Source organism: Pelecanus crispus, chromosome 11 (assembly GCF_030463565.1).
Source record: "Pelecanus crispus isolate bPelCri1 chromosome 11, bPelCri1.pri, whole genome shotgun sequence".
Lineage (NCBI taxonomy): Eukaryota > Metazoa > Chordata > Aves > Pelecaniformes > Pelecanidae > Pelecanus > Pelecanus crispus.
The window spans coordinates 16,803,109-17,068,101 of NC_134653.1; the positions used below are offsets into that span (position 1 = coordinate 16,803,109).

At 42.8% G+C, this 264,993-nt stretch overlaps 6 protein-coding genes across 11 annotated transcripts; 3 read left to right on the forward strand and 3 right to left on the reverse strand.

Annotated features, from left to right (window-relative positions):
* Nucleotides 1-12,083: 12,083 nt before the first annotated feature.
* Nucleotides 12,084-63,659, forward strand: GSG1L (GSG1 like). Its single transcript, XM_075718913.1, has 7 exons — nucleotides 12,084-12,384; nucleotides 30,142-30,189; nucleotides 47,049-47,201; nucleotides 51,337-51,448; nucleotides 56,217-56,384; nucleotides 62,919-62,986; nucleotides 63,550-63,659. Exons 1-7 carry the CDS (start codon nucleotides 12,084-12,086, stop codon nucleotides 63,657-63,659), a joined length of 960 nt encoding a protein of 319 aa, XP_075575028.1.
* Nucleotides 63,660-83,386: 19,727 nt separating this feature from the next.
* Nucleotides 83,387-150,228, reverse strand: KATNIP (katanin interacting protein). Of its 4 annotated transcripts, XM_075718398.1 has the most exons (26): nucleotides 150,198-150,228; nucleotides 149,502-149,578; nucleotides 147,398-147,567; nucleotides 142,891-142,970; nucleotides 139,477-139,611; nucleotides 137,174-137,435; nucleotides 134,604-134,753; nucleotides 132,323-132,486; nucleotides 130,127-130,239; nucleotides 129,553-129,667; nucleotides 128,914-129,120; nucleotides 124,634-124,774; nucleotides 119,007-119,904; nucleotides 113,349-114,083; nucleotides 112,569-112,777; nucleotides 108,669-108,732; nucleotides 104,873-105,050; nucleotides 102,246-102,411; nucleotides 95,290-95,447; nucleotides 94,907-94,971; nucleotides 93,606-93,716; nucleotides 91,641-91,780; nucleotides 88,950-89,051; nucleotides 88,133-88,293; nucleotides 85,698-85,786; nucleotides 83,387-84,329 (listed from the first exon to the last, which is right to left on the reverse strand). In XM_075718398.1, the coding sequence occupies exons 2-26, from the start codon at nucleotides 149,561-149,563 to the stop codon at nucleotides 84,274-84,276; spliced, it is 4,731 nt and encodes a 1,576-aa protein (XP_075574513.1). In that variant the 5' UTR covers nucleotides 149,564-149,578; nucleotides 150,198-150,228; the 3' UTR covers nucleotides 83,387-84,273. The 4 variants fall into 4 exon arrangements, with proteins under 4 accessions (XP_075574513.1, XP_075574514.1, XP_075574515.1 ...); XM_075718399.1 differs by lacking the exon at nucleotides 124,634-124,774; XM_075718400.1 differs by lacking the exons at nucleotides 137,174-137,435; nucleotides 139,477-139,611; nucleotides 142,891-142,970; ... (1 more) ...; nucleotides 149,502-149,578; nucleotides 150,198-150,228 and adding an exon at nucleotides 136,721-136,796.
* Nucleotides 150,229-150,544: 316 nt separating this feature from the next.
* GTF3C1 (general transcription factor IIIC subunit 1) lies at nucleotides 150,545-194,771 on the forward strand. Of its 3 annotated transcripts, none has more exons than XM_075718330.1 (37): nucleotides 150,545-150,765; nucleotides 151,467-151,676; nucleotides 151,849-152,025; nucleotides 153,185-153,328; nucleotides 153,916-154,012; nucleotides 154,499-154,622; nucleotides 158,654-158,812; nucleotides 159,462-159,577; nucleotides 161,141-161,462; nucleotides 163,270-163,481; nucleotides 164,689-164,828; nucleotides 166,539-166,692; nucleotides 167,662-167,765; nucleotides 168,003-168,187; nucleotides 168,558-168,833; nucleotides 169,074-169,219; nucleotides 169,626-169,723; nucleotides 171,332-171,428; nucleotides 172,197-172,374; nucleotides 173,839-173,974; nucleotides 175,787-175,922; nucleotides 177,720-177,801; nucleotides 178,485-178,670; nucleotides 179,261-179,415; nucleotides 179,557-179,699; nucleotides 179,898-179,979; nucleotides 181,209-181,321; nucleotides 182,271-182,333; nucleotides 182,870-182,963; nucleotides 183,815-183,987; nucleotides 184,626-184,910; nucleotides 186,982-187,235; nucleotides 188,697-188,983; nucleotides 189,525-190,179; nucleotides 191,937-191,976; nucleotides 192,732-192,924; nucleotides 194,476-194,771. In XM_075718330.1, exons 1-37 carry the CDS (start codon nucleotides 150,545-150,547, stop codon nucleotides 194,695-194,697), a joined length of 6,459 nt encoding a protein of 2,152 aa, XP_075574445.1. In that variant the 3' UTR covers nucleotides 194,698-194,771. The 3 variants fall into 3 exon arrangements, with proteins under 3 accessions (XP_075574445.1, XP_075574446.1, XP_075574447.1); XM_075718331.1 differs by having other exon boundaries at nucleotides 164,692-164,828; XM_075718332.1 differs by lacking the exons at nucleotides 192,732-192,924; nucleotides 194,476-194,771 and adding an exon at nucleotides 192,372-192,545.
* Nucleotides 194,772-195,496: 725 nt separating this feature from the next.
* Nucleotides 195,497-196,002, reverse strand: POLR3K (RNA polymerase III subunit K). The gene is made up of 3 exons (XM_075719201.1): nucleotides 195,892-196,002; nucleotides 195,717-195,804; nucleotides 195,497-195,624 (listed from the first exon to the last, which is right to left on the reverse strand). Exons 1-3 carry the CDS (start codon nucleotides 196,000-196,002, stop codon nucleotides 195,497-195,499), a joined length of 327 nt encoding a protein of 108 aa, XP_075575316.1.
* Nucleotides 196,003-196,042: 40 nt separating this feature from the next.
* Nucleotides 196,043-199,900, forward strand: SNRNP25 (small nuclear ribonucleoprotein U11/U12 subunit 25). Its single transcript, XM_075719068.1, has 6 exons — nucleotides 196,043-196,150; nucleotides 196,248-196,338; nucleotides 196,480-196,585; nucleotides 196,703-196,777; nucleotides 198,237-198,299; nucleotides 199,693-199,900. The coding sequence occupies exons 1-5, from the start codon at nucleotides 196,043-196,045 to the stop codon at nucleotides 198,289-198,291; spliced, it is 435 nt and encodes a 144-aa protein (XP_075575183.1). The 3' UTR covers nucleotides 198,292-198,299; nucleotides 199,693-199,900.
* Nucleotides 199,901-200,366: 466 nt separating this feature from the next.
* Nucleotides 200,367-222,167, reverse strand: RHBDF1 (rhomboid 5 homolog 1). Its single transcript, XM_009490306.2, has 17 exons — nucleotides 222,048-222,167; nucleotides 219,705-219,835; nucleotides 213,681-213,894; nucleotides 211,722-211,928; nucleotides 210,881-211,003; nucleotides 210,558-210,718; nucleotides 208,055-208,306; nucleotides 207,028-207,139; nucleotides 206,043-206,117; nucleotides 205,301-205,462; nucleotides 205,093-205,193; nucleotides 204,274-204,337; nucleotides 203,707-203,801; nucleotides 202,675-202,750; nucleotides 202,037-202,137; nucleotides 201,629-201,782; nucleotides 200,367-200,786 (listed from the first exon to the last, which is right to left on the reverse strand). Exons 1-17 carry the CDS (start codon nucleotides 222,165-222,167, stop codon nucleotides 200,367-200,369), a joined length of 2,568 nt encoding a protein of 855 aa, XP_009488581.2.
* Nucleotides 222,168-264,993: the final 42,826 nt, after the last annotated feature.

Sequence of the window (264,993 nt, forward strand, 5' to 3'; positions counted from 1 at the left end):
AATAAATGTAGAGCCCAGTCCTTTAGTTCCAAACCATTTCAGGCTCTGTATTTTTGCTCCAGTAGTTTTAAAACAAATTAAGCAGCCAGTAAGAGCTTCTTACATGGCTAAACCAGCTAGAATGAGCAGGAAAAAAAACCTACTTTTAGGGCTGCAGGCCCTGACCTGTGGTTACACTTATTGAAAAGGATGTTGACAGTGACTGGTCACAACATAAGGAGTGATGTGAGAAACAGCCGGACTTCAAAGGTGGTTGGAGGGAGCACTGAGAACCTTTGGGGGAGCGAGAGCTTTGCAAGACCAGCAGCAGTGCTAATAGATCCAAGATCACCAAGGCAGGGTGTGAAAAATATGAAAGCTGGGTATGCATGAAGGAAAACTAGGACCTTTAGGAAAAGGACAATTAGGAGTGAACTGTTAAATGAGAGTTTAACAGATTGGAGATTGGAGTGGAGAAAGGTAACAAAAGGACAGAGAAAGGTAGGCTCAAAAAATGGGAAAGGAAATGGGAAAAGGGACAAAAAGATGTGCAAATCATGTGGTCAGGATTGTCAAGGGTGCCTGCTGGGCATCCCTGTTGTTCAACACCACGCCTGAAGCAGGACATTGACTATGTCACACAAGGCAATCCTGCTTCCACGGTCAGGAGGGCCAGGGTGAGGGGCAACTGGAATGCTTATCTTGGCTAGCGGAGGAATATCAGGATGTATAGATCAAGCATCACAGCATTACCATATTAGTGTCCATTGCAGGCCTGACATCATCATTATCTTCCATCATTATCTTCTTGTCCTTTTAAGGAAGGAAATTGCAAAAGACAAAGAAAAATTCCTTCTAAATACAAATAAAATACAGTTGTTGCATATATTGCAATTATGGCTGTCACCTCGAAGAAAAGTAATTTATTACCTGTGAAGCAGAGACTTGTGTTAGCAGGGCATGAAAAGACTGAGCTGAAAAGCTTTTTTAAAAGCTATCAGTGGATCTAATGAAACGCAAGACATCTCTTTCTTAAAGAATGTGCCTTTTTAAATTTCATTCTTGCAATCTTGCATCAGGCCATCAGGTGGCAACAAAGCACCGTGAAAAAAGTAGAAGTGACTCAGGACTATTCCTGCCTCTGTGTTCTCCTGTCGAGGCAGTTCACATCCTGGTTCCCGGCCAAAACCTCACTTTGTTGTTGCAGCCCAGTTGCTTGTTTTATTCCTGTCTCGCTAGCTTCTGTCTGGACAATATTAGGATACAGTGCTTTGGTGTTAAATAGTAAGATTGGTAATGATGAATATGTAGCAAATTACAGGGTGAGAAAAATCTGTGCAAGTCTGAGCATTGAAGACTCAGCATTGATTTTTAGGTTGTTGACAATTAACTGGGAAATGCCTAGTTGCAAACACCCCTATGATGCTGGGCCCAGACAAGATTTGGGAGCAAAGAGGAGAAGGGCATGTGCATAGGCTAATATGAGAAGTGCCAAGGGGCCCAGCAGGTCTCGCACCCTCCCTGAACTGACCTGGAGTGGCAGTGGGAGGCAACCAGTGACAGACTGATTCTGGCAGCAGGCAGTGGAGAGCAATGATTTTGTTGAGGAAGACAGTCAGCACAGAAGTACGCTCCCTTGCAGGGCTATGGGCTCTTCGTCAAACATCCCCTTAAATGGCTTTGCCCAGTGCTTGCATTTTCAAGGCATAGCTCCTCATCACAGAGGCCTTGGTAGTAAAGCTGGTTTAGAGAGCTCCCATGCCTCGCATTTATCCTAATTTTATGCCCCATTGATTTGGATGAGTTCAGTGTCTTGGTTTCTAGTGTGCCCCACAGTGGTGTCCCCGTACAGGAGAACGTCCTGTTGCTTGTCCATCCCATGGCTACAGGTCTGAAAAGCCTTAGGAGTTCCTCCTCTCTCTTCCACCCTGACATTTTTGCATTATGGCAGTACCAGCAATTGTTTAGGGACACAGAGAAAAGCAAGGAAAGAAAAGGCCCTTGAATGTGAAGGACTTTTAAAAATTATTTTAATGCATATTTTTGAGCTGCATATTAAGCATAGAGCATATGTTTCCTTCTCACTTGCAATAACAATAATAATAATTTTATGCCCTTCCTCATCGCCAATAAAGCAGTTAAACAGTTGTACAAAACGGCACAGACAATGTTAAACAAAAGAAACACCTGAAAAAAATTCTAACAATAGGGAGATGGAAGGGAATTAAGTGCCTCTACCATCTCAGCAAGACCATATTCAATTTGCATCAGGATATTCCAGTTTGTGTCTGTGGAGACTTGAAGGCACATTTGAGATGCTGATTGAAAGTTACTGAAAAGCTTCTCACTTTGAAGTATGTGCTGCATTTTGTTAAGCCTGAAAATCATAGTATAGAACAAGAGCAATTCCTTTGCCGTCCATGTACATAGCAACACAATGGCATTGGCATAGGCAGCTGCCATCAGTCACTCCCTTTAGTTCATTTCCGTGCATTGCAAAAGTTAATCATGCCTTAGCAGTCATGGCAATGGCTGCCTTTCATAACTGATTTTGCTCCCACGACCACGATACTACATTTCAAAGAAGGACCAGACAAGTAACGGCAGCGAAGAGCAATGTGTACTGATGAACTTTGTTCTGTTTCTTTCCATTGCTGTGGTAGTAAGTGGCTCCATTTCTTTCAAAATATACTTCTTTTTTACTTTCCTCAAAGAATGTTGCATGAAAATAAAGCACAAACCTTCATCACCTTTTTAGTGAGTTTTGTTTCTATGCTGCATGTAACCTGTGGGATGTTATTCCAAAAAACCGACTTTTTACTGAAGACTTTGTAAGAACAGAAGAACAGAAGAAATGCTGATAAGACTGGTTTTCAAAGAAAAAAATGATTCAGTCTATTAAATGCAGACCAGCATAAAGAGTGTTGATTACATGAACATTGAAAAAGAGTTACATGATATTACTGGGTTGACAAGAAAGCAAGGAATTCAATTACCTGTTCCATGATACTAACTGACTGGAATATAACCTAATTTTTCCTGTGAAGTATATTTCCTTAGAAGTATATTACTGTTTGCATTTTTTAAGGGCTGATATTCATATACAGTCCAGCATTTCACTGTCTAATCAAACTGAAATCTTTGACTTGATAAATTACCATTTTAAGTATTTTCTGCATTATTACAGCATGTTTTGTCTCCTTAAAAGATACCTTTTTTCCTTACAAAATCAAAAAGTAACCAAAAAACTTTGACTACAAATCAATTCAATTTCTTGTGAAGGTGGTACTGTGTCCTTCAAATGAAGTGCTACAAAGATAATAAACACCTAAACCACTGCAGATAAAGATGTTCATTGTTTAAAGAGTTTATGTACAGATGATTCTGTTGCTATTAAAGTATAAAATTGCAGAAACAGAAAATTACTCCGTTTGGGTCTCTTGTGGTCTTCTCAATAAATTGAACCATAAAAAATTTCAGAAATTACTAATTCAAGGTATAAAAGGAATTAAAAGTTGGCAAGGTTAAGTGAAATTGCCCAAATAAATACTGCACACAGAGCCCTAATTTGGTTTCATTCAGCATATGGGCTATAATTTAGCTATTACTACAGAAATGGCTACTTCTGAGGAGTTTAATGTCCGTGATTGCTTGCGATCAAATCCAGACCTTTGTTAACAGCCCAGGACATGCTCTCACAGTGTGGGCCAGCAGGCAGTGTTCCTACCCTGAAGACATCCTGTTCACCCCTACAGCCTTCAGTCCCAGAGCAAGGTTTGGCAGGAGCTTGCACTTGCTTTACAGATCTTCAACACTGGCATAAAACAGAGAAATGAGGAAACTGCCAGCCTGAACTTTCCTGATGCAGCTGTGTTTAACGATGTGACGGCTAACTTTGCCCACACCAGGGTCTGCTGTGCAGCCCAGGGTCTGTCGTTCCTCACCACAGACCCAGGAGGAGAGTGATGGCTCTGCAAGGTGAGGTGAGCTGGCTGCAGGCAGCAAGGTGGGAAGGGTTGCCATCTCCCAACAAGACGCAGCTCCACCAGTCCCCACACAAGAAGGTCTGGGGGCAATGACCGGGGTCAGGCCTGATCACTGGACAAGCCTGCAGTGATCATAGAATCATAGAATCATAGAATCATTTAGGTTGGAAAAGACGTTTAAGATCATCCAGTCCAACCATTAACCTACACTACCAAGTCCACACTAAACCAATCAAGGGTAGACTACACTAAACCATGTCCCAGAGTGCCACATCTACCCGTTTTTTTAAACACTTCCAGGGATGGTGACTCCACCACCTCTCTGGGCAGCCTGTTCCAATGCTTGACTACCCTTTCCGTGAAGAAATTTTTCCTAATATCCAATCTAAACCTCCCTTGACACAGCTTGAGCCCATTTCCTCTCGTCATATCGCTAACTACTTGGGAGAAGAGACCAACACCCACCTCACTACAACCTCCTTTCAGGTAGTTGTAGAGAGTGATAAGGTCTCCCCTCAGCCTCCTCTTCTCCAGGCTAAACAACCCCAGTTCCCTCAGCCGTTCCTCATAAGGCCTGTGCTCAAGACCATGAAGTCATGTCCAAACAAGAAAAAAAGGAGGGATTACAATTTCTGGCCGATTAAATGTAAACACACAATAAATCAGGACAAAAAAAATTTGAGATACAACTTCCTACAAACATCTGAACTAATAATAGATCCTAGAAGTAAGAAGTCTACAGGGCCAAGACATGATCACGTATCAAAGGAGCTCTCAAAGAAGTTAGAGCAATGGCAGAAAAACAAACTAAATTTGTAACAACTTTGCTTACTGTGAAGGAGTTTATGAAGGTTCCCATGCTGAATCTTTATGCCTGAAAGCATAGGATTGCCTTTCATAAATGATGTGTTTAGAATGTTTGTTCATTAGATGCAAAATGGGTAAATTACTCCAATATTCAGCCTGGAGTTCCTGCATGTGGCTGGGATATTTGAACACTGGCTGTGGTGCATAGCTCCTCATATGATCCCAGGATAATCTAGGCTGGAAGAGACCTTGGGAGGCTCTATAGTTTTTAACATATTGTGGTCTTCAAACCTACCACCCACTTTTTAGACGTATAATGCCTATCTGTTCACTGCTGTGCTTTCATTCTGTTAAGTAGTGTTCTGCTCATCCTCCAGGTTGCTCATATATCTCATCCTTCCTGCTGCTATCCAGACAGGCTGATGGCTAACATTTTCCCACCCTTTGCCAAGTCCTGGCCTTGACTCCCTCTTCTGCCATCTGGTACAACTTCATTGTTAATTTTGACATTGTTCCCATCACTCTGCTGAGTTTGGTGCTACCTCAAACGTCCTGCAGTTTAGAGGATGTCTCACCATCACTGTGTGTCATTATGGGATAAGTCTTACCCGGGCCTTCTCACCTTCTCTTATTGTCCATACAGGTTGGCATTTTCTCAGTCACTTCTGCATAATCATTCTCTTTTTTTCCAATGCACTGTGGAATATTGTCCCCTGCTAGGCACAAGCTTTCTGTGCACCAGCCTGTCATCTGCCTGTTGACCTTTTCCATTTGGAACAGTTATGCAATTATCTAGCTTTGCCATGAAGAGGTATCTTTTCCTCACTGTTTTGCTTTTACTATCGATTTTTACTTTTGTTGCTTTGTCTTCTATTGTCTTCCCAGGGGGAAAGACTTCTGCTCAAATTGAGATTTGGCACCAAAATGTTTAAAATCTGCTTGCTGTATGTATAAATTTGCTGTGTTCTGTAGCTTCTGTCTCAATGTAGACTGAAGGCAGTATTTTGTAAAATTCAGCTTCAGCTTCTAGAGCCAACCTGACTGTCCTGTCTTCTGTGGTTGCCAAACTGTGCACTCACCTGGAGGATCACTACCCTGCTTCCATTTGTCTCCAAGCCAGCTACACTACTTGGGATCATGAACACAGCCTAGGGGCTCTTGATGCACTGGCTTGGAATACGCCTTCAGCGACAGAATGTATGCTTATTCTCTGCAAGTCACACTGGCACCATCAAAAAGCTATCCCTGTGCATAAGTAGCCTTTCCTGCTCTGCTCTGGTAAAGTCTACTTTCCCAAATGCATTTTGTACAGGGTACAATTTCTGCAGAGAATATACAGAAACATGAACCCCAGGATACAGACCTTGCTCAAACAAATCTGCCTGGCCACCCATTTTTGAACTAATATCTCTTTGCCAAATCATACCACTTACTTACATTGCCTGGGCATATGGATGAATCCTAATTATGGGAATAAAATACATGGACATACAAGTTAGCAACATTATTCTTCACATAAATGACACCAAATGTACATAGTTTACTCCTTTGCCAAGCAGACACTGAAAACTACAGTAATTTCAAGATTCTAGCTTCTGTCCCTAAAAATATATTGATGAAAGAATGGAAAAATATCTTAAGAAAAAAAAAAAGGGAGGGAAAAGTGATACCTGAGAGGAGTTAAAATGCTATTTCAGAGTTTGAGTCTATTCTGAGGAAGAAGTCAAATTTTCATTAAATCCATCTCAAATTTGGTTGTTTTGCCACAAGGGCTAGGATGCAACATTTCTGAGATCTATATGATTTCAAAAGATTTCTATCAACTATTGTAGCATCAGTGTAACTCTAGCAATGTTTCAGAAAATGGAAGTGATATAAACAAATTCATCTGTAGTTAGTGGATTAGGCACCTCCAAAGGCACAGTGGGATATAAATATATATAACTTTATATGAATGTGGAAATCAGAAGTCTGGGTTATAAAAGAGCATTTTTGTGTAATGGGCCCTTTGACGTTTCTCAACATTGCTATGTTTATTGTGGCTACCTTTGTTTCGGGGCTACTATTTTACCAGGCCAAGGTGTCTACTAATATTGAAAGGCTCACAAGCTGCCAGTAAGGCTTTGATGTGCAAGAATGCTTCTTTAATTGTAGCAGTAACAAACGTGAATTCTGCTTCTAGAGTTCTTCTTAAGTGAGCCTGTTTACTTCTTGTAATAAATTAAATGTATCTGAGCAAAGTCAGCCTTAGCAAAAGTTACGAATATTAATTAAACTTCCATCTCAATCCAATCCAACAGTATGCATCTTGATTGTGAGGAAATAATTCTTGTAACTCCAAGGCAGAAAAATTTCTAATACAGGGTCAAAAGTAGCATACCATTGCATTTTATTCACTCCCAGAATAGGTGGACACATGTAAATGGCCTATTGGAAATGGCCCCAGGAATATCTTACTTGCTCAGTCATGAGCTTTTGGACTGCCTTTTCAGGCAACTTAGCCAGTCAACTCTGCTAGACACAATTTACAGGATGACTGAGGCCTGTTGCTTCTTTTCATCAACCTTCTTCTCCACCAGCTGCTGGAAGAATGAAATGCAGATAGCGGGTAAGTACAAACTTGTTAGCATCCCGGTCCTATTAGAAATAAATGGACCACCCAGTTTTTAGACAAGGAGTGGTGCTGAATGATTAATCTACCTGTCTGGGACAGACTCCAAATCAGAGAGCTGCAGAGACCCCGTTTGTTATCAGGAGAAGGAGTGCCTATAGTCTTTGAGTGGCACAGTCCTGGTGTCCAAGCGAGGATGAGCAACACTGACAACTGATTAAAATATCCAAACCAGGTACTTTGAAGAGGGCGGTTAGGAATGTCTTGTCTACTGACCAGTGACATTAGGCCAAGGAAATTGTTATGGGAAAAACATACAGGAGAATCAACAGTTTGTTTTACTGCTTTCCTTTCTGTCAAGACTGCTAAAGGTCTTTGCTACAGTACTGTCAGAAAACATTTTTTGCCTGGTCAGTTTAGGAACAGGAAGAATTTCCTGAGCAATCTCTTTGTGCTTGACTCAATGCCCACAAGCAAAGTGCATGAAAGACACACTTCAACTCAAAAGTTAAACTGAAGACCAAGATTTCATATGGTATCAATATTTAGCCCACCTTCAAACACACCTTACTGGGACTGTCCATTTGCTGAAGGCTTGATCTGTGTAAAAAAACCAGTAATGTCTCTCAGCAGCATCTCTTAGATGAACAGGATTGTACAGCTCAGCCTGTGGGCTCAGAGTGCTAAGCATTGCTGCTGAACACAGACTACTTTGGGTCAGAGTTGTGAGAAAAAAAATATGACATGAAAACAGCAAAAGGTAGCCTAGATATGGAACAGAAAGAAGACAAACTACACGTAGCTGACTAACATACATTGTTGTGATCTAGGGGAAGCACGTAGAGCATTTCCATCCTAACCCTTTTCTCCAAATATAAAAGTCAATCCTGTTGAGTGACTGAGGTAAGGAAAAATTTGCCATTTTGCTGGACAGAGTGGGGACAGGGGAATTATATTGGGGGTGCACCTACAATTCATATTTGTCACAGTAAAAGAACAAGAAGAAGATGAGCTATGCAGATCTCTCTGTCAAAGGAGGAAAATTCTGACTAGAAAAGGAGATTTTGAACCATTTTCAAGACGAATGAATTGAACAAGTGGATTCTGTGGCTCTGCAGGGCAGAGGAAAAGCAAAGATGAGCTACCAGGAGGGGTCCAACCCAAGGTGGAAGGAGGAACTAGGAAACCCAGTTCAGCGCCAGCTGAAAAAAGACAATACAAACACATGAGGAAGCCCAGGAGGACAAACCTGTAAGAAATGAGAACTTAGAGAAAAGATATAGGATTTTCAAAATGTTGGTTTAAAAACAGCCTATAATCCCATGCAGCTGACACTGCTGGTATCAAATAAACAACCAGACTCAGCCCACCATGTCCCCGATCATCACCAGAGGACCCAAAAGTAGGACTTCTCATTTTAGTGAATGTTACTTCTGTTTCCCACTAGTGAAAAACACAGCCTGATTGCAAGGGTTCCTTTGCAAATGCTATCATTATTTTAAACCCTCTGGATCAAATTATGTTTGTACTCAAGTGAATACTGAGTAATAACGATTTACACTGGTCCTATAAGAAAGAGTAAAGGAAAAGGGGTTTAGCTATAACTCCTGAAGGTATTTTTTCTCACAACATCAGAGAAAAGCTATCGCTGCAAAAAAGATTTTAAAGGTTCTTGTAGCCACAATAGTAAAACTACTTCTCTACAGCATTCAAACCCTTCTGCTTTACTATTAAAGACAATACCACATAAATACAATTTAATCCAGGCATCTGAACGGCCTTCTGCAACATATGTGTGATCTTTCCAATTTTATACACAACAAATCTGATAAACAGAGATTATATAAAGAAAAATCATTGGAGCATTACAGCATGAGTATAGCACAGACTAGTTTCCTTCTTTTCAAGTAATCCCAACATATACAGCCAGAAGAGTCTAATAATTAGAAAAAAACTGACTTCTGTTAAGAAAAAGAAAACAATTCATGTTAAAAAACTTCCCTGACTTTAAGCATCCTTTACTTTGTTCTTAACAGTTTTAAATGCTTAAGATTCTAAAAGCTCTGTATTACAAAAAGAAACCAAATTTCTGCTTTATTTTGCCTTTTTTTTTTTTAATATACTGCCACCATCTCTGTTCTCAATAGCCCTGTCAGCCCAAAAAACAGGAATAAAGAAGATAAGGAGGAACAGAAACAGAAATATTTGTTAGGATTAGGAGTAAAAACAAAATCTCAAAAGTATTTAGGACAGAATTGTCACAGATAAGCAAACTCTTGGATGCCCATCCCTCAGGGAGATGGGCATCAGGAGAAACAAAGTGTGCAGAAGTTGGTGCTAGGACCAGAAAACACAAGCCACAGAGCAGTGGATAGAGAAAATTTGTGAGAAAAGACCTGTAAAGACCTGTATTCACACTTGGAAAAGTGTGATGATTCAGATACTGACAGCCACTTGAAAGATAATCCTGAAGAGCGCTAGCTTTCTTGTGAAGGCATTCTGTCATAGTTTAAATTGGATTGCTTATTACTCTAAGCAGGCAGATAAGCCTGAGAAACACAGGAACGTACAAATGCATTTCTAAGTGGAATGTCCTGGAACATAAAAATGATTGAAGTAATAATCCTGTGCTCCTCTAAATAGCTATCATCTGTATTTCCTGCAAGATGAAATGCTGAAAGGACTGGGACACAGAGAGGCATGGCGCAATTCCAACAGGACAAGGAAGACTGTGCACAGAGGCGCTCTGCTAGCACAGACCACTGGAAAAACCTGGCACTGGGGAGGTAGTAGTCATCACGTACAGGCAGGAGTGGGCAAAATGAAGGCCACTTAGGTAGGGAAGTATCTGCAGTACAAAGCTATTTCACTAACCTTGCAAAGTTGCCATCACAATTATTCTCGCAGAGCAGCATTTTCTAGTAACTTGCTAGTTTATTTATAAAACATAATGGCTAAAGCCAAGTGATTCAGCATAAATAGTGAAAATCTCACAAACAGTTGGAACGAGACATGCAGGACAGGCACCAACAAGAGGCATAATACAGAGTCCAATGGCTACATGTGAGGGGGAGCATCAGGGAAGCAGGAATAGGTCCCTGAAGTCTTGTGTGGTGGCTTGCTAAGGAGAAACTCCACCTGGTCTTCCCTGGCTTTATTCAAGGAGCTGGAGAAACTACCACCACATTTCATGTCGGCCAGCAGTAAGGCATAGGATGGGCTTTGCACGTTGAGTCAATGTGCTGACTTAACAGAGTAAAGGGTATGAGATGAGAGTGTTGTCCCTGTGTGGCTGCATGGTTATTTCCAGGGCTTGCTGGAAACCCAGTGCTGGACTGCTCTGAGAGGCCACAAGCCTCCCCATGGCCCTTGCAGGGAGTCCAAACAAGGCTGGAAGGAAATCTCACTCAGTCCAAAGCCCAGAAGGTATGTGCAACTTCTTCACTGCAGAAAATTGCATTCATCTACTAAGGACGCGGAACTGTTGTGTGACAAATGTGGCCAATCTCAGTGCTTGGATTCAAGGTCTTAGAGACTGTACCACCACCGACATCAGGTGCCCTTGTGTCCTCACAGCACTCAGTATTCCCCAGATGATAGCTCTGAGCAATGTGGAAAAAGGTCATAAACTCTACGAGTCAGCCAACCAACAAGACAGGACAGTACACTTCTCTTTGGAAATGGGGTATTATGCAGTGCTCTCTGCTCTCACAGCATTGCCATCTGGTGAGTAAAGGCCAGGGTTTGCTCTAATTAGTTCTCTCCATCTGCACAAACCAGGACCTACAAAATGTCCTACAGACCCACTTCAAACTGAACATCTGCGTGGGCTGTGTCTAGAAATTAAAGCCTGAGAAAGGGGCCCCACTTGGTATTGTGAAAGAGAGGTTTTACCCATTAAACACTTTCAAATCTGAATTCCTCTGGGGCTTTGCTTACTTCCAGAGCAAGCCCATGAAGACAGAGAATTACACCAGTATGCTGACAGCAGATTCAAACCCCTGATTTACTACTCACTAGCTCAGAGCAGAAAAGCTAAAGTATCACTCGATTCCTCCTCCTCCTGGACAAATCTCTACCCTCTGGTATTTAAAAAAATGTATTTCACAGCTCCAAATAACAATTCTTTTTGGGACTAAGACGTAACGCCTTCCCCCAGTCCAACTCAGCCATTAGCGCGATGCAGTGGTCTCTGAGGTCTGCCGAGGACGGTGGGAGCAGGCGGCAGCTGTCCCTGCCGCCTGCCTCCCGCTGAGTTTCTCCTGCCTCATCCTACAGGAGCAGAGGACAGTGAGTCCCGCAGCCTGCAGGTGTCTCCCAGCGGAGGAGGCTGCAGAGCCCCTTGGGATCATGTGTGGTACCCGAGCAGATGTTCACTTGCTCTTGGTGCTCTTTGTGAGACAGACCCTCTCTGATCCTGTCAGAACGCTGAAGCACACCGACTGCAAGAGGATGGCCGCACTCCCGCGCCTGCAGCTGTTCCTTTAACGTACAAAGGCAGGATTTCAAGTGAAGAGAAGAATGGGAGTCTGGCTGCAGTGTTTCCTTCACTGCTACAACAACAGATTGGAAGAAGCTGAGAGTTTTGATGCCTGGAAAACTGGATTCTGAATCGTGAGAGGCTTTGAACCCCCTCCTCCCAAATAAAACAAAACCCTTTGACTTCTCTCAGCAGGAGGGGGAGGGAGGGCGGATTTACCATGAAGACAAATCGAAGATGCAGAGCCCTGCTAGCAGTGAGTCTGAATCTGATGGCTCTCCTCTTCTCTACAACAGCTTTTATCACGACCCACTGGTGTGAGGGCACACAGAGGGTCCCCAAGCCGAGCTGTGGGAAAGAGAAGAAGACAAACTGCCTCAACTACAGCGGGAATGAGACTGCAAATGAGACAAACCAGAATGTGGTTCATTACAGCTGGGAGACAGGAGATGACCGCTTCCTTTTCAGGTATTTCCACACTGGGATCTGGTACTCCTGCGAGGAAAATATCAATGCTGCTGGTAAGTATAAACCAACTTCCTTCCAGCTTGTGTTGCTTTGTGTTTGGCTCAGTGTGATAAACACACAGGCAAGCTGTTCTGTGCTGTATCTTAAAGCAGATTCGCCCTGCAGAGAGAGGCAGGATTTTAACAGTTCTTTGTTGAAAAGCAACCTGTTTCCAGCGAGAGCAAGGGTTTGCTTGTTTACCTGCTGGCTGATGCAGGATCTGTGCTCTAAAGCCAGCTGAACCTCTGATAAGCAATATGTGCTACCCTCATGGGCACTGCAGCCAGAGACGAGTCAGTTCTTCCCTTCTGGGAGCTGCTCCATGGAGCACACAAAAGACAGCAGCTAGTAGTTGTTAAGGAGGTTCTGACATCTAGTTGTAATTGCCCCTGAAATAACCGCTAGGACAGTGGTCTGAATGACAGGGATAGCACAAAGGTCACAGTTTTTATCAGGCTGTAGCCTAGACTTCCTCTTTTCTGGCATCCCCTAAGTAAATGACCACCCACACACCCTTCCTGGTGGCTGGATTGTATGTTTATTGAAGTAGAGAAATGGCAGTTAAAGGGCACAACTGGGCACAAGAAAGCTCATTTCTGTTCCCTGCTCAGCCATTTACTTGCTGAGAACCACTCACGAGGACATCTCTCCAGCTTATCAGTGCATTCATTTCCTCTGCTGTACCCTGGCACTTACCAAGAAATAAAACACTGGAGCGTGGATGGAAGGTAGCAGGCATGGGACTGACTTAAGTCTCAACAGATGCAAACTGACAGTCCCTTCTCCCAGAGCTGTCTGGTAGAGCTAACATCCAAACTGCTTTTGAAAGAGCTTTTTTCTAGATTATGTGACTGGAAGATAAAGTTTACAAATGTGACACAGTATAAGAGGAGCAATGATGGCTTGTGGATGCAGGTTCCAGCCTGCTGGGCTCTTTCCATGCTATCCTGGCATTGCCCATGCTATCCTGGCATTGCCCAAGGAGTAGACTAGGGAGTTGGTCCTTCACCACTGTTGGAAGAGAGGAACAACAGACAGGTTGTCTCTGAGGACACAACCTCCCCAAAAATGGGATATTTATGGGGTCTTGGTAAAACTGCTCTGTAAGAATGTGCTATAAATTGGGGCAAATTGTAGAACAGCTCAGTCCGTTTCATCCCAAGGTGCTGTGTATACTCATTGGTATTTTTGAGGATAGTACTTCAAGAACTAGTTGGTCATTAAAATTCAGTTTAATGTATGAAAAGGAAAGTTCATGAACTCCAGCCTTGGGACTGTCAATAAACAGCTCCATGCTGAAATGAGTGCACCTAAGTAACCCTCTTGACGTTAGAAAAAAAGTATAGAAAAAAGATGATTTGTCTAACTGATTTGGAAATAAACCTAGGCCACAGCAGCCTGACTGAGCAGCTTAAGACTCTATGACTTTTTGAGCATCTTGGCTGGGATTGGGACAATCAAGCATGCCCACATTTCTGGCAGATATTGAAAGCTTTCCAAGCCAAGATTTATGTGTGAGATAACTTGTAACTCTGTGACTCTAGCCCACTCAGAAAACTGAGTTATCTGTGGGAGAAGAGAAATACAGTGATCTATTCTGTACTGGGTAAACAAAGCTGTGCAGTAGTGGGTGATTTCAGGAGATAGCTGGCAGCCAGCTTTAGAAAGTTGTGGTGAAAGCAGGAGAGAGGGGATTGTTTCTCGCCTCCCCACACCGCCACAGCAGCCACATGGGTGTTTCCTCTATTTGAAACACTAGCTTGGTGAAAAGTACTCTTCAGTTAGCAGACCAGGAGTGACCAACTTCAGAAAGAATCCAGCCAGGTACAGGGATATATTGGCTTAGACAGACAGCTGCCTCATTCAGGATTTACCATTTTTTTCTGGTAAGGACAGGAATGGTGTAATGGACATGGGTCTAAATTTGTTTCTGAGAGTGTCAACATAAAATACCCATGAAAGGTCTTCATTCAGACTTACTGGTTTGTAATACCAGACTGTCAGTACATTGTCATGGCCTTTTGCAGCCTGACTGGTGATCATTTTTTCTGAGCTCCAGGGCAGCAAGGCACCAGCCAGCCCCAATCCAGCAGCACTGTGATCATGCTGATACATACACCCACAACACTCAGTATATCTGTGAGTAATCCATCCCTTAGGCTCATCACACTGTCCACAACACACTTACTGACCACAGTCCTGTAGGTATCACAAGTCATACAGTCACCGTGTTGTTAATAAACACCCTAGGATGCCAGGAGAACGTCAAGAAAATACCACTAAGCACACAGACAGTAGTGTATTAAATTAGTCAAAAGCACTAGCTTGAATGCACTCCATACTTTCAGTAACACCTTTCTTAAAGCTTTGCCAATAGCATACTGAAGATGACTGCAACAACCTTCCTCCAGGCAAAGTCCTTTCAGTAGCCACTCCATTGCCTCACACCTCTGTCACAGAACATATGGCCACAGCCTCTGGTCAGTGCTATTCCTATAGCTCCTGACCTGTCCCTGATTCCTCACTGCCAACATCTGAAGCTAAGCAACATGAATCCCACCAGCAACACATGAATGTCGGTAACACTCTCTGTGATTGTGATGCTGTCAAAACTCTCCAGAGACTCCTAACATTCCCAGCTGTGAACCACATTCTTCATCTTGTCACTAGGCTTTTAATTTCTCTCTCCCTACAGTCACAGTACTGTCAAAACTTTCTGCTCTCTGCAGTGGTGCAGCTGCAACACAACAGTGCAGGCACAACAAGACCAGTTTCCAGAAGGTTGATACTGCAAGGGACAGGATTGCAGGGCTTCCAGTTGGCTGGAGGGGCTGGGACTCAGTCACGCCTTAAAATGACATTTAGGTTGCAATCAAACAAAATTTTTTAGTGTCTTCTCCTCCCACTGTGTATCTGAAATGCCTATTCAGATTCCAGAGGTAGAGGTGCAAAAAACATGCCACACTCTCTGTACAGAGATCAGTGAAGCGGGCCTTCATCTTGTTGCAGGTTTCTAGGTTTCACTGACATCTCTAACAGAGATTGAATGCTGTGATTATTTCTGAAATAATTTATGAATCTAGAGTTTATTTTTATCCAGCGTGTCTAGGATGGCTAAAGAATCCGAAAAGCATTTAGCACCTGAAAAATATAGTTGTGAATCCCCTCTGGGAACAGAGGGACTTGAGCATACACATTTCATTGGTGGGTGAGTCCTGTCACTATTTAGCACAATTTCTGACTCAAAAGCATGCTGAATCCCAGTCTACCAAAGAGAGGATGAAGGCTCTCTTTTTCAGAGTGGGTTCAATGCTTTGAATCCCACATGGGTGGAGGTACCTTCTGTAAGAGCAATGCACCTACTGTCCAGAAGGGGATGGAGCTAAAGCACAGCCTATGAGTTCTGTACTCGTGCTGGTCATGAGTCCTGTTCTGCACTCACACACTGCCCAGAGCACTTGGTGCCTCCTCCTGGGCCATGAATTCCTTGGCTATGGCCAGGCATCTCAGAGCCAAGCTCTCTATCATTTCATTTCTTTTTGAATATGACTTTGAGTGCATATCTTATTTCACACCTGCAGTCTAGGTCTGTGCTTGTGTCAGTACCGGACACCTCACAAGATACCAGACAAGTGATGTGCTAATAGCAGCAGTGGTAAACTAGTTGGTAGATTCCGCGACTCAAGAACATACGTGCCATGAAAAAATTAACACATGAAGCAGGCAAGGTGGCATACCTTATCCTAACAGGTAGAGCAGTTTGAGAGCTGGGAAGCAATAACAAGTTAGCCAATTTTGCTCAATAGTGTGTTTGCTTTGATTTTAATAGAAAAAACCTTGAACTCAGATCTTGTTTTATTTGCTAATGAACAGACAATCTCAGTAATAACATCCACGTTCAGAGGGAAAAGCATCCACCTAGGTGCCTTTTAGGAGTACTATCCCATTAAATAAACAACAAGCCTTTCCATGTTGCTCACCATGGTCCACAGAAGTCAGGGAGATCAGGAACAGGTATGCATAGGCTTGTTTTGTATTCTTGGAATTATATTTTGAGGACAAAGGTTCTGTAGCTCTTTGTATGCTCTATACCACGTATTTCTTAGCACTCTTTAAGGAGTAAATGGTAGAGTGGAACTTACATGGTATGTAAGGATGCATCAAAACGGGCCATAAATATGAACATTAAATGCACATTTGAGAAGGAGCCAGAGAATGAGAGGTGCATCCTGCAGAAATGAATAAATCTGTAACATATAAAGACATGAACTTGCCATGCACTTTCACATATCCAGAGCAGCACCGCATCACCCTTCTCCCCCGCCACCGTGTGATCGCATATGTGATTCACTGTAGGCAGCTGTCCAGAGAGAGGGACTGGGGGGAAGCACCTTGTGAGTATATAATTAAAAGCAAGAGGAATTGGGAATTCTTGTTGGACTATGAGAAATATAATATAAATTGGCATGACTGAAAACTGGTGGGTTTATTGCTAGTAATAAATTGCTAGTTATAAATTGTTTAGGAAGGAGAGAGTGGTAAAAGAAATTGAGGAGGTAGAGCTCCATATTAAAGATAAAATTTCCAGTGATATAGAGGAACTGAACCCAGGGGACCTGGATAATCTCCACCTGAGGATGTTGAAATAATTGGCACATGAAAATGCAGGTTTAGTAGCAAGAATCTGCACATTGCTGTATTCAAAGAAGACTGGAAAAAAATTACACAGGTCATTTGACCCAGCAGTCTTAGGACAGCTTTCAGGGAAAGCACGCAATACATGGCAACAAGTGGATCTTATCAAACGTAGGGTTTTGTTAAAGGTAAATCTTTTAACAAAATTAATCACTTCTAAGACAAGGGTAATGCATTAGACCCAGTCTCTATGGATTTACAAAAAACCGTGATGGAATGTCCCACTGAAAATTCTTTACAGAAGAACTACAGAGAGTGGAGAGAATCATAATGATGTAGTGATAGATGTAGATGTGCTTCCACACTGGGGAACGCCAAACAGCTTGAGCCTCTTCAGACTGGAATGAAGACACACTGTACAGAGAAATATGATATTGGTGGGCATCAACAGGGAATGACAGAGATCAGACAAGAAATATCCTTCATTGCTTCCGTGATTTAAGAACAATAAGGCATAACAGACAAAAAGAAATACTCCTTCCTACAGAGCTCCCTCCCAGAGAATGTTGTGAAGGCCAAAACTGGGGATTGCATGGATTCAGGGAGGAAACATCCATTTGTGTTACTAACATGATGATTTGAGAACAACCTTTGACCAGGAAGTCCCCGAACTGATATCACAAGAAGGGGTACATGAGCAGAATCACCCTATATCCACCCCTTTGTTCTTCCGTAAATATCTATCATTGGATGACAATACAAAGATAGTGAAGTAGGTAGACCTTTTGCTTGAGTTTGTGGTGCAGATTTTACTTTTTATATTATTTATTATGATGGGGATGAATAGAGAGACTGTAAAGTGATTAAAGAACAGTCTTACAAGGAGGCCGTGGCAAGTAATATAAAAAGGGAAATTATCACAATGGAGATCAGATATTTCTAATTGTCCTCAAATTTGTTTTTGGGACTGATTCTGTTATTGCTGAGATTAGTGATCTAGGAAAAAGAACTAGGGATAAAATTCGTGTCACCTAATTCATTAAAAAAAAAAGGCAAGGTGAATCCCACAGCAGACCTGTGGACATCAGAAAATTTAGATATCTGTGCCTAAACTGATCAACATCATCATTACAGTCAGTAGAGAGTAGTGAGTGCTTCTTAGGGAGATTAAATTCCTCCTCATATGTGATGTACTGAGCCCTGGGATTATGTGTTTTCCTCATTGGCCAAAAAGGAGTCTGTCTAAGAATTTGCCATTTCTAACACTGTAGACTTAATTTGAAGAGAATAATCCTACTTTATGTGCACTCCTTACATATGCTGTGACACAAAGTCTGGGAATATTTGCATTACAGAGGAGAGATTCTTCTGCATAACTAAAACTGTGAGCTGGGCTGATAGAGTTGTAAAAATAGTATTAAAATAATTAAAAAAAAAAAAAACCAACACCAAATACTAAGGCATAAGATTCTGTGAGGTCACAGGTAGTTACCAGTTGTGAGCAAAAGATAAGAGACAAGTTGTGCACCAGTATTGGACTGTGGAGTGACTGTGAGCTGCAAAGTGCTGTGATATAAAGCAAAAGCATTATTCTAGGGAAGAATCAGCACCACTATGCAAGGCACAGGTAACACCAGTGCATTTTGTTAATGCCATCATGCATAGTTATGCTAAGAAAAAGGGGAGGTAAAATAGATGCAGAGTGGGATTTCCGAGGTAGTTAAGGAAAAGAGAATTTTGTTCAAGAAAAGAAAAGAAAAACTGGTCCTCTTTCATATAAGAAATTGAAGATCTGGAGAGGGTGTGATGGTACCTTATATATAGATGGATAAATATCAAGAACAGAATATGACTTAAGTAACTTGTCACTGAGAAAAAAAGTGAAAACCCAAGGAGTGGTTCCCAGAAAGTGCATCTCTGGACTTCACCCCCACAGAGGGCAGTGTGAGCAAAGGAAATCCATGGGCTGAAATGGATACTTCTTAAACTCACAGAAGAAGTCTATGAGGGAAGAGGAACATTTCTGACTTGAGGAAGCTTGGAGTGAGTCCTGTGTAGCTGATGCATTGGTGTCTTAAGGAGGTCTGAAAGGAGCCGTCATGGTTTGACTGCCTTGTTCACACCACGTCTATACTCTTTGACATGACATCCATGCTTCAGGGTTGCCATGGTCACCAATGGGAGCCAAGAAAAAAAAATAGTTGCTGACAATGCATATCACATTCTCTGGAGGGTTTTATGCCTTCTTTAAAGCATCAGAAATTGGCTACAGGTGGAGACAGTATGTGAGGAGGTTGCTTTGCTGCTGTTGACATTATTACAGCTTCTCAGTATCTAATTGGTATGTCTGCTCATGCACTGAACATTAAACTGATGATCTAATTTGGGATCAGAAGAGAAATCTCCCTCAGGCTAGATAACAGGGATAGCAAAAATTTTTTGCCTTCCTTTGCAATAAGGGGAAGGGTCCATTTCAGAAAAGCACTTGTGAACTCCTCCTAATAAATCCTTGGGTTTTTTGCTTACAGGATAACATAGATGTGGCCATAGGAATTTAAGCTATATGGTAAGAGTCTTCAAATCTGTTCACATTCCTCACCATGACTCTTGCTCTCTTCCTGTCATACATGATGCTGTGGTTTCTGTGGTGGTGATTGCTTTATTACAGACCTTCAGTTTCTTATAGGGTGTTCGGGATATTTTGTGTCCACAGTGCACTGGGAATTTTGGATTTTAGGCCCTCCTGAACCTAGGAGACAGACTAGCTGTATGAACATCTATCATACATAAAATGTGGAAATAAAATCCCTGCAAGTTGGGACTCAGAGTAAAGAAAGGGACTAGGCAGTGAACTGCTCCTTATTTGATAAGTTACTCTCTATCTCATGAGCAAAAACTGTGTTGCTTTCTCTTTGGATGTGTCTATCCTCAACAATTTAACCCAGTAGTCTTAAAGGAGGTATCTGATAGCTCCTTTTAAATGGAATAAACATCGAAGTGCTGGAAGACTAAAACATAGGTCCCATATTTCAAAGAGAACTGAGGTGCTTACCCTGTTGCCACTTAGTGCAAAGTATGAACAGATGCATTCAGGACTACAGAAATAAATATGGGATGTAATATCAGTCATCATGGTATCCCCATAGTTTTTAAATTACACCAGACTCACTACTGATTTTAAAACTTTCCTTATATGGAATTAACAGAACTGGCTTACTGACAGATCTCAAAATGAGGACTTACCAGGGAAAAAGGCTGTTTCTAGCAGGACCCTCTGTTAAACATGAATTGGTGTAATGCTATTCAGTGTTCTTGTTGGTAAACAAAACAGTAATATAAATCTTTGCTGATCTAGCTTACAAATGATACAAGGACTACAGGAAGCAGTAAATAATGGGAAGCAGATACTCTTTCTATAGAATGACATGGCTTGTAGCATAGTCACAGGCAAACAAAATTCACTTTAAGGTGTTCCACCTTGCATTTGGCTGGATTTGGGTAGGGAAAAGGACACAAACTATGCTTATAATCTGGGAAATTGATTGGGAAGCAGAGACACTCCACCACACCTAGACTCACTAGATTTGGAGAGAACAAAATACACATCATACTGTCATTCAGCCTGATTTCACTTTGCATCACAAAGATGGCCAGAAAAAAAAAACACTAACTGAGACTTCGTTGCAAAGTTATTAGGTACAAGCTTGGAAATAAGGTTCACAAGAAGAAATGCGAGCACAACTTTCTTCACTTGATTTCAAAAACAAGATATTCATTTGCAGTGTACTGTGAGTGAATGTCTTACTGCCCATCTTGTTAACTTCCTTTAAAAGTCTGTGGCTGAAATGTTAAGGTTATCTCAGTTTCCATACTCCAGGTCAGGTGTGCCTGCCTGGAAAAACAGGACACCTCAACCCAAAAAGCAACTGAACATCTTTCTGCAGGGAAGGTGACAGAAGTTTCTGGAGTTCACTTTGAAACGGGCAGCCTAAATTGCAATGGCTAAGAGGAGCAAAGAGCAGACAGATGGGCAAGCCAGGGAGGAAATACTGTTATGGTGCTAACTGTGCAGACGAAGTACAGGTTGATGTGGTACAGGCTGTGACATTCAAGGTTGCCTCCCCTCCAGCAATATCTTTGCCTCTTACCTGCAGTCATCTGCATGTGTTTCAAACTGCAATCTCAGGACTCATGTTCACAGCGACATGCCATGCCATCAGAGTAATGCTCTGTCCCGAATCTGTCTTTCCCTCCATTTTGGCACATGTCAGCTTTTGATGTTTTCATTTCTGGAGTAATCCCATCCGTGAAAAGGAGTTTCCTTCTTGGCTGTCAGTGACTTTCATCTCTGCCTGCCCTGCTTATGTAACTCCAGAGCTAGGGCACAGATCCAATGCAAATACTCCGGTTGGGCATTATCTGGAGAGAAGCTCTGGCATGGTTAAAAGATAATCCACATTGATCCACAGCTAATAATTGGAAAGAGTGGGAGCTATTGAACCACATTTCTTCTACAACCAGGGCTTTAGGGTCTTATTGGTTACTTACTCCTTTGATATTTGTTAATCACCAGCCTGAATGGAACTGCTAACGCAGTCACATGGGAGATTGTAGAAGACATGTCAGACTTCATACAAAGAGGGATATATATCCTGTGAAGAACATCGTTTCTAGTCTTTCACAGTTTCCTGGGGAGACCTTACAGTCCCACAGATACAGGACCCCCAATAACTAGTTTATTTTGACATCTTTACATCAGCACAGAGTAAGCACAATGTGGCAGATGGTCACCTGTGGGATGAACAGGTGAAAACCCTCCTCTCCCCATTCTGTGGTTTGAGATGCTTAAAGCAATTCAGAACTCTTTGCCTGATTTAATGTTTTCCAGATTACAAAGTCAGGTCTAAATTGACATCAGAATCATTGAAAGAGTCTCTCAGCACCATTGTTTCCTTGATTCTCCCAATCATTTAAAAATCTGAGCTATTTTCCAGCACTCCAAATGATAGATGTGTGTACACATCCGTCAGGTCTTACCAAGATAATCAGATGAGTCTTGTGACTTGGATGTGTTTCAATTAGACATGATTTGAGAACAGCCTGTGGAGATGTTTGCTTTCAGATACTGTGCAAGATTTTTCACATCAGGGAGAGTTTCAGTGCAGAAAACGCAGTTGCCATGGCACATAGTCCCAGTTAGCACAAATGTACTGGGGTGTTTCCTGCTCTGCCCACACCCTCTGCCCCCTGCACAGCTATCTACTGCTTCAACGAACTGAAGAGGAAACTCCAGAGTGTGGGTGATACCTCCCTGATAAAATTATTAACATTTCTTTGTGAATATGTGAATTGTGGAAAAATACATGCCTGAAATGAAAAAGTGGAAAGCTTTAAGCTTTTCCACTTTAAAAGGTAAAAAGTTTTAAGAGTTTGAGTTTGCTGAAAGAGAACAGTAGTATAGCATTCAGATTTAAAAACAATGCCAAGAGGGAAAAAGATTGTGAGTTATCTCAGCAGAGGTTGAGAAATTGAGCAAATTCTCATGTTACTTGGAAGTAAGAGAAATGTTGATGGGCAGCAGCTATGAATGACAGCTGTCAGAGTGAGAGAAAGCAGTTATTTTCATAGTTCAAGACATATTTTAGTGTAATTTTGTGTGAACTTGTTTATTTTCCAGAAAAAATATCAGTCCAGCAAAATCAATATGGTCAACTGCAAAATGTTGATTTTGCAGATTAATACGCAATTTTTCATTAGAAAAAAAAATTTAATTAAATACTCTGCCTGGGATCAGTTTAATCAAAAGTGGAATATTTCACTTGTTAATTAACCTGAAACAACTCAGTTTTAGTGAGCTCATTAACCTGTATTTTCCCTAATGTAGTACTTCATTTCACTGAAGTTGGGTTGCAGTCCTCAGCCTTGTCTAGGCTGGGATCCCTTGAGGGTTATATCTTTTTTTAGACAAATACAATGAATTTACTCTCAGTAGAAGATGTGGGATCTCATCAGAATCACATGACTCCAGATATAATTGGAGAGATAAAGATTTGTTAGGGCCTATTGGGAAAAAAAGGGGACCTTGTGTTTCGTAGGCTGGGAGCCAGGGTGTTACTAAAAGGGAATGCTGTTTAAATGAAATTTAATCATTTAAATTTCCATCAGAACTGTACTTTTGAACTCATAAAATTTTATGCACAGTAAGTGAATACAGACAGCTTTTTCCTTTTTTTTTTGCAAGATGAAAAGCAGAGTTGTAACAGAGATCCTTCTTTCAGTCAGAACTAAAGGATTTATTTTAAGTCAAATTAACTAGAATATTTTGAAACTGTGTGGTTGGAAGACATACAAACTAGGATTTTTCAGAGTTGTTTTTATTTTGCTGCCCTCGTTATTAATGAGGCATTTATCACTGGCCCAGAGAGGAAAGAACTCAGGAACACAGGACCAATAAGTATGATCCAGGATATCAGCTTCTAGTCCTTGCTATTGCAACAGCCATGTTATAAACTTCTAATAGAATCATAGAATCATTTAGGTTGGAAAAGGCCTTTAGGATCACCGAGTCCAACCATAAACCTAACACTGCCAAGCCCCACTAAACCATTTCCCTAAGTGCCACATCTACACATCTTTTAAATACCTCCAAGGATGGTGACTCAACCACTTCCCTGCGCAGCTTGTTCCAATGCTCAACAACCCTTTCAGTGAAAAAATTTTTCCTAATATCCAATCTAAACCTCCCCTGGCGCAGCTTGAGCCCATTTCCTCTCATCCTATCACTTGCTACTTGGGAAAAGAGACCGACACCCACCTTGCTGCAACCTCCTTTCAGGTAGTTGTAGAGAGCAGTAAGGTCTCCCCTCAGCCTCCTTTTCTCCAGGCTAAACAACCCCAGTTCCCTCAGCTGCTCCTCATAAGACTTGCTCTCTAGACCCTTCACCAGTTCTGTTGCCCTTCTTTGGACATGCTTCAGCACCTCAATGTCTTTCTTGTAGCGAGGGAGCCCAAACTGAACACAGTATTTGAGGTGCAGCCTCACCAGTGACAATCACTTCCCTAGTCCTGCTGGCCACACTATTCCTGGTACAAGCCAGGATGTTATTGGCCGCCTTGGCCACCTGGGCACACCACCAGCTCATATTCAGCTGGCTGTCAACCAACACTCCCAGGTCCTTTTCGGCCAGGCAGCTTTCCAGCCACTCTTCCCCAAGCCTATAGCATTGCATGGGGTTGTTGTGACCCAAGTGCAGGACCTGACACAGCCTTGTTGAACTTCATACAGTTGGCCTCAGCCCACCAATCCAGCCTGTCCAGATCCCTCTGTAGAGCCTTTCTACCCTCAAGCAGATCAACACTCCTGCCCAACTTGGTGTTGTGTGCAAACTTACTGAGGGTGCACTCAATCCGCTCATCCAGATCATTGATAAAGATATTAAACAGAACTGGCCCCAGTACCAAGCCCTGGGGAACACCACTTGTGACCAGCTACCAACTGGATTTAACTCCATTCACCACAACTCTTTGGGCCCAGCCACCCAGCCAGTTTTTTACCCAGTGAAGAGTATGCCCGTCCAAGCCATGAGCAGCCAGTTTCTCCAGGAGAATGCTATGGAAAATGGTGTCAAAGCCTTTGTCCAAGTTTCAAAGTCCAAGTAAAAAATATCCACAGCCTTTCCCTCATCCACTAAATGGGTCATCTTGTCATAGAAGGAGATCAGGTTAGTCAAGCAGGACCTGCCTTTCATAAACCCATGCTGACTGGATCTAATCACCTGGTTGTCCTGTACGTGCCATGTGATGGCACTCAAGATGATCGGTTCCATAAGAATATGAATACTTAAAATATTGTCTTAAAGCCTATGCTTTTTTGGTGTGTTTTCTGCCCTCTTCCCAATCTCCAGTCTAAACCACCAGTTTACTGATGTATACTCTGGACAAATCCAACCACTGTTGTGCAGTGTGGGGTCCTGAAGACAGGAGCAAACAAACCATATGTTTTATACAACTGGTGGAATAAACAGTAGAAGACATGTGGGTGTCCCAAAGGCTTAAAGTCAGAGTGATTCCAGTGTGCACATTGAGCTTGGAAGTACATCTATGTGCTATAGTTTAGACTCAATCTATGTGCACCTAGACCTGCCTTTCCAGCTGCCCTATACAGCTCTCTAATTGCTCCCTAGTGTCTTCCATAGACCCATAAAAGAACATCAGCCTGCATCTATTTTGGAAGCTGCAGTTAGGTACATCTGATCCATTGCAATGCAATTGCACTGTGCACACAACAAGGTGTGCAGACCATATAACAGGGAAAGTAGCCCAGAGCCCTTGGAGCCAGTGTACTGTGCAGACCTGATGGCTCTATGGGACCTGTTTGTCTTAATTTTCTGGCAGGACTGAATTTGGGGGACTCAGAAAAGCCACTTCTCTTTCTTAGCTTTTGCTTTCAAATCATTGTTCAGGCTAGGGAGATACAGATGTCTCTGAACTCTGCCTGAGGAAGGTAAGAGGAACAAGCATTTGTCTCCAACACAGAGTCCCAGCTGTCCAAAGTGTGTGTGACACGTGGGTGACCCCTCCAACATGTGCCACTGCCTGTCAGCGGTGTCCTGCAGTGCCTCCTTCCCACCCCTGCAGCAGTCTTGCTCTTTACCAGCTCATTTACTTTCCCCAGAAGGCAGCTCTGCTAGCATAGTGCCCGCTTTTCACACAGCCTTCTACTTTTTCCTGAAAAGATTTGATTTTGCAGACATGAGACAATTTTCATGACAAGTATGTGCCACACACTTGGAAGGGCTGGAAGCTCAGGACTTCCCACCACATTGTGAGCAGAGGAAGGAGAAGAGAAAGCATGAGCCTCATGCTGGAAGCAAGACAGAGAGATCTTCTTACGCTGCCACAACTTTCTCTCTCATTGCCAGGGACTGATGTACTGATAAAATCCACATCTTCCCATACACTGTTTCCTAAGAACACGCAGAAGCCCAAAGCTGATCTTTCTTCAGTAGAAACTACTAAGGAGCTGGAAATCATTTGATCCGCAGTGCTGCAGGAGCTTCCACAGCTGCAGAGCCATGAAACCAGTAAAGTCTCAGTGAGCCTGTCTGAGTAAACGCTGTGCGTGCTCCTGGGAAGCTGAACCCTGGAGACTTTAAGACCCGGGAAATTTCTTCTCCCTTGCTTGTTTGCTGCTGGTGTCCTTCCCAGTTCACGCTAGGCTCGTATTCAAGATGCAGGTGCAAGTACGTGCATGCTCATGGGCACACAGACACACACTCACATGCAAGCATGCATGACACTAATGTGACTGGCCACACAAACCAGCCCAGAGAGAGCTGTGCCTTCACCAACACCCACAGAAACAACAATGTCACTCACATAACAAGGTCGCTCCTCTTCCTTCTCTCTGGCTGAGCAGGTTTGAAGATCACTATAATGAAACATGCACACCCCTTCCTTCTGTAGATGCAAAAGCACATCACAAATTTTGGGCTTTCCAGTTGCTGGTATCCGACCTACAGGCCCCTATAACCCATGCTCCCTTCTCAGGAAGCCCAGCAGAGATGCAACTGAGCTTGTACAGAGCCAGCCTGGTTATGAGGGAATGCATTTGCAAGGGCTTGCATAGATGATGTTTCTACCTCACCCTTGGGAAGCCATAGAAGAAGCCAGTACCAAGTGCTTTGCTCTTATTGATGTTTAGGTGGTCGATCAGTCCTCTCTTCTCAGCCTTCAGCAGCTCCCTGACACTGCTGAGCTCCAGAGAGCATCACATGCACTGTACATGGCTGCTGCTCCTGCATGGAAGCAGAGACCATTCAAGCCAGGTCACACCTCTTCTTTCTATGTGAGTTATGTGCAGGAGAGATCACTCCTTGGCTTTCTCCTCTGTCAGAATTGCTGCTGCAACTGGGTGAAGGCAGGAGTATCAGGGGAATAAATCCGAGAGACTGTTATTGTTGCATCTCTAAACAACCTTTTCTGTATTCTCTAAAGACTCTCCAGGAGCCTGGTTATGAGGAGAAGATGCATCTGGAAAAGGGCAGCACAGCAGGATAAACTCTGCCAAGTCTAAAATTAAACTTAAGAGGGCTTAAGAGATCAGTTATACAAGATATACAAAAATAACTTAGAATAAATCCTAAGAGGAACAGTGAAAGCACTGCTGACATCTTCAGTTCTCAGTGAGATGCATGTCTGCATGATGAAGTATGAATGTGGTCTATAAATACCACCAGTGGTTACCATTGAAAATGGAAGAGGGGTTTCCAGTGCTCCAGCAACAGGGACAACAAAGGGAAGTGTTCTTCATCAGGAACTGCTTGTGCATTTCTTACCACAACCTTTAGCAGTAAGCCAGGCACAATCCAGATATCAGCCGTTGAAAATGAAGGGACCTCCCTCCAGGCTTTTCTTTGTCTCTCCAACCAATTCTTTGTGCTATGGCTCCAAAAGGCCTTCTTCTGGACACTCCAGCACTTTCTGTCCGTATAATTTAAACTTGAGGGCTCAGCCACAGCCAGGTCTCCTGGGAGAGATGGTGTTCTGGGCAAGCTGATTTGAGGGAGGATGAGGATGCGCATTCCTCCAAATAACCTGTGATCACACTCTATAAATCTGTCCTGCAGACAAGGCACCTACAGCCAAACACTATGGTACCATTTGCTTCCTCGGTACCCAGGCATTTCAGAAAGTCTTTGTACCTTACCACGTATCCGAAAGGCACCGTATATCTCCAGCTCTCAGAACAGCCTGTGCAGTTTCTGTAGTAGCAAATGCCATTGCCCTTTGGCTGTCTTGGGATAACATGCCAGAGAGTCAGGTATTTGTTAAAGGTTTCCAGTAACAGATTCAGATTCACTGCAACCACAGGTGAGAGATGACTCAGAGCTAACCAGTTAGCTTGAAGTCAGGTTAAGATAAAACTGCAATAAAAGTAATAGCTTAAATCTGAAAAAAAGCCCACGAAAAACAATCCAAAACTACATATCCATATGGCTAGAATAAAAATTCCTGCTTAATCTGCTTATATCAAGTTCAAACCTAAGGGTCACTCTCCCTGTATTCCCTTGATTTTATGTCAATGCAGTCCTGGCACACCTCATGCCCGAAGACTCAGAGTCTCTGGATGAGAATGATTCTTACTTACAGCAAGTATCTTTTACAGTCCACCTATTTATCTTGATTTCTTGGTGAGGGGCCTAAAGTACACCACGTGTGAAAAGAAGTTGAGGGAGATGGGCTTGTTCATGTCCCTACAAAGATGACATTGCAGCTAGAGAGGTTCAGGTTGGGCTTAAGGAGACACTTCTCCAGATGGGTGGTGCAGCTGTGGGACCAGAGTGGGGAAGAAACTCCATCCTTGGAGTCACTAAAGAATGGGTATCATCATCCTTGAAGTATTTCAAGATTTGGCTGGGCAAAGTCACAGCTGACCTGATCAGGCATTAGTGATAGTCCTGCTCTGAACAGGAGGCTGGACAACAGACCTGCAGGGTCCTGTCAACACAACGCTTCTGGGATGCTGTGATTTCTGTGATCCAGTAGGTATCTTTCAGTCTGTCTGCTCCAAAACTTAGTAATTACTCATCTGACATTTGTTCTGCTGAGATATGGACTGCCCTACCTACCTCTTTGGAAACAGAGATGGTCCTTTGATAAGTCAAGTGTCACTTCCTTTTCTTGACTGTCCTCTTGGCAGTGCCTGGATTCACAGAGTAGAAGTCCTTCCCTATGCCATGGAGGTATTAAAACGTTCATTTCAATGTCAGGTGAATCTTTTCTTTTATAGCAATTTATACATAGACAAACAGACTGCAGACTATGTACACAACACTTTTTAGCATATCTAGCATAGGTTTAAAACTGCAAAAGATTAATAAATGTGGTAATAATAGCATTAAAATAATAGATTGTTATTTCAGCACAGCTATCATTTGAATGGTTATGTTTATCTCAATCCCGCCAACAAAGACACCAGAAAGATTAACATTTTATATTGGTTTGTACATAGAATTAATTACAACTAAGAAAAAATTACACAGTGACTTCAACATGACTACAGCGTTTCACTGTTTATTCTTCTTTAATGGCTTGCATTTCCTGAATCAGTCTTTTGACTGTGCAATTAAAATTGAGCAAAACTAATAAAAAACCCTCCTCCTGAAGCTGTCTTTTCATCCATTAAAGTCTTCAAGGGCAAAATGGAGTCTTCTCCATTACCTCTGGCAGGCATGCTGTGCTCTGATTCCTCAAGACAGGCAGGCTATTGGTCACCTTGGAACACAGCATATTGAAGGAAACACATACACTTGGTGAATGGGTGGACCTAAAGCAGAGGAATTATTTTATAATCTCTGATTGCCTGAAGAAGTTAAAAGAAATGTCAAAACATCCACCCTTAAGATACATTTCCTGCTCAGAAGCAATATGCTTCTCCAGAATGCCTGCAAAAACGGAGGTGGAGTCCTAAACAGAGAAAATTTAATTTACAATGATAAATGGATGCAGCAGCCACAAAGCAGAGGGGGTGGCACAGGGCTGTGATGGTCATAGCAAGGCTGCCTGCTTTTTTAACATTTTTTTTCAAATGCTATGCAATTGCTTAGCTTGCTTTGTGCTTCAGGTTTTATCTGTCCTAGTCACATGTGTCATATCTACCTATTGAGACATCTGTGCCCATGGCAATGCTTCCTGGCACTGGGAGGTTTGGTCAGACCCTGGTGGGGCACAGGCGTTGTCCTGATGACAAGAAGAAGGAGGGCAAAAATGTTGGTGAAAGAGGCCTGTGCCCTCCCGATGCTACTCCATCTGGAGTGCAACACTGTTCCCAGCCTTGGAAAAGAGCATCACTGACCCAACAAGGACCCAGCCATGAGAGAAAACAATTTTATTCACTACCTGTATTTCATACTCTTGATCAAGGGACTGTAATCCTAAGGGAGAGTCCAGCCTGATGAGCATAGCTTTTTTGGTCCAGGCTGGAGGCAAAGGTAAATGTCTGATCTCTGTGTGAGACAATCTAGGGGTCCTGTAGCATCTCAGGTGGGAGTGATGGCAGAAACACCAGTCAGAAAGAGGAGGCAGAGGAAAACCAATCAACTTCTGTCTCCTAAAATAATCCTTTTCTTTTAAAGGTGAAAAATGTCGAAGTTTTATTGACCTTGCCCCGGCTTCTGAAAAAGGTAAGACAATACAGTCAAGGCTTTTTACAAATTTCATCAGTAGCATTTCTTGCTGTACTTCAGTGCCAGGGGAAACATTATTTCCTAAGCACGCAAGGACCTACATGTCATCCAGATTACGTAGATGCAGGTGAAACAAATGCCAAGGGTTTAAGACAGCTGTTTACTCAGTTTGTGCAGATCTGTCATTTCTCTGATGCATTTTCTCTTCATTCAGCTGAATTCTTTTCAGGAAAATAAAGATTTACATTGTAACACAGGCATTTCCCATCTTCCTCTAGTGAGGAAGGACATGCTACACAGCTTCCTTGGGCCATGAAGAGAGTTATGGTCACAAAACTGCAGTCACAGTACCAAATGTCTCTTTGTGAGATGGAATCATGTAGATGCTTGCTTGATTGATTTACCCTCGAAAAAGAAATATATTCAAGTGCAAAGAGGCAGGCTGCAAAGGTTTTCTTCACCCTGATACTGGAGCTGTAAATTCTCAATAGCAATTTAACCCATATTTCAAAATAGTATTTATCAGGAAAAAAAATGGGTGGAGTTCAATTAACAAGCTGGGCAGCTGAGCCCATCCTGCTCCCGGCTCAAGGCAGAGCACTCTGCCCACAGCTGAAGAGGTGCACAAGCCTCGCAGTGTCCTTCACACTAACAGTGGGCTTCTGGACAATCCAAAGGACAGACAAGAATTCATGTTTGTACAAAGAAGCGATATATTTTGTTAGATCACTTGAGACAATCACAAAACCTTTTGGGCACACGGTACCTTCACCAGGTCTGACAAAGAGGCAGTAAGCGGTGTAAGGAACGATTGATCTTAGTTTGTCTGAATTGCTGATCAGCTGGACAAATGGATAAAGAAGGGCAATTACCATTAATAAAACAGTGGGGTATTTCAGTGAGAGAAATAGTAACAGAGACAGTCTCTGTGAAATTCATTGTAAGTAAACCTAAATAAATTATGCACATAAGGGAAGAACAATCCTGGGATTACAGCCACTAACAGGCACTGAGCTGAATCTTACACACACAAATGGGACCCTGGGGCATAACCGTTCTTATGAAACCACTAGCTCAATACTCAGCAGCGGTCAAAAAGCAAACTATCCGATAGAAAGCATTAGGAAAGGACTTGAGAACAGAGCAAAGACTATCCTGTTGCATGAGGACTGTATACACCTGAGCGCCTCGACTTATATAAAATATAGTGTGGTATTTTGTCCTTTCTAGTCCAGCTCACAGAACAGCAGCAAGGATAATCAGAGTTCTGGAAGGTTCTGTACCAGGATGAGACTAAGACTCTTCAGCCCAAAGGAGAGAGATGTGAGAGGAGATATGATTAACATTGATAAAGATGTAAGAGGAATTGAAAAGGCATCTGGGGAATGGTAGTTCACTGCGTTTCCCACTACAAGGACTAGTGGGCATTGCATGACACCTTCAGGAGACACACTCAAAACAAGCACAGTGTGTCTGTTATAAAGGCAATGGGATGTTTCAGCGCTTTATCCATTTTCTGTGAATGTTCATTATGGTGCATAATGCTTGGTTGTATCACCCACACACTTTCCAAAACAGCATTTAGTGCTTTACTTTAAGTATTTCTTTTGGTTGTGTGAAACACTGTCAGCAATTTTTTTTTTAGTTGAATTTTGGAGTTGCTGCACGATGTCAGTGTATATTTCTAGACTATTCTATTTTTCCTTTTTGAGGAAGGAAGGCTCTTTTGGTGTAGTGGTATAAAGAAACTTATAACTATTTCTGAAGTCTTGCCATGGAGTTGTAAGGCATATTGACAGAAAGAGAGGGGAATGCTCAGTCAGAGATGGGAAGTGCTGACCATCTGACTCATAAGCAACTGTAGATCAAGTTGGACACTGCACCATAGTTAATCTGAATTTTTCAGCATCAGTCTTGTACTGTGCAGAGATACTGCACACTGCCTTACAGAGATGATTTAGAGTTTCATCATCAAAAAACAAACCAAGGAGAAGGAACCATTCCTATCTAGTACACAGGTGCTCCCCTCCCCCATCTCCAATGCAAGTGTTATGTTCATAAAGTAGGACATACAGACCTGAGGCTGTTGAATTCACTGCAGAATTCAACTTCTTGACTTCTTTTCTTCTCTTTTCCAGATAAAAAGAACTTCCTATTCCTTCAATTTCTTCATCCCCTCACTCAGCCTTGACTTTAATGGTCATAGGCTTGTCAACTACTCAGTTACACCCAATGCAGGGACAGATTCTTGATTCTTCTTCCAAGTAAATGAGATATGATAAAATGCATTGAATATAAAAAGTGGAGCTCAGTTATACAAATATATTGTAGTTTTCCCAGTCAGTTGTGTAACTGGGAATTTTTGGACTAAACTTATCTGCGCAATGAGACTTCGGCTTATTCAGTTTCTGCACACATTATTAGCATCACTTACCACTAAAACATGGTTGTTCAAGGTTTCGATTATCTAAAATGTCTCCATGTGCACATGCTCTGTTACTGCAACTGAGCACTCGGGCAGCTTTCTAAAGTTTTCTTTTCAGTTGGTTTTCCCTGATCCAAAGACGACCTCTATCTAACCAACTTCTAAGCTAAATATAGTCTGTTGAAATACCTCTGAGCACATCATCTTTCACTTTTAAGGCATGCTAAAAGGAGGCCTGTCCTTGGTTTTGGCTGGGATAGAGAACAAACTTAGTCTAGTTGTGTAGCCAGTCTCTTCTAGAGTCCCTCACCAATTAACACCAAGTCAGTATAAAACCTCTGCATAATATTTAAAAGCTTATTAGCATAGAAAAGCTAATCACTGAAACATTCACAGTAAAATAAACCATCTATGGTAAGGCCTAGCTACATTCTTACCACAAATCTTGAATTCATAAATGAAAATATTTCTTATTCTTACTGTAAAAAAGTAATAACTTCGCTTGAGCTTCCTATCTTTAATCCGTTTGTGCTGATCTCTAGTGTAGCTGGATACTATATTTCTAATCAGATATTAAACCTTTTCCATATATCGCACCAATGACATCTACTAAAAGGAGGCAGCAAAATTTGGGGCAAACAGACCCACAGTATGGTATAAATAAGCATTTCCAACCCACACTAGGAGAGCTCTTCCCTGCATTTAAGGCAGCTGCCAACAATCTGTCAGAACCGTGTAAGCCTAACATTGAATTTATTAGCTGTTGCTGGTTGTTAGTGCCAAATCTGCTTAACAAAATCAGCTTGGTGATGGTAGATAATAACTAGAAAAAAAATTTTCTGTGTCCACAAATATTTCTTATGACAGTTTCCATTCACTGTCGATAAAGGTTGATAGGGCAATAGCTGGTTACGTTGGCCAGGACTTTTAACAGGCTTTCACAGAGCAGCTGTTGTTGGGTCCCATGAAGTGTGCTACTTTCTAATCTTCATTACAGATGTGAGTAGTAAGGTAGCAAGTATTTCCAAAAGGAGTTGGAAGGAAACTGCCACAGTAGGCTGGACCTGACCTTTCAGTTCTGAATTGCTCCTCAGATCTTCTCCACAAGACTTAATCCAAGTTTTGTTCCTGCTGAGTATTTTGATGTCCAAAGAAGAAAAGGGTAACCTGTTTAGTGAGGGACACTTATGCATTACACCACAAAGTACACTCAGTTTTCAGCTACTTGGTCCATTTTTGAATGCAGCTTTCAGCCTTTCCTTTCCCTTTGGGCTGTTGAAAACCTTGCTAAATCAGCTTTCTGTCAAGCTCCTTGGTGCAGTGCCCATCCAGAACGCTCTGGCTGGGACACACTCCACCACCCTTGTCCTCTCATCACACCTTTTGGGTGCATCTTCTAGCTCCCCTTTCTCATTGATTCAAATCTGTGCTGAAGAGGACTTCCAAGAGGCCTTGGAAGATACATTCAAAAGGAAGAAACCAAGGCCAAATACTATGTCTGGAAACCGTGGCACCACAATGCAAAGCAAAAGGTAGCAATACGTCCCATCAAATGATCTGATAAATTACTTCACCGACTAGCATAACACCACAGCTATATACATATACGGGTCTGCTCCTCCCCCTGTCTAGAACTGTGTGGGGATTTGAACTCCTGCATCCTTCTATAAATGCATAAATGCCAGCTGTCAACCACAGTGACACAGAGAGCTGGAGAATGAGGAGTCATGACCCGCCAAATTCCTTGTGTAAGTGAAGGCTGGGATATATACAGTGGAAATCAGTTGGAAGGAGCATTCGTGCTGGAAGAACTTGGCTGGGGAAGAGCGAGAGCTTGCAGGAAATGTGGTGCCCCCAAGAGTTTTCAGGATGGTATTCACTGGGGCTGTGACTTGGGCACTTTCCAAACATCTGCAGTGCCTGCAGCACGTGCTGAAATGAGGTGCTCTGGCCTGAGGAGTCCTGTTGGGAAGTAACTTCAGGAACAGGCTCAAAGGTCAGTGTTGGCTCAAAATTTAGAGATGAGCACATAAACATAGGACAGGGTTCACAGGACAAACTCATTACAGGTATGGTGCAACCTGATCTAAGTTACTCTAGTGCTCTGTAGGACCCCACTTGCTTCAGCTGTGATATCTGTGGAACAATATCCACAATGAATGGCAAAGCAGCAGGTAATCAGCAACTGCCTATATTGCATTGCTTTCTACTTATTTATAGGGAAATTCACATGCATAAAATAAACAAGATTTTTTTAGAGACCATGGAGGTTGAGGCAAGGCAGAACCTTGCAGAAGGAAAATAGTCATTGCTAGTGAGCATTTTACAGTCCAAAATGTTACAGGGGACTTTTTAAATTAGAGACTGAACTGGCAGAGGTAGGAGATGCCTTCTGCATGTCCTCTACACAGCTCATGATGATGCATCCTGTAGAGATGAAGCAATAAAAATTCTGTATTATCTAAAAAGTAGTTGGCAAAACTAAGATAGCACATGGCAAACAGCAAATAAACAAATAAAGTCTCACCTAAACACACCACGGAAAAAGAGAGAACTGAGCCAAATATATACATGCTTCTAAGCCAGCACTACAACAGCAATTAATGAGAAGAGAAACTAGATGCCTGATTTTAATGGATACTGACATAATAGGTGTACCAGAAATTTGATGGGAGAAAGATAATTAGTGGGACAATAATGTCTTGATACTGATTACACTGAAAGACAAAGCAGGTGTCATGTACTAAAGGTGAATCAGAATAACAAGGTAATGTCATTAATGAGCAACGTAATCTCTGTGGATGGATTCCATGCTCAGATAAAAAATACAGAATTATATTAGTGATCACCCTTTGGGGCAGCTTACAGTAGCAGGGTTAAACTCAGTATCAGAGAAGATATAAGGATCGAAAACAAAACGGTAGGGGTAGACTTCAAAACCCCATGCATAGACTGAGAAAATGTCGCACTCAGTATGATGTAGAGACTAAAATTTGAATAAACTTTATGAGCATGGGAAAATTATTTGGGAAATTTGTAACTCGTGACTTATTCCTGAGTGGCATGGGGAACTTGGTTCAAAATGTTAGTAAAAGATACCTTGTATCTGTGACTGACTAACATAGACAAATTCAGCATTGTTGCAGAAGCAAAAAGTTAAAAAAAAATGTTGTGAAGAGCAGAACACAAGAAAAACAAGAGCCGATTAAAAGAAATTAAAAGGTTCAGCTAAAAGGACAAAAGGAGTGTGAAAAACTTTAAACATACTAGATATACTACAGGTACCTAAACTATTTACAAATCTTTATTTCTCAGTCACTGACTGACTGAAAATGGCAGATAATATTCAGTGTTTATAAATGCAAAGTGGTGAACATGAAGAGTAATCCTATCTTTACATATATAGTGATGGGTTCTGAATTAGCTTTTACCCCTCAGGATAGAGTTCTTGGAGCAATGACAGACACCTCTATGAAAACATTAATTCACTGTTCTGCAAAGATTAAGAAGAGATGAAAAGAAATGTTAGGATCATTGTAGGAAATAAAGAACAAAACAAAAAAGTCACCGTGCCACTACATGTATTCATGATGTACCCACCTGCAGCAGTCTGTGGGCACCTCTCATCCTTACTCTGTCAGCCCCAGCTCAAAAAAGTTATGATAAAATTTAAAGAGAGAGAAGGAGGGTTTGACAGTTATGGTGAAAGATAAGGAGTACTTTTTTTGTATGAGGACAACACAGAACAGATTTCAGGCTGGAAAAGAGACAAATGAAACTCAACAGCCAAGTTAAAAAACAAATCTCCTTTTTGGTATACTGGGTAGCTGTTCCTGAGAAGAAAAATTTTCTAAAAGGACCAGTTAGAGACCTGCATCAAGTGAAAAGAAATGTAACTGGGTCTTCCACAAGAATTGTACACTTTCCAAAACAGTCCCCATCGTCGTCTTGAACATTCTGCTTACATTATTCTTAATATATCTGCAATAGGGTGTACACATACCCACACAGACAAGTACCTGTGCACTTGTATTAGGAGAGTTATGATTAAGTATGTAGGAAAAAAAAATGTGTTAGTAACATTTTACCTGTGTTTTCTTACACATCTATTAAGAATCGCTGAAGTTATTTTTAAAAGCTGATTAGATATACAAAGATGAAGTCATGCTTAATAGCAGAATTCAAGCTAAATTTCTAATTCCTAAAAGGAAGCAACAGTCTTGCCTTTCACGCTGGGGATGCCAAAGACATGGAGAACACTGATTCTCTGCTGTGGGGAATGCTAGCCACAAGGTCTGAACATAACTCATTTTTCAGCCCGGGGCTGAAGATGGAAGTACACCATGAACCCTGCACTGTAGCTCCATTTAGCCCAAATATATTTGTTAAGGCATATGGGATAGTCCTGCTTTAGAACATTTTTCATGGTCTTTTCCACTGTATTACTCTACTGTTTTCACACCAGGAGAAAAAGAATATAGGCACAAAGATATTCCACAGTCTGCTCAGTGCCATCCACAGGATTAAATTCAGAACCAAGCTCAATGTCAGAACCATAAAAAGTCATAGAAAACACATCATCATGTAAAAAAGAATAATTTTATTTAGCCCACATCTCCACCTCACCTTTTAAAATAAAGAAACCAATGAAGAACTAAAGCTAACTAGAATCAAAGCAGCTGACATTTCTTCTCTCACCTAAGCAATTTCTGGTGATTGTGTTTATTATATGGTCTCTCACGTTTTGCAAACTGCAGTCTCTTGTCTGGGTGCTGGCCCTTTATCCCTTTATCTGTCTTGACTGTCTTAGTTGTTTTATGGTAACAGATAATTTTGGGTATCTCTGACGGCTTTTAGGATCATGAAGCTTACTTTGTTTTGGAGGAACATCTCTCATAGCTTTGTGGTCCACTTCTCACAGTTTTTTTACACTGCAGCACAAGAGCAGGCAGATGGTCTGATATTATGAGACTGCATTAACCAACAGATGGACTGACTGCTCAGAGCTGAGTCCCTACACCAGCCACAACAGCATGCTCAATGTTTATTCCTTTTACCATTTGTTATTGATCACTCCCATATTTCTGGCTTGTAATTCCCGGTATTGGAGCAGCAGAGACTAGCAAATGACTAAAACCATCAGAATACAACTGGAAGAGAAAGGGTAAGATTTACATGGCCCTTTTAAGCTTACTTTAATGCTTTTCCCACACAAGATGCACAACAGTTCTCAGTGTGTACCTATTTGTATATTTTTTCCTCTCTTTTCTCTTGCACTGAATGTGAAGAGGAGAGATTAACATGAGATCCAGGTGTCAGTTCCAACATAGCGGGTAAGTATGGAAAAGCAGAGCAATGACAGCCAGAGACAAGGAACATAGGGACAGCTAATATAGACCAGGAAGAATAAAGCAGATGGGACCAAAAATGCAGAGAAAAATGCCATTCTACATAAGTAAATGGAACGGCTTAACAATCAGTAGTGCAAGAAAACCAAACACCCATTAGGTCTATGGAGCACTCACTATAAAAACCAGCACCTACTACACATTTTGCAGCTGCCAGTATGCTCACAAGATCACGCTACTAGCTCTGGAATGAGTATTAAAGAAATAACTAGATTTTCCCTGATGTTGCAGACCATCATGGGTGCTACAGGTCAGCATCTTTCTGAGAACTAGATCTCAACAAGGAATAGGGAACTGCAAGAGGACCATTAGGTCACTCTTTCCATAGCAATCTCTGCTCCCTTTCCCAAGAGGGTGACAACAACGGCCTGCCCCCAGTCTTTCAGTCACTAAGAAGATATGTTCTGGGTCCCTAACACACTGGTTAGGTCTAACACACTACCTTACAGAGACGATTTAGAGTTTCATCATCAAAAAACAAACCAAGGAGAAGGAACCATTCCTATCTAGTACACAGGTGCTCCCCTCCCCCATCTCCAATGCAAGTGTTATGTTCATAAAGTAGGACATACAGACCTGAGGCTGTCAAAGGCTAGTGAGAATAACTTTTTATTGCTGGTAACATCAACAAGGGTGACAACTCCCCCATCTCCCTGGCTGCTGCAGCAAACATGGAGAGCAAGAAGAATAATGAAATATTTTTGCACAAAGAAGAAGCAACACTTGCACCCTGGCTTCCTCCATGCAAATTCACACCACCCAAAACCAAGTTTTGCCCTCATATATGGTTCTTTTCCTCCCATGTTGGATGACATCTGTCTAGTTGACTGTCACAGCCTCTTGTGGCTTCCCTGTGTTGTTCAGCAGTTCAGGGGTCTGGGGGACAATGACTGTGAACCATGGGCCACCAGCAGCACTTTCTTCCTCAAGTAACAGCATCAGTGTCTGGGGCTAGCAGCAGTGCCAATGAGGAGGTAAGAAGGATGCACATTCTCCAGGACACTGTTGCTTGGACACTGATGTCTCTTCAGCTGCTCAACAATACAGCACCTGGCTTGTTCTTCAAGTACAGTGTTCCGGATTTCAACTCAGTCAGGTGTGGTAATCTCAATAGTTATTTAGGAGCACACATTGCTCAGCTCCACTGGTTCTAGCATATGCAGGTTTATTGTCATATGATGAAATGTGATGTAGAAAAAAACCCAAAGCCTCTACTTGCTTGTATCAGAATTTCTCAGCCAGATCAAGGATGAATTGACAGAGGAGTGACTTGAGATGATGTCTCATCGTAGCTCAGACAGACTCTGACTCTCAGAGCAGATGTGAAACACTGAGTTATGAGGAACCTGGCAAGTATAAACCTCTTCAAGATCTCTTTGGCTCTCTGCACCATTGTCCAGTCTGATTACTTGCTCAGGGACAGCGCAGCACAGTGTGACAGTTCAAATGAGGCTTCTTTGGTCAGATCCTTGAACTCATCGGCCAAGAGGGCAGTTCTGCTATTAGAAGGGCTGGTAAGCAGCAGTCACAGATCATCTTCAGCAGGGAGCAGAGACTGAGGCAGTAGGTGTTTCTACGGAGGATGAAATCGCACTGAGGCATTCTGAATATGAGTATACCCTAATGAGAAAGCTAATTTTCTGTCTGAAACAGCCCTCAGAAATCAATACAGACTCTGCACTATTGCTTCATGGGCATTGCTCAGGGAACGCTGGGGCTTTCAGCAGGCAGCATCAGATAGCTTGGCAGGTAATACATTCATTTATGGGTTTGGTTTTTTTATGCTGGCATAATTTCCAAGCCACTAGCCAAAATGCATGACTAACATTTTCATGCACACAATTCCTGCCTATGCTGCATATAACATAGTTAACGTGACTCAGCAGTCTCCTTCAGGAACAGCAATATGATTTTCCCAGAAGAGATCCTTTACGAGCAAACAGCTCATGTTTATGGATTTAAAATGCTTTGAACTCTAACAGCAATTTCTCTGTTGGCCACCTCTTCAGTGTTGCCTTGAGAACACGTACTAATATTGGATCTTTGACAGTCATTTTCATGACCTGACCAGCCTGGAGAAGCAGCCAGGAGGGGATTTCAATATCATTATTTCATCTGGAGATAGGACCTCACAGTCTGGCATCAGAAACTGTTGGCAGACTGAGCTGGCACCAAAAATCAACTTTTCCGATTTGCCGACAAGTTTACTATCATACCTATTTAGCATAAAACTCCATGGCTGCATGTGAACGTAGATGGTAGGAAGTATAGATGTGTATTTTGACTCTCTAGAACTGGTTTGTTGGCTGTATTAATCTCATAAGCACAACAGTAATAGAAATTATGGAACTTTGTGGTTCCAGAAACAGCAGCAAATGCTTCTATCATCCTCCGCATAACCTCACTCAGATAGTATCCAAATTCTTGGTATCTCAGTCCAAATTGCTAACGAATCTGAGAATGGCTTTAATAATGCAACAGAAGACAACTAAGAATCATCTTTGCATGTTGTGGGAAAATTGCACAGAAGTGTGTGTCAGTATTGACATTCTTGAGGTCAGTTTAACCAGCGTGCTCTCAAAGACAAATTGGAGTCAGCAACTGTTGCTTTTTTGTGACAGGAAATTGCAGTGGATTTGAACAAAGAATACTTGATATGTATTTTGATATGTATTTTCACTCAGGGTATTGTGAATGGTCCGTAGTTTTTCTTACTCCAAAGGAAAAAGGCCAGATGCAAACCAGCAGAATAACCTATGACACCAACAGCAATTACCTCAGTTTCACATTTATACTACTTAAGTTAGATACTAAAGAGTCAAAATGAGCTCAAAACTCCTGGAAGTCATTAATCACACTGTTCTTTGGATTCCTTAATCAGGAATTCACTGAAATGTGGTATGATGCCTTGAGTTCTTCTAAGCAGAATTTCTATGACTTTTTTCAGAATTCCTATTTCAAAGGAAAGTCAGCATTGGAGATTCCTGACTCAGAGTGCTCCTTGGTGAGAGGTAATAGTGTGTTCATTTACAGTGCCTTCCCTGGTGATCAGGGCTCACTTGAAATAAATTCAAGTTTTGTGAAAACCTTTTGAGTCCTGAGACTCATTGCAGGCTGAGGTAAAGCTTCTTTACCTCACTGTCAGAAAAATATTCAGTCTGTTTCATTCACTCAGAATTGTCTGCAACATCCTCTTGTTAACACGCTGTCTCTGGCAGATGCACTTAACATGGTCACCGGCTTTGCAGAAATGCACTCAGTATCTATGAATCTTCTTTCAAAATGTTGATGCTGCCCTCCACTGTCTGACAGAAATGCAAGGGCCCGATCTTGTCAGATGGTTCATGATATATTTGAGTTCCTAAAATTTCAGCAATCATGTGGGTAACAGTGATCTTTTCAGTCACAATGACGAGTATGTTACCTTCACTTGGTAATGCTGGAAAACTAATTTCCTTGGCATGTAACAATACTGATTCAGTGGCTACATCCATGAGGAGGTGGCACTGATGCTTTTCACCATGAACTCCACAGAGAAGACAATCTGTTAACACATTGAAGAAATAACAATAGCTCAGAGACACAAAGAAGTTCAGTAACGTCCCAACTAGTTTATTGATCTTCTTGCGAAATCAGAATCTCTGGACAACAACAGAAGCATAGATGAAAAATGTGTTTTCAGCAGGGCTATGTTTTCACATTTTAGGCAAAGCTGGTGATCATATAGAGTGCAACCTGTCTTGAGATCAGATGATATGAAGGTGATATGAGTCCTTCTGAGGTAGGTGTCCTATGATGTAAGTTTACGTACGTGAAATTTTTTGGTGAGTCTCAGCTTTGCCATCTCCAGTTCCAGGGGAGCAGCTCAGCCCAGGTCCTGTTCTTCCAGTGCTTTCACTTCACAAGGAGGTTGTCCTGAAGATGGTGACCCCTTTACTTTCAGGAACAGCTCCAGAGTCTGTGGTGTTCAGCTTTCAGAACAATCCCACCTGTGTCATACAACATAATATCTGTGGGGCAAAAGAGCAAAGATCCAAAGTGGCCAACAGTATTCAAAAGTAACTCTATCATTGTCAGGAACAGCCAAGAACATGATAGACTGGTTGGTGTAGAAGCACCAGTATAAAAACCTGCAGGATAAGGCATGTTAGAACAGCAGATGTTGATGGTACCAAGATTAGTGGGTCATCAAGATCCTAGTGCCCATCTACCTGCAGCTTCTCAGAAACCAGGTTGGAAGACACAGGACAACAAGTAAATCATGATGTGTAACAGAGATGTGACAGAACAGCAAGACAGGTCACTGTCAGCTCCTAGCCAGGACAAAAATGAACATGCAAACCTAGCACATTTTTGCTAACCTACAAAAAGCCCAGAAGACACAAGAAGGACTCAACAGCTGGCATCCTCTATATTATTTCAGGGAATCCTGAAAGATTGACCAAATACACGTGCCTTGGTGCTTGCATGCTGGATGGACTCCTTGCACATACTCATGCTTGCAAGAATGTGTGTACAGGAGTGTAAGTGAAATTAGTTTTGTTTTAAAGTAAAACACGCTCTTTTCCTAGGAGGTCTCACGTTGCTGCCACAATGTCACAGCATTATTTTCTACAAGGTGAGCAGGGGTGACACACCATCTGACAAATGTTGCACATAGTGAGGAGGAGGCAGGTCAGAACCTGAAATCTTTCTGCATTAACAAAGAACGTCCTTGGCATACCAGGTGCATCCCAGCTGAGCTCTGTATGTAAACCCACAGCACCTTCTCTGCACGTGTAACAGTCAGTTCAATGAACAGACAAGGAAAAAGCATAAACAGGACGAAAACCAGAAAATAAGACAAAGCTGGTGATTTATAAGAAAACAGACCCTCAGATACAGGCCATCCAGGTAGGACTCTCCGAATTAATCAAATGCTGACTCTTCTGAGGGAGGTATTTTTTTCACAAAAGTTGAGTTAGGCCAGACAAACCCCTGGAGCAGAGGACACAAGCTGGTGGGAACTAAGACAGACAGAAAAGGTGACAGCAGAGAAGATAGGGAAAGAGAAAAATCCTCTGGAGAGCTTCTTCCCTGTCATCTGGAATGACTGAGGTCTCCTCAAGAGAAGCAGCTCTCTACTTTGCAGGAAGGAGGCTGTAAGAGATTGTAAGTGGAAGTAAGTGATGCAAAGTGACTGCCTCATGAATCTCGTGTTGAGAGAAGAGCAGTGGGAGATCACTTCACCATCAGCACAGAACAGAAAGACACTGTCTCCTGAATTAATAACCTGAATCAACTGTTCTGCTTCTGGCAGCTACAGGAAGACACAAAATCCAGATTTAGTTTGCATTTTCTGGATGTTATTATTTCAGAGGAAATTCAAAATCAAAGCAGGCAGGACAGGACATACTAGAACTGTGCAAACACTGCATGTGTGACTTACCTTCCCCACATTAAATGCATTTTGAAAAGGCACAGAGCAGATATTCAGTGTACACCATGAAATAATATATGAGAGTTAGACATAGAGTTCCCTTCCAAATAGGAACAGGGCCCAAAAAAAGAAGAAAGAATTGCCTATGCCTTCCATGGGAAACTCACCCAGTCTTTGTGTCTCATTGGAAAAAGCTTTCACAGGACAGCAAAACTCATGTCTCATTGAGCTGTTCATTAGAGCCATAGTTCAACTCTGTTTCTGCTCCAGTTATCCCTACCCCAGCTAACTTCCTCCCTCCAGCTGCTCCCCCAGCACATTAGACCTAGCAACTGTGCAATTAAAAAATTATAGAATGGTTTAAGGTGGAAGGGGCCTCTGGAGAAGTTAGTCCAAGCTCCTGCTGAAAGCATGTCCATTGGATCCAGCAGCTGAGGGCCATGTCCAGTGGAGATTTAAATGTCTCCAAGGACAGAGATCCCACAGCCTCACCGAGTCCCTCTTCCAGTGCTTGACCACCTTTTGTCTTAGCTCAGTCTGGAATTTCTGATGTTGCAAATTTTGTCTTATCGTACCCCTGTTCAGCTCTAAGAATCTGTCTCTGTTGTCTATAACCTTCCATGAGGTAGCTGTACACAAGATGATCTTCACCTTCTTTTCTACAGGATGAGAGGGTGAGGCTCCCTCTGCCTTACCTTGTATATCATGTTCTCCAGCCCCCTGACACTTCCTCACTGTCCCCCATGCCCTTACAGCTCTTCAAATTATGGCAAGCCTTCTCCAGCATATCAGGTTTGAAGATCTCCTTGCAAGATTATCCTCTTGGCAAAACCACTCTTGTCCCATTTGACCAGGTGGATCCCATTCCTCTCAGCAGTCCTTGTTCCTTAAAGAGGACCCTGTGGTTAGAGAAGCCAAAGCACTCCCTGTGACACCAGCCACACAGTAGGTGTTCCTTCCTCCTGTGCCTTTCTGCTTCACCAGCAGGATAAAAGAACACTAACTGGGCCCCCATGCCCTCCACACTCACCTCCCAGAGCCCTCCTGTCACTCTGAATGTGCACAAGGCTGCCTCTAGCAGCATCAGCTCACTTGCCTTCTGGTCATATCAACCTGGAACCTCCCAGAAAAGACATATGTGCATCTCTTCAGCTTCCTGTTATTTCTCAAGCACACTACACTTGTGTCGACAGCATCCAGCTTCAAGCACTGCTTCGTAAGTTGGCAATAGATAAAACTTGTATACAGCTGAGGTACCTCAACTGAACCTCCAAACCACCAACCAAACCCCCAGATCCCTTTCTTCAGGGTTGTACTCCAGCCTCTTTTCCTCCAGTCCACACGTACATCGAAGATAACACTCTCCCAGAATCCAGCATTTGTCCTTGTTAAATTTCATGCAGTTGGTGATTTCCCAGCTCTCAAATTTACCAAGATCACTCTCTAAGGCCACTTTACTCTTGAGTGACTCAATGTCTCCTCTTAATTTAGTATTATCAGCAAACATTCTTAGTATGCACTCAACTCCTGTGTCCAGGTCATTGATAAAAACATTGAAGAATGCTGGCCCTAAAATTGAGCCCTGGGGAACACCACTAGTGACTGGCCACCAGCCTGATGTTACCCCATTGACTACAGCTCTTTGAGCCCGACCCTTCCTGTTGTTCACCCAAGGAAGTAGAGGACAGAGCCACACCACAGCCTTGAACTGCAGTCACTACTACAGCACTGCCCTTGTGTGTAGACACCAGCAGTGAGTATCCTCAAGAGTTGAAACAGGGTAATAAACATCTGGACAGATATGTTGTATATTACTTTTTCAAGTTGGGGCTGAGACATTTATGAATTAGAACTTGTTAGTTAAGGCTCTCTGCTGCCTCAGTTTGTAGGTCAGGTTTACATAACCTAATTCTTTCCAGCTCAAACCATTTCATCATTCTCTTGTCATAGAAACTTCTGTTTGTGAGAAAATGAGGCAAAATCCCTTCTTAATCCTGCTGTATCGCAGAACAACACCCTTGCTGTCTCTCACTCATATTTCTTTTTGGAAAAGTGTGCCAGTTGCCCTGATACCAAGTTGACTAATAGGAGTGAGATGAACAGCTGTTTGCTGTTGATAGATGCAATACTACACACACAGTCACTGTGAGAAATTAAAAGGTTTATTACTATCTCTGTAGTATTGTTTAAAAACTCAAAAGGTCAGATACAGTGGCAACAACGCATAGTGCATATTAATTAGATGCAATTATAAAGACAAGTTCCCAGGCAAAATGTGAGTTGGGATCATCCTGGTCACTAAGAGGACACTCAAACATTTGAGAAAAGTGAGACTGCATATCTGGTTTGATAAGCTCAATTATAGGCATTATCACACATACGTTCTTACATTGAGGAGAGAATGTATTAATATAAGTGAAGCCTGTAGCAGTCTCTATGGTTACAGCTAACATTTTCTAATATAAGCCATTGTCTTCAGATGCTTAACTTTCCATGTTTCAACTGCTTAGGCTGAAATTTTCCATCACTGCTCATTGTTTCCAGGTGGATTCCTTAGCAATCAGGTTAGCAAATGTACTGAGGAATTCTAGCAGATTCTTGTGCTGAAACAGCAATTGGAAAGCTGGCAGGGACTCAATATTATCATCTGTTACCATCCTCTCAAATTTACCCCATGGCTTGGTGACTTTAAAAGAGTCAGCAGACCCTGCTAGAGGCTTTGTGCTGAAATTTCCAAATGTAACATCTACAGCGGACGAATCAGTCTCAGTTGGACACTACCAAATGCTGCCAGACCCACTTACTTGTGCACAACCCCAAAGTCCTGCAGAACGTGCAGGTCAAAGAGGGCACATCAACTCTGCCCTTCACCTGAGGGATTGTATCTAGGGGTTGAGAAAACAGAAGGCAGACCAAATTTTGTATCTGCAGCTTTTCAGCTGCATATGTTATAAATAACGGGCTCCACCCCACCGGTATTCTGGCAGTTTTCGTATTAGTCCCAGCAGTGGAGGTCTGTACAGTGGATCCAAACACTCCAAGTCAGAACAGTCATTCTGCAGGACACCAGTTTCTAATAACAGGCCCAACACTATTCTATGATAAGCATTTTAAAACCTGGACTGAAAACATTTTCTTTGAACAGCCTTGTGAAAAAGAGGTACCCAAGCCTGTTCACCTCCCACCAGCCCATACACTGTAAGGTGCTATGTGCCTATCACCTATGTGCTATCACCACCATGTGTGCTAGATTCTGTTCATCTAAACCATGACGCAGGGAGGAAAAATGGGTTCTGTGTCCTATGGTTTGAGTCAGAGGAGCCAAGATGTTCTAGATATACCCAAAGGGGTTCTTTAGCCAAGCTGAGATCTTAGGAAACTGCCTGTTCTTTCTGCAGTATCTTTACCACCCTGCCACTCTTCACATCTTCATTCACCACTTTTTCTATTTTTCAGAGTTTGGGTGGTGGTTTGCTGAATTTCAACTTTCCAAATACACAATTATTCCTAGATATTCCTGATTTCCTAATTACTTGTTACCAACTTTAACCTCTTGAAAGTATTTACCAAATAAGTGACTGGTTGCTGCTCTTGTGCATTGCAGGTGTCCTGTGGTTATCAGTAGTATCTGAGGTGTTATATATCATGCTGTTAGTCGTCGGATTCAGCCTTATGTGCCTCGAGCTCTTCCATTCAAGCAGTGTGATAGATGGGCTCAAGTTAAATGCCTTTGCTGCTGTCTTCACTGTGCTTTCAGGTATGAACCTTCCGTTTTCCTTTTGCCCCAGGAGCCATGACAAAACAAAAAAACTTTTGAAAACTTTGAAGGAATAAAAAATGGGGCTACAAGACTTTTTTATCCCCATTTCACTATCACATTTTTCACTATAATTTTCTGTTCCTTTGGAACAAGGACCACATGATAAATTTGCCTCTTGCCAGGGAGAAGTGAAAATATGTAGTCCTGATTTCACAACAGCAATGTAGTAATTAGCCTCCCCCCAGCCCACACAGCCACTATCATAGCCATAGCCTGAGCCTCCATTTTCAGCATCATCACACTGATAATCCAATAGAAAATGAAAAACATATAGTGTTGAAAATTTGTTTTTCTGTGTTAATTGTAAGAGTAGCTGAAGGCTTGATGTTTCAAACCAAAGGAAGAAGCCCATCTTGTTCATCAGCAAAATTGAGAATGAAAAGGGTTCTAGTAATCACACTTAGGAACAACCCCACGAGTAATTTGGGGACATGTACATTTCTCTGAACAACTGTTTCAGGCTATTTTCATGCTCGGTCTGTACTTGGAGCCCTTCAGCGAATGAAATTGAGGAACTCACTTCTCTAAAAGAAGTTATCAAATCTTACCATGTAATTAAGTGCCCCTTCACTTCTATGCTGGCTGAAAACTCCACTTCCCAGGATTGATGCAAGCAGCCAGCTACAGCTGGCTTTTGTGAGCACTCCTGCATGGACCTCCCTGGCAGAAAGAATTTCTGTAATAAAAGTGCATTTTATTCTGCTGTATTTCAAGCTGAAAGAGATTATAGCAGGCAGTGTACATTTCTGTGAAGAAGCTTGTATCTTCAGGGATAGCTTCAAATTGTGAAATACAGTTACTGGTATAAAACTTAGATCAGAAGTAGAGATGAGAGGACAAAACCAAAAAAAATTCTGGTAAAAACGGCCAAAGCATATTTTTCAGCTTTGAATGTATTTGGATTTTTAAAAAAGTCAGTTCAAGTTTCAGAATCAAACTATGTGGAATTCTTCAGCATTCAAACAATTATTTCCATGCTGTTTCTCTTTCTCTTCACGATTAACTGCAGTTTTAAAGTTTTGTAAGAATTATGAAGTTTTCTTTCCTACACATCTTTCTATTTTTATTTTGTCCTTCTCTTTTTATAAGTACATTGCCATGATGTTTCAAATATAAACTTTAAAATTTTACAGGGAAAAAGGATAGAAAAATAGGAAGGGGAAAAAAAAAAACCCCAACCCGCCCAAACCACTGCTAGCTGTTATTTTCAGTGACAGAGATATCAGAGGGAAGAAGAAAGGCATATTTATTTAAGCTTAGCATATTTCTAATGACACAGCTTAATAGAAATGAGGCAATGCAGAGGACTTTGCCTTGGAGCAACACACCTCTCATTAAATTCATGCTAGAGTTCCCTCCCAAAAGTGCAATGGGATCTTCATATTCTCATAGCTCAACATCTAAAGGTTAGGAAAAATTATCCTAACAGTGTGGCCACTTATTGCTGTTTCTTAACCTCTTATGAGTCAGTAAAAACTTGCCACAACATTGTGATTTTGGTAACCCTCTTAACCTTATACAAATAAAAAAAGTTACATGTCTCTTATGTAATATTTATAATAATGCATTTTAATTACTGTGATATATTCGATAAATAATATTTTTAGTAAAGGTATCTGAAAATGCTTTAAAATATATTGCCTCTTCCAAATTTAGCTCTTTAAGGTCTCCCATTACTGACACCTAGAAACAGCTCTGGTCCTGCAAGGCTAATGATTCAAACCAGCTATAAATGGTCAGTGTTTCTGCATTCCCATCCACTCCAGTCACTCCAGTCCACCATATTATCAGGATTTTCCACCTGCAAGTATCTGTTGCCCTGGACCCCAGGTGGGTGGGCATACAGGCATTTTGTCCTCTTTGTCCAGCCTTAAGCAGCCAGTTGGAAGAAAAGATGATCTTGTAAATAAAGCATTTGTTGATTTTTGTTACAGCCAGGTCATTTTATCCAAAATGTGACCATTAAACATACACCAAAAAGTACCATAGGGTAACCCCATGGAGAACTTGGCAAGGCGTATCTAAAATAGACCAAATCAACAGGTAGCATCAGGAACAAACCAAACCGAAAGTGCATGAAACAGCACAATGAAAGAAAGACTCGTATTGTTTTGCTATAGCTTATACATGGCTTATAAATGGCATAACACCACTGAGAGCACAGACATGTCCGTCCCCGACCCTCCCTGACATTAGGCAGATAAAGCAATAAATGCCACATTTTCACTGTGGTCCTTGTGTTACAGCAGGACTTGCTGATGACCTCCTACTCACCTGTATCAGTGGACTGTCATCCTGGCCTCCCACACAGCGAAAAGTCTGAACATTGCTGGAACCCCATTAAGGTTTTGCATGACAGAACACAGCGGACCAGCCTTGCTGAAGCTTGTCCTGGCTGTGTCAAACCTCCTGATGGCTCTGAGTGACTATGACATGCCTCAGGGCAGCCTGTAATATTTTATTAAGGTTGAAAAATTACTGACAGTAGGTATAGGAAGAGCAAATCCCAAACTTTAAGATCAACACCATAACTGTCAGCTGGAGAGAAATCCACTGATTTAAAAAGTACAGCAAGCTCCCAGTGAATCCTGAAAATTAAATATAGCCAGAAACAAGCAAGGTGTGTACCAGTTTGCTGTGCTCCCATTAGGCCGCCCACCTTGCCGAAATATCATTTCTTCCAATGAGAATTGCTCTTTCCACCTCCTAACTTTCCAGTGTGTCACAGCAACATGAAGCAGCTGAGCAAATCACCACAGCTTCTTGTAATAAAATATCTTCTTTCAGCCTCTGCAGTTGTTTGTATCAAATATGACATTTGCCTTGGGGAAGGTCCTGCTTAACATACCCACAACACAAACATGACATTCTCCAGCTTCCCTCCCCTGGAATTGCCCTGAATCATCCATGTCTGGTGAGACTAATGAAATGCTTTAGACTCTGAAAGTAAGCAGGATCTTCCACAGGAGGAAAATCAGGATCTTCCACAGGGAGGAAGGGCAACTGCAGAAAAAAGTGGATGGTCAGAGATAACAGTAAATGTCAACTTTGGTTAAGGAGCAAAGTGTAACGTATGGGACCACATTGTACTCCACCATGGCAGAACATCAGTATTTCAAAGTGCCCTGAACTGTCATTGCAGCACAAAGGGCTTTTGACATCTGCAGGTCCCAGGTGTATTTGGAAAATTATAATCCTGCCCCACAGTTCACCTAACTGCCTGAACCCGTGCTTTTTGTGAGCTCAGCTGGGAGCATTGTGCTGCACTGCCTAGGTGCTAAAGCAGACACATCCCAAATTATTGTAGCTAGAAAATTCTCCAAGTATCAGAGCTGCTACTGGCCACCACTTCTTGAAAAGTGGGGTTTGATTTTCCTTAGAGAGATGTGTAAATGTGAAAATACAGGCTGGCCAGCTAAGTGGCAGAGCAAACTTAGTGATCTAACCGTAACCCTGTTCTTTAACATCACAGTGAGATGAGTGTGTAATACCTTGTATAATCTTCACCCAGTTGTAGTTATCTCAGCAAAATATAATGGTGTCACAAAAGCAAGCATCATCAACATTGTACCTTCAAAAGTATACCTATGGTTTCCTCTCACCACACATCATCAGGAATACTGTGTTCACTTAACTTCCTTGTGTAACTTCCAAGTGTTCAGATAAAATATCATTGCTCGGCATTACCACATTCAATCTTGCATTGCCTACAGAAGCCTCTCTCCTTATTCTCTTACCTGAGGCCTGTCTGCGATGGGCTAAGTGAGATAACTTGTGGGTGGCATACCCCTGTTTTGCAGCAGCAAGGTTGGTGGTGATGCTAATTGTGCAACATTTTCTTCAACGATTTTCTTTCTTTAACTCCTAATTGAGAATTCAGTATGATGTAAAAAAATGAGCTCTGTCACACCTTTCCTCTGCCCATGCAGCTCCCTCCTCCATAGTAGAACAGGAGGCATAAAAGTACAAAAAAGTCTTTTTTGGAGCTTTCAAAGCACTTCCAGCAGTAGCTATCTCAAGAATTATAAAAAATATTAGCACAAAAATTCCTATTATAATCCCTGCTTCTCAGGTCTCTTGGGGATGGTGGCACACATGATGTATACTCAAGTGTTCCAAGTGACAGTCAGCCTAGGCCCAGAGGACTGGCGACCGCATTCATGGGACTATGGATGGTCCTTCTGGTAAGTGTCATCACCAGTTAATATCTTTTCATTCCTGAGTTGTTCCATCAGTCTGTTGGGAGATTGTACATATCATCTCAAATTTCCAGGAACACGCATGTGAATTTCCAGCCGCCAAAATGCTAGGAGCAAAAATCCACCATGGCCATAAAATTGTTGAGGTGTTAGAGGACAGCTATCAGTGACTGCGCAGCAGCAGCTGTGCATATCAGCAGGTACATAGCAGTTGTAAATAAACAGCAGCCACAATTACCAACACAGATTGAGCACTCTCATTAAAGTTCAATTTAGGTACATAATTGCCATAGCATTTCAGAGACTTTTAGGTTTGGTGGGGGTTTGTTTTTAATTAATGTCTCAGTTGAACGTTGCAGTGCAACTTTTAACACAACTGCAGAGGAAGGCATAGTGCTCCTGGCACCATGATACTTCCCTGTGGGTCACGGGGAGAAGGCTTGGGAAAACAGACATGACATTTTGGAGACTGATTTTTAATTTTTTTTTTACCTTTACCATTTATCTTCTAAAAATCACATAAAAATAATTTGGCCAACATACGTCAACTGTGTTATGTTGCTTGCAAGTTTATAAGAAGTTTAACAAGAATAGGAGACTGTGGAGAATAGAAATACCTGCAAACAACATTCATATCCCCCTAGAGGTATCAGCCTCTTTGGATGGTTAGGGAAAATACTTTCTTTTTTTAATTTCTAAATAGCTATAAATAATATAGCCTATTATTTTCATTCCATCTCAAAGCAGAGACAACAGCCTTTGCTAACCCCTTTAAATAAATACAAATACTTCTTATGCACAGCACTGCAGGGAACTATTAGTCTTTCCTTCTCCCCTCACTATATGTGTTTCATGGGAGGAGTTACTAACATTTTAGTAACATGTTACAAAATATAAATTGCATTATATTTAAAATACAGCTTATTTTGTGTATCAGTAATGAATATTTATTGCATATGATTGTGAACTTATAAATATACTGCGTTCATATATTTATAATATCTATATAAATATTTATAACAATTCTGTCATAATTGTATAATTATTAATATATTTAAATAATAAGGCATATTCTCTATTAATTTGTCTTCAGCAATCTATTTTATAATTTACTGCAATACTCAAAATTCAGAATGTTGTTAAATGTGTAACATGATAAAGCACTCATTAGATTATTCTCCTTCACTCTGTGCAAGACCAGGAACCCCATGTCTCAGAACAGGCATCAGAGGCTCGCAGGTCCCATAGGGCACTATGAGCCCTCCGTGGGACCTCTCATCCTACCCTTGCTCCGAGCAAGCTGTTCAGAGCCCAGCACCCCATCCTGCAATGGCAGCTCACAGCACTGTTTGCTGTCCGAACCACAGCTTTGTCCCAGAGCAGACGTTGCACCCCCTGCCTGCAGCTCCCCCCAGACAGCCAGAGCCAGGGCACAGCAGGCTTTGGTTTAAACACCAGGACTGACCCTGGGTTAGCCCTCACTGTGGAGGATGCTGGAGATACCCACGGGCAGGCAAATATGTGGGAGCAACTTCAGCTCTTCCCATATTCCCAAAGTGGGACCTCAGCCTCACTGCGGCTGTTGGTTCACCCTAGTTAAAGCTGAGCTCAGCTCATTGCTGTCACAAAGCAGCTTCTCAGATTTGGTAAACTCCCTCCCTCCCCTAATACCTTCCAAGGCAACATACTTGCCTATGCAGGATGCTGGGCAAGGTGCAAACATCAGCTCAGTCACAGCTCCCCTGGGACAGACATGAACAGCAGCAGCATTTTCAGCCTGCAGTGATGCTCAGCAGCCTGAGGAAGGCCATGGGGTTCCTCATGCCATGCCAGTGACTAGTAGCAGACCCAGCAAAGGAAAGTCTGAAAGTCAAAGGCAGCAAAAACAAGGCTTATTCCTTCCAGCTAACACTAAACGACCACTGCTGTACAGACTAGAGAGCTACAACCTCCCCTGGCATTGCCCAGACTTGAACACCTTCTTTAAGAAAGGTTAAAAAAAAATGCCCACCCAGCCTGGTGGAGTTTGGAAACTCTGCAGATGTAGGAATTTCTTTCTGTTCCATTTGGGCTCAGGTGATGGCCTGAAGCAGGGGCTTTACATACCCCTGAACCAGTAGTGCAAACGTCAGCAGTATTTACAGCCTTCTGTAAAACGTACTGCTGCAGCATCCTGCTAGACAACCTGTCAGAGCACAGAGAATTGTAACACTACTGAAAAGTGGGGCCAGAAAACAGCCTCCCCATGGCCAAGAGCCAAAGGGCATGAGCGGAGATCTAGACTGCCATTCATTTCCTAAGTGCCAATGGGAAAACTATTTTTTTTCTGTGACTCTATTTCCACTCTGTCAAAAGGGAATGATAAAAATACCTCTTCTCAAAACGAGGAGGGGCTGCGTGTGATCTGCTCGGATGTCCCAGGGTTGAAAACACACTGCTTGGTCCCTGTGATATTACCCCATTCCCAAGCCACTGGCAAAGCCTGGAGGTTGGTCTGTGCTCTGGCACAAGCCAGGAGTGGGCCAGGGGATTCTCCAGGCAGGGGGTTTCATTGGCTCTGAGGATCAGTGGATGTTCAGGCTTGGCCCTTCTAGAAAGAAAACAAACACAAAAACCTGAGCTGTTTGAGCCACAGAGGAATTTGAGAGCACAGCCCTGAGCTCAGCTACCAGAGGCACTATAGGTACAGTCCCACCACATCTGGGGCACAACTGACAGGGAGAGGCATTGCTGTTAAAGAGGTCTTCATGTAAGTCTTACAGGTAGGAGAACCACTCTTTACACTTAAAAATAAATAACATTTAACCAAGGTCCATAAAAACTAAAACATCAGTCATAATAATTTCATTCTTATGGTTTACCAAATGCCAGACCTGAGGTCCCATTGAGAGTCTTCATTCTGTATTTTCTTCTCTGAACCTTTCAGCATTTCTGAGTTAATGATTAGAAATGATCAGAAACTTTCAAGAGAAATTTTTCTCCCTATGTCATTCCCCAGGCACCAACCAGGCACAGTGAAGCATGTGGTTTCAGCTGGCTTCTTCCTTCATATTGCTTAGGAGCCCAGCTGGAAATGTTTGGAGCTGTTGGAGCTTTTCTACATGCTCTGTGTAGGAGGAAGACACTTGCCAGGCTTCCCTGTGCCTGGACACACACATAGCGTGAGTTTCCTTTCCATTTCTCCACCCAACCATGGGAAACCTAAGGGAACTTCATCACCCCAGGGTTCACTACACTTCCTTCTCATTTTATTGGCATCCAGCAAACAGGTTCAAAAATGACTAGGAAAGGGCTGCCTCCACACACTTCATTGCCATGGGAGTCCCTGAAGGTCTTGTTATGCACTGAATTTTGAAATAATTGAAATGAGTCATTTCTGTTTACTTGAACCATTTTTTTCCCAGATTTCTCAGTTCATGAATATGTGTTCTTTCTGAAGTTTTGCCTAATTTGAAATGAGAAACTGTCTCCTTGTCTGCAGATCCTTTGCAGAATGGGAAAACAGCTCATGCTGAGGGCTCTGTTGATAATGCTTATTTATAAGATAATGCTACTGTGGCTGTATTCTTTCTGTTCTGCATAATTTATATCATGTTCAGTTTGGTTATAGAAAATGTGAAAGCAAGGAACAGGTAAAGTGTGTAGCTGACACAGATGATTAAGTTAATCAAGTTAGGAAGCCACTGTGAACTGTATGTAGCTGGAGCTGGTGGGCTGAACTCACAAGGGGAGCCTGAACGCAGATAAACTCTGCAGACAAAAGGAGGAATTCAGTGCCTTTTCGTAGCCCCATTTCATGCTCAAAAAGCATCTAAACCCCTTGGGGCCATGAGTTCCCCCCAGCCACATCTGAGCTTCAGATCAGTAAGATAAAGGCTGGAGGAGACATGTGCAGGAAGGGCAGAAGGCACCCGGGGGAAACCCAGTCCACAAGCAGGGAGCAGAGCAGCTCCCAGCTGAACCCTCCTTGCCAGGAGACCCAGGACAACACTTGCTGTTGTTCCAGCCTGACATTGGGGCAGTCACTTTTTTTTCCCAATTTACTTCTCCCTCTGTCTCCCTGTGCTCTTGGTTGGTACTTGCAGGTGTCCTGCCACTGGCTGACCAAGATTGGCTAGCACTGCCTGCACACTTGGGGCTCTGCCCTCAGACTAGATCTCTCCACAAAATGGAAGTGCTGTCTTCTATTCTGGTCAGGCTTTCAGAGACCAGATATAAGCCAGGAATGCTAGAAATGTCCATTATCGAGGAAAGAAGGAAATACAGTAGTCTGATGAAGAATAAAAAAAACAGAATAGAAACCATCCCTGCAGTAGCATTGGGCAGAGGCAGTCTCCCATGGATGCTGGAGAACTTCCACTGGTCCAGAAGACATGCTCTCTGGGGCATTACTCCTTCCAGGAGTTCTTTATTGCTCTATAGATTTTAGCAGTTTTCTGCAAGGCTCTGAAACATTTCAAAGGGAAATCAAGAGGCGTTTGACTCTTCTGTCACAGTGCACCGAGTGTTCACACTAGCACTCTGCCACACAGTTCTCCAAGGGATGAAAGTTGTGCCCAGCCCCTAGCCCAGCATCCTGCCTGCATGCCTGAGCACGTGCTGCAGGTCATTTGAGGTAAGATGAGAATGGGTTTGTCACCACTGACTTACCTGCCTAGTCACATCCTGTGTATGTGTGTCTCTTGGCATCAGAAATATAACATGAGCTGCTGTCTTAACCCAGCTCTGTCTGCTGGTTTCTCTCTCTCCACAGTCTGGCATGGGGCTCTTTCACCTGCTGCATGGCGGCCTCCGTTACTACCTTGAACTCTTACACTAAGACTGTCATTGAGTTCAGACACAAGCGCAAAATCTTTGAGCAGGGCTTTCGAGAAGAGCAGAACTTCCTAGACCAGGAAGCCATCAAGTACTTCAGAGAAAGGTCAGTGCAGTCAGTCGTTTGATCAGTGGAGGTTTTCATGGACTCTGCTAGTCTCAGAAAATCCAGGCTCTCACCCATTTCGGCATATGTGGGTGAAGTCTCTGAGATACTTGGAGAAGATGTGTGTTAAAGACAAACACAAAAGATCCTCCTTGATTTGTTTTTTCTTAAATTTTGTGATGTCCCAGTGACTGTCTTTTCTTATATAATCATTAAAACACAAGACTGACAAGCCCTTACAGTATGCATCTGATTCATAGGAATTCATAAGAAACTATGCTGCCAATGCACCGATCTTCCCTCTCTGGAAAGGTAAAATTGTGGGGATATACAAATGTTACAGCCATCCTTTCTCAGCATGTGTAATAGGCACCTCCCAATAATGCTAACAGCTGCTGAGACATTTTCCAGCCACCACTAGGCCACTTCGGATTTGCCATCTTCCATAGTCACAAGCCTACAGCCCATCCTAGTCTCTTCCACACAACCCATCCTCCTGAGCTCCTCCACACAAATATAGTGCATACATCATATTGCACTGCAGAAACAGGACCACCCACACTGCTACCAGGGTCTTAGATGGACTCTAAGTCCTGTCTGAGCCTTGAAGGCCCAGAGACACTCCTTCACTCTGCCCATCACCGCACACTGTCCACCCACTGCACTGCTGACCCCATGCACTCTTAGTTGGCCCATGTGGCTGCACTGGGATACTTGCTGCCCTCATTCTTTTGTGAGAAGCTTAAGACTTTGCTTAAAATTGCAGAATGTGAAGAGCACACAAATATTGACCTCACACAGCAGGAAAGGTGTGATGGACTCCATGAGGAGCTAAGTACAGACAATTCTCATGGAAAGCCTATTGTTGGAAGTAATGTAAAGATATTCTGGGGACAGAAAACATAAGGAGGATTCATTCTTGTTCTTCTGACCAATGTGGCAGTTTCTCAGTGGTGGAAGAGAGTGGTTGGGAAGCTCTGAGGAGACAGAAGATTTGAAATGATCGGACATTTCAGTAGCCAAGTGAGGAGGTCTCCTGAGCAGGAAGAACTAGAGAACTTCCATGGTTACTACTTTGTTTTGGTTGCCCAACCTTAACTAATAGTCTCTGTTGTTACAGTTGTTTCTCTGCCAACTTCCAAGTTTTCACTCTACCTTTCAGACAGTCTAGAAGGATGAGAGAAATTATTCAAACAACCATGATTTTCCTAATTTTGCATTTAGAGATGACAGTGAATTTTAAAAAAAATCTGTGAGAAAAAAACCCTAAACACAGTGAAGAGGAAGTGGTCAGCATGTGCCTCAGGAGTAATCAACACTCAGTGAGAGAAAACAGTCAGCTAAGGGAAAACAGTCAGCCGAATTATTGAAGTGAGAATTGCAGATGAGACACCGGCAGAATTGTAAGCCACAGAATATGTTGAGTTACATTGAGAAATGTTAAGGAAACTTGATATAGTACCACTACTGCTTTTTCTGGAACAGGAAATAGCAAAACCTGTTAATGGCATAGAGAACAGTAACCCTCTTTATCTCACATAGGTATTGTGTGGTTTGACTTTGATTCCTCTTGTACTCGCCATATTACAAAGCTCCCCCCACTCCCCCTTTTAACATACATGTAAATCAATACCAGATAACACTTTACAATCAAATCCATGTTGGACTAGTTGTAATCTGAGAGATTTTCACCCCAACATGCTAGAGAAACAGATGAAGGGCCCCAAAGAATGACAACAAGCCGAAAGCAGCATCAAGGCTTTTTCAGCTCTTTTGGAAGGAAGGTTTGAACTTACCTATGCAACTAGCAGGGTATTTAACACATGTATACCCAAGGCAAGTGACAAGTCCCACCTTGGCCAGTACAATGGGGTTTTTAACTCTTACTTTATACATATCATTCAAAACAAGCTCCATACTAGGCAACATGCATACAGAACGGCCTCTTCCTTGTGACTGCTCTATACCAATCGGAGCCACCCTGACCAGTATAAAGACACAATGCTCGTTTTATGACTGGACTGTATATTTTGTTCTGTCCTTCCAGCTTCCTTGCTCATTTTGAATTTGTGTGAACAATTCACTTATTGGTCACATCCTCCAAACCCCTCCACACACACTTGGCAAACACAGCTCAAGCATGTGGTGTTCCCAAACTTCATGATTATCACTTTTTTTATACCACATTATTTTAATTGTTGTATCTGAATACACAATAAGAAGCCCATAGACAGTGTTACCATGGGATCATTCCAGAGATTTAAAGCTGTGCAGCAGTACATCCGTTTTCTTTTCAAGTCAGCATATTCATGATCAGCTTCACTACTGTGACCTGAGAATACTCTGAGACTGCAGGGTGTCCAGGGATCATCAATTAGTAACACAGCATTGCTGCATGCTCTGAGTGCCAGCAGTCCCAGCAAGCACAAAACTTCTCCTAGCTCTAATCTTCCTTTGCACAAATAGTTCTCTTTCCTTCCTGTGCATATACCCAGGGATACTTCACATTCCCTCCTACTCCTACACCTCCATGTTCCTTTTCATATCTCATAAATAAAACCCTCCAGCCTTTCTTTCCATCCAGTTACTTTGTACATACCACTACCCTCTTTGCATGTTCCTTTACCTCAGTACGCATCCAGCACCCACTGTACATACGCATCTAGCCTCTGAGCTGAATAGAATTTGTGCAATAGGCAGTTTTCTAAGAGCAATATATTTGTAGTGAAAGTTAAATCTTTATCATTATTCCCAACAGATGCAGTTTATCTTCTGGGAGAGAGGGAAGAAAAACGTTAGCCCCATTTTGCCTGATAAAAGTTTTTTGTTGGAATATTATTCTACAGACCCTTGCTCCCAGAGAAGAAATTTGCTTTATGAAAAATAAACAGTAAAATAGTGCTAATCTTGCAAGTATTTTGTCAAGCATAATAGCATTGTAATTCACTTAATTTTAATTGCATGTAACTGCATATAACAACAGAAGTTTAGTACTAGAGATGTATTAGATGAAAGAGCTGAAATGCTCCGTTGAGAGCTCTCGGTTCAACAGGTGTGCACCATGTTCACCACCCAGTGCAACAGATGCAGGGATGAGGCACATCAATGAACGGCTTGCTGTCCTGACCCCTGCCTTTCCATCAGCTCACCCCATCCCATCCCCTCCCCTAGCATGTCAGCCTCGCACAGTCTGCATTACTGCTGCTTGTTAACTTCGATCTCCACATCCTACGCACTGTCTCAGCTGTGAAGGACACAGGAAAGACCTTTAAAATCACATGAATATATACGTAAAATCCATGAATCACATGACCCCAAATGCTGCTCCACAGCCTGGTTTGACTCCACCTTAAACACCCAGTCCTACGTCCACACATAAGCACAAACAAGTTGCAAACAGAGACAGCTTTCATAGAGACAGACAAATTCTCGGACTACCCGCAACCACAAAGATACAGACTTTGTCTCTCAAGAGCTAAGCATCTTACTGTTTCTATCACTGGGAAAACATTTAAACAGCTGCTGAAAAATCAAAGATTCATGGTGTTATATTCAACAATTATTTCCTTCCCAGGCCTGGCATACTTTGAAAAGTCCAGACAAAATAGATTCTGTAGTTCACACCATAAAATCAAAAGTTATTGTAGCTCTTCAGATATAAATGATATGATAGCCCTCAGAGTAACTCTAAGCAGAACAAGTAAATGATACAGGTGTGGAGGTATTATTCATGCATTAAGTGTTCTGTAAAATTATCAGTAGAATTATCTGCAACATGTCAGCTTTCAGTCTTTGTCCTGTTATTGGTTGTCCTCCCTTTTTCTCTGTTTTTCCTTTTAACTGAATATTTGTCTATAACTTTTGCTCATCTTTTTCAATTTTTTAGTTTATTAGGTGTCAGTTCATAATAGGTATCTCTCTTCCTTCCCTCTCAATTTCTTTCTGCTCTGTTTCATGTGAATGCTCTTACCCCATATGATCTTGAGCATGGTCCATTGTCTACGGCTCACCCCAGCTAGCAGAGGAGGAACACTCCACATATCTTTCTGCTTCCTTTGCTCTGAGGATCCTTCCAGATAAGTCAAAGGGACAGGGATTCTTTGTTTTCTCCTACATAGTCTGATAAGCTATATGTAACGGTCAGCTGAAGGAACATCAATATGCCAGGACCTTCTCCTCTTCCACTGCCCAGCTATTTGGCTTCTGTAAGCCCTGCAGAACACAGATAAGTGGTTCCAGGACCACTGTCCCTTTGCCACTGCCTGCTGCCATGGAGATGTAGCTGCTCCACAGTGCGGTCATGCCATGACATCCCACACTTTCCTCCCTACCCTGCACAAGTGTACCTGTAAGGCCACAAGAAAATAAGGCGCACAAGCAGTGCACTAGGGTAACCCCTCCAGTGGAGCACTAACTTCAGCACACCCAGACTATCAAATCTTCAGCTTTCTTAGTGTAACATCTAACAAATGTGCAACCATCTAGTTTAGGTGTTCTAAAAAGGCAGTGAGAGGAAGGCAAGATAGAAATCAGTAGTAGACATAGCAGTTTTAGCAGCTTTGCCCATATGGCTGTGTAATAATTAGAACACATTCACAAGAATTGTGCTCATTTAGACCAGCTGGCTACACCAACACTATCATCACATCCATTCAGGCAAGGGACAGTGCAGCTAGGTTATTCACATTGAGTATTTTTCCCAAGTTTGTCCCAAGTTTCTTGCCTTCCTTTTTTCCTGTATTAAAAAATCCCCTTTCAGCCACTCCCTACCACCTTTCCCTGCTCCCAGAAGTCTTTGGTGGTGGACTTTGCCTTCAGATAAAGAATTAAAACTTTCCTCTCTGCTTCTTTGGTATGCTGGGGGAAAGCCAGAAAGCATTAGTGGGGCAGATGGAGACCCTGGGGCAATAGTCACAGCTGCTGGAACAAGGGTGTAGCTACAGGAAGGAAGATCTAGGGCAAGGGAACATAGAGGCTTGGGGTGAGAGTACACGTGGATTGAAGCCTGGGGTCAGGGATAGGGGACCTGAAAGGGTGGAAATCAAATCCAGGTGAGCTCCTCATGGAGAGTTAGTCACTGCCTTGAGCAAGGAATAAAAAGTTAGTGAAGTGATACAAGAAAATTTGAATTACCCATTGCCCTCTTTTACTGTTGACAAAAGGAGAAAGGGTAAGAGCTTTTGGAAATGCATCCATGCTTGGTCAGGCTGCATGAGGCCAGGGGCGTTGAGTCCCGTTGGAAGTGAAGCCGCTGCAGACAGGGTAAGGAGGCTAGCCCACCCTGGCACTGGTGGGAGAGGGGACCCTAGACATCAGCATAATCCTGTCTCCAGTCTGATATCCAGCCTTCTGCTCACTGTGAAGCAAATGTCACTTATTAGGTGCTGTTAAACCAACATACAAATTTACCAAGTAAATCTGGAAGATTCAGCCTTTCACAGTTCACTCATCCACAGCACAGCATTTGCCAACGTGCAGCTATCCATCAACACCCATTGTGGCACTGCAGCTGATTTCACAACATTTTTCTTGCTGACTGAGCCCTTACTCTGATCTGCAAAACCAACCCAACATCAGGCAGATGCTACTGGTGAAATTCTAGAGTGAACTGAGTTCAAACTGCCATTGATATCAGTGCAGACAAAATGTCTCTGTAGGGATAGAAAATGTAGTTTTGAAGTGCTAGGAGCAGTCTGAAACAGACAGCAGGACCAAAGCTATTGCAAAGATAATAAATCGGGACTATTCCCGACACTATGAGAATCAGAACTTTTCAAATCATTGTTCACGTATGCTGTTTTTCCTTTTTTGCACATTTCTCTAATGTATCTTCCTCACAGCTTGCTTTCTCTATCTCCATTGTATTCATATAAGATGTTGTGCAGATCATATCAATGCTTTCCAAAGACATGCCAACCTTTTTCTCTGATTTCCTCCTTGGTCACCTAGATATCTGAACAGGTTTTAAGCTACTGACCTACCATACCTCCCATTTACAGAGTCAGTATCTTTTCATATGGACATCAATAAGAATTTCCGATCTGACTTTTCACCTTTCATTAGCACACAGGGATGAGTGTAACGTTCTGCCTTGGATTTATTCTGTACTTTATTCTGCAACACAGGAAGGTTTATCTGCAGAGCTGTTCCTTCTGGAAAATTACACGGACTGGCACTTAAATGGTGTAGCACTAGCAACATACCCACTTCCAACACACACGTACTGTACAATGCTGTTAGTCCCCGACGCTTAGATTCATCCTGAAGAGTGAAAGAGTGGGAGAGACGCAGCCCTGAGCCCCTCATTTCTATTCCCCATGGCCTCTTTACATGAGCTTTCCCCTGAGAGGGGCAAAGCCAATGGAACCGAGTCCTTCCTGAGACCATTACGATCTCCATAATGGGCCTGGCTGGCTATAGATGGAGGAGCCCAGGTATGTTGTACTCTTATTGATTTTGACCCTTCCATTTCTGTACATTTGGGAGCAGCCTTTGTTTCTGTTAAAGGTGCTACTTCTATATTCTCTTTTCCAGGACTGAGGAGGAGAGGGCTGAGGCTGGGGACCTGAGGTTACAGTGCCTCCATAGCTGCTCCCCAAATAGTAAGTGACCATGGCTCGAATATGTCCAATACACAATGGCTTGTACCATCCCCACGCTGGCTCCTTGGGGTTAAGAATAAGGTTTGGAGTAGGAAGCTATGGAAATAGAGGTTTGTAACTTTCCCAGACAGCAATGCCCAAACGATAATCAGCTAGCATACTAACAGTACAAAATTTTCCAGGATTCAATTTAGTATGTGCACGTATCCTATAATTTTATGTTATCTCAAGAAGCTGTGACTTCATAGTAGTTTAAAAATATGCTCTAATTTACACCTGTATAACTTTCATTATCACTATCTTTTTTCATCTCTATTCATCACCAGTTCATGATGATGCATGCTATTGAATATAAAAGTGACTGAAAGCAGCTTTGGTAGACAATAACATTAGTATAATTAATGCCATTTCTTGCACTTACTCAGAAAATTGCTATGCTTTTATTCAGCATTTGCAAAAATTCTTACTTTAAGCTATGGGAATCAGTGGTTAAATGTACAGAGCAATATTGGAGCATGGCTCCTGCCCTGCTCTGAATACTATACTTTTCCTTTACTCTCCAGGAAAGATGTGTGCAGTTTCATGCATCTATTTCCTTGCAAAGAAAGCAAGCAATTCTTCATTCAGCAGGAGGGAGACTTGGGAAAGTGACTCGCGGACTCTGCGCTATTAAAATTTGGAAACCTCATAGCATTTTGCTGCCTCTGTCTTGCTGAGATGCACATTTCAGCCACATACACATGGAAGCTTGGTGTCCATAACCCTAATAATTGAGGGTCCTGATCCCTCATCAGACCTGCTGGAACAGCTTTCCAGTCCCATGTCACTGGAGGTGGTCTCCCCACAGGCATGATAGTGCCTGCTCTCCAGCTTGGTTTGTCATCAGCTCACTTGGTAACTTGTGCTCCTTGAAAATGTCATGTCAGTTATGGACCTTTCCACAGGCAGATCCACATCCTTCATTTTCACAGGCCTGAAAATGTCTATTAGTACAAAACTGATCTGGGTCATATTTCCCGAGAAAATTCCATACCTGCCAAGCTACTGGCTAGTGCTCAAATGTGCTTATTTCATTATGAACACTGTCCAAAGGTCTTTGTTTCAAACAACAAATAACCATTCTTGACATTAGCTGTTCCAAGGAATAGAAACAAGGCTCTATTGGTCCTACACCCCGCCCTGCCCCAGTGCTTCAATTTAAAGGACATATAGCTTACCTCCATAGGTGTGCTGACAGCACTGTAAAAGCAAACTGCAAATGAGAAGTCTGGTATCAGGTTAAAGAACAGTGGGCATTCTTCAATATTACATCAGTTTCAGCTTCATATCAGTTACCTACTGTAATGAAATCAGATCAATATCAATGAAGTGACATGAGTGAAGTTCTGTTCTCCACAGTTTACTTATGAATCCAACTTAAGCTTCAGCTTCGGAATCTTCATTATTCATGCTTATTAGAGAGGAAAAATCATTAGTTACTGCTGCTCAGGATGGCACAAAGCCTCACAACCTTCAGATGAAAGTCTCCTTCCTGGAACAAGCCCTGCCAAGCCGTAAGTGGCCTGTAGGTGATCAGAGGATTCTCCTTATCATTGTTTCTAGCTTCATACACTCCAACTCTTCTTTGTCACATTACCCGTGCAATGGGCTCATGGCCAGCAAAGAATTTTTAATGGCAAGAGAACAACATGAGAAGGGCTTTGCTAAAGTCAGAGCAGCCACAAAGGTTACACTGGCCTTTTGGTCACCCAGGGGCCTGCTTGTGTGAAAGGAGAGCGCACGTCACCTAGAACAGACCAAGTCCTCGCCATTGTTTGGCCAACTCACCACCTGCATTCCACTAGCAGAGTAAATGCTAGCAGATCATTTTGAGCTCTTTTTGAACTCTTCACACAGAGGTGGTCCTGTACCAGCAGGACACAAGGACGTATCACCAGAAGTTATTCCTGCTGCTCACTTCAACCAGCACTTCATTCCCTGGAGGACTTGTCAGCTGCCCTCACTTAGAAATGCTCTGAGGCTGTTTTAATTTGAACCAAACAGCGTATAAGGAATATTCATTCATCCTAAGACATCATGCTTTTTTCTGTCCTTCCACAACGACAAAACAGAGCATCCGGTCCTTGTTGAGAGGCAAGGATTTTTGGGGAGTGCTGCTGTAGAGTGAAACAGTAAGGACTTTAAATAAAAGAACAAGACTGGGCAATTGTAGCAGACAAACACTAACTGGCCAGGTGATTTTAGAAGAGAGAATATTAAAGGTTTGCAAGCAGTCCAGAAGCACTGTGAGAGCACAGGTAGCACAAAGGGCCTTATGCCAGGCGAGGACCAGGGCAGGATCTCAGGTTCCTCTGTTGGCAAGACTAAGCAATCTGTTTTGAGAAGTGGCCTTAAATTATAAATTTCACCAGAAGCTTGATTCCAGAGGAGCCTTGATCAGGGCAATGCAATATTCAGTTTCGATAATTCTATGTTAAACCATTTAATGTCCATCACTAAACCATAGTTTTCCTTTAACAGGGTTTAAACTTGCCTGAGCTGGGCTAAGAACAGTATCAGGGAGCTCTAGCTGTAAATTGGCATCCTCTGCTCTCACCAAGCTGCCTTTCTGTGCAAACATATGGCACTGGCCCCTATACACCTGATATCCCCAGTCATGTTTTGTTCATACCAACTTAGCATTTCCATTGCAAAGCTCTAAACACTCTTAATAGTCTATTTTCTGTCATTTTTGACCTTGGAGGTCTCAACTTTTTCTTTCAAATGTGCAGGGCTGGGAGATCTCAATGCACCAGTTGTGCACAGTTGCTATGCAAAAATGATAGAAGGAGAAGTTTCACATCAGGATTTTTTTTGTTGTTGCACAGTTATTTATTACCAAGAAATGCTCACTGCTGTTAGGCTCCAGACAGCAACTGTACCTGATTTCAGACATCTGTATGTCCATGCCACTTCCACCCTCTCCTCCAGACCTCTCCCACCACTAAGCATTAATACGATGAGCCTGCTGCTCAGATCATGGTGCCTGGGACCTACAGGGCAGATGGGAGAGGTACAGATGACAGATGTAGAACAAGGGGAGAGAGAGGTGGGAGAAATGTCATAAAAGACAAGGAGGGACAGGCATGGTGGCAAAGCCAAAGAGGAGACAGGTAGCTCAGAAGAGCCAAGAGCTGAGTAGGGAACAGCATATTCTTACTGTCTGTGCCTAAAAGCCTTGGTTGTTATTTGAGGCAGATAAACCCAGGGTCCAGGATACCAGCTTTTCTTGTAGAAAAACAAAAGACTGTTAAAAATTAATTCAGCATAAAAAATAATATAGTCACCGTTTTGGTGGTGTGGGCATTTTAGGAGGGTCACCTGACAAAGAGGAGGCCTTGAAAAAAATAATTTTATTTTCATATCATCACCCTGCAGGCATTTCCCCTGGGTCCATCCCACAGCTCTTCTACCATCCTCCCACCCCTGGCTGTCTACAGTAAGATTTATGCAACCATCCCCTCAGTGCTGTACTGTAAAGCATATTGTCATCTTTTTCTATTCAAACAAGATCATCAGAAGAACTCTAGATTTAAAACATGGTGGAAATGATTCATAAAAAAAGAATATGTGCTGTTTTCTCTTGGTCACAAGTGCCACAGAAGGAAAGTGGTGCTGGATTTGCAGGCAACTTTCAAATGTCTCCAAATGTAGCGCTACAAAAAGTCTATTGCACAAGCTCAGCTGGAGAGGGCAAGGCACAGACGGCAGACAAGGTCACTCTGACAACGGGGAACGTGCTTTATATGCTGAGCAGCACAGGGCTGGAAGAAGGCAGACAACAAGGGCCTGACGCATTTGAAGTGTCGCTCAAAGTTGAGTCAAGGTTTCTCCTTGTGGAGATACCTGACAGCTGCAATCACCTTCCTATTTCATGTCAGCATTGATTTCAACTCCAGGTCTTGCAATTCTTCCTGTAATTTATTCAGTTCATAGTGATTCACTACATAAAAACAGGTGGAAAAAAATCCCCTCTGATAAAGCACCATGGTTACAGATCTAAGATCTAGCCTTGCAATATTGAAAGCAATGGGAATTTCATTCCTGTCTTCAGGCAAACCCTTGCCCACTAAGGAACTCCAAAGTTACAGGTCTCAGTCCTGTCTTCATTTACCTCTGCTAAAATCCAGACTGACATTTCGCTTTAACAAGTTTCAGATTGCTTCTTAAGCAACCAGCTCCTCTGCTTCTGAGACAAGCATGATGATAATTCAGTCCCATGTTTAGCGCTGCAGCCAGTGAAAATTAAAGGGTGGAAAAGGAAAGCAAAAGAAAGTGATAGTTTATAATACTTTTTTGTTTCCTCCAGTGCACAGGTGAATTGGAAACGTTTCTTATATAGATTTCAGTGAGATTATTTATGAAACATGTTTTCTGTCACTCTCTTAAATCGCATCTTTCAATAAATGTTCCATCTCCTACAGCTAATCCTGGATTTATGCAAAAAAACCTCAGAACAACAGCACAAAAACCCCAACCCTGTCCAACACTGCTAAAGATGCAAAATGAAGTATTTCAGATTGTATATGCACCTAGATAGCCTTTCGGTTACTGTGCATATTATATTTCCCCCAGAATATAGGTAGGGATTGTTGCTCAATGTTCAGATAGTTTTACACTGCAAGATATTTGAGGACAAATACATATATTTTAAACAAAAAAAGTTATAACATGCATTTTTATTTTAGTTGCCTTAAAATGGGTTTTGCTCTTGTCAGAATAAGGGGTTTTTTATTTGCTACAGCAAAACATATTTACTGAATGTAGGGTTTTGTAGTGAAGATTAAGAAATGCCTGAGATTCGGGTCTGGTTTAAATAACCAGTAATTTTGATTTGTGTTCCTCATACCAGAAGATCACCACTTTCCACTCCTCCTCTTGGTCCCAGAGCAGCCCATGAACCAAGAGACAACTCTCTCCCCATCTGCCTCCTCCCTGGGGTATGGGGATGCACGCCTTCAGCCAGAAGCTCTGGCTCTAGATCCTCACAATTTTACCAAGTTTCTGAGTCTTTCTGGCAAGAAATGAACAATCAGCTTCACCTGTGCCAAATACCAGCTTTCTGAACACCTCCACAGCATGACCAAACACACTACAAGCCATCATTCCTTGCTTTCAGGAGAGACTGAGAAACAGCAACTCAAGTTACAAAGGCAACAAAACAAAGATACCCAGCTCCAGGCTACCCTCACTCCCACAGCCCACTTTTCCAAAGGCCTAGGCTACCAACTCTGACATGCAAAGAAGGGGAAGCAATCCATCTGAGCCAGAGGGCTGCAACTAACACTGTTTTTCCTTTGAAAAGCTTTTTATTTACGAGGGACTCTCCTGCACTATAAAGTCAGTATGGAACAGGACAGCCCAGAGCCCCCAGTGGAAGAGCAGGATGGCGAGATGGCACTCAGAGGGGAGAAAAGTGAAAGGAGAAAGGGAAGCTGTTGGGGGAAATAAGTTATTTTCATAGTTAGGCAGAATCACTGAATCACAGAATAACACAGGGTGGAAAGGGCCTCTGCAGGTTTCTAGTCCAGTCCTTTGCTCAACAGCATGTCCATTAGACCAGGCTGGATCAGGCTGCTCAGTTCCTTGTCCAGTTGAGTCCTGAATACCTCCAAGGATGGAGATCCCAATACTTTTCTTGGCCTCCATCCTGGTGTTTGAACACCCTCAGGGTGAAAAAGCTTTTCCTTATATCTAGTTGGTAATTCTTGTCTTCCATCCCTGCCTGTTCAGCCAGTTTATGAAAGCGAGGCATTTCTGGGGAAGGGTGCTCCCTCTGATGTGTTTGTTCTTGTTTTCTCTCCTTCCTTTTATATAATTCATTTTATTATTCTTTTTGGCTCTGTTTCTATGCTCTGTTACTGTCTGCTTTTCCAATTATAAAAACTGTAAACTTGATTTAAACCTGATAATTATGCTGTGGTCTAGCAAAGGCCTTAATTAACCCTATTGAAGTCAATAGGTGCGAGGCATCCTCTTTAGGACCTTAAAAATTTGGCGTTTAATTGCATCCAACACTGAGAAAGGTGCAGGGAGGTGGAGAAGTGAGTATGTAGCTAATTTAAGCCACTGGTACTAACAGGACAGGACTTCATGTGCTAGATCTCGTATAACCCATCCAGACCAGGATTTTCTGCTGTCTTCCACCACAAGAGGAATATGAATATACCAGATGCACAAGAAGTCTCAGTTTATCACTGGTATTGCTGCAAAAGTTTGTCATGTCCTTTGGCTGTTAGAAATCCTGAATCATGATCTGCACAGCAGGTATGTTTGTGTTCCCATTCAAGGTCAAGGCATTTCTAGCTGCATTTGCTACCCATCAGGACAATTTCAGTCTACAGGGGTACATCTTCCTCTCTTACCATCAGTCTTGTCAAACTAAGTAAAATTTAGCCATAGGAAAAAAAGTATTGGGATCTCTCCTGCCTGGCAGCAGCCAGGAGAAAAGTACAGGAAAATATTCAGAAGGGGTAGACTGGGATCCCATTCAGTCGGCATTTCCAGCCACCTAAAATAGCTGATCAGCCCTGTACACAGTCTACAGCTTAGAGGGGGAAAGAAAAGTCCTTAACACACTGAGCTGTATAAAAGAAATTTCCTATAATGTCACCACAGGAACAATGATGTCATTCTGTGCTGCCCTTCTGTTTTTAGCTTGCCTGTTTATTCATCCCCTAATTCACTGGGTCACCGTGCAGAGCTACCAGGAGACTACACCATGTGGGTCCAAGGTGAAGGCAGGTCTTCAACGCTTTGCAGGGATGACCAAGGGCAGGTGCTGTGGCAATGTGCAAGCCAGGCTTTATCCTTTTGCATTCTTACTGGAATTTGTCACAGTCAATATACCAGTAGCTTTCTTCCCTTCCTGTCCTTCTCCAGCACCAAATCCTTGGTTCTCGCAGAGCTGTATGGCTTTGGGAAGGAGAACAGTGATGTGCCAGTGATTATCACACTGATGATAGCTGATGAATGCTTAGTTGGCACCAGGGAGGAACTGGTCCTGAATTTATGTGCCTTATTCTCAAACGCTTTGTTCTTGGTCATGACAAGCAGAGGGTTTTATACAGACCTAAGAAGCAAATCAGCCTATGGGGAAATGCATTTTGGGGAACAGGCTTAAAATTGTCCCAAAATAGGCCTAAAATTCTCTTATAAGCCTTTAGCCCAGTCCAGAGGAAAAAGTGTGTGTTTGTCTTTCTTTAGGGCTTCACAACACCCAGCTCTAAATGTCACTAGCACGCAGAGGAGCAGGAGTGACCATAATGCTCAGAAAATACCCCCATTTGCTACATCAAGCTCTTCCAGCGACACATCAAGCAGCTCTTCACTTTCATCAGAACCGACCAGCCAGATCTCCATGGTTCAGGATCAAACCCTGCTGGACATTGCCTCCATCACTAGATTGGCCCCAGGAGAATCACCAAGCCCTCAACCATTTGAGCAAACAGATAAAAAATTAGCAATATCATGTTCCAGCCCATTCGGAGCAAGGACTATTCCAGCATCTTGCCCAGCCAGCCCCAGGCTCAGTCTAAGACCCAGCTCAGCCAAGCCACAGCAATACTCTGACTCCTCTCCAGTCAGTCCAGGGATCAATGCAACTTCCTTCTATACCTTTTGTCCTCACACAGCACAAAACGTACAAGCTTCAGCATCAGATCACACACTGACCCCAACCAGGAAAAGCACAAGGCCTCCAGCAACAATGGCTCCTGAAAATAGTTCCCAGTCTCCCGGCTATTCTAAAACTGGATTAAAGAATACAGGAAAGGGGTTTGAATCAGATCTGGCAGATCCTGATCATGAAAGGTACGTATCCAGACCATACACATGTTTAACTCCTCAAATGACTCAACTTGGTATAGGGTCGTTAAGAGCCCCTCATAAAAAAATTTTACATATCTTTTATGATTGTATTTGGTCTGGCTGAGATGGAGTTATCTTCCTCATGGCAGCCCTCATAGTGCTGTGGTTTGTAGTGGTTCATAGAAAGGCGATGATAACACACCAGCGTTTTGGCTACTGCTGAGCATATGAGGCCAGCTCAGCAATAAAAGCTAAGATAAAGGAGGACGAAGTGTGTGGGGGGGGCATTTGTTATTTACATTTGTATTCTGGAGCAACCGCTACGTGTACCAAAACCCTGCTCCCTGGGAAGTGGGTGGACATCACCTGCTGATGGGAAGTAGAGAATAAAATCTTTGTTTTCCTTTTCCGTCCATGCGCAACCTTTGCTTTTGCTTTTTATTAAACTGCCTTTATCTTGACCCACAAGGGTTTTTTCCATCTCATTTTCTCTCTGCCTGTCCTGCTGAGGAGGGGGGTGATAGAGCAGCTTGGTGGCACCTGGCATCCAGCCAAGGTCAACCCACCACAATGATTTAAATGTTCCCAGTGTTTGTTTTCAAGTAACTACCCTATGCTCCCACTAAACCCTGTTATCCAAGAAGCAAAATACCATATTTTGCATATATTCATTAGTTTTCCAGATCTGATTACAGGACCATCCCTGGGCCAGGTTGTCAACCTCAGCTCCTTCAAAGGGGTACAGTTTCAAGGTGTCTCATTTCCTTTCAAATGAGAAAGCACATCTCTCCCTATACTAGCAGAGAGAAACTCTGCTGTTACTACAAAGCCTGACAGATAAGAGCTGGGGATGGTATTCAGTGACATGACCAGTATCTCCCTTCCCAAACCTCAGGCTCTGTGGTCCACCCCCAGGCAAGCTGGGCTGATTTCACCCCTCTGAGCCTCTGAACTCCACATTGTCCCCGCCACTTCTTTCCTTGGCAGGAGATTTGTAACTGCGAAGGAATTCCAAGCCATGGAGAAAGAACTAGAGGATGTAAAAGAAGAACTGAAATGCCTGAAGTGGAAAGTGAGACACATTGGTGAGACTGTGCAACCCCTGGCTGAAGACAGCAAGCGTTACAACGGCTATACCCTGATGGAGCTCAAGGCAATGGTGCAGTTCGAAGATGATCCTTACAAGGCTGCCCACAAGATCCTAACTGCGCTGTTCAGCGATGTCTACTTGCTACAGCACTCAGTCACTGAACAGGCCTGCAACTCCCAATCTCTGCCCAAGCCCGAAATAGACCCAGAGCTGTACACGGTGTACTGTGACATTCTGAAAACCATATTCCCTGGAATTAGCAGCCAGACCTTGAGGGAAGAGACACAACATGTGCAGAAAAGCACCCAGAAAGAAGGGCAATAACACCAGAGCCCACAGCATGTTCTGTGAAGTGAGAAGTCTCTGATGATTTTAGAGGACTGAACTGTGGGTATGTACCATTGGTTGAGTCTATCCCTTTTAGGTATGAATCATCTGTAAAGAAATTGGTGAGCTCTGAGCCCTTCATGCCACTTGCCCAATGAGACAGGTTGGGAAGTCATTCTGCATACTTCCCACATTTTAGAAAAAAATTGCCCCTTAGTGTCTCTTTCAATATATGGATGTTTCCTTGTTCCAGCAACTACAAATGCTGACAAAAGAATCCAGAGAAGGATTGTGTGTCCAAGCAAGGGCCTTCCCCCAGCCCCAAACAGACCAACCAGCCAACCAGCATCTGGGTAGTTTCTATTTTCTAGAGTATATCATTCATTAAATGACATTACTTGTTAGAAAATTTGTGCCTGTTCTTTTTTTATTATTTAATTTTTGTCTAAAAATGCTTTGCACGTCAAATTAATCAACAATCATAACTTGAGTGCACACTGGGATGAGACCTGGGCATGCATCCCTCCCCTCCCTGCCCATCTGCATCCTGGATTACATGGGAAGAAAACCAGGGCACAGAGGTCAGCAGCTGCAGTGCACCCAAGCAGGTCTCCATTGTAGATAACTGGGGGCCAAGGCATAAGAGTGTGCAATACGCCCCTAAACCATCAACCCACCAGTGAAACGGTAAAGGTCTGTGACCCCATCTCTCCTAACCTGTGATAACTGAGCTGACAGGACAGTTCACATGTTAACAACTGTGGCTTTGCCTTCCCATGACAATAATGCTGAAAGACTGGCCCCTTGCAAAGGCCCCACAAGGTGACCGCTGCTATGGAGCCTGCCCCGAGGAAAGGAGGCTGCTGTCATGGAGGACACTGAGGAAAATGGCCCTGGAGCTCCTTCCTCCCCATCTGGGACCCAGCAAAGTGCAATGGATGAACAACAGTTTGGCTGTCAGGTTCTGCTCACTGGGCTGGCCTTGTAGCCAGTTTTGTAAAGATCTGGTGAGGGTGGAGGGATGCCCTTGTGCCATTTTGCTCAGTACCGATGGACGATACTGCTTCCCTACCCTACTGGTTCACCCACCCCCTTTCAGAGCATCATTGACACCTCCCTGGTATCAATGTGACAAATACATCAAAACCCAGAACACGTCTGTCCTGCAGACTGCTCCTGCTCACTGCCAGGCCACTGAAGATGGCAAGATGAGCAAAAGGTAACCTGTGAGTTCACCCTACCTTTCCCTGCACTAAGATACAAGCCACTTCTTAAGGTTATTCCAAAAACAACAGGGAGGAAGGGGGGAGGAATTAAAAAAGAATAAATAAAAGCAGATCATTCCTCATGCCACCACAGCTCCAGACATCTTCAGAGGATGGGAAGGGGCAGTAGACTCCAAGGACATGCTCTGTACCTTCTGGGCTCTTCTGCATACGCATTCTGGGGATGTTCTGACATTTGTATGAGAGATCCTACTTGTCTTTGAGCATAATATAGCTATACTGTTCTCGCTGGGCTTACAAATACATTTTTTAAGGTTCCTTGTTATTAGCAATTTATTTGACTTACAAGCCGATTTGCAGACACAAGCACAGCACTTTGCCCATGGACCCTCTCTGTACCACACTATAGCCAAGATCTACAGCCACACCTGGAAAATTACCAGGTAGCTACAGCAATAGAGGGTTGTGCACAGTGCATGCCCTCGGGGCAGTCACAGCTCCAAAGCAAGGGACTAGGAAAAGGATGCCTCCCCTGACACAGCCAACTCCTGACAGGCACAGAGGTGAGTGTAGGATGGATGGAGCCGCTGGAGATGCAGTGTCCCTTCAGAGCAAAAGACACAGCCCCGGTGAGCACTGTTGGCAGATCATGACAAATCATCTGGAAGGCTCTGTGCATTGTGGAGAGGATGTTTGTGTCTCACACAAGCATGCCCTCCTGCAAGCATTTATGTTCTGCTTTCATGGCTCTATTTTGCAGGAAAATATATCCCTTTGGGTCGGATGGGAATAGGCTGGCCCTCCTCTCACAGAACTCACACAGGCACTGCCCAGACTTGCTTTTCTATGACAGCCCAGACCCCTGTCTCTCTGAGATCTCTCTTCAGAGTTTTCCATGACCTCCAGTGGACACAGAACTGAGGAAAATGTAATGTGGGCATTAGCAGTGTCAGTCTTCATATCTTGTATTGCCTGCCCTCTCTGCCTGTAAAATCTTAATACAGACGATCCTGTTAGAACAGGCTCTGTGGCTTCTTATGTTCATGGGGCCAGACAATATGCTCAGATTGTATTTTAGCCTTGTTCTCCCCATGCCTACTAGTAACAAGGTCCAGCACAGATCTATGAATTATTTTTATTAGCTTTGCATCATCAAGGATGGTTCTGTCAGATATTGTCAGTTCTGGGTCCCTTTCAGGTTTCAGTGTCCCTCTTCTTCTAGATCTCTTCTGGTATGAATCGCTACTGCCCATTTTAGAGATGTGCATTAGGTGTTTTACCCTGCTATTCATGGCTTCCATTCCAGTGGAACTTCCAGGTTAATTGCAACCAACTAGAGCTGGCCACTCTTGCCAGATCTCCCATACATTATTATTAGGTATCTGCAACTTCTGAGTCCTAGAGTCTGTCCCCAGCGCCTTACCTGCCGCAGCAGCCCAAGTGATCGGCTGCAAAGAACTTGTGAAAAAAGCAACAGGGCATACCCACTACATTTGTCCTTCACAGGCTCCTTGCTTCCTTCTGAAAAGGTCAGAGGAAACTCTGTTGGTTTTGTGCCTTGAAGGCAGTTCTGCCTCTGTGAAGATGGTTTGTTCTCCAGATGCTACGTTATCTGCACCTTTGTGACCATCTCCGGTACTTGAGCCACCTTCCCTGATTTTTCTACAGGGAGAAAAATCTACTCATTTTCCTGAGCGCTTCCTGTTGTTTGTATTCTTGTGCATTACCATGTCCTTTCATCCTTTTATAAGCCTTAGCTTGCTTTGCTAGCTTTCCTTACCTAGGTTTGCTGGGGAGAGAAACACAGCTGTCTTCCTACAATTCTGAAGAGCTTTTCTGCGTCCACTCTATTTTTTCTGTAGTCACCCACTCCTAACACAACAGGAGGGCGAGGGCTGAACGCCTACAACTGCAGAAAGAGCCCTTCTTCTTGGAGGGTAACAAAACTGAGTCAGCATAACAGAAGTAAGGCAGCAGTATCTTAAAGACACAGGCTTGAAAGCAATTTTTTGCTTTCACTTTTAGCATCCCGTGCTTGCCAAAAATGTGTCCTGTGACAAGCATGCTCTGTCTTAAGACTTGAGGTCTTGCTGCCTGGTATTCAGGCAGAAAGACAATTACACAGTCCCATTATTCTGACAGTTAAAAAGATTCAGCCATTGTTCTTCTTGGACAATTCATACTGATTTGCACTGTGCTGACATTGCTCCTTAGCCTAAATAAGCCTTCTCTCCATAATGTTATCACCTTCACTTGTATAGAGACAGACAGAGAAGGCAATCAGACACATAGTGAAAAATTAGTCTATAAATCCATGTTGCATTCCATCTATTCTCCATTAAACTATATAACTCTTTTTTTTTTTCCTTGAACACACACTTTTAAGTCTGAAGACCAAATACCGGACCAAATGATTTTTTCTTTCCTTTCTTAACTGTAGGCATTACATTGGCTATTCTCTAGTCATACCCAGATCCAGAGATTCATTAGCATTACACTTATTCAAGTAACATGCACTGTCTGTTATGTATTCATCCCTGCACGTAACCTGAGGACCAAAGAGCTACGGCACAGGTTGTCTTTCCCTGTGCCATCTCTAGGAGCAGATGTCTAGTCAGAAGTGTGAGGACATGAATACTTTTTCCAGCCTCAGGCGATCTGTAGTGTGTACTGATTGATTGCGTTAAATAAGCAACCTATTAATATTCACCATGCTGTGGCTCAGTAGGCTTCAGCTGGCAGAACAGATTCTACAACAGATAAGTGATGTTAAACAGAGGGTCCTGATCCATACTGGTCATAGAATCACAGAATAATTTAGGCTGGAAAGAGCCTGTGGAGGTCAACTGGTCCAACCCCTCTGATCAGAGAGTATTCTAGTAAAAGAAACTGAATAATAAAATCTGTGCTGCAAAAACTAAACCATTGCAATACCACAAACATCTGACGACAACCAAGAAAAAAAAAGGGAAGGAAAAAAAAAAAAAGAAAGCACCCATACAAACAACCTGCATTAGTATCACTTGAGATCAGATCCACCACAGGAAAATCTGAGAAGTTTTCTTCTCCCGGAAGCACTGTGCTGGGAGATCATGTAGACAGGAGGTCTCCACAGGCTAATCAGCTGGTAGAAACTTAATTTACATCTGCATCAGTGGATAAAGAAGATAAATGGCAAAGTTTCTGTGGCACTGTTTTGGAGGGCCCTTTACTATGGTTAGATCTACATGCCTTGCCAATTCATTTTCTCAGACTTCTTATTGATATGTCTAATGCATAATTGCAGTCAAAATCAGCCACTGAATCACACGATTTATGACCTCATGCTTACCCGTTCGTATTATCCCTGCATAATGTGAATGCCTTCTGCAAAACAAGTCCACCAGCCCTTCTGGTTTATGACTTAAAATATAGCAGAACTAGTTTGAGGCAACTGTCAGCATCTTTATATTAATTATTGGCATCATCTGTACTGAAATCTGAGTCACAAGGGTTTGGGCAGTACCATTAATTACCATTAATCCCTTCTCCATTCTTCCTACATGAATGCCTCCTTCTCATGATGTGTTCTCTATACATTTATACACCTAGTTCCTCTTGCACACTCCAACTTGACTTCAGTAATTTTCACATTAAATCTACAATCTTTGTTTCCCAAGATGAAACTACCTCTGAAGACCCCTTTCCATTTCTTCTACAGAAGCATTCATATGCTTCTATAGGTGGTTACTTTTTCACTATGAGCTGGAGCCTTCCCCTATGGACCTCTCCTCCCCTTGCAGTTTGACAGGCAAACAAGTGTCCGAGAAGTCATCCCCCGACCCTTATTCTCAAACCACAAGCAGATGACCAAGTGTAGATCTCCCTAGGGCCTTAATGCTACTCCCCCAGGAAAAAGAGTGACACTGGGGGATCCCAAATGACTTCAGACAGAATACACAAGGACAAAACATGCACTGATCTACGCCAGTACTGTACTGAGAAATGCAGATCTTAGCTTCTTGCAGATTTATTGTGAAGAGTGCGTTTTCTCAGTGCCCCAAAGAGAGTGATTAAAATACATATCAATGTCTTGCTGGGTCAGTGGGTTTTGATCAGATCTCCCGTTTTGTGTTAATATTCCGATACATTACCATTCCAGAGAGATGAATAATAGGAGCTGTTTCATTTCTCTGACAATATTAAACATAATGAAAAGTCTTACTATCATTCCACATCCTTCTCCATGAGTTCTGGCCACAGACAGATCTCCTGTTGGTAATGGAAATGTCAGTTTGATTCATCTGTTCACCAACTAGTCCTTACCAAACAATTTCCAGTATATAGCGATCCATCCAAAAACGTTCCTTTGGAAACAAGCCAGAACCGACATTCATTGTAGATTAGTTTTTACCACTGTTCAGGCTTATACCATTTCAGGTAGCTTTGCTACTTACTCTATTTTTAGCAGTGCCTCCAGCAGACCAGGAAAGAGGCAGATCATAAGACTTCTACTAATCTGCAAATCATAGAATCATAGAATGCTTTGGGTCGGAAGGGACCTTGAGAGATCATGTAGCCCAACCCCCCTGCAGTGAGCAGGGATTCTGAAATTATAGCTGGGAGACCGAATTTATTATTATACAGCTAGATGACGACAGCAGAGATGACCTTTCTGCAATGCCAGAAGTCTTATCCAAGCTGATCTAGGCCTTTAATCAGTGGGGGAAAGTACAGATTATTATGTGTGAAAGGAAAAACCTTTTCCCTATTAGGACAGTCAAGTATTAAAACAGATTGCCCACAGAGGTTGTGCAGCCTCCATCCCTAGAGGTTTTCCAGGCCAAACTGGATGAAGCCCTGTGTAACCTGGTCTGACTTTTGTAAGGCTAAAAAAAAGGTGTGTAATTGCAGAAAGCAGCCAGGAAAATCTTTGATGAATGGAAGCTCGGAGCCATGAATAACAGGCAGGAACAGCACCATCAGTGTTTTACACTTGCTAAGCCACACTTGTAAGCAAGCGGGGCTGACAGTCGTCAGTGTCTCAGCTCAGTTCACTGTGCTGGCTGACTCATTCTCGTGCCAACCACTCCATACTCTCAGTACAGCCGCTGTGCCGGTGCTGCCTCAGTCCTCACCCTTTTTGATGAAAGATGAAAGCTCTCTCTCGCTCAAGATGAAAGTTCTTTCTCCAGCTTGTTACAGCCAGAAATGTCTATTCTGGCAGCCACCTTATGCTGCCATCAGGCAGAGGAGAAATCTTAGTGAAAAAGATAAAAGGGCTCAACTGCTCCCAGTTTATTATCTTTACTGCAGGGACCATCTCTTCTCCCAAGTAAAGGCTCCCCTTGGATGAAGAGTCATTTCCCTGAGAAACCTTCACAGCCACAGCAGCTTCTTCTGTATGCCCCTACCCTTATGCCTACCACACTTGCTTTCCATCTGAGCCTTTGACCAACATCTGTTTCAGCTCCACCTGTACTGACTGGGATACAGTTTGGAGATCAGCTCAGTCCATAATACTCACCTGGGCTCACACTCTGAGGATGAGTGCAGGCTCCTCCTGGCCCTCACAATGGTTCTGAAATGCCGTGTCCAGATCTAAAACTTCTCTTTAGCACTGCACTCACCCCTCCCTCCTCCAGGGCCTGAAGACTTTCAGGTAGCAACCAGCTTCTTTGCTGAGAAGATGGAGACGTGGCTGCTTCTGAGTTCCTTTAGTGTTCTCTGACATTCACCTCCACATGCTTAGTCCAGCATGCTGACCTTTCAAAAACCACCGTGAAACTCCTTTTCCACTTAGATCCAGATAAGCTAAGGAACACAAGAAACTGAGCTCTGAAACAACAGATCACATATGAGTAAGAGGAAAAAGATGAGCACAAGTTAAGTGTATCTGTCTGAGATCTCTCCTTAGGTTTATGGTTCCCCAGAATGCCCATACTCTTGGGAAAAACTGCACAAAATCTGTGCATGCTGACATTTTTGGAAGTCCCATGAGTAATACAGCAGAGATGCACACTTTAAGAATTTGTGAATCAAGTCGATTTTACTCACAGCAAAGAGACTTTGAGTGAGTTGAAAGCTAAAGGTAGGATTTCACTGTGATCTCAACTATATACCTGGGACCTTTCAGAAATAAACAGCATACCTGGGGAAGGCTGCTAGCAGATCATGAGGTGGTGGTTTTCCTCTCCTAATTAGAGCCAAAGCAGTGAGCTGTGGGTGCAGGACTGTGCAGTGTTGGAAGCAATAGTCCAGACTGGGAAACTCCTACCCTGCTGATCATTGGGATGGTTGGTCCTCTCCTGCAACCAGGAGCTAGGAAAGGGAACACTGGAGAGCCATCAGACAGAAGCTCTGTAGCCTTGTTTTCCCCTTTTCCAATAATTTCTAGGTCAGTAAGAAAGAAGTCGCGAACTGCAAATGTTTCCTTTTATGCCTAGGTCTCAACACTGCAGCACTTCACAGGGTCCTGAGCCAGGGTGACTGGAGCTGATGCTATTAGACAAGGGTGGAAAACTGATCTCTTCCCAGCAAGATTTAGAGGCCAGTCGGACAGGAAATTACTCCAGCTGGGCACTCTGTCCTCATCTCCTAGCTCTTCCTGCAGCTAGGAGATTCACTCTGTAATTGCTTTCTTAGTCCACATTTTATCCTCAGCTGACAGAATTCCATTAGGGTGATACAAGCTGCGTGATAAAGGGATGTTTGTGTCTCACATGGGCTGTAAGTCATTTCTCAGCAAACAAGCAAATAGTCACAGAAATGGGCAAAGAGACCACTGAGCCAGGAACCTTCCTTCTTGCGCTCTGAATACCAGGACCTCAGCACTCAAATGGAAGCAAACATTCTTCCAGTATGTTATACTCCTCTCTGCTTCCCTCTCTGCTGTTTAGAGGAGACATGTCAGTACACATCTCCAAAATGAACATTTATCTCTGCAGCATTTTTGAATGGACAATAATCAAGCAGGCAGCAGCACTGGCACCCCTAGAGATGAGGGCCCCATGCAAACAGGAGCCACTGCTGTAATCATAGGGGTTGGTGACACCACAGATAGCAAGTGGTGTACATATGGGAAACCAGATGAAATGAAACTAATGTTGTAATACATCTGAGCACATACACCTGAAGAGCAAAACAGGTTGGTCACACCTGCGAGACAATGATTCTGAAAAGGACCTTCAGGACTGTTTTGGAAAACAAAAGAAGTGACCTTCTAAGCATAATGATGCAGCTAAAAGATAGACATGTTGAAAAAACTAAAAGGGAATACAGGAAGGTGCATCAAATGCTGCAGTGTGCATTGTTACAGTATCTATAGTACTGATGAAGCCATTACTAGCCAGTGTGTTCTGGAGTCCACCTTTTTTTGAAGAATATTTGAAGAGATTTGGCTACTTCAGTGACCCTTACCGGGAGAGCGGCTCCTGTTAGAGCTCAGCCTTCTGGATCAGCAGCCCCACAACATGGAGGCCAGCCTAAGGCATCCCTATGCAACCTGTATGCTCACACCAATGCTGGTTTGGACTCTAATCACTTGCTATATTCCTCAGGCCAGTATAGAGGTGCACCCAACAGTGAGGATTGCTGAAGTGGATAGCAGGAGGGAATGGGAAATGCTTCTGCCTTACAGAGTAAAAGCCACTGACTGAATCAAAGGGAAAGCAGACTTCACCTCCTGCCATGAGTCAAAATTCAGATGTCAATACAGCACTTTATGTTTGCTCTTACCTGACTTAGGCTGAGCAGTGAGCTTTCCCTGGTAACATGGAGGGGTTTAAGACTCAACATTCAACCTCCCTCACCCATTGCGCTCATCCTCACATCATCACCGTCAGTGGTCCTATATCTGGTCATTCCAGTGTGTTACTTGATATTTAAGATCTCTGTCCAATCTCACAACACTCTTTGGCACTGTCAGGCTCTTGCAGATGTTACCAGCCTGGCATACATCCATGAAATGACAGGACTGAACATCACTATGGGGAATGACCAACACACCAGGAACACGGTAAAAGTCTAGCAGGACTAGGAAATCTTACAGAAACCAGCATCACCTAAGCAGGATGCTGTGGTGCAATTTTATGTCCAGGCCCAGCCTAAGCCATCAGAAGGACTCAGTTTAATTTAGCTGCCCTATGTAGCTCCTCATGTAGCTCTCACGGGTTCATCCTCCAAAATGATGATGACTCTCCTGACTCAGTAATACACAAGCTTCCAAGTCTTCTATGCTGCTGAGTATATAGGGCTGACTAGGACACTTAATTATCTTTGGTTGTATAAAGGGTCATTACATCTTAGCTCCAATTAGGAAGGCAAACGCTGACATCTCCTGCTCCACAGAGATTAATGGAGTATTTTCTAAACATTATGCTACTTTCTATATATGACTGACTAGAATCAAGGACTTCATTAGGTCTTGCCTTGGTGGTGTATGTCATCCCAGAGCAGACAACAGGCTGGCAAATCCTTCTTTCAGACAGAGACACTGCAGGGAAGGATGTTCCACAACTTAATACATTTTTCAAAATATTTTAAAGACTTTAATTGTCTTTCCACAGTGTGGCAATTGTGGGGAATCTCTTGAATGGGTAAAAGAAGTTGCTAGGAGAGGCTGGCAGAAGGTACAAGCCAATACTCTCTGTGCCAGACCAGCTGTACTACATATAGATTCCCAGAGGCAAAAGGTGTGACAACTGGCTGCAGTTACCAACTGACCAGTGAGGAGGAGTTGGTGGCAGAGAAACAGACAATAGAGAGAATTGCGACCCATTTGAGCTTGACCAAGTATTTTGCAATAATTTACAAAACCTGGAGTTACCTCAAAGGATTAGGGTTGAAAAATCATTAGTCCATCGCATAGGACTTAATATGCTCCAGACAAATACAGAGAAGACAGATGAGCATAAAGAGTCCTCTCCCCCTTGTACCTTTTCTGATCAATAAGAAGGATGCTATTCTGAGCCAGGAAACGCAATGGGTTTCATTTCTCTTCACATTCAATGCAATTCTCTAAGAACAGACAATGTGACAGGCCTCATCTCATCCAGAGATTGCCTACATGACAAATCTGTGATTGTGCCTTAAGTCTTAAAAACCTTGCTATAGCCTCTCCTCTTCCAAATGCATAGATTTATACCTGTTGTCAGCCCTACCAATAACCCTCCTTTCAACTTCTCCTCTTTTTCATTTTGAGTTGCATGTCATGGTTATCTGATTTGGAGCAAAAATTAAAACTTGGTTCTTGGTAGAGCTACACTGGTAAACACATGAGGGGAGACAGTTCTCAGAACAGAAGGGTTCTTTGGTCAGTGTAGTTTGGGAAGAGCCTTTAAATAAAGTACAATATACTCACATACACTATATTTAGAAGTAAAGTGTTTTGTATTTAGTACAAAATACATTTTGTTACTCCATCAATATATAGAAATCTGGGCAATGCATTGCTACCTTGAGTCTTTTCAGTTTACCCAACAACAGCTAAGAATTATGCTTTATATAAGCAAATATACAAGATACCACACTCCTGACAGTACAGAAAGGGAAGCAGCGCATTTTGATTCTGTATCAGGAGCTGCAATAGTATATCTCTTGTTTCATGTCTAAAAGCATATACTGACTTCAGAGTGTTCAGTTCTCTCTGGAAACAATGAGCAGAGTTCTAAATGAGAAAGGAAGAATCTTCTGTGGAAGAGATTTAAGAGTTGTCACTGACAATTTTTCAGCGAAAAGTACATTTGCACAGCTACAAATCCTGCAGCATAATTATTTGGTTAGAGTTTTTGTTTAAATTACTACATATGCAGGGTATTTTGTGTTTAAAAACACAGTTCACTCCTTACTTTCTTCTAGTTAAAATGCATTTACCATTTCTCAACAGTGATGATATGTTGCTGGCAACCGATCTGGTTGGTGGAGCGCAGAGGTATGGCCTCCTTGTTCACATAACCAAATGCAGGCGAAACACAAGAACAGAGCGTTGCTCTGTAGCAGGACTCCTCTGAGGAATGTGTAGAGCACCTGCCAATGGCACTTCAGACAAAATACCTATTTTGCTTTTTTCATGGTAGTGAAATAATGAAAGAAATCATTATTTCACTGCAAAAGATCAGAGAAGTGACAGCTGAAACTTACTTATTAAACCTTGATAAACCCACTTCCTGATCCCCATTTTCTAAAAGCATTCATCACATTTCTCCACACCCAGCGGAACCTCTCCAGATGTCAGAAACAGTATCAGCCCCTAAAGAGAGCCATGACATCAAAACATACAGTGGCAGCCCAAAAACAGAGAGGTGAAGAGTATTTACTCTAATAAGTGCATTTCCCAAAGAACTATTTACAGGCATCAGAAACAAAGCAGACGCATCCTTCTAGTGAGGAGCTTCCTGATCATCCAGCTAGAATTTAGAAATTAAAGCTTGAGAAATAATCTGAAAGCCTCTTGTTATGATCATCTTGCTTCACCCAAGTTCTTGGTACTTGGCAGGAACAGTTGTCAGTTAGCAATAAGATTCTCACTCACTCTTTTATGTTCCTTCCTCCCTGGATTTTCAGTTAACGGGGCGGGGGGAAGGAAATCAGACAGATAATGACAATTAAAAAAACCCCAGAAAATGGAATTTGTGCTTTAAATTTCACTACTGAAGAAAATTTCCCATAGTGAATAGAACTTCCTCTCATAAGACAGGAGGTGGTTCAGCAGCAGCAGACACAGAAAATCTTCCATTTGGATGATACATATCCTGAAGAGCTAGATTGTAGGTATTTTGGGCTGGGTGTATTCAGGACTTTCCAATCACAGTCCCTTGTTATCTTTTCCTCCTCTGCAGTCCTTTTTCACATATGCAGGTTTTTGGACGCAAAGCTGTTAAGGAAAATTGAGTGCTGCTTAAGACTGTATCTGTATTAACAGTGAAGCCACAGACTAAAATGAGGAAGAAACATGCCCATTTCTCTTTCCATTCCAGAATGAAAGCTAAGCTACTCTTCTCAGTAACGTTTCTTACACTGACAATTTTTTTTTACAGTCCCATGGAATCGCTTTCCTATGGAATCTGGTCTGAATCCAATGTTGACCCTGTTCTGAGTAGGAGGTTGGACCCTCCCTCAGGAGGGGACCCCCTGACGTCTCTTCCAACCCAAACTATTCTACAAATCTATGTTATCAACCACTGTGGCTGATACCAGTATTACAGAGGAGACATGGGGCAGATGGCAACAGGCAATCCTCAACTGATGACTTCACGGGCATTCTGTGTCCTTAATGCTTGGACAATAGATGTGATGGCCATGGCAAGAACAGCTATTCTTTACTGGAAATAGGGTATGTCTGGACTGGAAACCAGGACATCATTACAATAGGCAGAGAGATGCTCAAAATACTTTTGTCACAGCTAGTGTTAATGTACTAACAACTTTGAAGCTGGTTTTGTACAAGCAATGGCATTTCAAACCCTTCTCTTACAGAACTGTTATTAAAAGCCATCAAGTAGTTTCTGTAACACTTTCTAGAGAAACTAATTGGAGAAAGTGTCATGCTCAGGAGAAAAAAACAATCATGAATATACCAGGTTGGTTGAGAATTTGTAATGTATTTAGGGAGCTATTCTGGGTAATTTACAATGAATGACTGGGACTCTTCAGACTATAAATACAATCTACTCTTTCTCCTTGGGAAAAAATGAGGTTGTCTTTTTAATTATCACTTTGTAAGAGAAAAGACCAACCAGAAAGACAGTGGGAGGAATAACGTCAACATGTTTTTCCCCTTGTTACACTTATCGTGATTTTGGATTTGCTTGAGGAGCAACAAGCAGCTAATTCTGAGACACATAATGCATCATCTCTAAAGCTGCTTAAAAGGCCGGTGGGGATGCAATGAGCCTATTATTCCAAAAGCTATCTATGAACCTGTACAATTAACACCAGTTTCAGTTTATCTTCAGTCAGTTTCTTTCCTGAGGACTTCTGTGTATGTGTTGGTATAAGCTATGACTACATGCCACAAAAGTCTTTGAATTATATCATCCGCTTTCAGATTTAGATATAGAATAAAAATCCACCAGAGTATGACATTCCTGATTTGCCTTCCTATAGTAGAAAAAGTAGAGCTAAATATATAAAATAGGTGTAAGTCTCCCCACTTTCCCAGTTTAGGTCTATAACAACGTTCATTACCCATACTGTCTCTGTAGAAAGTGAGCAGAAGAAAACTGTAGAAGACAGAACTAACCTGGATCAGCCACAGCCTGCTTCTTTTTGCTGTTTGTGACAATCTCGTTTTCATTCATCATTCGTACATCCTGATCTCCCACATGATTGCTGAAAAGATTAAAATCAGTAAAATTGCCAAAATAATCAGCATTGTGAAAAGTTATGAGAGTCACGGAAAAGGTTACCAAATAAGTTATTTGGGTCCTGGAGGCTAAACAAAGCTATGAAGCACAGCCACTTTATATGAGACTATCTAGAAAGGAAAGGCATTCTGTCTGCATCTACCTGAAGGATTGCTTGCCAGTTTTAATTAGCAGCATTCATTCAGGCATACATTCAAATATAAATATCATATTCAATCTACAATTTTCTTGCCTGCTTACACAGCTTGAACCACATTAACCAAAGTGAGATTTTAAAACAGTGCTGTACAAAGAGGGTATAAAAATCCTTGTATGGAACTTAACACTGTTTTATAATGTTGATATAGCATTATTTGAAAATTTTCTGAACTGAACAAAATTCATTTATTGTGACAAGTTTTGTTTTCAGGCTACTGCAAAATTTTAACAATTTCTTTTTGGGAAAGAAGTAATAACTGCAAAGTTAAATTAAATTAAACAAATTACAGAAAAAAATATGAGCTGAATTGAGCATTAAAGAAAACATCACTAATAACATCTCCCTTTCACACAGACAAAAAACAAAACATCCATGCCTTTAGAAAAAAAGAAGTGTATTTTTCTTTTCTCTACAAATACTGCACAAAATAGGTTTCTATTTTTGGAGAAAAATGTAATGTCCCTCAAACTGTCAGAGTGAAACAGGGGAACTGATACTGAAGTAAATCAGAACTTAAGGTATTGATGATAATATCACACTCAAGTTCAGGGTTCATAAAATACTGAACAGTGACATGTGAAAGAGAATAGCCCAAAATCAGAAGTAACAATACATAAAAGCTCAAGAGCATTTTTGAAATGGAGGGATATTATGCAGCACGTAGTAAGGGATTTGTCTTCTGTTGCTGAAGTAGCCTGTATTTTAGTTGGGTAGTAGATGGAAAAAGGGAATAGAAGATTGGAAAACAGGCTAAGAAGAAAGACCAAGAAAGCTCTTGCACAGGAAGTTTAGAAGAGAAGAACTCAGCATGTTCTTGACTGGAAAACAGATCATGCAGTTTGCATGACCCAAAAAGTATACTCCTCTTAAAACTAAATCAAAGGATGTATGTCTTGTAAATATATGAAAAAGATCTATGATTACAGCTGGTGCTTCTCTGCTTCCAATAAAATAACTTTACTCATAGAAAGATGTTAAGCTGAAGCAAGTGAAGGTTCATTTCTCCTCCGCCTTTCTATATCCCACTGAAAATTTTCTCAAAACTTTTATTTCCTCCAGACATTTTCCTTTCAGTAACCTTTTCACTTGAAAAATTGTTTACCTCCAAATTTTACCATGACAACACAGCCACTTGTACAAGAACATGAGTCTAACACAATACATCCAAACAATAATTTATTTCAACATCTGACAGTACCAGTGGCCAACAGCCAATGCTTTAGAGAACCACAGGAAAACAAACCCCGTAGGCAAATGTGAACTTCTGTCCTAATCAGGACAGCTTACATTCCTTCCACTTATTTCTAAATATTTTACTATTCTTCTGAATGAATCATGCCATTTTTTTAATGCAAAACTGTCACCTCTTTTCCCAAGTGATGTATGTGCAAGACATTCTATTTATTAGCTGTGCAATGTATAAGAAAGCATTTATTTCTACAAGCTTTCGATTTTTCACTCTTCAATCTCATTTAAAATAAATTATTCTTTCAATCTTTATTTTCCTTGCTAGGGACGGCTTTTTAGACCCTACTAATCCTGACCTTCTAAATATAAGTACATTTTTCACTGCATTTCATCATATTTTCTGTGAGATTGCCAACTTAGTGGTTTCAAAGTGTCATTCCTCTGAATGCAATTCATTTCTCATTTAAGAAGTTCATTATTTTAGAACATTTATAAAATAGTAGAGTTCTGATTTCTTAATTAGTATTTGTGCCAAATAAGAGACTTTCCTTTCTTTACTTCTGATGTTTGGTTCTTTTTCATTAACTTACTTTTTTTTTTTCCTCCATGTAATATCATTGGGATTTATTCTTTCTTCTGTAAGGAAGCCTAACTTCTTTCTTTTGTGTTTATTACTATAGGCTTCCATGAAAGCATATGTAAATATGAATCATGAAACCCAGTAAGTGCTAAAAAATGCTAACAAATAAAGTTGATAATTTGGTCCTAGTGTCTAAAAAACTATTGGTTATTTCCCATTAAGTGACGCTGAGTATGTTTTGGAAGGGAATTTTCTATAGCAATATACATACTGCTGACGTTAGTCACATAGAAACATTTTTTGAAAACAAGATTCTTCCTTCTAATCAAGATCCACTCACATACCTAATAACAGTTCTCTTCTCCTGATGGCAAATCTTCTCATCATCTGTAAAGAGAATGGTATGATACGGGACCACTGGATCACAGGTTGGTAGGATGCCTGATACTACATGGTTCACCATATCCAGAATCCCATTGTACACAAGCAGGTCATCCACCAGAAGCTAAAGATATTTAAAAAACAAAGAAACAAAACATCTAGAAATCAGGCATTGCTTTCAGCAGTTGTCTCTATCAATTAACTAGCAACCATTTTGCCCTATTTGTTTCATAAGTCTGGTCATTAGTTTAGCTTTTGTTCCTTAAAACTCCCTTTTCTCTCTATTTGCTGCTGGGTTTTGATTTTTTTTTTTCCAAGTTTTTGCCTTCTCACTGATGTTTCTAATGCAGCTTTCAAGCAGGTAATTAAAAACGTATTTCATGTTTTACATAATTGCCATTCTATTAACTGGAATGAATCACTCTTAAATCTAGGAATTAATGAATCTCACCTCACTTCAGCTGTCTAAAACTTGGGTTTGTAGTTTAAACCAGTATTCCAGGCCTCCTCTACAGTCAGTGGAAGAAGGAAAGCATTATCCTATCTTAAGACAATTGTCTAAGAAAAAAATTAGATAAAGTGTTCTTTCCCTGGACAAGAAAGGGAGGATAGATGACTGGCATAGATTAATCATTTTAATACTAAATGCAGAGTTAAGTGAGATGAATCCCATCCTTTGAGATTATACAGAATCACACTTCAGTAAACTGTGAAAATAAGTACAGAAATCAAGCAGGCTGACTCACCAGACCATACAAAATGCATGCAAAAATTACTTACACCAAATTCTTTCACACCTCTCTGAGGTGTTTTGGCATAATTCCATAACTTGATCATTGACACAGTGGTAGGTACATCAAAAATGACATATACCCTATTCACCTGTAAAAGAGAATTAATTTATATTTAACAGCACAAATTCCCCAAAGAAATGAAATTCTCATGCATGTTCCATCAAAAGAGGTCTGTATTTAAAGAGATATAGCTGTAGGACAGATAACTGATGCTAAGGATTTAAGTTCAGCTATCATCTCTGCTCATAATTCACAGAGTTGTCTCTACCCCAGAGCTGCACTCTCAAATGTACATATAAGTCATCAGAAGATGACATCTACACCTGAGCTTGTCATCCTGGATTGCTAGTCAGTTGGAGGAGGGGTAGAGAGAAACTTTTAATGAGTATTTCATCAACCAAACACAGACATGTGCTTCAGGATAAGACAGGCTGGTGTTCTGTTCTATTCTGTTCTGTTCTATTCTGTTCTACTCTATCAAATATAAATGGAATCCACCTTTCTATTCGCAAGACTAAAATTTCTCCTATATCCCCTGACTTTGAAGACTTTGAAAGCTCTTGCAGAAATTTTGCAATTTTTGTGTGAGGTACACTAATGGGAATGTAGAGACAATTCTCCAGATGCTTGCTAAACAATTATTGCTTGAGGTATTGTTCATTTTACTTTCAGTGACATTAATGTCAAGATGTTAAGACCAAAGATTAGGCTGTAGGAAAACAATCTTGCCTGTTACAGTTAATTCTATACTATTCCTTTTATGAGCTACTATATCAACTTGGAGCCAACATATCTTAAGCTTCATCTCTAGCATCCTCTGAAGTTTTAATCCTTTGATGCACTGGAGAAGATATTGTTAGTTTTATTAAATCATTATGCATTTTTTTTACTGAAGAAAGAAAGGTAGATGTGATCAATAGAAATGTTTATATCTGTGATTTTCCAGAAGACAATTTGGGTATAGTGTCCAATAGCAATTATTAGTCTCACAGCAAATGAGAAATTTGATGGAAAATACACTCAAACAAATAAATAAAATGACAATCAGTAACGGGGGAACAAAGAATTCAAATTATGCTTACATTAGTAATAAATTTGCAAAAGACAAAAACACTTTTAGAATTAGAAAGGGAAAGATATTTAGAAAGGAAAAGATATTTAGAAAGGAAAAGAAAGGCTATATTATAAAATTGCCTTAAAGCTTTTGAACCTTCCAGTATAGCGAAGAGTTAATTCATCTTTCTAGGCAACCAGCATGTTTCACAGCAGCCTAGCAATGAGGATGTAAGTATATACAAGCTTTGGTTCAGCATCCCAACTGCAGAGGATGATCATGAATAGGCTGATTGCTTAATCCATTTGCACTTCTTGGCTGTACAACCATACCATGGAAGATGGAAAAGTACTACATGGATCTTGAAAAGGTATAATTTACTACAGTTTAAGGACAGAAAGCACCATTAAATTGCTTACTCTTCCCTCCTGCATATCACACTTTATCAATTTATCCTTTTAATAGTGATAGCTTATGTTCTTCTTGGTGTCAGACATAACAACACAAAAGAGTGTATGCAACTGTGCTAGAACTCCAGGTACTGTTACTTTCCTTTTGCCAAAATGAAATAGCCTCTGCAAGCATGTCTTTTATAAGGACATAAGCAAACGCAGATGGTTGTCAAGTCAATCATTCATGGTGTTATAATGGATATCTGAGCATCCCATGAATTAAGTACCAGGATTCAAGATGTGGGACCTACACAGTAGGAGCCTCAAGCATTACACAGACCTTCCATTTTCCTAAGAAATGCAAGTGGTCAGCATGCCCAAGTACACTTAAAAGCTTTATCTTAAGTATACCCACTGCATTACAACATATAATGATATATGAAGTATTTTCAAAATTTACTTAATTCTTTGCTTTTAATATTCTAATTAATAACTGTAACATATGGAGTAAGGATTTTTCCAACACAGTAAGCTACAACACATCACACATCAGGTTTACATTGTTACTTTTGAAACCCATCCTCTTCTAAGAAATAAATACGTCTTAATGATGTCCATAACGGGCCCATAAAAAATGTCCTCTCCCAAAACAAAGTCAGAACTCATCTAAGTTTATCTACTTTTCCTGTTTAGATATTTGATATCCCGTATTTTAGACATGAGGTTTCTAAAAGGGCTGAATCACCTGGGGCCTTAGGACATGAAATACTAAGTTTGTCATCTCTAATTTATGAATTTGAATACAACACAGATAATGAGACTAAAAAAATTCTCACTGCTGGAACAACATTCATTGCTTTTTGTAAAAACAAATTTAAGATCCCAGTCCACTCCCATTTGAAAGGTGTTTATTGCACAAAACGTGCATATTAAACTCCTTTGTCAGTATCTTTATCACAGTAACTGAAAAAACATCTACACTAGCCTTGGAAATTCTTCTGCTGTTGCACCATGGAGACAGAAGGAGATTACAAACCTGGGAAATAGATTCTGCTGCTATCTGTGCAGTGAAGAGAAACTAGAATAAAAAGAACTTCTTCTGAAAGGTAGTGATTTAGCATCATTTACTAATATCAAATTTACCTAAAAATTATGTATGCTTCCCCTTTCCTTTATGCTTATAGTTACATCTATGCATATCACTAAAATGGAATGAAAAGGGAAAATGTACCAAACCAGGAAGAACTGGTGCAAGCCACATATGTCTGCCATCGGTTGTGTCATTTACTCTGTCAATTAGTTTGTCTGGAGTTCGGATGTCTCCAGATACATCTTCTAAAATGTTGACACTATCTGGAAAAGCAGCAATATCTGAAAAAAACTTTAAGTGCAAATAACTGAAAAGTACATTTCAGAAACACCATATTTAAAAGTTCAAGCTTGCTCTTCCAGACTCCATCAGCAAGTATTCGCTACTATAGCAGTAAAACTTAAAAATACTCCAAGTACTTCACATAGGTAGCTGAGGAACTTGGGGACACATTTTTAAAAGCAGGACAACCCTTACAGATTCTGGCATTCAAAATTATTTTAAAAATAGGAATAAATTAACTAGCTGCATTTAATTTATTTTCAAATATGTATTTATGACTTCATCGATAAAGTTCCCTTATCAGGAATAGGCACTTCCCAGCTTTTTTGTGACAAAGCCCCATTCTTTTAGCATGAACTTGTCAAAACTCCTCATATGAAACATCTGACGAAAAGTATCCTTCCAGGAGGTAGTCATCAGTCAGACTAGGTTTTGCTTGAGTTTGTGATAAAAATCAGTAACTGTCTAATAAGGCCTTCTTTCATTTCTTTGAGAAAGATGAAACCTTCTATTGAACAGGCTTTCTAGGTAACCAGCTTTTCTCCATAAGAGAACATTTATGTTAAAAACATATGTATGTTAAAGACATGCAAAGAAACGTGGATGGATGGCACTGTCTTCAGAATTATAAATCCCTAGCAATCCAGTTTGAGAGACATTAATTTCCCCTTGTCCTGCTTTCTAAAAGGCCTGAGTCTGTATTCTAAAGAATTTAAGGAATAACACAGCAATGCCTCAACTGTTTAAGAAAAGCTTGTTCCAGACTCAGTACTGAATTATCACATTTAGTACTGCACTAAGACAAATGTGCTCTTTTTGGGATCTAATATATCCAAGCAACACTACTGTACAGGCAGAAACAGGCGATCTTTCAAAATGAGCTGAGCTATCTTTACCTGGCATTGTATTGTACTGTAAAGACATACCGTTTTAAAACTAAGTTAAAGATCCCCTGTTCTTAAAAACAATTTGTTAGCACTTTTCAATTTGAAAATGCTTCTTCTCCATTACAGATGTTTCAAGTTCATCATGTATCATACAAGATACAAATAAAAATAGCACTCATGAAAAAGCCTTTATCACCTTTTTCATTGTATCCTCTATTTATTAGGCAATGAGGATCCTTAGAGACATGCAATTCATGCAGCATCCATGCTTTTTATCCTTTCTAGTTGGCTAAGAAACTGTTTCTTCCATGTGACTGAACTATGTGAATTATATGTTGGGGTATGAAGCTTTCAGCTCTTAAGAGACTTTAGCTGATACAAAGCACTGAAGTGTAACCTTGATGACTATGAATCTTTCAAACATGTCCTTCATATCCTCTGTTGGTTACCCAGGGAACACTGAATCAAATTCAAAGTCTCAGCCCTTATCTTCATGACTGGATCAGGTGTCTAGAATAGCTTAAGGTTCCAGAACAGGAGTTATGAAAAATTTCTTTCTTGTTGCACAATGAAAGATCCCATAACAAAGAACTGAGCTCAACCTTTTCTTATTAATTTATAGCTCATCAAACTTCCATACCATAGAAGAAATAAATGTTGATAGCAAAAGATACCATATCCTTCTTAAGCCTTCCCTTCCCTAACCTTGTCCTGCTTTGTTGGTGCATCCAATTCAGAGAAGAAATGTTCTGAAAGTATATAGGATACATTAAAACATATGGAAACAAGTATCATCATGCAAATAGAGAAATATAAGCAATCACATGGGATAAACTGGCAATCTGAAAGAAGTAGCAAATGATGCCATATGATAATTTGCCAGGGAGCAAACTGTGTGTCTGAAAGGGATAGAGGCGCTTGGTCTGTAGAAGGATACTGTTTTCAGTTAGTAAGATTTGGTCTCCATGTTCATTGAACAACTCAAGTCCATTCAAACCAATGTAGTACGGATCACCCCAACTTGTCAAAAGCTGAAACTGGAAAACAACTAAAAAGAAAAAAGCTGTTAAGGAAAATTTTGATACTGATACTTTGTCCTAACAGACTATTTAATTTGCATTTTCAGAAATTATTGTGCAGCCCACATCTCAATATCAGACACTTATTTGCAGTTTAGGAGAGTGAAAAAAAGTCAGAAGTTTTCCAATTCTGACTTCACTATGTCTTAAACTTCTCTGAATAAACTATTTTCTTTTAAGACAGAATTCTGCCTTTCTATCACTGATAATACACACAAAAATGAACATTTGCCAGTAGCACAACTAGGTAAAAGTCTATCTATATATGTTTACATATATACATGTTCACATATATATATGTTCATATATGTTCTTCCATCAGATGAACTACTGAATTTTTTTAGCGTGTGTCTTACCGTCTTGTACACTGCAACTTATTAATGCCACAGCTCCTATTTGGAGCCTTTACTGCCTTCCTATGTTTCCTGAATATGGCTTTGCCTGGTTTTGAATTATACGGGTGATAATTGGCCAGCAAATATGCCCCTAAACTGAATGGCATAAAATGCAGTGATGGAGTCTGTGCTGTCTGTTTCTCTAACAGAGCACTAATTGGTATCTCTTTGCTCTACCCAGACACTGATTTTCATTAAACCAGCAGGAACTTAGTATTGCTGAGACCTCACTGTCTCCAAACTTGGTTAGAATAGCCTAACAGATTTAAAAGGCCTGTCAGATGGATGGCATGACAGTAAGTATTATCACAAAAGGCTGTGCTTATCTAGGAAAACTTAAGCTTAAAAAGACACAAATATTAAGAAAAAATGGCAAAAATATTACACAGTTCTGGTCAACCTTAATAAAGAGATAAAATGAGACAAACATTCAAAGATATGCAAAAATACGAAGACTACTTCTAGCTTTGATAGGCTGGCTGTACACTGTGCTAATGGACCTCTAGCTTCAGCTTGGATGGATTATAAAAGGCAGGAGAAAAAGCTACCAGAGCATCTGAAAACAGGTCACACATGCATGTATTACATTCCATTTATTTATTCTTAATTCATACTTAATGGGAGCCTTTCTCATATTCTCAGTATCTTGTTAATTTCTTAAAGCACCGGAAATTATTGGATTCAAAAAGGTCAGGACTCATAACCATAGTATATAACTCTAAAATATTCTATACGACAAGTAAGAAAATGACAGAGAAGGATACAACCACATGGCATTAATGGTGCTTCATAGTCCATACTAGCTTGTTCCATTCTCTTTGAACCAGTCCTGCCAAAAAAAACCCAAGACAAAACAGTTTCTTTATGTACCCTTGGCTCCTTCAGAAAAGAACAAAACCAAAGAACTAAGCCTCCACAGACACCACACCCCAACCCCCTCCGCCTGCAATTATGGACTTGATTGTCCTCTGATCTCAATAAAATCTGGTTAACAGTATATAGTTAAAACCCAATGAAACATTTTGCTCTAAGTGCTTCATATTTTTATCCAGGTGCCTCAAACAATTGGCTTCAACAGAGGATATGAAAGAATAGTGAACAGTAAGAGAAGTTGTGTGGTTCAGATAGCAAAAACATCCTACTTTACCTCCTTTGAACTTTATTAATCATCTGGGGCTGCAGATAGTCAAGAAAGAGAATTTCTTGGGCAAAGTCAAAATGGCAGTTGCCTGGTCCCTTGCGGATAAGAAATCCCTCTGGTGGGGAGATGCTGTGACCATCCAGCAACACATGGACTACCTTAGCCTTGTTTAAAATAACGTAACATAACATTACATGACATGACATTACATTACATAAAATAAAATAGATCCAAAACAATTGCATTCACTTCAGAAGCTGAAAAAATTTCAATAATTTTGTTGTATTTATTTCATTTCTCTATAGTATGACACCCTTTGGCAAAAGAAAGCCTAAACCAGCAGATACCAGTTGCAACCCATAGCACGCAATTCAGAGCACCACAGCTGACATTGATGGGGATAGGAGAGGTGAGGATTTGGGGGAGGGGGGGAAAAAAAAAAACTGTATTGAAGAGATCCTTCAATTCCTGCATCTCACTACATCTCAGCAAACTGAAGCTTCCTTTCTTCACTGAAAGGGTTATCAAGCATTGGAACAGGCTGCCCAGGGAAATGGTTTAGTCACCATCCTTGGAGATATTTGAAAGATGTGTAGATGTGGCACTTAGGGACGTGGTTTAGTGGTGCACTTGGCAGTGTTAGGTTAACGGTTGGACTTGATGATCTTAAAGGTCTTTTCCAACCTAAATGATTCTATGATTCTATGATTCCTGAGCCTGTGGCAATACATATACACATAACAGAATGGAGAGACTCAGCTTTCAAGTCAGCCAAGAGTTCAGCTGCTTAGATCATGGGACTCACTTGAGAAACCTGGTCTGCTGGGGGCTGATGGGGTCTGTCTGTCACAGAAGGGGAAGAGCTCCTGGACAAACTCAAATACAAAAAGGAATCCTACAGAGGGTGGAATCAAGGGCAGGTAGCCTGGGAGGAATACAGAGAAACTGTCCAAGCAACCAGGGATCAGGTTAGGAAAGCTAAAGCCCTGAGAGAATTAAATCTGGCAAGGACATCAAGGACAAGAAGAAAAGCTTCTACAGCTACATTGGTGATAAAAGACTAGGGAAAATGTGGGCCCTCTCCAGAAGGAAATGGGAGACCTGGTTACCTGGGATATCGAGGAGGCTAAGGTAGTCAACGACTTTTTTGTCTCAGACTTCACCAGCAAGTGCTCAAGCCACACCACCCAAGTCACAGAAGGCAAAGGCAGGGACTGGGAGAATGAAGAACCACCCACTGTAGGAGAAGTTCAGGTTTGAGACCATCTAAGGAACCTGAAGGTGCACAAGTCCATGGGACCTGATGAGATGCATCTGTGGGTCCTGAGGGAACTGGCGAATGAAGTTGCTAAGCCACTATCCATCATATCTGAGAAGTTGTGGCAGTCTGGTGAAGTTCCCACTGACTGGAAAAGGGGAAACATAACCCCCATTTTTAAAAAGGGAAAAAAGAAGACCAGGAGAACCACAGACCAGTCAGTCTCACCTCTATGCCCAGCAAGATCATGAAGCAGATCCTCCTGGAAACTATGCTAAGGTACATGGAAAATAAGGAGGTGACTGGTGACAGCCAACATGGCTTCGCTAAGGGCAAATCATGCCTGACAAATTTGGTGGCCTTCTACAGTGGGGTTACAGTGTTGGTGGATAAAGGAAGAGCAACTGACATCATCTACCTGGACTTGTGCAAAGCATTTGACACTGTCCTGCATGACATCCTTGTCTCTAAATTAGAGAGACATGGATTTGACAGATGGACCACTCAGTGGATAAGGAATTGGCTGGATGGTCACACTCAAAGAGTTGCAGTCAAGGGCTTGGTGACCAAGTGGAGACCAGCGACGAGTGGCATTTCTCAGGCTTGGTATTGGGACCAGCACTGTTTAACATCTTTGTCAGCGACATGGACAATGGCATTGAGTGCACCCTCAAGTGCACCCTGCAAGTTTGCTGATGACACCAAGCTGTGTGGTGCGGTCAACATGCTGGAGAGAAGGGATGCCATCCAGAGGGACCTTGACAAGCTTGAGAGGTGGGCCCGTGCGAATCTCATGACATTCAAGAAGGCCAAGTGCAAGGTCCTGCACATCAGTCAGGGCAATGCCAAGCACACATACAGGCTGGACAGAGAATGGATTCAGAGCAGCCCTGGGGAGAAGGACTTGGGAGTGCTGGTTGATGAGAAGCTCAACATAATCCAGCAATGTGCACTTGCAGCCTAGAAAGCCAACTGTATCCTGGGCTGCATCAAAAGATCAGAGGGCTGGAGCACCTCTCCTATGAAGACAGGCTGAGATAATTGGGGCTGTTCAGCATGGAGAAGAGAAGGCTCCAGGGAGACCTTATAGCAGCCTTCCAGTACCTGAAGGCCTACAAGAAAGCTGGAGAGTGACTTTTTACAAGGGCATGTAGTGATAGGACAAAGGGTAATGGCTTTAAACTGAAAGAGGGTAGATTTAGATTAGATATAAGGATGAAATTCTTCACTGTAAGGGTAGGGCACTGGAACAGGTTGACCAGAGAAGTTGTGGATGCCCCATCCCTGGAAGTGTTCAAGGCCAGGTTGGATGGGGCTTTGAGCAATATGGTCCAGTGGAAGGTGTCCCTGCCCATGGCAGGAAGGTTGGAACTAGATGATCTTTAAGGTCCCTTCCAACCCAAACCATTCTATGATATGTCACAAAGGTGATTTGAGGAGACAGAATCATCATGCACCTGAATGCACTGCTAGATCAGGACTGATTGCTCAGCACTGGCTAAAGCTAGCCTTTAAGAAATCACATAACCTGGTGTGCTCTCAAGAGCAGACTCTTTTGTGTCTCTGTTGCATTTATAGAAAGCCTGTATTTCATCAGTTCTATTTATCTTTGTGGCAGGTGGCACTTGGACTTTTCCGGGATCATGCAAACTCAACTACCAAGCAGTGCTGTATGTAATCTAAGGGCATATAAATAAAAAGAGGAACCCTACTGGGCAGAAATAATTGAGCCTTGTCCACATCATAGATGCATGCACATTTTATACAATCTCTGAAGATTAAACTAAATAGTTCTGGCACACTTATTCAGGTGATGCAGGAGTCCTGGCTCCTTCACCCTCCCCCATTAGAACCATCTGGTATTGTATGCATGATCCCAGTCACATAGCAATTCAATCATGCAGCAACAATTATCACTGCATCTTGCCCTGAAATACATTAAATATAACTTAATGTTAATCACAAACAGCATTTATTGCACTGAGTCTTTCACTAACTACTGGTTTAGGAAGGAATAATACCTCTAAAATACAACAAGATAGCCTTGTAACTGGCACTATGATGAAAGCTTGCTGATTAATGGACTGAATCAAAATAGATTCATTTAGTTAACAAAAGACTTAATTTAGTCTAAAGATAATGTGAGTCAGTTTTCTAATCTTTGGATTTTATACTGGCTGAGGTATATATGATAATTTGAGGTTAAGTTAGTTTTGTGTGCAATTATTTAATTTTCATTATTAGGACTTCTATTAAAAATATATATGCAATATTTATAGTTAAAATTCCCATTTCAGGTGTCTATCTGAGAAGAACTTAAAAACATTCAGAGTTTTCTGCAAAGCTCATATTATCAGTGACCTGATACTCATTACAGTGTTCATATTTTTTCCATTTGTAAACAATTTTTTATTCAGTTACTATTTCAGTAAGTTATACATGCAATATCCCAAAAGCAAGTAATTTTCAGGAAGATTTTAGATTTTTTTTTTTAACACAAACATTTCTTGATTTGAAAACCTTGGGTATTGTACTAGACTAGAGGAGGTGCTCAGTTCATTTCCAAACAGCATGAAGATTAATTAGGAGGGAATGTTGGTATAAGTACCAACTATGGAGAAATAACTATTTCTGGTTTCATCTTTAACAAGCCTAGGAGCAAAGAAAGGAAATATCCTTCTCATATGAGAAACTTTTCTGCATGCTACTTTCCAGTTGAATCAGTCTGCCAGGCTAAGGAGAGGAAGTGAAAAACCCACTGAAATGCATTTAAGTTGAGGAAACACGTATTGAATAGGAAGTCTAGAGAGTTACAGATTAAATCTTACCTATTATACCACAGCTGCTTATATTTATGTGCCCTTTACAGCCCTCATTTCTAAGTAATTTTCATCATCTGAGAAGGCACTCAACCATCACACATAGCATTTTACAAATCGCATAACAAAGCTTTCACAAGGTAATTTTTCATAGAGCTGGAAATAGTACACAAGCCTTCATTTTGACAGTTCACTGCCATTACCCTCATACTAAAGCTGTGAATAGAATCCACCAGTCCACAGCTGCCTAGCAAATCATTATATCTCATACCCGGGGACTGTTTCTTAGAAGGAACAGCAATACTTCAAGAGACAGATGTCATGATGCCCGAGGTTTACAGTCTAAAGCCTCTTTACTGTGGCCCAGCAGATACCTTGCATTTTCAGTTTCCAAATAATTTATTTCATCCTTTTAGAGGACTGTAGGTATGAACTCCTCATTTAAATTGTACCCACTAATTGTTATGGGACTTACAGGTGTGCCACCTGCATGCATACTTTATTAAACTCGCCTCTTCTTTCTACCTAGCAAAGTAAACTGTGAAAATACACCTTCCTTTCTTTCTTTCTTTCTTGGTTTGGCCTCCAGAGACCAAATTCTATGTTAGGTTTTAGGGATTTGGCTATTTCTTTCCCTCATTTAATAACTGAGACACACATACAGGGAGTTGATTTGGTATGAAAATTCATGTTCAACCTTTTCTCCCCTGCTCTGCCTTGGAGAAACTTGGGCTTACAACAGTAGTGAAAAACATTCCACGTCACCACTTAAAGACAGTTCTTCATATTGCATTTTGTACACAGAATCACAGAAAGATTTAGGTTGGAAGGGACTGCTGCATGTCTCCAGTCACAGCTCCTGCTCAGAGCAGAGAAGCCTGCAAAGCTACATCAGGTTGCTCTGGGCCTTGTCAAATTTAGTTTTGAAAGCCTCCCATCACTGTGTACTGTCCCAGAGCTGTACCACTCTCACAGGGCAGAGTCCTTTCTTTATGCCGAATCATATCAATTAAGTAACAGATTTTACTAAAAAACCCTAGTTGTTATACAGGGAGTATGTTTAGATGGTAAGCTCAACATGCTCCTGAACCCTCCCATGTGTCAAACATGTTGGGTCAATGCAATGTATTACAAAATCATGTGCCACATGTTAAAATCTTTAGATCATCTGTGGCTTAAATGAAAGATCTTATGCTCTGGCCCTCTGGGAGTCTTTGGCCAGTCTTTGGCACTCAACAACACCCCATGCTGATATTAAAAGACGCCAGGGCTCTGTTGCGGAGAGGGAACACCTCCTATTTATGTAGTGTTCATATTAAAGCAATTCCTGGAAGGTAAATTTACAAAAAGCAGTTCTGCAACTTTTGCCACTACCTTGCCCAGTCCTATGAAGGATCCATGCCTCCAACTTCAATTCTAGAATTTTTTCCAGAACTTTGCTGACTCTTCTTGTCCTGTCACTCTCTAGTTTAATACATACCAACATTTTTCTTCTTGTCTGTTGACTGAGTTTGGACATCAAGAATGCAACAGTTATATGTGAAGGGGAAGATCTGGAAACAAATGGATTCATAAACTTTCTGTGCAGCGAACAGCAACTTCTTTGTTATCATTACAAGTGCACGTATAGCTTCTGAGAAAAAGCAGGGAAATGAGGGACAGCCAAACTCAGAGTGACAGCAAGATGTAACATGATCTCCAACAGGTGTCAATTGTTCCAGTCAATTTCAAGAATTCAATATGAAAAAAAATATAAAACATGCAATTTGGAAAAAGAAGAGAGGAGGTATGTTATACAATTTTAGCTAAACTATTTTAGCCAAACTGTTTGAAGATGTCAACTTTCCCTAATAAACTTTAGAGTTCTAGAGACTCTTCTTGCTTCTTGGAAAAGGTAGTATTTATTGACTGGCCTTCTGTAACTGTCCTGGTTTCGGCTGGGATAGAGTTAATTTTCTTCCTAGCAGCAGGCATAGTGCTGTGTTTTGGATTTAGTAGGAGAAGAATGTTGATAACATGCTGATGTTTTTAGTTGTTGCTGAGTACTGCTTATGCTAGTCAAGGACTTTTTCAGCTTCCCATGCTCTGCCAGGTGCACAAGAAACTGGGAGGGGGCACAGCCAGAATAGTTGATCCAAACTGACCAAAGGGCTATTCCATACCATATGACGTCATGCTCAGTATATAAACTGGGGGGGGGTGGCCGGGGAGCAGCGATCGCTGCTCGGGAACTGTCTGGGTATCGGTCGGCGGGTGGTGAGCAATTGCATTGTGCATCACTTGCTTCGTGTATCATTATTATTATTATCATTATTATACTGTTACTATTAGCATTACTATTTTACTTTATTTCAATTATTAAACTGTTCTTATCTCAACCCAGGAGTGTTTCTCACTCTTACTCCTCCGATTCTCTCCCCCATCCCATCGGGGTAGGGGGAGTGAGCGAGCGGCTGCGTGGTGCTGAGTTGCTGGCTGGGGCTAAACCACGACAGTAACTTACCTAAAAAATTCCTGTTGGAGAAGTATCCCGTGTTCTACCATTCCCTGTGTTCCAGGAAATAAAGAATCTTGTGGTAGGCCTAAATACTAGATACTGAGAGGATACCACTTCAGAATCATGTATCTTGAAAATAATATGTGCTATTGTATGTGTCTTTTAGAAAAATCAGCCGTGAAGATCTCTAAACTTTCTCTGGCTTTTTTTCAATATTTGCTGTTTGTGGAGACAGAAATGCATTATACCTGCCACAAAATTCAGACTCAGACAATCTAGAAAGATTTATGGTCATCCATTAAGGCAGCTATATTCATTCATCACAGTACCAATTTTCCAATGCACTGCTGTATATTTTTGCTGGCAGTGCTCCTTTTCTCTTACTTACCCCTCTAAAGGTATCCTCTGGAGATTTATTATAGTTCCAAAAGCGAAGCCCTGCAATACTTTCAATTTTATCAAAATGGATTGTGAGCAGATGATCTTCTCCAAAAGAGAAGGGAATAAGCCACATATGGTCATCCTCTACTGTGATATTAGTCCCATCTATTAACCTACAAAGAGAAAAATCCATTAGCTGCAAAAAAGGAAAAGCTTGCTTTTCTCATGAAAATCAGGTCCTTTACTAGGTGTTAATTTTTTTCTAGATGCCAATTCCAGCTTCCAGGGCTTATTGTGCTGTGCCCATGTGCATGCAATTAAAAAGCAGAGTAAACAAAAAATAATATACAATTGTTGAATTAAAGACAGTGGTGGGAGAAAAAACTCTATTTCTTTTAGTTGGGTCCGTTTGAGGAAAAACAGAAAAATCCTTAGGTTTTCTCTGTGTGAACAGGGGCAGGCAGAGGAAAGCTCAACTACCTTTGTGCCAAAATGGTTAAAGGCAAAACTCTAAGGCCCAGACACAATATAACTTACTAATATAGTTCCATGCCTAAACTAGTGTATCTGGCACTCTGCAGTGTGTTACTATGCCAATGCAACTATACTGAATCCGACAAGGAACTGGATAACCCAGAGAAGAAGCAGAGTTTGTTCACATCCTCCTTCATGCATACAATTAGGCACATTCCTACTTGTTTAAAAAGCTTTCTACCAGCATGACAATGTCTTTTCATAAGAGCACAGACTTCAGGCTGACTAGATAAAGTTAATATCATTATTTCCTCATTTTGGAATTCTGACTTTATATTCTTCTACCACAAAATATGGCATACAAAGATGGAGTAAAGCAGAATATGATTTAATTGCCCACTGTAATTACTTTGGTACACTGCCCTATGTACTTACTATTTATTTAAAAGTTTAGTGGAAGAGTGAGTGCCAGACTTGGCAGTTCCTTAAAGAAAAAGATTTGAATAATTACTCTTTCACAGAAGAACTGATTAGGGGGCCCATGACAGAAGATATAATCCTTGACTTGGTCCTGAATAGTACACAGGACGTATGCCAAATGCTACAGTTGAAGAGCACTGTAACGTACTCAAATTCAACATGCTTGCAGAAGTATCAAAAGCCTCTATTTCTTGGGCCCAACAAGGTTCTTAAGCAAAAATTATGAAGTACCTTTAAAAAAAGAAAAAAAGGAGCAACAAAACAAAACAAATTACACACAGCAGAGAGAATATTAAGGGATATCATACTGGAAGCACAGAACAAATGTATCCCATTTACTAAGACAGACATTGGAAAGAGGGAGGACTTGAAAAATCAAAGCCAGCCTGGCTCAGTGGCAGGATAAAAAAAGTTATTACAAGCCATCTTTCAACAAAATTCATGATCAAAAAACCCTAAATTGATAGGGTCATAAACTCTGGAAGGCTAAATGCATATGCACAGGCCAAAAAAAGACTGTGAAGGCTAGGAAGCAAAAGGCACCACAAATAAAATTCCTCAAATACATCAGGAGCAGAAAGCCCTCCAGAAATTCTGTAGAATCAACACATGACTAGGCTGTAAAAGGAGCATTCAGAGAAGATAAGACACCAACAGAAAAGCTAAATGACTTCTTTGCATCTGGGTCCATCATGGTAGAGTCTGGAGAGACTCCAACACCAGAACCTCTTCATCACAGGGAATCTCATGGGAACATTTCTTAGATCTTGATGTCTACAGAAGAGATTTTCATACAAATAGACAGAAGAACTGAGGAATTATATACAAGTAAGATTGACATCTGTATTAGATTAGCAGAAATTACAAAGAACAGAGTTAGCATACATGTAGATAAATACAAGGTTCTACAGAAGACTCAACAAAGACTTTGAAAAGAGAAGTCCTAATTCATGAACTTATTCACAAGACCATAAACATGCCAGAGGACAGGATTACTACTGAAAATACCCTTTAAAATTGAGGTATGACCTGGAAACAACAGGATGCAGCTTCAATAACAGCAAATGCCAAGTCCTCTCCAGACCTATAGCCTATGATTTCTATACTGCTACCATTTAGGAAGTACAAGTTGAGGAAGTATACTTATCAATAAATAAAACTTCATTGAAATTACAAAAAAAAGAAGCTGCAGAATTGCCAAAAGAACAGCACCTATTTGTGCAATACCCTAATATATGTTCACCCTTTGCTAACTTGAAAATTTTCTTTGAAATTATCCAGAAATCTTGCATAAATATCACTGCATATGCATAGACAGATGCTACAGAACACCCACATCTCTCCCTGGAAAGTCCTTAGCAGAGATACCAACCAGGCATCTTATCATATTGTAACTCAAACACCATCTTTTGGAAACATCTCATTCATGTGTCTACAACAAGCTGTTCCTGGGTAGCTTGTGAAATCCAAGAACGAGCTGTGATGGTATGAAAATCATGTTCACATTAACATGTGTTAACATAATAAAACTTATGTAATTCTGTCACTTTATAAAGTTTGATGTAAAATTCATCTAAAATTGATAAACTCCAAAACTGTTGGTGGAAACAACAGGCATGAAGGAAAAAAAAAAGAGCCCTGCAGAAAATGCTTGCACAATCCAACTCTTTTGCTACTTACTTTTTTAATGTTCTGGAATCTCCTGTACACTCTGGAAGATCATTTAAGTCCTGGGGTGAAGCAGAAATCTGTTCTGTACTTATTTTTAATGTGCGACCATTCTTTCCTATCACTTCAAGTCCTGTCAGTCCAAGGTAATGAGAGTCTCCCCAGGTCATGGTAAAATTCAGTTGCAGGCCTATATAAAAGAATATACATATAATATATCTACATACATACATACTAGTTTGATGTGAGGAGCCAATATAAGCATGCATGTAAGCCCCAATGATTAGCAGTATGTGTATTTTGTTTAGATTAAATAACTTTATATGCTGTATTTGGGTACTTCCTGGTCTGCATGCCTACCTCCATGGAATAGCATAGTATCTTCTGTAAATCTGTGTTAGACCCCTTTAGTGGGCTACCAACATCTTGTTCACTTGTAACTATACAACCCCTGATCAAGCATGTTATCAAGTGTCTCATTACATAGATTGTAGACTGACAGTAATTCAACAATACATTTAAGCAGTTACATGACAGATTTTGTGATTACACAGAGACGGAGAAGACCTTTTAGTTTGAAGTCTATCTATCTTTTGCCAGCTAAATGACTTTATAGACTCATATAAATCCAGTCTCTCATAAAACTATAAATTGTTAGCTAACACCAACTCACAGTTAAACCAAAAAACAAATTTGGTTTACTAATGTGTTTAAGTTACTATCTTCAAGTCAGAACTGGGCACATGGAAGTATTTTAATGGGACAGCATTAGTGAAAAGCAGCAATGTTGATTAGCCTGCATCTCCAGAAAATAAATAGGAAAGAAAAACTGGGCAGACAAAAAATTGTGTGTGTATCTTCAGATCCACCTGTTTCATGCCTTACTGAAAAAATGTAGATAGCATATACAGATATAACAAGTAATATTCCAATCTGATCAGGTTCCATAAAAATCCATCACTGTTAATTAAAAATTTCTTTCATTTCACGTATTACAGAAGCCCAGAAATAATCAGATTGGATAATGTCTAAAGAAGCATCAGTAGTCATGATGCCCTATAAAACAAACAAGCATTAAAGCTATTAAGCCATCCAGCCCAATTACCTATAAATAGCCATAGCAATTTACACGAGACTGTCTTGATATACGCATAAATTCACTTGGGCGTAAGATCTCTTTAGCATTTGCAAGGACACTAAGAAATAAATAGTTCTATTACCTGACAAGTTTGGAGCTACGACTACATTGATATTAGATGCTATTCCCAAGGCCATTGCTAAGACTAAACTTGCTTAGTGTACAAGCATGCAAGAGTTCTCAGGCAAAACCAGAGCGTATTTTCAAACAAAAGGGAAAAAGATAGGGTGAAGCAGCTATCCACACAAGGTTTAATATTCACATCACCATCCCAATGCCTTCACAGAATCTCAGAATGATGCAGGGTGGAAGGGACCTCTGGAGGTCTAGAGTCTGACTCCAAGCTCAGAGTATGTCCATTAGATCAGGTCTACCAGAAACTTATCCAGTGGAAGTTTGAATGTCTCCAAGGCTGGCAGATTTCAAAACCTCTCTCAACCTCTGTTCTAGTGTTTGACTGCCCTCAGAGTGAGAAAGATTTCCTAACACCCAGCTGGAAATTCTTGTCTTCTACCTTGTTGTTTCTGCTGCCTCTCAACCCAACCCTATGTGCATCCCTGAGAATGGCCTCGATCTGTCCTCTCTATACCCTCCTGATAGCTATAGACAGGAGGAAGATCTCCCCTTCACCTTCTCTTCTCCAGGATGAACAAACCAACCCAGCTCTCTCATGATTTTCTCACGCATCAGGTACTCCAGCTGCCTGACCACATTGGTCACCCTCCTCCACTGGACTCGCAACCAGGATGTCAATTTTCTTCTTGTCCTAGGGAGCTCCTTACTTAACACTGTACTCCAAATACAGTCTCACAAGTGTTGTATACAGGGAAAGAATTCCCTTCCTTGCCCTGCTGGCTGCATTCTTATTTTTACATCCCAGGAGGCAGCGGGCCACCTTTGCTGCAAGGCTGCACTGCTGACTCTTGTTCAACTTGTGGTCTTACAAGGACTTCAGGCCCTTCAGTGTGAAGCAGCTTTCTTAGCCAGCTGGCCCCCAGCCTGGCCTGTGGCATGGGTTATTACATCCCACATGTAGGCCTTTGCATTTGCCCTGAACTTTATGAGGTTACATTAGGTAACATCATGAGGTTATAATTTCTTCAGCCTGTTGAGGTCCCTCTGAAGAACAGCCTTGCCCTCCAGCATATCAGTCACTCTCCTCTGTTTGGTATCATCCACAACCTTGCTGAGATTGCACTTTATCCCATCATCCAAGTTCTTTAAAAAAAATACGTTAATCAGTGTAGACTATAGTACTGATCCCTGAGGGACACCTTTAGTAACTAGCTACTAGCTGGACTTTGTACCAGTGATAATCGCACTTTGAGGCATTAATTCTCCTTGACATCATGACTGGCAGCAGGATGAGAGAGATGAAAACTACCTACAACAGGTCAAGGATACAAATCCTCAGTGACTCCATGCACAATTTATTACCAGGAGTCCCAGATGAAAAAGGCAATACTGATCCTAAGTTTTGCACAATTCCCAGTAATTTCCCAAAACAAGAAGAAGCAATAAGACTCCCACTCCAGGTCTAAAGGACCACCCCACAGTATAAGGAGAACAAGGAACAAGGTACCCGTGTACAGGGTACATGGAAATCACTGGCAAAAGTCAGGTTGTAGCTTCTAGTTGGTTTTTTGCTCTTGTGCAAGGTCATTTACAAAGATAGTCCCTTGTAGCAATTAACATCATTTTTTTCCTGTGTAAGACACTAAATTGGAGTTTCATTTGCATTTCATAAGACATGGAAAGCCTCCCTTAAATGCAACCAGCTTTCTCCAGCTCCTTCCCTGCAAGAACTCATGGGAATCAGGACCTCTCTGTCTGGTAGAGAAAAGTTAGCCCATCAGCTGATTAACAATATCCTGTCAGTATGAGAGACTGCATCTGCTGAGCTCTGAACCACACCTTCACTATCTTTTTCACCCACTTTGAGAAATGGGAGGAGGTAAAGGCATCTTAAGTTCACAGATATGAATTGATCAGACATGCTCATAGATAAAGTTCATAGATCTAGATATATAGTTCATGGGTTATAGATCACAGATCATAGGTATAGTTCACAGATATGTGGCTGAATAAGCCACAGCATTGTGTGTATTTTCAAAGAGCACATCACAGGTTCCCAAAGACTTTATGCCAGGCTCAAGAACCCAATTTCTCTTGTGCTGGTCAAAAGATGAGAAACTGATACTGAAATTTTTGGGCCATCCAGAAGCTCTCTGGAAAATAATTTAAAGGCCACAGACAGTTGGTTTTGTACAAGAGAAAAAAAACAGGTACTTCAAGTACCAGATGTAACATTCTGGTGTAGCTTTACTATAGGGTTTATATTGTCAATCTGATCTGAAAAATTCAGTCAGTCTACATAAATACATAGGATTGGAAGAGAATTACTGGGTAATGGACACAGCTATTACAAATCCCATTCAGGGACTAGGCAAATGGCTTGTGTTATTTTGCTGAGATTAAAAGCCAACTGTTACAATATAATGTTCTAAATGCCATAGTAAATAAAGCTTCTACCTTAAATATTCAATTATTCTTCTTTATTCTAGAACTGGCATCTGCCACAAAGTTCTGTACAGCTCTGACAAATAAGATACTCCTTGATAGCATGTTAGCGGGGTGGTGGTGAAGCAAGAAATTAATGTAAGAACTTACATTTTCCAGTAAATATTCCTGATTCCTTTGGTATACATTCAGAGAGAGGGTCTGGCTCTTGAACCTAAAAAGTAAACCAACAGGTGCAATGAACATCCGTATCACATATACACTACAGACATATTTATAAAGGGGGGGTGTGGGTGTCTATTTCTTTTTTGGGGGGTTGTTTTTTTTTTTACATTCAGCCTTTTGTATATCCATCTCCCCTTTGCCTCATCACCCAGGCTGTCCTGCAAATAATGGAAAACATGCCCCAAAATGTAGATCATATGGGTCCTTAGAAAGTCAGGACTATTAGGGATTTTTTCTGTTAGTACATATAGGAGTGTTAAATGGGAAACTCCCTACTGTGGGCTACCTATTCTCAAAGAGGCTGAAATTCTTAAGTCACTCTTACTTACCTGCAGACTGCCATTAGCTAATGATAATACGCTGTGTTTGCAACATGACGCAAATATGTTGCAGAGACAAGAAGTCTGGAAGGAAGTTAAGACCTCAGAGAGTGCCACCACAATTTCTTCTCAAGAATCAAGGGGCAGAACAAACAAGCAAACTTGTCCAAAAACTTGCATTTGTTCTTTGGCAATACTAATTAATAACAGCCTATGCTATTCAACATAGCAAACCAGAAAGTGAATAAACAGATGATAAAATTTGCTGATCATACCGGGGCAATTAGGGTAGTAAAGATAAAGGACAACTGCAAAGGGTTGAAGATAGACCTTATTTCATTGAGTGAGCATGATAAAATGGCTAATTATGTTCCCTGTAGGTAAATGTAAAAATGCTACACATGAAGAAAACACACATACAGTATTGGGCTCCAAACAAAATAATAGCAGATTAGAATGAAATTGTAGCATTATTACAAGGAGTTCTACAAAAACATCAGCTCAATCCTCATTAGTAGTCAAAAGGCTAAATAGGAAATTAGAAGTCCAGACTCATTCTCATAGTTTCATTCATCATTAGAAGTATACTTCCTGTCATCCAGAACACATCAAATGCACCTATATTGTGCCTAAAAAAATAAAAGGCTTGTCAACACTTTTCTCCTACTGTTATATTAGATCTCTGCAGTATAACCACTGACATCCTGGATCTTATTTGTGTATGTTCCCAGACTGCAATATACTTCACATAGAGCAAATGTCCTTGTGGTAATTAAGTAGGTGAAACTGGACAAGAACCGTGCACTAAAATAAACACACACAGATAACCTACAGAAGATGGAAAAAAACCCCTCCTATTGGGTGTACCTTTCTTGCAAAACAGTGACTCTATCTTTGATGACAGATGCCTTTTTCTCAGAACAACTTTAAAAGACCAGCCTGGGAATTAAAATTTACAACTCTACTGAATATCAAAACCCATGACGCAATAAAGCTACTGGTTTTCTAGAATGCTGAATAATGCCCTTCCTTGCAGGCCATAAACCATCTGTGCCAAACCACCTTATCACCTCTTTTCTCCCTCTTCCTCCTTTCTTGGCTACTCAGATCCCTTCATTCCACTGGCGCCCACTATCTTTTCTTTCAGATATGGTCTAATATTCTACTATTTCAACTACTTCTGCTTGTAAACATTGTTCTATCTGTGTTCTTAGATCCTTACAGCTAGAACAAAATACCACCATAGTACAGGAATTACTGGAAGAGCAATAAAAAGTAGAAAGTATTACCATGCTCCTATGCCTGACGATACTGTATAGCAGCTTACATGTGACGAATAACTAAAGTAGGACTAACCATTCTGGAAAAGAGAGATTTAGAAGAGATGGTAACAGAGGGGCATAAATCTCTTGAGTGGCTTGAAGAAGGGAATAGGGAATAATTATTTAGCTTCTTCCAAAACAAAAACTAGGGGACATTAAATGAGCCTAGAGACAAACAGAAGTATGTTCTTTGTGCTATGCAAATTAAGCTGGGAAACTGACCACTGAGCACTGCAAGTTGTAAAAGTGCACGTGTTCAAAAAGCCAGTGGATTAATGAACACACAAAAATCCATGGCAGGATACTAAATACAAAGGTTAAGTCAAAAAGTCCTTGTGAGACAAATTTCTAAGGGCTGGATGAGTGTTTCACAGAAACACCACTGCATGTTTGCTCTGTTCTTACATTCTCCCTAGGCATCCACTACTGGCCACAGCCAAAGTTGGGTAAAGTGCACTAGTTACAGGTCTGACCTGCTATAAAAGTTGACACGTTAAGGATTACTGAATTCATAGGAAAGACAGACGACCACGGATAATATTGACAAGAAAGTAAGACACTTCTGTAAGAGCTTTTGAAAAGTTCTGTAGTCGGTGCAGTAAAACACTGTTTCATCCACTGAACATGCTACAGGAAAAAAGGGTGAATGATCAACAGTTAGAGACTGTTCAAACCAAATACTAGTCTGAATGACAGTATTATCCTGGGGAAGACAAATCATCTAGTAGATCTGTATCATTCTGATAGCATGAGCATCCATCTACAAAATCTTGATGGTACCAGCAAATACAGAATGACAGGGAGATCAATGGCTCAGTCACAATAGCTTTTGTTATTCCATTGCTGATACAGCATGTTTCAGAGAAAAGGAGCATGAAGAGCATCACAGATGAACAGCAAAATAAAAGGCAGAGGCTCTGTCTGAGTAAGGACCAGACCGTGCAGGTCTAGGCTTCTGCAATGGAAGAAGTCCTGGTGAATGCTCACAACAATCAAGTGATCAAGAGAAGAAAGGTGAACTTCAATATGTGTTCATGAAATCCTGCACTGCATATGGTGTCTGAACAGGTACCGCAAGGTACCATCCAAAGGATGGAACCAAAATTACTGTTGCCAGTGTTAACTAGCACTGGAGAAGTCAAAGAGTTAGAGTCACTTACTCATGATCTTAACAGCAAGATCAAATTCCAATGTCATGACATTTCCCTTTGTCTTATAAGCCACCAGGAGAAGAAGACAAGACAGAACAGGAAGGCTTGACAACAGCACAAGGCTCATTAGGAACCATGTATCACTGGGAGCACTTCAGCTGAACCAGCTGGAATCTAGGTTGATTCAGCTTTGGATCTCCTCACAGACTTAGAAGTGTGTCCCCTAGAAAGGGATGTTCTCATTGAAGCAACAGTAGGTGCTCATGAAGATTTTAAGAAGGTAGAAGATTGGATGGAAATCAGGTCAAAGACTGCCCCACACCATCTTGAGCAGAAAATCTTGCAGGATCTTTGCTCAGACACTGGACTGTTGGGCTGGAGTGGTATGAGGCAAGACGCCAGTGCCTGAAAATATGACCTTCCTCCAAGTAGTAAAAGAACTACTGTATGGAATAGTAAAGGGGCATTTTTATGCTGCAAAATGCACACAGACCTGTGGAGATGCTAGTCAAAAAAGGAAAGAGGGAAAAATAAGGCAAGGGTTGAGAGGGGGAGATCCTTCTCATGCAAGATACTTAATCTGTGGAGGAAGAAACAAGCAAGAGTATACTCTGTGTGGAAAATATGGAAAAGTCTTTGGTTTGGAGTGAAAGGGAGCACAGCTATTCTGTACATGAATAACCGTATGGTAAAAATCACTGACGGTGCCATAAACCTTCAGGAGTACCTAAATCAAAAAGAACTCCCTCTAATCTCTGTCCAAGTAAGTAAAGAAAAATACATATATACAATCCAGTATAGCTTTCCTTGTAGTCTTATTAATTAATCAGGGAAACCAAAATTTAGAGAACCTTTTGGGCTTAAAAAAACACGTAAATTATTGAGCTGGTGAAAAATAATCTTCAAAATAGACAGAGAGCTGTATTAGTTCTTCTGCAGAGCTTTACTCCATAATGGAAATCAGAGTCTCCTACTTCCATGTCATGTTTCAGAAAGACATTTATAGAGAGTTCTGAATAGAGAGGCCCTTACCTGTAGATCCTCTGTTCTTAACCCCGCTTGTGTAAAAGGTCTTTCATCTCCCTCCCTATCAGCAGTTGTCGGCCTCTTTAGTTCTTCCTCGTATCTCAAGGAGCTGGCATTTTCCATTTCTCCATCATATGTCTTATCATAGCAGTATATAGCTTCAAGAATATCATCATCAGTAGTGAACAATATAGTATCCCCAAACTGCTCTGGAGCTGAAGGCAACAAACAGAATTAAATGGAGAAACCATACAAAAGAATATATAGAGTGATAAAAACTATTTTCGGTCCTTCTTCACATTTAATTTGCAGTAGTGTTTAAAGATAATATATGGTAAATTGATACTGACTACTGATAAAATTAGTATGTTCATTCTCAAACTTATACTGCACAGCAGAAAAACCTAGAGCACTCAGGCAAATTTCAAATACATACAAAAGAAAATGGGAAAAAAGCTTCTCCATCACCTTTTCCAAAAAACTGTATCTATGAAAACAAGTAAAAATCTGCAACTTTTAAATGTCTAGTGACTATCTGATGTTATTGAAATATCGTCTTGTTGCTAAGACATCGTTAAGAATAGAGATTAGCTCTACATGCTACTAAAATTCACAATATCGAAGAATGCATTAGTGGGTTTTACATTACATTTTGAAATTAAAAGGACTAAATACTACACAAAGTGCCAGCTTGCTTTGAAGTGGAAAGTGATAACAAACAAGCTAAATGTATTTGTTTGTATTGTACTTCTGTTTCCATAAAGAAAATAAGAAATGATAGCATACCTCCAGACAAGGTTCCTGAAGCTTTTGCAATTTCTCCTTTAAAGATGCATTGTTCATCTAACACCATTATAATGTCTTTCACACCTCTGAAAGAGTGTATGCGAGATTTATTATAATTCCAAATCCTAATCATAGCTACTTGACAGGAATTCACAAAGTCAATAAAGATAAAGTGAGGTTTTCCAGGGGTAAATGGTGCTAGCCAGAGATGCATATCATCCTGCGTCCGATTTACCCCATCAATTAGGTTGGTTATTATTCTGGGATCATTGCCATAAGCTGGTAAAATATTTATATCAGGAGGTTCAGCTGTTATTTTTGAAATCTGAACAGGCTCTCCTTTAGAACTGAAAACTTCAATTCCATTAAGACCAACATAATGTCTGTCTCCCCATGTTGTTTGAATGTCTATCACTAAGTGCTGCCCATAAGGTAAAACAGGAATTTTAAAATCATTTCCATCATGTGCCTCCACAGAATTTTCTTCTTCTTGCCTTTTCGGTAGTGTTTGTAGTCCCTCTTTTCTCATTTGCTGATATTCTCCAGGCCGGTTGATTTTCTGTTGATGGAGAAACTCATCAAAGATATCCCCTTGAAAATCCATGTTAGAGATTCGGCCACGATGGGAATAATTAAATTTTACCAAAGAGTTCCACGACTCCTGCAGAGTGTGTTCTTGTTCATTGTGCCACTTTGCTTTAGAGCTTGCTATGTCCTTGATAGAAAAGTCTTCATCTGAAAACAACATTACATAGGCATTTAATGCATAAACAGGACTGGAAGCAAACCACTACAACATGGACTTTCCAAAATTATGTTAATGATATTTGTGTTCCCTTACTGTGAAATTCTGTTATACTAGCACTTTTATATTGCCTCTCTATTATGAAAGCTACATGTCCCAATTTCCCTTCCCCATTTAGATGTAACAAAAACAATCACTTTTAAATACTGAAGAGCAGAGCACATGTTAAGATACAAAAATGCAGCTAAGTTTGAGACTGCGAATTCTTGACTCAATACTTACAGAAACTGGGATTTTGCGCAGTGATAGTTATTGTGTGGCTGTCACAATAGGTCAAATCACCTGTCTGTATTTCTGCAAATCTTTCATATAGCTGGAAATGGCTGAACTGGTTAAGTTTCTAAAGCATTACAGAGAAAAGCTACTGCTTCCTATCAAAATCAGCCATGTTTATATAAAGAAAAGTGGTGAGAAAAGAAGTAAGTTCAGCACACGAGGATGAAGTGTGCATTGCATTCTATGCAGCTAATGTCCAAACATTTTTCTCACTTTTCAGCAAGTGTGAGATGTAGAGGGGGGATAATGACAAAGTATCTAATGGGAACGCAGCGGGGGTGACAAATTAGAGGGGCACAGTGGGAACAAAGCATGCTCTCTTTGTGACTGCACTGAGGAGCTGCTTAATTTCCATCTCAAAACAATTAAGAGCAGATAATAACAAAGATCTTCAATAAAGCTGTCACTTATGTATTTTCTTCAAATAAATGAAGAAAAGCAAGTGGAGTACTAAACAATTACAGGCCCATGGGCTATATTTTACTTCTGTACAATGTCCTTGAGTGGATACTAAAACAAATGGTTATCAAGAATAAATGCCGATTGCAGTAAAATGCAAAATAATGTTTTCCCAAAAGACTGCTCAAGACTAACTTCTAACTTTCTTTTTGGAAACGCTGGGAAAGAGGCAATGTTCCTAATCTGTCTATGGCCAATAATCATTTACACTGGGGACAAGTGAGATAAAAATAAGAATTTTAAAGCAGATGGGAAACTACCTGAAAGAATGTTGTCTTCCACAATCAAAGGCTGGAGACCAACCTGGCCACTCCTCCCCACCCCACAAGGGAAATATAGATAGGAAGCAAAGGTATGTATTTCAGAGAACATCAGTCATTTGTAAGTCACTTTCTTGTTCAAACCACTATCCATATGGATACTCATGGGGTGGGTGATCCTAAACAGTACTTCCCAGAGCCTCACAATTTACCTGAAGAAGATACTGTATATATATTTACCACTTTAAAATGTCAAAGCTGGAAAATTTCAGGATGAGTATGTACAGAAGAGTATTTGACATCCATTGGCTTTCCTTGTTTTGGAGGTTTTTCCCTTTTTTTTTTAAAACTTTTTTTTTTTTAATGTTAAGTACTTCAAGCAGTACAGAGATTACAACTCTGAGGCACTTCTACAGCAGTTCAATAGGAGTGATTTTCAATGGGAGGTTAACGGGTTTGTTAGCTACATTAAGGAACGACAACAGGAGAAGCAGAGCTCTGAAAGGAAAGCCTAGAGAATAGCCTGAAAGCAGAGGTCAATGGCTGAAGGCTTACAGGGTTTGGCATTTTTTTTAGAACCTAAAATTTATTATTTTTTCTGGAGCCATGTGAACAATAAACTCTGCAGGTAGATAAAGAATATCCTACTTGCAGACGTTACAGACGCATTCCCAGCCTTCTGCATGCCTGAGAGGATTGTATGATGGATGCTGTCCCAGAGTCCAGAAATAATGACACCTCAGATGTACATCTCCCCTGTGGGTTTAGGAGGGGTGTCTTGAAGCATCAAGTCCCTTGTCCTGCTTCTGCTGGCAACACACACCATACAATTCCTCTCAAAACTTCAGTAAACTACATTTTGGGGCAACACTAGCTTGAAAAAAACACCTCCCTTCTCCCTCTGTTGTGCTAATCTCATTTTTACTCCCTGCAGTTATAAATAGCAATCATATTTCCATGCTGCAATCACATGCTTCATCTCCCAAATCATTCTAAAAGCTCTCTTCTGTATCTGTTCCACTTTGTAATCAGCTTTCCTGAAAATGGATGATCGGAACTGCAGTTTTCCAACTGATGTCTCACGAGTGCCTGTGTTGAGGTATTAACATTTCCCTAACTAACAGAAATGCCTCTGCTGATACATTCTCGGAGTGCATTGCTATAATCACGCCTGCGTCACACAAGCATTTCATAGTCAATCTGTTATCAACTACTCAACCAAGATCCTTCTCTTCCTTGGTCATTTGCAATTGATGATTACGCAGCTTACAACTTAATTTTTTGTTATTAGTCCCCAAATGACCTTGCAAGCAGTGCTATTTAATTGCATTCCACTGCAGTTACTCCAGTCCTCAAGCTCATCTTTCTGCACAGTCCTTCAATCTTCTTAACTCATAATACCCCAAATTATATGTTACTTGCAAATTTTATCAGCATACTTCCATCATTTCCTTTGCACATTAAACCAGTTATCAAAGAAAAATTGTATGTTTTTATAGCAACATTAACTCAAGCCAAGTATGCATGTACGTGCTATTTCTAATTTCTGTTGTTCTCATTATTCTTCATTTAATGACCAAAGACATGCTGTGACGTTGCATATGAGTTCGTGCAGCCTCCCCTTTGTCACATACTCCTATTGGGAAACTGCAGTTCCCCATGCCCCATACCAATTAAAATTCACCACTCTTAGGGAAACGCTTAAAACTGTTTCCCTGTTGTTAATGCTAACTCAGCTCCACTTTAAAGATGGCTTTACCCTGCACAGTACAGTACAGAGAGAACAATAGCTGGTAGATGGCATGCAGTCTTCCCAGGGACAAACACATATTATGAGTTTTAAGCACCAGATGACAAAACCTGCTCTGAGCAAAATTAGAGGACATTATAATTAGAATCATGATAACCCTCATCTTATAGTTCACATTAAAATTCCTAAATTGTTATCGTTTTTACAATTGAACATAAATTACTACGGTAAATTTTATTTACAGTTTCCATAATGTTGACAAGTTTTTAATATAACAGAGATACTGTAAAATGTGTGAAACAGCAAACGAGCTGTGGTGAGTGGGTGGATGAAGGGAACATGGCAGTTATTCACACTAGTTCTGTACTTTTGTCTTCTTTGAGGTATAATTTCGGATATACTTACAAAATTGCTGTTTTCTCCACAGAGGAGCAGAGAAGGAAAAATTCAGACATTCTAAGTTTAGAAAGAACCACTTTCTTCATCTTTGTCTGAAAACTTCATGCAATATCTGCTGCAGAATTTGAACAGGCATTCCTGCATTTAGGCATACTTCCTGTCCGTTATGACCATAACTTCAATGTAAACACCCAAATACAATATACAGCAAACTACACTTTCATGTAAATTGTTCTGATAGTTAGTTTTACTAAATCACACCCAAAATCTCAATTCGTATTTTTGTAACCTCTTCTTCCCATTCTCTGGGCCTTGTTGTCCTTGTTCTACCAGACTCTCTTCATTTGAGACAAGTTATGAATGCTGAAGAATTACAGAATGCCAAAGAAGAACTTCAGAACTTGCCCAATTCTCACACTCTTCCCTGGGGACACACTGTTGGCTACTGCCAAAGGCAGAACACAACTACACAAATCCAGATCCCCCACCTCCAGCAGGATCCAGGCGAACAAAAAAAGGTTTGGAGAAGGATGACAAGGATAATCAAAAGCATGGACCAGGTAACAGCTGAGTTTACTAGAAAACTCTTCATAAATGAGCAGAAATGTCTAAGGGAAAGGTTTGATAGAGGTATGTAATGTCATGAGCAGAGAAGGGAAAATAAGGGCAGTTTTCCATTCACTATGAATAAATATATTCAGTATATATTCTCACTGAGAAAGACACAAACCTACTACACAAATAAACTCTGTAAATCTACTCACTACTTTGAGGTCACACTCTTCTTTATCTTTTTGCAGATTTTCATTGATATTAGTGTCCTGGTTTCAGCTGGGATAGAGTTAATTTTCTTCCTAGTAGCTGGCATAATGCTTTGTTTTGGATTTAGTAGGAGAAGAATGTTGATAACACACTGATGTTCTAGTTGTTGCTGAGTACTGCTTATGCTAGTCAAGGACTTTTCAGCTTCCCATGCTCTGCCAGGTGCACAAGAAACTGGGAGGGGGCACAGCCAGGATAGTTGATCCAAACTGACCAAAGGGCTATTCCATACCATATGACATCATGCTCAGTATACAAGCTGCGGGGAGTTGGCTGGGGGGCAGAGATCACTGCTCGGGAACTGTCTGGGTATCGGTTGGTGGGTGGTGAGCAATTGCATTGTGCGTCACTTGCTTTGTATATTATTATTACTGTTATTATTATTATTTCACTTTCTTTTATTTCCATTATTACACTGTTCTTATCTCAACCCAGGAGTTTTCTCACTCTTACTCCTCCGATATTATTATATATTATCGCCGCCATCCCACTGGGGCAGGGAGAGTGAGCGAGCGGCTGCATGGCGCTTAGTTGCTGGCTGGAGTTAAACCACAACAATTAGCAAGCATTTGCTGTCTGCAGTGCTGTCAATTTTTAGAATACAACTTACTGAAATTCAGTCTTCAGTCTTCTCCAAATAAATTTAAAAACAGTAACTTAGAATGTAAATTTCAGCATTTCACGTCAGGTGTAGGACAAGGAGAGAGACTCTGAGCATTGTCATAGTATGAATGAGAAAAACAATACTGCAAACACCACAAATAAAATCCCACTGTCTACACCTCCAGGAATCTCAAGAAGTCCCTTCCAACCTAAATCATTCTGTGCTTCTGCAAAATGGAGAACATGTCAGCGCTTGCACTAAGGTTGCTATTGTGAGCTCTTACCTTTGGGTGCAGAATCATCTTCTCCAAGATTTGTAGTGTTTAAACCCTCCTTTTTTACATATCTGACACTTCTCCTTCCACTTGTAGGGTACTGTAAGCTGCAGCAATTTTTGTTAGAAAGTTGCTCCAAAATGTCCAAGCCCACACCACCATCCTTTCTGGTTAGCATTTGTGATCTCTCATCTCCATTTGCATTTCTACTACTGGATCTTCCCAGCTCATTTCTCTGACATTTGACATCCTCATTAGTCAGATCTGAAAAGTTTTTCATGATTCCATCTGACTGTGTGTGAAATCTCAAACCTAAACAATGTTCTGTAGCAAGCCAGAGAGGCTTCTGCTTACTGGAAGTAACTTGATTATTCTCTGTTACTTGGGAAGATGACTGTAACCAAGAAGGAATTGCACCTGTAGAATCAGACAATTTTCTTCCTGTTAGCTTTTCCATTTGCTCGCTCAAAGTAAGTTCATCATCAGATTGAACTTGCTCCGTAACTGCTTGTACTGTTGCATTCTCTTTGGCATCTTTTATACAAACTTGAGATGGTAACACTTTTGGATCATCCTCTAACTCAGACAATTTTTTCTTTGTAAAGCTGATTGAGTTCATCTTATGCTCAAGAAGATTTTCTTCTGGCAGAGATTTCCAGTTTAGTGAAGTACTGTTTGACTGTAAATATTTAAAATGCAGGTCCACTTTCTTCTCTGTGACCGCAGGTGCATTTACTTCTTTCCTTTCATTTGAAAAATATGCAGAGATACCTTGCTTGTGATCTGTAAGGTCAATTGTAGTGCTATGGTCAGTGAGGAGATCTCCACAGGCTCTCTTTAATTCACCATCAAATACAAGGTTCTCATCAACGTATAACTTCACCTTCTTTGCTCCAACATTGAGGTCCTACAAAAATAAATGTATGAAGATTTCAATTAAGCTATTCAAGCATTAGACATCACTGTTCTGGAACTCTGAGATTTGAACACTTAAACAGATGAAAACAACTAAAACCCTGTATCAGTAACATGCTTTTCACTACTTTTTAATCAAAAGCTCAAACAACTGAAAAATACTGTGGAATATTTAAGACTTTATTTAAAAGGGCTAAAATCCCTGCTAGACAGTACTATGAACCATTTTGGCTGACAAGGCTTTAGAAAAGCTTGAGTGAAGAAGCCTAGATTAAGTATAATTATATTTGATCAGGATATAAATTCTAGAGGCACATTTTGCTTCAGCATCTTTAAGATTCACCACTTTCACAACATGTTCCACAGCAAACAACCACCCAGATCAAAGCCATTAGAATTAAAAAGAGTTATAGAGTTACAGAAATACAGGGCTGGAAAGGACATTTAAAAAAAAAAAAATCATTCTGTCCATCTCCTTCCACTGAAGAAAGTAAAATAACTTATACCATTGTGAAGAAAACTGTTTTTAACAATTTTCAAATAATCTGGCTTGATGGCTTATTCCAACACTTAACTAGTCTTTTAAATAGAAGGCCCTTATCTCAGACACAACTCTGCCACTCACAACTTTATCTCTATGTTCTCCTTTTCTGTGGCACCCACTAAAATCTGATTTTTTCATTCCATTGAAGTTGGAACTAATGTTCTTTCTATTCTCTTTATCATTTCCATCTAACCTTTCCTCCCTCTTAACAAAAATACTGGTATCTTCAAGGAAAATACAGAAGGTGCGACAAAATCCATCTCCTTTCTGCCTTCTAACTTTTGGTAACATGTCCATCATCTGGAGTTTTTAAAGACTCTCTGTTCTTTCCTTATTTTCATGGAAGCTGAGAAGCTTTTCATGAAAGTTAGAAGCTTCAGTTTCATCCCTCTTGCTCATCTCCTGGATGTCAGTTCTCTTTGAATACTGATCTAAATTTCCCCCCACTCCCAGCCTAAACCAGTTACTCCTTCACCTTCAAGTACAAGTGTCTCCAGTTCTTCACTCCTGCATACACTCTCTACAGCTTACAAGTCTTTATAGCTTCCATTCTACTGCTTTCCAAATAATGACATGTACAAGGAGAAAAATGTAATATGGACCTACGCAGGGGGAAAAACAAAAGATGCAGGCATACCAAGAAAGCTACAGTTGAGGGAGGGGAGTAGGTGTAGGAATGTGAGACACATTCTTGATACATTCCTGATAGAAAAAGACAACCTTCACTAATTTCTCAGAGAACAGCCGTAAACCCAGTTTAATTGGCCATTATGTCATGGCTGCCTGTGTTACCCCTAGAGTATCATAAAGCGCTATATGTCTGTACTGATGCATTTGGCCATAAACCATGGTATTTTTTCCCCTTGAACAAGGACACTGCTAGATTAATCTAACTGGGGATGAAAACACTTTAATAATTATACATATTAAAAACTATCTACATGGCTTTGCCTGAAATTGTGATGGGGAAGAGCAAGGCTATCAGGATGCCCCAGTAATGTTATTTTTTGAATCTTTGTATGTCTGGACTGTTAATGTCTCCCTTAAATGCTAGAGATATCAGATATTCACAGTTGAATTTGGGATAACTGCAACATTTCTAGATAATATCCTACCCTTTACTGCTGTTATGAATATTCAAACCTTAGTTCTGTGTTTTTACCTGGAACAGATATAAACTGTATGAAACCACAGAAATATACACATGTATACTTTAAAAAGTATTTGTCAATTTCATCTTTTTAAATTAAAATCACCAACCTCTTAAGAACAAAATGTTTTTAAATTAATCCCACTCCACCCACCAGTACTAGAAGAGGACAGGTAGACAGAGAAAACATTACAAAATGAGATGGTGGAGCTTACTGTCCCTGAAAGAGGGACACTCAAGCACAGAAAAGGGCCAGTCACTTCAAAATTACTGTTCCAGTCAGTGGGAAATTACTTCCTTTTTCTGAAGTTTTGGAGTGTTTTGATAGGTATCATAGGAAGCTTCCCCAAAAGTGGTATGGACTGTATCAAGATGAACCAACCAAAGGTAGAGATATTTCTAAGACAACAGAGACAGACTGAAGTGGGGCAGGCATTGATAACCGCTGATAGCTCAGAAGAACCATGTATTCATGAAGAGCCAGTAAAAGAGCTAATGAAAATCTCTTGCACCAAAATTCTAAGCAGACTGAGGCTCAGGCAGGAAAAATATGAACAGATCTCAGGGACTCCAAGAACAAACATGTGCAGACACAAGACTAAGAACTGCTCTTTTTCATTCCCTCCCACTCCGCTTCTGAGCTTCCAGTTGCTTGGTGATCAGATGTGGTGGGAAAGATCAACAGAATGGTTAGCTTTTCCTAGTACCACTGCTTAACTCTCCTTGAACTTCTCGCTTCTTCTTAACTTCTCGCTTGAAGCACAAGGAGGTTGGAGAAATGCCTTCCTCATGAGTAATTCCATCAAGAAGTCACCCCATAAACAAACAATACTTCATCCAAAGGAGGTTTTTTCCCTCCCAGAAGAGTGATTAGAACAGCACAATGTCTCAGAACAAGCAAGCAGGTATGATCAACATCAGAGAGAAAAAAATGAAAGATTTTGCGAAAATAGTTCCATGGTTTCTCTTGACGTTCCTTCCCAGCTTGCCCATTCAGCCCTCACAGAGCACCTGCTGGGATAGTGCTTTGCAATGAAGCAACACGGATGGTATTTCTGGACATTTCAGTGATATTTGTGCACGAAGGACAAAGCTGAAAAACAGAGGCATTTTTCTGCGAATTACACCTGGACAGAGGCCTCTGTGCTGCATCCTTATAGACAATGCACCCCAGTGGTAGTCCAGCACTGACAAAAATCTCCAACTCAAGAAAATGGACATGAACATACACACAGGAGGAACATGCATATGGGCAATCACTTGAAGGAGAAAATGATCCAATTTGAGAGCAACTAAGACATTCATGCTTTTAAGTATTAATTCCATTCACTGATTTGTGAAGACATACAACTGACATCCTACTGGATCTTATGAAAACAGTTTTAATAGCATCAATTAATGATGCAATTTCAAGGCTGTAGCAAGTATTTACAAAATGCCTGAATATTTCAGACAAACTTGAAAAGAACTGGGTGCCCTCACACTTTTATCTGTTCTTGCAGACTAAAAATTACCTCCTTTTTTGCAGACCTCATCTGAAGTAAATAAGGCAAGATGAAGCATTCTCCGAGAACTTCCTTGTAATACACTGAATCAAGGAATCTGTGACAATGATGTAATCTGACTTTTACTACTTCCTTCAGACATACTTTTTCTACTTCCAGACTCAAGTTCTAAAACTTAAACATTTTCAAGAGTCCAAAAGTACTGGCCTGAATTAATTTTTTGTGTGTTTTTTGAAGTACTTGGGCACCTCTCACTTATGTGGTTTTTGAGGAAAAGAAAGAAGTTAGAATGACTACCAAAAGAGGACACAGAAATCTGACTCTGGATTTACATTACCAGGAAGAAAACTGTTAGCTAATTATATTTTGGGGTTTTATACTTCTCAGACAAAACTTCCTCATGACAAATTACAGAATTAGGCAGACCTGCTTTGTATTATTCTTTCATCTTAAGGATAATGAGACGTTTCTTTAGTCAGTGTAGACAGCTTCACTGCCACCAAAATCCATGGGATTATACTCCTAATAGATTTTACAGCTTGCCTCATAGCAGCTTATTAAAAAACCAGTGCCTTGAAACACAGAAATACATTTATGTGTATTTCCTACATTATATTCAATACGTTTGGTAACAAATCATACTATTACCTGCAAAACCAGCAGTCCCTTTCACACTCTCTAATGATGACGGAACATTTGGTAGCTCACATTTTAATAAAAAAAGCTATTAAAATTGCAGAAAATAAATATAAATTATGTTATAGTAAATTTGTTTAAGCTGTCCCTTCCATGGCCGTTTCCATAGCATAAATTACCATATGTGCTTATATAAGAACATGGATGAGAGCAAAACCAGAGGGATAAAGCCTCTTATTTATAATCCAGGACAGCAAATCCTCTTTGATCCAGTACCTGGAATTTTTTCTTAACATTGCGGTGTATAAACAAGAATAATTTCCATGGTGACATTCAAACACACAAACAAGAGACCATCTGCCATGAGATGTCTCTCTTGTAACACTAGATTACTTGTTTTATTATGAACACACAGTTAGTACACTTTTTAATCAAAGTGACAAAACCAAAATCAAGCAACAGTCAGCCTATTTATAGCTATATACATGAGAAAACACATATTTAAACACATATTTATTTATATTGTGATAAAACAACTGAAAGTCCTGAATATTAAGATGAACCTACCTTTGTATCTTTATTTCTCACCACAGTAAAGGAATAACTGACAAAATATGCAAGCCTTTTATTAGGTCTTTAGAGATCTTTAATAGCTTGGAAAGAAAATGCTAATTGTGCCTAAGAAAACATTAACACTTATGTTACTATCACTTGCAGTTAAAACAAAAGCAAATTTCAGAGTAGACACGGACCCCTCCTAGCTCCCTATTTTATCACAGAAAATGGTTATCTACTTTTATTTCATACTTTTGGAAAGAAGATCAAAATGAGTCTCCCTAGGCAAGGTAGACCATACATACAGAGGAGTTGAGAAAAGACTACTTACACAGGGAGTTGTTGTGTTGTAATTCCAAATCTTGATCTTGGATATACCAAAGTCATGTGACCGGGTGGGATTGCGGATAACAAAGTAAAGTTGGATGGGCGGATGGAAAGGGCACATCCAACAGAAGCTTTCCTTCGTGGTCTAAAAACATGTACAAGCAGACTGTCACTAACACCCTTTCTCCTAAAGCAGCATATTTTAATTAGCTCACCACCCCACAGAAAAATGTACAGTGATTAGAAAACTAACCATTTAATAAAATCTACTACATTAACAGCAAAACCTTAACCTCATTTCCAAACAGTAAATCTGACTCTTCTGCCTGTAAGACAGCTCACAACAACCTGACAATTAGATAAAGGTCAGCTGCTTGCTGCCCCAGTAAGACATCTGCATGCTCACAAATGACAGGCAGTCTGCCATGCTTTGTAACTGCAGGGTCAAAGCAAGCCCAGTTTATTTTAATCAAATTAATCAGCTTTGCAGGCACTAGAGGGGATCACAGAGCACAACAGACACTGTGTAATCATTTTATGATTTCTTAAAGTGCTTACACTTCTGTTTTGCCCTCTAAAGAGGGGAATCATAGAATTTTATTTCACTGCCTCTATTTTTATCAGGCTTTGCAGACAACTAATTTCATTTATGGATCTATTCCTTATAGCTATATATAGGACTCTACACTTGAAATTTTATAAGAGATTTTCTAAGGTATCACAGAAATTCCCAACATGAATTTTACAGACAACTGACAATCAAAACATTTTAAAGCACCAAGAATGCCTGGTTTTGGACATTGTTCAGAACTGCTACCTCTACATGTTCAGAAACGGAGGAAAAGGATGTGTGGCAGCTCAGGAAGAAGCAAGGAGTAAAGAGTTTCAAAATCAAAATGTTGGCTATTAATATACTTGATGTCAAATGTTACCCCAAAACAGAGATGAACGAGGCCACAAAGTAAATATACATGTAGACAACATTTCTGTGATCTGAGATTAGCAGATAAATTAGCTCCCCTTCTATTTTCAAGGATACATAGTACATATAATCACACAGTAGGTACACAAAATCAGTATTTTTCCACATCCTTTCACTTTGAAGAGAGTCTTTCAGTTTTTCGTGAAGGCAATAACTACAAAACTTTCCTATCAAGTACTTTAGATGTGTGCCTAATGATGGTAAGGACAGATCTCTGCCAGTCTGTTCAAAGATATCATTAATAGATCCACTTCTCAGAGTGGTCATCTACGGAGCCCAAGCTCTGATGGTTCACAATGTTTCTGCCCCAGAGGCCTCTCCAAAAGCTTCAGGAGACTGTTGTTGCTTTGAATGTCAGTTTTGGTCATAAACAACCATAAGAGTGCTAGACAGGTTTAATCCTTTCTATATAAATAAAAGAAAAAAGCCTCTTAACATCAAAGAAATGAAGGATAGCCCTCAAACCAGTGTGAACCCAATTCCAGGATCAACTTCAAAGCTAGATCATGTTACTCAAGTCATACTATGAACAAGAATGATTAAAAAATCATTTCCTAACAGCAGACAACATCCGATGAGCAATCCATCCCCAGACCGCTCAAGTCAGGACCTGATGCCTTAGAAATCAATAGGTTCTGGTGTGTACTGAGATAGCACCAGAGGTGCCTTCACAGGAGGGCACCAGATTCAGCACCGAAATGGACTCTGGAGAGACCTGTTCATGCTTCTCCCTAGTTTCTCTGTAAAGTTGTACATGATCTTCCAAACAATAGAAGGCATATCAATGCCAGGCTGAGTATTGTGTCTTGAGTGAGAGGCAGCTGTAGAAATAATTTTGTTTATCAGTGGAAGTAACTGCTTAGGACTGAGGATACACAAACTTGCAGGTGTTACAGTCTCTGTCAGCATGTCAAAGACATCACCAGAAATTGAAGGCACCTTGATGAATCCATGCCAAAACTCACGAGACTGTGGAGGACTCTCATGTTTTATCACTAAGAGAGATGGTGATGTCTTTGCCTTCACATGATGTACTCAAGTCTGGAGTTACTGTCTTTGCAACTAGCACTGAAAAATCTAGCCCGAAAGTTCTTTGAACCATCAGGGTGAACCTGATATGCCAGGAGCAGGAATTAGAGTTGAACTGGATCAAGAGAAAAAAGTGAAAATGGGAACCTTTGGTCTTAGATTTTGTGGGAGACTTGCCCAAGACACTGCTTTGTGTGGGCACTGAAGGTATACCTGATGGAGAGTAAAGGAAGGCTTGAGCACTGTGAAGAGGAATGACATGGGTCTGAGGGTTCACCATTGTGAAGAAATACCTTTGTTAGATATTTCTAGAATTACAGTTACCTGTCCTTGTTATTCTAAGATTTAAAAGACCTATATATGCATATACGAATCAGAAAGGTTTACAGAAAACAATTTCAATGAAATGCCTAATCTATGTCTTATTAGGCACTATATCCATCAGGCACTATTTCCTTAGTTAAGAGCACCTGATGTTCTGCCAAGCATTTTTTTCTTTCACAGCATATCAACAAGTACAATTTCAGTGCTCTTCTTAAAAGTCTGCAAGGGTAATAAACAAACTAATAAAAAAATAAAGTCCCTGATCTTCAGTAAGGGTATGTCTATTCTCAAAGACAAATATACACCTAAATGATCAAAGATGGAAGTGTTTTAACTGTGGTAAAGTGAGCTTTCCACAAAGAAAGTTTTTATGTTAGTTTTCATCCTGTTGAAAATATTAGTTGCTTGAAGATTCATTAATTTGTTTTCTAATGCACCCAAAAGCTTTCCTGTATGATCTGAAATGTACACAAACTGGAAATGCTGCTTTGACTTGTGAAGCAGTCCGCCGTTCAGTTATCACCTATCTGCATTCTAAGACCATCTTCCCTGTCCAGATTGCGTCTTCTCTGATGCAATACCTTTCCAGCTTCAAGAGAGATTACAGTGTCACAAATCAAAGGAATATATTAACCAATGAAATATAAAACCTCATTACTTAAGAATAATGTGATATATAAATGTATGAGAAATGCTGAGAATAACAGGTTTATAATGGCTTAATGAATATATTACTACATAATTTATAATTATCTAGAAAATCTGAAAGTCACTACTACTACTACTGAGTGTCATCGGCCAGACAGCATGGCCTATAAAGGAGAATTGGTATTTATGACACCCAAACTACAATTTTCAGGAGACAGTAAGAAAGATGTTTCAAGTAAAAATATTGGTCTGGAAATAATACTCCATACTGAGTTTCAACTAAATTTCAAAATAATGCATATTTGCCCTCTTCCTATTCTCATTCACCCTGCAGGCAGAAAAGTATCACTACCATGAAATGAGTTAGAATTTAAATTTTTTAATAGACTAAGTCATCCACTAAAATCATACTAATTTTTACTAGAATCCTAGCTCTGAAGGCCCATGGAGACAAAGGACACACAGTGAATGTGCAGCACAAATGAAATTATGGCTGTATGAAGGGCTATGGACATTTGCTAATCTCTTCAGTAGCATCAGAATTTCATACCAGTTATTGTCTTTTGTCCATTGTCTTTAGTATGTAATCAGCTCATGTCTCCTCATCTTACTATCTCACAGAAGAGCCACAAAATACTTTTACCATGCCACATATTTTTCTTAATCTCTTGTTCAAAACTACCTATCTACACATTCTTATTCTTCCGTGGTTCTTCCCTAGGTAAAAGCATAACAAGAGGACAGGAGAAAATAAGCATGTTTCCTTCTTAAGGTTACTTAAATTCATGTTAAACATCTGGAAGAAGTTAGCAGTGAAGCTCCTATACCTTCAGATCACAAGAATTACTTAAGTTTATCAGCAAACATAGTGTAAAAATGTGAAATTCCCTGTCCTTAAAGTTTTGCGATCTCGTTCTACAGATATTGTGATTACATTACAATACTTTAAAAACTAAATGTGCTCTTTCATCCAAGACAATACCACAGTTAATATATAAGGAGGCAGAGTTAAAGCTGCCTCCTCCCAGTTGCTCAGTTAAGTAAGTCAGGCAAATTAATCAAATTCTGTTCTAAAACAAAATTGTAACTGAATAGCAACATTGTGGACAGGAATTTGTTAATAATAAGCAATATTTGTATTTTTTTTAATTATCAGTTGTTATGCAAGTCAGGTTCAAAATGCATTCATGTTTCTAAACAAACCACCTAGTGATAGAATATTAGAATTTATAGAATTATTATAGAATATTGAAGAAATATTATAATGAGAAATTTTCACATCCAGGACTAAGCTGTCTTACATTTAAGTTCTTATTGACCAAGCAGCACAAATCCCCTGGGTTGTCAGCATTTCGAATGTCCACATCATGAGGAGACACAAATATCTTTTCATTGTATAAATCAAAGAATTCCACCTCGCTCAGGCCCACGTTTACTGGATTTCCCCAGTTAGAAAGAAGTTCCATAGTCACATAAATGGCATCACGTACTTCCATACTGGTTGTCATCTGCACCGAAACGAAATACAGTATAAACATAAGTGACAAAACAATAAAATATGTAACAAAATAAAGACTGTTAAAACTACAATACTGACGAGTCAGAAGCAAAAAGCTTGCAAACTCAAGGCTATCTGGATGACATTCAATCATTCTGTGTTCCACCAATTCCGCCCCACATCAACTAATACGTCTATGGCAGGGTAAGAGAAGAGAACTTATCACCCCCTTACAAAGCCTAAGGAGAAAACAGCTCTCTGTTCTTTGTCCAATTCCTTTGTCATTCTGAAGAACAAAGGAACAGTGATAAATTCTCTTCTCTTACCCTGCCATAGGTTTATTAGTTGGCATGGGGCAGAATCAGTGGAATACAGATCTTTCAATGTACTTTTATTTCAGTAACACTGGGAAGCATCAGTTATGGTGCATATATACACAAACCTTCTCTCTCAACACGGAATCTACTTCAGATTTGTCATCAGATAGGAATATGTCATTATCACAGGCAGAATGGCTCTCAGGCTCCGGAAGGACTTTCAGAAGTTTCTTCTGTTGCCTGAAACATACATATTCTTTTATGTGTTACTTCCCCATAGTTCTTGTATTTTTAAGAAATAGTTTTGTTGGTGCAAAGGTGAAGAGATGATTGAATGAACCCACACACCCCACGGAAGAATCCCATGTACCCCCATGCTGAATGACAACTGTTGCAGCATCCCACCTTAGCTACACAGAGTTTGGTCAAAAGACTGGGCTCCAGTTCTCAGCTGGTTCTGAGGCAGTGTGAGAAAGTAACAGAAAGGTAATATAAAGACAAACAGAGGGAGATGTTGGCAGTTCCCTGATCCACAGAGACTGGCCCAAGGCTGGAACCTTCTCCCTGATTTGTTAATACTTGCATGATGTCTCAGATATCTAAAGATTATCAGGTGTAGTGGTACTACACTACATCTGGTAGTATACAGAAAAATATATCTTCAAAAAAGGAAGCTAGTCTTAAAGGAAATATATATACCTGCTTCCAAAAGGACAAATTCTCTCAACAGCTTTTGTGACTGCAGCCCTTGTCTGGCTTTTTTCTGGAGGTTCACCAATTGCAGAAACAACAGATGAAACAGAAAATTTCTTCTAAGTAAGAAAAAGAGGAACATGTTTCATTCACATTGTTCTCTACATTCCAATGAGTACCAGTCTACATCTCTGCAACACATAAGAGTTTGGACCCAGCTCTGATCAGAGATAACCTTAGCTAATCTGTACCTTTATATTGAGTTAAAGGATATCTAACAGAATTGGTCTTGATTTGCAATGAAAAAGCCAAGCTTGGAGCTTGATCTTCTATGTGGAAGAAAAGTAACCTAAAAGCATTCTCTGATGACTATTAAATACATATATATATATGTCTGAAATCTCATCATATACATTTGGTAGGATTCAGAGTTGGTCAAAGCTTTGGCACAGGTCTGCCTGGACTTTCTGCTTCTCCAAAAAAGGATCATAAAGACTTTTAAACCCCTAAAAAGCTCAGTTTTATTAGAATAAAATCTTGATTTTTTTTTTAAATATAGAACTGTCAGTAGTGACTATCTAAAACAGAGAAAAAGTCCTGCAGTTCTTATAATGCTATGAGCTCTTTCTCTGCCTGTACCCCAATTTGTAAATATACACTGCTCCCTTTGTTATTTTTCTTAAAAATTTGTTGGCAGCTTCTGTCAGAGACAGAATACTCAGCACAGTGAACAACTAGTCAGATGAGGAATGGCAGTCCTTCTGTTCTTAGGTCACTTCCATTTCTATAATTTTTGAAGAGTAAGAGAACTTTAAAATGATTAGAAGTTAATTACTTTTTTAGGATTAAAAAGTCTGCATTGTTATACATTTAAATATCAAAGGCCAAGTTCCACAGTCCTTTAATTGTGTAAGCAAAATTAAATTACTTCTGGAAGATCATTTAGGTCAGCTTTAAGACTGAGAACTCACAGTGGGTTTTTCAAACTCCATCTCAACTGTCAGGGTAAAATTACATCTATTTTAAGTATTATTTCAGTATTTTTCATTTAAGTACAACAATATTAAAATTAGTCCTAATGTTAGCAGGAAGATACATTATGTGACAACATTCAGTGGAATTTGTTCTCTCAATCACAAAGAGATAAATATCTCAAAAACAAGAGGAATAAGTTTGAAAAGTTGACCTAGATGGTGAAATCATATGTAAAGTACTTACCTATAGTAAAAGAACATTTTAATCTTTGCTCCTAACCAAAACTCCCCAGAAACCTAATGTTGGCTCAGCGATGACAGTGGATATATATTCATCATAGCATCAACTCACAACTTCAGGGAGCATCAGCTTAGGTTAAAGTAGTCAGCTGTCTTGGAAACTCTCAGAATTCAAATGAGTAACTCCAAGAAAGTCTAGGCATATCTCTTTTTCCTCCTATAAAAATGAGTCTCCTAACCACCAAACTGGAAGCAGACTATTCATAGAATCTATGAACACTGTCCATAACAGATAATTTTGTAAATTTCAGTTTATGGTCAAATTTCTTTAGGTACTTTCTTTCTGTTAGGAGAACTGAATTACTGGTTATACTCAAAGTTTAGCTAGGATTGTCAATTCTTTAACTTTACAAGCAACAATGGTCTGACCTGAATCAGAAGGGAATGGATTTTTGTTGATTTCCTTGTTTATAAGATGAGATTTTAATTGCTTTTAAACATGGTTGTTGGAGATAAGAGATGAACATACATTGGTGCACAAAACCCATACTAGCTCCTCCTCACTAAGAGCCAGTAGAGTACATGACAGCTCTGCTCCAAAAGCAGAGCATGTATTAACAGGGAACAGTGCCCATATTAATGAGTCCAGTTAGGAAGGTAGAATTTATTGGTATGTAAATCACACATTATCTTGTTTAAGAAGCTTCCAGAATGAAAATGGCTCAACTGGGCCTGCAGCTGTGCATTTGACTGTATAGACATATCATGTGACTGGTCTATCAGTGAGCCCTGAAATCAAGAGTAAGCTGTGGGATGCTATCTTGAGAAAGCAGATTAAAGAAAACCACCCTATGGAAGAATAATACAAATGCAATTACACTTAAGAGGCATCACCATTCATTCATACATAAACTTAATGTATAAGAGATTGTAATTCATGGGGGTTTTGCTACTTGATCAAACAGCACTTTTCTGTATTTTGCCATACCTTTTGAGGGCTTGTGGAAACTGTCTGCCTTTGCAGATCTCTCTGCAAGACTTCATTTTCAATTTGCATTGCTTTAACCACAGCTGAAACCGAGAGATCAGGATCCTTCTCACACACACTCTTTCGAGTTGCTGAAAGCGGTCTTTCTGGTCGACTTAATGGTCCTGCCACCAAAAGAAGGATGGAATATTCATTTGTCTGGACATATAAGTATGGAACATTACAGCAGCATACATTTGAAACATACAATTCAGTTACTGACAAAGGGCTTTGCTAGCAGCCTGTAACCATCCCAAGAGAGGCTGAATTGCTCCAGTTTGGTTTTATATTAAGATTCCAGGTCACATCTACTTTAGACAACAGCTGAAACAGTATCATAAGAGGAGGAAAACTGACAAATGAGAAACATAATTTTTATGCCTTAAGATTTTTTGTACTTGGTTTGTTCAGATATTTAATGGAAATGCCTTGTAACAGTTCACTGAAAAAAGAAGTATATATAATTTCAGCACGCCATAATTTTTCAATGTAACTGGGGTGTTCACCTATTTTGGAGGAATCCCCAGAGTCTTCTAGCAAAACAAGGCGAGTCAGGAGTTGCTACTTGCAAGGCAAAATAAATGACCTTATCACTTAAGTAGTCATTAAAATGCCCATATGCATCCCAATCTTCCCAAACATCATGGAGAAATAGAAATTCCACAGCCTATAAACAGGTTTAAAAGAAAGGAAATAAAATTTAACAACAGAGGATCTGAGATTGGACTAAAAGAGAAGCACAGTGGCCATATTCAAGGACTTCAAAAGTCAAGGGAAGAGACAAGACCAAAGTTGCACAGACATTAAGATCAAGTGAAAATATGAAGAACAGGCTGATATGCAAGCATGCTCATAGTGTTGCTGTGAGGTTTACTAAGCAGGAGAATGAAATGGCAGTGGATGCTAGTAACATGAAGTCTACCTTGAAAATACAGGAAGTTAAAACTTAATTGAGATTTGCAGGCATTCACACTCTAAGGCCTATGCCATTTTCATTCATAAAAACTTTCAACAAGCATTAGTCATCTCCGCAAATACAGGGACAGAATAAAATCCCTTTTATTTTTCTATACTAAACCATCCTTGTGAAATGAAATTAATTTAAGGATTTAAAGTGATAGTTGGACAGAAACAGTTCTAACAAGCACTATTATAACCTGAGAAAATGCTACACACATCTTTGGAAAATGGTCAAAGCAAGCATCTGCTCAGACAGATGGTGGGTGAGGGTCTCAAGCTACAAAGAGGATTTATTCTGAAGCCAAAAAGAACTAGCTTCTTTTCCTCAGTTTGGTTTTCTGCCAAGTAAGATAGCAATATTTTGACTTTTCAAACCATTAGCTTTATTGCTTTCTTGGGACACATCTGGATTTCACTTTTTTGAAAAGAGTGTCTTAACCACAGATTATGGTAAGTCCAAAAACTTTATCTCAGACCTTTCAAAACTCAAGTTCACCAGACTTGTTCAGTTAAGGACTGTGCTGAAATAAGAGCTGCGTTGAAATAAGAGCTGCAGTTCTGACTTCAGCCCCTAGATTTGGGGTTTGGGTTTTTGGTTGGGTTTTTTTTTTTCAGCCCAGGTAAAGACCACACCTTAGCAGCCAACTTCTAGAAGAAGCAGCAGTGCTTTCAAAATGGTGTTCTCCAGTCCAGGAAACACATTTTCCAGTACAGTACTAGATACTGGCATACCTACCCAGCACTGGAGACTGATCTGCAGTGTTCAAGGTGTAATTCAAGTACAGTCCCAAGCAGCAACAGAGCTAGTTTTGCTGTGCTGTGGAAAACTATGCCTTTATTGTTATAAATGCATTGTGTTAAAATCTTCCACCAAAGCATCAATTGCTGATTTTGAGAAGACGCACTTCTGTTAATGCCATAGGGAATAGATCTCCATGAGGAAAGTGGGAAACAAAGAGCAAGCACAAGGACTGAAAGGGAGAGGAAAAAGTCTTATGCTGTGGAAGTAAAAAGAGAAGGAAGGTAGTAAAGATGTAGCAGAAGACTAAAGTATACTAACTATACAGGCTCTGGACTTTCTCACAATTTTACTTAAGTTAAAACACTTGAGAGGTGGTAAAAACAAAAACAAACAAACAAAAAAAAACCCACCAAAAAAAAAATAGGACCACAGCTAAGAAAAACCACATCATGATAAATGTGTGCTGAAATTACACCTGAGCCAGAGGGGAAAAACGCATGAAAACTCTCCTTATTGACATTATAAATTCTTATTTCTTACTAGAACAAATTCTTTCACGTCTTTCCTGCTGCAAGAACTCAGCAGAGAGTGGCCGAGTGATTTTATTTTTTACCATGATTGGTCTGACAGGAATGTACATTTCAGCATTATCTTTTCTTTTCGCCGAGAGAGCTTGTAGTGGCTTCACTTCTGCAAGATAACAAGGGAACAGAAATAATCAATGTCAGAGATATTTAGGAGCAGCCAACCAGGGAAAACTTACTGGATCTCAACAGCTAAAATTTTGCCACTGTAATTGTGCTGGTATAGTTAAAGTGATAACCTCCATCCTCCTTCCCTTTCACTGATACTGTTCTATTGATGTAGAAGTACATACGCATGGCTTGCACTGACTTCGTGAAACAGAATAAAATATATCATTATAAGGTACCAATATATCTCATCTCTACCAGATATTTACCTGCACTACTGTCAAGAAAAGCAAAAATAAAAAAGAAGTCCTGAGTCACTTATTGACATAGTTATACCAAAATAAATTCTTAAAATACAGACAAAAACGTTGTCTTATTCAGATGTTTCAAAGGGGGAGGGGGCTGCCCAGTGTAGTTCATAAAAGAACTTGTTCACTTTTTTATTTGGGAATTATTAATGTCTCCATTGTTTGCAGCACAGCTTTGAAACTTCTCTCTGGGAAAAAAAAAATCATGTACTCTCCCAAAGATCTTGTTCTCACTGCTGCTCCATCCCTTGTTCCTATCTCTTCTTCTGCCACCTCTCCTCATTCACACTACATTCACCTGTATGATAATGACAGGAACACTCCTTTACTCAATTCATTCAAAGGCTGTTCCTCTTAGGTTAAGGAATTAACTATGGATAAGGAAAAAACAAAGAAAAAACAAAACAAAAAAACCAAAACCAATGAATGTACCTGAAATGCACAGAAAGGCAATTTTGAGAAATACTGAATGTAGGTCCAGGTCTGGTTTCTGCCTGAACTCTCTACCTTTAACAAGCTAAACATCTTTGAGACCTAGTGACTGGTTTTGGGTTTGGACATTGAGGTCTGCAAAGGAGAAGACCTGACAAAAAGAAGTGGCTCATAGTCAGATAGATTTGTTTTCTCGAATTAACACATCTTTCATCAGGGCTGAATAGCACATTGTGGAGTAATTGCTGGAGGTGACTTAGACATTAGACTTAGATTTATGATTTCAAGAAAGGCACAGCATTGAAGAAGCTTTCCGGGTGGAATGCAGCTGGATGCAAGGAATCTATCCCACAGGAAGTTCCCTAAGCCTGCAGCCTTGGATGTCGGCAACATCAGGGGAGCCTGGTGCACTGGCTCTAAAGGGAGTTGTCCAGAGGGAGGAGTGGTGTGGAGACACCATGGGCAAGCTCTGTGATAAGGGACTCAGAAGAGCACCACGGCACTGATAAGCTGCATAAGTGATACCCTGAGCCGACAAACTGTCATGGTTTTGACAAAATGCTGTCCTTTTGGTAAACTTTGCTCATTATAATATCATTATAATACCAAAACACACCTCCATCCCAAAATCTACCCGCCTCTAAGGTGAGACCACCCCTCACTGAGCCTGCGCTCTGAATTTTTCCGAGCCTGTACCTTTAAAATGAAGCGAGAAAGTTTTACACCAATCGTAACAAAAGTATGTATGACTAGAGTACCTCAAGCTCCACCTGAATGGTAAAAATACTACAAATTAGCCTAAGAGAGAGGGGATGTTAGGGAAGATACCATTGTGTACTACTCTAACCTCTGGGATCAGTCGACGGGCTGAGCCTCTCTTCCCCGGCATCGGGACGCCTTTGGGTAAGAATCTAACACTTGGTTATACCAAGTGCCTCCCCGGGAAACTTAGAAACCTCTATAGAGTCACTTTTATGTCTTTTGATGCATCTGTATTATCCAAAGCTTTGGTATTTGCATGTGCCTTGCAGTCAGTGAATTTATCACCGGTAATCCAAAGAACCTGTGTGTCTGTTGCTTTAATAAATTGCTTTGATTTATTGGTCTAGCCATGATAGTTCATGCAGCACGACTAGACGAAAGGTGCCTACGTTATTTGTGCATCCGTAATCGTGATAGTTCAGTGTACTGAACGCGACCGGACTTATAATGATAAATTGGGTACCTTCCAAAGCCTCTCTTGACGCAACACACATGCTATGATGACAGGTATCCAGCACCCAGGATGTGAAATGGAGGAAGTTGAGACTAGGAAGATTTGGCTGTCTGCATTACTGCAAAACCAGTTCAAAAATATATTAAAAAAAAAAAAAAAATCTCTTGAGAAATCTCACAGACAGTCTGTGACAATCTTAGTTCAAGTGTCTAGGCCTGGTGATGCAAGTGGGTTAAGCAGGGCTATATCTTTGTCTTTGCAAAAAATTTCTTAACGTAGTAGTAAACAGGATGCAAGTCTCCCAAATCAGGAGATTAAAACAACAGGTTTGCTGGAGACCATGAAAACTCATGAGAGTATGGAGTAACCATTAATGATTAACCAAGCAGTGATTCCCTTAAAAGTAATGCTCTCAAAGGATTATTACAGTACTGTAGTAGTGCATAACACACAGAGACTTACTGCTTTGATCCTGGCTGAACTCCAACACAGTAAGGGCACCAGAATCAAGGCCAGAGCATCTCCCAGCAACCTGATGCTCAGAAGTGTCTTTCTGCAGTGATCTACTGCTATGCAACTGAAGGCCTCCAAAGCTTGTAATTGTTTCCTCAGTGGGAGATAGTTCTGAAAACACATCCTCTTCAACAGAGTCATAATCATCACTGAAAGAGTCTTCTTCCATCCTTTTCTCTTCTATACTGAGTTGCAAACTTCTTCTCAATTTCTAGTACAATTCAAACAGATTTGTCAGAAAAGCTTAAACATGTATTTTAAAATAAACCATTGTGGTTGCCTCTTCCTCCCCTAGGAGAAAGAAATATTTTCTCATGAACTCAGAGCCATGATGCAGCTAAAAATATTCACATTCCTATGTCATGTCTTTATGCCTCTGATGAGGACTTGTAAAGAAAAGTCATCCTACAACTCCTTTGTTCCTTCTCATCAGAATCCTTGCAGGAAAATTCTGTAGGCCAAGGAATTTTTATGTGCAAAACCAATTTTTAGGAATAAGTTACAAACAGGAGGTAAGTAATGGAGAGGGCAAGGGCATATATTTTTCCAGTCTCACACAGTTAGATTTTGGCTTGCTATTTGAAGACTAACTGCAATCCAGATTTTCCAAATGCCTTCACAGGACTACAAAGCTAATGTAATAGCAACTTCCTTATAAGCAATTGGCTAGATAATAATAGCCCTGTCTTGTACACGTCTGTACTTTAAAAAACAGTAGAAAGGACCTGTGGTCTAATGAACTAAGCTTCCAGTTTGCACAGATTTTTTTAATTGGACACTCTGTAACAGGATTTTAGGCAAAAATTAATCTATTTTGAAACTTACTGTTGAAAAAAACTGCCCTGCCTCTCTCAGCATATGCCATAAACAGCACAGACAATGCTGGAGAGCCTTTTGTTTTTATGAATGTAAAACGAAAAGACCTTGCATATCTTAAATGCTTTTTCCTACTTTGTTGGTACTAGAGTTTTGAGACAAGTATAGGTAAGCAAACTGTGTAAGTAAAATGAAAACTTGAAGCTATCTTAGGTACAAATGAACTGTGACAGTGTATGTTCAGTTTGCAATGAAAGCTTCAAGCTGCTCTTCTGCTACAGATTATACTTGTTAGGAAATCCATGTTGACAGAAACATATTACAAAGAGCAGGCAAACTTAGGTTCAAAAGAAGGTCTATAAGCAACTTGAGACTTGATATTGAGCATGTCTTTATGACAGTCAAGATTAGTATTTCTAGCTATTTGACAAGGAATGGTACAGGCTTTCTCTTAGTTTGAAACCTCATGACATCTGTATTCTAACAAGACATTCAAGAAAAGGCACTATAGCTTCAGGAAAACCAAAAGTATTTCCATATAGAATACAAAGAAAAGTGGGGTTTTGCTTTAAAATTATTAGCTTACTACTTACACATAAATGATTATAAATATCCATCACTGTAAACAAGTTACTGGTTTGTAGAGCAAAAAAATTCATGAGCTCAAAAGCAATATAGGAAAGAAAGATGCAAGCTAGAAAAATATGCTTGGGAAGTTTGTCTGGTGTCAAGTGGTAAGATCTGTAGACAGTTTCATATACAGATGCTACTCCACTACCCAAAAAAAAGCTTTATTGATGTCATTAATTGGTTAGGCAGAAAAAAATTCATAAATTTTTGTTCATTTATTCATTTTTTTTAAGGACAGGACATTTGTGAAGTGTACTAGAACAAAATGCAATTAGTAACCAAATGGAAGGCTGAACTGTCAAACAACAGAGTCAATACAATAACAACCCTTGATGGAAAGCAACTGTATTGATTATAATATTTTAAAAAACTTTACTCTGACTTCTGTTAGGTAAAACAATGACATGCAACAATTTTAGCACGATTATTCAAAAGCTAACCTAAACCCAGAAAAAGCTGGTATTTAAGCTTTCTCTAACCTGATAGCCAAGAATGATGTTCATGTGGACAACCATTAAGTGAACTGAAAGAGTCTCCTTGCATGAAATACCTTGGTTCTATCCAACAGAGACAATATTCTACCTCTTTAAATTAGGACTTAAAATGTTATAGTGCTGTTGACTGAGATTACATTTTCAAAGTAGTTTTTCTTTTCACTTCTTCCTTCTTTATGTGATATCTCATCAATGCAAAATCATGTAGTGAAAGAAACACTTTTTGCACGGTCTAGTCAAGACTGATACCTGGGCCCATTCACATTTCAGTTGACACTACCATGAACAATAGAAGGCAACTGCCAATTGTACCTGGGAGTAACAGAGAGGATCATCACCATTTGTCTCCACGCTTAAGCTTTCGTAAGGTTCAAAATCCTCAGAGTACTTAAGAGGAGGTTTAATGCAGAGTTTAGCCCCCTTTTCTGTTTTAATCTCCACAGTTTTCTGTTAAAAGAAGCATTCAAAGAAATTTGACATTTTTTGTGCTATCAGCAGTACAAAAAGAATAATCATCACATTTTACATAACAATATCTAGATCAAGCAACCTTTTTCCATTCTGTTCCATAGAAGGTTTCTGTCCTCCCTGAGCTCACCTTTGGGCCCCTGCATTATGGTTTAACTGTCCTAGTCAAAATCCTCACCTGCTGCTGCTATCCCCAGAGTGGGTGAGGCCCAGCACCCATCATGTATTTGGCACCAAAGTGAGTGCCCATTGGGGTTCACCCCCTCACCTCACCAGGTGAGTGAAAAAAAGACAGGAGTAGGGACATATTAATCAACAAAATAGCTGAAGTGCAATCACTTAAAGTGCAAGCATGTAAAGAAGTGCTGGTGGAACAACCTCAAAAAAACCCTCTCAAGCCTCTTCTAGGGAATCAGCATGCTTGGGTGCCTCTCTGAAATGCATCTACACTAATGGAGAACAAACACATGGGGAATGAACAGAAGGAGTTAGAAGCTTGTCTCTAGTTACAGGGCTATGACCTCACTGGGATCACAGAGATATGGTGGGATAGCTCACAAGACTGGAGTGCTGCAATGGATGGATAGAGGCACAGGGTCTTTTAAGACAGACAGACTGAGAAGGAATTGTCATCCTGTATGTGAGAGAGAGCTGGAGTGTGTGAGAGAGAGCTGAGCAAGGAACAGGTCAGGAGCCAGTCAAGAGCTTTGGAGTCAAGACTAACAGGCAGACCAGCATGCATGCTGTTATAGCGGGTATCTGCTATAGACCTCCTGATCAAGAAGTAGATGAGGCCTTCCTCAAAAAACTGGAAGAATCTGCAAGTTCAAAGACCCTTGTCCTCACAGGGTACTTTAACAAACCTGTTACCTGCTGGAAAGACAACACAGCACCGCTCAAGCAATCTAGGAGATTTCTAGAGTGCACACAGGACTGAGGAGCCAAAAAGCAAAGGTGCTCTGCTGGAGATGCTAAGAGCTGGGACTCTTCAGCCTGGGGAGAAGGCTCTGGGGGATCTCATCAATGTGTATAAATACTGCACAGGTACTGGTCACTGACAGGACAAGAGGCAATGAACACAAATTAAAAAAAACATGAAATTCCATCTGAACAGACGAAAAAATTTGCTGTGAGGGTGATCAAACACTGGAACAGGTTTCCTGGAGAGGTTGTGGAGTTTCCATCTGTAGAGTATTCAAAACCTGACTGGACATGGTCCTGGGCAACCTGCTCTAGCTGAATGTGCTTGAGCACAGGGATTGGACTAGATGATCTCAGGAGTTTCCTTTCAGCCACAATAATTTTGTGATTCTGTGATGTCTATGTATGAAAGTGACTACTTGAAGTAACTGCAATTTTTTGAAGATGTATAATCTTGTGTATAATATAATGAGGGGGAAATGTTATGCCTTAAGCATTCAAGCACAAAGATTTCTTTGCCTTTGTAAATGTCAGACATGGCTGCAAAAGTGGTTAGAATTAATTTGTTTTACTTCATAATTAGGAGGCAATCAAAGTATGCACACTGTCAGTTACTCAAGCATGGCTAAAGAGGGGTAGAAGATTTGAGAAACTCATCTTTCCATACCACAGAATTTCAGTACTCCAAAAAGACAAAGCAGGAAGTGCATATACCTCTCTCAAGGAACAAAGTCATGTGCAAGTAATGTTTTTTTCCCCACTTTTGAACTCTTGTGCAGACAAATTCCATAGGAGGAATTCTCATAAGTGAATGATGGGAAGAGGACTGTTTCATTAAAGGTAACGTGATCCAGAAGTCTGTGCAATGATATTAAACTTAGTTACCTGTGTTCACACACTCCTCTACCATTTTCTAAGTGCCAGGAGCAGAGATGTCCCAGAGAGAAGATCCTAAGGCAACCTGGCTTTTGATAGCATGTGTTCTTTCAACAAGTCTATCTTTCTGCCTCATAGCATACCTTAGCACAGCCTAAGTTTGACAGTAAGAGTTTGACAGTTTTGAACATAAATTGCTAGGTCCTTTAGCTATCCGAAAAGGCCACAGGGAAAATTACTGGGAAAGTAAACTGCTGTCTGGCACAACCTGCATCTTACTCAGTGGTTGCACATTTCCTTAGCTAAATAATTCCAGTTATTCATTAAGATACTATAACTCTGCTATCCTCCCATCCAATTGCATAAAAGACTTAAGGCATCATTCTAAGCTAGTCTCAAGTAGTAGATAGTTTTTAGTATAGCTACCTATATTTAGCTAACTTTCCAATCCAGTCAGAGGAGACACCTCCTTCTTCATTTGGCTCTTGTGATTAGAATGACATAGGTTATTTGGCAAATTTAGTGAACAAATTCTGACAGGCCAGTATGTAAGCACTGATCTATTGAGAGAAATAGCAACTGAGAAAATGAATTAAACTAAGCAGTAAGGGTGATAAATAAAGTAAAGCAGCCTTTAAACTTGAATGTGCAATATTTGCTGAAAGAAAACCTTCATGACATGAACACTTGATCCACAGTGACAGTGACCCCTGATCCCCTGTCACAATAGCAATTGTCCAGCCAGGGCAATTGCTAATCAAGTAGCATAATGATTTGGGTGACATGTCTCAGTTGTTCAGAATTCACATTTGTTCTGCTAATTAAGTCATACTCCTTGACAGGTTAAGTTAGATCCTTCTTTAGGCCAAAAGAAAAAAAGACCATTGAGGTTTCTTCAGTGATCCAACAAATATGTAGCTGATGGCTCCAAATTTCTTATAGACAGGGTATTTTTATTATCTATATGCATTTTCCTCTCTTCTGATCTACAAGAATCTGTCACAAATTACAACTCAAGCTATGCAAATTACACCTCTGTGTCCCTTAATACTATTGCAGGATGGAGAACAGCAACGACAGGCAGGGATGTGTCTCCAAAATGAGATTCTCCATCCTTTGCACTAGATAAGCTCTCTAGGCTTGCCATCAGAGATGTCAAGCAACAGCTATTCTGCTGGAGGACAGATTGAGCCAGTCATGTCAAGGCTACAAAAGTTTCTGTGATGGATGTCACTGAAACCAGACCCTTTCAATGAGATTTGCCTCTTTAGGCTTCAAAGTGGACACAAAACTGGTCAGGGTATCATTTCACATTGTCACTCAGTATCCAGACCAAATCAAGACTCAGATTCTACAAGAGTCCCAACTGCCCACTATCTACTACTTGTAACCTATTTCCCCTAAAATTATTTACAATCTAAGAATTAGTTTAAAGAGGCATTCTTTCAAACTGTTTATTACCTGAAGCCAACCTCTGCGTTGTACTCTGCTTGGTGCAGTCTGTGTGCTGTGTTCTCGCAACTCACTCTTTTCTAGCTGCGCTGCTTTTTCAGAACGTAGAGATAAGAATTAGAAGACAGAAAATAGAAATACAGTATTTGACAATATACACTTTAGTTCGTGTTCTTTTTTTCTTTTTTCTTTTTCCCAGATGAGGACAGAAGATTAAGTCTTTGACATATGTATGGTATCAACAACTGAAAAGGCATTCCACTCCAGATATTGGCTAGTTGTGTATTAGCAGCAGGAGTTTTGAACCCGTTCAGGGACAGTCATCATCATGTGTATTCAAGAGAATAAATTGTTTAAAGATACATTAGCTTAACAGCAAGTGAAGCCCCACATTCATTGATATGAAAGAAGTATGTTCTAGAATAGGGGTGCACACCATTCTAACTCCTAGCTGGGTAGACAGTAAGCTGTCTTGAGAAGCCAGCTGAGCCCAGAATCCATACTACTGAAGGCAGACTCTGATAGACAGGGTCCCAGTGAAAAACAGGTGATATGCTGGGTTTACAAAGGAATTGTGTGTATTTACTCTCAAACTAAGGAAACATAAGGTATTGGCAGATAAACAGAATTTATTAGGTATTTAACATACTGTGCAAAGAAGGATTCTTCATGTACAACTCATAAATGAAGGACAAACAATCATTTTCCTTCATTTCTAAGGCAAGGAGGAGTTGGTTCCAGAACTTCTACAAAAATTCTGTGTATGGTCAAGCAGAATTAAGGGTTCCTGTGCTGGAAACAGTCCCACCTTACAGTGGAACAACAGATTTTTGAGAAGATGCTTTGACTGAGACAAAGAGACAAACATCCTGCAGGTCACATCAGCATCCTCAATGGAGCAAGGACATCACCAACACTCTCAATAGCATCCTAAATAAAGGCTTCTCATTTCCTATGTCCAAGACAGATTTACAGCTTCCATTTCTTCTCAGTGGAGAAAAGTAGCTGATGCAAAACCTTTTTTCTTTAAGCCATAATTTAATGGTCACCCTAAGCCAGCAGAAACTAGCACCACCAATAAAAGAAGCTGTCATCCTACAAAGGTCATAGAATCACAGAAAGATTTAGTTTGGAAGGAACCTCTGGAGGTCACCTAGTCCCAACTTTCCATTCAAAGCAGGGCTTACTTCAAAATTAGATCAGGTTGGTCATTACAACTCTCAATACCACATTTTCTTTTTTGGGTTGGACAATGCTACATGCACTCATGCAGTGAACTGTTCAGAGAATTGATATGGGCAAGTTTTAACCAAGGAAAAACATAAAAGAAAGATTATTTTTAATTGTATTCACTTGTGCAATCTGGTTCACCATGAGATTGCACAAATGCTGGTACAAGCAGGTAGGAGAGAACAGGCACAGGATATAACCATTTTTGGGGGAACAGTGTATTCTTATGTCAATTTAGAGTGATCATAAAATTACAGAGCAAGAACAAGATGTTGTTCTATTGCTTCAGCACAAAGTACCTGTCTCTTAGGCCTGAAACAGGACTAAGAACAGAGGGAGAAAGGAAGAAACAAGATATGTAATATCTTGTCTGGCAGAAAAGCCCTTCCAACTAGAGCTCCTGCTATGCCATTAGGCTATTCCTAAGTAACTCCAGAAACACCTTGCGGTCATTAGCATTGGTGCTGATTACTATGGGGCTCTTCTGGCACTGAGGGTGAACTGTCGTGAGGTTACAATGCTAGAAGCATGGTCTGATTCAGTCACTGCTTTGGGACAGGATTAGAAGCATCTTTCACTTCCTAAGTAATCCATCTCTTCTAAGCAACTGCCCAGAAGGCCACTCATGTATGCTACAAATGTAAGTAGGAAAAGGGGACAGGGTAGGACCCATGCTACCACTGCTGAGTATTTGGGTCTCAGAATTGTTTGAGTATTTTGTGATAGATTCATGTGACCAGGTCTCTCTAAACCAGGAAAAACAGTAGTTGAAATCCCAGGCAGAAGTTGATGCAGCTGAGCTACTTGTCTGTAGTATAAACATTACTTTAGAACAAAAACATCCTTCTCACAGGATGGATGGGATATGAATACCAACTATTACCTGTTTTGGCACACAAAATAGGTCCACTGGTGTCATTCCCTAGGAGACTTGAGCTGACAGTGCCTATTCTAGTAGCCAAGGACTGAGTAGTACATCATCAAAATACTAGTCATAATCAAAGGAGAAACCATGCTACCCTTAAGCCATGTCTTTATGACCACACCGACATTCACTGGAAGCACATACATGGTTGTGAAACTATGTCTGGGTTATACACCCAAAGAAATGACAGTATACCTAGAGACCAGCTTCACTACCTTATAAGCCCATCTTACTTTAATTCATTTAGCAAGCCTAAGCGTCAAAAGTTTATCAATCACTATTATAATGAATTACTCCTAGGGAACACAGACAAAGAAAATAGTCCAGACAAATAGATTTATGATTACACTTTCAGGAACCACAGAGAGGGATTTGTACCCATTCTGTATTATTAAGTATCACACATTCCTAATTCTTCAGTGAAGACTAATCCTATAGGTGGATGTTTTAGAAGTAATAAATGATGCAATAACTCTCATGGGAGATGGCTAGGGAAGAAAATTCAGTGCTTTATCTCAGCTAGTAATCATTTCTGTAAGTAAAATCATATTCAATCATTGAGAAGAAATGCCTAGAAATGAAACAGACCACAAAACTGCTAAGGTACTGCCCCCTGGCAAGAAGTTTACACAGATCAGAAATGACTCCCGCTCCAGACTCTAGTGGTAAAATCAAATGGAAATGGAAAAATGACAGGATGATGATTTAGTTGATATCTTTCACTCTAGTTACACGTGTTTAAAATAACAACACTGGATAGCTAAGAAAGAGCAAAACACTGAGTTCTCTTCTGCAGAGATAATGCTACTGTCTCTAAGTTGGTGGAGTTGAGGAAAGGAACAGGGACTGCCACTGAAGTTTTTAAAGGTCCATAAGACAAACTGAAGTATTCTACCTTGACTGAATCAAATGGCATTAAGCAACCATAAAAATAAACAACTTTGGTTAAGCTTAGAGATAACAGATGCCCAACAAAACTTAGAGAGGAAATTTCTCTCGACAGAGTTCTATTATAGCTGCTGCCACAATATGCCTCCACAATTTTTGGACCAAAAAGTCAAAGACATTGTTTTACACCCTCTTTAGCTACCTAAGGGTGTATCATCCTAGTGTGACAGAGCACACCATTTCCTTCTTTTTCCAACTTCCAGAACATGAACTTTTTTGCCTCTTTTTTTTTTGCCTCAGTTTTTACTTTCATATAGAACAGTGAAACTAGGTGACTAGCTGATTCTGTATAATCTGCAAGAAATTATACAGCAGACAGCTAAGCCTGAACACACTTAAACTTGAAAACAAGTAGTATGTACTCAGTGTAGCAGGAAAACAAAGAAAAAAAGAGATCGAGCTTAGAGTCATGGTTAGAACAGTTACTGAAAGAAAAGTTAGTTTCCAGTATTGTTGAGATTAATAAACTTTGATTCATAATAAATTATCATATTGAGTAACTTTTTAAACTCTCTGTCTTCATTTTTTAAGTGAAAATAAAGCTTAAACAGACACTATCTACACAGCAACAGATTAAAAGAACACACTCTAAGACAGGTTGTGGCAAGCGTGAGGATAACAGACTAAGGTTGGTAACTGCTTTAGATGGGTATTCAGTGAAATCAACTTTATTTTCATTATGCTAAATAGATTAGAGGGCCAGTAAGCTCACACTTTATACCTTCATACATGCAAAATTATTCTTGTCACTACGTTGCTCTCTATGACAGGCAGACTTAAATTACAAATAAAATACACATTTTTAAATGCAGCCAGCTAATCACTGGCAGAAAATGGTAGGTTTTCTTTACTTCAAATATTTTTTTCTTTATTTCAAATATTTAAATAAAGATTAGCTGTCCTTTTAAGACAACTATGATAGCTTAAACATAATTTACGAGCTTAATGCAGCATTTACTGCATATAATTTGACTATAGCCTATGCCATCAAATGTCATTTGTGTACAGGACACCAGACTTAGATAGCCAGACCAGATCTTAAAGTCCATCAGATCTTCAAGTCTATGAATGGTGTTATGTATCAAAGGCGGACAATTATTTTACACTGCCAATTTATATACATTTGTAACCTTCTAGTTTTAGTTATAACTGCTTAACAAATGGCAAGGAAATTAGTTGGAATTAGTTAGGGATCAATGGAGAAATTGATAGGGTGTTGCAGAGACCATTCCTTACATACAACCAAAGTACTCTGATGAAAGAGTCCCATGGAATTGCATTCCACTAAGCTCAAATGTTGCTGTCTCTTTATCACAGCCTGACCACCAACCTCACCAACTGAATTACAGCCCTGATGAGTAAATGTTTAAAATAGTTCTAGACTGCAATCTCTGTAAAACTCATGTAACTCACCATTTGTCCCAGAAGTCTTTGTCTCATTTTTAAGGTAGCCACGTGACTTGATTTTTCTGCGGTAATTTCTCAGCTCTGAATTAGCTCCATTCAGATACAGAGAAAATCCTTGTTCTAACTGCTCCAGTTTGATTTGTATAGGATCCTTTCTTTTTAAACGCCCCAGTACCCTGAAGTAAAAAGGATAATAATTCATCCTTACACAGCATATACAGATGGTCAGATTAGCAATAAATACAAAAACACACGATGTCACAAAGCTGAAAAATATGTTCCTAGTTCAAATAACAATTTTAGAATATAGCTTCCAGGACCTGTTCCTGTTCTGTAATGTACCCACATGCTGTGACATACGAAGTTTGACCAAGCCTCTCCCTTCTGAGACTTTTTTCCATGTTGTTTCTCATTTCACATTATTTTTTCCATTTAGTATTTAGTATATATTTAACCTTTCTTCTTGAGAATTTTTAAGAGTTTTACTTAGAATTTCAGAAAGCTTAAAAATGGTTGAACTCTTTTCAAGAAAAAAATAAGAAAAAGATTATTTGTGTTTTGAAACTTGAGAGGGAAAGCCCTGAATCAATAGTGCAGTTACAGATACCAGAAAATTTAAAGTCTGGTCAAAATAATATTAAAAAACCCACCCTTCCCCAGGCTCAATTTCAGTGCAACACCTACCCTCTCTCTTCCAAGTCTCATCTTCCCTCCTTTTGACATGGGTTATACTCAGTCCATCCTAATTCCTTTGGTGATGTGACATGCAGGCCAGGAGGTTGGGGCCACGTGGGTGACAATTTCTGCCTGCCCGTGCACAGTGTTTCCTGGTTTCCCTCTGACACCAGGGTGGGTCAATCCACAGGCCAAAGTCCCCCAGGGGTGTATCTGTTCTAACACGAGTCACCTTTTTCCAAGAGTGTGTCCCCAGCACTCCTCTAGGCAGCATGCCTCCACAGGAGCAACCCATCCCCTGCAGCCACCACTCTCTTAAATCCACCCCAGGCTGCTCTGACTGGCGATGTTTTGGTACATGATGGGCTGTTTCTGTTAGTTTTGGATCCAGCAGGACTGGCTGTGACTGGCCCAGGGCAGTACCTGACCTGCTCCCACACAGGCTACTCTGCAGCCTCCACTATCCAAAACTGCCAGTTATGTCCAATACCGGAAGCATGCCTCTTCTGAAAGGTACAGTTGCCACCTGCTTGTCATGTTATAATTCAGTGGCATTTGTCTCCACCAAAATTCAGAATTAGAGCTGCGACAATAAGGATGCAAGTTGTTTCAATCATGAAATAACTTGGTTTTATCCTTTCCTAAAACTGCTTTAGGAGACTATATACGAAAGAAACTCATGTTCAAAAAAACTGGCTGTTCTTCTAATACAACTGTGGCTTTTGTACGTTTTTTTTTTGTCTTTTCACCAAACAATTCAGTTTGTTGTAGGCTTTGAGTAAAAATCCTATGGCTTGTGGTAAAGGACGGAATCTAGCAAGAAAGTTCTGTAGACCCGTCTGAATTAACCTATGAAATCCATCTGTCTAGGGTACAATGACAGGAAGGTTCGTATGAACAAAGATTAAAAGAAATGCTTTAAACTTGTCTGAAAGATACTGAAGTTTGCAAAAGCAACCTAGATGTCCTTATCTCCCACCTTAGCAGAACCTGACTTTGGATAGCTAACTTTAGCAACTTTTGCATGCAATTTCCTGTATTTCTGACAACATAAAAACCTTGCCTCATAACAATATCCTCACATAGTGTGAGCTGCCAGTTACTTCTGAATCTAGAACCTCTTGCTCTATAAACAAAAACCTTCCCTGTAAGCCATGGAAACAATAACTATTTTATTAATAAATTTATCTATATTTTAAAGTATGCTGAAGAAATATTGTGATCTCCTCTAGAAATAAGAACTTTGATGGACTTAGCAAAGGGAATAAAAGAGAATCACCTGACTACTTTAAGACACAGCAAGTCAGACTTTGCATCACAAGTTTGAAAACCAAGTTTTTAAACTAATATTCACAACTGCTGATATTAGATACTGTATTAGATAGTACACAATGGATCTTACATACTCAATTGTGGTAACAATTCTGTATCTTACCGGTTTTTCTGCTGAAGGGATATCAAGTATTCGTCATGTTTTTCATCAAAGTCAGTCACCATGTCCTTAATATAAAGCTGAAATGAGAATATAATTGTCACACTTAAGTACAGAAATGATTTATTATAGAGTACTACTGGGTTTGCACCCTCAATAGACAAGAATGCTATAAACTGAAAAAAGTTCCTCCTTCAACAAAGCATAAAACTGTCAGTGTAGTAAATAAAATTCCTGAAGAACAGAGGAAATGTCACTTGTTTTACTTATTTTTCAGAACCCTTCACAATCTACTAAAAAGCCTAAAAATACTAAAAATGGAAGGCATATGCTATAATGAGTTTATAATCCAAGAATTGACAAGCAAGTCAATTCTGGGGCACAAGCTGAAAGGGACATGCCCAAAGCCCAACTGTAGGATGATTTTCTTGAATAGCTGCTGCTCATAAGGACAGTTAATTCTAGAACATACTCGCTGCAGAGGCTGTATACATTTAAAGTGTTTAATTAAAAAGATTTTACCTTCCTTGCCTTTCAGGAAATACGAACTTTTCCAGCAATTCCCACCAAGTATCCCAGAGTTGCTCCTGCAAGTTGTGGCAGAGTGCCCTCTTATACACTCAGAAGTTTAAACTTGCCGCCAAAACATTTAATTTAGTTCTGTACCAAAAAAAAGAAACCCCGTATTTTGTCTCTTACCGACTGCAGAGTATCTCTGCTAAAACACTGCCCGTTCCCGCGCCCTCTCTGAGGTAACGCAGCGTTAGGGCTGAACGGACAGATCTCCCGAAGGACAGAGCAGGGGCTCGGGCTCGGGCTCCCTGCGCTTTGCCTCTGCGGCGCCGGCAGGCACCGGACTCAGGAGAAACGCGGGGGCGGAGCGCCCGCCGGACGAAGACCCCACAGCAGCTCGGCCGGCACGGCGGCGAGCAAAGGCCGGGCCAGGCCGCGCCGCCGCTGCCCTGTTTGTGCGTTTCCTTGGTTACCGTCGCGGCGCTGTCCTCACTTCCGGCGCGACAGCCTACACCCGGAAGCGGCGGCGGGGGATGGAGGCGCTATGGGCGCTGCTGGACGAGGTGGCCCTGGAGGGGCTGGACGGCATCACGCCGGACGCGCTGTGGCTCCGCCTGGGCGCCCGCACGCCGCCCTTCCCGCTGCCGCTGGAGCCCGTCACGCAGCAGCTCCTGTGGGCCGCGCTCAGCGCCCAGCCCGGCATCAGCTTCTACTTGCTGCCGCGGGCGCGCCCGCCGCTCCGCCTGTACGACCGGTGAGGGCAGCTCCGGCGGGGACGGCGCTCCCTGCCCCACCGAGCCGAGCCGCCCCCTCTCGCAGGCCGCCGCGCTTTCCCCTTCCCGCCGGGCGGGGTGCCCCGCAGGACGCTCGGGGAGGGCTTGGTCCTCTGCCGGGGATGACTCGGGCCTGGTTCTCCAGCCGCCCCGCTGGCTGCCTCTGCTCGTTCTCTGGAGCCACTCAGGTTTTGCTGAAAGAACGCTTCAGTAGCTGGTTGACGGCAGGCGAGGCGGAGCGTGGTTTTGAAGCCTGCTACTTAGGAGAGCTGTATAGGAGTCCTGGCTAGATTTCCGTTCTAATGACTGTTTACCACTTAGGTACAAGCAGAATTTATATGTTCCAGTTCATCGGGGTGGATGTACCAGTTGTTTTCCTTTTCTGTAAACTAGTATTTATATATGGTTCTTTTGTACCCACCACTTCAATATACTTGAATTTTTGAAGATCAAGAAATGTATTCCACTCCTCCTGCCTCGTACATTCTGCTTGTTGATAAGGTTTGGTCATACTCGAGGAGTGCGACTCTGCTCTTTGTGTTTTTCCAGCTTTGAGGTTTTGAAAGAGTTTTGTTTTTCCAAGATATTTCATAGAGGTATCAGCATTGTTTGTGACAATCTTATACTTCAGTTCCAAATTCCCCTTGCTTGGTTAAATGTTGGTTCTCTGCTTTAATTTCAGGTATGAAGAAATAGACCTTGAAACAGGAATACTGGAAACCAAAAGAGATCCTGTTCCTTCAGATGATATTTATCCTGTCCACATGATTTTGGATAATAAAGATGGCATACAAGGTTCCTGCCAGTATTTTAAAGAGAGAGTAGATATCACTGATCAAATAAGGAGGAAGGATTTGCAGCCTTGTTATACTTATATAGAAGCTGTTGAAAAGTGAGTGAAATCCTTATATCTGGCATTAAAAGATTTTTAACATAAGCTTTAAAATTTAGTCCTCACTCAGTTTGTGCAGATTATATCAAGAATGGTGTTTGGGGGGAAGTGATTGATCTCTCTGTTTTTATGGAACTAATAATAATTTATTACTTTCCCTTCTGTTTCTTAGATGGGGCGAGAAACTAGTCATTGTCGCTTCCCAGGACCAGCGTTACAGAGCTTTAATAGGCTGGGAGGGGGACCCTGACTTAAAACTCCCTGACTTCTCCTACTGTATATTGGAACGTTTAGGTCGTGCTAGGTGGCAAGGAGAGCTTCAGAGGGACCTTCACAGTGGGGCTTTCAAGTAAGTTTGTATCTTGCTATATGAGTTAAATCAAAGCTAATAAGTTTCCACTCGTTATTTATAAAGATTATATTATAGATATAGATATAGATATATTATAGAGATACACTTAAGAATTCCTGTGTATTCATTTAAACTCATATCTGTGTTGGTAGTGTCTCATCCTTACTACCAGGAGCACTTGGTTCTTGGAGCCTGTATTGCTAGAAGTATACTGGTCTCTTCCTTGAGTTCATTATACTTCCTGATATTTTCTCATGGAACCAGAGATTGTCTATTGGGTCATTACACAAGTTTCTAATTTGTGGAAATTCTTGCTTTCTCTAAATCACTCTTTCTTCAAATTTGGGCCAGAACAATGATTTTCATTTCCTTTTCTAAACTGATGAGTAAGCATCTTATTCTGCTCAAGTTCTGAAGAGATTCTTGGATGCCCGCCTTTTGTCCCCAGCATTTGTCCTGTGCAACATCTTCCTCTATATGACCTGAACGGGAGCCTGAGTTACCAGCTACCAAACTAGACCATGTGTTTTGATGGAGGAATATTACACAGCCTCCTAGGGAACATCTGGTTTTGTATTGCAGTGCTGGAGAGCATTAGCATTGCTGTTAAGGATTCACTGCTCTTAGGACGTGAAGCGTATGCAGCTTGCAAATCACACTGGCATTGTTTTTTGCCACTTAGGAAGCTCTTTTAGGTAACTAAGGTGATGGGGGTGGAGGGGAAATCTTTTGTGGATACTTCTCTGTCAGTTCAGTGCCCTGAGTCAGCTCACCAAGGAGTGGGATGAACACTGGAGCTATTATAAGGGGTGCAGCGATTGTAGTGTAGCCAGGAGTGAGAAAGAGGGCATGGGGATACAATATTGGTTCAGCTGTGTCATCAAACCATGTCATGACACTGTCATTGTGCATAGAGACTGTAGGTTAAAATTAGAAGTATTTCTCTCTGTTTAATTGGATTAACTGTGAAAATCAATTTCACAGGTTATCTTAATTTTGGCACTTCCTAATTTTGAGATTGTCACTTTCAAAATTAACAAAACATATGTTGCTAAGACCATAGGTAGTTTACGTAAAGTGTTTTGGGATACTGGATAATTAGAATTTATTTGCAGAAGTTCCTATGCCTATAGATAGCTTGCCACCTTTCCTTTAGAGTGGATGCTGGAAAAATTCATTATCACCGAAGAGTATTGGACAGAAATGGTCTCATAACAATGCAGTCCCATGTCATAAGACTACCAAGTGGAGCACAGCAACACTCAATTCTTCTACTTCTGACTCGCTTTCATGTTGATAGGTATGTACCACTCAGATGTTTTAAAGATCTCCTGGTTAGACTGTGACCTTTTACTGTGATGAAAGTTGCTATGTTGTCACAGAACCATCAAAGTTTCCTGGAACTGACCCTTCTCAACTTCTTTATTTACTCCTCTTCCAGGTGCTGGACAGTTAAAGTTTACTTGTCTTGAGGCTGTAAATAATAGGGTATACTAGTGCCTGTCACGTGCCTACATAAGCCTAACTCTTCTTATTGTAGCACTCATCATTCTGTTATTTTGAGTGTTCTCACTTCAAACACATTTCTAATAGTCTGTTGTTGTTGTTGTTTTCCTGTCTTGTTTATGATTAGAACTTGTGCTTCTGTGGATTGCCAATGAAGTAACAGCCTGGGCTTAGTCACTGTTCCCTCAGTTGGGATCTCTTCTTAGTGACAAATTCTCTCACGGGCTATTCACAGAAGGAAACGAAAACTGTATTTCCTAAAACAGTCTGAGAACACTTCAGCATACTTTCTCTAGTGACTGACATTTTGTAAAGGTACAACTCATGTTTATAAAGTTATGTGCATGCTGACATGTAAAATAACTTTCTTTTCTTGGTTAGGAGGAGCAAATATGATATTCTGATGGAGAAGCTCTCAATTATGCTAAGTGCTCGTTCAAACCAGATGGAAACATTAGGAAACTTGAGGGAAGAATTGGTGAGATTCATTATGCTCTTTCAAATTCTCACTCCTGTAGAATCTAGATGATTAGTATCAAAGGCAGTCATTCATACAACCTGTTTTTTAAAGTTGCACAGTATTTTGGGGTAGGGTATCAAAAGAAGGATCTTAACCTACTAGGTCAAGTTACTGTTGCTGTTTGTGATAAGGAAGGAGTTCTATTCGATCCACAGTTTCAGAAGAGTTTTATTACTGGATATCATCATGCAATTCTTAATGCATGATACTGCTGCTGGTTGCTGCTGCTTGTTTGGGTGGTAGAGTCGGAGGGATAGAACACAATCCAGAATTATCTCATGCTCTGCCTGGTGTCTGCATTAGCAAGCTTTTAAGATCCTTCCTTGATATCGTACCCCAAAATACTGTGTTTTAAGAACAGGTAGTATGAATGTCTTTGATACTAATCACCTAGAGGTGAGACTTTGGGGCTACAATGACTTTTGCCATTTCTCTTTGCATTAGGGTCTTTGTGAGAGAACTTTCAAACGTCTCTATCAATATATGATGAATGCTGGCCTAGCCAAGGTAATATCCATCCCATTACAAGATATACACCCTGATGGAGGACCCTACAAGACAAAGAAAGGTAACAAGAACCATATTTTGCTTCCTTTTTATGTAATTACATTGATGCCATTCTATCTGTAAGCTTCAAATCTTAAATTAAAAGATGTGTAAGTGAAAATGTGTCTATGCAATTATGTGGAGAACTGTGTTAATAAAGCTAGAACACTGCAGCCCCCTTGAATTAAGCATTTGTTCCAGGTCTTTAAGAAATGGATGCAGGCAAGTTTGTTGTATATTGATGTCAGCTGTTTCAGTGGATTGTGACTCCTAGTAAGATTGCTGAAGCCAATACAGAGAGTAGGGACAAAGAGCAGTCTGCTGACCTTTCGGGTTGAAGTTGAATGACAAGTCAATAAACTTGAAAAAAATATATAAAAAGTTATATAAAACAAAAAAGACCATTATGAAATAAGAAGCTAAAGAAACAGATCAACTTAGTTACGGCTTTTGTGAGATTATGACTTTTGCTGAATGTAATCAGAATGCAAAGTTTCTCTGGAAAGTTTCATATCAAATTATGAAAGTAAGCTTCTAGAGGGCTACCTTGGAATTCTTTAAGTAAGCAACATAGCCAGCAACTACTATTCAAAAAATTAGTTTTTTGAATCTACTGAGTGATAGTTTAATGCATAACCGCCTTTGAATTCAAAGTAAGTAGCTTTGCAAGAACTGCTGATAACTTCCAAACGTGTAATGGAAAGACAAAGAGCAGAACAGCATGAAGAAAGGGAGCAAAAGAAAGCAGCTGCTCTTAGGAAAAGGTGCGGATAAAACTTGTGTGGGGAAAAAACTACAACAAGTAATAATAGAAAGTATGAGGAAGGATAGTATCACCAATGGAATTAATGCAATTGCTTAAGGAAATCTAAACCAAGTCTTTAATCACAGAAAATCCTAAGAGGCAGATTTGCCAGGGTTAAAAAGATAATAGTTCTAAAAGATGAACAGCATGTTTTTCAGAGATGTAGTGAACTGTTTGGGCACGGGGGGGAATCTGATATGAACTAAACATTACAATTTATATAGTCTTTGTGAATAGGAGTGATCATAAAGGAAGAAGTGAAAGAGCCAATAAAAATGTGAGAACTTCAAGAAGACAAAAGTGAATGCCAGTTACATGAAGTTGGATTAAGGCTCTTGATAAGACAACAAATTCCTTCAAATCTTTTAAGCCTGGGGGAAGGAAATCTCTCTTTAGGGAAATTGTGTTATGAACAGGGAATAGTGGCCAGAAGTAGGTACAGCGTCTAGCACAGTTCAGAGAAATAAGGGAATGATTGAATGAGTTCATTTGTCATCAAATATACAGGTCCATGTCCTTCCTATAAGAACATCAGAAGGAGTTTTACACAGGAGAATTCATTTAAGTTTAGAGTTTCAAGACAGCAGTGGAGATCCTTAAAAATATTCTATAATGGATCCGTATACAATAAAATATATGGGAAAAATTATCAAATTCTTACAAAATATGTATTGTACATAGTAGTTAATGTATTTCTTGCTTGAGCAAGTGTCTCAACATACAGTGGCTTGTACAACAGGAATACCTTTAGTCACACCATTTAGCATTGTCATCGAGAAAAACCTAGGTTGTCTCTTACACTGTCTTTGAGTAGTATTGCACCAGGTTATATTTGTTCATACTTCCTCACACTGAATTAAGTTTCAGAGGTGTTCTAATCAGCTGAAGACATTTGCAAATAAAACCCAGAAGACTAGGTAGTATTCCGAAAAGATAAGAGTTTATAACCAGTAGTAAAAACATCTAACTTCCAATTAAAGTATTTACTTAGAAGACAAGAAAATACAAGTTCATTTATAAATTTGGTGGCAATCCACAGGGCCGTAGATGTTTCATGTTTTGTCATAGATTGGCACAATGGCAACTGCATTTACTACTTAAGTTTGTCATGAAAAATGGCACCTGATGAATCTTTCACTTGAACGATGATTCCATCATAAAGATGTAAAAGCAGAAAATCCACATAAATGCCTTCAAAAACACTAGGTATTAAACTAGGATGAATTAATAATAGCTGATTTTCATCAGAGATCAAGATAGGTTAATCTCTGGAGTTATACAGAAAAGCAGATAGAAATATGTGGGGGACGCTGAGGATGAAGCCAGAGCATCTGCTGTGGGAAGCACATTATTGGGCAGCAGGAGCTCAAGTAAAAAGAATTCATTGGGGTTTGTTTTTTTCTGGTTGGTTGGGGTTTTTTTTGGTTTGGTTTTGTTGGGGTTTTTTTTTTTGGTTTGGTTTTGGGTTTTTTTTTTTCCAAAATAACTGCTTCAAGTAAAAATTAATGGGCTGTAGATATACAGAGGATGCGATAACAGTGCCTGCAGCCCTACCAAAATGTCAGCACTTAATTACTATATTGAGCAGTATCTTAGGATACTGGCAGGGAAAGGATTCAGGTGGAGGAAAAATAATGGAATCATCTGGCCTGGAGCTCAGTCACATTATTAAGTTAGTATGGATTAACTTCATGTCAGCTAGCCTTCAGTAACTGATCATATATATATAAAAGATAAAATTCATTGACTGAATCCTTAATGATTTCAACTAAAGCTTTCACATGGCATTTTTCACAGTAGGGATGTACCAGAGGAGTAGAGATGGCTGTAGATGTTCCTACTCACGGCTGCAGGATGAATTGGCTACTTCTGCAGTAGCTCCTGAATCGCTGCAACTTTATAAGCTGACAATGTACAGTAACTTAGTTCTAGCTTACCACTGGTCTATTAAATTGTTCAGCGGGAGTTGAATGACACTGATGATAGCAGGTCATCCTTATAGCGGGGAGCAGGATCGCTACAGCTCTCCTGAAGTCATCCGTCCCCACTCTTCTGTGAGATCCCAGAAGGGTGTGAGATCCCAGAAGGGTAAAGTAGGTGGAGAGTTACTACAGCACAGCCAGTGCACAGTAACATGTTATGATGTGGAACTGAATCATGTATGAGATTCATGTGGCTGGTGGGCAGCAGTGAGTTCTGTCCTTCTATACAAGAACCTTAGTTTTTGTGTCTCCATTTTCGTTGCATATAATTATAGCACACCATACATGTTAACAAACCTAGCCATTCCCTAAGTGCAGAGAGTAGGTTAGGATGTTGGACAAGAAATCTAGAAGCTTAGCTGCTCATACATGGTTGCATATAGAGCATCCATAATATAACTGATAGCATGTGTTGTGGAATCAGCAGACAAAGGCTAAGAAGAACCTCTTCTCATAGTGATGTTGGAACTGTGCAACATAACTGTACATTTTAGTTATCCTGTAAGAGCTTACTGGATGGGGTAGGACTCTTCTATTTGATCCTTTTCTTCAGGATGCTAGTTGCTTGGTGTATGCTTTCTCCAACATGCATGCATACAAATATAGAAGAAGGCGGTAGGACATGATAAGCTGACAGTTCTTTTAAGTCCTGGGATTTTTAAATATTGGGAACTGGCAGCAGCAGCTGATAGGACCCACCAACTGGTGTCACTTTGATCACTTGCTGAGGAAAGGCAATCTTGTGTTAAGGAACAGTTTTGCAGCCAGGTAGTTTCCTGTATCTTCAAATGTCTGGTTCTCTTTCATTATGTGATTTGCATTTATAGCAAGTAAAAGATGCTTTGAGTCTGTAGAAAGAAAGGAGGGGTTTTATACCCAGTGAGTAATATCGCAGTTAGGTATGTGTTCTGAAGATGTAATACTGTGGATCAGCACTTCTCCTTTCATTGATTTATTTGTACTATTGAAATTTCTCTTGTTACTGCAGTGTTTTCCACTCCACCCATAAATCACTGTATTGGGCAGTCCTAATGTTGACACAGATGCGAAGGTTGGGACCACCTCAAAAATTCAGTTAGTCAGTATTTTGACATACTGGTATATAGGGAAAAGCTGTTGCAAACCTTTCCTGGAAATAAGCAGTAGTCTTTGGTCATTTGTTCCCCATTGCACTACTACTATGTGCTGCTGAAAGAAAGAAAATGGTTTAAACGTGCACACACCCTGCATTTTGTTAAGAATTGTTACTAACATTCATGTTCACAGGGACTGATGTCATGGTCCGTTGCCTTAAATTACTAAAGGAATTTCGGAAGAAAATGGAAGATTATCATGATGATGATGATGAAGAGATCATCACAAAAGCTGTTCAGCCTGTGGATATTGTTTGTGAAAGGGATATGCTCACCCAGGCTTATGAGCTAAGTAGGTGATGTAGTAAGGCATGCTAAATATTTTTCCTATTGCCTTCTTACTACTTGTATGTATAAAAGAAAGGTATATATTGTAGCAGGGTTTTTAAAGTTCTGATTGGTTTTTATGTATCAGAAAGTGTGATTTTTTCATGGAAAAAATCAGCTTTATGTTCAGATTAGACTGGAGCTATAGGTGCTGCCACCTGTTATCGCATCCCTGGAAGCTTATCAACTATTCAATGCCACCAAAAGAAGACAGCATTGTAGAAGCGGGACATTGTGGTGGGATGAGAAAAGGTGGTGAAGAAAACAGTGTTGCTTCTTCTCTCCTACCTCTTTTCCTTTCATAATGGAGAAATTAATAGCTGACTGTGGAAAGCTGTCGGGAAAAATTCACTCTTGCTTTTAATCTGAAGCTATCACCTTCAAACCTTATTCTGCTGGGGGACTGCTTTACGTAAAATTGTGGTTTATGACAGGATTTGACTGTATATTGTGTATGTCTGAAAATGTCTAGTTGTTAGTGATGAATGTTAAATTTTATATTCTGGCATGTACAGTTGTTCGGAGCAAATATAAGCATATGTAGAAATGTATGTATATATAATTCAGTCAGGTTATTTTCCTGAGATGTTTTCTGGTTTTCCTTTCTGAAACAGTTGAAAGCAGGGGAACCAAAGGTATTTCTCAGGCAGAAATTCGCTTGGCTATGAATGTGGGAAAGCTAGAAGCAAGGATGCTCTGTCGTCTTCTGGAGAGGTACAAAGTTGTCAAGGTAAGGTTAAAATAAAATAATCTAGATGCTTATTCAAACTGGCGATACAATTGTGGTTACTGTGGCAATTTGTTATGACATTGTTAACCTCAGGCAATAGAAATGTAGGGATTTGAGAATTGCCAATGAAAGAGTCCTGGTAAGATTGAAAAGAGTATGACCAGTATGACTTCAGTTGAGGAAAAGGTATATAAGAGAAGTGTTCAGAAAGTATTCAAATTTTAACGTACTGTAATCTGAGGACTAGGCCTAGTTGTGGGAATGTAATATATCTGCTTTTCTTGCGTATCTTTTCTTCATTGTTTCCTGGTTAGCTGCCTTGACACTTAATAGTTTGCTGGACCAGATGTAACAAGTATTTTACATTGGTTTGCGATTGGGTGCTTAAGTAATAAAGATCGTGGGGGAAAATGCACGTGGCTGCATTTTGCTGTCTATATCGAGTGCACATTCTGGTGATCCACATCAGCAGGTAGGATTCTGTCGGACACTGCTTCACAGCATTCCGGAGAAACACTGTTCGCTGCACCATGAAGCAGGTCTGCCCTCCAAAAAGAGACAGGGCAGAGAAATGAGCCTCAACCCTGCTTCACCTGTCCTCACCCACTTACCTAAGTCATTCACTGTAATCAGTGGTAACCAGATGACCTGGGGGCTGGTACTTTATGGACATGAGCATAAATGTCTCTCAACTCAAAATAGCCACTTTGCTTAATTTTTTACTATAAGACAACTTCTATTTTGCAAGATCCTCTACTGAAAGATCTTGTCAGAAACCCTCTACGTTTAAAATCATCAGTCTACTTAAATAGCAGTAAATTCTGAAAAAAAAAAGTTACTTTTGTAGAGGTTATGGTGATTAAACTACTTATTTCCAGATATTTTAATGTTGTTTTTCATTTCAACAAACCAAATAAATTCAGCTATCATTTCTCACATGCACCTGCCCCTTTCCATGAAGGCAGGATAATTGCCATCTTCCCTTAACAGAGAAATTTTTTTTACTAAGATCTTGTCATTTGGTAAAAAGTTCTGTAGAATTAAAAGCAAACAAACTATATAAACCATTGGAATATGTAAACATGCTTTTTCCGAAGTCAGCTGTGAAGATTAAATCTTTCCTTATTGATAGACTAAGTGTTTGAGTTTCTAGATACTTGAAAGCACCTCTTGTAGTAGGCAGCACATCAGCAGTTATACTTAAGTCTGATTCACTCTGGTAACTTCTACATTGCAGTTATTTTTCTGAAAAACATTTATTTCCAGTCTGAATACATGTAGTTTGTTCTTCCTTAGACTTTTCTACATTCCACATACTATAGGCATTTCATTCTAGTATGCAGGTAATGCAGATTTATTTCTTTTTCAAGCATGGTATTTCTTTTGATTTCTATATGTTAAGGTTAGTCAACATTTTTGTTATTTAGAAAAAAACATAATAACATGATATCTTTTCATGTGAGGGGAGAACAGTTAGAAAATTTTCCCACTGTTGATGCTCGAGAACAGACTGCAAGAATGGAGAAGTAAGGTGGTAAAATAATGTTCCAACTATTTCCTTAGGGTTTTATGGAGGATGAAGGTCGGCAAAGAACAACAAAGTATATTTCATACATTTTTGCAGAGGAGAGCGATTTAAACCGTCAGTTTGAGAGAGAGAAGGCTAGGAGCGAGCAGTTAGCTACAGTTACTTTGGCTCTAGTGCCAGAAGGTTCTCCACCTGTGGAAGATGCATCTCCTGGAGATGATGATACTTTGGTCTCGGAGTCTGACAATGAAGAAGGGAAAGCTGGCAAGAAAAGAGGAAAATGTCAGAAGGCCAACGCTGGTTCTCTGTTGAAATTAAGTTTCCAAGATGATACCCATCAGTCAACACCAGCTAAAGGTAGATCATGATTCTGCAATTTGGAAAGAACCTTGCATTTTTCTTATGGATCCTTTTATTAATGAAAAAAATCATATACTATTTAGCTATTAGCTAAATTAGATTAAAGTTTTTGATCATATATTTATTTTTACACTTATTTGATTATTTCCATGCTTTTTTGATGTTCTTTCCACCAAAAGTGTTATGTTTCAGAATACTGTAGGTGTGGTAGTCTCTGCTCTGGTGTTTGTGTGCATCAAAGAATGTTTCTGACTATCGCTAATCACTGGGACAGTCTGCTTCTCCTTACCCCTATGTCATTTTGCCCCTTTTCCCCATGCAAATGAAATGGGCTTACACACCTTGCTCCTTGGATATTCAGTTATTTTTCTGGTGGCTTGAAGAGCTGAAATGATTCTGCAAAGGGTCAGACAAATTCCCAAACTGTTGCAAGGAAGGTGGCAGGACTGTGTGGCAAAAAACGAGCATAGTGGTGAGACCATGGTAGCTAGCAGTCAGGTTGGCTTAAGCTGCTGAGAGAAACAGCATCCTTGGGTAAATTTTATATCTGCCTTGGATGTTCTGTGATGAACTGACGAGCTATCTGTTCTGGACTCTGTTTTTCAAAATATCTTACAGCTCAGGCTATGCCCATCAGAGAGCACCATCTTCGCAGAGCTTTAGCTTTTAAAGTCTTTGAAGACTTCAGAAGGGATTTGAACACACTTTGTATTTCTTGAAATATTTTATTTCTTCTTCACTAGGGAAAAAGGTGGGCTGTGCCTCTCATTAAAATGCATAATTTCATTCCATGGGGTATGTAAATGTCATCTTAGATGTGGGAAGTAGCACAGGAGCTGACAGACCAGCCAGTTAACCTTTTTTTTTTTTTTTTTAATTGTAACATATACAAATTCTTCCCCTTTTAGCAGTGGGGTTTTTTTTTCCGTTGGAAATGCTGGTAATTCAGATGGTATTGCTGGTATTGAGACTTAGAGTCTCTGCAAAATATGTATATGTTCATGTACTGATGCAAACCTTCAAGTGGGATGACTTTAAATAGAGTAATACTGACTTCTTGTCTGAGACCAGATTAAGACAGTAACTAACTACTTTCAAGTAGCAATAGGCTTGGGATGACTTGACCCACAGCCTTACTCACCTAAGCATAGTGTAACAAAAATGTCATCTCATGAAGCTAATTGCTTCATCTTTTTCTTTAGTTATTTGGAACATCTTAATGTGAAACCTACCAACCTTTTGGGGACATTTTAAAGAGGATATGATGATTTTTTTGTTGTTGTTGTTTTATTTATTTTAACTATTTGAATGTTCTTACAACTTCTCTGATAAACTCCAAGGGAAGAGAGGAGAACAGATCTCCATTTCTTATGTAGATTATCTTTGCAGTAGTACTAAAACCTTGTTCTCATTCTGCTTTGAGTCAGAAAAGTCAGGTTTCTGGCAGAACTTGAGAATCTTTGTCACAGAAATTCTCCGTTCTTCAGACAGCAGTTTCTGGATAAGCTAATCTGGCCCTTCGTGGTTTTCTAAGTCTGCTTATGAAATGGCTTCTGCATGGAGAGAATTATTTGATGACAGGGAGTTCACTTTTCTTAAACTTTACTTTTGGAGGCTCAATGCAGCCATTCAAGATCAAACCACTGCTTCCAGCAGGGTAGAAGAATATATAAAAAATATAGCAGAATGCTTTTAAGTAGTTACGTGGGTGGATGGGGAAAGACCTCTTATGGAGAGAGAATTCAAACATTTAAAGGAAACTGTAAAAGCAGAACAATTAAAAGGCTGCTTACTCTTAAACCAGGCTCAAAGCCAACAGCTGTGAAGTCTCAGGGGAAGAAGCTGCCTTCCCCTCAAATTCTGGAAGAGCCCGAAGAGCTCCCAGAAAAAGTTTCAGTGGAGAGTTCTACTTTGGAAACTCTAAAGCAGGAGTCCAGTCTTTCCACCTGTGCTCATTCCACTGATGAAGATGGGGATGTGGCTGTGGTTGAGGAGGTCAGACTTGAAGACCCTAAGGTAAGATCATGTCTTAATATTTTCTTGTTGGTACAGCTGTCTGAGCTAAGTTACATACTTTTACAGCAAGACTTCAAGCTATAGTTTTTGTATTCATTTAATGGATTGTTTTAGGTTTTTAAATTTAATTTCAAAGTACGTTCATATTTTTGCTGCATTGTAGTTATAAGTGAAAATTATTCCAGGAGATGGGAAGGTAGATGTTCAAAATACAGTTCTGGGTTAGTTCCCTGGTGCTCTCCAAATTCCCTGTGTTGACTTAGAATCGTAGAATCGTTTAGGTTGGAAAAGACCTTTAAGATCATCCAGTCCAACCCTTAACCTAACATTACCAAGTCCACACTAAACCAATTAAGGGTAGACTAGACTAAACCATGTCCCAAAGTGCCACGTCTACCCGTTTTTTGAACACTTCCAGGGATGGTGACTCCACCACCTCTCTGGGCAGCCTGTTCCAATGCTTGACTACCCTTTCTGTGAAGAAATTTTTCCTAATATCCAATCTAAACCTCCCCTGGCACAGCTTGAGCCCATTTCCTCTTGTCCTTTCACTAACTACTTGGGAGAAGAGACCAACACCCACCTCACTACAATCTCCTTTCAGGTAGTTGTAGAGAGCGATAAGGTCTCCCCTCAGCCTCCTCTTCTCCAGACTAAACAACCCCAGTTCCCTCAGCCGCTCCTCATAAGGCCTGTGCTCCAGACCCTTCACCAGCTTAATGCCTGTTATGACTTAACGTCCCTCTGTGCACACAAGTGCTGCATATTATTTGGTCTGTCTACTCTAAACCAGGAGGAACAAATGGGTTTCAGCATGAAAGCTGTGTAGCCTCACTGCTGCAGGACTGAGCCTGGGACAAGAAGCCTTTCTGAGAGACAGGATATGCTGGCTTGGACTCAGCATGTTGTTAAGGCAGTTACCAGCTTTCTAGGCCAAAACTTTCAAGTCCAAATGGCTCAGAATGTGGGATAGGCAAAGAAAGTGCATAAATCTCTGCATCTGCCTGCATGGAAATGTTAGTTTCTGCCTTGGTTCCCTGCCTGTAAAGAGGACATAAAAGATAATCCCTATCTGACCAGCTTGTTACAAATGAATACATCAAAACTCTCAATTCCTGAGGTTGGCTACTGTTTGAGTAACCAGCATCAGGCTGAAGACTTTGAATAGTTTGTGTCAAATTTTTATTTTGTCCACACTGTGCACTAGAAGACCTGTGGCCAAAAGAAGGAAAAGCGTTCCAAAGCTGCAGCAGTGGAGAGATCTCATGAAACATACAGGCTACTGAAGCGCCGAAATCTCATTGTGGAAGCTGTTCGAAACCTCCGGCTAATTGAAAGCTTGTTCACGTGAGTCTGTCTGAAAACAGCTTACTGGGGGCCTGATGTCTTTTGATAGCATAAGCACTGCTTTAGCAATGCCATGTGCTTATTCCATTGGTGGCTTTTCTTGTCCCTGATGGCACTATATGCTATAATGTTGGCACATGGAAGTGGGAAGGGTTGCAGTTATAGTGGATCTTAAAAATTAATCAGCTGTTTGGAAGCAATAATAGTTCTGTACAGATAATTATACAAGTGAATTTTTGTATGGTATATGGCCCATAAATAGAGATCAGAGAACTTTTTTTCTTCCTCTCACATTGTGCCAGTAAGATACAGCACTTCCCTGCTTGAGGATTCTTTCATTTGCATAAGTTTTATTTCTGTATGGTTTCAAAAATAGTTCCTGTGTTATTCTGTCATTCATTATAGAGACTCTTATATTCATGTCAGTCATCATTTGTCACTAGGATCCTAGTGGGGTGCTGAAAGTTTACTTTTCTTTGCAATTTTGTCGGATGGTTTTACATCATCTCATGACTTGCCTTGTCTGCACTAAAGATACTTCCCTGAATGTTATAACATCTTTCAGCCTTTTAAGATTCACCTTCATAGAGAAATGGAAATTCTGATGTTCTCCTGGAGTCCCAGATTCCAAATTAGCAGGGCTCTGTTCTGGCAAGTATGATTGCATCATCCATCTTCTGTGTTAGCACATAAGATCCTGGCATGTAAATACACACAGGGCTGCTTGATACAGGAATTTAGTAAGAAATGTGGGCCTTATTCTCCTTTCGTTTGAGAATTTTGAAACCTTTTGTCACCTAGTTCAGTTGCGGAGTGTTGTGAGACTAGAGCCCTGTCTTCTGGCACCAGCTTCATCAGTGATTGATCAGGTCACATCCAAGTGCAGGCTCAGAAGATATTTCAAGTGTCCCCTTCAGTAGCTTACAGGTTCCCCCAGCACCAGTGAAAGTTCTGTCCCTCCCCAGTCTCTGCCAAGGAAATTTGCTGGTGTTGTCACTCCAATTACGTTAGTTACCAGAATGTTGTTTTCTTTTGAAAAAGTTTGAAGTCCACGTGTACATTCCCTTATTGCCTCATTCCCTTAATACGCTTTCATATCTTTTTTCAGATTGAAAGAGTCAATCCGCCAGGATTGAGAGTCAGAAATAGGGTCTGGGGCATTTGTGAAAAAAAGCATGAAAACAGGCTTTAGGAGAGTAGGGTGTGAGTGTGCTCCTGCAGGCTGCTACAAGAGAAGAAGTGAGCTAGCTTCAAGTGATCGGATATGTGTATCTATATTGTGAGTGCATGTCTAGTTTCTGAGCTCTGAACACCACTAAGTAAACTGTTTCTGCCCCAAGCTGAACTGAGCTCACAAGTGGAAATATAAACTGCGTATGTTTAATCACCACTGTAAAAAAGCTGTAGGTTTTCCTGACCTTAGGGAGGCTGGATTTATAATTGCACTGTAGCCATACACAGAGAAATCTGGCATTCAGAATTTGCTGTCATCAGAACAGCAGTCCTCACCTAAAAAGGGTAAGCTTGATTACAAAGAAAATAAAGCTGAAATTTAAAGCTAAGTTACCAGTTATCTACAGCAAAAGAAAAGTCAGCGGTAACTGCTAGAAGTAGGGAAATATCCATTCACTCCACATCCTCTAACAAACTGCTTAGGCACTTTGAAACATTGCTGGGCTTAAAATGCAAGATAGTTTTTGCATCTTTTAGGCTTCAGAAAATGGTCATGGATCAAGAGAAGCAAGAAGGTGTCTCCACTAAGTGCTGCAAAAAGTCTATCGTACGACTGGTACAGAAGCTTGCGCGAGAAGGACTCCTCAGACTCTATCGTACTACAGTCATTCAAGATGGCATTAGTAAAAAGGTGACCGCACAAACCCTGGCAGCAGAAACAGCTTTTCTCGCAGCCTTCTGATTTACCAAAATATTTCGGGCCTTTTTACTGAAATATATGGATGACTTTACTTTTTGTAGCGGAACCCACAGTCAAGCTGCCCAGAAGCTACATGTCCCAAACTAAGCGACTGTGAAAACCAGATCAGTGCTTTCAATTATTGTGCTGCAGATAATTGTGAAACCAAGAAATAGTCCAGAGATCAAAGTCTCTGAATCTCCCTTCTGAGAGGTTCTGCTGCTTATCAGTTACGCAGTTCATGGTTCTCTCTCTGCACTGTCAGGCTGCTACACGATTCTGTTTAATCCCCTTTTGAAAGTCAAGAGTATATGAGAAATCCGAAGTTAGCTTCTGAGTTGAAATTTATAGAACATGATCTGTTTTTTTAAAAATAAAAATGCACTGTTAATGAGGCTTATGGAAGTAAAATGTCTGTAGTTGTAAAGCTGAGACTTCTTATTGTAACTCTAGTGTGAAATGCTCATGAGCAGGGAGAGAATCTATTGAAAATTACCTTCTGCACAATTACTGGAAAACACATACGAAATCTTGCTAATCTGAATTGTACTTTCAGCAACAATATGTATTAGTTTGGTCTTAGGAGGTTTGGCTTTTCATTTATCCCTTTCAGCCTAATATTTGCAAGTTGAAGTGTTTGTTCCCCAAGTATTTCATATTTTAAAAACCCAAAAAACTGAGGTTGGTAGAAATGACATTAACTGTTTATTGGTACAGAGACCATACGGTTTGGCCTCCGCTTAATACAAACTAGCAACGGGACTTCTGATACAAAAGCTTTCATATTCTGCAAATTATTAAATCTTCATAGGAGTCATCCATCGTGGCTACTGTTAATTAACTGCCTGATAATTTATGCAGCTGATTAAGAGCCAATATCTCCATAAATACCTTTTGTTTGTTTTCTGCTGCTCTGAACAGGTAGAGTTTGTTGTGCATCCTTCAGTGAGTCCTAATGATCCCCTTGTAAAAAGTGCCATTGAGCAGGTGCGTTTCCGAATCTCCAATTCAAGCACAGCAAACAGGCAAGTTGCAGTGATGGTTTGGATGGCTTGTGGGGAACTTGGCTTATCTAGTACATGCAAAAATATGCATAGGAAATAAACACAAAGTAAGCAAAGAACAGAAAAATCTCTTCTTTAGCAATAGAGAAATGGAAGCACAAAGATGAAGCAAGATGCTGAATACCTCCTGAAGTCAGGAAAGAAGAAGAGTTGAATTCTGCTTAACTTTTACCAAAATGCTATGTGGTTTTAATACAGGGTTAAAGTTCCCCAGACACCAACATCCGTGGACCATGCTGAGAAAGAAAACCTGAGGCAAGAGGCAGTGCCTGATTCAGGAGAAATGCAAGAAAGCTCATGTAAAACTGATAATAATAGTCGGGCAAGAAAAACTGATGAAAAAATGGGCATAACGCAGCTAAAAAATTATCACCCTGTTACAGGTACAGCTAACTTTGTTTTTTCTGTCATCTTTCCATTTCCCATTTATTATTAAAAATCTCTTTCAGGTGTTGGGGTCTCCTAAGATGCAAGTGGGTTGGGTTTTTTTTTTTCTTCTTTTATAGAAGAAAAAATGGGTTTACGTTAAAGCAATCTCACTACCCAATGTTTTCTTAGCTGCTTATTTTTTTTACAATTGTGAACTGGAGTATTTGTATTCACTACTACTTCTTTACTAAATATTTGTAACTTATTTGCTTTCAACTGCCCATCTTGCCTTCCAGTTTCTTCACATCAGTTTTGCAGAGGTAGCTATTTCTCATGTTCTAATCCTCTTTTTATTTCTGTTTGTTACTTAATTTTCCCTCCCAGTTCCAGGACTTGGACGTTCTCTTGGCTTTCTTCCCAAAATGCCCCGTTTAAGAATGGTCCACATGTTCCTCTGGTACTTAATTTATGGACACCCTTTAAACGGAACACAGCAAAAAGGAGGTAGTGATGGTGAGAAAAAAGGGAGCAAACAAGGGCTGGATGAGACTGTATCTGTGATTGAAACGCAACCAGATGGGACCTTAGAAATTAGGACAACTGTGGTGAATCCTGAAATCTCTGCACAGGAGACCGAAGCAGAGTTGTCTAATCAAACAGGTAAGAAGTGGCACATCCTGACTTAACTACAGGCCTTGTCATGGTTCAACACTGAAAGAAAGGTAAAAGTCTAGTTCAAAAAAGATTGAAAATGAATGGTTTAGATAATTTTCAGGTCATTTTAGATTTTCAGATTTCCAGACTATGAATTGCCAAATGTGTTCTGCTTGAAGACTCACAGTAAAACTATTAGTATAACGATTAGGTTTGTCCTGTCTGAATCTAAGCTCTTGTTCCTAGTGTACGTGGATGATGTGTCATGGATGCGCTATGTCCCTCCTCTCCCAGTTCACAGAGAGTTTGGATTTGGATGGGCTCTTGTTAGTGACATTCTTCTCTGCTTTCCTCTCTCACTCTTTGTTCAGATAGTACAAGTCAGCTACAAGGTATAGTGCTTTTTTGTTTCACATTTGTTTTACTTTAAAGTCTGATGATATCAACTATACCTATAAGCCGTAACAAATATCCTCTTAGTCTATTTTAACAAAACTAGCCATCAGAGAGTAGACACTTTAGTTCTTCATAGTCTTTTACAGAAAAGTTAGCTGCTTTTACAGCCACACTGAAAAAAATGCATAGCCCTGTAATACTGCAAATTCTTAAGCTAATATTTTGCAAAGAGCTTTTTATAATCTCACTGAATCTTCTGCCTTGTTGATTAACAAGAGTAACATTTAAGCATTTTACAAAAGCAGTAACATTTGCTTAGAAAAGACAGTTCTGGTAGCAAAGCTTGATACTTCAAAGGATAGTTATATTTTGCATTTTGATTAACTTCTAAAATAATTCTAGGTGGATGGTCTGGAAGATTTTTTAAATGATCCACTAAAAAAGCACACTCTGATCAGATTTCTTCCAAGGTCAGTCCGACAGCAGCTTCTCTACAAAAGGTAAGCAGATGAGTCAAAGTAAATGGCTCTAGAGAGGAAACAACAGTGGTTGAATGTATTCTCAGTTATTTCCTGTTTGTATCAAAGAACTTTGTTACTTAAGACAAGGATCATCGATCTTCTAAGGGTAGTGTGCCAAGTTGTATTTTTCTCTCCCATATAGAAGGTAATAAGAAACTAATAAACAATATTCATGCATGCTGTCAGGCAGTGTTTGAGAGCTAGGAGGTTCTGTCCTTCATAACATCAGCAGGATGTTACTTCTGTATAAAACACACTTCTGACTGCTGCTAAATTCAGAATTTAAGAAAGTAAATGTTGCTGTCCTTCCTAAATCTTTCAGAAGATGCCACTTTTCCCAGCTCCTGCCTCTTGTCTCTTGTGCATACCATTCAATTTCTACTCATGCTGTCAGTGGCATGTCTGCCATTGTTTGCCATTCCTCATCTAGGAGATTTAAAAATTGAGATTGGACTGAAGGTAGGAAGGGAAAACAGCATTAAAGGGAAGTGATTTGAGTATGTGGAATCAACAGCACCGTGTTAGTTTCCCCAGAAAGTCATTGCTAATGGCATGGATTTGGATGGTTGGAGGCTTATACAACATTTTGCAAACCTGCAAACATGTCTTTGGTGAGTGAATAGTGTTAGACAATATCAGCTGTCCAGACTTGTGGTCAGCTCAGGTTTGCAATTCCTAAGCTATTACTTGCTAAATCTTAGTAACAAGGAAACTGGATTTATGTTATTTTCTGAAATCTGCAGGCTCCATCTGATAGGTTTTTGCAAAACAGTATGACATATAACCATGTTGTCTCTTTGCCCCCCATTCACTAAAATTTCTAACTCAGGCAAATTTGCTTCAATATTTCTGGGCTTGTCAAATGATCTTTCAGAGCCCTAGAGAAAACTCCTGCCAAAATACAATTCCCATTTAACTGCACAGAAAAACTTAGATCTTAGTGAAGTTAAATGTGGGCAAAACTAATTTTTTTTACAAACTCTCTCTCAGAAACTAGATCTTGCAGAATTTTCCTGCAACTTCCAGAATCTTGCCATGTAAGTTGATATACGCTGTGGGAGATGTTGCACTTCTTGCTCTGCCAAAGCTGTAAGCAACTGAAAGCAGTTTCTTGGAGCAATAATTCTAAACCACCTTAACTACAAGGATTGTTGCCCAGTTCTTTATGTGTACACATGTCAAGACTTAGCAGCCCCTATTTAGCAGTCATGTTTTCTTACTCATGTCTTCTTTTCGTAACATGAAATTATCTGCAGATCTGCTGGTGTTCTGACCTTGTTTAATTCATTTTTACGTATTGTATTTCTGGCTAATTTTGTTCTTTTGCTAGCAAAATTTTAGTTAGTATTTGGCTAAAATATTGTGTTTGATTTGAGGAAAGGAAATTTGGAGCTTTGGGATATTGTATGTTTTCCACAGGCTAACAATTCAAACAAAGATACCACTTCAGAAACTGTAAAACTCAGTATTTCAAAAAAGCAGTGGTTTCCTGAAACTTCAGGTTGCTGCATGAAAATGGCATGTTTTCTGGCATCATCTTTACTGTTTTCATGAGTGCTAATTGTAATACTCCTAATATTGCTGCAGGAGGTACATCTTTTCAGTGGTAGAAAACCTTGAAAGATTATGTTATATGGGACTGATACAGTTTGGCCCAACAGAGAAGTTTCAAGACAAAGACCAGGTAATTTTTTTTTTTAAATTTAGCCATTATTCTTCATGGTTTTTGTCCAGTGAAATAAAGGCAAGATTTGGGGTTTGTAATGACCTTAAGTAGTTAAGTAAGATACTGATGTTTTGGATGTATATGCAAACCTCCGAGTGACATGCTGCAAGTTGTGTAGATAACCTTTAGCTCTTTGTCTGGAAAGATACTACTCAAATGTATAATGCTGAACGTTGCATGCAATAATGATCTGGGAGGTTCCGGACTGGCAACGCTTTACAGAAAATGAGCATGCCACATTCTTTTCCATCAAGGTGTAGGCATTGGATGTCTGACACAATAAAGTCAGCAATCAGAGTGAAATAATGACATTCGTACGCATCTTTTCATAAATAGAGAGCACATGCAAAGGAGAAGGCAGTCCCAACATATACCTTATGAGGATAAGAAAGATAATTAGGCCCCAAACCACATCTATTCAAATCCTGAATGAGAGCTTGTAGGAAAGAGTCACTCTCTGTGGAAACTTGGAATATCCTGTGCTCAAGGGGGAAAAGAAGCTGTTCTAAATCTGGAAACAAAATTTCTGGATCACTGGCAAGGGAGGTTTGGGAATACAATGCAATAGGGTGGGGATGGGTGTGTCTTCTATCAGAGTACTGGCTCAAAACAGCAAAGACTGAGAAAATGCTAAGCAGTCCTAAACTTAATCAAGTTGTGTGTCCTGTAAATTAGGCAGTTTCAATGATTTTTACCCACCAGCCTGAAATAGACTGTATTTGACAGGTCTTTGTGTATATGAAGAGAAATGCTGTGATTGTTGATACCACTATCTGTGACCCCCACTATAATTTGGCTCAAAGTAGCCGCCCATTTGAGAGACGTCTGTACGTTCTGAATACCATGCAGGATGTGGAAAACTTCTGGTTTGACTTGCAGTGTGTCTGCCTTAACACACCATTAGGTATGGTATAATTGTATGTTCTTATACCACAATTCCTCCTCCTTTCCTAAAACTTGAGGCAGGCTCAGTTTTGTCGCTTCCAATGTTGTTTTTTTCTGGTCTGGTCACCTTGTGCATCAAAAAAAGCTATCCATATAATTCTATGAAGTTGAGATCCATTTGACATTTTTAGAGCAGTGTTAAAGGAAAAACATTGCTGTCCTGTTAGAAGTATCAAATTTGGTAATAGCCCTGTAAGATTTTAATTCAGCTATGAAAAAGCCTTTTTGAAAATAGTTACTAGAATATTTTTGCCATAGCTCTCTACCAGTTTAAACAGAGATCCTTTTTTCTTAGGAAAATGTTGCTAAACTTTCTGATAGATAGCTTGAGTTAGATGAGAAGTGGAAGTTAAGGGAGTTTATGCACCCCAGGTTTTTTTAGTTTATTTTTGTGTTTGGTCCTTTTACATTTTTAAATAGGATATATGACTACAACAAGTATACATTATCAAAAAACCAAAAAAAAAAATAGAGGTAAGAGATTTCTCCTGAAACGTTAGACAACAGTATTCTGTATTACTATAATTTAGTCAGCCAGGTAAAAGGATCTATTTGTAACTTTGTCTCACTTTTGCATTGAAGCAGTTATGTGCAAAGGCTCCTTACACATTTGTCAAATGGTAGCGTGTTTGTGATTGTTGCAGCTTTTGCAGGCTAGTTGAACCATGATTACTCCTAGCTCCCAAAATATGGGAATGATGTTGTTTCACCAGTTTGCATATTTATGAAAGCTTTGTTGTATTCCAGTGAAGTATTTTCCATGTTGAGCCGTGAGGGGAAAATTGCTTTGTGCTGGATTTAGATTTATATTGACCCTCTAGATCAGATACCTGCCTGAGATCTAGTCCTGGCCTATTGTCTTTGTAGCATGGGCAGCCAAAAAGCAGCAGTAAGCCAGAAATTGGGGGGTTTTTCCTACCTTTGAGTTCTGTTACTGTAAAACCATCATGTGAATACTCTGCTATATCCTAAACGTATCTCCAACATGAAGGTGTCAGACATGCAAAATGTTCACACTGTATTTCAGCAGTCACAACCTGCTGCATCATTTCTTGAGGACTGTTGCCACATTTGAGTATCTGAAAAGGCTGGGATCCATGCCTAGAATATAGAATCATAGAATCGTTTAGGTTGGAAAAGACCTTTAAGGGTAGATATGGGTGAACTGCTGAATTTTCTTCCTTATAAAGGGTACCAGCCTCCCATTACTTCTGCCCTGAATACAATTTTGGACAAGTTAGTGCCTTCTACTGGAAGTTAATTTTAACACCATTAGCCTCTGTGAGAAGGTAGCATGTTTTATCGAGAAGTGGTAAAAAGGTTAGTACTGTTTGGGAGCGGTAGTTTGCCATAACCAGGTGGATTGAAAATGTGTTGAAGTCTTACTTCTCATGCTGATACTCAAAACCATTTGTATGTCTAGGAGTTGTCCGCTGTCCTCGTTCAAAGAGAAGTAATCTTCAAGGGGAGGAGACTGCACTAGATACAGGAATGGAACAAGAGTCAGCAGTGGATAAACACAATCTGGAACGAAAATGTGCAATGCTGGAATATACCACGTAAGTCATATTCATCCTTGCTTTGTTGCTTGAATAGAGCGGGCAAAAAGAGCTGTTCTGGTTTTGAGGATGTTTCTCAATAGCAAAAGCAGTTAAGTCTCTAGCATTTCAGTTGGGTGTTGTGGCGGTTTTCTTAACTTGCCTATGAAGCAGATTTTTATGCTAGAGGAATGGGAAAAACAGATTCGGATTTCTTTCCAAAGTAGTACAGATGTGTGTTGCAAGAGTCTTGGAGAAAGCAAAGTTGAAAGGGAAGGAGTGCTTCCTAAGTACAAGTTCCTAGTGCAAGGAAAAAATTACAGATTCTCTGTTCCTGTGCTTTGTATCATCGTACCTCAAGTACCCTGTAGCTTCAGTAGCTCCCAGTGTCACATTCTGAATTCTGTCCTTCTGTGTTGCACTTTGCTGCACATTGTTTACAGATTAATTTCTAATATGGTATTGGTGAAATCTGGAAGTGATCTCTGGAGCACTTCATCTTCTGCCTAATCACAACCAGAATGCTTGACAGGATCGTATACTTACAACCTGTGACAGCCATACAGAATGCCAGTTATACTTTTTATATTGTGTTGTGCACTGTGGTTTAGTTTTGTCAATATTCTGTTACGTTTTAATAAACAGTCTGTTTAAAAGTATTTTCAGTTAGTTCAGTGTTACAGGTAGATATATCAAGTTATCTGAAAAAAATTAATGGAGTTGAGGGAACCTAATTCCACTGATCCTTGCTGACAGAAAAAAATTCTGTTCGATCCACTTGTCAGCTTTCACATATGGTCTCCATTGTATGGTAAGAAATCTTTTAAATTGGATATCTGGTGTTTACTTGCAGTTAGGCTGGAGATGACTGCAACATCTTTAAGGTCAAGAGACAGGTTTTGGATTTAATTGATGGTGTAATGTTATAATGAAAGAGTTGTCTATTGAAAGCTTAACTGAAATAATTTTTTCATGACAGCTTTCAAAAAGTCTTTCATAAGGCGAAACAGGATTTAAGAAATACTCTTTGGTGTTATTACTGGATTGTCAGAGCTGTGGTATCTACTGCATATACAAAGCTCATTCATAGTTTGATTTTTATTTATTTATTTATTTAATTTTGTTTTTTGAGGAAGTAAGTTTGTCTCCATGATTTCTTGGGAAGTGTTGTATTTATAAAGAAGGAAAAAAAAAAATTTTTTTTTCCCATTCTGTACTGTAACACCACACTAATAATTAAATAGCTCATTTGTGAAGGGTACCAGTTGATCCATTACATTTGTTGTTAGCTTCATCCTCTTTCCAGGGAGAGAATTGCAGTGCATTGTTTTTCTGGCTTGTATGTGTATTTAAATAAGCTTTAATGTATTTGTTAGAAAACTGGAGAGACCAATGCTTGACAGTCTATGTAGAAAAGGATTATGATTGCCTTTAATTCCTGTGGAAGATTTTCCACACACTTGTCCTGAGAAAGTTTTTCATCTGAGCAGGTATTTTCTCTAGTTCTGTGGCAGGAATAGTGCTGAGAACAGAGTTTAACATGGCCATTGGAACTTAATTAACAATAATGAAGTTGCTCTGTGTGTAATCTTTAAACTGAAAGCTCAGTCATTAAGTGTCAGGGATTAAAACTTAATGGAAAAGCATTATTGTCATGCCACTTCTGGAATAGGGTTAAGGGAAGGAGCATCTCTCTCCTCTTCCTGCCCAGCCCTATCTAAATTGGCAGGGCAAGGGGAGAGTTCTGCACATTGCATGCACATCACTTAAGAGCAGCTGAGAAGGCACTCCCTACAAAATAATAACTGTATATTTTGCTACTCTTTCTGTTAGAGGCAGTCGAGAGGTGGTTGATGATGGAACTATCCCTGGAGATGGGTTAGGAGCTGCAGGTCTGGATTCCAGCTTTTACGGGCATCTAAAACGCAATTGGATCTGGACAAGCTACATCATCAATAAGACTAGGAAGGTGGGTATTTTAAAATTTATATACTGTAATGACTTCCAAATTTTAATATTCTTAAGGTTGAGATACTGATAGCAAAATCATACTGCTTGCATGGTTTTTCAGTCATGTGTCTCAGTAAGGCTTTGCATCACTGGAAAGAAATGAATGCCAAATGTGGTAAATCTTAGTGCTGAAGTGAATGAAAGAATTAGACATAAATTTTACCTGAACTGAATTTGATAATACATGCAACCAAAGGAGAAATACTTTACTAAGCAAGCAATTTAGATTACTTAGTGGTGCTTCTTGCCTTCTGAAGTGTAGAAGTTGTCAGATGAAAACTGAAACATCCAGAACAAGGACATACACACAGAGGAGAGGAAAAAAAAAAAATTACTAGGAAGCCCAACATAGGCAAATAAGAATGGCCATCCCAATTCTGCCTAATGTCCTGTCTCTGGTTACCAATAAAAGATTTGTAGGGAAGGTTGTAACAGCAAGGTAGATGTATAGTGATATTTCCTTAGTATATTCTCCCAGCTGTCTGCAAGTTTGGCTAAAGGCCATTCTAAACCTGGGGGTGATGTTTCAAAGCTGTTAATAGCTTTTTATTTTAGTATTCATTTGTCTAATTGTTTTTTGGACACAGGTAAATCCTTTAGTATCCACAACTTGATGCGTTTCAAATTCCTTTATGTGTCACCTTTTGATGGTTTAAGCTCTGTAATAATTGTAGTACTAAGGGAAGCTGTGAAAAATATCATTCTTCATTACCCTTTCTGTTTCACTTGATTTTGTAAACATCTCTCATGTTTCCCATTATCATCTCTTTTTAAAGACTGGCATCTTCTAGATTACTTAACTGTTCCCAGCATGGAACCTGTTCTGCTTTTAATTATTCTGTTGCCTTTCTTTTAACCTGTTCTAGTTCTACTATATCCTTTTTAAGGTTAAAATAGAATCAGATAGTGCATTCAGGCTGTGGCCAACATAGCTGTATAGTGTTGCTCTCCTTTCCTAAGAATTTCTTACATTTGCTTTGCTTTTTCACTATTACCGAGCATTGAACATGTACTTTCACAGAACTGAAAATTACACTACCCTAAGTGGTGGTCAAATTAGAGCCTATCAGTGTATATGTAAAATTAGAGTTGCTTGGTTTTGACCTCAGGCAGGATCATTTCACTCCAAATTTCATCTGCTGTTCTGTCACTTAGTTGTTCAACGTTAACAGGACCTCCTGCAATTCTTCAGTCTTAGCTTTCCTCTCCATGTCTGTGACCAACTTCTATCACCAATGAATTCCACACAAGAGAAATGGGTTTTGCTGAGAACGGTAAAACTCCTAATACACTGCAATCGGTTTGGGCTCAGATTTAAGATGGATAGAATATGGTGTAGGAGGCATTTACTCAATGTTTGTGTTTGCATTTTGGTGTTTTGCTTTTTAGAAGTTCCTTTGGAATGTAAAATGCTTTGAAAAAATATGTTTTTACAGAAAATTCTGCTCAGCCTCTGTAGCAGTGCAAAAATCAAGCATTTCTTTTCCAGTGATGACTTCTTTTAAACTTGAGGAGATTTGCTGAAGTTCTAACCTTCATAATCTAGTGGTCATTACCGTATGATTTAAGAAAAGCTCTAGAGCCATTCAAATATGTGGTGTAATAAGACAAATTAATTCTTCATTGTAGCCAGGGATCTTTTCCCTTTATACTGAAAATTTATTTATGACACTACTCAAAGGATATCATGTATAGTGATGTTAAAACCAGTGCACTCCTTTTGTGTATCACCTTTTTGAAAGCTGTGTTGTCTTAGGAAAGTACAGTTTCTGAAAACGGACTGACAATGAGACTCCAAACCTTCTTAACAAAACACCCCCTTCCACTCAGTACTGGAGGTAAGGTGGTGATGCTGGTGGTGGGGTCTGTAACTGTATTATAGCTGTTACTGTCTTTCTCAAACCCAGTATGGATTATGTGGGTTATTCCTGTCTCCTTATGGTAATCTAGGATGCTTCTGGGACAGGAAATAGATAAATAATTTCCTTCCCTATTTCTGGATATATGGAACAATTTTTTAGCCAGTATTGATGACATGGGTTGTTCCTGTCTCCTCACAAAGATCTAGGATGCTTCCGGGGCAGTAAAATACATATGTAAATAATTCCCTTTCCTATAGAACAATAATTTTTATCTTTTGTAATTTCTGATGTACAGTTTGCAGAAAGTCTGGAAGGACCGATTTTTTCATATGACTAGGCTCTGTTAAAATTGCATAGCCTAACATTTAAGCTAAGGAGAAGGAAATGCTTCAGGTTGAATATAAAACCTCAACTCACTTCCCTTGTGTTTGTGCACTGTATGCTAGACTTAGTAATTACTTGATGATTCCTCACTTCTATGGGATTTTATTGTGTGAGCTGCTGAGAAGTGGCATGAAATGACATGACTAACAAAGGGCAAGTCTGAGAGGGCATCTGTTTTTTAATGTGCTGAAACTTTGGCATTTGCTATTTATACCTTAATATTGTAGAATGTGATTGCTATAAAGCTCCACTACTGTTAATATGTGTCATTTTAGGTAACAAAATTAATATTTTGGGAGAAGGAAAGGTAGGATCAGAGTCACTTGTCCAGAAAGAGGAATGTATTGAAATACGTAAAGAACCAACCCAGGATCGAACCAAACGAGTGAGAGGTGGAAAAAGCCAAAAGAGGAAGAGGCTTAGGAAAGACATTGGAAAGAAGACAAAGAAGAAAAAGAAAGGTAAGTAACTAACACATCAGGAAAAAGCAGCATTCTTTTTAATGCATATGCCTGCTGTAAGTTGGTTTAGGAAAAGCTGATGTGACTGTCGCATAGTGTTGGAAATGGAAACTTAGTGGCTGCCTCTTTGGGTTGCCTCTTTCGGTGAAGAGGTTCAGATGTCCTGGGGCTGTGTACTAGCTCTGGAGAAAAACAGCAGTGTGCTGTGACTGTTACCTGTGTGTGAATCATGATTGCACTACTGTACTGTACAAACTAAAGAAATTCTAATTGTGTCTGCACCAGATTAACTCCTTGCAATTTGCCATCAACTTTTGATAGCTGGCTTAAAGCTTCTTCATGGTATGATGCTTTAGGTAGTCAGTTTGCTAACTAAAGTGCTTGTTTTCTCATTTCTGGGAGAGGTATTAATGCATTTTACTTTCTCAACTGCTACTTCCTTCTCTGCTTTGTCTTTTATTCTTACAGACTCCAATTGGTGCTGATACTGCCTGTGATAGGCGTTTGAATTAATCAGAATATGTAGTGCTTAATCAGCATATGTAGTGCTGAGATAACTAACTAGGTTGGTTTCTTTCTGCATTTGTTAGAAGATACTGTAGAAAAAAGCAAAAGACTGCGCTACCATGACGAAGCTGACCAGAGTGCCCTGCAGAGAATGACACGTCTGCGTGTCACCTGGACAGTGCAAGAAGACAGTCTGCTCATGCTGTGCCGAATTGCTAGTCATGTGCTAAATGCAAAGGTATTTAGTAGGACCTCTATTTAAGGGGTCTGTGTACTGAACACACATTTCCTCAGTCCTAGGAATTCATCCTGGTTCTAACCATCGTTTGTGTACATAAAAGCTGAAGTTTAACTCTGAACACTTTTGTTGTTCACACAGGTAAAAGGGCCCTTTGTTCCATGGCAAGTAGTTCGGGATGTCATGCATGCCAGCTTTGAGGAGTCCCTTGATAAAACTTCTCATTCCGTTGGACGAAGAGCTCGTTATATTGTCAGAAATCCACAGACCTATCTTAATTATAAGTAAGAAGGTTTCTGTCTATGTTCTAGGTGTAGGCTAAATTCTTTTGACATTAAGTGAAGGGATATGCTCCTCCTATGTTTTTGTTTTATTTCATGTGAATATAAATTTAAACTTTTTTGCACCCTAGTGCTATCAAATCTGTATTGAATTGGGAAAAATTCAGCTATGTACAACACATTCAATTGTATCTATTGCAGAGTTTGCCTTGCTGAGGTTTACCAAGATAAAGCCCTCATTGAAGATTTCATGAATAGAGAAAATAATTATGAAGACCCACAGGTAGGAGGGAAGTAATCCAAAGGTCATAGAGTACTCTACACTGTTTGGTTTACTGAACACTTGCACTGTTTTGATTACTGTGATTTCATATCTTATCCCTCCCTTGTACCCTTAGCTGTTAAAAATAGCATCATTGTAAAAATGCAGCAGCATTGCTATTTTGACAGTAAAGTGGACACAGGCAGCCTTCCAAAGGCACGTAAACAGCACTGCTGTGCAACAAAAATTTTGTTTTTTCAATGTGCTTGTTTATAAACAACCATGACTGAGCATCCATATGCACTGACTTTTTTTTTTTTTTTTTTTAATCCTGTCAGCCTCCTTGTTATCTGAGCAAGAAAACATTTTTGCTCTGTAACTTGTTTTTTATTCTGGTTGCACGTTGAAATACTGCCTTAGCTTCTGTGGATGAGTGCAGGAATGTAAGCAAATTTCATGAGAGAAGCCTTGATTTGATCAGTCAAAAGATTTTTTATTTAATTTTTGAGCTTTTTATGGCTTAAATCAACCACAATTTTGAACTGAGAAGTTGTTTACACTTTCAGTGCAAACAATTCCATTTTGAATTGAAAAAATTTTTCACAACTGGGACAATGTCACGGCAAGATTTTCTTTTTTTTTTTATCCAGGAATTACAATTCATAGTATTGTCAGAAAATCCCAACCAGTTTTGCTTCTTAGATTCATTTTTGTTTAAATGAAGAACAGTTGTTCACTGGTGAGACATTACTGAAATAAATGCATGTGTCCCCATCCCTAAAGTCCGTCTTTGGAAGCAAATAAAATCTTGTTTCTAGAGGGATAGAAGACTGTTCCTCTTGTGCAACAGGTGTCCTCCAAGCCATGATTGTACAAACAGACTTAATGGAGAACATGATAAAGCCTGAAGGATGTTGAAGAGAAAAAAAGATTTAAGCAGAAGCTTAAACAAAGCCCTAGCAAGCGATCTTATGCTGTTAATTCAGTGTAATTGTTTTAATGTTCATGGCGGGTTGCTTGTAGCTGTGAGCTTGATTACAGACAGAACCTGCAACTGTTAAGTAAATCAGCAAACACAACCTCCACAGAGCTTTTCTGGTGCATTCTCTTGTCTGTTGTACTGTTTCTGACTTGATAATTCAAAACCAGCTATTTCTACTAGAATCTTCCATGAACACTTTAAAAGTAGAAGGTCTTTTCCCACTCCAAGAAATTGAGGTTGATAACATTTCTGTCTCTTGTTTTCAAAGGTTTGTGCAAAGGAGTTTAAAGAGTTTGTGGAAAGACTGAAAGAGAAATTCAGTTCAACCCTGGGGAATCCCAAACTTGAGATTCCTGATACTTTGCAGGAACTCTTTTCCAGGTATTATAGTTATGGTGCTTTTGACTCTGCACATGGGCTGAGACAGTGAGAGAGGAGAGCAATTCAGAGTAGACCTCTTCTCTGCTATGCATGCTTTACACCCTCTGTTACTTGTACTCTTAGTATCAAAAGAAGTTTCATTGAATACAACAAGCAACTCAAGTCTCTCAAATCTATACTGCCTGAATACTTACAACTAATTTTCAGTTATTTGTGCAAGCTTGCTTATTTTAAAACCATTCCCATTTTGCTAAATAAGACTTTTTGTAAACCAGAAATTCACAATGTCAGATTTTCATAAATTGTTACATCCTCAACTTTGCTATTAGAGGTGTTGGTACTCAGGTGTAACATTTTAATGCAATAGAAGACTTCCCTTTACCATCTTCCAGATTAACTGGCCCCATTTTATATCACAATTTGTAGCTGGTTGCTCAGTGCTGCTAACACTGTTGATACAGAAGAGCACTGAGCCTTGTATAGCATTCTCCAGCCCCAGATCATCAGGCTTTTTCGTGATGAATAAGGCTTGGAGAGAAGTCTGAAAATTTGGGTCTCAAACCATTTTATGATAAGAAATGTTGTACCTCTCTAAATTTTCTCTACTTTGGGAAGAGCTGTACATTACAGCAAAAGTGCTGCCGATGGTAACTGGAAGTCCAAAACCTCAGTAGAATAGCAAATCCATACAGTTCTGTACTGTCTGCTGCCAATGTGTTTTATCTCCTTGTCAGCAGATAGCTTGGTGGAGTGGGGGAGATTGATCTGGACAGTTCTTTTAATTTTTGACACTTGTGCTGAGGTCTGCTGGAGCAGCTAGTTCCCCTATGCTCTTTTAACACTTGCCTTATCAGCAGGTGCACTTGTCAGCCTCTGGGTTTCACAGTTGATATAAAATCACAGAATGTTACTTTTGTTTCAGTGTTTTCCTTTCCCTTCCCTTAACTAGATTTCGAGTTTTGGCAATTGGAGAAGAGACAAATCAAAACACAAAAGAGGATAGTCTAAGTAGGTGAGTAGCAGTAGCACCATTTTTTCCCATTAGGACTCCAAGGTCATGTCAGCCCTCACATCTGTGAAAGTCGTATAGTCTTCTAATTCAGGATGTTTTTCATCTGTTTGTTGCAGTGTATAAATTTATTGATAGAAAATACTTTCATAAGGCTGTAGGGACCTCTGACATAGATTATAGATTTGAAGAATAAAATGACAGCAGCAGTTCCCTTCTCAGAATGGTGGTCTGTTATCATTAGGACAACAGTGTATGTTTTCTGTTGGGGCACTATACCTTAAGAGGAAGAGATGTTAACAAAGACAACTTTGGTTTGTGTCGGATTATCTGGACTGATCCAAAAATTCAGGGTGGAAGGTCAGGGAAAATGTAACAGGCTCCTTTAAATGAATGATCCTACACTGCAGTGGTGTCATGCCTTTATACATCTATTTCAGAAGCAGGTGATTGACTTCGTATATTTTTGTGCTAGTTTAACAGTTAGGTACCTCATGTTCAAAAATCATTATGAATAAACTTTTTTTTTTTTCTTTCAGTATCTATGATATTCATTTTCTAGTGCTACAGAATTTGATTCAGAGCACTTTAGCACTCTCAGATAATCAGATGAAATCTTGCCAGTCATTTCAGGTACAGTATCTGGACCAAACTTTACTGGTCATACAACTCTAGAGTTTCTCCTTCCTACTTTGATATATGCATTTTTCAAATGGGAGAAAAGAAACCTAGAAACTTAGATTTGTATCCATTCTGTGGGGATTATTCTCTTCTGCTTTTATGAATTTATATATTCTAGGCAAATTTTCAGTATGTTCCTTTTCTCTCTGAGGATGAGATTGCAAGATGTGAGGTTGAAGCAATCCCCAAAAAGCGTATGAAATAAACTCCACATCCCTTCCACTGGGTCAAGCTGTATCATGATTTATTGACCACTCGAGTAGTAGGAATTATGCTCTGGAGGAGATATCACAAAAACAGTCCTAGTATCCAGCTGCCACTGGTGTTGTGAAGCCTCTCCTTCAGCATTGGGGACCACAAAAATATATCATCTATCAGTCAAGCACTTAAAAAAATAAAGGTAGAAGTTCAAAGGGAGTTTAATATCTCATCAGCAGGAAAGAGTGGAGCCTGGAATGCCAAGCTCATGGAAGCAGATGTTCCTGGTAAAAATGATGGGAAGAATCTACCAAAATGTGTTGCAGATGAGGATTTTCTACATATGTAACTCTAGCGGGAGCCCAATCCCATTTTGAATATCAAGTGTTCTGTAGTATTTAGTTAATTTAATTGGCATTTACTGTGGAAAGCCTGGAAATCCATAAAAGGAACAGAATAGTGTAGTTAAGTGACTTTATATGTATCATTTATATTCTAGCTTGTAGCTCTGTATTTATTTAGTAATGTAAACCTCAAGTAGGTGAGTCTAAGAGTGGATTCAGAGCTAACACTGCCTTTTACATTGAATGGGGGTTTTTTTGCAGACATTCCGTTTGTACCAGGAGTATCAGGATGACGTTCTTATGAAGGCTTTCCTAGACTGTCAGAAGAGAAGCTTGGTCAATCGCCGTCGAGTAACCCAGACAATGGGACCAAAGAAAAGCCGGGCTTTGCCTTTTGCACCCATGTCATATCAGCTGTCTCAGAGTTACTACAGGTGAGTGTCAGAAAGGTCACTGTTTGAGCAAATAAAAGAACCTACCCAGGCATGCTTGGCATGGAGGAGAAAATACACATGATAGTATCTAGAGCAAAGAACCTGACCATCACAGCTGAAGCTGAAGAGATGAAGGTAATGTGTATGTATGTTAGCCCTTTATTCAGTTAGCAATTAGGGTCACACAGGGAACAGGGCCAAGTTTGCCAGGCAAGCCTTTGCAAAGACATATGGAAAGGAGAGGTTGCACCAAAGTTCTAGATGTGGTGGAAAGATTTCTTTAGTACTCTTGTCATTCTGATGGTTGCTTGCTTTTCCTGTCTAGTTACTTTGTGCTGCCCTGTCCTGGGGGTTGGGGAGGAGAGTTTAACTGTAAATGTATTCAGTGCTCAAGCAGAAGATGAGCTCTTTGGTTTGTGTTTGCTATACAGTACCCAACCATTACATGGTGCATAAATACCTAATGTTCTGGAACTAGTAAAAGGACTGAAAGCAGATGTAGAAGGTACTTGGTCACCAGTTCTAGCATGGGACTTCAACTATTTGGCTGCTCTGTGCTACCATGAGTCTAAAATGCATATACAGTAAGAACAGATTATGAAAGTTTTGTGCTTCTTTGAATTCGTCTTTTTGTCCAGAGTTTTTACATGGCGGTTTCCCAGTACAATTTGTACAGAGTCCTTTCAGTTCCTCGAGAAGCTCAAAGAAGCTGAAAAATCAGACCAGCCAGATAACTTCTCATTTAAAGATCAAGAAAACAAAGCATCAGAAGGAATGATTGCATTTCCTATGGATGGACCTGGTGGCCAGTGTGTGGCAATGCTTTCCCTATTCTCCCTGGGACTTGTATCTGTGAACGTGAGAATCCCAGAGCAGATAGTTGTGGTGGACAGCACTATGGTGGAAAATGAAGTGATAAAAAGGTAAACACTGTTATTTCTATTAGTAAATATGGTTTGGGGGTAACCTGAATGAAATTGGACAGGCATTGGCATTTTCTGTACTGTATTGTGGCATGTTTTACTGTGATATTGTTTAGATTTTTATTTCTGAGGGAGCATTCTGAAGTCTTAAGGGCACTTTAGTGCCTGTCATTATAGCCTTGGACTGCAATTGTCTTCACGTATGTGTAAATTGCTAGGCACTTCATTGCCATCAGAGCGAGTGTGGAAAGGAGAGCAGTGTGTGCTAGATGAGCGTTTTCACCAACATTGTACCTTCCCATTTCAAGGACTAGAAGGATTAGTAACAAGGTTTCAGCTTTATCAGTGAAACCTGTCAACCTGTCTCCACAATATTGGTTCTATGTATTGTCTCCTTTTTTTTTTTTTTTTTTTTTTTTAAAAAAAAAAAGCCTCCAGTAATTGCATACCACTGAAATTGGAACTCTCTCCCCAGGCAGTCTAATCCTATGAATAGTTATCCTTACAATCATTATGTGTTTGCTTAGAGTGCAACTAAAATCTCTTGCTGTAGTTTAACCTGTTGCTTCCTGTTGTATATGTACATGGAAAATGCTTTGTTCTCTTTCTCTTTAGAGCAGCTTATTACCTATTTGAAGATTGTTATCATAGTCCTCCTCCCATAATATGTTATTATTTAAAATGAGCAGCCTCAGTTCCTTTACTTGTGTTTTTGGTATGTTATTCATGTTATCCAGATCTGTCTTTCTCATTTTTTTCCTCTGCACTGAACTGTGATGTCAAGAAAAAATGCCATGCTCTTGCTGGCAGGTCTGTGCCAATTACATCATGTTACATAGGTGATATGCCTGCTAATGCATCCCAAGATGATGAATAGCCATGGTCTTGCCAAAAAAAAAAAGGCAGCCAAAAACCCCCAGTGCGGTGATTCATGTACAGCTTATGATTCTTGTGATTCACTATAACAAGTTTCTTTTCCTTTACCTAGTTAACTGTTTCCTCTTAGTGTGGAGGGACACATGCATAGTACTATATAATATAAATAACATGCATTTGTCCATATGAAATTGCTTCCTGCTCTTTTCCAGGCTATTTCTCCAGTTTGCTGGAAATGTTCTGAACGCAAATCCTGTCTTCTCATAAACTTGCAGCCTCTCCAATTTGGTGATCCCATGCAAACTTAATAAGCTATTTATTCACCCAGGTCATTAGCAAAAATACATTGAACCCTGGACTAATCCCATTTCTGAGTGCAGGCATCTGAGTCCAGTTTTCCAGCTGGTTATGTACTCTCACTTTTTTTCTGAATGACGTGTTCCCTTTTGGTTTTAAATATGTTTTAAGAGAAGGTACTTAAGGTCTAACTCATTTTAGAAAAGGTTGGAAGGAACCTTTGGTTGCCTCTGGCATAACCAGCTTAGAACAGGGGAACTTCAGAGTTAGATCGGGTTGTTCAGAGCCTTCACCTTTGTCCATAATGGCTCTTGTGTCCTGGAAAGAAATAGTGTTGGTTTGACTAAGGTTGTTTCTGGGAAATCTATTCTGGCTGCTACTGCTATTCTGTCTTTACTTTGAGGCTGTCTGCAGTTTGGTTTATGTTGGTTTTGTTTTTTTTTTCTTTTTTAAAGTGACTGAAGTGTGAAGTCTGAAGTGAAGTCTGTAATTCTTTCTTCTCCTTTTCTCCCTTAAAAATAAACACAGTCTGTCCTATCCTGCAGTATCCCTTATGGTCTCAGCCTTTGTTCTCTGACAGATGTTCCCTCATGACAAAGTGTCTGCAGAACCAAAGAGGTTCAGCACTGTCAGCTGAGATATTTGGGTTTAATTTCAACATGTTTGCAAAAAAGTGAGAGTTTCCGTTCCCAGGGACTTTTAGTGTATTTTTGTTTCTGTAGTTGCTTGTTCTCAGCACTTTAAATCAGCCTGCTATGGACATAACCATAGCTGTTCATGACTAAATACTAGAATGCAAAATAGCATGTGTTCTTGCTCTGCTCAGTGTAATGAGTCACTTGCTTATTTTGGAAAAAAAAACCCAACAAACAAACAAAACACCTCTTGTTTGCTGTAGTTTGGGAAAAGAAGGACTTGAGGATGACGATGACGATGATGACGACTTAGATGACAGCTCTGGAGGCAAACGGAGAATAGAAGTAAAAGCTCGTCAAGCATCTCATACCAATTACTTACTGATGAGAGGCTACTATGCCCCTGGAATTGTCAGCACACGCAATTTGAGTCCCAGTGACAATATTGTGGTCAATTCCTGCCAGGTGAAGGTTAAGCTGCGATGTACACCAGTTCCAGGAAGACTCAGCTCTCCAGGTTAGTTTCTGTTTGGCCTAACTGGCACAGAAATGGGTTGGAGCATGAAAGATAGCGAACTCATGAGCTGAGGAACCAATTTGAAGAAAGACTCTTAATAGGAACATTCTTTTTTCATTACACATGCAGTTTGCCTTGTAATGCTTTCTGTCCTGACTTAAAACAAACAAGTGGTTGACATATAGAGGCATCTTTTGTTGGTAACAAGTCCTTGGCTGTATTTCGTGTTGTGTGAAACTATTAATCAAAAGAGGAGGTCTGTCCTCTGCTATCCGTTCTCCAGGAGGTTTTTCAGTCCCTTCTGCAACTTAAAATGCCATATTATGTGACACCCAGGCTTTCTCTTCTGTAAAGAGAAAAGAAAATCTTTCAGAGCTCCTTGAATGGAAATTCACATTTACTTGTCTCATGCGAGTGCCTGAAATAGTGGTGTCCAATCTCTGGCCTTTTACCTACAGTAACTTAAATATTTTGATAATATTTAGAGCTTGAATATTTGTAATTTATCAGCACTCCCCCTTCTTGAAGAGCAGCTTCTTTTCAGCTGTAATGCAGATATATCCAGGAAAGCCTTTAGTTGTTTAGCTCTTTAGTTGGAAGGTCTCACGCTGTCCCTGCCCATTCCTATTGCTGTTGTGGTAGAGGTAAAATAGAAATTCTTTCTCATATCTCTGCTGCCACACATGCCCTCCAGGTCTACTGAGCTGATGGCTCATTGCAGTTATTCTCGTTTTAACTTGGCTGTCACAGAAGTGCAGCTGTCATGAGTATCCCACAAGGCATGATGTAAAGGCAGCCTGCAGATAAAAGGGTGGGGAGCAAGTAAGAACAGTGCCAAAGCTACCCTCTAATCATCTGGGACTCGAAAAAGGTGTTATGCTGCTTCAACTTCTGAACACTCTGTACAGTGGGGGTCAGTTTTGTGCAGTGGTGGACCTGTCTCCAAACAGAGAGATGCTTTGTTATACTAATTGTACTGAGACATTGTCAACTTACAGTTTATGCCATATTTGGCCAATGACTTTCTGCCATGGATCAGCTGCTTCCAGTTTTTTAATTAATAGGGTCCTCCATAGCATTTCCTTGCCCTTGACTTTTCACTTGACCTTCTTCAAGAAAAAAGGAGATGATTCCCTCATTAACTTAGAGTTAAGCTGACCCAGTGTTAGAGAGAATACCAGTAAGTCCACACTGTCTTTCAGCAATACTTCACTTTGATATGAGGGTAAGCCCTTGTAAACCAGCTTGCTCTTCTTCTACAGGTCTTTTCAGAGACAAATATGTAAGGCAGAAAGAAAAAAGGAAACTGCAGCAATGAAGACAGAAAACTGAGCTCTGTTTTTAATTCAAGCAGTCTAGAACACCTCGAATCTGTCTGTCTCAATATTTATTTTTCTGTAGTGTATTGCATAGTAACAAGTGCTTCACAGCTTATATGCTTGTTTTTGATTTGCTTTGTAGTTTCTTCTCTGCTTGATAACATGGTTGTGGGAGTCTCCTGCCTCCCCAAAACTTTTACCAGGCTGATAAAAGTCCAAGAAGAAAATTACGAGGTTGATCAGTTTCTTCATGAGTGTACAGAACATTTTGGCTATAATCCCGGAGATGTAGCTACTGTTTTGGAGATCCGTAATGCAATAGAGGCAACTTCCCACTTTGGAATTTGCAAAGCTGAGCTGAGCAAACGTTTCTGCAGCTATGAAGAGGTGGAACCTGAACGCACCAGGAGCTTGGAGCAGTACATTCAGGTGGTTTTACAGCCAGCTGCTTTCCATACATTAAATGTTTGGATGCTTAGTATTCCCCTTGAATAGGACAATCTTCCAGGCTGTAGGAAGCAAATATAAATTGAACAAAGCTATTTATATTGGGCAAGAGATCACATACCAATACCTGATAGCAATCTCACCTCAAAGTTAGAAAGGCCAAAAATGAAAGCAGCACTTACTCAAAGATAGGAATGAACTCAAAGATAGGAATGAACTGTTTCAGAAACCTAGTGGTACCAACATTCACCTTTGGAAGCAAAGTGCTCTTTCCCAGTTACATTTTAACTTAATTTAAGCTGAACAAAAATGTCTTGTGCTGTCATTTCAGAAAAGTTTAAGGGGTAAAACATCTTTTCAACTTCAGTGCAGCAGGACAGAAAATTGAATATTCCCCTAAGCTCTTCCTTTTCCTTTGCTGTCAGTTCAAGATGGTAATTCCATGATATTTGGTTAAACTGACATTTTCCAGTGAAAGCTCCTGAGACAATTTTTGTGGTGTTTGTTTCTTTTTTTTTTATAGGACCTTATTGAAATGCAGCAGGTTTTAGAAGTAGGAGGCCATACTGTAAGACTGGTTGCAATAGTATTTGCCAAGCCATGGCTATTACATTCAGTATGTCTGAAGAATAAACCAGATGATTCTGATCAGCAAGGTGCAGAAACCACTCTCCCACATGTACAACAGGATTGCCTGCCATCAGAACCAAAGAAGGAAGAGGAATGTTTGAGAGAGGAGCAGCTGGGGAAAGACACACAATCTGTCAGTGATGAAGAACCCCCAAGGAAGAGATGCAAGACTCAAAATGATGTCCTTCAAGATGTCAGTCAACTCTGCCAGGGTTCACAGAGTGGTTTGAAAAGTGCAAATGAAAATAACTTTGATGCAGGTGTTACTGATCCTGTTACAAGGAAGGAAGCTTTAATCATGGATGAACAAACAGGCTCCCTGGGTGGGCAGACAGAACACCTAGCTGAACACCCCATGTGTGCTCCAGATGCTGTGAATGTGGACACTTACAAGGAACAAGATAAATCTTGTTCTGAGGACAAAGAGCTTGAAGAAGAGAATGACAAGCTCAGCACTGAGCACAAGCAGATCCCTATCCTCGAACAGTCAGCCAGTGAGCAGTATGATGATCTTTCCTACTTACAAGAGAACCCAGGAGTCTCTAAAGGTATGTAGGAGCACTCTACATCCAAGAAATAGAGACTAGCTCATCATCATTTGATCCCAAATGGCTAGCTCCATTTTATGAGCAAAACCTAGATTCTTTATGAAGCCATACCAGTGGTAGAGGTTTTCATTTCTCACAGATGAAGTGGCTTTACACTACTTATCTCAAAGGTCTTGGAGGTTTCAAATACATCAAAGATTCCTTCCTATGCCTATTGCTGGAATGTTCATGACTAGTCCAAAAATGCGTTTTCCTTAGAAACTCATTTCCATGTCTTTTTCTTCTCAAAAAACATACTTGGATCTCAAGTTTCTCATTTTCGCTTTTAGACTAGACATTAGAAAGAAGTTTTTTACAATGAGGGTGGTCAAGCACTGGAACAGGTTGCCCAGAGAGGTGGTAGAGGCCCCATCCCTGGCAACATTCAAGGTCAGGTTGGACAGGGCTCTGAGCAACCTGATCTGGTTAAAGCTGTCCCTGATCACTGCAGGGGGGTTGGGCTAGATGACCTCTAAAGGTCCCTTCCAACCCAAAGCATTCTGTGATTCTATCTCTGGCTTCAGTTCAAAGGCTAGACATTTCTAAACCTAGAAAACATAGTGCTGCTGGTGTACATTTAACTAGAATGCCCATGATTGAAAGTTGTAAAGTCATTAAACCATTCACCAGAAAGCAGCACATGCCGTGAGAAGATTAATAGCCTCATTTGTAACCCAATTTGACTTCATTTCCTTGTTACTGCCAGTTTTCTTTTTTCATAGCTTGTACTTCTTGCCAAGCTTTACATTAAGTAGGTTGTTGGGGATTTTATTTTGTTTTTCTTTTTATCAGCTCTGATTTCAGATTGAGTCACAAGCTAACTTCTTGTGTGGTACTTTGCCAAGATCTGCTGTTACCCATGCTTACAGCTGCAGACTGCCATGTGAATCAGTGCAGACTGATCCATAGCATCTTAGAACTTGGTGTTGTTTAACTGGAGCCTTCCTGCAGGAAATAGACTCAGGGCTGTCCAAACAGCAAAGACTTCAGCAGTTCTTAACATGGAACTACTGAAGTACTGGTTTAGATTTAACTTCCTCTACTTGTTTGTAACACAGGAGGGAAAAAATAGCAATGTTATCAAGCATAGAGTTCTTGCTGGTCTTACTGATGAAAGCCAGCTGAAGAGTTTACATGTGCTTAAGCCATTAGCCTCTGGGTGTGGTAGAAGTACCTACATTAAGTAATTGTGTAATTAAAACCCATAGCACGATGCATAATGGAAGTTGCAGAGACAGCCTTCACTTTGAAACCAAACTCTGCTGAAATCTTGAGTTTGCATTCTCAAGCCTACAAGCTACTCGGTCTTCTGCTCAACTTCCATATGATTACCAGGAGCATTAATTTAAACCCACATGAGTGCCTGCATGCTAAGACCCTGCATTGCTCTGTGTGAAACTCAGTTCTTTCAGTCCATAGAATAACTTGTAGTTCAGCCATGTCATCAGACTTCTAGGAATAAAACTTCTTTCTGATTTTGGAATGGAACCACAAAAAGTGTGGCTGGAGTGAAGAGGTGTGGAAGAGTATGCTGCAGACAGGTAATGGCAGTCAGAGTAGAAGCTTACAGCTCCCCATGCAACTGAGAACAACACATGGTGTAGTTTGCTTGTGTTATTTTCTAGCATAAGCTGTTGCATTTTATAGTTTAGCCACCTTTTACTTTCTTCCACTAGATAAAGAGTTTGGGTTAATTAAAAACAATGTGTTCTTTCCAGGAAGTTCTATGACAGATGCATCCCCGGCAGCCAGGGACTGGTGAGTAACAGAGGTGTCTATAGAGTAACTACACACTTAGCACTACCAAAGTAATATCTGGAAGCAAATTATTTGGAAACCTTAGTTTTATGCTCTGATGGGCAGTGAGCATTGATGATGGAGAAACCCCATGTTTTCCTCCATTGTTCTTGTTATTGTTACTCATGCATGCTGAAAAAATTTCTCTCTTTTCCAAAAACAAACTAGCTCCAAATATCAGAGAAACAAAACTCATTTTCTTTCTCAAATAAGTCCAGTGCCAGAAAGCCTCCACTTCCATGTGCCCAGGAAATATGGGAAATGCAAATTTCCATGCAGGGTCTGTCTTTTGACTCCAAAATACTAAAAATGAGGAATTTGGTTTCCTATCTGAGTACTGCTGCTGCACATTGCAGATTGAAGAAGGTCTGGATAACTTTTGGAGGATATTAGAGCTAGTAACAAAGAAAGAAGTGAATTTAAAGCTTTCCTGGTCATCAGCACTCAAGGTAATTGTTGGGTGGTATAATGGTGCTAAAATGGTGCTTCTCAGGTGGTGAACACCTAGTGCGAAATGCATCGGGTCTGTGGAACTGTCTAGTAGATTAGCACTGGTATCCACTCTGAGAAGAGCAGCTGCAGAATTACACGCAGGATGTGAGCAAATACTAGCAATGGACGTAGTAAGAATCTCTATTATGCAGAAATTACAATGATGGAAAGTCTAGCTAGAAGAATGATTCCTGACAGAACTGAACTTAAATTGTATTTTGCAGGGCCTGCGAGAATGTCTGCTTCATTGGGAGACCATGGAGGATTGTGGATGGGAATCTGAATAAACCTGTGTGTAAGGGGATGATGGAAGCTGTGCTCTACCACATCATGACAAAACCAGGCATAACGGAAGGCATGCTGTTGCAGCATTACATGGGGGTACTGCAGCCTGTTGCCATCTTAGAGATACTGCAGGTATGTGAATCATCAGCTGTGTGAACTTCAATCTGGTTCAGCTTCTGCACTTAAGAATCGGCAGCTACTTTGCTGGAAGTCCCAGGAAAATGGGACTGTGAGTGAACCATGAAAAACAATCTTCTCCTGTTAGTGCAAACTAACCAAAGCCAGAGTAAGTTACTGTTCACAGTGAGGATAGAAGGAAGCCTGCTTTACCTGCCCTTGGAATTACTGTATGACTGATTTTAAAATTTGAGCTTGCTTCTGAAATGGATGTACATGTCGTTGAAATTCTAGTTGGTTACTGAAGAGTGGTGGCTTGTCATTTTGAATTACTAAGTTGGGCTGTTTAATGCAGTGTTAATCACCACAGAATTTTTTTTTTCCTTATATACCTTTCAGAGGGGTAGTCTTTGACGTAAGAATGAGACTGAAATGTGTCTTAGACAGTACTGTAAATAAGACCTTCTGTCCTGACAGACCTGCTTAAAAGCATACATCCTTAATTGTAAAACAATACGTGGTGAGAAACTTTTGGGTTTGTTTTTTTTTTTTCCCCACATCTCAAAGTTTGATTGCTACCACTGCTACTGTGCAAGTAAAACCTTGATTTATTTTTTTCTTATAAGGATTCCAAATCTTAAGTATAACAGTAATATTGCAGTCCTTCCCATAAGCATGACTTCCCCTACTAATGCTGGAAATAAATATTCCAGTGTATGCCATGCTTCTGTCCAAAGGCTCATGCATTTTGGTAACAATGCAAGTTGTGTACGCTACCAACCGTGCACTGAGCAACCATCCTGTTTCCTAGGTGTTCCGTCACAGCTTGCCCATATGTCCTCTGCCACAGCAACACTGCCAAGAGTGTAGCCGGGGTCAGGGCACAGGCAGAGCAGCAGCAGACAGGCTTAAGACTGCAGTACAGAGTGTGTAGTGGTGAGACATGCACATGTGGGAGAGCAGTACAGATTCCTAGGCAACTTTTATTCAAAGCCACAAACTCAAGGAATTACCTGTACATTTTGCGGATCAGAGAACTTGAATCTAACTTCTCTAGCAGTAAATTTGATAAGAACCGGTTTTGAAACCACAGACGGAGCTTTTATCTGTAATACACCAAATATTAGTAAGTCTAGATGCATACCTATGTGAGATTACTGAATACACACCAGATGTTTTCAGCACATAGATTGCCTTGCTGGGTGTTGCTGTGGGAATGAATGCTAACCCATTAGCAAGAACTGACCCAGAAGGTTTACACCTATACCACCATTGAATGGTTTGTAACTTGTCCTAGATGTTGAGATCTGTTGTTGAACACATTCTGTGTCAGTATCCAGGTGTTAACCACTGTGCTGAAAGTGACAACTGGGCATATATCCAGTTATGTGAACTTGCTTTGTTGTGCTGTAATCTTTGCCATCCCCATGGTCTCCGGAGGGAGTAGAGTGAAGCCACTTTAGTATAAATTGGCTAAGTTTCGGAGAACACTGTAGGTAGAACTGCATTAAGTGCATTTTTTCACTGCAACTGCTCAAGCTAAAATATGTGAATTTTTTTCTGCAGGGTCTGGAAGCTCTTGGTTGCATCAGACGATTCTACATGAAAAAGCCATCCCTGGTGTCGCTCTTTTCTCAGCCGGTTATGGAAGAAGAACTAAACAATCCCAAACTGAGTGAAACCCCTACAATATACTATGAGCCTACGATAGACTGTACTCTCAGGCTGGGAAGAGTGTTCCCCTGTGAAGTGAATTGGAATAAATGGGTGCAGATTATCCCTGTATAAAAGAGGTAAAGCTGAGTCACATTAAATTGGTTTAGCCTGTAGGAGTGAGCGTTAATGCAGATTAAATGTTACAATTTCTGCTCCATCATGTTTTTATTAAGTTATTTATCCTTTTTACTTTTGAATGTATTTAAACTGAGAATAAAGCTTAACCTTAAGACAAGTAATACTTGATCCCACTTCAGGTATATTCGCTTTTTACCAATAACTGTTTGCAGAGCATATAGTTCATAGTTTCTGCTTTATATTAATGTGGTTTTCACAAGGCACAGCAAAGGGGCCTTCTTCTCTTCCCCTAAGGCCACAGCAGTAACATTTTACCTTTGCTTTGCCTTCTGCTCTCTTGCACAGCAGCTGGCTCTGTGCTAAGGTTTGGTTATTATTCTTTCGCTTAGTTATCTTAAGGGCCGTCTGCATTTTAAACGCTGGTTTCTTGGTGTGCACGGCATTAGATTATTACGTGCGCTTTTAGCAGTGGTACCGCACTATGTGAAGTAAGGGTCCCACAGTCTTCCCTGATGACACAACACAGGCAAGAACACCCTTTTAGAGGCTCTGACTGTCGTTTTCAGTTGCGTTTGGCAGCCTTACTGCCGGTCAGGTTTTAAAGCAACCACACAGCAGACGGTTACTTCCACCCAGTGACGCGTTTATTGCAGGAGAAGACCCCCGTGCCCCATCCCCGCGGGACTCGTGGGGCCGGGGCCGGGCCGGGCCCCTCCCCTCAGCTTTGCGGAGGGCGAGCGGGCTGGGCCCCTCAGGCCCCGGCGGCCCCTCAGGCCCCGGGCGGCCGGGGGCCTCAGTCCCGCCAGCGGTGCCCGCACTGCGCGTTGCAGCACTTGTAGAAGGTGGTCATGGGCTCGTCGGCCGAGCGCGTCTGGATCTGCATGAAGTAGGCGCGGGGGTGCTCGCACTTGGGGCACGGCTCTGCGGGGCGAGGCGCGGCGCCGTCAGGCGAGGCGAGGCGAGGCCCGGCCCGGCCCGGCCCCCCCGCCTCCCGCGCCCCGCCCCGGCCCTACCTGCGGTGGAGTCCACGTTCTCCCAGGCCGCGGCGCCGCCCAGCACGTCGTCCACCTCCTTCAGCCGCGGGTACTTCCTGCTCGTCACCTGCGGGCCGCCGCCGGTCAGGGTCCCCGCGTCGCCGCCGCCGCCACCCCCCGCCCAGCCACCCCCCTCCCCCCCGCCGCCCCGCACCTTCCGCGTGACGTTGCGCACGTAGGGGCAGGTGGTGCAGGCGAAGCGGTGGCAGCGCGGCCCCTCCTCGGCCACCAGCACGTTGCCGCAGGCCGGGCAGAAGAGCAGCATCCCCGGTTCCGCGGCGCCGCCCGCCCCTTCCGGCGCGGCGATGGCGGAGGCCGAGGAGGAGCTGGCGCACGCCGAGGTGCTGGAGCTCTTCCAGGCGGCGCTGGCGCGGCTGGTGCAGGACCCGCTGCTCTGCGACCTCCCGCCGCAGGTGGGGCCGGGGGCGGCGGGGGCCGGGCCGGGGGGGGGCGGGCGGTGGCGGGGCTCAGGCCCGCCTCGCTCGCCTGTCGCGGCCGTGCCGCCCGCAGGTGACGGCGGAGGAGATCGGCTCGCAGGTGGCGCTGGAGTACGGGCAGGCCATGACGGTGCGCGTCTGCAAGGCGGACGGCGAGACCATGCGTGCGTCCCGGGGCCGGGGGTGCGGGCGGAGCCGGCCGCGGGGCGGAACGGGCCGGGGGGACCCGGCCAGGCCCAGCTGGGCGGTGGCGGGTGGCGGGCCGGGTGGCGGGGCGCTGACGGGGCTCTCCCCGCCGCCTCCAGCCGTGGTGGTGGTGCAGAACGCCTCGGTGCTGGAGCTGAAGAAGGCGCTGCGGCGGCACGTCCAGCTGCGGCAGGCACGGCAGGGCGGCGTCCAGCACCTCAGCTGGTGAGCGGGACCGGGGGCTGGCGGGCTCGCTCTGCTCACCCCCTTCACCCCCACCTTCACCACTTTCCCGTGGCCAGCCGTTCCTCCTGCCGCTCCCCCTAAGTGCTTTTCCCCTAGGAAGTACATATGGAGGACGTACCACTTAACCTACAACGGAGAGAAACTGGCAGATGACAGAAAGAAGCTGAGAGAGTGAGTAACCAAGTCTCTCCTGGCACCTGCGGGGCTGGAGAGGCCTAGCTGGAGTCCGCACAGCATCTGCGCGGGCAGGGCTAACTTGGGACTTTGTGCCCTGGCTCAGACAGCACCTCCTAGCATTGGAACAGGCTGCCCAGGGAAGTGGTGGAGTCCCCATCCCTGGAGGTATATAAAAGACGTGTAGATATGGTGCTTAGGGACATGGCTTAGTGGTGGACTTGGCAGTGTTAGGTTAACGGTTGGACTCGATGATTGTAAAGGTCTTTTCCAACCTAAATGATGCTATGATTCTATGATTCCACTTGAAATTGACTGCAAGATGGGACCAGCACTGCACACAGAGGTGGGACAGGCCCTGCCCTGACACGCTGAGAGGCCATCTGCAGGACAGGGGGGTTTCAAGTAGTTCCTCAGCCACAAGCATCCTGTGCTCAGTGTGTTCATCCAGTTCGGACCACACCACGCACTCGATGCATTGCTCGTTGGCTGCCTATGCCAAATTCCTGCAGAATAGGTTATGGTTACTGAGGTTACACCTGAGGTATCCTGCAGAGACAAGATTAGTGAAAAAAAAAAAAAGAGTGAGTGTGAGGGGAGTGGAACACAGATAAGGCCAGGAACGGTGTCATGCATACAAAGCACATTAGTTCATCTCCAGGGAAAGTGGGAGCTACTTGGCAGAGGTTGGGGACAGGACATATTATGTGGTGGAGGGGATCCATGGTGGAAGGGACCTCTGGAAGTCATCTAGTCCAACCCTCTGCACGAGCAGGGTCAGCTACAGCTGGTTGCTCAGGGCTGCATCCAGTTGGGTTTTGAGTATCTCCAAGAATGTAGACTCCGCAGCCTCTCTGGACAACTTGGTCCAGTGCTCAGTCACCCTCACAGAGGGCTTGGCAGAGCTGCTGAGGTAGAAGGGTGGGAAGGTGGATGGAAGAATGGCAAGCAAAGGGCAAACCAAGGATAAGAGTGTTGGGCTCTGGACCTGCTCAGCCATGTATCGGAGACCATCTAGTAACAACACTGACAAGCCAATCCCACGTTTCCATGCCCGTTCTTAGGGCAAGGAGGCAGGAGGTGCTTCTGAGCACTCTAGCTGTTGCATACAGCAGTGCTGGGTATGCCAGCCTGCATGCAAACCAGCAAGAAAAGCTTGTCTCAAGTATTAAAAATTTAGCAAGACAGCCCTTATCAAAGCTGTCCTCGCAAGACTGAGCCAAGGGCTATAGCTGTAGCATTTAAGGGGATGTTGCCATTTAAAAGGCAGATGATCAGATCCTTCAGTGCTCGCAGCACGTTCTACATACACAAGTGAGAATTTCAACTTGTTCTGCATTAGAGCACAGCACATGCTCATAGGAGTCCATCTCCCCCTGGGAAAGACGAGGCTATAGGATTTCAAAGGTTGTGGTTCCTGGGGAATTGGCACATAACAGCATAACTCTCTGTTCAGGTATGGCATCAGAAACCGGGATGAGGTCAGCTTCATAAAGAAACTTCGAAAGTAACCTGTCAGGTAAGTCCTAAACATCCATTAAGAGCTACCAATTCTTCCACTTCCCCAGGCCTTAGTGTTCAGGCTCACAGCAGCAGGTGTTGCTGCTCTCCACTGTGTAGCAGAGCATTTCTGAATGCCTGTGTCTGCATTAGGCTTCCCACCCTGGCTCTGGTCTGTTTCCAGTCCTGGTGGTGTTGCTTGTGCTTCTCTCGGGCCGCGGAATGATAATTCAGCTACTTCAGTTAGTGTACATCAAAAGCAGCAGTGGCAATATCTTAGTGCATATTGGCATATCTCTAACCCTAATTTACATTTAGACTCTGAATCTGCTCCCACAATGTCTTGAGATTCATTAAATGCGGTTTTCCTTTGTTTGCCCTTCTGATTGCTTCCAGGACCTTGCTTTCTTTTAGGCTTCTTGAATCTCTGGAAATCACTGCTAGGAATGTGGCTGGGTGCTAACTAATCCCTAGGAGGATGGAGGTCTCTGTGCTACAGGTGATTGCTGTCACCCAGGTCATTTGGGTCCTGTGTCCTCAGGCTCTCATACCCGAGTGACTGTTCTCCCGCCCTGCTTTCTAGCACTCCTGTACCATTCAGAGCACCTGCAGCTAACAGGAATGTCCCATGGGTACGCATAAGCAAATGCGACAAGCAAACATAGCATGTTCTTTGCTGTTCCACAGTAGGTATATTTTGAGCCATCTTTCTCACTTACCGCAAACTATAAGGAGTTACAAAAAGGCACCTCGGCATACACATCCTGTAGCTTTGTCTCTTGGTTTCTCCATTTTCTGGTTTATAGATCCTGAGTTGAAGCAATTCATTTTTCTCAGAAGGCAGGACACACCACTAGACAACTTTTGGTCACGGTGTTTCTGTGCAGCTGATGCATTTAAAAACACTTCCAGCACAGGAAGCACTAGTAGCATGCATATTTACCTGTTTGTAACCTATGTAGACATAATTCTGGTATTACACTGCTATTTTTAGAAAGTTGTGCATACAAACACAAGATGTGGCCAAGACTCTCAAGCTTAGTAAGTTTAAAATTATGTCTGTCCCCTCAACATCTAAAAATACAATCACAGTGTCTGAAGGGCAGTGGTAATTAGCAGCTTTTCCAAACACTTGGTTTTTTGTTCTGTGGCTCCAGCTAGCTGGGTTAGAAACTGTTGCTTTGTGACCACAGTAACTTTATTTCTTCTTTCAACGCTGCCACATTTGCAACATCCAGTGTAATAAAACGTGTGCCATGACAGAAGCCATCTGCCTCACAGTGCCTATGACCAGCAGTCACCTATGGCACTGGCTGTTCCCCCCCTGGACTGTCTAGATGTGGTGGTGTGTGATAAGAGAGCCCAGCATGCAGTAACTATCATCACTGCCAAATACCTTCTTTCTTTAACAGAGCGAGCAGAGAATCCAGCACTACCAAGACCAGCCTGTGGATTCAGCACATTCCTGGAGGAAAAGGTGGTACATTTCAGAGAAACAAACTCCAGTTGAATGGACATTCTCACCTGTTTTTTTGCAGTTGCTATTTGAAATTTCTGCTTCCGAGCTGTATGTGGAACATACTTTCAGTGATTAAAGAGACACTCTAGTTTTCTGAGGCTTTTAAGGCCCCTATTTCCAGCTGCAAACCTGCATCTGACTGGTTTTGGTGCTAGAAAAGGATTGATTCTACTGGTACATGAAACAGCATAGGTGAGATAAAGTAACAAATGTAGCCACAGACTATGCAGAACAATTAACAGTAGCTAAAACGCTACCTTACCATTTAATCACCACCTTAGCAGTAGTAAACAACTCTGGTTAAAAATGTAGTATTGAAACTAGTGTAATAAAAATAATGGCAGCAGAAAAGGTTCAATACAATTGAACAAGGCACAAACGTTCTGTTTTCAGAGTCTTCTGAGATAAGGCAAAACATGCCTGCCAAGTGCTAAGGAGACAGTTTAAATTAACCACGGGCAGGGTTAGAAGTGTCATTGGATTAGAGGCTTTGTCCGCATGAAACTGGCACAGCAAACGCAAAGACAGTCCATCTCCAGTGCCTGCTCGAGAAGCCAGTCTTTGCCTTCAGTGGAGCTGTGCATCCAGGTCGTATTTCTCGCAGAATTTGTCTGTGAATGGTATACACGTAAGGAACTCGCACCACTCGCACTTGATGGGGTAGAAATAGAACAAAATCACAAGTCCTGAGAAGAGTGCAATGAAGATGAGCTGGAAAACTATAATTTGGCATCGCTTCCTATATAAATCAAACTTCCCAAAGCTAATGTAGGGCAGAAAGGCAAAGGAGAGGAAGAAACCACTGATAAATCCTGAAATATGAGCAAAATTATCAATCCAAGGCAGGAGGCCAAAGGCAAAAAGAAAGAGCACCACAGCCAGCAGCTTGAAGAAAGCCCTCCATGGGCGTGCCAGGATTTGCCAACTCTGGAAGAGCTCCACAAAGAGACAGGCCAGAATCCCAAACTGGGATCCTGCAGGGCCAACCTGCAGAAGAAGAGCATTACAGGTAACATCAGGCACATGCCATCTGCCTGGCTTCTGCAGCCAGCTCTAGGCATTACAGTTATTTATCATTCAACTCCTTGTTCAGTGTTTCTTGAGAAAGAGATGCTGCAGCCTGCAACTTCATCCTTATAATAGGGTTCAAGGAGTAAGGGGGCCTGGTTTGATCTTAGGATTGAAGTAGGTATGAGGGCAGCAATCACCAGAACAGACTGTGTTGAAGGAGGGCAGATCTGGTCTGAGTTGTCAGCGTGGAGAAGTCCTTGAAGGCAATCTCCTCGTTCCCCCCACCCAGCATGCACTTTTCTTTATTGAAGGACCTTGAAGATAGTCCTCCAGGTCCTGCCATGCAATCTTCTAAAGTGAAGCTGGACAGTCACATCAGACTTCTCCAGCTGTGGCATGTGAACAGGGACAGTCCTGGACAATCTGGGAAAGGTGAGCTCTGCTCTTTACCCCTCTCCTGCCTGCCACTCAGACGCGGAGTGTCTCTGGCACCAGGTGCAGATCTCAATTCCCAGCCTGCCAGGGGCCTCCCCTATCCTGTGGTTGGACAAACCTGCCATTCATTATGGGAGGCAGCCTTCTTACTGCAGCCAGACCAGGCCAGCCACTTGGAAAGCCCAGGGTGCTCTGGGGGATGTTATTGCTCAGCAGCTACATGACAGTGTGGTGCTATCTTCTAGCTATAAATCTGCACAAGCCACGTGCTGCAGAGATGAGCCCAGCTCTGGTCTCTCTGCCTCTGTCAGAGAGGCACAGGCATGTAGAGAAGGCTTGTGTTCAGGGCACATTACCGGGACCCTAGTCTTCAGGAGACCCACCTCTGCTCTGTAGGGTAGAAATATTGCACTGGCAAGGTTCCCAGTGATGCCACTGAGCAGGTAGATGATAGAGATGCGATGCCATCCTGCCAGCTTCTCTAGGTCCCGCAGGATCGTCATTTGGAAACAGATTGAAACCAGACAGTGCAGGATCCTGCCAAGTTTAGAGTACAGAAGCTGAAGCAGCAGCCACTGAAAGTCACCCCTGTGCTGGTGTTCCTTGCCGAGCCTTGCCAAGAGCTCCTGGTCTGGCCTTGCCCACACTTCTAATACCCCTCCCAGCAGGGACAACAAGCTCAGCCCCCGCCACATACCTCATGGAAGGAACTGCCAGAACAACCCTCAGTAGCAATCCCAGGGTTCAGGATTCCCCCACCCAGACAGTGGAAGTTTTACACCTATGCTTACCCAGCATGGAGGAAAAGCGAGAGCCAGAGGCGGTAGAACTGGTCAGGGACTTCTGGATTTAGGAAAGGGAGGAGTCCACAGACATCGTCCATGCAGTGCACCTAGGGCAGCAGAAGTGAGGCTGTAAGGTGTGCCAACCAGTGCCGGACAGCATGGCTGGTTACTAAGGCCTGAGCAGAGACTGCAGTTAGCTCTGAAAGAAGGGCTTTCCTTGCTCTTCTCTGCTGTGTCAAGTCCCAACCAATGTATCCAACACCAAGTCAAGCACAACCCCACCCATTCCCTATGGCAGCTTTAAGCCCTCATTCTTCACCTTATTCTTCACCACATGCACAACTGAGACATCCACATTTCCTCGCCAACGGAGCAGGAAAGTTGCATTCTCCCGCTGCTTCCACACTGGTCCTGTATTGGGCTTTCACAGCTGCCAGCCCACGTCCTAAACTGATCTCCAAAAAGGGACAGATGCAGCCAGCTCTGCCACTACAGCCTGGATCAGCAACTTCCCTTGGGCTCAGGGTGTGACAGGACACAGGACTCTCACCTACACTGCAGCACAGTTGCCCCCAGATCTTGCCAAGCTGCTACGGAACAGGAGGGAGAAGGGCAGCCATACAAACCCCCAACTCCACGCTTACCTGAGAGCAGAGCGTTGCCTCCTCATGGAAATAGCCCCGCATAAATTCACAATACTCCCGGGAGGTTATTTCACACCTGGAGGAGGCACAGTTACAAAATGAGGAACAAGTCACATGTGGAAGGCACAATGGACCACACTGTGCCCTCCCAGGCCACCCACTACCCCTTGTCTCATCCCAAGTCTGCCTATGAAAATCAATGCCGTCAGCTGCCCCCGACACCATGTAGTGTCTCTGCAACAGACGCACTAATACATTCCCATTTGAGCCCAGCGCCACTTTCCATACACCCCTCCCACTTCTCTCCCACAGGCAAGCCCGAGTCACCTCCGCAGACTAACACCCTGCATATAGGGGCTCCAAAACAAGTGCTAAAGCTGAGCTACTTACAGCTAAGAGCCACCAGAGCTTGGGGAAGCTGTGTCTCTTGCGCCTCTGTCACTGACAGAGTGGAAAGGGGGGGCTAGGCCAAGAGCACCCTGGTCATGACTTTCAGGGACAGAGAAACTCCTTGGGGCAGCACTGATTTTTCTCCCTAGCAGGGAAAGCCAGGCCCAAGCACTGGGTATCTTCTCAAGTTGAGGAGCAACACGAGGAAGAACAGGATCTTCCTCCTTGGCAAACCCAGAGCAGGTTGTTTCCTGACATCTCCCTGAGTGTTCAGGGATGTCAGGCTGGGGCCAACGTAGCCTTTCAGGACCAAGCTGGACATTCCCAAGGAAAAGTGCAAAACTCCCCAGCAGAAGTATTTTATCCCCTGGGATCTGAGTCCCTCCAAACCGCAGGACCAGTTGAGCAAGACACCCTGTGGCACTGAAGACTCAGGCTGGCTGTTATCTCCTGCTCATCCCAAAGCCCTGCTCTGTCTGGGAGACCCATCATGGCTCCCTGTCCAACTCCCCTCCCCAGCAGGGCTCTGGACTGCCTGTGGGAAGGACAAGGAGGACAAAAGGCTGCATCTACAACCAGAAAAGGGCCCCCTGTGTCTCATCCCAACACCCAGCCCCTCTCCATACAGGTAAAACTCATTACCTTCCTTTGGTCCCAATGCAGCAGGGCCGGCCTGTAATCACGCAGTCCATGTGAAGGTGGTTGGTGTAATTCCCGGCACTGTTTTTTGTGCAGATCTGGAAAAAGGCAACAGGCTGTAGTCAGATGGCCATGGCTTTGCTTGCTGCCTGGGTAAAGTCAAAACAGGCCCTTGGGAAGTAGCCAGTCCCACAGACACAGGCCTCCCAAGGCCTCGCTCTGACAGCAAGACGGTGCCTGACACCCCATCTGTGGGAGGCTCAATCAACACCTCCTCTCTGCCAAGAGATGAAAACAGCCCAGAGGTGGAGGCTGTCTCCATCACCCTATTACCCTGGCAGGGCCCAGGGCTTTAGTAGGTTTTAGTTGGCACAGGGGAACTTTTGTTGTTACAGGGCTTTGAGCCTTGGCTAGACAAAACCATGACTGCCCTGATCTAGTGTTTGTGACAACAAGCAGGAGGCTGCACCAGAGACCCCTTCCACCAACACAGCTGTGGCTCTGCACAGTGGGATGCAAATGCCATATTCCAGCTGCCCACACAGGCCCTGTGCCACTGGCAATGCTCACCGGCCATTTGGTGATGTCATCCGGCCACTCATGTGGCTCCATCGAGGCTGGCTGCTCACACACCCTGCAGCAACAGAAAGCAGAAATTACCGAGAAATTACTTTCCCCAGCACCAGCAGCAGGCAGGATCTCCCAGGGAGCCGCCACACTGTCCCTGGCCCCAGGCTGCAGTCCCACAGCTCCTCTCCTTGTCCCTGGCAAGAGGCTGGTGACACACTACATCAGAACAGCCAAGGCCATGCTGAACAAAGCCGCAGCCTCCTTCCAGCAAGAAGAGATCACGGCTTCAGCACAAAGGCAGCCATCAGAGCATGCAGCTGCCCAGCAACTCACTGACTCCTTTTCAGGTGGATACAACCCCAAAGGTGGGCATTCAGCTGGCCCCAGCCCTACGTCAGCCCATGGTGACTGAGGGCAAAGGTGTACCACGATACACAGAGACTGGCAGGGCTTTGGGGCAGAAGTGTACTGGGAACGTGACTGCTGTACCCCAAGAAGGGAGCCTGTGTGGGGAGCAGGTGAGGAGGGGGAAGAGGGATGAGGAAGGCACCCACCGCTCACAACAAGCCACTGTGCACATGGGCAGCCAACAACAATGGAGACTACGGGGAGCAGAAATATCACCACACTCTGCCTCTGCCTCCCTTCCAGCTGTTGGGGGAGGTAGGGACATCACTGTCCCCATGTCCCTTGGTCTACAGAGCAGCTGCTGTCCCATCCAGCAATCAACCAGCCTAGGACTCCGTGCCTCTCTGACTCTACTGTCACAGCAGCCCTAGGCCCCCCCCCAGGATGGCAGCTGGGCTATGCCAGACCTACCTGGGGTCCTGATGACAAACAGACCCAAATTGCCTCTTGCTTCCTGCCAGCATTGGTGTGCTGGGGTGGTGGGGCCACTTCACCCACACGGCCAGTGTGGACTGCAGGAGAGAGGAGAGGTGTCACCATGAAGCCCAGGGTGGGAGAAGCATCAACAGAAGTGGCCCTGAGCCTGCAGGGACAACAGGAAAGGGGCCACTGCACTCACCGAGCACTCCTCCTCTGAGGTCTGCACGCAGCCCGACTTGTCATTCCTCACACAGCAAGCTGAGTGCTTCTCCTTCTCCCGCTTGGCACTGATGAAGCTGTGCACTTGCTGGTCCTGCCTCATGCATGGTGAGAACTTGGCCCCTAGGTGGATCAGGGCCTCCTGGCAGAGATGGAAATGCTCAGCTCAGCCAAGAGGCAGATAACAATTGCCTGGGGCAGAGCAGGCTGGGGGAACTGCGAGGGGTACCCCTATCAGGACTCAAGGGACCAGGGACAGGTCCTGCATGATGAAGCCCCACACACATCAGGCATACTCTCAATATCTGCTTCAAAGAAGGCAAGCCCAGAAGTTCAGGGATTTCCTTGCCCATGGCCCCAGTAAGGCCAGCACTGTGGCTGGGAAAGGAAACTTTGGGACACAACAGCCTTTCCCAGGGGGAATGGCATCAGGAAAGCTGTCACACACCATACAACTCCTGCATTTTCTCTGGCCCCATGCTTGGCTTCGTAGGAACAGGGTGCAAAGCAGGAGTGCCAAGGTCCATCCCAGCCTCCTGGTAGCCCATATTGCAGGGTGGTCAGGGCCGGGAGCGCCACTGCACACTGCCAGTGACGGCAGGGCCCCATGGGACATCCGACCAACAGCAGCTGCTAGTACCAAGCTCCAAGCAGCGGAGGACCCCAGTCCCTGGGATGGCATGGCTGCAGCACGCAGTCCCCCAACAGTCCCAGCCACTCACTGAGCTGGGGCCGATCCAGAAGTTTTCCTGCTGAACGTATTTGACATTTTCATAAACCCCTCTGTTTCGCAAGACCTGCAAGGAGAGAAAGTGAGAGCCCCATGAGTTCCTGCCCACAGAGTCAGCAGGTCAAGCAGCAGGGGCTGGTGAAAACAGTAGCCAGGATGAACAGAAATCCCCACAGGTGATGACTGGCACACTGTTCTCTCAAACTGGTCTTTTGCAGGATCACAGGTTAACCACCATCAAGGCCTTGGCACTTTCATCTTAAGATTTCATTTAAAATGTCTATCTCTGGCTACTTCAACTTTCAAGAAATCCCAGGGCCTGGAGACCTGGGACTGGCTTGAGAGCCAGCAAAAAGTTTCACACAGCTCAGAAGCATAAGCAGCACCTGCCAGCAGTGTAGGCTCAGGTGCTGGTGACAGGGCTCTGAAAGTTGTCAGACACGTAGATGAGAAGCTCCCCAGGGCATGCCCTGCATGGAGCAGGGATATGGCTGTAGAGGTATGTACCCCAGAGACCTTTAACAACACGTGGGAAGGCTACAATCAGCTTCAAGATCTGCTCTCAAAATCAGATAGGTCAGTTTTGGTCCTGGCAGAAGCAAAATCCTGCAACTGTTGCAAACACTTCACTCAGGTTTGAAATACTTCCCTGCCACGAACATCCACCTGGTCTCCAGCAGGAAGGGAACAAGTTGTTTGAAAGGGCTCCCAGCACAGAGCCAAGAGCCTGCAAAGAGCCCACTATGCTTCGTGCCGATATAATTTGATGTCAAGAACAATGTGGCTGCAGGAAGGAGAGAATGCAGTGTGGGGGCTCACAGAAATGCTGCAGGCAGCCCCGTGAGGCTGGACACCCAGCGTCCAGCTGTCAAAGCCCTCAGGCAAGTAGCCAATGTGCTGAAGACTATGACACAAGAGCCAGCAGCTGAAGGCTGAGACACAATCACACTGCAGGCAAGTCAGGGGGATTTACTTACTGAATCAACAGTTTCATGTTGTGAGAACCCCACAGGGGCGATGCCGTAGATGCACACAGCGAGGATGGTGATGAGTGAATGCACAAAGGTGACCCAGTAAGTGAAGAAAGGCCTGGATGGAGGGAAAGGGAAAAGATCAGAGGCAGAAACCCAGGCATACTACATCTACTCACAGAACACAGGAGAAAAGCTGCTGGTTTTCCCCAGGGACTTCGGCAGAATCTGGGGTACAGGGCCAGGATCACCTAGGGACGCACAAGACTGGAGGCAATGACCTAAGGTCTTGCTGGCTTGTTTACTCTGACTCCCCCATTACACTGGGCAAGCCACCCTTTCCCAAGAAAGCATCCATGAGAACACATAAGCCTGATGCCAAAGTGTGCTGTGTGTCTGAAATAATGACTTCAGTGGAGTCACCATCCCTGGAGGTGTTCAAAAAATGGTTAGACGTGGCACTCTGGGATATGGTTTAGTATGCATGGTAGTATTGGGTTGATGGTTGGACTGATGATCTCAGAGATCCTTTACAACCTTAATGATTCCTAGTTTTTACTTTCATTAAAAAATAATCCAGCCACCAAGCCAGGAAACATGAAATTATCACTCTACCCTTAATTGGTTTAGTGGTGGACTTGGTACTGTTAGGCTAATGGTTGGACTGGATGATCTTAAAGGTCTTTTCCAACCTAAACGATTCTATGATTCTATGATCAGAGGCAGGGATACCTGAGCCTTCCTGTTCATCACAGGACAGTGGTGGTGGGGCAGAGATCTGCAGTCCCTCCAGGTAGCAGAGATACAGACACCCAAAGCAACGTGAGGAGCAGGGTGAGCTCCCAGTGCACACTGATGCTAACATGCTGCTGTCTGCTGCAGTTTGCACTGTACTTCAGGGATACAGACTGCGGGGTCTTAGCAGCAGGTTTCACCCAACAACCGCGAGGCAGTGACCTGAGTCACCAAGGGGCAACAGCAATCACTCACTCACTAGTTTTGTTGGGACCCCTTCTGTGACTGCAGCTCTCACCTGTGATCATCCATGTCCTCAATCTGCCGCTTGACATAGCTGTCGATGCGCTTGCGGTATGTACGGTTTGTCAGCTTCCCCACCATTCCCAGGCCATATGGCCTCTTCTCCTTGGCAAAGAGCTTCCTGACAGGGACAGCGATGCGCTGGCCCCTCTTCTGTGGGCTGACACTCACCACCTCCTGCCGCAAGCGGACCTTGGGCTGTGCCAGGGCCCCATCCTTTTGCTTCCTCCAGCCTCGCTCCAGTGGGCTGAAATAAAAAAGCAGGACAGCAATGTTTTCCCTCTCCATGGCACAGCAATGGGGACCAGCCCTTCCCTAGTCTTTGGTGGCAGCAGATGCTCTGTCTGTCCCACCACAGCTGGGCTGAGCAGCAGCTGATGGCAGACAAGGTGCCCTGAAGTGGAAGCTGTATTTCAAAGGGTTACACAGTGCCAGTTGATGAAAGCGCAGGACTACATGCAGAGAAGGTGGCACAAGGCAGCTGTGCCAAACTAAGCGCCACTGATGAGAAGCTCTCAAGGCTTTAAAGAAGTGTTTCAGCAACAGGCTAAGATGGGGAGGTTGCAGCTGGCCACATCTGCAGCCTCATGCACATGTATTTCCTCCTCTATTTCATTCTTCTTACTCTGCTCTCTGCTATGAAATAGAAGTGTAGTTTAGCCCAGCAGTGGAAATCCCCACCCTTGAAGCACTTTACTGTGATTGGACTGGCAAGTCAAACCCCCATGCCCACCAAATCAGACAGAGAAGAGCAGGAATCCAAGCAGCTTCGCAGACCAAGAAAGTGACACTGTCACATGCTGCAAGCTGTGCCAGTTACCTCTCACAATTTGTCTTCCATTCACCCCTTTATTTGCACCAATGCATGAATTTTTTGGGAAAACAGTAAAACCAGGCTTCAACAACACAATAAAAATCCCAAGCATCACTGTCTAAAGGAAAGCTTTTTTACCAAAATAGAGTATGTGATGAACATTGCACAAGCTACTGGTGAACAGTACCTGCTTTGTAAGCCTCCACTATATTCAGATGGTTTCATATTTCTTTGCTCTTAAACAGCAGTCTGGAGGTCAGGTCTGCAGCATTCAGACCCTGACCAAAAAAAAAAAAAAAAAAACCCACCCTACCATTTCACCCTTGCTCACCGCCTAGCACTGTAGTAGGCATGCCCCTGACATGCACTCTAGTCTAGTTTACCTCCTCTGGCTTCCTAAATGACCCCCTCTGCACAAAGACAATGGTTGGCAAAAGTGGTCAGAGAAACCAGCTGACAAACTTTTTACTGAAAGATCACCAGAGCATCTTGGAGAGATCATGACGGCTCGGAAGTATGGACAAGCAACAAGATGAGGGAGAATCTGAACCTCTTTAGCCAAAAACACTGCTGTGAAACTTCAGCTATTTTCAATATTGCACCTTACAGAAGATGCATCTTTATAAAGCTGAAAGTCTCAACTTTCCCTTGGGAATTCCTTCTCCAACCGAAAGTGCAGATTCCACTGCAGCCTGCTCTTGCCCCAGGCGTTCAAGTGGTTTCTGTGTTACGGAGGTGCTGTTTCCCAATATTTCCGGTGCTGGGCTATCAGCCTATGCCAAAATAAACACCTGGCCACCTAAAAGGACACCCGACTATGATTCTGATAACACGTTCTCTGAAGCGTGAACGAAATGTATTTTCCTCAATAAATAAAAATATTTAACGAGATCCAAATGGAATCAAGAAGACTGAGACTGTCTCAGAGGAGTGACAACAAACTCCCACCATTTGCTGCTTCCACTTATGTTAAGACTGAGTCAAGTTCTTGGAAACACTTGAAGGTAAAGCACCAACACAGCAAGGTGGGCCGTGAGCAGCAGAACCACAACAAGGACCTCCCTGTCTGCTCAATGTTCACACCCAGCAGAGCTCTCCACTGGGGAGAGCTGCCAGCTAAGCTAGAGCTGACTCAGAAACGACCCAGAGCAATTACTCAGTACCAGTTACTCAGGTGGAAAAAATCTAGGCATACAATACAGTACCACCCACATATTTGTAGGGCTCTCAGCATCAGTGCCACACCTTTCTCTCGTTTTGAATGAGGAATGTAGCCCAGCAATGCTTCACACCACTCCTTGGAGCGAGACAACAGTTCCTGGTGACTGTGGCAATGGCAACAGCCTTCTCATCTTTGTTCCATTCTCCATAGCTGAAGGCCGGGCCCCCAGCATCCTCACCGCTGATTTAAAGTCTCTTTCCTCAAAGCATGATACAGCCTCTGAAGCACATCATGTGAGGCTGGAAGTTGCTGGAGAGACTGCAGAGGTGGCCTTAGAGTCACCTTGCACATGCATGGGAAGCTGGGGCAGGAGGTCTTAAGCTGGGTTTAAAGAACACCCGTCTGCTCTTTGAGCTCTGCACCAAGCACCCACAGCACTGGCTTCCTCCATGCAGGAGGTCCCACTCTGAATGGGTTGGCCACCCCATATTAGCCTCTGGCAGCTTCCAGGGAGATACTCACAGTAGCAAGTGGCTTCTTTCAAGCTCATTTTTGTCCAAGGCACCTCCTGTGAGATCTGTCTGATCCAGAGGTTTCACCTCAGCATCTTTGATTGCAGCTTCTGATGGCGACTCAAATACTTCATCTGGATAAGTAGAGAGCTCCTCATGAAGGACTCCTTCCTGGGCAGAGAAACAGAAGTCCCATCAGAAGAAGCCAGCATCACATTTGAGATACCAGCCCTGGCAGAAAGCAGTGCTGCTCTCTGCAACACACAGTCCTGCCAGACCTAGGGTTTTGCACTGCCTCTGGGGCCAATACCATGCCAGAGCCCTGCCCCTCACCCGAGCAAAGAAAGAAGTGTCGAGCTCATCTGGAAAATCCACCGTGTCCTCCTCCAGGAAACTTGCTGGGGTGAAGCTGCGCCGCTGAGCTCTCCTCAGGGTGCTGTCCTTCACAGAGCGCCCCTGTAGCCAGAGAAAGTGGCATCGAGTCACTGCCAGAAATCTGAACCCCAGGCACATGCCAGGCCACCCCAGCCAGCGCACAGGAAGCCCAAGTGCTGAGCTGGTTCACACTTGTGTGTGGAATGCAGCAGACCTGCTGATGCGTGACACCCTCCTGGTGGGACTCACAGGTTACCCCACTCCTCAGTCCACAGTGCCCATCTCCCACACAGGTGAGGCTTACAACATGCTCCTCCACCACATATTGTACAATGTCTCTGACCAAACCACAGTGATGGGTGGTACTGGACACAGCAAAAAGGTCACTGGGCCCAGGAAAGCAGACACATGGCAGGATGAAGAGACTTGCATAGTAAGAGCCTCAGGTACTTCTGCTCTTCCTTGACTGCGGACCAGGTGCAGATGGACCACCCAGAGGTCCAGGCAGGCTGCGCTGGACCTGCTGGAACACTCCGAGGCTGCTGGCTGTAGGAATCAAAGCTCCCAGGCCAATAAAGGGAAAGCAAGACCTGTACCAAAATCTAGCCATCATCCCTGCTTCTTGCAAATCCTGCCTCCTAGACACATGGCTGAAACAGAACAGGAGATGGCTTGGTTTCTTCCCCTCCACCACTGCTCTCTCCATCCTCTCTGCTCAGCAGCTCCTTCCCTCTCACCTTTCTCCCAGGACAGAGTCCCATCCTGCCACCAGACTGGTCTCTGCCCTCCCAGACAGTACCTTCACCAAAGCTGCAGCTGCTCGGAAACTCATTTTGGCAACAGACTCCCGTTTCCGCCGTCGTGGGAGGCGATTGAACCCTGAGCGTGAGCTGGTGAAGGAGCAGAGCGACGTGGCGCCTGGCGTGATCGGTGTGTGTGGGATGCTGCAGCCATCGTTGTCGTCAGCCATACGGAAAGCTCGGCCACGGGCCAAGGGGTCTATGATCTGCCAAAGGAAGAAGTCCATCAGTCCATTCACCCCCAAACCCTCCTCCCTCCAAACAATCTTGAGACCGTAACAGTGGCCTGGCTCCTGGGATTGACCAAGAACCAGGCTGGATGGACCAACAAGCAATTCTACATTAGGGAGATAGGGAATAACCTGTTGCAAGCTACACCCTAGTTGTAAGCCTCAAACCTTAGTCCTCAAACCTCTCCCTCTGTCCTTCTTTTTTATTTTATTTTATTTTGTTGGTATTGACTATTTTCACCCAGAATGTTCCTGATGTTCACAGGAGACCCCAAACCTCCTTCAGCCCTTCCTAGGCTCTTGGTTTCATTCATCTCCTGTGCCAGTGAGCTCTATGGTCAGGGAATGTGCTGTCTGAACAGGAGTTTGAGAAATCCCTGAACACAGCCATGCTCTTTCTTCAGCTAGTTTCCTTTCTGATACTGGACAGCCCAGGACTTAAACAGTATCCTGTTGAAGTTTAACTGTATATTTACATCTGCTTCCATTAATTAAGTTATAACAGCTGGAAAAAGCAGGCAAGCTTCCGGGAGCTGCAAGCCCTTCTTTGGGACTCTTCAGGCCAAAGCTCTCACTTCTTCCAAATATACGAATCAACCTAATGAAAATATTGCCTTCAGCTACAAACCTTGCCTCTGTCCTTACATCATCACAGCTGCGGTTTCCCTAAGATTTCTATGCTTTATCCTAACGTTTTACAAGCTTTTTTTAATCCACAGTTGCACACTCAACAGGAAGCTTTATGGGCTTTTTTTTTTTACACCTACTGATACCATGTTCTGATTTAATGTAGCCCACAAAGAGCCCAGCAATATTTCTGAGTCTTCTGTGACCAAAGACTAACTGCCAGACACTTCAGCTAGTAAGAAAACAGGAAAGAGCACAACAAGGTGAAACTTGATTGAAAGATGCACAATATTCTCCTGTGCTTCAGTGATGCAGCCAGGCTTCAGGTCACAGACTAACCTGCTTTGGAAGGAATTTGTTTCCCCACTTGCCCAGGTTGCAGTGGTGCTCACTAATGCACAGTAATCAACCGCATCGGTTACTATCACTGGGATATTGTGGGTTAGTTCTGAAGTGCTGGTAACTGGATGTGTTTGGCTGGGTCTTGTCCCCTGGGGTCACACCTGAAGGTAGCAAATAGGGGGCTATCAGATGCCCTTTGCAGGCACTCAGAACCATTTCTGAGGACCTGTGAGCAGAGCTGTAGTACCGCTGATGCAAGAAACACTTTTCAAAGTCCTAAAACATAACCAGTTTTCTATGAGGACAGTAGCTGTGCTACTGCCTGCATTCTGCTTGGGACAAGGATCCACTAGGCCAGTGTCCTGAGTGGTACCAGGCCTGTTACTGTACATTTGGGTCCAGGATACTGGCCACTCTGTGTACAACAGAATTTTGTCCTTGCAAAATGGCAGCAGAAGCCCGAGCTGAGAGCTCCTGGACATGCTGCACTAATCTAATCACCACCATAGTAACAACATGACAAACACAGCTCTGAGCCTATCACCGAAACAGCTGAAGGATTTCAGCCAACGAGACCAGAGAGAGGCTGCTGAAGGAGGGAGTCTGCTAAACTGTATCTGAGACTTGGGAAGTGTCTGAGCATGGAGCTCAGACATGTTCAGGCAGAACTAAGCCCACAGACAGGTCACAGCTGCCCAAGTGGTAAAGACACTGTGCAGAAAACTCACGATGGCCTTGACTCTGTCCCAGGTTACTCACCTTTTGCATGCCCAGCTGGCAGGGTCCGACATACAGTGGAGGAGGAGTCTCTGTGCTTGTTAGAGAAATATTGTCCTGACTGGGCAAGTCCATTTCCCGGATGACCTGAGGTTTCAGCTTCCCATACCGCAGGCTGCAGTGGCGAAGGCTCTTTCTCTGCCATTTCTGAGTAGCATCACTGTCTTTGCTCACCCCAAACCAGTCCGCTGTGCCTCTGAAAGATGCCAGCATGTAAGTGCAAAGAAGCATTATGTTTGCTTGGACTACGCACATGAGAAGACAAAACCCCTGGTGGTCACTTCCAGCCCACCCCAATTGAAAGACAGGCAGAACTCTTCCCCACAAGCATCTCGCAGCCTGTCCTCAGCTGGTCTTAGCAACCTGACAGATGCTGGCCAGAAATGTTCAACCATCAACAGCATTCTGCCTCTTAACACAGAAGAAAAATGACAGGAGAGATTCACTATGTGTAAAGGACAGTTTGTTCTGAGTTTTTCTAAAAAGAAAGAAAAAGAGAGGGAACAAAACTTCAGAAAATAATTTGGTGAAAAGGGTTTTTTTCTTTAAAAAACCATCTACTGAAAACACTTACCATCTTCAGGCCAGCTCTAGGTCCCCATTGTGGGATTGTACCATTTTATGGCTCTGTAGCTCCTCCCAAAAGCCACCACAATTCACTGTTCTCTCCCAGCCTCCCCCCACACTCCCAGGATGTCCCTACCTTCTCCATCTCACACTCATGCAGGATTTTTGTCCTCCTCAAAGGTAACATTAATGGCAGATGTTTGCTGCAGCCCTGATCTCTGCTAAGGCAGACACACACAGTTCTAAGCTGTAGGAGCTCCTATTTGCAGAAGTGGGAGCACAAGGTTGCAGCCATGAGGCAGGTTTGCTGCCAAGTGGCTGGTGTCACAGAACAGCAGTTGACCAGAAGCAAAATCCCAAGGAAGGCCCAGAGGCATCAGGATAAGTCAGACTAACAACCTACTTCAAATACTGCAGGACAGCTGGTACCCTAAACCTACAAAGATCATTGCAGCCTGCCAAGCCTTTCCCACTGTGGTTAATCCTTCCTCAGAAGATGACAAGCTATGTCAGCCTACAGCTGTCTGGCCCAGGTGTTGAAACCTGAAAGTCTTTCCAATCCAAACCCAAAACCCTGGCTTCAGACCCCCTGCTCAGGGGCAGGATTTCCAGCTGCTGAGAAGCAAGACCTCACAGATCACAAAGGGAGTATTAAAACATACACTGGAGTAAAGGCTGGGTTAAATCTAGAATTAGGTCACACAGGGGAATTGAGTCAGTGCACTGGAGACAGGAAACTAGTCCTGTGTTTTGCACCCTACCAAGCAAAAATACCATCAACCAACAGGTGAAGGTGTCCTGTGTCCTGCCACCATGTAGAGATGTGGATTTGAAACCCACAGCCTTTCCAGCTAAAACCTCCAGATGCAAACCACTATGCATTGCCCTTGGCCTTCCCCACTCTCCCAACGATCCAGAACAGACCCTGCAGCAGGCGTGAGGTCACTTGCTAGATCTCACCTGACCTCACTGACCCAAATGTCTCCAAATGCCTCCAGCAAGTCAACAGGGGCCAGACCTCAGACACGGGACTATGTGCATGTCTCAGAGCACTGCTCTGCTCCCACAGACCCACATCTCATCGGAGCAACCTTCATTTCCATTCAGAGCGGAAGGGCCTAGGGTCAGTATCTGGCCTGACAGACCCAAACCAAGCCTATAGCACAGAGGTAATGCTCTGGCTGTGCAGATGCACAGGCACAAAGCATGCCACAAAACAGTCTTACAACTCAGAGGGCTTCTCATAGACTGCCATAACCAATATTTCAACATTAAGGTGACCTTGGGCAACAAGCCCGTACACGGGGCCACTCCTCAAAGGGAGAGGACTGAGGGTCATTCATACCCATATGAGCCTGCTGATGAATGGCCCATTACGCCAACAGCAGCGCCTCAGAGCCCTCTGAAACTGTGCTCCCGCTAGCCTGGAAGGACAAGCACCACTACAGCTGTTCTGCACTGTGAGGGCCACTCCTGAACTGCGAGACCACTAGTGGTCCAGGGCCAGGGTAAAGAGCGGTTCCACTCTCTGAGCACAGCCAAGATAGTCCAAGAGAGCTGACTACAGAGTTTAGCGTATCTGGAGCACCCTGGGAAGATGCTGAACACCCCTGTCCAGCTGGGGAGCCCCATCACATCCTACAGACTCCCTGGAGCACTGTAACAAGCAACAAACCAACATCAGAGGTCAGCTCTCGCTCTTCTGTCACGTTGAGCTAACCAGCCCTGAAAGCCCAAGACCAAATGCAAACAGTCACCAAAGGTGGACGCAGTGCCAGAGTGGCATCTGGCCAAGGGTAGCAGTGAGGAAGGTAGGACAGGAATGGACTCCTGGGCATCAGGTCCAGTCCCTGCCAGGAACAAAGTCACATTGTCTACCTGATTTAAAAGTTTACTGAGCTCCAGCCTCGGGGGTGGTGGTCAATGGGCCATTGTGCCCTGGACTCCCAGAGTGGCTCATCTCCTTGGTGCTAAGTAAACAAAGACCTCCACCTCAAAAAGAAGACAGTCACGTTTGGATTAGAAAATGCCATGATGTCAACAGGGAAAGAATGGATGTTCTATTTCATTCACCAGCTTCTGAACCCCATCTGGACCAACACAACTAGCATCTGTTCAGTGCTGCTTCCTCTCCTTCCTCTTCTGCCCCAAGGAGGCTTTGGGGCCAACATATGCATACACCACATGTTGCATTGATGCTAGCAAAGGCAGGCTGCGCTGTGGCTGCCCTGGGGAGATATTCCAGCTACAGTGAACACCAGGAGGTTGATAGCTTGTTAGGAAAGGCAGGAGAGAGTGAGGCTGGCGGGTGGATAGCTTGTTAGTCCATGCTACTTATTGACAGCTGCCTATATATTTAGTAGGAGTGACGATTGTTTTTTGTTAGAAGCACACATGAACTTTCTCACTCCTGCCTGTTTGTAGGCCTCCTGGCCAGCCCTGGAAAGGCAACGTGATCCCAGCAACAGCCAGAATCTGTGCAGTTCACAACAGCCCTTGCACACACATGCAGGGGTAAGTTTCACACTCAGTGCTACCAGTACCTGAAAAACGATCGGGGCAGGGACTGCCGCTTTCTCAGGGAACTCCTGCCCACCCGGTGCCCATGAACAGGCAGGGTCTGACTCCTTTGAAACCGTACCTGTCTGCTGCAAAGAAAAGAGAGCTGAAGGGAAGGAGCCTGCAGGGCTGTGGAGGGGAGCAGGACCTGCATCCAACAGCTCCCCGTCTCCTTCCATAGCCCCATCGGCAGCAGTTGTGCCACACTGCACATGACAGCGGCCTCCAGCTGAGAGCATGGCCTAAGAGAAACAACCAAACTCAAGCCACACAACACCATCTTTGAGCCCAGGAGGTTGCTGAATCCTTTTGGTGCATCTGCACCTCTGACGTATGTCTCCCATTGCTCTTGAAGATACCAGGGATACTGCAATCCCCCTCAACCCCCAGACCTCTGTGATCTGCCACCTTTTGCCCAGATGCCCAGCTACAGATCCCACTGGCTGGCTTTGGACATCAGAGTGTGAAACCATGGAGATGTCAGCAGGCCAAGATACGATCTGCTTAGATACAGGTGTCTGATGCCACTGGAAGTGCCCTGGGCCCATTCTGGTTGACCCTGGCAGGATCCTGCCTGGTGCACAAGTCTATCTGTGCCATAGCTGCTGCCTTGCATGGACATCTCGGACACCCCAGGAGACTGGAGGTGGTGTTAGATGCCTATACTCAGGCACATGAATCACTCCCATGTCATGTTCTAGACCACACAGGCTTGACCTCAGGCTCACACTTGATCTGTATCCTCCAAGCCCCAGGGAACAGGACAGTGTGGAGTCCTGCTGCCAGAACAGTTTCACTTTCTGTGCATCCTGGGGACTGTGTTAAGCAGAAAACCTGGCAGTCAGCCTCCCTGGACTCACAAAACAAATCCCCAAGACACCTTTATGGTTGCATGGTCTGCAATTCTCCATTGCATCCCTAGCTCTGCTAAATGGAGCACTGGTTTTTAGACCTTTCCTTGGTACTCTCCAGTTCTGTGCCCTTGTTTCTGATCCACTTATTTCATGCTTTTATTGCTAGTGTCATGTCATGTGTGCACCTCCTGCAGTTCTGCCCCTTGGAAAGTTCTTCCCACTGCTGCACCTGCTCTCCTAGCGACATCCCACAGTGCTCTGTAGAAGTCACCCACAAGCTGTGAGTCTTGGCCACCTCCTGTGCTGCACAACAGCCTGCGTGAGACAACTCAGTACTGCAAAATAGCACTGAACCCCCCACATACATACTCTGAGCAGGACACTCCCAGGACTTCCAAAACCATTTGCGCACCACTGGACCACTCCCTGTAGGACCGCATGTACTCCCAGAGTACAAAATGCCTACACACACCATTAAGCACAGGCATGGACACGGCCACAAACTTGAGCCCCAGCACTTCCATTACAGCCTGCGCAGGCAAGAGGAAGACATGTTACAGGGGCTGTTGGTGCAAGAGCCACACGTGTCTGCCCACTGCCCCAATGCTAGGCAGGACATTAGCATCTCCCTCAGTGTGTGGGAGCTTCACCACCACTGTCCAGCACTCCTTCCTTGCTCACTGTAGCTCCATGTGCCTTGTCTGTCTTATAATGTAGTAGCACTGGGGGCAAATTTGTTCCCCCACCACCAAAGCGGTTCACAGTTCCCCAACCTCTCCACCCTACACACAAGCTGCATGTTGCAAGGACCTCTGGGGGAGAAGGTTACCCTGGCCCTCCTGCGCAATGCTTCTTGTCAGGGTCTCCGCAGCACCCTCCCAGGATATCCCCTCATCCTTGACATGCTCTTGCCTAATTGTCCTGGCAAGGAGCAGGACAAGGGCCTGGAGGTGAGGGAAAAGGCAGTCTACGTGTGCAAGGACAGCCTCAGGCAGGCCCAGAAGCTGCCCACAGCCCTGAAAAGAGCAGACACTGCTTCATGGCTCAGCCCTCCCAACCTTGCAAGAAGCAGGATCACAGAGAGCTGCTGCAGGAGAGCTTCACCACCAAGGCAGCTGGGGAACTTCTGAGGCAAAGGAAAACAGCGTGTGGGAGGTCAGTCTCTCCCATAGCTGGAAAGTTGCTCCTTTGTGAGTGGGCGAAGCCTGGCTGGCTGAAAGTGCCCCTGACCTGTGGAGCTCCAGGGATGCTCCCACAATCCAGGCAGGCCTGACACACTGCCAGGGATACAAGCCAGGCATCTCAGGAGAGCAGCTGGGAGAGCCACTCCCTTTGAACAAACTGAGATAAGCCTTTGCCACAGGGAGGGAAGGAGCATCCAGCTGTGTGGCTCTGTCTCAGAGACCCCTGGGTCATGGGGACAAATGACAACCCTCTGTGCAGGTGTGGGGGACAGGACTGGAGCAGCTTCTCCCTACTCTCCATCACCACCCATAGCCATCCCAAGGACCTGCCAATGAGTTAGTGCTAGGAGCCAGGCTGCCGAGAGCCCTGGACTGCTCCGGATGGGCTTCTGCCTCCCCCAGCAATATGCTCTCAGACACTGCACCAAAGCAAGCCCAGCACACCGTATCATACAGTCTCAGCTAAACATCAGGGCCTGAGGCATCCTGTTAGTCAGATACAGCCAGATCCCTGGGGCATGAGGGCAGTCAAAACTTGTCTCTAAGTGGCAAGAACCATTCATTGTCCCAATTACCACAACCTTCCTCCCAGGACTTGTCTCCTCACTTACTGAAGACAAGCTATATAGCACCTCTGAGTTTATATACTGGGGACCTATCTGCACCCATCCTCTTCCGCAACCTCACAACAGATAACAAGAGAGACAACCTAATCCTGCTGTGACAGCGTGCCACTTAAGTGCCAGGCAATGGGAAAAGCAGAGGACCATAAATCCACAAATAAAGGATGGCAATGAAGGGCAGAATCAACTAAAGCAGCCTCCGTGAACTCAGTGTCTCACCTCTTGATGGTCTGGGTGATTGAGGTCTGTCGTTGTAGCACCGGTCTCCTCACTTCATTAGGCAGGGAGGGCACACGGGTGTTGTCGGCAGGCATGCTCACGCTTCGCAGAAAGGCCTGACGTCTCGTTGGCTGTGAAGAAAAGCAGGAGGGGAATCAGTGTTCTCAGAATGATGCTCTACAAGGCCAGTCAGGTTGTGAAACATCTAGTTAGCAATTCAACAGCCACCCAACACCCCAACTACAAGCTGGGTGCATGCAGTTGGGCAGCAAAATCAGGCTAACAATGACTGTGTTCATGTTAGCCAGGAATGGCTCTGCAGAACAGAACAGTTAGCATCAAGGACACAGCATCTGCGTGTTGCGGTGGGTCTCAGTTCAGGCTGGCTCTAGCCTGGCCCATGGACTGATGTCCATTTGTAGATGGGGCGTATTACATGAGCTCCTGCAACATAGCCTCCCGGCTTTTTTCTAGCCAGAAAAAAACCCAGATCACACACTCCTAGACCAATCCAGAAGGTGAAGAGAAGCACGGTAAGTGAGATTTGCTTCACAAGTGACTCTGGATCTGCACTAAAAGCCTGAAAGAGCTGTGGGTGGGTCTGTGCTGTAGCTGCTGCCTGGTGCAGGCTAAGCAAGCTGGGAAAGCCACATCAGCTTTGTTTATAACCTAATTGTCTGGACACACTCAGGTCTGAAAGCTCCTGGCATGTCTTGGCTGAATGTCACCTACCAAATATGACACAAGTCGCCAGACTGTTCTCAGCTCATACAACTGCCTCCTCAGGGCTGCTCTGGATTAATGTTTCATCAGCTTGGCAGAGACACCATCTACCATTTGTAAAATGCAGGCTGCGCAGATTGTCCCTCTGGCAAGTGAAGCTCTGATCAACTGTTTCTCTGGTCAGACACTGTCTCTGCCTCAAGACTACTTGCTACTCCAGCCCCTCTAGCCCAGAAAGCTAATAATTTCCACTAATCTTAATGGTTTTGTTATGTTTTATGTGAAAACCAATGCATAGATACTCAGATTATAAACCAAAGGAGCCCATTATGCACTCTTATCCTGACAGCCTGTACTGAGCATACTGGACCTCCAGAGAACATCACCTCTGCCAGCTTCCATCATAACTACAGTGTCTCTCCAGAAGGTGACCAGCTGGATTTAGAGATTTCAGGTATGAGAACATCCATCAAAGCCTTAAATAAGTGATTCAAAAGGTTTCAACCTGCACTGTTACCCTCCATTCCACTTCTAATCCCTGCAGACTGAACCCTGATCACTTTCCTTCTAAAGGAAAGCCAGGATCATGATTTATCTGCCAGAAGCTGCCACATAACTGAAGTGCATTTCAGTCCCTGGATCAAGGAATGGCAAAGAGGTCAGTCCTTGCTATTCCAAGCACAATGTAAGTTCCCTTTTAAGACAAGCTTGTCCTCAACTCCCCTTCAGGAAAGCTGTATAACCCTCCATTTCTCTGATGGCTAAACCGTTCTTTCACATAAGCAACTGAACCAAGGCACTGCATCCCACCCATGGAGCTGGGCTGTAAGAACCCTCCAGCTCTACCTTTGGTGCAGGTAGTCTCTGTTCCTGCAGTAAGGTCACACGAGCAGCCAGCAGTCATCCTACCCAGGTCTCACCCGTACATGAGAGTTTTTGCCACCTTGTAGCAGAAATTCCTGTTAGTCTTCCTACTCCCAGCACAAATACAGATGTTTTATGCTCACACTTTGCACAATTCCTATTAACCTATCACCCCATCTCTACTTCGCCACTCTTCAACATTACTTATTTCTCATCCCACATGATTTTCATATGTTCCTCATGCTGGTAACAGCTTTGTGTTGCCAGTAACTGTTCTTTCTCTGCTGTTACTGATGAGAGCCTGTCATTACCTTGGCTATTCATCAGTCAGATTCACTCCCTGCTCAGTTCAGCATGAGCTCCAGCACTTCCAGGGCCTCATATTTCTCTAGGAGCCCTTCACTCCTCTAGTCCCCTTAAGAAATGCCTGTTTGAATACCTCACTCTCATATCCCCCAGCCAGCACACTTTTCATGATCCCCACATCCAAACAGTCACATCCACTGATCTGAGCATATCAGCAACCTACCCTCATCCCTCCCACATCTCCTTCAAGGGGGAGTTAATTACTGATCATAAATTTACCCAATGGCTCTGCCCCTTCTCACGTGGCCTTGTGACCTGCCATCACACACTGCCTTTCTCTCAGCCAGGACTGCTGAGACCACAGGCACAGGCATGCTCTTAGTGCAATGGGGCTCTGCACACCCCCTCCACGGCTCCACAGACCCTCCCTCCTGCCCCCAACCTCTGTACCTGCACAGGCTGGGGTTCTTCTGGCACCGACATGGGCACCGGCACCGGGATGTCCAGTTTTAACCATGGTGGCTTCTTGCGCTGTAAACTGCTCGTGCTGTCGTGTCGTGCCTCCGACATCGTCCCACGTTTGTCCTCAGGCCTAAGAGAGGGGAGAAATCATGGTCAGGAGGGGGCCAGGCTCATCCCTGACACGGTATGTGCCAGCAGGGCCGAGCAGAGCACCCTCCTCCAGGCTGTGGCTGATGGGACCCAAGCCCCACGTTGGATGACTTCCCAAACTCCTCGTGAGGGTTCAGGCTTGTGTCTGCACTAGTCAGCCAGGACCAGACACTTGGAGGACATGGCACATTTCTAAGGCGCACAGGACCTCGAGCCAGATGCCAAGAGACCGCAGTCACAAGTCTGAGAGCCACCTCCCATTAAGATTTTTGCTGAGACTACTGTGAGATCCAGATTCCTTAAGAACCAGCCATGAATTAAATATTAATGAGATCTGGATCCAGTCCAACCAGCTAATTAACTGCAGTACCAAAAGCCACTGACCTCCCTCTAAAAACAGCTTGTGACTCACACAGGCACCCTTGCCCACCCAAAGCCAAGCACCACGCTTTCCTACCTAACTACTACTTAGCAATTAGCAAGTGGACATTTCTCATTGCTGGTTCTAATCTCTTTTAAATGTAGTCATTTTCTAGAAACATGACATAGTGCACAGAGTAACACAAGTACAGCATGAACATTAGAGAACTGGCACTAATCCTGAACTAAGAGTCGTTTTCACACAGAAATAATAATGATATGGTATGTAAATAAAAAATGCTGTATTACCAAAACACCAAAGTAACCAGAGTGACTCGCTGTCATCTGGCGCACTCTACCATACTGCAAGTATCTCCTCCTATTTAGGCTGCACACAGTGGGACAGGGACCATGCAACTCCTTCAGGCTGGCAGAGCACCTGCTTTACTGTGCATGCTCAAAGAAACAATTAAGAAAATAGATTTCATTGGAGGGAGATGAGCTCAGATACCTCCACAGGTACCTTCCAACCTAAGTTATTCTACAAGCCCATACTTCTTCCTCTCCTAGCCCACATGCAAACACAAGCTAGCAGTGGGAAGTATGTGTGCTGAATGGGACAACAGATCCAGTTCCCTCTCAGCTCCCTCCTTGTGTTGTCCTAGGCCAGAGATCCCATAGGGGACAAAAAAAAAAAATCAAGAGTCCCAGCCTCTTCCCCCACCATGGTGGACAGATGGAATAAGCATCCAGTTAACTTAGCAGGCACACATGATTTGAAAGGGAGTAGGAGAAAAGCTCTCTATTTGGATTAAAACTCAGTGCTCTTGCAATGTTAACACAGTCAATTTCTTTTAAATGCACAATGAGTTTAATATGCAAGGATTCTTCCTTGAGAGTGGTCAAGTCCTAGGACAGGACCAGAGGCAGAGGGACCTCCATCCTTGGAGACATTCGGCACTCAACTAAACGAGGCCCTGAGCAGCCTGAATTATCCCTGCCTTGCAAAGCAGCTGAGCCAGACAACCTGCAAAGGTCCCTCCCAACCTAAATTAGGCACTGGTTCTGAAACACGTACTGCCTTTCATAGCATTTCCACCATATTCCCACAGCTTACTGCAGCTGCTCTGGAAAGGGAGCTGCAAACAGTGAAGCTTACCATTGCAAAAGATATACGGCGGGGAGGGAAATAGGTCAACAAAAGGGAGTGGGGGATGATCCGGATTGGGTTAGAAGAGAATCTCTTCTAAAAGGAGCTGAAGACCAGCTGCTAGCTCAGTCACGCAAGCTGGGCTGGCTGCCAGGAGTGCTGCGCTCAGCTGAGCTGGAACGACAGAAAGGGAGGACTCAGCTGTAGGTGGATGAAGGTTGGGTTTCAGCAAATACCACAGGCCCCCAAAAGTCTGGGAATTCATGATCTAGCCTGTACAGACATGCCCTTTGCACATGCACCACGGTCCTGTGTGCACAGACGCAGTGCCGTACATTAGAGACACAATTCCTTCCTTCCCTCCACCCCGACCCGCAAGGGTGACTAAATGCATCTGTTCTAACTTCCTAGAAGATGAGAATAGTGAGAGTATTAGGGGGATCTCCCGCCTGCTCTTGGTAAGGGGAAATCCGTTACAAGACAGCTTTCAGTCTTGCATACAAAATGGGCAAATTTGTCTTCATGGTGAGGTCAGAAAGCAAAGCAGATTTCTCATACCTGAAAAACTTCCTTGGTGCAATGCAAAGAGCTCCAGCAGTTACCCATGAGGACTGCAAACACCAGGTCTTCCTGAGATGCTCTAATCAGAGACCAGCCAAGAGGGACAGAGCCACCACTCTGGCATGACCAAATACAACCTATTTCACACACGCCCCTCATGACACAACTCAAGAGCCTCCTTTCTGTGCCTTCAAGGGCAAATTCAGAGCTTCTGAACTAGCAACTCTTCTTTTTCCAGTACCTCTTCAATGAGCAGACATCACTCAACTTCCTTCCTGCCCACCTACACAGCTGCCTTTGTGAGCAGGTGCTTTGGGTGTAAAGCATACAAACGTGTAAGATTTGCAGCTTTATCAGTGAGGCCAAGCCAGGAAGGCAGCGAATGAATCACAAATGCTGTATTGCACAAAAGCTGCCACAACAACGCTGCACTCCATGAAAGACTTTTCAATTAAGTCTGTTTCAGTCCTCCTTCCTAAATTGCCATGTACAGGGATGTCCACATATCCATCACGCTGGCTTCATTGCAACCCTTGCAGACTGGTGCATGGGGATCTCCAGCAGTGTGCACACACACCACATGCAAAGAAGAGGACAGAGCATGCACACACGTGGGGTCAAGCCCATGGCCTTATGATTATCCTCAAAGTTGACTCAACTTCGCACTTTAGGCAAGAAGATCTCAAGATGAAATTCACATAGCTAACAGAGCAATGGACTGCTTTCTCCCAACTTCAGTTGAAGAGTTTTTAAATAGCAAAGCATCAAAATGCATATATAACAATTGTGTAAGCACACTCAGTATTTAAAAACCAGGTGAGTTTCAAGGGTGACTGCAGAGTACTTAACTCAGGAGCACATTCTTCTACCAGTTTGACCTTTTTTACTTACTAAAATGTTCACTTCCCAATAAAAGAGTGCAATTAAGGCAGAGCTGTTCAACATTCTCAACTACATGTGTGCATTTGGAGTGGCCAAGAACAAACCTTACAATCACATAAGATGAAACTTGCAACACTTGCCCTGGCAGGGCCTGATTCTCTGTACGCTGTGAATACACGGCCACAGCACAGGTCAGCCAACTGCCTCTGACCCACAGCACAAAAGAGACTGGGGTATGGACACAAGAGGCAAGTCTCCAGGAGGTTACTGGTGAGACTGAATGTGGATCCAGCTGTATACATAGACGTGTAGACTATCTATCTGTACATAGAGGTACAGCTATGTAGATAGATGTACAGCTGCATGGTTGAACACAGTCTTTGCAAGGCAGGTAACACCCCTTATGACACCTAGTCCTTACTCAAAGTGCTGCAGTCACTAGTTTCTGTCTCAGCACTGCACTAAAAGCACATGCTGAGTTTCACACTAACCCCTTGATTATTTTCACGGGTTAGTATTTCAGGACACAGTGTCCGTGTATTTGATCATGCCAATGGGCTTTGTTTCAAAGTTGACTGCATTGACACATATTTCATTTGAATGGTCCCATATCCTCACTCCCAATTTATCAGTACTGTCCTAACAAGTGCTTTCAAGAGGTCACTCACAGCAGCAGGATAGGAACATACACAGCACAGCCATGCAAGGTCAGGCCAAGTGACCGTCTAAAGCCAGTATCTCATTTCCAGCAGAGGATGCCTGGCAATGGGTAGAGTACAGGATCACTCGACAGTCCTATATCCCAGGACAGAGTCACGGCATGTGCTATGAATAACTCGGAGGCTTCTTGTGCCAGAGATGTCTTTGCATTTTCTGTATCCATCTCCATATCCACCCAATAATTTTTCTTCCAGAATTTATTCAACTCATTTTTTAATCCAAGCAAACTTTTGGTATTCATAACTGCACGTGACAAAGAGCTCCACAGCTGAAACACATGCTGTGTGACAAGCCATCTTCTTCAGTTTGTCTCCAAACCTGCCATTTCCTGGATTCACTTCATGCCCCATAGTTCTTGGGCTAGAAGAGTGAACAGCTTTTTCCTATCCTCTTTCTCCATGCCAATCCTGACTGTACAGATCTCTTCCATGCCCTTCCTACCATCCTCTCTTCCCACAAACACAGCAGGATCCACATTCAGCTGCTCAGTCCTTGGACAGGAGCTGTTCCAGACCTCTCACCTGTGCTTGCGGTTTGCAGCATCTCCCAAAGTCCAGAAAATGCTCCACCAACCTAGACATCAGCTAAATATCTTCATCCTGGGTAGGTGGAAATGTTCATGCTTTCAAGCTTTTGTGACCTGTCATTGGGGCTTGAAACTCAACTTTTGTAAACCATCAAGATAGAGGTTCCAACAAGTGTCATCAAGAGACAAGTCTCCACTATTACCAAAACCACATAAGACCCATTGGAGACATGGGTAAGGAGACTGTCTGAAGAGACTGGGAAGAGATGGAATAGCCCGATATCTGCCTGGCCTTCTCCTCCCAGTGCTGGCACAGTCCCAGTCCTGGTGCCATCACCTGCATTGCTCAGTCAGCTCAGAAGCTGTTCCTTCAGCATCACAAAACTGAGGAATCCAGAAACATACTCTTCTCCAGCACACAGGCTAAATGCACAGCATTTGCAAATCTAGCTTCTTCCAACTGATCAGCTGCATGTACAACTGTGGTAGCAGCACCAAAATTATTAATAAAGTCAATTTCAATTAAAATAAACAAACAAAAGAAAAATCTTGTATATTGCAGATACTCTGGGAAAGTCATCTGCAAGAGCTCCATGCCCAAGCAAGGTCACAGTACCAGAACGAAAGCCAAATCCGCTGTGCTATGGGTCAGGCTAAGAAAGAGGGAGAGCACATTAAATTCCAAAGTTGGCACATGATCAAGAAAAGCTGTTTAGTGAAATCCACCGACCCAAACAGAGAAGGAAAAGCCTTGTACAGAAGTCTGAGCATGCTCCTAAAACTGACAGGCATCTCAAATACTTTCGGAGATTTGCACAGTCATTTCAAAGACAGACCATCCTTCCATTTGAACAGACAACTGAAACTATTCCGATGTTGACTTTTTTCTTCCAAAATTTCCATTTTACCAGTATTCCCATTTAAAATAAAGCTGTTTTTTCAAAAAAAAAAACATTCCAAATGAAAAAAAAAAAAACCAAACCAAAACAAAAAAACAACTTAATTCAACCCTACCACACAAACATGCATCATCTCCTTTTTCCAACAACATTGCTCCTCTCCAGCACAGCATGCGCATGTTCTTACAGATGCCCCCAGGAGGTAACAGACACTGGGGCTATTCTGCTGCAATCCAATCACCACATCCCATGGGCAGCCTCCAGCTGTTTTCCTCCATTTTTCAAACCCCCCTTGCTGCAACAGCTGTATTTGCAGTGCCTGCTATGCAGAGTCCCAGGCAAGTCCCGTGTACCTGAAGGGGTCTGCCCATGCAGCTATTCTGGTTGAGGCACACCAGCAGGCATCCAGGTAGAGAGACAGCACAGAAACCGGGATCCTAAACGTGTTCTCCAGACAGAGCGAGCCAGGGGAGACAGCAGGCTGCTGGCTGTGCCTCTCTCTCCACGAGGATTTCTGCTGGCACAGCAGGGAAAAGGCAGGAAGTCCAAGGAGAAGAGGAGCAGTGGGGTTTCAGTCTCATGGCTGCCAATAAAACCATCTAGCATGGATCAGACCCAAGAAGTTACAAATAATATCTCAAATACCAGACGTGAGCCAGACCTTTAAAACAAGCCAGATGGAGGGACTGAGGGCAGGCAGGGACAGGGAAGGTGGAACAGGCCTGTGACCCTGCACTCCTGGGGAAAGCTGTCGAAGGCGCAGCAACACCCAGGCTTCAGCCGAGACCACCACCACCATGTCCCACACTAAGAAACTACCTTGGAAATGAAACAAGGCCATCAGCACTGCCCTGGCAGCGGCCCTGAGCAGGGCTCTCTCCTGCTTTCCTGACCCTCGCTGCCGAGCTCAGGGGAGATGCCGTAAGGCTTTGCAGACCCACAGGCTGCCAAGCAGAAGCTGGAGTCTGAGCAATCCAGGCACCTCTGAGCACAAGTCTGGCAGCAAGCTAGGCAGACATGCTGCCCTTTCAGCCCTGCACAGCAGGGAGCTGGCAGGACTACTCTTCCCACACATTACCCACTGCCCCTCTCACTGTCCTCTGCCATGCACAAGCTCTGCTTAAGTGCCGCTGGAGACTGATGCTGCTTACAACAACCCACACCAAATCGCACCGGCAACAGTTCCCCAAGGCCCTGCCTTCCGCTTACAAGCAAACCAACCTGACAGCTAGCTGCTGCCCAAAGAGCAGTCTTGCCTTACTCCAGTGAGCCGCTTCAAGGTGTTTTACCAGCACAAAACTAACCCTAGTAAATTATTTCCTGTTGATCTGGCACCCTGAAGAGGCTCAGACAATTTCAGATAAGCTCTGCACAACCTGAGAGAGGAAGGGTAGGACCAGCCTATTCAGTGATAGCTCAGCATGACAGCAGCTTAGCCCAAACACCAAACTACAGCCTGGGCCTTTGTCCCCTGCCTATGTGAAACAGCACTCCTCCATCCCCAGCCTAGCAGATCAGCACTTGAAAGACTGCATTTGCCCCCACCAACACGCATGCAGCACACTAAGTCCCTGCACTTTCCTCTGGAGAGGGACCAGACAGGAGGACTGGGGAATAGCCAACCTCTTATTAAAAGACACAGCTTTCCTGCAGGACAGTGTGGCACATTGGAAAGGCCTGTCCCTAGTCCCTACCCAAACTGTCTTTTAAACTTTAAGTAGAACATGGAAGAAATGGATCTGGGGTAGCAAAAGCCTTTGCGTGGGCTCTGATGGAACAGAGGCCTTCGCCTTGTAGAGACTGAATTAAAAGGCACACAATCTTCCTCCTGAGAGTCTTCTTTTCAACCAGTGCTCTAGAAAGAGCTAGAACAGGAGCTACACACTTGAGCAGGTGGCCATAAAACCAGCATGCAAGCAGATCACGGAAAAGCAGCATGCAAGCACCACCACAGAGCTGCGCCAGCAGGAACCCACCAAGGTGGGGTGAATGCTACGGGGGAGGACTTTCACTTCTGCGGCTACCTAAGCAACGAAGGCAGCGCTGAGGGATGTCACCATGAACCACTTAATTTAATTAGCTGAGAAATACCAGTGGAAATTTCCTGGCTTGGAAGAGGCCAGTCAGACCCCTAGACAGGAAATGGGAAGCTACATTAGAAAAAAACCAAGGGTTTGGATTTCATGCAAAGCCTTGTAGAATGATACTAGTATGCAAGAGGCACACCGAGAGTGCAAACCTTCAACCAGGACCCACTGAACTTGGAGAAGGCTCAGCTATATACAGAGCCAGAGGGTTTTAAATATAGGTAATCTGCCAGTATGAATGAAGTCTGCCAGTATGAATGAAGTCTGAATGTATGTGATCCAATCCCATGATCAGGAAAGCAGATCTGATGTCCCTTTGAGCAACTGATTTTCTTGATTTTCAGAAAAAGATGCGGGTCGTGATGGAAATCAACCATAAATGAGCTCCTACTGAAATGCCAGCATTAAAAGCTTTCAAAGTGGCTTCACATGGGACCTGAAGGATATCCAGGTCTAGTGCCCTAATACAGAAGAGAGAGATAAAAACAGGGAGCTCAAAAAACCGTTTCTGATTCCTGTTAGTCCCCAGATCTGTAGTTGAACTTCTCCAAATACAGGTTAGAAGATGACCTCCAACTGCAACCTGCAAACACTCACACAGGCAGCAGACTCTGATCTTCAAGGTCCTTTTGTTGCAGCAGACAAAAGGCAGAATAGTAACAAGAACACAGAAACCAATGCTCAAAATTCAAGCTAAAGACGTCTAGGCCAGTTGAAAGAGATGCAAGCCAATGGAAGCAGCAGTGCCCCGAGCCCTCTGTGTTGCCCCCCTTCTCGAGCTGGCACGAGCATCCCCACAGCTGTTGGGTGATCCATGCTGGGAACCGACCCACATTAGCTCAGCAAAGAAAACGGTTTGTTCCAGCCCAAGCTTCTTCCCTGCTCCAAGTCACCACATGGCTCCACAAACACTTGTGCCAGCAGAAGGAAAGGGGAAGAAGCAGGAACAGAAAGAGCAGCTGGAGCCAGATCACTGGACTGCTTCTCAAGGCAGCGCAGTTTAAAGCAATTGTGAAAACACAGCCAAAAACTCACACTTGTAGCACTGTGGGAAGCTAACAATTATCACAAGGGAGGTGGTGGGTTCTGCATCTCTTGAGGCTTAAATAATCTTCTGAGAAGTGCCCTTAGTGCAGGTGTTGAGTGCAGCAGGAGTAAAATACTACTATATCACCAGAGGCAGAGTGAATTTTTGGTGGAGTCATTAGATGGGAAAACATCCAAACCATCCACAGATTTCTCTAGAGCTGATGGCCAAGCCTCACACATGGGCAGCTTCCATAGAAGGGTTCCCAAGGGATGAGTTTCCCCTGCTCACCTATGGCCTGTGGCACCACAAAGCAACTAGGTGGCAGGGAGCCAAGTACAGCAGACTGCGCAGAGGGGCTGCCTTTTCCACCTCCCAAGCACGTGTGACCCAGATGACAGAAGCAGGTTCACAGCACTAGCCAGCATGCCTGCACCCCAGAGCCCACGCTGGGCTCAGGCAATGAGCAATCAGCATCCAACTCCACCTTCTAGAGTAAACCCAATACAGAGCCAACTACAACCTACCTAGATACCAGCAAGGGGAACAGTGAGCATAAAACATAACCAACAAAGAGGCAGGAGTAGTGGAAAACCTTCTGGAGTACTTTGATGTCTTTATCCTGCTTGTGCTTCTCCATGAACACACCCTGCAGGCTTTGCACAGAGAACACCAGCCTGCCACCACGCGCAACAGCCACATTTCTAGCAGCCACATCCTAATAGTCTGGTCATAGCATGCCCCTTATAGGCTACATCTGGGCATGGACTGATGACGACACCTGCTAATAGCTGCAGCGACACTATGTCAAGCATAGGGTGCAAGAAGCCAGCACTGACCAAAACTCCCATTCCTTATGGAAGCCAGTAGAGTCAGCACTGCCTGGTCCTCCAAAGGAGCTGGTTGCCACCTAGATCCATTACCAGCTACCAGATGGCTGATGAATCTCAGCATGCCTATGCAGGAAGCCAGGATACTACCGCTGGTCCAGTGCCACAGCGAACATAGCCAGAATGGGTAAGTATAATCACATTAACAACTCAAGTATCAACAATTCCAATTACAAACAACGGACTGCCAACAGTGGAAGTACATCCAGAGGAAGGATCATCTATGCAAGCCTTGTTCTTGCACCCTTTTCAAAGGTAACCCCAGCTGCCCACTGGGTTAGCAGTGCCTACGCTGAGCTGGCAGAGCCCTTCACTCTGGGGTCCCCAGCAGCCTCAAAGCACAGTTGTCTCAGCATTCTGCCTGGGTCTACACATTCTTCAGCGTCACTAGAGTTCCTCGTTAACGAAGAAGCAGGAAAAAGTGATCACAGAAACTATTTTAGTACACATTTAACTCATTGCAACAATTCAATGGGGCTCCAGAAGACCCTGTTCCGGATTTATATTCATTACTAGTAAAATAAATGCTCTGTAAGGTACTGGCTGATCCACAAGTACTGTGGACATAGTTATTGCCTCAATTACACAGCAAGGTAAGATTCACAAAAATGCTTCTGTCAGCGCAGCCGTGACCCCACATTAGAAAACAAAAGACAAAACCAACAAAATCCTACCACTGTATTTTAACAAAAGTGTCATTTTTCATCAAATTCTGCATTTCTAAGTTTTTTCTACCAGCTCCATAGAGTACCGTAAGGGTTTGGGACACAAGGAAAGCTAGGAACACAGCACTGGTATGACTCTCAAGACAGCAGTAAACACTGGCTCTGGTTGCTTTTGGAATACCTGCTGCCTGTGCACCCACCTCAAGACCAATATTCTTGGTAATGCCTCTTAGTGATTACAACATTGTTCATTTAGAAAATACGACATCAATAAACAACTGATGGAAAAGCAACTGCTAGAACTAGCAACCTCCCCTAGAAAGATTACAATACCCCAAACCAAAAATCATGTTAGACCAAAAGCCACCCAATCTCTATGGCAAAGACTCTCAGTACTGAAAGCAGCTAAGAATCACTGTTTGTTGTGCTAAATGAAAACGCCTCACTGCCAAATGAGATCAAAACTGCCGCAAATGACAACATTTCCTATGGAAAGTTATATAAAACCATGCTGAATAGCAATCTAAAAAAATCTTAGAGGAAATAACAATAACAAACACTGGAGCCACTGGAAGACAGACTTCATATTCAGGAAGGACGAAAGCCACAACATCTGAGCCATTCAGGCCAGCTTTCTTTGCACGTTCCTTTGAAATTCAGAGCACCCTCGCTCACCACCACACACCTGCTTTCTCCAACATGACCATAGCTCTGCTTACCTCGATAAACGTGAGAGAACAAGGCTGCATCCACCAGCAGTGCCCACAGCAATGAGGCCCAGTGGAGATCCTTCAAAAGAACAATTACACAGCCAAGGACTCGGAGCAGAGCTGGTTCGGCTGGAGCTGCTCTTCCTGAGCATTAGTTGATTTAGCCAGGGACACAGGAGAGCTAGCCTGCCACTCTGATGCTCTAATTTCTGCTTTTGCTAGTGCTTGACAGCCAGCCACACACCATCTCCTACTTTGTCTAATTGGAATGCAGTTGCAGGAAGAGCTTGTCTTGCTCTGCAGGTGTGTGTACACACGTGTACGTACGTTCGTGTGCCCAATGCACCAACTCATTTATAATGCAAACAGAAATAATCATAATTCTAACTTTGTTTTAGCAAAAAATTAAAAATCTAAGTGAACTATACTTCTTCAATCTGAGTGAATGGCACATTATCTCTCACTGTTCTCCCCAAAATTACAGTCCCAGAGCAGTCAGAGAAAAGGAAGGTACGCTCACACTTTTTGGCAAAACAACTCGCAGCCTGCTGTCTTCTGCAGTTCACTTTAAAGCACTGGGCTTTGAATTCAAGTGACAGAGAAACATACCTCCCGTGTGCTGATTGCTACAGGGCAATAACTCCTGAAATACGGAGGTTGTATTCATCAACCCAGCTGTCTGAGCCCTCAGGATTCTACAATTCAAGCTGTTACAACTTTCACTGAGTCAAAGCCATGTAAGTGCCAGACCTGTAGAACAGTAAAAGCAGCGTCCTGCACAGCTTCAGGATGACCTCATACAGATTGTTCCTTTTTAAAGAAAAGAACCCCTTCAAACCAAGGATTGTTGCTGACCAGCAGAGCAAGGGGCTGTCCCTCAGCAAAGTGGAAACAGGAAGGGGAGGAGGCGGCAAAGGTAGGCTTTCCAGAAAAGGCAAGATGAGGCATGTCTTGATATCTCTTCTCCCCCTGGGAAAGCTGTACTGTGCCAGGGAAGTATTTTGCAATGATACTTCTTAGTTCACCGAGAAGAAATTACATTTCCTTTAATAATCATCTGTGTTTTAGAGATGCTTTGATTACTAAGGCAAGATCTGTTTGTGCTAAAGGCCCCAGAATTTGAGAGCATATCTACTGCTCAGGTCTGTATCACAATAATTGTAACATTTCTATAGTATGCAAAAAGTAGCTTTAATTATATTTGAAACAAATAGTGTATCTACATAGTTAAAGAGTGCACCCAAAGGAAATTTCAGCAAGAACAAGCCTTACGTCAATCTGACATTTTCTGTTTCTGCAGCAAATAGAGCACACAACCAATGAAACTTGCACTCTATAGCTTTAGGAGATTTAACAGATAAGTTTAACATGAAGAATAAGCTCTCCGCCTTCACCAAGTAGCAAACAGCCACTGTTTGTTGTTCAAAAGGATTTGACCATAGTTTGGACGATTTGTTCAAAAACTCAGCTACTAATTTGCTCGTTGTGGCATCATCCCAACACACATTAAAAAAAAAACCACTTCCTCAGTCCTACAGCAGCATGGACTGAAACAAGAAGTATGAGAGATGTGATCTTAAGTGGGATTCCACCAGTCCTGGACAGGAGCTAGATGAGCAGGACCTAAAAAAGGAGCAAGCAATCAGACACCCCTGAAGTTCAACTAACAAGGACACGACAATAGGCAGTGTCAGCGCAGCCACAATTTCCACCGCTCCCTGTGGAAACCTCACTCTCTCAGGACTGCCCCTAGACCTCCCCAATGGCACAGTCAAGCCTACCTGTGAAAACAGACGTTGGCAGGCAAGCTTTGCCCTCCCCACGCTGTGCTGAGGGTCTTTACAACTCTGTGCAAGAAGGCCTGGATGGCAAGAGCACACACCACACACCAAATCAGTTTGGGGTCCTTCAAGGACACAGAAATAGGGCTGCCAGCATGACCATGGGAAATGCTGTGTAATAGATCCATTTCCTTCCAAGGTTAAATCTTGCCTATTGCCTCCCTAATCTCTTGGGACTAACAGCTGCAGGGCTCGGATTGTCCCTTCCTAAATATTTTTCTGTGATTTGCATGGTGGGTGCTGACCTCAGAGGGGAGTCACTGGACACTAACAGAGTAAGCAACAGGTCCTGATGTCCATTCAGTTCACCTGGTTCGTCTACTAGTTCTGAAGAAGGCAAAAAATAAACAAACAGAAAGACCAAAAAAACCCCACCAAACCAAACAACCACAAAGCTAAAAAAACCCCCACCACTGGGGAGACAACTACCTGCATGACCCTGGACACAAGGGCTTCTCCTCCTCTGAGGAAAGAGACCATCTTCACTCTACCTTCCAGCAGCACTGGGACATTCTACCCGTGACCCAGACACAAGTCCCACTAAATTCAGGTTGCAGCTCCCACAGCGCAAGTTGAGATGCTGTGAGATGCTGTCACACTCTCAGCAGACAGGATGCAATACAGCTCTCTGAGCAGGCAGGCAACACTCACGTTCTGCGAGTCCCTTAAAGCTACAGCAGGTAGGTAACCAGCAGCAGGGCGGCAACCTTACAGTAACAGTGCCAGATCTGCACATTTTTTGTCTGTTTCATTCCAACTAGATGATGGTAAAGTTAGACTTGGGGCCCAGCACCTCTTCAGCTGAAAAGAAAGGAAATTAATCCACATCTAAGCTCAGGGAAAATGTGAAGGAAGGAACCAATCCTCGAGTTTTAAGTATTTCTACTGAAATGGGTCATATACCGGCAACAGGCAGGTGGCTGCAGGAACAGCAATTAATAGAAGTGTCGTGTTGGGTCACAATTAAGGCTGGAATCTCCAAGACGGGCGCATGGTCTCCACGGGATGCCAAAGCCTCCAGAGATAACTAAGGAAGAAAGGCAGCAACCACAGGGAAGAATCTTATCAAAGACTGTTCTGCTGGACAAAAGCTCTAAAGATACAGATAGAGAAATGTCAGGATCTTCAGCTCACAGCCAGTCCCACTCAACAGGCAGCATCCCCAGCAGCACACAAGGTGCTCTGCCAACCTTCTTGCTGGATGCACTGAATGGAAGAAGAAAAAAACCTGGGACTCCTGGTCATGTTGCCCATCTCAAGCCTTCAGCACTAACCAGGCTGTGTTTGCACTGCAGAGAAATCCAACACACTGAATGGAATCAAATCTTTACTAATTATATCTGAGCATGTGGGCTCTGTGCCCAGAATAAACTGTCCTATCATGCCACACTCAGCAGACCCTGCCTCTTTCAGGAGAACATGCTGGGTCTTGCTGGCTACTCTCCGGGGCTGGATTCCAGAGGAACAGGACTGATGACCCCAAAAGGAATTCCTATTCCTGCCCCGCGACCTCGCTCAGCTGCAGCCTCAACGCAGTCCCCACCACAAAAGTGAAACGAGCCATCTGCCAAGTCCAGCGACGAGGCACTGGACCTCTCCAAGGGACATTACTCCTGAGTGAGGCAACACGTCAGGGCCACGCACTCTCAGCACCAAGCCATGGGAAGGACAAGCTTGCTGGAGAAGAGGTGCCTGCTCTGCTGTGCAGGCGAGCAGTGCTCTCCGCATCCAAAGCTCGTCACCCTGGCTGAAGCCTACCCAGCACAGCACAAGACATTCCTGAGACCGGGGCCAGCCCATGGCTTTCCCCAGAACCTGAAAAGCCAGTTTGTAGGCAGATCTCTTGCAAGTGTATTGCTTAAAAAAAAAAAAAAAAAAAAAAAAAGCCTGTCATGGGAAGTCCCAGAGCAAAACTAGTTTTGTGGGAGTTGCTTTTACACTGCACAGCATTAACCTCCTTTCATGGGAACACACAGGAGCAGGCACACCGCTGACACTGCTACACGTGAGAGCTGCTGCCTTCCAGGGGGCTCAGGACTGATGAGTGCAGAGGCCATAACGAAGTTGGTTCCCCTGTTCCAAATCCACAGCCCCTTTTTGGAGGCTGGCAGGGTCCCAGCTGAGGCATGGTGCAGGCTCCCCACAAGCCCGCACACAGACAGCAGAGACCTGAGATGCCCAGCGGTAACCACGAGGCTCTAAGGACACAAGAGGGACACAGCAGGAGGGAGGGAGGATAGCTGTAATTAGAGCAACAGAGGGTTAAAAAAAAGCAGACAAGCTTTCAGGCAGACAGGGCCTTTTGTAAAGTCCTTTTAACAATCAAAACCTGAAGGAAGGAAGTATCTGAAAGTTGTCTGTTTCTTCCAACTATATCAACCGATCTAACACAAGTTATCACCTCCTCTTGCAAACCCGGCACCGCTGAGATAGAAGAGCTGGAAAGCAACATACATCCACACACTGGAGTGGAGATCCAATTCTCCTTCCAAGGGTCTGCTCCCCAGTTTGTCCCAAGTGGGCCCTTTTTACACCTGTGTTCATGGCACAAGGGCAGCTACTTGTCTTTGCTGCTCTATCAGCATTACTGCTGTTAACACCCTGTGCTCCTTCCTCATCCTGTGCTTCATTCAGAAGCGCCTTTGGTTTTGCTGCCTTGTCCCTTCCCGTACGTGTGACTATTTTTTCCTTTACTGAAGAATGCACAGCTTTCTTCCCAGAGGAAATTAGCAGCCATGGGGACAAAAACAGGAAGAAAAGAAACAACTTCCTGCTCGCTCCAAGACCCAGCCTGGAGACATCCCTGACCAACACTGCGCACCCCAACGCGAAGCCAACCTGCAAGAGAATCAGCAGCCAAAACCAAGTGGTGCACAAGGAACGCTCCAGCACCGGACAAAACTCATTTGTGCTGCCGCTCCCCTCACCTGAGTTACATGAGAGTCAAAATAAGCACAAGGGGCACTTTGGCACAGCAGGGCTAGTTAGGTGTGCGTGTGCTACAACGCAGGGGGGGAGGACAGGTCGCTGAGGAGCTGGAAAGGACTCAGCCCTGGGGGTGCAATCCTGCAAAAGCTTTAACCGGGCTCACATCGGGCTGCTATGATGCCACTTTGTGACAGCGGCGCACAGCGTGAAAAGACTTCAGGAACTCGGTCCCGAGGAAAACTAACCTTTACATGTAAAAGGCGGTATGTTTTCCACCAGATCAGCTCAAAAGGTGGCTGCCAAAACACTGGTGCGTCAGGGTGAGGGGTGGGTGGGAACGTGCTGGAAGCGATGGGGGTGGAGGGGCCTTGCAGCTCCAGCGTGGGCTCGGATCAGCTGAAACGAGCCATGAACGTTGCCCCTTCACCTACGGCCGAAAGCACCAGGGTCACCGAGCTCCTGACGTGCGAAGCGGACCGGCCGGACCCCGGCGGGATACGAGATCGCACAGGTCCAACGCTGCCACTTCTGTCACTGCCAGGGCCGGGCTCCTACCTGAGGCACCGAAGGCCGCCCCCGCTGCTCCTCGCCTCACGGGGCAGGCGAAGGTGCCTGGTGGGGGGCCATTTGCAGAGGGCTTCTCCCTGCTGACAGGGCGTCGGGGCCGGCACCTGCCTCCGGCTTCGCGGCCGCCACCTCAGGGGCGCCGGCCTTGCTCCGCGGTCCGCCGAGGGCCGCTCCCCTGCCCGGCTGAGGCGGCGCGGGCCGCGCCGCCTCAGCCGGGCAGGGAGCGGCCCTCGGCGGACCGCGGGGCTGCCCCTCACGGTCGGGCCGCCAGCAGGGGGCTGCCGAGCGGCGGCTGAGGCGGCCGGGCCGCGGGACGGGACGGGACGGAGCCCGCAACTCACGTGTGCGCCGTGCCCCGGGCAGCCCCCGCCCGGCCCCGCGTAGCCCCCCTCACCGCCCCGCTCCCCCCCCCGGCCAGCCCCGCGGTCCGCACTCACCGTGAAGGCGGGTGAAGCGCAGCGGCGAGCCGCCGCTCGGGTCGGGCCGCCCCCCAGTGCGGCTTAAGGGACCGGCGTCGCCGAGCTCGGCCCGCGTAGGGCGCGGAGACTCCTCCCCCGTGCCAGGGGCCGGCCGGCCGGGCACGCCATTCACAGCCGCGGCATGCAAATGGCAGACGGGAACCGAGCCGGGTTCGGCGGCGTGAGTCCCGCCGGGGAGCTGCCAGTGCCCGGGGCCGCGGGACGACGCATCTCGCCGCGCCGCCGCCCTGACTCACGGTGCAGGAATGCGCCGCGCCGGGCGGAAGCCACCGGCCCGCCCGCGGCCCCCGCAGCGCGGCCCCCGTGGCCGCGGCCTGCAGCCCCCGCCTCCCCGCCCTGGTTTTGGGGTCCGCCTCGGGGGTGGGCATTGGCCTTCAGCCGCGTTGCGGTGACACCGTTAAACTCCAGGTCCCGTTAGCCCCGGGCCCGCGGGCGCTCCCGCCGCTGCTGGAAGCTCCGCTTCCCCGGAGGGCCCGGCCCTGGCAGCAGCTACGCCCGGGGAGAGCTGGGGTGATCCCGGGGCGGGGAGTCCCTGGGCCGGGATCGCTCGGCACTGCTGGCAGGCACGCTCAGCGGAGGGGACAGCACCGCTGAGCTGCCGGCCCCAGCCAGGCCTTCCCCCGCCCGTTGCCACCCATGGGGAGCCATCACCGCCGAGTCCCTCGCAGGGGTGGCGTGCACTGCCCTTGCGCGGAACAGCTTGGTTGCTCCCAGCCACCGCACTCTTTCTTGCTGTTCCACTGTCCTCTATGTGCTCCTTGCCTCATTGCCCCCGCTTAGTCCTGTGTTTCCCATCAAGTTCTTCACACCTCCTCCTCCAGCCATGTGGTTAGTATATCATCCCTTCCCTAAGCCGTTGCTTTCCTCTCAGCTTAAACATTTCCCCCTTTCTGGATGGCATCCTCCCGCCTTGCTTGCTCAGCCGTCCTTGCCTTTGTCCAGGGATTGTTGCCGAAGATTTCTCCATCAGTTCTCTCTGGAGCATGGGTCAGCGTGTATTGCTCACGCACAGGTTTGCTAGAGCTCCAGCAAGGCCTGCAGCGCGCACATCCCTCTTCAGTGGGTCCCCAACCCACAGCTGCAGATGCTTTTTATATTACTAATAACTGGGGGTGCGCATATTCCTTGCCATCTTACTGCATCTTCCCTGCCGACCTGCGCACAAGAGTGACTGAGACGAGCGGGAGAACCACCGTCACAGGGGCCAGCGCTCCCTGCGAAGGGTGAGCTCATCGGTACCGCGCCCACCCCTGCGCGTGCCCACGCACGGCAATGGTAGTCACGCTTTGAAGGCAGCCCCCCAGAGAGCCCTGCTAGCTACATTGCATCTCATTAGCTAATGAACACACACAGATCAGCCCCAGATAGTCCTGGCTGAGGTGGAGACCAAATTGCACACAGAACCCTGACCAGCCGCAAAGCTCCGTGAAGCTTAACAGGCACAAATTATTTTCAGATGTTTCTACCACATAAACAAGGAAGAGAAGTGTCCAGTAACATAACAGAGCAGAGATGAACTTTTGCAGGCCCTTCAGCATCTCCCAGGAGGAACGCTCTGGAGCCGGAGTGTGACTCTGACCCACCCCTGCTCTTTCTTAGCCTCCTGCCAACAGTACGTGCATTTTGCAAGAAAACAAAGCTCTTTCACCAAAACATGATTTCTCGCTCCTTTATAACACTCTTGCAGAAAGCACAGCTAATCCCATCCCACAAGCTCCCATTCCCCCAGTGCTTCCCTGCCCAGACCCACCGGGCCTGTGGCGGGGGATTTTTTTACACAACTGCAGGCATCTGCACTTAGTCAGATAAGGTCTACCCTCTTGGTCAAGAATACACTCTCCTTGCTCCCATCGCCACCCAGGGTGTTTCTCCTTCAGTGCACTGAGTCCTGTCAGCCTAAAATATATGGGATAGGGTGACTCAAGGCCAGCTTCTGACTGCTGCTCTCTCAAGCACAAGCTGGTGCACAGCAGCAGTTTGGTGTTCAGGGGACATCTGTAGGCTGTGAAAGGGGGAAGTAGAGCCAGGTGTCACCCACCAGCCCTGGTCCTGAGCAGGTCATCCAGCCCAACAGCCTTGTTTGTTTTCTCCCTCATAAATGCTTGCAGGGAGAACTTCTGTTTGAAGCGTGGCGTCCAAGGACCAGCTGAAGGACAGCTCTCTTCTGGTGCTTGTTATGTTTAACGTGAACATGTGATTACATGTATTTGCTTCGTTCTTCTCTGCTGGAAACTGGAAGTTCCTCCCTTCTGCTTGAAACCCATGAGAAACCGTGATCTTGCCACAAGACATGGTTAAGACCTGGTAAAATGGATATCCATCAGCATGTGATGCATCAAAAGTGCAGCACTTTTACTGCCGCAGCTTGCTTAAACTGCTCCTTCAAAGCCAGGCGAGCCATACACTGGAGGGTCTGCACCGGCCAGGAGTGCTGCAGAACAGCCCGTGTGTACTTCACACATTTGTTCAATACCTCATCTTCATCAGCACCCCACAGGTCTCCCTCCTGCATGCACATTTGTACGCAGTGCTCCTTGGAGCACTGATCCTGTGTCATCAGGTATTAAATTGGGATGCACTGTATATTGATTATACATCCAAGTAGGCAAATAGTGGCGTTGGCATGTGCTTAAGGCCACCGCTGGACACATGGCACCAGGGGGTTGTGCAATGCTCCGAGCCAGTGCAGCCCCTCTTCCCTTACCTTCTTACAGCCTGCGTGTGTTGCCTAACAGTTATGTGAGGACAGCTGGGACACACCAGGAGCACAGAAGTCTATTTTTATCTGGATCGCCAGTTATCTAGACAGATGATTTGATCTTGACCTGCTTTGTTTAGGGCTTAAGCCAAGAAAGCATCCCAGTATCCAGCAAGCACAGCAGAGAGCATCATATTGCAGCCTTCGCAGGGAAAGCAGAGCTCCCCTTGCCTTCTGGAAATATATGGGCTTTGCAGTGCCTCCCGTGCTGACATGAAGCAGCGGCACAGCCCTGGCAGCTGTCCTAGCAAACAGGGAAGAGGTCCAGAAAGGCCTGGGATTTTTTCTGGGGAGGATTAATAACAGAAACCCAAGCAAAGTCCCACGGAGTTTCAAGTGCAGGTGGCCTGGCCAGGAGCCAGAGAGGGAACTGCCAGGAGCAAGAGGATGGGGATTCCCCTTGGGGAATACTTTTCCAGGGCATATCGGAGATCACCTGTGTCCCCTGGTCAGGAAACAAACCAGGTTCCTGGGTACCAACGGCAGGTCAGGTTTTTATCCCCAGCCCAGGGCGGGGGGGGGGGGGGGGGGGGGGGGGGGTGTTGGGGAGGGTGGATCCCATGGACAGGAGAAGTGGGGCTGGTACTGTGGGATCTGTTCACCAGAGCTGCTACAGAAATAGTCTCTTCTGCCTTGCTACCCTGCAGCTCCTGAGTGTGCAGCTGGCATTGCTGCTTTCTGCCCCAGCCTCATGCCAGGAAGAGCAGCGTTGGCTGCTCTGAGCACCCAGCCCCAGCAGTGCCCTTTCTCCCGCGCCATGGGTGCTAACAGCCCGTCAATCTGGAGTGTCAGTGCAAAATGCTTGGAGTACAGATGCCTCCTCTCCAGATCAGATGCCAAGCTGAGAATGGTGCCACTGACCTGCAAAAATAAAAAATATTGACGCTTTTTAGAGTGCAAATGAAATACCTTCTGCTTTCAAGAAAAAAAAGTCTTTTAACAAGCAGCTATGTTGCAACTTGAATTTCTTATAATCTGCTCAATTTACATTAAGTTCAAAAACCTAACACTGGGCAGAAAGTCTTTTGAAGCCTCTGTCACCCTTAGGCACCAGCAGACATTGCAGACATTATTATGTGGGATCACACAGTAGCAAGGAGGGACACAGAGGTGACTCCAGCCTGGCAATTTTGTGCACCTGGCGAGGCACTGGATGTGCTGCGGGCTGAGCTGGCAGCAGGGTGTTAAGCCAGGACTTAAAGCCCAGGGAAGAGGCCCAAAAATAAAACCAAGCCCCACCATCCTAGTCCATAGCTTATTCAGCCCAAACCAGGATGGTTTCACAGGCGTGTTCAGCAAGTCCATGTGGGACTGGGGACCAAAACCAGGAGACAAGGCGGGAGAGGAGCCAAGATGCTGAGGATCTGGGAGTGTGGTGGTGCCCCAGACCCGCTCACAGCCACAGGAGCTGCTGCCCAGCAAAGCACAAGGAAATCACATCAAAACTCAACCCCTTCATTTTCTGCCCAGATTAATTGCAGTTGATCATTCCTAGCTCTGGCTGCAGGGAATCTGTGTGTTAGAGGAGTGGAAATAACATAAAACTAGGATTTCATGGCCACTCCTTACAGAAATATTTATTTTAAACTGTATTTCACCCAGAAAATCCATTTGGATCAAAATGGCAACTTTCATTTTGGTCAACCCATTGGGGAAATTGGAAAAAAAAGGGGGAAAAAAGTATGTGTAAAGAAGGCTATGATTTCCAAAATACTTAGGAAATGTCACTTAGCGAAATACCTGCCTTCTCCCAAGTTTACACCAACAAAAAAAGGAGCTTTTTTTTAATATATATATAAAAAACATATACATATATGTATGTTTCATATGGAAGGAATAAAGGTGTCATGGGAGAAGTAAGATGAAACCCCCAAAATATCTGTTATGTAGCCTGAAAGACTCTTATCATTTTCCAATCCACTACTGGCAAGAGATGAAATAATGTTGCTTCAGAATTTCAAAACTAGACAGATTTATTTCCAAGAGGCACACAAGGAGTCTTATGAAGCAGTCAAATATGGAGCGTAGTCACCAAGCATGTGATCAAACCTTGCTATCAGAATGCAGTCATGGAAGAGGCTGAATTCAAATTGCACAAATTACCTTTTAGTTGGTGAGCTGTAATTCCGGGGTTCCTGAGTTCTGAACAGTGACTTTCATTTAAATGTCCAAATTCTGCTAATGGGGAATGGATGCCAGAAGGGAAAGATGAGCCACAAGGAGTGTGAGCTCTGTGGCCAGTAGTTGAATATCATGGTGGTGTTGGGGTCCTTGCTTGTACCCCTGCCAGAGCTCCTTAGCAGTCACTGGTGTCACACTAGCTTCCAGTACTAAATTACTCATGTTGATGAAGAAGAGGTGAACAAGAGGTAGGAACACAGCGCATCAGCTTGACAGATGCCAAAGAAGCCCATCCCCGAAGCACTGTAAGAAACGAGATCAGGTGGCCAAGCAAGGTTTGGTAGCCTGCAGCCAGTAACTGCATCCCTCCAGGCTAGCCCAGGTAGCTTCTAACCTGCTGCTGGGCACAAGCCTCAAAGAAAGGGGAGAGTTCAAAACTGGCAACAATGGGTGATCTAGTTCAGTTCAGAAAAGAGAGCATCATGGAGAGGGACTCAAACCAGCACTAGCCACAATGAAGTTCAGCATCTCATAAGTCCCCATATTAACTAAAAGAGAATTGAATTAAAAAAAAAAAAAAAGTTTTCCAGTTCAGTTACCCATAAATAAACTGAAAGTGTTCATAAAAGAGCTGAGGAATTTTGGTTGGTCTGTCGTGAATAAACTACATTTTTGAAGAAAGAGCAGAGATATGCTATCTTGCTATCTTGATGTAAAAATATGAACTCAGTAATTGGAGAAAAAATTAATTCAGTCACTGACAACCACCTTGTAAAGAACATGCTCAGCTAAAATAACAGGGCTTTGTGTAAAGCCAGTAAATCTTTAAACAAATCTTTAAGAATAGTTTTGGCATAGGCAAGTAAGAGACAAAGTAAGAGGCTGAAATTTCAAAGTAAAATCCACTCTCCCTTTTTCAGTAACATAGATCTACTCTCCAGCAACAAATAATTTAATCAATGTTTAGCAAGAAATACTGTAGTCAGTTAGACTTAAAGAACTATAATATTTAATGTAAAAACTATTCCAATCTGGGAATGGGTTCTGGTCTAAGCTTTATTGGTCCCCCTGTGCTGCCTGGTCAATGGGAAAAGGTACGGCTGGAAAGGTGGCTCCTCTTCCTGGTCTGTCACTGCTTTGCTGGTTTGGTCCTTCTGTGCTATTCCTCATTTTTCAGGTTGAAACAAGAGCTGAGGAAGAGGAGGAGGTTGCCAGCTTCCAAAGGTTTTATGAGCTCTCTCTGGCATGCCTAGAGTGTGGCATTGCCGTTGAGTTTTGAAGAGCTCCAAGGATGGAGGTCCCTCCACCTTTCCAGGTCCTGTCCCAGGGCTGCACCACTCTCACAGGGAAGAGCCCCGTCTTTGTGTGCAGCCAGTTTCCCTTGTCACTGCTGTGGCCTCCTGCCCTTGCAGGGTCCCTGTAACCCCCGTGGGCTGTGCAAGATGCGTATCGCTCCCCTCCACCTCCTGAGAGAGCAAAGCTGCTCTCTCAGCTGCTCCTCCCCAGCCCCAGCCATCCCAGTGGTCCTTCACTGGCCTCTCCAGTTTCTCTGCCTCTCCCTTCTACTGAGGATCCAAAACCGGACACTGTGATGCATGTACACTGAAATACTGGTGCTGTGCAAACAGGAACAGAAGGATTATTTGTAATTAAACCCCATCAACAGTGAGCCTACAAACATCTGTCAAATCTCCCTATGCTGTAAAGACTCCCCATTTTCCAGCAGATTTTTTGGTGCAGGAACTAAAGAAGCCACTGCTGACCTTAAATGAAGAAGTGCTGGTGGAGCTGTCTGTCCTTCCAGACCTTTTGCAGGACATGGTTAAAAGAGGAAGCTGCCAGCAAAGTTTTTAACCAATTTTCTGTTTATGCTTGTCATTAGATGCCAAACCAGGGGAAGACAAGGAAGGAATGATAATTCTTAAACCCAAGAAGAAAGCAACTTAATCTTGACTGCCACCCAAGACCCCTGCATGTATTACATTTTATTACAAGCATTTATTACAAAAAGTCTACACTTGAAGCAAATGATCCCAGTGGAGCGATATGGTTTAGCTCTAGCCAACCTACAAATATCTGCCTTGTTTGTTTTTCCTTTCTCCTGGCACGTGAAGCATTTTGAAATCATCTGGAGCTTCCTACTGCTTCAGGACTTGTGAGGTCCCAAAGACGGTCATTCAAATACCTCCTAAGTCACTCTTTGGAGAACTTTTGGGTATACACATGACCAAGTTGTCATCTCAAAGCCTCAGCTAAGGCAGACTGTCTGCCCCAGAGACCTGTTCCCTCTTTCACTGGACGTGACAATTGCGCCAGCAAAAATGGTCAAAGCTTCAACTAGACAGAAAGCAGAAAGCCAGCCTCCCAGAGGATTTGATGAAACAGAGCATGTCTTCATTCCAGATTGCTACAAAGCCCCTGGATTTCAAGTTGTCCACAAAGGAAAGATCTGTACAAAATATCTAAGCCTTTCCAAAAAAAAAAAAAAAAAAAAACCACAAATGTTTGGACACAGTCCATTTTTAATGTAACGTACAGAAACTTCTCAAAAACTGGGTGGGGAATTATTTCAGAAAAGGGCAAAACCTTCCAAACTGCTCACTTCCCAATACCCCTTCGAGCTCTGTGGAGGAGACAGACAGATGTTCTGCTGGAGTCACAGCGAAATCACTGCCAGGTGTGCATGATCATTTGGGAAAGGGCAGACCTGGAGCTTCACTGCCCCAGTCCGATTCCTCCTAGAGCAGATGGGCTGAAGCAACAGGGACCAGCTAGACAGGCTTGTCACTGGGCTGTGCAGCTTCCCTGGAGTGGGGTCTTTCCTGTGCTCCAACATCCACGGTTTGGATCGCAGCCCTCAGTGCCAGCAAGAGAAAGAAGCTGCTCACTGTCTCATTCCTATTCTCCCCTGAATAAAGCCTCGCAGGAAAGGGAAGGGATCATTTCATTTCTTAAAGGGCAGCTGACTCCCCTCTAAATGGCTACATTCTTGTCCCGCTTGCAGAGTGCGGCTGGTGCCAAACTTGGTCACAAAGGCGTATTCACGGCTTTTTCCTTCCTACACATTCAGGAGTTGAAAGCCAGTTTGGTACAAACTCCCCAAAATGACTTATTCAGCAGCTGCTTGCCAGCTTCCTGTTTGCAGAGAGGCAGGGCTGGAGTCGGGGCGTGAGCCCCCGCACCATGCACGCTGCTGTGGGGACACCCTGCTCCTCCGGTGGTCCCTGAGCCTGGCAGCATATCAACCATTACTGATGGGGCTCAGCCTGGGCAAAGACCCCGTCACCAGGCTGGCCTTTTCACCTCTGCTTTTGGTTTCATCACCAAATTTGCTTTTTCTCGAGGTCACCAGTCCCTGGGACATATTCCAGCTGTAATGAGAATCTTTTCCCCAGTAAATAGTTCCTGCTCTCTCCAAGGGAATGGAGCAAATACTCAGCCTCAAGCTAGTGAGCACTGAGGGCAGCCAGCTCCTACCCTTGCCAACAGCCATGGAAGCGATTATCCTGCCTGGGATCAAGAGACTCAATGTCTTGCCTAAAAACCTACAGGAAGACATTGGGGGAACAGGGACAAAGCTGCCCTTCAGCTCTTAAGTTCATTTATAGCAGGGAAATCAGGAAAAATGGACAAAGTTTGCACAAAGTCTCTGCTCAACAAAATGCCACCTTCATACCAGCACCCACAGATCCTTCCTCGTATGCTTTCAGCTCCATCACGCTTTGGGGAAGTGTAGGGAAGACCAGGGCATAGGACTGTCCAGGTGCTTTTCAGATGGGAGCTGAGCTCCCTGGAGCGTTTTGGGGTGGCAGGGTGTCCCTGCTGGGGACATCATGGGTTTACCAAGGAAAAGAGACCCCTGGGTCTGTGCAAGCTCCTGGAAAAAGCAGTGTCTACTGTGAGCGGGTCAGTGGTGGCTCCTGGTTGCAGGGAAAGGTGATCAGGATGTTTTCTCAAGGCCGGCCTTTGGTTATGTGGTTTCTTCACCACCTGTGGCTTCAGTGTGACTGCCAGCAGTATGGTTTCTCCTCTCGGCATTCCACATGGCCTTTTTCTGGAAAACGCCCATGTGGCGTCTGCAATCCCTGCAGCCACGCTTGCTGCTCAGCTCACAGGGAGGAACCAAGAACATCTTCGTGTCCATGATGTGTCCAGTAAAACAACTTGCCTCATACAAGAGTCAGCCTTCCCAAGAGCATGCCACAACCTATGGGGAAGCATCCCTGTGCTAATGGATATAAGCATATTTCTTCCATAGTGCCACCATCATTTCAACTCGCGTGTTATAACCCAGCAAGCCGGGTCCTCATGGCCTTTCCCACCAGGCTGGTGGTACGAGACAGCAGGATTTCACTCCAGTGGCCCCATGGTCTTTCATGGTTACACACACACACCACACTGGTAGGCTCAGATTGTCCTCAGCTGGACTTATTTAATCGGCAACATGCTGATATGCTGACCACCAAAGCTGCCTAATGACTGCACAGATGATCATTTGTGGCAGGTCAGTGGTAAATGAGCTCAGATTTGGTTTCCTGGCAGTAAGGGGACCCTTTCTGTTCACTGAGTATTTGCTCTTCCAGCTGTGGCTATTTGTACAGGAACAAAAGTGTTCACACCTGACCCTGGCTGCAGGCCATAAACATTGCCTTATTGCAACAGCAACGGTGGCAGAGGAGCCTGGGGCTGCAGCCACCTGCGCTGGGCTCCCCGCACTGGCCACGGGAGCGGGACAGCCGCCTGACTGCACAGCTGCATCACGTTCTGCCATGGTGCGCTCCTGAGACAAGGGTCAGAAATGCCTCTGGCAGGAGCAGCAAGTGCTGCCGAGGGTGGATTAGGGCAGGAACGTGGAAGGATTTGAGGGCTCAGACACCAGAGATGAAGGACACAGGTGCTGCAGGTAGGGAGCCGAGGCATGTTGGTGCTCACATCTCCTGGACCAGGCCTGCTGCCCTGGAAGAGAGGAGCCATCTCAACCTTGTTAGGTTGGAAAGTGTAGATCCCTCCTTTCTGGAAATGGGCCTATCCCCACCATCATCCTTTCATTCCATGTGGCCACCGTGGAGAACACAAATGGCTTTGTGCCATCACTGAGTTGAAGTTTGGATCTAGCTGCAACTGGAGTTGACTAGCAAAGGTGACTCGATATCTTGCTCGGCAGATCCACAGAGACATGCTTCAAGTCCCAGGCCTGCATGCATCCTTTGGGTTCCTTGCATCAGCCCCACTGGCATCCAAACAGTGACATGGCTGGGACATGTGGGAGGGATCCCAGGCTACTGGAGCAAACCACCTTGACCAGACACATCTCCAGCATGTCAGCTCTTCAGCCTGGGTGCTAAGCTGAGATTCACCTTCAGCATCTTACACACTGATCATATATAACCCACTGGCCCATATACAGGCTATGCTATGCGCAGGGACCGCTGGTACTGATTCTAAATGGATATTTCCAAGGAAAAATGCCTTTGGCAATGTAAATTCTCAGCAATCCCCAGAAGGATCAAAACCAAACGTTTAAAACCCAGAAGAAGTGTTTGAAGGACAGGAGGGTGCCAGCAAAGTGCTGGGCATGCTGGGGACCAGGGAAGACAGACAGACCGCGGTATCCAGTGCTGCTGACTCAGACTCGGCAATCACAAAGCCTAATATAATTTTGTTGCACATCATCACACCAAAGGAGCCAGCATGGTAGGTAAGTGGTGTTGCAAGCAAGGCCAGTTTTCCACGGTATGTGCTGTATTCTTACAGCCACTGATTCAGCTAAAAGGATGTTCCGCCCTGGGGCTGGGCAATTACAAATTTAGCAGCTAGAGTTGTATGTCCATAAATATCTTTGTGGTAACCTTTCTCATTGCATCTGGGAAGAGCCCAAACAGGAAATCTCAGGTAGAAACGGGAAACAAAACCTCATAATTTGAGTCATCAATCATATGGTAAAGTTAGGAGAGGAGTTAGCCTGAGTACAAAGCAGCTTGTCTCTGACAGGGCTTCTAGAAATGGAAGCAGCAATTTCTTTTGGTTTCCTGGAAATCTTGTCTTTGTGCTTGCTCTTAATTTTCCTGCTGGAAAAGGAATAAAATCTGACCTACTTTTGAGCAAAAAAGTCATTGGGTTCCGACTCCCAAAATAGGCCGGGGCATAGATGCTTCCTTGGTGCCCACTGAAGCTGGTTGTTTGATGCAATGAAATAATGCTTCTCTGGAAGAATTTCAGACAAAGAGTTTCTGTAACAGAGCTTCAAAAAAAATTATCTGCCTTGTTTAGAGCTAAAGAGTCCATCTTAATATTGAAAGGCGGTTGTGTTTTCTGTCTAGAGCTTGAGTTTTGTCATAAATTTTACAAAAAGCATGACCCTGGTAACCAAACTGATGAGGAACCACTGCTCAAAGTGAAGTCAGACTCTGAAATCAGCCCTCACAAACAGTTGTTTTTCTGGCCTTTTGAAAATAACCCTTTTCAGATGTGAGATTGGGAATTTGCCAGGCGGCTCCAGATACTTCCCCAGAGGTCCAGATGGTACCAGAAGACATGGAAAATTAGATATGTCATTCTTAAATAAGATTATTGACACTCTGCCTTGCTTTAAAGTACTCTCATTGTATTAGTGTAGCTTGGGTGCGTGACCCATAGGTCTATAGTCCTTTGCAAACAGAGGCTGTTGTGCTAAGCAGGAGGGAATCGTGTGGGGTTGCATGTGTCCATGCGGTTGAACACAGCCAGGTCCCCAAGAAGTCCAGTCTCACTGGAGGAGATGAGAAGCATCTTCTAAACCAGCACCGTGATTTTCTTCAGCTGTAACAGCTAAAGCACTGTTAGAATGAAAATCCAATCAGCCACAGAGCAAACAGCGAGCCCCTGCCTCAGCCTCTCAGCAGGGTAATCCTGAGAGCTGTCCTGTGAACAGAAATGCTTGAAATCTGCCATTCGCTTTGGGTGAGGAATTCCAGAGAACGGGGTTTGGAAGAAGTTGGCATTCAGTTTCACAATGAGGACCAGATTTTCAAGAATTCCTACTGAAAGGAAATTCCAACACATTTGGAAACTAATTTTGGAAAACAGAAATATTTCCATCCGTTTGGGGGAGGGAGGCAATACGTGCCTCACACAGAGCACTATCCCCAGCACGGCTCTGAGCACAGGGGGTTCACGATGCACCCGGAGGACAGGGAGTCCTGGCCAGCCGAGGACACCTCCAGTGCCCTGGGGAGCACATGGAGGAGATGTCCCCTCAGTCCCAGGACAACTTCCTGGTGACTTGGTAGCATCCACCTCACATTTTTGTTTGTATATCTCATCTCAGTCTTGAACAAAAAAATGAAACAAGACCAAGAGTCCTGGAAAGCCCTTGCTCAGTGTGTCTGGGCAAAACCATGGTAAGCCCGGCTTGGCAGGCTTTGAGAGGAAAAGCTAAGCCACTCCCCAGCCTCTCCATCTTCTCCAACAAAATGTTTCCAGAGCTCCTCAAGACACAGACACGGAGTTTAGCAGGACTTCGGGAGCCACGCATGGAGCAGAGGGTTGCCCAGCAGTGCCAGCAGCCCATCCAGACCTCTTACACTTCATCACCGGTACCCGAGCTCCCCAGAGCACAGCGCCCGGCTGCTCTTAGGGTAGCGTGGGAAGGCCTGAACCACTCTAGCTGCTGGAGCAGCAGAGCCGAGGGCCTGACTCATCTCCCTCTGCGGATGGAGCAAGGATGGTGGGTAGCCTAAAGGCCACTGTCAGCCCTCACCCCCTGTGCCCCACGGCAGACCCCAGGAATGCTCCATGGGATAATGATAGTCCCATGGAATCTGACTGCCCACTGGACTGCTGCGCTCTGCTGCTTGCAAAATACTATTTCTGGCACCGCTGCCAGCCTAAACCCCAAACCATAATGCTGCAGCCAGTCTGACCATCTCCCAGAAATCCCAGTGATGGATGAGGCAGGGGATTTTTCTCACACACCCACACAGGAACTTAGAAAAAGAAAAGCTAAATACAAATGCAGAAGCTATTGGTGGTGGTCACCTAAACTCTACCTAAGTGTCCAGCCTGGAGAAGCTGCTGTCTCCTGAGATGTGAAATGCTCTCAGAGCTTTTCTCAGGAGCTTTCTCCTGGCCTCTCTGATCACAGCCTCTCCCCAGCTGATGGAGGTCTAGGTTGACCCATGGTGGTGGAGAAGGATTTGTCACTGAGCTGAAACGTGCCTGCTGTGTTGCAAGGAGAACAACTCATTGTGAAATTGAGGAATCTGAGTTTCTCCAGGGATTATTCTAATTAGACACTGGCTATTTTTACCCCATATCATATGTTGGAAATACAACTTTAAAACCACACTGGAGCAGCCAAGTTAAATACTGTAATAACCTTGAAAATAGGGTTAATGAATTTAATGGCTAACAACAACATTTGCAGCAATAACGCTAAACCAGAGGGACTAACTGCCATGCTTCTTGGCACAAGCTGAACACCAGGAGAGTCAGGCATGAATCTGCAACCCTTGACAGAAGCTCATGGCTATCTGAGTCCATCAGCAGAAGCACTGTCATAGCCACTGTGAATGATGGGTGGCTGAAGTCACTCAGATAAACACTGTCAAATCCTAGAAACTAATTACATTTACAACAGCTCCTATATTCATGAATATCAGTACAGAAGGTCTCATAAATTTTCCAGCAAACCAGTGATTATGGCTAACGGGAAGGAGGCCAGTGGCTTAGTGCCCAGAGTAGCTTGGGAATCCTGGGCTCCCTTGCAACTTGCACTGGGACCAGGAAGGAGCAGTGCCAAGTCCTGCCTGACCATGGTCCTGCAGTGCCATGATGCTGAGCAGCTCGACAAGCCCAGGAGAGCCACGGGTCTGCAAGCATCCAACATCGGTGGGCTTGATCCAGGTTTATTTCCCCTGGGCCATGTAGCGGGACCCTGTACCAGGACCCTGCTGCCTGAGCTACGTCCTCACACTCAGAAGCTGAGGTTTGGCAAAAGCTCTGGGGAAAAAGAATCCTTCTTGTTCCCAAAATATCACACGTCTTCTACAGCAGGCTAGTCTGGCAGACCTCCAATTATGTGAGCGCAGGTTCAGAAGGATCAGGGTTAAACTTAGCTACAACCATGCGCAGAGTTTAGAGCTTATTTTATAGCCATAGAATTCCTGCTCAGTTTAAAACCTGTGTGCCGTCCCCCAAGGTCCTTATGATGCCCTCCACCTTGCCTCTTTTCATGTAGGGGCCTGGTCCTCGCCAGGGTGCACAGAGATGGTCTCTCCCTGCAGTCAGCTGAGCGATGACACTACGTCAGCTGAAGACCTGCATCCAGTCTGTGATGTTAGACCAGTTTTCTGGAACAAAGCAGTAGGTATGTGCCCATTCTGCTCCCCCAGGGGCCCCCAGGACAGCCTGGTTTCCAGTGCTGCTTGGGCAGAGAGGCTCCTTGAGAAAGCCCATGGGGATGCCCAACTGCAAAAGACCACAGCAGTCAGCTTCCAGGGTCCCATGCATTTCACCACGGTGAAACTTGTTTCACCTTAAGCACAGCACTCTGCAGAAAACTGGGAATTTAAAAAATATTTTGTCTAGACAGGTTCCCCTCACTTGTGCAGTGTAACACTCTCTTTCAAGGTGAGTGACAGGTTTTGATCTCAGGGATGTACAAGAGGTGACTGCGCAGCCATTTGGCCTGCGGTGCACATTTTCCTAATACACCTCTGAGAAAATATCTGCTAGCTAATCCAAGAGCACACCTGGAAAGTCCCTAGCCTTGGCCTGCTCTGTGCACAGCTCATAGGGGATCTCTGACATAAGGGATTTTCCCATCACAGTGAGGACCAAGCAATCTTGACAGCACTGGGATGGTTAAAGACAAAGTTTGGAGCTTTTGGGTTTTTGGTTTTTTTTTTTTTTTGCTTAGTTTCCTGTGGTCTGCAAATGCAGTGCCACTTTGGTATCTGTCCTGAGCTTTGGAAACACCAGCCCCACAGGCACCAGCTGGGTAAAATGCTGCTCAGCAGACAGTTTCTTTAATTCCCCCATGTTTTTGGCTACTGTGGCCCACTAGTTGCTCATTTCTTTCTCACCATGGAACATCTCCATGTCCCAGGTCTGTGGCTGCAATCCCATGTCACCGATCCCACTCCCTCCTCTGCCAGTGTCTTCCCCTTTCCCCATAGCTCTGAAACCCCCTTGACCTTCCTTTCAGCAGTCCCAAAAATAGTTTGCCTTCTTTCCATTTTTAGAGGCCAGCCAGGCTTGAAACCCATTGCAGGGACAGTTTCTCCTGGCAGCAGAGACCCAGGTGCCAAAGTCAGGATGAAGCTAGACCCTGGGAGAACCTTGCTGTGCCATGGGAGACGATTCATCTCGAATGAGACCATAGGATCATGCTGGCATGGGAGCTCAGCTTCTCTTGTTCCTGATCACACTGAATTCCAGCTATATACATTATCCCAAAATAGTGGGATCAGTCATGTGCATGGCTTCTCCTGGGAAAGGGCAAACAGCACGCTGCAGGATGACAGGGCAGGACAGAGGAGTTACTCACAGAAGCATTTCCTTTCTCATGATCACTCAGTTTATCTTTGACTAGAACAGGGTTTTTTTTTTTAACTTTAATCAGTCAGCCTGGGAAAATAGTATGGCAGTTCTTCTAACGGTCCAGCTAACTGCTTGTTGAAAGCATTCACGAGGGCTCATCTAACCTACAGAAGTCGCTCCAGACAGACAGCACTGACTCCAAAAATGTATTATACAACATTTAATTTCTAAACCTCTTAGTAAAAAAAAAAAAACCCCTCAACTCCAACAGGAACTGGCTTGTAATGACTTCAGTGATGCCTGTGTGAGGTATGTAAATAGCATGTGTAAATAACACCTTAGCTATTTGGCTGTAGGTCACTGTAGCAAACACATCAAGCTATTGTGCTTCCCCTACAAACCTGTCATCACACACACCACCCCAGCTGGCAAATCCTATGCCTTTTTTTTTCTTCCCCAGATGTTTCAATCTCCAGTTTGAAGCTGACATCTGGAGAAGTAATGTTGCAGAAATGCTACACATCAGGAGGCCAAATATGGGATATGTTATGGAAATTAAAATGTAGTGACAGAACAAAATTAATGGACATTCAGATGCAAGTCAATAAGTGACATAGTGCCTGTCAATAGTTTCTTAATGCAAAAACAGACAAGAAACCTTGTTATACTGAGGGGCCCCCCAGGAGAGGTGAGACAAAGTTTCTGAAAAAAGTCACTTTCTGAAATCTGATTCCCCCCAGTCAGTCAACATCTTACCAGTGCCCCTCTCTGCTCATCAATCCCACATTCTTGTTAAGCTGCCCCAATCCTCTCCCATCTTTTCATCCTTTGTAGCTCTTTCTGCCAAGACAAAAAGTACATCTGAAATACCTCCTCCATGGGGTTTTGGTGTGTTAGCCATCTCAGGAGATGAGACTGCAGGCAAAGTGGCTTATAGAGGGGCATGGCAGATGGAGGTCTTATCTGTGGGTCTCTCAACGTCTGTCTCAGAAGCTGGAGAAAAAGCAGAAAGGCAAAGAGGGTAGGAAGACCTACTTTAAGGAACAGGTTCACAAAGAAAGGCTTAGAGTAGTCCCTCAGGGGACAGGCAACTGCTCTTTGAGCAGTGGGCAGAAACAGCAGATTTTCTCTGCATTCTTTGTAAGAAATCTGTGCTCATCAGGCTTGTGAAAGATGAACATTTCTACTAGAACAGCAATTATCTTTTTGGTGAAACCATGAAGGAAACCATTGTTGGAATTTTTGCAGCAAAAGGCCTGCAAATTTGTGTCCTTTGAGTTGGGAAAAGTGGTGATGGTGTATGACAGCAGCAATGGACTGCTTGGTCCTTAAGTCATAGAAAAAAAAATACTGAAGGATTTTGGTGGAACAGGACCTCTAGAGGTCTCCAGTCCAACCTCCTGCTCCGAGCAGGTCTGGCTGCAAAGCTAGAGAAAGTTGATAAGGATCTTGCCCAGCTGAGTTTTGAAAATCTCCAAGGATGGAGGTCCCACCACCTTTCTGGGTACTGTCCCAGGGCTGCACCTCTGTCATGGTGCATGGGAATCAGAGTTTGCCTTGTCACCTCCCTGTGGCTTCCTGCCCTTACGGGGTCCTTGTAACCCCCATGAGCAGCACAAGGTGCGATCTGATCCCCCTCTGTCACCTCCTCCGGGGTGACAAAAGCCACTCTCTCAGCCATCGCAGTAGCCCTTCACCAGGCTCGCCATTTTGTCCTTGTCTCTCTTGTACGGGTTGGCATACTGTCCAGAAAGGTGGACAGAAAAGTGAACCAAATATGTTGCTGCATTAAGGCAGTTTTCAACATTATTTTTTTTCTCTGTAGACATGCAGAGGAATTCTGCAGCAGCTCAGACCAAAAAAGAAAACCCCAAACCCCAACTCTGGTCATTTTATTTACACAAGGAGGAATGCCAGAATTCTGACTTACTCCAAAGTATCTTTGGTTACCCTGTATCACTACAAATTTGTTAAGAGTAGAACTGGCTAACCCACAATCCCACTGAAGAGACAATTGCAAGTTTTAATTGAAGTAACTACCACAGCCCACAAAATGTAGCAGGGCACAGATCCTGCTGCACTTTCAGAAATATGTCAGCAGAGAGAAAACAGAGATAAGTAGGGAAAAGCCATCGGCTAAGCAAATGTGATAAATTTTCATGAAGTAGGAAGAAATAAATTGGGAGCTTAGCTATTTTAAAAGTAATTCCTATTTTTTCAGTGAGTATTTATATTGGCTCTGTGTTCCTATCTTTCCAGTCAAAATTCTCTTTCTCACCATGTGACAACACATTTTAACATGAGGCCAAAAAGGATCCATATTCCAACTAAAGCAACACTGATGTGCACATTGCACACACATAACTTGCCTTCAGTAAGGCTGCCTGGAGAAGGGCAAAAAAGCTTCAGATCACTGCAACCAGATGTGGTGTCTATCTCAACCAGCTCCTATACTTATACAGTGAAGCAAGCCTCTGACAGGCAGCAATCTGCAGTAGGGGAAAAGGGGTTCCTACCTGGAAAGAGAGCACAGTTTACAGTCCACTATGGGAATATATATATATATTCTACTATGGGAATACAGTCTGCTCCTGATTTCAGTTCTTGCACGTCCTCTTTGGCCACCCATGACAGCAGAAGGGCGAGCAGATGGGGCAGAACCAGATTCAGCAGCACTAGTTAAATCTTCTGCTTCATGAGTGTCAAGACCTTTGGTTAGGGTAGACATGCTCTCGCGGACTGCTGATTTCAGTATCATCACCCCCAAACTGTACAGCAATGACAGGAGGGGTTGCCTTAGCAATAGTGTTGCTTGGCAGAGAAGGTGTCCTGGATTTAATCTTGATTATCTAGCCAAGGTAATTTGAAAGTTGGTTGCAGAGAGGCTTGGAGGTCGTGGAAGAGCTGGAGCCCAATTACCATCTTTGCCCAATTTCAGGAGCCATTGCTCAGCAGAGATGATTCCTTAAGCACTGATTTACCTTCAAAGCCTGTTAAAAAACACGTAGAGATCCAGCTTATACTGCCGAAAAGTGTTCCTAGTTAGTTTGGAAGAATTACTACCTCAAACAGAGTAATATCCCTTAACAAAGGGACTCATTTTTCATTATTAGTTAAATCTATACTGGGGTTTTCCCAACATAATTTTATTGGTGGGGGTATTTTTTTTGGTTTCTTTCTTTTTTTTTTTTTTTTTTCCCATTCCTAAAGTAAAACAGCAGACCTGTCTGCAACACAGACCTGTCTTGACTGAAGCAGTGGGTAAGGACAGAGATGTTAAAAATGAGTGAGTACTGCAGAAAGCATTAGTGATTTACATGCAAAAGCAAACTTACCTATATTGTATTTATGGCCCCAGACCTTTTTCTTCCCTGGGAATATCTGAGTTCCCATCTCTTCAAAAGAAGGAGTTTGTTTTCAGTGGCAGTTCTTGGAACTGGAACACTAAGTCCGATGCCAAACTGAAAAATTGATATGCAGAGGGTGCACCCTGCTGCTTTCCAGTTACTTGAATTCCCACCCCAGAGCTCAGGTTGCCTGTGTTTTTCTGGGAAATCCTGCAGCAGCAAATAATCACATCAAACCTAAGGGGTTTGTTTGAAGACAGATTTAAGGGTTCAAGAACAGTTTTTTTTAAATGGGACCTTAGACAGAAACTGGAGATCTGTCATGTTTAAGTTGCTCTTTGAGCACTGGAACAAAGCACAGTTTCCTAAGCTCCTATGTCCCCTTTCCCTTCATTTCCACAATAACCTCTGTCTCCTCTTGTCCTCTGGAGGACCTCGTAATGCCGCCTGCTCCCCTATTCCCCCCACCACCATACACCATCTACCTGCTGTGTCCCATAAGCAGCCTGCACTGGCTGGCCAGTACATCTGCACTGATCACCCAGAACACTTTGAACAGTATAGGCAACTGCTGAGCACCTTCTTGTTTCTTTTTGTAAGGAGGGACATGATTCCACATCTTTCCCCTCTACCTAGAAACCAGGTTTTATACAATCTACATGAACTCAGCCTGCAGATTCAAAAGGGAAGGAGATAGATATATAGACAATTTGAGTGCATAAATTTTCTTACATTAGGAAAGAAGGTTAAAAGGGAAATGTAACAGCAATTTTAGTTACAACAACTAAACTTGAAATGCAAACCCCAAGAGAGGGGTGTCTCTGTCTCTTGTTCTGGCTTGGGAGCCCTAAGATGAGCCTCTCTCTTGCAGCATTTATAAATATTCTTTTAATCTACAAGGACAAGCAAGATGGAGTTACAAATCACTAGGAATATAATTAACTTGCAGTGAATGCAGAGCCAATCTTTTCATTGCCAGCACTGTTACACAGGCAGTAAAGCCTTTCTCAGATTGGGTCCTACATGCCAACAGTTCTGGTCAATGATTATCCCTTGCAAAAACCTTGTGACATACTCCCTCCAGTCACCTGTTTACATCCCAAATGTTCTCAAGTTCTGCTATTTCAAGCTTAACTCTTGTGACATTAGTCAATGATATTCAATCTAAGCCTCCTTACCATATCCTGCAAGGCAAACAACTTCAGGTCAGTTTTAGTAACCAGTGCTATGTCATGCCTGTGGTCAATGACTCTAAATATGCCCACGCCCATATGTTTCCTAAATTTGGATGTCTGTGATAGCAAACAACAGGGTCCGGGTGGGCAGTCCTGTTTCACCAAAGATCTGGGGCATTTTTGCTCTTTGAACATTTTCTTTTAGCTTCTGAGCATGGGCGGGATGAATTTCAATTTATTACAAGAGATCAGCTAAGCAGGATAAGCAAAGCAATTGTGACTCCTGCAGAATGTCTCTAAGAGCTGGGTGAGTCAGATAACTGATCCACCGAGCAGAAGATATCTACCTCCAACAGCGGCCAATTGCAAAAGCTTACAGACAGTATAAAAACAGGTCAAGTATACAGTCATACTTCTCCTAAATACTTCACCAGACCCAGTGGTTTGTGGCTCAGGGACTTCCCGAGTTAGAGATGGTGTGTCTGTGTTTAATAGCTTGGACAGACCTTTCTTCCTGGTATTTGCTCAGAATGTTCTTGAACCCCTACAATGCTTTGGTACCCACAGTGTCCTACGGAAATAAGCTCCTCAATCTGTGTGTGAATTGTCTCTTTCTTTTTGATCCTGCCACTCTCTAGGCCACTTTCTTTCCTTTTCAGTCTTTGTTCATCCTCTCCATGCCAAGTTTTGTAATGAGCCCCTAGGACAGGGCATGACTGTGTCCCATTCAGGACATAAGCTTCTGATCTCATGTGGAAAATGCTCTGTTGTTTTCCCAGGGGAGTTAGTAAGTAGGTGACCAGTCTTTATCCCAGTACGCTCATACAATACAAGCATCACCTTTGCAAAGTTCCCTGTGGTGGTTACCAGTATATAATGAAACGACTCCCAGCAGCTCTTCTGTATTTACAAAGGGTACAGGATTACTCCTGTAAAAACAAATTATCATTATCAGCTCAACTGCATCCTAATTTGAACATTTTTCATCTGTTACGAGACATTGGTGGAGCTTATCTGAACTACTGCTAGCAGCTGGCGTGTTGACATTGCACAGGATGCAGAAAAATTGTTATTCCTCATTGTGTTACCCTGACCTCAGGTTTGCTGATGCACCTCATTTGTGCCTGCTTCTCCTCTTACTGCTCTAGGCTATACATGTCAAAGGTAATCTGTTGTTCTGTCCAGAGAGTATGGACATGGCAACAGCAGCACATGGAAGAGATATTAACCTCAACCAGTTCAGGGAGCTGGTTTTAGCACAGTTCTGCAAGTTGTTGCACTGGTACAGGGGAGGGGAAATTGCCCTGAAAGAGGGAGACGAGAATAAGTGGCTGGAGGCAAAGAGCCAGTGGAATTTCTTAAATTGCCTTTTTCCCTGCATGCAGCACATTCTGAGCACCCTCAGCAGTGCTGGAGGTGGCTAATAGCTTTTAGGCTTGCAATGGTCTGATTCTACATACATGCACACAACATACACATATATACGCACAAATCCTCCCACACTCTCATGTATACTCTTTTTCTGTTCTGATTGATTTATCAGTCATACTTACAGTACGACTCCTCTTGATTTAGGAAATACTGAATAAACTGCCTTTAACACCTTCAGAAAAGAAACTACTGTGTTTATAAAAGCTTGGCTGATGGCTTGGGGCAGCTCCATCTCATGCCTCCCAACCTCCTACTAGTTCAGCCATGCCTTTGGTCTCCAGCTTCTCACTGTTCCTGCCCCATGCAGCTGGGAGAGACCCCAGGCATGGCTGTCCTTATGGCACCATCAAAGCCATTTTCACTGGGAATACCACATAAGCTATCAGTCCTGCAGACATAGTGGGCAGAGCCCAGCAGCCCAGCAGTCTGCCCTGTTCACTTGGGTTTTGCATTTGTTTCTCTGCACTGAGCAAGCTGTAAAGCCAAGCATTTCTGTCTTGTCAGAGAACAAAAATATCTTGCATACAAAACAAGAGACTTGGTAGAATCCATTAATATGTTACTAAATAGGACTTGCCTGCCCTCTCCGGTCCAGAGCTGAGGCTCCCAGGAGGTCTGTTAATTTACTGTTTTCCCATGACATGCAGTGCGCAAAGTGGGTGGAATGGTATCCACAATGGATGTCACCAAATTTAGAATAAAACATACACACCTGCTTACATAACAGTTGAATGGGCTTGGTTCACAGAACTAGACATTCGATCTGTGGCTCAGCTTGGGTGTGGGAGATACCAAAGTAGCTACGAGCACCTCTCCCTTCCAGTAGCTAGCTAGTTCTGGTACTAATTTGAGGGCTGTGTGTACCTCGAACAGGCGCTGGTTGGAAATAGCTCTGAGTAAGACACACTGGCAGTTGAGGATAAGTAGGGAGCAGCAGCCAAGACTGGATGTCAGGAGAGGCCAGCAGTGGATGTCATAAAAACCCTGTGCTGTTTGGAGCGTTTTCATCCACAGGAATTCTTCAATAGTTGGCTCATGAAATGTTGCAGCTGTCTTGCGAATGCTGGCGAGAGTAGCATGGCCATGTGAAGTGGCCAGTCAATGGCCATTGGTGGGGAACTCACTCCATGTCTCTTTCTAACTCGACAGAGGAGGCTTTCAGCAGACACTGCTGAAGCTTGATTTGGTATCTTACAGAGAAAACTTGAAAATCTGTCCCATCTGCTTTCTTCTGCTTCCATGCTGGTCTGCTGTCCTCACTGTAAAAGGATGGTAAGTCAGCACTCTGCATATCCTGGAAACTGTAGGGAACCACTCTGCAAACACAGTTTTTCCTCCAAGAAAAGCCCAGTGCACTGTATGGATGCAGTGTGCCACAGACCCCAGGGTCTCCAAAAGCCAGATTTCCTAGCCACGGATTCCAAGTCATTCCTCTCACATTAAAAAAAAAAAAAAAAAGAAACCTTTTTTGCCCAGTAGGGAGGAAAACTTTAATCTTTCCAAACAGAGCAGCTTTTACAGGAGGCTATTTTAGGTGTTGATTCTGTAACAGTGAAGTTATTGGACAAATGAAGAACACGGCATACACTGTAGCTTGGAGCAATTCACATTCCTCAGGTGCTAAAATCTTTAAATACTTCCTTTGGGCACAAAATAGATCTGCCATCAAAGAAGCCAGCATTCCTGACAGTGCCTGTCCCACAGACTCCCACAGGAGAAAGTCTGCAGAGCTGAACTAGCCTGACCCCAGGAAATCCTTTCCACATCTCTCATTCTTGCTTAGATTCTCCTTTAATTTTCAGAATTTGCTGAAAGGCCAGTTTGATGTTTAATTATCTTCCTTTTCATGCGCTTTCTTGGTCTTCCTTTCTTATATTAATACCACATTAAAGCTGTGATATGAACCATGCAAGTCAGGAAGTCCAAGATGCTCTTTCAGAGACACTCACTCAGTCAACGTTGTTAATGATTTTTAAAAACTTCTCTTGTTGTCTTTGCTAATAACACAAACAGCTGATTTCAGACTGGAGCTAAACACATTCATGCAGCCAGCAGGTAATATCTCTCCAAGGAATACTAACTCTTGTGAGCTTATCTTTGTCCATGTCGACTAAAAAATCATACGGCAATCTCTAATAAAAGTATCAATAACTTTTAAGATGTATGCATGTTTCTTTGCCTTTCTTTTTTACACCACTACAGTAGCAGGGTTATCATGCTTTACAACAATGATTTAAGAGCTTTTCAATGCATTCTTGGTGTTGCTTTGGGTTCCAAAGTACATTAGCTGTTTATTCATGGTCAAAAAGAATGAATATTGTGTAACAGACTCTGAATTTGCTCCATTCATGGTTGGTTTGTGCATTTTTTTACACCTTCTTATTAAATAAGAATAGTAAAATTTGGAAATTCTGGGTTCAATTCAGGGTTTACAGGAAAGTCAAAGCTTTTTATCCGGCTTCCTCACATCTGAGCTTACCACCGGGCTGTTAGTCCCCATTTCTGCCTCCATAAGGCCACCCTTAGCCACTCGTACACCTGGCTGCACCTCCAAAGCTGTTCATGTCTCCTAAAATTTTAGTCGGTAATTTACCTTTCTTCCTCGCAAATTTATGAATGGGGTAGACACTAAGTGCTCCTTTTCTGTGTGGCTGGCTCCTAGCTCGTCCTGTCCTAGCTAGTGCTAAGCCTGGAACCAGTATTTTGTTATACAAGTGGGAATAAATCCATTTTGATCCATCAGACTTTCCCTCATACCCTTCGTGCAAACATTTGTTTATGAATCAACAGCCCTAACTGCATGAAAGTTGTGAGGAATATTGTATTTTGACCCCATTTTGACCATATGCTCCATCTGGTTAAAAGCTGTTTTTTCTGCAGGCCAGATACTTGTTATGCAGTGAACTGGGGGAATAATTAATGCAGCTCTCTATAAAGCCAGCTTGTGACCATTCGTATGCATCGGAACGTATGTTCACCCCTTTATTTGTCTCAGCATTATTAATATGAAACAGCAAGGAGTGTGAGCAAGGATGCCGAAAACCAGGGAGAGTTCAAAAATGGCCTACAGAGGATCTGGGGTCCAGAAAACGAGAGCGACAAAGGGAGATCAAGCGAGCTCAGAGAAAAGGCTGTAAATCAATTTGATTGTGGACCATCGCCATCTACAGAGTGAGGTGTCAGGTGAAAGAGGGCTCTTGAGTCCTAACAGCCACAGCGCAGCTCTACCGGTACTTCTCCCTCCTCAGGCCCGCCTCCCCTCACGCCGCGCCGGGCACGCCCCACAGGAGAGCCCCCGGCTTCCGCCGGGCCTCCGGGCAGGGCCTACCCGCGCCCCCCCGCGGCGGTTACAGGCCGCGGCCCGGCCGAGGCGGGAAAGCAACCGGCGGCGGCGCGGTGAGGCTCCGGCAGGTGCGTGTGCGGCGGGGCCGGGGCGGGCCGGGCTGCCCTGGGGCGGGCGCTGGGCCCGGGCGGGGCGGGGTGAGGGAGCTCCGGCTGCTAACGGCGGGCTCCGAGGCCCGCGGCGGCCCCCGCACCGCCCGCCGCGCTCGACAAGGCCCGGCCGGGCCCGATCGGGCCCGGCCGGGCCTTGTCGAGCGCGGCGGGCGGTGCGGGGGCCGCCCCGGGAGAACTGCGAGGCCTCTGCCTTCCCTTGCTGCAGCCCCGGCCCGGCGCTGGTGCTCCAAGGCCTGCCTCCCTTTCAAAGCACGAGCATGCTAGTTACTGTACGGTGTAAAAATGATGTAGGGTCTGCTTACTGCCACATTAACCGTTTTTGCACGGAAAGATTTCACCAGCGGAAGTCGTAAATGCTTCCCGCGTATGTAGTAGGTAAAGCTGTGAGGGGTCTTGCACTGCCTTCATGGCTATCAGTGCTGTTTATTGCCCTGTAACAGGCCCGTGTGTGCAAATGACCCTTTCTAATGCTATAAAAACTATTTTATGTACGTTGTGGATCAAAGGTATTGCAAAGACTATGTAATAAACGTTGGGGAAAAGGTAACATCCCCTTTTTCTGAATACACTTCAGACCAAGGGTACAGAGGCATGTGATCAGCTGGTTAAATAAGGTGTACAAAGGTACTTTGAATAAGGTTGCACTGTGATTTCCTAGCTCCCATGTCACTTTTGTTCTGCAGAGTGTCCTCTGGCATTTTTGTGCATAACTAAGTAAACAGATTATGGAATTGGTAATAGATGCTGTAGAGATTTTGGGAGAAGAGTGATTTCACAGTTAAATGCTGGAAGAGCAGCTGTTGTACAGATGTGTCCCAAAAGTGGTATGGTTTGGACCCTATAAGGAGAAGAAATAGTCTATGGAAATGTGCTGCAAACCTGGTTTGAAAAATGGAGGCTCTTCTAAATAAGATTGCCATCTTAGAAACTAGGCTACTGCGGCAGGAGCAGGAGCACCTTTGCGCTTTGCTGGTTCAAATCTGTGTCTGACTCAGATTTCCACAGCCTCTGCCGTCAGCAGTGATTTGCTGTTTTCCTGGAAGCATCTTTTTATGGAACAGACTTTTGCTTTTGTTCCCCTGTTGTATCATCAGAAGCATTTTGTCTCACTTGCCATTAGCAAGCTATTGTCACATACAGCTTATTATCCAAAGCTGTGCGGGAAATTGTCCTCTCTCCTCAGATCCTTCTTTGTTTATATAGGGCCTGAAGGCTTTGTTCTAGTGTTTTGAAAATGTCCACCGCTGTCATAGTGGACATTACATCAGCTATTTATCTTCACCTGCATTTACATTCGTATCATGTGCGTACCATCATCTGTTAAGGCTTTGATCCAGTGTTCTGTTTTCTTACTGTAACTGTTTAACAGTGTCTGGTAATGCAGTGCGAAGTACACACAAATAGTGTCTCTGTAACAAGGATGTACTGTACAGATCAATCCTGAATCACTAAATATAGGATAAGCCTTTCCTCTGGCTGAAAACAGAAGACAGGGACCTTCTTGCTAAAGAGAGAGGCTCATAGCATGTGCCTTGAATCAGTCCCAATTTAATCACCTTGAGCAACACCTTAGCTGTTACTGAGCCTGTCTCATGACTGATTACAAAGCATGGCTGTGATTCCCTCCACATGGTTTTGTTGGAGAGCTCAGGTTCTTTGTGCAAAGCACGAATGCCAAGGCCT

What these genes read in the sequence shown, in the direction of transcription:
- RHBDF1 (XM_009490306.2), bottom strand. Translation starts at nt 222,167, where the DNA reads ATGTCGGAGGCACGACACGACAGCACGAGCAGTTTACAGCGCAAGAAG. An exon ending in GAGGACATGGATGATCACAG is followed by an intron (nt 207,140 to 208,054) that starts GTGAGAGCTGCA and finishes CCCTCCATCCAG; the next exon opens with GCCTTTCTTCACTTACTGGG. An exon ending in ATGACATCACCAAATGGCCG is followed by an intron (nt 203,802 to 204,273) that starts GTGAGCATTGCC and finishes GCCTTTTTCCAG; the next exon opens with ATCTGCACAAAAAACAGTGC.
- POLR3K (XM_075719201.1), bottom strand. Translation starts at nt 196,002, where the DNA reads ATGCTGCTCTTCTGCCCGGCCTGCGGCAACGTGCTGGTGGCCGAGGAG. An exon ending in TGCGCAACGTCACGCGGAAG is followed by an intron (nt 195,805 to 195,891) that starts GTGCGGGGCGGC and finishes GGCGGCCCGCAG; the next exon opens with GTGACGAGCAGGAAGTACCC. An exon ending in GAACGTGGACTCCACCGCAG is followed by an intron (nt 195,625 to 195,716) that starts GTAGGGCCGGGG and finishes CTCGCCCCGCAG; the next exon opens with AGCCGTGCCCCAAGTGCGAG.
- SNRNP25 (XM_075719068.1), top strand. Translation starts at nt 196,043, where the DNA reads ATGGCGGAGGCCGAGGAGGAGCTGGCGCACGCCGAGGTGCTGGAGCTC. An exon ending in TCTGCGACCTCCCGCCGCAG is followed by an intron (nt 196,151 to 196,247) that starts GTGGGGCCGGGG and finishes TGCCGCCCGCAG; the next exon opens with GTGACGGCGGAGGAGATCGG. An exon ending in GGCGTCCAGCACCTCAGCTG is followed by an intron (nt 196,586 to 196,702) that starts GTGAGCGGGACC and finishes CTTTTCCCCTAG; the next exon opens with GAAGTACATATGGAGGACGT.
- GSG1L (XM_075718913.1), top strand. Translation starts at nt 12,084, where the DNA reads ATGAAGACAAATCGAAGATGCAGAGCCCTGCTAGCAGTGAGTCTGAAT. An exon ending in TGTCTTCACTGTGCTTTCAG is followed by an intron (nt 47,202 to 51,336) that starts GTATGAACCTTC and finishes CCTGCTTCTCAG; the next exon opens with GTCTCTTGGGGATGGTGGCA. An exon ending in ATCAAGTACTTCAGAGAAAG is followed by an intron (nt 56,385 to 62,918) that starts GTCAGTGCAGTC and finishes TCTCTTTTCCAG; the next exon opens with GACTGAGGAGGAGAGGGCTG.
- GTF3C1 (XM_075718330.1), top strand. Translation starts at nt 150,545, where the DNA reads ATGGAGGCGCTATGGGCGCTGCTGGACGAGGTGGCCCTGGAGGGGCTG. An exon ending in TATATAGAAGCTGTTGAAAA is followed by an intron (nt 151,677 to 151,848) that starts GTGAGTGAAATC and finishes TCTGTTTCTTAG; the next exon opens with ATGGGGCGAGAAACTAGTCA. An exon ending in CACCCAGGCTTATGAGCTAA is followed by an intron (nt 158,813 to 159,461) that starts GTAGGTGATGTA and finishes TTTCTGAAACAG; the next exon opens with TTGAAAGCAGGGGAACCAAA.
- KATNIP (XM_075718398.1), bottom strand. Translation starts at nt 149,563, where the DNA reads ATGGTGACTGACTTTGATGAAAAACATGACGAATACTTGATATCCCTT. An exon ending in AACGCAGAGGTTGGCTTCAG is followed by an intron (nt 139,612 to 142,890) that starts GTAATAAACAGT and finishes TTCTTTTAACAG; the next exon opens with AAAACTGTGGAGATTAAAAC. An exon ending in GATTCCAGAACATTAAAAAA is followed by an intron (nt 102,412 to 104,872) that starts GTAAGTAGCAAA and finishes TTCTCTTTGTAG; the next exon opens with GTTAATAGATGGGACTAATA.